Source organism: Heptranchias perlo, unplaced genomic scaffold (assembly GCF_035084215.1).
Source record: "Heptranchias perlo isolate sHepPer1 unplaced genomic scaffold, sHepPer1.hap1 HAP1_SCAFFOLD_137, whole genome shotgun sequence".
In the NCBI taxonomy this organism is placed as follows: Eukaryota; Metazoa; Chordata; class Chondrichthyes; order Hexanchiformes; family Hexanchidae; genus Heptranchias; species Heptranchias perlo.
Window position 1 is genome coordinate 987,290 of NW_027138613.1, and position 288,358 is coordinate 1,275,647.

A 288,358-nucleotide genomic window follows, 5' to 3' on the forward strand; every position below is an offset into this window, starting at 1 on the left:
TTTCTTTCATAGCGTCAGATTTTATCTTAAAATACAAGAACTTTTCGTGGTTCTTGTCAATTTTTGTTGCTTTTCATCTCATGAACTTATTTCATTCAGCTAGATCTTTCTTCTTCAAAGCAAAAAGATTTTATCTTCAAATACAAGAACTTTTCGTGAGTTTGTTGATTTTCAGCAAATGAACATATTTCAGCGAGCGAGAAGTTTTTTCTTTAATAGCGTCAGATTTTATCTTAAAATACAAAAACTTTTCGTGGTTCTTGTCAATTTTTGTTGATTTTCATCAAATGAACTTATTTCAGTCAGCGAGATCTTTCTTCTTCAAAGCAAAAAGATTTTATCTTCAAATACAAGAACTTTTCGTTGTTTTATTGATTTTCAGCAAATAAACATATTTCAGAGAGGGAGATGATTTTTCTTTATTAGCGTCAGATTTTATCTTAAAATACAAGAACTTTTCGTGGTTCTTGTCAATTTTTGTTGGTTTTCATCCAATGAACTTATTTCAGTCAGCTCGATCTTTCTTCTTGAAAGCAAAAAGATTTTATCTTCAAATACAAGAACTTTTTGTGGTTTTGTTGATTTTCAGCACCTGAACATATTTCAGCGAGGGAGAAGTTTTTTCTTTAATAGCGTCAGATTTTATCTTAAAATACAAGAACTTTTCGTGGTTCTTGTCAATTTTTGTTGGTTTTCATCCCATAAACTTATTTCAGTCAGCTGGATCTTTCTTCTTCAAAGCAAAAAGATTTTATCTTCAAATACAAGAACTTTTCGTGGTTTTGTTGATTTTCAGCAAATGAACATATTTCAGCGAGCGAAAAGTTTTTTCTTCAATCGCGTAAGATTTTATCTTAAAATACAAGAACCTTTCGTGGTTCTTGTCAATTTATGTTGGTTTTCATCCAATGAACTTATTTCAGTCAGCTAGATCTTTCTTCTTCAAAGCAAAAAGATTTTATCTTCAAATACAAGAACTTTTCGTGGTTTTGTTGATTTTCAGCAAATGAACATATATCAGCGAGGGAGAAGTTTTTTCTTTCAAAGCGTAAGATTTTATCTTAAAATACAAGAACTTTTCGTGGGTCTTGTCAATTTTTGTTGGTTTTCATCTGATGAACTTATTTCAGTCAGCTAGATCTTTCTTCTTCAAAGCAAAAAGATTTTATCTTCAAATACAAGAACTTTTCGTGGTTTTGTTGATTTTCAGCAAATGAACATATTTCAACTTTTCGTGATTTTGTTGATTTTCAGCAAATGAACATATTTTAGCGAGCGAGAAGTTTTTTCTTTAATAGCGTCAGATTTAATCTTAAAATACAAAAACTTTTCGTGGTTCTTGTCAATTTTTGTTGGTTTTCATCTTATGAACTTATTTCAGTCAGCTCGATCTTTCTTCTTCAAAGCAAAAAGATTTTATCTTCAAAAACAAGAACTTTTCGTGCATTTGTTGATTTTCAGCAAATGAACATATTTCAGCGAGGGAGAAGTTTTTTCTTTAATAGCGTCAGATTATATCTTAAATTCAAGAACTTTTCGTGGTTCTTGTCAATTTTTGTTGATTTTCATCAAATGAACTTATTTCACTCAGCTAGATCTTTCTTCTTCAAAGCAAAAAGATTTTATCTTCAAATACAAGAACTTTTCGTGGTTTTGTTGATTTTCAGCAAATGAACATATTTCAGAGAGGGAGATGATTTTTCTTTATTAGCGTCAGATTTTATCTTAAAATACAAGAACTTTTCGTGGTTCTTGTCAATTTTTGTTGGTTTTCATCCAATGAACTTATTTCAGTCAGCTAGATCTTTCTTCTTGAAAGCAAAAAGATTTTATCTTCAAATACAAGAACTTTTCGTGATTTTGTTGATTTTCAGCAAATGAACATATTTCAGCGAGCGAGAAGTTTTTTCTTTAATAGCGTCAGATTTAATCTTAAAATACAAGAACCTTTCGTGGTTCTTGTCAATTTTTGTTAGTTTTCATCTTATGAACTTATTTCAGTCAGCTGGATCTTTCTTCTTCAAAGCAAAAAGATTTTATCTTCAAATACAAGAACTTTTCGTGGTTTTGTTGATTTTCAGCAAATGAACATATTTCAGCGAGGGAGAAGTTTTTTCTTTAATAGCGTCAGATTTTATCTTAAAATACAAGAACTTTTCGTGGTTCTTGTCAATTTATGTTGGTTTTCATCCAATGAACTTATTTCAGTCAGCTGGATCTTTCTTCTTCAAAGCAAAAAGATTTTATCTTCAAATACAAGAACTTTTCGTGGTTTTGTTGATTTTCAGCAAATGAACATATTTCAGCGAGCGAAAAGTTTTTTCTTCAATCGCGTAAGATTTTATCTTAAAATACAAGAACCTTTCGTGGTTCTTGTCAATTTATGTTGGTTTTCATCCAATGAACTTATTTCAGTCAGCTAGATCTTTCTTCTTCAAAGCAAAAAGATTTTATCTTCAAATACAAGAACTTTTCGTGGTTTTGTTGATTTTCAGCAAATGAACATATATCAGCGAGGGAGAAGTTTTTTCTTTCAAAGCGTAAGATTTTATCTTAAAATACAAGAACTTTTCGTGGGTCTTGTCAATTTTTGTTGGTTTTCATCTGATGAACTTATTTCAGTCAGCTAGATCTTTCTTCTTCAAAGCAAAAAGATTTTATCTTCAAATACAAGAACTTTTCGTGGTTTTGTTGATTTTCAGCAAATGAACATATTTCAACTTTTCGTGATTTTGTTGATTTTCAGCAAATGAACATATTTTAGCGAGCGAGAAGTTTTTTCTTTAATAGCGTCAGATTTAATCTTAAAATACAAAAACTTTTCGTGGTTCTTGTCAATTTTTGTTGGTTTTCATCTTATGAACTTATTTCAGTCAGCTCGATCTTTCTTCTTCAAAGCAAAAAGATTTTATCTTCAAAAACAAGAACTTTTCGTGCATTTGTTGATTTTCAGCAAATGAACATATTTCAGCGAGGGAGAAGTTTTTTCTTTAATAGCGTCAGATTATATCTTAAATTCAAGAACTTTTCGTGGTTCTTGTCAATTTTTGTTGATTTTCATCAAATGAACTTATTTCACTCAGCTAGATCTTTCTTCTTCAAAGCAAAAAGATTTTATCTTCAAATACAAGAACTTTTCGTGGTTTTGTTGATTTTCAGCAAATGAACATATTTCAGAGAGGGAGATGATTTTTCTTTATTAGCGTCAGATTTTATCTTAAAATACAAGAACTTTTCGTGGTTCTTGTCAATTTTTGTTGGTTTTCATCCAATGAACTTATTTCAGTCAGCTAGATCTTTCTTCTTGAAAGCAAAAAGATTTTATCTTCAAATACAAGAACTTTTCGTGATTTTGTTGATTTTCAGCAAATGAACATATTTCAGCGAGCGAGAAGTTTTTTCTTTAATAGCGTCAGATTTAATCTTAAAATACAAGAACCTTTCGTGGTTCTTGTCAATTTTTGTTAGTTTTCATCTTATGAACTTATTTCAGTCAGCTGGATCTTTCTTCTTCAAAGCAAAAAGATTTTATCTTCAAATACAAGAACTTTTCGTGGTTTTGTTGATTTTCAGCAAATGAACATATTTCAGCGAGGGAGAAGTTTTTTCTTTAATAGCGTCAGATTTTATCTTAAAATACAAGAACTTTTCGTGGTTCTTGTCAATTTATGTTGGTTTTCATCCAATGAACTTATTTCAGTCAGCTAGATCTTTCTTCTTCAAAGCAAAAAGATTTTATCTTCAAATACAAGAACTTTTCGTGGTTTTGTTGATTTTCAGCAAATGAACATATATCAGCGAGGGAGAAGTTTTTTCTTTCAAAGCGTAAGATTTTATCTTAAAATACAAGAACTTTTCGTGGTTCTTGTCAATTTTTGTTGGTTTTCATCTTATGAACTTATTTCAGTCAGCTCGATCTTTCTTCTTCAAAGCAAAAAGATTTTATCTTCAAAAACAAGAACTTTTCGTGGATTTGTTGATTTTCAGCAAATGAACATATTTCAGCGAGGGAGAAGTTTTTTCTTTAATAGCGTCAGATTATATCTTAAATTCAAGAACTTTTCGTGGTTCTTGTCAATTTTTGTTGATTTTCATCAAATGAACTTATTTCAGTCAGCTAGATCTTTCTTCTTCAAAGCAAAAAGATTTTATCTTCAAAAACAAGAACTTTTCGTGGATTTGTTGATTTTCAGCAAATGAACATATTTCAGCGAGGGAGAAGTTTTTTCTTTAATAGCGTCAGATTATATCTTAAATTCAAGAACTTTTCGTGGTTCTTGTCAATTTTTGTTGATTTTCATCAAATGAACTTATTTCAGTCAGCTAGATCTTTCTTCTTCAAAGCAAAAAGATTTTATCTTCAAATACAAGAACTTTTCGTGGTTTTGTTGATTTTCAGCAAATGAACATATTTCAGAGAGGGAGATGATTTTTCTTTATTAGCGTCAGATTTTATCTTAAAATACAAGAACTTTTCGTGGTTCTTGTCAATTTTTGTTGGTTTTCATCCAATGAACTTATTTCAGTCAGCTAGATCTTTCTTCTTCAAAGCAAAAAGATTTTATCTTCAAATACAAGAACTTTTCGTGATTTTGTTGATTTTCAGCAAATGAACATATTTCAGCGAGCGAGAAGTTTTTTCTTTAATAGCGTCAGATTTAATCTTAAAATACAAAAACTTTTCGTGGTTCTTGTCAATTTTTGTTGATTTTCATCAAATGAACTTATTTCAGTCAGCTAGATCTTTCTTCTTTAAAGCAAAAAGATTTTATCTTCAAATACAAGAACTTTTCCTGGTTTTGTTGATTTTCAGCACATGAACATATTTCAGCGAGGGAGAAGTTTTTTCTTTAATAGCGTCAGATTTTATCTTAAAATACAAGAACTTTTCGTGGTTCTTGTCAATTTTTGTTGGTTTTCATCCCATAAACTTATTTCAGTCAGCTGGATCTTTCTTCTTCAAAGCAAAAAGATTTTATCTTCAAATACAAGAACTTTTCGTGGTTTTGTTGATTTTCAGCAAATGAACATATTTCAGCGAGCGAAAAGTTTTTTCTTCAATCGCGTAAGATTTTATCTTAAAATACAAGAACCTTTCGTGGTTCTTGTCAATTTTTGTTAGTTTTCATCTTATGAACTTATTTCAGTCAGCTGGATCTTTCTTCTTCAAAGCAAAAAGATTTTATCTTCAAATACAAGAACTTTTCGTGGTTTTGTTGATTTTCAGCAAATGAACATATTTCAGCGAGGGAGAAGTTTTTTCTTTAATGGCGTCAGATTTTATCTTAAAATACAAGAACTTTTCGTGGTTCTTGTCAATTTATGTTGGTTTTCATCTTATGAACTTATTTCAGTCAGCTCGATCTTTCTTCTTCAAAGCAAAAAGATTTTATCTTCAAAAACAAGAACTTTTCGTGCATTTGTTGATTTTCAGCAAATGAACATATTTCAGCGAGGGAGAAGTTTTTTCTTTAATAGCGTCAGATTATATCTTAAATTCAAGAACTTTTCGTGGTTCTTGTCAATTTTTGTTGATTTTCATCAAATGAACTTATTTCAGTCAGCTAGATCTTTCTTCTTCAAAGCAAAAAGATTTTATCTTCAAATACAAGAACTTTTCGTGGTTTTGTTGATTTTCAGCAAATGATCATATTTCAGAGAGGGAGATGATTTTTCTTTATTAGCGTCAGATTTTATCTTAAAATACAAGAACTTTTCGTGGTTCTTGTCAATTTTTGTTGGTTTTCATCCAATGAACTTATTTCAGTCAGCTTGATCTTTCTTCTTCAAAGCAAAACGATTTTATCTTCAAATACAAGAACTTTTCGTGGTTTTGTTGATTTTCAGCAAATGAACATATTTCAGCGAGCTGGAAGTTTTTTCTTTCATCGCGTAAGATTTTATCTTAAAATACAAGAACTTTTCGTGGTTCTTGTCAATTTTTGTTGGTTTTCATCTCATGAACTTATTTCATTCAGCTGGATCTTTCTTCTTCAAAGCAAAAAGATTTTATCTTCAAATACAAGAACTTTTCGTGATTTTGTTGATTTTCAGCAAATGAACATATTTCAGCGAGCGAGAAGTTTTTTCTTTAATAGCGTCAGATTTAATCTTAAAATACAAAAACTTTTCGTGGTTCTTGTCAATTTTTGTTGATTTTCATCAAATGAACTTATTTCAGTCAGCTAGATCTTTCTTCTTTAAAGCAAAAAGATTTTATCTTCAAATACAAGAACTTTTCCTGGTTTTGTTGATTTTCAGCACATGAACATATTTCAGCGAGGGAGAAGTTTTTTCTTTAATAGCGTCAGATTTTATCTTAAAATACAAGAACTTTTCGTGGTTCTTGTCAATTTTTGTTGGTTTTCATCCCATAAACTTATTTCAGTCAGCTGGATCTTTCTTCTTCAAAGCAAAAAGATTTTATCTTCAAATACAAGAACTTTTCGTGGTTTTGTTGATTTTCAGCAAATGAACATATTTCAGCGAGCGAAAAGTTTTTTCTTCAATCGCGTAAGATTTTATCTTAAAATACAAGAACCTTTCGTGGTTCTTGTCAATTTTTGTTAGTTTTCATCTTATGAACTTATTTCCGTCAGCTGGATCTTTCTTCTTCAAAGCAAAAAGATTTTATCTTCAAATGCAAGAACTTTTCGTGGTTTTGTTGATTTTCAGCAAATGAACATATTTCAGCGAGGGAGAAGTTTTTTCTTTAATAGCGTCAGATTTTATCTTAAAATACAAGAACTTTTCGTGGTTCTTGTCAATTTATGTTGGTTTTCATCTTATGAACTTATTTCAGTCAGCTCGATCTTTCTTCTTCAAAGCAAAAAGATTTTATCTTCAAAAACAAGAACTTTTCGTGCATTTGTTGATTTTCAGCAAATGAACATATTTCAGCGAGGGAGAAGTTTTTTCTTTTATAGCGTCAGATTATATCTTAAATTCAAGAACTTTTCGTGGTTCTTGTCAATTTTTGTTGATTTTCATCAAATGAACTTATTTCAGTCAGCTAGATCTTTCTTCTTCAAAGCAAAAAGATTTTATCTTCAAATACAAGAACTTTTCGCGGTTTTGTTGATTTTCAGCAAATGATCATATTTCAGAGAGGGAGATGATTTTTCTTTATTAGCGTCAGATTTTATCTTAAAATACAAGAACTTTTCGTGGTTCTTGTCAATTTTTGTTGGTTTTCATCCAATAAACTTATTTCAGTCAGCTGGATCTTTCTTCTTGAAAGCAAAAAGATTTTATCTTCAAATACAAGAACTTTTCGTGGTTTTGTTGATTTTCAGCAAATGAACATATTTCAGCGAGCTGGAAGTTTTTTCTTCAATAGCGTCAGATTTTATCTTAAAATACAAGAACTTTTCGTGGTTCTTGTCAATTTTTGTTGGTTTTCATCCCATAAACTTATTTCAGTCAGCTGGATCTTTCTTCTTCAAAGCAAAAAGATTTTATCTTCAAATACAAGAACTTTTCGTGGTTTTGTTGATTTTCAGCAAATGAACATATTTCAGCGAGCGAAGAGTTTTTTCTTCAATCGCGTAAGATTTTATCTTAAAATACAAGAACCTTTCGTGGTTCTTGTCAATTTTTGTTAGTTTTCATCTTATGAACTTATTTCAGTCAGCTGGATCTTTCTTCTTCAAAGCAAAAAGATTTTATCTTCAAATACAAGAACTTTTCGTGGTTTTGTTGATTTTCAGCAAATGAACATATTTCAGCGAGGGAGAAGTTTTTTCTTTAACAGCGTCAGATTTTATCTTAAAATACAAGAACTTTTCGTGGTTCTTGTCAATTTATGTTGGTTTTCATCTTATGAACTTATTTCAGTCAGCTCGATCTTTCTTCAAAGCAAAAAGATTTTATCTTCAAAAACAAGAACTTTTCGTGGATTTGTTGATTTTCAGCAAATGAACATATTTCAGCGAGGGAGAAGTTTTTTCTTTAATAGCGTCAGATTATATCTTAAATTCAAGAACTTTTCGTGGTTCTTGTCAATTTTTGTTGATTTTCATCAAATGAACGTATTTCAGTCAGCTAGATCTTTCTTCTTCAAAGCAAAAAGATTTTATCTTCAAATACAAGAACTTTTCGTGGTTTTGTTGATTTTCAGCAAATGAACATATTTCAGAGAGGGAGATGATTTTTCTTTATTAGCGTCAGATTTTATCTTAAAATACAAGAACTTTTCGTGGTTCTTGTCAATTTTTGTTGATTTTCATCAAATGAACTTATTTCAGTCAGCTAGATCTTTCTTCTTCAAAGCAAAAAGATTTTATCTTCAAATACAAGAACTTTTCGTGGTTTTGTTGATTTTCAGCAAATGAACATATTTCAGCGAGCTGGAAGTTTTTTCTTTAATAGCGTAAGATTTTATCTTAAAATACAAGAACTTTTCGTGGTTCTTGTCAATTTTTGTTGGTTTTCATCTCATGAACTTATTTCATTCAGCTAGATCTTTCTTCTTCAAAGCAAAAAGATTTTATCTTCAAATACAAGAACTTTTCGTGGTTTTGTTCATTTTCAGCAAATGAACATATTTCAGCGAGCTGGAAGTTTTTTCATTAATAGCGTAAGATTTTATCTTAAAATACATGAACTTTTCGTGGTTCTTGTCAATTTTTGTTGATTTTCATCAAATGAACTTATTTCAGTCAGCTAGATCTTTCTTCTTCAAAGCAAAAAGATTTTATCTTCAAATACAAGAACTTTTCGTGGTTTTGTTGATTTTCAGCAAATGAACATATTTCAGCGAGCTGGAAGTTTTTTCTTTAATAGCGTAAGATTTTATCTCAAAATACAAGAACTTTTCGTGGTTCTTGTCAATTTTTGTTGCTTTTCATCTCATGAACTTATTTCATTCAGCTAGATCTTTCTTCTTCAAAGCAAAAAGATTTTATCTTCAAATACAAGAACTTTTCGTGAGTTTGTTGATTTTCAGCAAATGAACATATTTCAGCGAGCGAGAAGTTTTTTCTTTAATAGCGTCAGATTTTATCTTAAAATACAAAAACTTTTCGTGGTTCTTGTCAATTTTTGTTGATTTTCATCAAATGAACTTATTTCAGTCAGCGAGATCTTTCTTCTTCAAAGCAAAAAGATTTTATCTTCAAATACAAGAACTTTTCGTGGTTTTATTGATTTTCAGCAAATGAACATATTTCAGAGAGGGAGATGATTTTTCTTTATTAGCATCAGATTTTATCTTAAAATACAAGAACCTTTCGTGGTTCTTGTCAATTTTTGTTAGTTTTCATCTTATGAACTTATTTCAGTCAGCTAGATCTTTCTTCTTCAAAGCAAAAAGATTTTATCTTCAAATACAAGAACTTTTCGTGGTTTTGTTGATTTTCAGCAAATGAACATATTTCAGCGAGCTGGAAGTTTTTTCTTTAATAGCGTCAGATTTTATCTTAAAATACAAGAACTTTTCGTGGTTCTTGTCAATTTATGTTGGTTTTCATCCAATGAACTTATTTCAGTCAGCTAGATCTTTCTTCTTCAAAGCAAAAAGATTTTATCTTCAAATCCAAGAACTTTTCGTGGTTTTGTTGATTTTCAGCAAATGAACATATATCAGCGAGGGAGAAGTTTTTTCTTTCAAAGCGTAAGATTTTATCTTAAAATACAAGAACTTTTCGTGGTTCTTGTCAATTTTTGTTGGTTTTCATCTTATGAACTTATTTCAGTCAGCTCGATCTTTCTTCTTCAAAGCAAAAAGATTTTATCTTCAAAAACAAGAACTTTTCGTGGATTTGTTGATTTTCAGCAAATGAACATATTTCAGCGAGGGAGAAGTTTTTTCTTTAATAGCGTCAGATTATATCTTAAATTCAAGAACTTTTCGTGGTTCTTGTCAATTTTTGTTGATTTTCATCAAATGAACTTATTTCAGTCAGCGAGATCTTTCTTCTTCAAAGCAAAAAGATTTTATCTTCAAAAACAAGAACTTTTCGTGGATTTGTTGATTTTCAGCAAATGAACATATTTCAGCGAGGGAGAAGTTTTTTCTTTAATAGCGTCAGATTATATCTTAAATTCAAGAACTTTTCGTGGTTCTTGTCAATTTTTGTTGATTTTCATCAAATGAACTTATTTCAGTCAGCTAGATCTTTCTTCTTCAAAGCAAAAAGATTTTATCTTCAAATACAAGAACTTTTCGTGGTTTTGTTGATTTTCAGCAAATGAACATATTTCAGCGAGGGAGAAGTTTTTTCTTCAATAGCGTCAGATTTTATCTTAAAATACAAGAACTTTTCGTGGTTCTTGTCAATTTTTGTTGGTTTTCATCTCATGAACTTATTTCATTCAGCTAGATCTTTCTTCTTCAAAGCAAAAAGATTTTATCTTCAAATACAAGAACTTTTCGTGGTTTTGTTCATTTTCAGCAAATGAACATATTTCAGCGAGCTGGAAGTTTTTTCATTAATAGCGTAAGATTTTATCTTAAAATACAAGAACTTTTCGTGGTTCTTGTCAATTTTTGTTGATTTTCATCAAATGAACTTATTTCAGTCAGCTAGATCTTTCTTCTTCAAAGCAAAAAGATTTTATCTTCAAATACAAGAACTTTTCGTGGTTTTGTTGATTTTCAGCAAATGAACATATTTCAGCGAGCTGGAAGTATTTCTTTAATAGCGTAAGATTTTATCTCAAAATACAAGAACTTTTCGTGGTTCTTGTCAATTTTTGTTGGTTTTCATCTCATGAACTTATTTCATTCAGCTGGATCTTTCTTCTTCAAAGCAAAAAGATTTTATCTTCAAATACAAGAACTTTTCGTGATTTTGTTGATTTTCAGCAAATGAACATATTTCAGCGAGGGAGAAGTTTTTTCTTTAATAGCGTCAGATTTTATCTTAAAATACAAGAACTTTTCGTGGTTCTTGTCAATTTTTGTTGGTTTTCATCCCATAAACTTATTTCAGTCAGCTGGATCTTTCTTCTTCAAAGCAAAAAGATTTTATCTTCAAATACAAGAACTTTTCGTGGTTTTGTTGATTTTCAGCAAATGAACATATTTCAGCGAGCGAAAAGTTTTTTCTTCAATCGCGTAAGATTTTATCTTAAAATACAAGAACCTTTCGTGGTTCTTGTCAATTTTTGTTAGTTTTCATCTTATGAACTTATTTCAGTCAGCTGGATCTTTCTTCTTCAAAGCAAAAAGATTTTATCTTCAAATACAAGAACTTTTCGTGGTTTTGTTGATTTTCAGCAAATGAACATATTTCAGCGAGGGAGAAGTTTTTTCTTTAATAGCGTCAGATTTTATCTTAAAATACAAGAACTTTTCGTGGTTCTTGTCAATTTATGTTGGTTTTCATCTTATGAACTTATTTCAGTCAGCTCGATCTTTCTTCTTCAAAGCAAAAAGATTTTATCTTCAAAAACAAGAACTTTTCGTGCATTTGTTGATTTTCAGCAAATGAACATATTTCAGCGAGGGAGAAGTTTTTTCTTTAATAGCGTCAGATTATATCTTAAATTCAAGAACTTTTCGTGGTTCTTGTCAATTTTTGTTGATTTTCATCAAATGAACTTATTTCAGTCAGCTAGATCTTTCTTCTTCAAAGCAAAAAGATTTTATCTTCAAATACAAGAACTTTTCGTGGTTTTGTTGATTTTCAGCAAATGATCATATTTCAGAGAGGGAGATGATTTTTCTTTATTAGCGTCAGATTTTATCTTAAAATACAAGAACTTTTCGTGGTTCTTGTCAATTTTTGTTGGTTTTCATCCAATGAACTTATTTCAGTCAGCGAGATCTTTCTTCTTGAAAGCAAAACGATTTTATCTTCAAATACAAGAACTTTTCGTGGTTTTGTTGATTTTCAGCAAATGAACATATTTCAGCGAGCTGGAAGTTTTTTCTTTCATCGCGTAAGATTTTATCTTAAAATACAAGAACTTTTCGTGGTTCTTGTCAATTTTTGTTGGTTTTCATCTCATGAACTTATTTCATTCAGCGAGATCTTTCTTCTTCAAAGCAAAAAGATTTTATCTTCAAATACAAGAACTTTTCGTGGTTCTTGTCAATTTATGTTGGTTTTCATCTTGTGAACTTATTTCAGTCAGCTCGATCTTTCTTCTTCAAAGCAAAAAGATTTTATCTTCAAAAACAAGAACTTTTCGTGGATTTGTTGATTTTCAGCAAATGAACATATTTCAGCGAGGGAGAAGTTTTTTCTTTAATAGCGTCAGATTATATCTTAAATTCAAGAACTTTTCGTGGTTCTTGTCAATTTTTGTTGATTTTCATCAAATGAACTTATTTCAGTCAGCGAGATCTTTCTTCTTCAAAGCAAAAAGATTTTATCTTCAAATACAAGAACTTTTCGTGGTTTTGTTGATTTTCAGCAAATGAACATATTTCAGAGAGGGAGATGATTTTTCTTTATTAGCGTCAGATTTTATCTTAAAATACAAGAACTTTTCGTGGTTCTTGTCAATTTTTGTTGGTTTTCATCCAATGAACTTATTTCAGTCAGCTGGATCTTTCTTCTTGAAAGCAAAAAGATTTTATCTTCAAATACAAGAACTTTTCGTGGTTTTGTTGATTTTCAGCAAATGAACATATTTCAGCGAGCTGGAAGTTTTTTCTTTAATAGCGTCAGATTTTATCTTAAAATACAAGAACTTTTCGTGGTTCTTGTCAATTTTTGTTGGTTTTCATCCCATAAACTTATTTCAGTCAGCTGGATCTTTCTTCTTCAAAGCAAAAAGATTTTATCTTCAAATACAAGAACTTTTCGTGGTTTTGTTGATTTTCAGCAAATGAACATATTTCAGCGAGCGAAGAGTTTTTTCTTCAATCGCGTAAGATTTTATCTTAAAATACAAGAACCTTTCGTGGTTCTTGTCAATTTTTGTTAGTTTTCATCTTATGAACTTATTTCAGTCAGCTGGATCTTTCTTCTTCAAAGCAAAAAGATTTTATCTTCAAATACAAGAACTTTTCGTGGTTTTGTTGATTTTCAGCAAATGAACATATTTCAGCGAGGGAGAAGTTTTTTCTTTAACAGCGTCAGATTTTATCTTAAAATACAAGAACTTTTCGTGGTTCTTGTCAATTTATGTTGGTTTTCATCTTATGAACTTATTTCAGTCAGCTCGATCTTTCTTCAAAGCAAAAAGATTTTATCTTCAAAAACAAGAACTTTTCGTGGATTTGTTGATTTTCAGCAAATGAACATATTTCAGCGAGGGAGAAGTTTTTTCTTTAATAGCGTCAGATTATATCTTAAATTCAAGAACTTTTCGTGGTTCTTGTCAATTTTTGTTGATTTTCATCAAATGAACGTATTTCAGTCAGCGAGATCTTTCTTCTTCAAAGCAAAAAGATTTTATCTTCAAATACAAGAACTTTTCGTGGTTTTGTTGATTTTCAGCAAATGAACATATTTCAGAGAGGGAGATGATTTTTCTTTATTAGCGTCAGATTTTATCTTAAAATACAAGAACTTTTCGTGGTTCTTGTCAATTTTTGTTGGTTTTCATCCAATGAACTTATTTCAGTCAGCTAGATCTTTCTTCTTGAAAGCAAAAAGATTTTATCTTCAAATACAAGAACTTTTCGTGGTTTTGTTGATTTTCAGCAAATGAACATATTTCAGCGAGCTGGAAGTTTTTTCTTTAATAGCGTCAGATTTTATCTTAAAATACAAGAACTTTTCGTGGTTCTTGTCAATTTTTGTTGCTTGTCATCTCATGAACTTATTTCATTCAGCTAGATCTTTCTTCTTCAAAGCAAAAAGATTTTATCTTCAAATACAAGAACTTTTCGTGAGTTTGTTGATTTTCAGCAAATGAACATATTTCAGCGAGCGAGAAGTTTTTTCTTTAATAGCGTCAGATTTTATCTTAAAATACAAAAACTTTTCGTGGTTCTTGTCAATTTTTGTTGATTTTCATCAAATGAACTTATTTCAGTCAGCGAGATCTTTCTTCTTCAAAGCAAAAAGATTTTATCTTCAAATACAAGAACTTTTCGTTGTTTTATTGATTTTCAGCAAATGAACATATTTCAGAGAGGGAGATGATTTTTCTTTATTAGCGTCAGATTTTATCTTAAAATACAAGAACCTTTCGTGGTTCTTGTCAATTTTTGTTAGTTTTCATCTTATGAACTTATTTCAGTCAGCTAGATCTTTCTTCTTGAAAGCAAAAAGATTTTATCTTCAAATACAAGAACTTTTCGTGGTTTTGTTGATTTTCAGCAAATGAACATATTTCAGCGAGCTGGAAGTTTTTTCTTTAATAGCGTCAGATTTTATCTTAAAATACAAGAACTTTTCGTGGTTCTTGTCAATTTATGTTGGTTTTCATCCAATGAACTTATTTCAGTCAGCTAGATCTTTCTTCTTCAAAGCAAAAAGATTTTATCTTCAAATACAAGAACTTTTCGTGGTTTTGTTGATTTTCAGCAAATGAACATATATCAGCGAGGGAGAAGTTTTTTCTTTCAAAGCGTCAGATTTTATCTTAAAATACAAGAACTTTTCGTGGTTCTTGTCAATTTTTGTTGGTTTTCATCCAATGAACTTCTTTCAGTCAGCTAGATCTTTCTTCTTGAAAGCAAAAAGATTTTATCTTCAAATACAAGAACTTTTCGTGGTTTTGTTGATTTTCAGCAAATGAGCATATTTCAGCGAGCTGGAAGTTTTTTCTTTAATAGCGTAAGATTTTATCTTAAAATACAAGAACTTTTCGTGGTTCTTGTCAATTTTTGTTGGTTTTCATCTCATGAACTTATTTCATTCAGCTAGATCTTTCTTCTTCAAAGCAAAAAGATTTTATCTTCAAATACAAGAACTTTTCGTGGTTTTGTTCATTTTCAGCAAATGAACATATTTCAGAGAGGGAGATGATTTTTCTTTATTAGCGTCAGATTTTATCTTAAAATACAAGAACTTTTCGTGGTTCTTGTCAATTTTTGTTGGTTTTCATCCAATGAACTTATTTCAGTCAGCTAGATCTTTCTTCTTGAAAGCAAAAAGATTTTATCTTCAAATACAAGAACTTTTCGTGGTTTTGTTGATTTTCAGCAAATGAACATATATCAGCGAGGGAGAAGTTTTTTCTTTCAAAGCATAAGATTTTATCTTAAAATACAAGAACTTTTCGTGGTTCTTGTCAATTTTTGTTGGTTTTCATCTTATGAACTTATTTCAGTCAGCTCGATCTTTCTTCTTCAAAGCAAAAAGATTTTATCTTCAAAAACAAGAACTTTTCATGGATTTGTTGATTTTCAGCAAATGAACATATTTCAGCGAGGGAGAAGTTTTTTCTTTAATACCGTCAGATTATATCTTAAATTCAAGAACTTTTCGTGGTTCTTGTCAATTTTTGTTGATTTTCATCAAATGAACTTATTTCAGTCAGCTAGATCTTTCTTCTTCAAAGCAAAAAGATTTTATCTTCAAAAACAAGAACTTTTCGTGGATTTGTTGATTTTCAGCAAATGAACATATTTCAGCGAGGGAGAAGTTTTTTCTTTAATAGCGTCAGATTATATCTTAAATTCAAGAACTTTTCGTGGTTCTTGTCAATTTTTGTTGATTTTCATCAAATGAACTTATTTCAGTCAGCTAGATCTTTCTTCTTCAAAGCAAAAAGATTTTATCTTCAAATACAAGAACTTTTCGTGGTTTTGTTGATTTTCAGCAAATGAACATATTTCAGAGAGGGAGATGATTTTTCTTTATTAGCGTCAGATTTTATCTTAAAATACAAGAACTTTTCGTGGTTCTTGTCAATTTTTGTTGGTTTTCATCCAATGAACTTATTTCAGTCAGCTAGATCTTTCTTCTTGAAAGCAAAAAGATTTTATCTTCAAATACAAGAACTTTTCGTGGTTTTGTTGATTTTCAGCAAATGAACATATTTCAGCGAGCTGGAAGTTTTTTCTTTAATAGCGTAAGATTTTAGCTTAAAATACAAGAACTTTTCGTGGTTCTTGTCAATTTTTGTTGGTTTTCATCTCATGAACTTATTTCATTCAGCTAGATCTTTCTTCTTCAAAGCAAAAAGATTTTATCTTCAAATACAAGAACTTTTCGTGGTTTTGTTGATTTTCAGCAAATGAACATATTTCAGCGAGCTGGAAGTTTTTTCTTTCATCGCGTAAGATTTTATCTTAAAATACAAGAACTTTTCGTGGTTCTTGTCAATTTTTGTTGATTGTCATCAAATGAACTTATTTCAGTCAGCTTGATCTTTCTTCTTCAAAGCAAAAAGATTTTATCTTCAAATACAAGAACTTTTCGTGGTTTTGTTGATTTTCAGCAAATGAACATATTTCAGCGAGCTGGAAGTTTTTTCTTTAATAGCGTAAGATTTTATCTCAAAATACAAGAACTTTTCGTGGTTCTTGTCAATTTTTGTTGCTTTTCATCTCATGAACTTATTTCATTCAGCTGGATCTTTCTTCTTCAAAGCAAAAAGATTTTATCTTCAAATACAAGAACTTTTCGTGATTTTGTTGATTTTCAGCAAATGAACATATTTCAGCGAGGGAGAAGTTTTTTCTTTAATAGCGTCAGATTTTATCTTAAAATACAAGAACTTTTCGTGGTTCTTGTCAATTTTTGTTGGTTTTCATCCCATAAACTTATTTCAGTCAGCTGGATCTTTCTTCTTCAAAGCAAAAAGATTTTATCTTCAAATACAAGAACTTTTCGTGGTTTTGTTGATTTTCAGCAAATGAACATATTTCAGCGAGCGAAAAGTTTTTTCTTCAATCGCGTAAGATTTTATCTTAAAATACAAGAACTTTTCGTGGTTCTTGTCAATTTATGTTGGTTTTCATCTTATGAACTTATTTCAGTCAGCTCGATCTTTCTTCTTCAAAGCAAAAAGATTTTATCTTCAAAAACAAGAACTTTTCGTGCATTTGTTGATTTTCAGCAAATGAACATATTTCAGCGAGGGAGAAGTTTTTTCTTTAATAGCGTCAGATTATATCTTAAATTCAAGAACTTTTCGTGGTTCTTGTCAATTTTTGTTGATTTTCATCAAATGAACGTATTTCAGTCAGCTAGATCTTTCTTCTTCAAAGCAAAAAGATTTTATCTTCAAATACAAGAACTTTTCGTGGTTTTGTTGATTTTCAGCAAATGATCATATTTCAGAGAGGGAGATGATTTTTCTTTATTAGCGTCAGATTTTATCTTAAAATACAAGAACTTTTCGTGGTTCTTGTCAATTTTTGTTGGTTTTCATCCAATGAACTTATTTCAGTCAGCTGGATCTTTCTTCTTGAAAGCAAAACGATTTTATCTTCAAATACAAGAACTTTTCGTGGTTTTGTTGATTTTCAGCAAATGAACATATTTCAGCGAGCTGGAAGTTTTTTCTTTCATCGCGTAAGATTTTATCTTAAAATACAAGAACTTTTCGTGGTTCTTGTCAATTTTTGTTGGTTTTCATCTCATGAACTTATTTCATTCAGCTAGATCTTTCTTCTTCAAAGCAAAAAGATTTTATCTTCAAATACAAGAACTTTTCGTGAGTTTGTTGATTTTCAGCAAATGAACATATTTCAGCGAGGGAGAAGTTTTTTCTTCAATAGCGTCAGATTTTATCTTAAAATACAAGAACTTTTCGTGGTTCTTGTCAATTTATGTTGGTTTTCATCTTGTGAACTTATTTCAGTCAGCTCGATCTTTCTTCTTCAAAGCAAAAAGATTTTATCTTCAAAAACAAGAACTTTTCGTGGATTTGTTGATTTTCAGCAAATGAACATATTTCAGCGAGGGAGAAGTTTTTTCTTTAATAGCGTCAGATTATATCTTAAATTCAAGAACTTTTCGTGGTTCTTGTCAATTTTTGTTGATTTTCATCAAATGAACTTATTTCAGTCAGCGAGATCTTTCTTCTTCAAAGCAAAAAGATTTTATCTTCAAATACAAGAACTTTTCGTGGTTTTGTTGATTTTCAGCAAATGAACATATTTCAGAGAGGGAGATGATTTTTCTTTATTAGCGTCAGATTTTATCTTAAAATACAAGAACTTTTCGTGGTTCTTGTCAATTTTTGTTGGTTTTCATCCAATGAACTTATTTCAGTCAGCTGGATCTTTCTTCTTGAAAGCAAAAAGATTTTATCTTCAAATACAAGAACTTTTCGTGGTTTTGTTGATTTTCAGCAAATGAACATATTTCAGCGAGCTGGAAGTTTTTTCTTTAATAGCGTAAGATTTTATCTTAAAATACAAGAACTTTTCGTGGTTCTTGTCAATTTTTGTTGGTTTTCATCCCATAAACTTATTTCAGTCAGCTGGATCTTTCTTCTTCAAAGCAAAAAGATTTTATCTTCAAATACAAGAACTTTTCGTGGTTTTGTTGATTTTCAGCAAATGAACATATTTCAGCGAGCGAAGAGTTTTTTCTTCAATCGCGTAAGATTTTATCTTAAAATACAAGAACCTTTCGTGGTTCTTGTCAATTTTTGTTAGTTTTCATCTTATGAACTTATTTCAGTCAGCTGGATCTTTCTTCTTCAAAGCAAAAAGATTTTATCTTGAAATACAAGAACTTTTCGTGGTTTTGTTGATTTTCAGCAAATGAACATATTTCAGCGAGGGAGAAGTTTTTTCTTTAACAGCGTCAGATTTTATCTTAAAATACAAGAACTTTTCGTGGTTCTTGTCAATTTATGTTGGTTTTCATCTTATGAACTTATTTCAGTCAGCTCGATCTTTCTTCAAAGCAAAAAGATTTTATCTTCAAAAACAAGAACTTTTCGTGGATTTGTTGATTTTCAGCAAATGAACATATTTCAGCGAGGGAGAAGTTTTTTCTTTAATAGCGTCAGATTATATCTTAAATTCAAGAACTTTTCGTGGTTCTTGTCAATTTTTGTTAGTTTTCATCTTATGAACTTATTTCAGTCAGCTGGATCTTTCTTCTTCAAAGCAAAAAGATTTTATCTTCAAATACAAGAACTTTTCGTGGTTTTGTTGATTTTCAGCAAATGAACATATTTCAGCGAGGGAGAAGTTTTTTCTTTAACAGCGTCAGATTTTATCTTAAAATACAAGAACTTTTCGTGGTTCTTGTCAATTTATGTTGGTTTTCATCTTATGAACTTATTTCAGTCAGCTCGATCTTTCTTCAAAGCAAAAAGATTTTATCTTCAAAAACAAGAACTTTTCGTGGATTTGTTGATTTTCAGCAAATGAACATATTTCAGCGAGGGAGAAGTTTTTTCTTTAATAGCGTCAGATTATATCTTAAATTCAAGAACTTTTCGTGGTTCTTGTCAATTTTTGTTGATTTTCATCAAATGAACGTATTTCAGTCAGCGAGATCTTTCTTCTTCAAAGCAAAAAGATTTTATCTTCAAATACAAGAACTTTTCGTGGTTTTGTTGATTTTCAGCAAATGAACATATTTCAGAGAGGGAGATGATTTTTCTTTATTAGCGTCAGATTTTATCTTAAAATACAAGAACTTTTCGTGGTTCTTGTCAATTTTTGTTGGTTTTCATCCAATGAACTTATTTCAGTCAGCTAGATCTTTCTTCTTGAAAGCAAAAAGATTTTATCTTCAAATACAAGAACTTTTCGTGGTTTTGTTGATTTTCAGCAAATGAACATATTTCAGCGAGCTGGAAGTTTTTTCTTTAATAGCGTCAGATTTTATCTTAAAATACAAGAACTTTTCGTGGTTCTTGTCAATTTTTGTTGCTTGTCATCTCATGAACTTATTTCATTCAGCTAGATCTTTCTTCTTCAAAGCAAAAAGATTTTATCTTCAAATACAAGAACTTTTCGTGAGTTTGTTGATTTTCAGCAAATGAACATATTTCAGCGAGCGAGAAGTTTTTTCTTTAATAGCGTCAGATTTTATCTTAAAATACAAAAACTTTTCGTGGTTCTTGTCAATTTTTGTTGATTTTCATCAAATGAACTTATTTCAGTCAGCGAGATCTTTCTTCTTCAAAGCAAAAAGATTTTATCTTCAAATACAAGAACTTTTCGTTGTTTTATTGATTTTCAGCAAATGAACATATTTCAGAGAGGGAGATGATTTTTCTTTATTAGCGTCAGATTTTATCTTAAAATACAAGAACCTTTCGTGGTTCTTGTCAATTTTTGTTAGTTTTCATCTTATGAACTTATTTCAGTCAGCTAGATCTTTCTTCTTGAAAGCAAAAAGATTTTATCTTCAAATACAAGAACTTTTCGTGGTTTTGTTGATTTTCAGCAAATGAACATATTTCAGCGAGCTGGAAGTTTTTTCTTTAATAGCGTCAGATTTTATCTTAAAATACAAGAACTTTTCGTGGTTCTTGTCAATTTATGTTGGTTTTCATCCAATGAACTTATTTCAGTCAGCTAGATCTTTCTTCTTCAAAGCAAAAAGATTTTATCTTCAAATACAAGAACTTTTCGTGGTTTTGTTGATTTTCAGCAAATGAACATATATCAGCGAGGGAGAAGTTTTTTCTTTCAAAGCGTCAGATTTTATCTTAAAATACAAGAACTTTTCGTGGTTCTTGTCAATTTTTGTTGGTTTTCATCCAATGAACTTCTTTCAGTCAGCTAGATCTTTCTTCTTGAAAGCAAAAAGATTTTATCTTCAAATACAAGAACTTTTCGTGGTTTTGTTGATTTTCAGCAAATGAGCATATTTCAGCGAGCTGGAAGTTTTTTCTTTAATAGCGTAAGATTTTATCTTAAAATACAAGAACTTTTCGTGGTTCTTGTCAATTTTTGTTGGTTTTCATCTCATGAACTTATTTCATTCAGCTAGATCTTTCTTCTTCAAAGCAAAAAGATTTTATCTTCAAATACAAGAACTTTTCGTGGTTTTGTTCATTTTCAGCAAATGAACATATTTCAGAGAGGGAGATGATTTTTCTTTATTAGCGTCAGATTTTATCTTAAAATACAAGAACTTTTCGTGGTTCTTGTCAATTTTTGTTGGTTTTCATCCAATGAACTTATTTCAGTCAGCTAGATCTTTCTTCTTGAAAGCAAAAAGATTTTATCTTCAAATACAAGAACTTTTCGTGGTTTTGTTGATTTTCAGCAAATGAACATATATCAGCGAGGGAGAAGTTTTTTCTTTCAAAGCATAAGATTTTATCTTAAAATACAAGAACTTTTCGTGGTTCTTGTCAATTTTTGTTGGTTTTCATCTTATGAACTTATTTCAGTCAGCTCGATCTTTCTTCTTCAAAGCAAAAAGATTTTATCTTCAAAAACAAGAACTTTTCATGGATTTGTTGATTTTCAGCAAATGAACATATTTCAGCGAGGGAGAAGTTTTTTCTTTAATACCGTCAGATTATATCTTAAATTCAAGAACTTTTCGTGGTTCTTGTCAATTTTTGTTGATTTTCATCAAATGAACTTATTTCAGTCAGCTAGATCTTTCTTCTTCAAAGCAAAAAGATTTTATCTTCAAAAACAAGAACTTTTCGTGGATTTGTTGATTTTCAGCAAATGAACATATTTCAGCGAGGGAGAAGTTTTTTCTTTAATAGCGTCAGATTATATCTTAAATTCAAGAACTTTTCGTGGTTCTTGTCAATTTTTGTTGATTTTCATCAAATGAACTTATTTCAGTCAGCTAGATCTTTCTTCTTCAAAGCAAAAAGATTTTATCTTCAAATACAAGAACTTTTCGTGGTTTTGTTGATTTTCAGCAAATGAACATATTTCAGAGAGGGAGATGATTTTTCTTTATTAGCGTCAGATTTTATCTTAAAATACAAGAACTTTTCGTGGTTCTTGTCAATTTTTGTTGGTTTTCATCCAATGAACTTATTTCAGTCAGCTAGATCTTTCTTCTTGAAAGCAAAAAGATTTTATCTTCAAATACAAGAACTTTTCGTGGTTTTGTTGATTTTCAGCAAATGAACATATTTCAGCGAGCTGGAAGTTTTTTCTTTAATAGCGTAAGATTTTAGCTTAAAATACAAGAACTTTTCGTGGTTCTTGTCAATTTTTGTTGGTTTTCATCTCATGAACTTATTTCATTCAGCTAGATCTTTCTTCTTCAAAGCAAAAAGATTTTATCTTCAAATACAAGAACTTTTCGTGGTTTTGTTGATTTTCAGCAAATGAACATATTTCAGCGAGCTGGAAGTTTTTTCTTTCATCGCGTAAGATTTTATCTTAAAATACAAGAACTTTTCGTGGTTCTTGTCAATTTTTGTTGATTGTCATCAAATGAACTTATTTCAGTCAGCTTGATCTTTCTTCTTCAAAGCAAAAAGATTTTATCTTCAAATACAAGAACTTTTCGTGGTTTTGTTGATTTTCAGCAAATGAACATATTTCAGCGAGCTGGAAGTTTTTTCTTTAATAGCGTAAGATTTTATCTCAAAATACAAGAACTTTTCGTGGTTCTTGTCAATTTTTGTTGCTTTTCATCTCATGAACTTATTTCATTCAGCTGGATCTTTCTTCTTCAAAGCAAAAAGATTTTATCTTCAAATACAAGAACTTTTCGTGATTTTGTTGATTTTCAGCAAATGAACATATTTCAGCGAGGGAGAAGTTTTTTCTTTAATAGCGTCAGATTTTATCTTAAAATACAAGAACTTTTCGTGGTTCTTGTCAATTTTTGTTGGTTTTCATCCCATAAACTTATTTCAGTCAGCTGGATCTTTCTTCTTCAAAGCAAAAAGATTTTATCTTCAAATACAAGAACTTTTCGTGGTTTTGTTGATTTTCAGCAAATGAACATATTTCAGCGAGCGAAAAGTTTTTTCTTCAATCGCGTAAGATTTTATCTTAAAATACAAGAACTTTTCGTGGTTCTTGTCAATTTATGTTGGTTTTCATCTTATGAACTTATTTCAGTCAGCTCGATCTTTCTTCTTCAAAGCAAAAAGATTTTATCTTCAAAAACAAGAACTTTTCGTGCATTTGTTGATTTTCAGCAAATGAACATATTTCAGCGAGGGAGAAGTTTTTTCTTTAATAGCGTCAGATTATATCTTAAATTCAAGAACTTTTCGTGGTTCTTGTCAATTTTTGTTGATTTTCATCAAATGAACGTATTTCAGTCAGCTAGATCTTTCTTCTTCAAAGCAAAAAGATTTTATCTTCAAATACAAGAACTTTTCGTGGTTTTGTTGATTTTCAGCAAATGATCATATTTCAGAGAGGGAGATGATTTTTCTTTATTAGCGTCAGATTTTATCTTAAAATACAAGAACTTTTCGTGGTTCTTGTCAATTTTTGTTGGTTTTCATCCAATGAACTTATTTCAGTCAGCTGGATCTTTCTTCTTGAAAGCAAAACGATTTTATCTTCAAATACAAGAACTTTTCGTGGTTTTGTTGATTTTCAGCAAATGAACATATTTCAGCGAGCTGGAAGTTTTTTCTTTCATCGCGTAAGATTTTATCTTAAAATACAAGAACTTTTCGTGGTTCTTGTCAATTTTTGTTGGTTTTCATCTCATGAACTTATTTCATTCAGCTAGATCTTTCTTCTTCAAAGCAAAAAGATTTTATCTTCAAATACAAGAACTTTTCGTGAGTTTGTTGATTTTCAGCAAATGAACATATTTCAGCGAGGGAGAAGTTTTTTCTTCAATAGCGTCAGATTTTATCTTAAAATACAAGAACTTTTCGTGGTTCTTGTCAATTTATGTTGGTTTTCATCTTGTGAACTTATTTCAGTCAGCTCGATCTTTCTTCTTCAAAGCAAAAAGATTTTATCTTCAAAAACAAGAACTTTTCGTGGATTTGTTGATTTTCAGCAAATGAACATATTTCAGCGAGGGAGAAGTTTTTTCTTTAATAGCGTCAGATTATATCTTAAATTCAAGAACTTTTCGTGGTTCTTGTCAATTTTTGTTGATTTTCATCAAATGAACTTATTTCAGTCAGCGAGATCTTTCTTCTTCAAAGCAAAAAGATTTTATCTTCAAATACAAGAACTTTTCGTGGTTTTGTTGATTTTCAGCAAATGAACATATTTCAGAGAGGGAGATGATTTTTCTTTATTAGCGTCAGATTTTATCTTAAAATACAAGAACTTTTCGTGGTTCTTGTCAATTTTTGTTGGTTTTCATCCAATGAACTTATTTCAGTCAGCTGGATCTTTCTTCTTGAAAGCAAAAAGATTTTATCTTCAAATACAAGAACTTTTCGTGGTTTTGTTGATTTTCAGCAAATGAACATATTTCAGCGAGCTGGAAGTTTTTTCTTTAATAGCGTAAGATTTTATCTTAAAATACAAGAACTTTTCGTGGTTCTTGTCAATTTTTGTTGGTTTTCATCCCATAAACTTATTTCAGTCAGCTGGATCTTTCTTCTTCAAAGCAAAAAGATTTTATCTTCAAATACAAGAACTTTTCGTGGTTTTGTTGATTTTCAGCAAATGAACATATTTCAGCGAGCGAAGAGTTTTTTCTTCAATCGCGTAAGATTTTATCTTAAAATACAAGAACCTTTCGTGGTTCTTGTCAATTTTTGTTAGTTTTCATCTTATGAACTTATTTCAGTCAGCTGGATCTTTCTTCTTCAAAGCAAAAAGATTTTATCTTGAAATACAAGAACTTTTCGTGGTTTTGTTGATTTTCAGCAAATGAACATATTTCAGCGAGGGAGAAGTTTTTTCTTTAACAGCGTCAGATTTTATCTTAAAATACAAGAACTTTTCGTGGTTCTTGTCAATTTATGTTGGTTTTCATCTTATGAACTTATTTCAGTCAGCTCGATCTTTCTTCAAAGCAAAAAGATTTTATCTTCAAAAACAAGAACTTTTCGTGGATTTGTTGATTTTCAGCAAATGAACATATTTCAGCGAGGGAGAAGTTTTTTCTTTAATAGCGTCAGATTATATCTTAAATTCAAGAACTTTTCGTGGTTCTTGTCAATTTTTGTTGATTTTCATCAAATGAACGTATTTCAGTCAGCTAGATCTTTCTTCTTCAAAGCAAAAAGATTTTATCTTCAAATACAAGAACTTTTCGTGGTTTTGTTGATTTTCAGCAAATGAACATATTTCAGAGAGGGAGATGATTTTTCTTTATTAGCGTCAGATTTTATCTTAAAATACAAGAACTTTTCGTGGTTCTTGTCAATTTTTGTTGGTTTTCATCCAATGAACTTATTTCAGTCAGCTAGATCTTTCTTCTTGAAATCAAAAAGATTTTATCTTCAAATACAAGAACTTTTCGTGGTTTTGTTGATTTTCAGCAAATGAACATATTTCAGCGAGCTGGAAGTTTTTTCTTTAATAGCGTCAGATTTTATCTTAAAATACAAGAACTTTTCGTGGTTCTTGTCAATTTTTGTTGCTTTTCATCTCATGAACTTATTTCATTCAGCTAGATCTTTCTTCTTTAAAGCAAAAAGATTTTATCTTCAAATACAAGAACTTTTCGTGGTTTTGTTGATTTTCAGCACATGAACATATTTCAGCGAGGGAGAAGTTTTTTCTTTAATAGCGTCAGATTTTATCTTCAAATACAAGAACTTTTCGTGGTTCTTGTCAATTTTTGTTGGTTTTCATCCAATGAACTTATTTCAGTCAGCTAGATCTTTCTTCTTGAAAGCAAAAAGATTTTATCTTCAAATACAAGAACTTTTCGTGGTTTTGTTGATTTTCAGCAAATGAACATATTTCAGCGAGGGAGAAGTTTTTTCTTTAACAGCGTCAGATTTTATCTTAAAATACAAGAACTTTTCGTGGTTCTTGTCAATTTATGTTGGTTTTCATCTTATGAACTTATTTCAGTCAGCTCGATCTTTCTTCAAAGCAAAAAGATTTTATCTTCAAAAACAAGAACTTTTCGTGGATTTGTTGATTTTCAGCAAATGAACATATTTCAGCGAGGGAGAAGTTTTTTCTTTAATAGCGTCAGATTATATCTTAAATTCAAGAACTTTTCGTGGTTCTTGTCAATTTTTGTTGATTTTCATCAAATGAATGTATTTCAGTCAGCTAGATCTTTCTTCTTCAAAGCAAAAAGATTTTATCTTCAAATACAAGAACTTTTCGTGGTTTTGTTGATTTTCAGCAAATGAACATATTTCAGAGAGGGAGATGATTTTTCTTTATTAGCGTCAGATTTTATCTTAAAATACAAGAACTTTTCGTGGTTCTTGTCAATTTTTGTTGGTTTTCATCTGATGAACTTATTTCAGTCAGCTAGATCTTTCTTCTTGAAATCAAAAAGATTTTATCTTCAAATACAAGAACTTTTCGTGGTTTTGTTGATTTTCAGCAAATGAACATATTTCAGCGAGCTGGAAGTTTTTTCTTTAATAGCGTCAGATTTTATCTTAAAATACAAGAACTTTTCGTGGTTCTTGTCAATTTTTGTTGCTTTTCATCTCATGAACTTATTTCATTCAGCTAGATCTTTCTTCTTCAAAGCAAAAAGATTTTATCTTCAAATACAAGAACTTTTCGTGAGTTTGTTGATTTTCAGCAAATGAACATATTTCAGCGAGCGAGAAGTTTTTTCTTTAATAGCGTCAGATTTTATCTTAAAATACAAAAACTTTTCGTGGTTCTTGTCAATTTTTGTTGATTTTCATCAAATGAACTTATTTCAGTCAGCTAGATCTTTCTTCTTCAAAGCAAAAAGATTTTATCTTCAAATACAAGAACTTTTCGTTGTTTTATTGATTTTCAGCAAATGAACATATTTCAGAGAGGGAGATGATTTTTCTTTATTAGCGTCAGATTTTATCTTAAAATACAAGAACTTTTCGTGGTTCTTGTCAATTTTTGTTGGTTTTCATCCAATGAACTTATTTCAGTCAGCTAGATCTTTCTTCTTGAAAGCAAAAAGATTTTATCTTCAAATACAAGAACTTTTCGTGGTTTTGTTGATTTTCAGCACATGAACATATTTCAGCGAGGGAGAAGTTTTTTCTTTAATAGCGTCAGATTTTATCTTAAAATACAAGAACTTTTCGTGGTTCTTGTCAATTTTTGTTGGTTTTCATCCAATGAACTTATTTCAGTCAGCTGGATCTTTCTTCTTGAAAGCAAAAAGATTTTATCTTCAAATACAAGAACTTTTCGTGGTTTTGTTGATTTTCAGCAAATGAACATATTTCAGCGAGCTCGAATTTTTTTCTTTAATAGCGTCAGATTTTATCTTAAAATACAAGAACTTTTCGTGGTTCTTGTCAATTTTTGTTGCTTTTCATCTCATGAACTTATTTCATTCAGCTAGATCTTTCTTCTTCAAAGCAAAAAGATTTTATCTTCAAATACAAGAACTTTTCGTGAGTTTGTTAATTTTCAGCAAATGAACATATTTCAGCGAGCGAGAAGTTTTTTCTTTAAGAGCGTCAGATTTTATCTTAAAATACAAAAACTTTTCGTGGTTCTTGTCAATTTTTTTTGATTTTCATCAAATGAACTTATTTCAGTCAGCGAGATCTTTCTTCTTCAAAGCAAAAAGATTTTATCTTCAAATACAAGAACTTTTCGTTGTTTTATTGATTTTCAGCAAATGAACATATTTCAGAGAGGGAGATGATTTTTCTTTATTAGCGTCAGATTTTATCTTAAAATACAAGAACTTTTCGTGGTTCTTGTCAATTTTTGTTGGTTTTCATCCAATGAACTTTTTTCAGTCAGCTCGATCTTTCTTCTTGAAAGCAAAAAGATTTTATCTTCAAATACAAGAACTTTTTGTGGTTTTGTTGATTTTCAGCACCTGAACATATTTCAGCGAGGGAGAAGTTTTTTCTTTAATAGCGTCAGATTTTATCTTAAAATACAAGAACTTTTCGTGGTTCTTGTCAATTTTTGTTGGTTGTCATCCCATAAACTTATTTCAGTCAGCTGGATCTTTCTTCTTCAAAGCAAAAAGATTTTATCTTCAAATACAAGAACTTTTCGTGGTTTTGTTGATTTTCAGCAAATGAACATATTTCAGCGAGCGAAAAGTTTTTTCTTCAATCGCGTAAGATTTTATCTTAAAATACAAGAACCTTTCGTGGTTCTTGTCAATTTTTGTTAGTTTTCATCTTGTGAACTTATTTCAGTCAGCTGGATCTTTCTTCTTCAAAGCAAAAAGATTTTATCTTCAAATGCAAGAACTTTTCGTGGTTTTGTTGATTTTCAGCAAATGAACATATTTCAGCGAGGGAGAAGTTTTTTCTTTAATAGCGTCAGATTTTATCTTAAAATACAAGAACTTTTCGTGGTTCTTGTCAATTTTTGTTGCTTTTCATCTCATGAACTTATTTCATTCAGCTAGATCTTTCTTCTTCAAAGCAAAAAGATTTTATCTTCAAATACAAGAACTTTTCGTGAGTTTGTTGATTTTCAGCAAATGAACATATTTCAGCGAGCGAGAAGTTTTTTCTTTAAGAGCGTCAGATTTTATCTTAAAATACAAAAACTTTTCGTGGTTCTTGTCAATTTTTTTTGATTTTCATCAAATGAACTTATTTCAGTCAGCGAGATCTTTCTTCTTCAAAGCAAAAAGATTTTATCTTCAAATACAAGAACTTTTCGTTGTTTTATTGATTTTCAGCAAATGAACATATTTCAGAGAGGGAGATGATTTTTCTTTATTAGCGTCAGATTTTATCTTAAAATACAAGAACTTTTCGTGGTTCTTGTCAATTTTTGTTGGTTTTCATCCAATGAACTTTTTTCAGTCAGCTCGATCTTTCTTCTTGAAAGCAAAAAGATTTTATCTTCAAATACAAGAACTTTTTGTGGTTTTGTTGATTTTCAGCACCTGAACATATTTCAGCGAGGGAGAAGTTTTTTCTTTAATAGCGTCAGATTTTATCTTAAAATACAAGAACTTTTCGTGGTTCTTGTCAATTTTTGTTGGTTGTCATCCCATAAACTTATTTCAGTCAGCTGGATCTTTCTTCTTCAAAGCAAAAAGATTTTATCTTCAAATACAAGAACTTTTCGTGGTTTTGTTGATTTTCAGCAAATGAACATATTTCAGCGAGCGAAAAGTTTTTTCTTCAATCGCGTAAGATTTTATCTTAAAATACAAGAACCTTTCGTGGTTCTTGTCAATTTTTGTTAGTTTTCATCTTGTGAACTTATTTCAGTCAGCTGGATCTTTCTTCTTCAAAGCAAAAAGATTTTATCTTCAAATGCAAGAACTTTTCGTGGTTTTGTTGATTTTCAGCAAATGAACATATTTCAGCGAGGGAGAAGTTTTTTCTTTAATAGCGTCAGATTTTATCTTAAAATACAAGAACTTTTCGTGGTTCTTGTCAATTTATGTTGGTTTTCATCCAATGAACTTATTTCAGTCAGCTAGATCTTTCTTCTTCAAAGCAAAAAGATTTTATCTTCAAATACAAGAACTTTTCGTGGTTTTGTTGATTTTCAGCAAATGAACATATATCAGCGAGGGAGAAGTTTTTTCTTTCAAAGCGTAAGATTTTATCTTAAAATACAAGAACTTTTCGTGGGTCTTGTCAATTTTTGTTGGTTTTCATCTGATGAACTTATTTCAGTCAGCTAGATCTTTCTTCTTCAAAGCAAAAAGATTTTATCTTCAAATACAAGAACTTTTCGTGGTTTTGTTGATTTTCAGCAAATGAACATATTTCAACTTTTCGTGATTTTGTTGATTTTCAGCAAATGAACATATTTTAGCGAGCGAGAAGTTTTTTCTTTAATAGCGTCAGATTTAATCTTAAAATACAAAAACTTTTCGTGGTTCTTGTCAATTTTTGTTGGTTTTCATCTTATGAACTTATTTCAGTCAGCTCGATCTTTCTTCTTCAAAGCAAAAAGATTTTATCTTCAAAAACAAGAACTTTTCGTGGATTTGTTGATTTTCAGCAAATGAACATATTTCAGCGAGGGAGAAGTTTTTTCTTTAATAGCGTCAGATTATATCTTAAATTCAAGAACTTTTCGTGGTTCTTGTCAATTTTTGTTGATTTTCATCAAATGAACTTATTTCAGTCAGCTAGATCTTTCTTCTTCAAAGCAAAAAGATTTTATCTTCAAATACAAGAACTTTTCGTGGTTTTGTTGATTTTCAGCAAATGAACATATTTCAGAGAGGGAGATGATTTTTCTTTATTAGCGTCAGATTTTATCTTAAAATACAAGAACTTTTCGTGGTTCTTGTCAATTTTTGTTGGTTTTCATCCAATGAAATTATTTCAGTCAGCGAGATCTTTCTTCTTGAAAGCAAAAAGATTTTATCTTCAAATACAAGAACTTTTCGTGGTTTTGTTGATTTTCAGCAAATGAACATATTTCAGCGAGCTGGAAGTTTTTTCTTTAATAGCGTAAGATTTTATCTTAAAATACAAGAACTTTTCGTGGTTCTTGTCAATTTTTGTTGGTTTTCATCTCATGAACTTATTTCATTCAGCTAGATCTTTCTTCTTCAAAGCAAAAAGATTTTATCTTCAAATACAAGAACTTTTCGTGAGTTTGTTGATTTTCAGCAAATGAACATATTTCAGCGAGCGAGAAGTTTTTTCTTTAATAGCGTCAGATTTTATTTTAAAATACAAAAACTTTTTGTGGTTCTTGTCAATTTTTGTTGATTTTCATCAAATGAACTTATTTCAGTCAGCTGGATCTTTCTTCTTCAAAGCAAAAAGATTTTATCTTCAAATACAATAACTTTTCGTTGTTTTATTGATTTTCAGCAAATGAACATATTTCAGAGAGGGAGATGATTTTTCTTTATTAGCGTCAGATTTTATCTTAAAATACAAGAACTTTTCGTGGTTCTTGTCAATTTTTGTTGGTTTTCATCCAATGAACTTATTTCAGTTAGCTAGATCTTTCTTCTTGAAAGCAAAAAGATTTTATCTTCAAATACAAGAACTTTTCGTGGTTTTGTTGATTTTCAGCAAATGATCATATTTCAGCGAGCTGGAAGTTTTTTCTTTAACAGCGTAAGATTTTATCTTAAAATACAAGAACTTTTCGTGGTTCTTGTCAATTTTTGTTGGTTTTCATCTCATGAACTTATTTCATTCAGCTGGATCTTTCTTCTTCAAAGCAAAAAGATTTTATCTTCAAATGCAAGAACTTTTCGTGATTTTGTTGATTTTCAGCAAATGAACATATTTCAGCGAGCGAGAAGTTTTTTCTTTAATAGCGTCAGATTTAATCTTAAAATACAAGAACCTTTCGTGGTTCTTGTCAATTTTTGTTAGTTTTCATCTTATGAACTTATTTCAGTCAGCTGGATCTTTCTTCTTCAAAGCAAAAAGATTTTATCTTCAAATACAAGAACTTTTCGTGGTTTTGTTGATTTTCAGCAAATGAACATATTTCAGCGAGGGAGAAGTTTTTTCTTTAATAGCGTCAGATTTTATCTTAAAATACAAGAACTTTTCGTGGTTCTTGTCAATTTATGTTGGTTTTCATCCAATGAACTTATTTCAGTCAGCCAGATCTTTCTTCTTCAAAGCAAAAAGATTTTATCTTCAAATACAAGAACTTTTCGTGGTTTTGTTGACTTTCAGCAAATGAACATATATCAGCGAGGGAGAAGTTTTTTCTTTCAAAGCGTAAGATTTTATCTTAAAATACAAGAACTTTTCGTGGTTCTTGTCAATTTTTGTTGGTTTTCATCTTATGAACTTATTTCAGTCAGCTCGATCTTTCTTCTTCAAAGCAAAAAGATTTTATCTTCAAAAACAAGAACTTTTCGTGGATTTGTTGATTTTCAGCAAATGAACATATTTCAGCGAGGGAGAAGTTTTTTCTTTAATAGCGTCAGATTATATCTTAAATTCAAGAACTTTTCGTGGTTCTTGTCAATTTTTGTTGATTTTCATCAAATGAACTTATTTCAGTCAGCTAGATCTTTCTTCTTCAAAGCAAAAAGATTTTATCTTCAAAAACAAGAACTTTTCGTGGATTTGTTGATTTTCAGCAAATGAACATATTTCAGCGAGGGAGAAGTTTTTTCTTTAATAGCGTCAGATTATATCTTAAATTCAAGAACTTTTCGTGGTTCTTGTCAATTTTTGTTGATTTTCATCAAATGAACTTATTTCAGTCAGCTAGATCTTTCTTCTTCAAAGCAAAAAGATTTTATCTTCAAATACAAGAACTTTTCGTGGTTTTGTTGATTTTCAGCAAATGAACATATTTCAGAGAGGGAGATGATTTTTCTTTATTAGCGTCAGATTTTATCTTAAAATACAAGAACTTTTCGTGGTTCTTGTCAATTTTTGTTGGTTTTCATCCAATGAACTTATTTCAGTCAGCTAGATCTTTCTTCTTGAAAGCAAAAAGATTTTATCTTCAAATACAAGAACTTTTCGTGGTTTTGTTGATTTTCAGCAAATGAACATATTTCAGCGAGCTGGAAGTTTTTTCTTTAATAGCGTAAGATTTTATCTTAAAATACAAGAACTTTTCGTGGTTCTTGTCAATTTTTGTTGGTTTTCATCTCATGAACTTATTTCATTCAGCTAGATCTTTCTTCTTCAAAGCAAAAAGATTTTATCTTCAAATACAAGAACTTTTCGTGAGTTTGTTGATTTTCAGCAAATGAACATATTTCAGCGAGCGAGAAGTTTTTTCTTTAATAGCGTCAGATTTTATTTTAAAATACAAAAACTTTTTGTGGTTCTTGTCAATTTTTGTTGATTTTCATCAAATGAACTTATTTCAGTCAGCTAGATCTTTCTTCTTCAAAGCAAAAAGATTTTATCTTCAAATACAAGAACTTTTCGTTGTTTTATTGATTTTCAGCAAATGAACATATTTCAGAGAGGGAGATGATTTTTCTTTATTAGCGTCAGATTTTATCTTAAAATACAAGAACTTTTCGTGGTTCTTGTCAATTTTTGTTGGTTTTCATCCAATGAACTTATTTCAGTCAGCTAGATCTTTCTTCTTGAAAGCAAAAAGATTTTATCTTCAAATACAAGAACTTTTCGTGGTTTTGTTGATTTTCAGCAAATGATCATATTTCAGCGAGCTGGAAGTTTTTTCTTTAATAGCGTAAGATTTTATCTTAAAATACAAGAACTTTTCGTGGTTCTTGTCAATTTTTGTTGGTTTTCATCTCATGAACTTATTTCATTCAGCTGGATCTTTCTTCTTCAAAGCAAAAAGATTTTATCTTCAAATGCAAGAACTTTTCGTGATTTTGTTGATTTTCAGCAAATGAACATATTTCAGCGAGCGAGAAGTTTTTTCTTTAATAGCGTCAGATTTAATCTTAAAATACAAGAACCTTTCGTGGTTCTTGTCAATTTTTGTTAGTTTTCATCTTATGAACTTATTTCAGTCAGCTGGATCTTTCTTCTTGAAAGCAAAAAGATTTTATCTTCAAATACAAGAACTTTTCGTGGTTTTGTTGATTTTCAGCAAATGATCATATTTCAGCGAGGGAGAAGTTTTTTCTTTAATAGCGTCAGATTTTATCTTAAAATACAAGAACTTTTCGTGGTTCTTGTCAATTTATGTTGGTTTTCATCCAATGAACTTATTTCAGTCAGCCAGATCTTTCTTCTTCAAAGCAAAAAGATTTTATCTTCAAATACAAGAACTTTTCGTGGTTTTGTTGATTTTCAGCAAATGAACATATTTCAGCGAGGGAGAAGTTTTTTCTTTAATAGCGTCAGATTTTATCTTAAAATACAAGAACTTTTCGTGGTTCTTGTCAATTTATGTTGGTTTTCATCCAATGAACTTATTTCAGTCAGCCAGATCTTTCTTCTTCAAAGCAAAAAGATTTTATCTTCAAATACAAGAACTTTTCGTGGTTTTGTTGATTTTCAGCAAATGAACATATTTCAGCGAGGGAGAAGATTTTTGTTTAATAGCGTCAGATTTTATCTTAAAATACAAGAACGTTTCGTGGTTCTTGTCAATTTTTGTTGGTTTTCATCTTATGAACTTATTTCAGTCAGCTCGATCTTTCTTCTTCAAAGCAAAAAGATTTTATCTTCAAAAACAAGAACTTTTCGTGGATTTGTTGATTTTCAGCAAATGAACATATTTCAGCGAGCGAGAAGTTTTTTCTTTAATAGCGTCAGATTTTATTTTAAAATACAAAAACTTTTTGTGGTTCTTGTCAATTTTTGTTGATTTTCATCAAATGAACTTATTTCAGTCAGCTAGATCTTTCTTCTTCAAAGCAAAAAGATTTTATCTTCAAATACAAGAACTTTTCGTTGTTTTATTGATTTTCAGCAAATGAACATATTTCAGAGAGGGAGATGATTTTTCTTTATTAGCGTCAGATTTTATCTTAAAATACAAGAACTTTTCGTGGTTCTTGTCAATTTTTGTTGGTTTTCATCCAATGAACTTATTTCAGTCAGCTAGATCTTTCTTCTTGAAAGCAAAAAGATTTTATCTTCAAATACAAGAACTTTTCGTGGTTTTGTTGATTTTCAGCAAATGATCATATTTCAGCGAGCTGGAAGTTTTTTCTTTAATAGCGTAAGATTTTATCTTAAAATACAAGAACCTTTCGTGGTTCTTGTCAATTTTTGTTGATTTTCATCCAATGAACTTATTTCAGTCAGCCAGAACTTTCTTCTTTAAAGCAAAAAGATTTTATCTTCAAATACAAGAACTTGTCGTGGTTTTGTTGATTTTCAGCACATGAACATATTTCAGCGAGGGAGAAGTTTTTTCTTTAATAGCGTCAGATTTTATCTTAAAATACAAGAACTTTTCGTGGTTCTTGTCAATTTTTGTTGGTTTTCATCCCATAAACTTATTTCAGTCAGCTAGATCTTTCTTCTTCAAAGCAAAAAGATTTTATCTTCAAATACAAGAACTTTTCGTGGTTTTGTTGATTTTCGGCAAATGAACATATTTCAGCGAGCGAGAAGTTTTTTCTTCAATCGCGTAAGATTTTATCTTAAAATACAAGAACTTTTCGTGGTTCTTGTCAATTTTTGTTAGTTTTCATCTTATGAACTTATTTCAGTCAGCTGTATCTTTCTTCTTCAAAGCAAAAAGATTTTATCTTCAAATACAAGAACTTTTCGTGGTTTTGTTGATTTTCAGCAAATGAACATATTTCAGCGAGGGAGAAGTTTTTTCTTTAATAGCGTCAGATTTTATCTTAAAATACAAGAACTTTTCGTGGTTCTTGTCAATTTTTGTTGGTTTTCATCCAATGAACTTATTTCACTCAGCTCGATCTTTCTTCTTCAAAGCAAAAAGATTTTATCTTCAAATACAAGAACTTTTCGTGGTTTTGTTGATTTTCAGCAAATGAACATATTTCAACTTTTCGTGGTTTTGTTGATTTTCAGCAAATGAACATATTTTAGCGAGCGAGAAGTTTTTTCTTTAATAGCGTCAGATTTAATCTTAAAATACAAAAACTTTTCGTGGTTCTTGTCAATTTTTGTTGGTTTTCATCTTATGAACTTATTTCAGTCAGCTAGATCTTTCTCCTTCAAAGCAAAATGATTTTATCTTCAAATACAAGAACTTTTCGTGGTTTTGTTGATTTTCAGCAAATGAACATATTTCAGCGAGCGAGAAGTTTTTTCTTTAATAGCGTAAGATTTTATCTTAAAATACAAGAACTTTTCGTGGTTCTTGTCAATTTTTGTCGGTTTTCATCTTATGAACTTTTTTCAGTCAGCTAGATCTTTCTTCTTCAAAGCAAAAAGATTTTATCTTCAAATACAAGAACTTTTCGTGGTTTTGTTGATTTTCAGCAAATGAACATATTTCAGCGAGCGAGAAGTTTTTTCTTTGATAGCGTCAGATTTTCTCTGAAAATACAAGAACTTTTCGTGGTTCTTGTCAATTTTTGTTGGTTTTCATCTTATGAACTTATTTCAGTCAGCTAGATCTTTCTCCTTCAAAGCAAAATGATTTCATCTTCAAATACAAGAACCTTTCGTGGTTTTGTTGATTTTCAGCAAATGAACATATTTCAGCGAGCGAGAAGTTTTTTCTTTAAAAGCGTAAGATTTTATCTTAAAATACAAGAACTTTTCGTGGTTCTTGTCAATTTTTGTTGGTTTTCATCTGATGAACTTATTTCAGTCAGCGAGATCTTTCTTCTTCAAAGCAAAAAGATTTTATCTTCAAATACAAGAACTTTTCGTGGTTTTGTTGATTTTCAGCAAATGAACATATTTCAGCGAGGGAGAAGTTTTTTCTTTAATAGCGTCAGATTTTATCTTAAAATACAAGAACTTTTCGTGGTTCATGTCAATTTTTATTGGATTTCATCCCATAAACTTATTTCAGTCAGCTAGATCTTTCTACTTCAAAGCAAAAAGATTTTATCTTCAAATACAAGAACTTTTCGTGGTTTTGTTGATTTTCAGCAAATGAACATATTTCAGCGAGCGAGAAGTTTTTTCTTTCAAAGCGTCAGATTTTAGCTTAAAATACAAGAACTTTTCGTGGTTCTTGTCAATTTTTGTTGGTTTTCATCCAATGAACTTATTTCAGTCAGCTAGATCATTCTTCTTGAAAGCAAAAAGATTTTATCTTCAAATACAAGAACTTTTCGTGGTTTTGTTGATTTTCAGCAAATGAACATATTTCAGCGAGCGAGAAGTTTTTTCTTTAAAAGCGTCAGATTTTAGCTTGAAATACAAGAACTTTTCGTGGTTCTTGTCAATTTTTGTTGGTTTTCATCCAATGAACTTATTTCAGTCAGCTGGATCTTTCTTCTTCAAAGCAAAAAGATTTTATCTTCAAATACAAGAACTTTTCGTGGTTTTGTTGATTTTCAGCAAATGAACATATTTCAGCGAGGGAGAAGTTTTTCTTTAATAGCGTCAGATTTATCTTAAAATACAAGAACTTTTCGTGGTTCTTGTCAATTTTTGTTGGTTTTCATCCAATGAACTTATTTCAGTCAGCGAGATCTTTCTTCTTGAAAGCAAAAAGATTTTATCTTCAAATACAAGAACTTTTCGTGGTTTTGTTGATTTTCAGCAAATGAACATATTTCAGCGAGGTGGAAGTTTTTTCTTTAATGGCGTAAGATTTTATCTTAAAATACAAGAACTTTTCGTGGTTGTTGTCAATTTTTGTTGGTTTTCATCTGATGAACTTGTTTCATTCAGCTACATCTTTCTTCTTCAAAGCAAAAAGATTTTATCTTTAAATACAAGAACTTTTCGTGGTTTTGTTGATTTTCAGCAAATGAACATATTTCAGCGAGCGAGAAGTTTTTTCTTTAAAAGCGTAAGATTTTATCTTAAAATACAAGAACTTTTCGTGGTTCTTGTCAATTTTTGTTGGTTTTCATCTTATGAACTTATTTCATTCAGCTAGATCTTTCTTCTTCAAAGCAAAAAGATTTTATCTTCAAATACAAGAACTTTTCGTGGTTTTTGTCAATTTTTATTGGATTTCATCCCATAAACTTATTTCAGTCAGCGAGATCTTTCTTCTTCAAAGCAAAAAGATTTTATCTTCAAATACAAGAACTTTTCGTGGTTTTGTTGATTTTCAGCAAATGAACATATTTCAGCGAACGAGAAGTTATTTCTTTAAAAGCGTCAGATTTTAGCTTAAAATACAAGAACTTTTCGTGGTTCTTGTCAATTTTTGTTGGTTTTCATCCAATGAACTTATTTCAGTCAGCTAGATCTTTCTTCTTGAAAGAAAAATGATTTTATCTTCAAATACAAGAACTTTTCGTGGTTTTGTTGATTTTCAGCAAATGAACATATTTCAGCGAGGGAGAAGTTTTTTCTTTAATAGCGTCAGATTTTATCTTAAAATACAAGAACTTTTCGTGGTTCTTGTCAATTTTTGTTGGATTTCATCCCATAAACTTATTTCAGTCAGCTAGATCTTTCTTCTTCAAAGCAAAAAGATTTTATCTTCAAATACAAGAACTTTTCGTGCTTTTGTTGATTTTCAGCAAATGAACATATTTCAGCGAGCGAGAAGTTTTTTCTTTAAAAGCGTCAGATTTTAGCTTAAAATACAAGAACTTTTCGTGGTTCTTGTCAATTTTTGTTGGTTTTCATCCAATGAACTTATTTCAGTCAGCTAGATCTTTCTTCTTGAAAGCAAAAAGATTTTATCTTCAAATACAAGAACTTTTCGTGGTTTTGTTGATTTTCAGCAAATGAACATATTTCAGCGAGGGAGAAGTTTTTTCTTTAATAGCGTCAGATTTTATCTTAAAATACAAGAACTTTTCGTGCTTCTTGTCAATTTTTGTTGGATTTCATCCCATAAACTTATTTCAGTCAGCTAGATCTTTCTTCTTCAAAGCAAAAAGATTTTATCTTCAAATACAAGAACTTATAGAATCATATAATCATAGAAGTTACAACATGGAAACAGGCCCTTCGGCCCAACATGTCCATGTCGCCCAGTTTATACCACTAAGCTAGTCCCAATTGCCTGCACTTGGCCCATATCCCTCGATACCCATCTTCCCCATGTAACTGTCCAAATGCTTTTTAAAATAAAAAATGTTACCCGCCTCTACTACTGCCTCTGGCAGCTCGTTCCAGACACTCACCACCCTTTGAGTGAAAAAATTGCCCCTCTGGATCCTTTTGTATCTCTCCCCTCTCACCTTAAATCTGTGCCCCCTCGTTATAGACTCCCCTACCTTTGGGAAAAGATTTTGACTATCGACCTTATCTATGCCCCTCATTATTTTATAGACTTCTATAAGATCACCCCTTAACCTCCTACTCTCCAGGGAATAAAGTCCCAGTCTGTCTAACCTCTCCCTGTAAGTCAAACCATCAAGTCCCGGTAGCATCCTAGTAAATCTTTTCTGCACTCTTTCTAGTTTAATAATATCCTTTCTATAATAGGGTGACCAGAACTGTACACAGTACTCCAAGTGTGGCCTCACCAATGCCCTGTACAACTTCAACAAGACATCCCAACTCCTGCATTCAATGTTCTGACCAATGAAACCAAGCATGCTGAATGCCTTCTTCACCACCCTATCCACCTGTGACTCCACTTTCAAGGAGCTATGAATCTGTACTCCTAGATCTCTTTGTTCTATAACTCTCCCCAACGCCCTACCATTAACGGAGTAGGTCCTGGCCCGATTCGATCTACCAAAATGCATCACCTCACATTTATCTAAATTAAACTCCATCTGCCATTCATCGGCCCACTGGCCCAATTTATCAAGATCCCGTTGCAATCCTAGATAACCTTCTTCACTGTCCACAATGCCACCAATCTTGGTGTCATCTGCAAACTTACTAACCATGCCTCCTAAATTCTCATCCAAATCATTAATATAAATAACAAATAACAGCGGACCCAGCACCGATCCCTGAGGCACACCGCTGGACACAGGCATCCAGTTTGAAAAACAACCCTCGACAACCACCCTCTGTCTTCTGTCGTCAAGCCAATTTTGTATCCAATTGGCTACCTCACCTTGGATCCCATGAGATTTAACCTTATGTAACAACCTACCATGCGGTACCTTGTCAAATGCTTTGCTGAAGTCCATGTAGACCACGTCTACTGCACAGCCCTCATCTATCTTCTTGGTTACCCCTTCAAAAAACTCAATCAAATTCGTGAGACATGATTTTCCTCTCACAAAACCATGCTGACTGTTCCTAATTAGTCCCTGCCTCTCCAAATGCACAGATCCTGTCCCTCAGAATACCCTCTAACAACTTACCCACTACAGATGTCAGGCTCACTGGTCTGTAGTTCCCAGGCTTTTCCCTGCCGCCCTTCTTAAACAAAGGCACAACATTTGCTACCCTCCAATCTTCAGGCACCTCACCTGTAGCGGTGGATGATTCAAATATCTCTGCTAGGGGACCCGCAATTTCCTCCCTAACCTCCCATAACGTCCTGGGATACATTTCATCAGGTCCCGGAGATTTATCTACCTTGATGCGCGTTAAGACTTCCAGCACCTCCCTCTCTGTAATATGTACACTCCTCAAGACATCACTATTTATTTCCCCAAGTTCCCTAACATCCATGCCTTTCTCAACCGTAAATACCGATGTGAAATATTCATTCAGGATCTCACCCATCTCTTGTGGTTCCGCACATAGATGACCTTGTTGATCCTTAAGAGGCCCTACTCTCTCCCTAGTTACCCTTTTGCCCTTTATGTATTTGTAGCAGCTCTTTGGATTCACCTTTGTTGGTTTTGTTGATTTTCAGCAAATGAACATATTTCAGCGAGCGAGAAGTTTTTTCTTTAAAAACGTCAGATTTCAGCTTAAAATACAAGAACTTTTCGTGGTTCTTGTCAATTTTTGTTGGTTTTCATCCAATGAACTTATTTCAGTCAGCTAGAGCTTTCTTCTTGAAAGCAAAAAGATTTTATCTTCAAATACAAGAACTTTTCGTGGTTTTGTTGATTTTCAGCAAATGAACATATTTCAGCGAGGGAGAAGTTTTTTCTTTAATAGCGTCAGATTTTATCTTAAAATACAAGAACTTTTCGTGGTTCTTGTCAATTTTTGTTGGATTTCATCCCATAAACTTATTTCAGTCAGCGAGATCTTTCTTCTTCAAAGCAAAAAGATTTTATCTTCAAATACAAGAACTTTTCGTGGTTTTGTTGATTTTCAGCAAATGAACATATTTCAGCGAGCGAGAAGTTTTTTCTTTAAAAACGTCAGATTTTAGCTTAAAATACAAGAACTTTTCGTAGTTCTTGTCAATTTTTGTTGGTTTTCATCTTATGAACTTATTTCAGTCAGCTAGATCTTTCTTCTTCAAAGCAAAAAGATTTTATCTTCAAATACAAGAACTTTTCGTGGTTTTGTTGATTTTCAGCAAATGAACATATTTCAGCGAGGGAGAAGTTTTTTCTTTAATAGCGTCAGATTTTATCTTAAAATACAAGAACTTTTCGTGGTTCTTGTCAATTTTTGTTGGATTTCATCGCATAAACTTATTTCAGAAAGCGAGATCTTTCTTCTTCAAAGCAAAAAGATTGTATCTTCAAATACAAGAACTTTTCGTGGTTTTGTTGATTTTCAGCAAATGAACATATTTCAGCGAGCGAGAAGTTTTTTCTTTAAAAGCGTCAGATTTTAGCTTAAAATACAAGAACTTTTCGTGGTTCTTGTCAATTTTTGTTGGTTTTCATCCAATGAACTTATTTCAGTCAGCTCGATCTTTCTTCTTGAAAGCAAAAAGATTTTATCTTCAAATACAAGAACTTTTCGTGGTTTTGTTGATTTTCAGCAAATGAACATATTTCAGCGAGGGAGAAGTTTTTTCTTCAATAGCGTCAGATTTTATCTTAAAATACAAGAACTTTTCGTGGTTCTTGTCAATTTTTGTTGGATTTCATCCCATAAACTTATTTCAGTCAGCTAGATCTTTCTTCTTCAAAGCAAAAGGATTTTATCTTCAAATACAAGAACTTTTCGTGGTTTTGTTGATTTTCAGCAAATGAACATATTTCAGCGAGCGAGAAGTTTTTTCTTTAAAAACGTCAGATTTTAGCTTAAAATACAAGAACTTTTCGTGGTTCTTGTCAATTTTTGTTGGTTTTCATCTTATGAACTTATTTCAGTCAGCTAGATCTTTCTTTTTCAAAGCAAAAAGATTTTATCTTCAAATACAAGAACTTTTCGTGGTTTTGTTGATTTTCAGCAAATGAACATATTTCAGCGAGGGAGAAGTTTTTTCTTTAATAGCGTCAGATTTTATCTTAAAATACAAGAACTTTTTGTGGTTCTTGTCAATGTTTGTTGGTTTTCATCCAATGAACTTATTTCAGTCAGCTCGATCTTTCTTCTTGAAAGCAAAAAGATTTTATCTTCAAATACCAGAACTTTTCGTGGTTTTGTTGATTTTCAGCAAATGAACATATTTCAGCGAGCGAGAAGTTTTTTCTTCAAAAGCGTCAGATTTTAGCTTAAAATACAAGAACTTTTCGTGGTTCTTGTCAATTTGTGTTGGTTTTCATCCAATGAACTTATTTCAGTCAGCTCGATCTTTCTTCTTGAAAGCAAAAAGATTTTATCTTCAAATACAAGAACTTTTCGTGGTTTTGTTGATTTTCAGCAAATGAACATATTTCAGCGAGCGAGAAGTTTTTTCTTTGAAAACGTCAGATTTTAGCTTAAAATACAAGAACTTTTCGTGGTTCTTGTCAATTTTTGTTGGTTTTCATCTTATGAACTTATTTCAGTCAGCTAGATCTTTCTTTTTCAAAGCAAAAAGATTTTATCTTCAAATACAAGAACTTTTCGTGGTTTTGTTGATTTTCAGCAAATGAACATATTTCAGCGAGGGAGAAGTTTTTTCTTTAATAGCGTCAGATTTTATCTTAAAATACAAGAACTTTTCGTGGTTCTTGTCAATGTTTGTTGGTTTTCATCCAATGAACTTATTTCAGTCAGCTCGATCTTTCTTCTTGAAAGCAAAAAGATTTTATCTTCAAATACCAGAACTTTTCGTGGTTTTGTTGATTTTCAGCAAATGAACATATTTCAGCGAGCGAGAAGTTTTTTCTTCAAAAGCGTCAGATTTTAGCTTAAAATACAAGAACTTTTCGTGGTTCTTGTCAATTTGTGTTGGTTTTCATCCAATGAACTTATTTCAGTCAGCTCGATCTTTCTTCTTGAAAGCAAAAAGATTTTATCTTCAAATACAAGAACTTTTCGTGGTTGTGTTGATTTTCAGCAAATGAACATATTTCAGCGAGCGAGAAGTTTTTTCTTTAATAGCGTCAGATTTTATCTTAAAATACAAGAACTTTTCGTGGTTCTTGTCAATTTTTGTTGGTTTTCATCTTATGAACTTATTTCAGTCAGCTAGATCTTTCTTCTTCAAAGCAAAAAGATTTTATCTTCAAATACAAGAACTTTGCGTGGTTTTGTTGATTTTCAGCAAATGAACATATTTCAGCGAGGGAGAAGTTTTTTCTTTAATCGCGTCAGATTTTACCTTAAAATACAAGAACTTTTCGTGGTTCTTGTCAATTTTTTTTGGTTTTCATCTTATGAACTTATTTCAGTCAGCTAGATCTTTCTTCTTCAAAGCAAAAAGATTTTATCTTCAAATACAAGAACTTTTCGTGGTTTTGTTGATTTTCAGCAAATGAACATATTTCAGCGAGGGAGAAGTTTTTCTTTAATAGCGTCAGATTTGATCTTAAAATACAAGAACTTTTCGTGGTTCTTGTCAATTTTTGTTGGTTTTCATCCAATGAACTTATTTCAGTCAGCTAGATCTTTCTTCTTCAAAGCAAAAAGATTTTATCTTCAAATACAAGAACTTTTCGTGGTTTTGTTGATTTTCAGCAAATGAACATATTTCAGCGAGCGAGAAGTTTTTTCTTTAATAGCGTCAGATTTTATCTTAAAATACAAGAACTTTTCGTGGTTCTTGTCAATTTTTGTTGGTTTTCATCTTATGAACTTATTTCAGTCAGCTAGATCTTTCTTCTTCAAAGCAAAAAGATTTTATCTTCAAATACAAGAACTTTGCGTGGTTTTGTTGATTTTCAGCAAATGAACATATTTCAGCGAGGGAGAAGTTTTTTCTTTAATCGCGTCAGATTTTACCTTAAAATACAAGAACTTTTCGTGGCTCTTGTCAATTTTTGTTGATTTTCATCAAATGAACTTATTTCAGTCAGCTAGATCTTTCTTCTTCAAAGCAAAAAGATTTTATCTTCAAATACAAGAACTTTTCGTGATTTTGTTGATTTTCAGCAAATGAACATATTTCAGCGAGGGAGAAGATTTTTGTTTAATAGCGTCAGATGTTATCTTAAAATACAAGAACTTTTCGTGGTTCTTGTCAATTTTTGTTGGTTTTCATCCAATGAACTTATTTCAGTCAGCTAGATCTTTCTTCTTCAAAGCAAAAAGATTTTATCTTCAAATACAAGAACTTTTCGTGGTTTTGTTGATTTTCAGCAAATGAACATATTTCAGCGAGCGAGAAGTTTTTTCTTTAATAGCGTCAGATTTTATCTTAAAATACAAGAACTTTTCGTGGTTCTTGTCAATTTTTGTTGGTTTTCATCTTATGAACTTATTTCAGTCAGCTAGATCTTTCTTCTTCAAAGCAAAAAGATTTTATCTTCAAATACAAGAACTTTGCGTGGTTTTGTTGATTTTCAGCAAATGAACATATTTCAGCGAGGGAGAAGTTTTTTCTTTAATCGCGTCAGATTTTACCTTAAAATACAAGAACTTTTCGTGGCTCTTGTCAATTTTTGTTGATTTTCATCAAATGAACTTATTTCAGTCAGCGAGATCTTTCTTCTTCAAAGCAAAAAGATTTTATCTTCAAATACAAGAACTTTTCGTGGTTTTGTTGATTTTCAGCAAATGAACATATTTCAGCGAGGGAGAAGTTTTTCTTTAATAGCGTCAGATTTTATCTTAAAATACAAGAACTTTTCGTGGTTCTTGTCAATTTTTGTTGGTTTTCATCCAATGAACTTATTTCAGTCAGCTAGATCTTTCTTCTTCAAAGCAAAAAGATTTTATCTTCAAATACAAGAACTTTTCGTGGTTCTTGTCAATTTTTGTTGGTTTTCATCTGATGAACTTGTTTCATTCAGCTAGATCTTTCTTCTTCAAAGCAAAAAGATTTTATCTTTAAATACAAGAAATTTTCGTGATTTTGTTGAGTTTCAGCAAATGAACATATTTCAGCGAGCGAGAAGTTTTTTCTTTGATAGCGTCAGATTTTCTCTGAAAATACAAGAACTTTTCGTGCTTCTTGTCAATTTTTGTTGGTTTTCATCTTATGAACTTATTTCAGTCAGCTCGATCTTTCTTCTTCAAAGCAAAAAGATTTTATCTTCAAATACAAGAACTTTTCGTGGTTTTGTTGATTTTCAGCAAATGAACATATTTCAGCGAGGGAGAAGATTTTGGTTTAATAGCGTCAGATTTTATCTTAAAATACAAGAACTTTTCGTGGTTCTTGTCAATTTTTGTTGGTTTTCATCCAATGAACTTATTTCAGACAGCTCGATCTTTCTTCTTCAAAGAAAAAAGATTTTATCTTCAAATACAAGAACTTTTCGTGGTTTTGTTGATTTTCAGCAAATGAACATATTTCAGCGAGCGAGAAGTTTTTTCTTTATTAGCGTCAGATTTTATCTTAAAATACAAGACCTTTTCGTGGTTCTTCTCAATTTTTGTTGGTTTTCATCCAATGAACTTATTTCAGTCAGCCAGATCTTTCTTCTTGAAAGCAAAAAGGTTTTATCTTCAAATACAAGAACTTTTCGTGGTTTTGTTGATTTTCAGCAAATGAACATATTTCAGCGAGGTGGAAGTTTTTTCTTTAATAGCGTAAGATTTTATCTTAAAATGCAAGAACTTTTCATGGTTCTTGTCAATTTTTGTTGGTTTTCATCTGATGAACTTGTTTCATTCAGCTAGATCTTTCTTCTTCAAAGCAAAAAGATTTTATCTTTAAATACAAGAAATTTTCGTGATTTTATTGAGTTTCAGCAAATGAACATATTTCAGCGAGCGAGAAGTTTTTTCTTTGATAGCGTCAGATTTTCTCTGAAAATACAAGAACTTTTCGTGCTTCTTGTCAATTTTTGTTGGTTTTCATCTTATGAACTTATTTCAGTCAGCTCGATCTTTCTCCTTCAAAGCAAAAAGATTTTATCTTCAAATACAAGAACTTTTCGTGGTTTTGTTGATTTTCAGCAAATGAACATATTTCAGCGAGCGAGAAGTTTTTTCTTTAAAAGCGTCAGATTTTATCTTAAAATACAAGAACTTTTCGTGGTTCTTGTCAATTTTTGTTGGTTTTCATCTTATGAACTTATTTCAGTCAGCTCGATCTTTCTTCTTCAAAGCAAAAAGATTTTATCTTCAAATACAAGAACTTTTCGTGGTTTTGTTGATTTTCAGCAAATGAACATATTTCAGCGAGGGAGAAGTTTTTTCTTGAATAGCGTCAGATTTTATCTTAAAATACAAGAACTTTTCGTGGTTCTTGTCAATTTTTGTTGGTTTTCATCCAATGAACTTATTTCAGTCAGCGAGATCTTTCTTCTTCAAAGCAAAAAGATTTTATCTTCAAATACAAGAACTTTTCGTGATTTTGTTGATTTTCAGCAAATGAACATATTTCAGCGAGGGAGAAGATTTTTGTTTAATAGCGTCAGATGTTATCTTAAAATACAAGAACTTTTCGTGGTTCTTGTCAATTTTTGTTGGTTTTCATCCAATGAACTTATTTCAGTCAGCTAGATCTTTCTTCTTCAAAGCAAAAAGATTTTATCTTCAAATACAAGAACTTTTCGTGGTTTTGTTGATTTTCAGCAAATGAACATATTTCAGCGAGCGAGAAGTTTTTTCTTTAATAGCGTCAGATTTTATCTTAAAATACAAGAACTTTTCGTGGTTCTTGTCAATTTTTGTTGGTTTTCATCTTATGAACTTATTTCAGTCAGCTAGATCTTTCTTCTTCAAAGCAAAAAGATTTTATCTTCAAATACAAGAACTTTGCGTGGTTTTGTTGATTTTCAGCAAATGAACATATTTCAGCGAGGGAGAAGTTTTTTCTTTAATCGCGTCAGATTTTACCTTAAAATACAAGAACTTTTCGTGGCTCTTGTCAATTTTTGTTGATTTTCATCAAATGAACTTATTTCAGTCAGCGAGATCTTTCTTCTTCAAAGCAAAAAGATTTTATCTTCAAATACAAGAACTTTTCGTGGTTTTGTTGATTTTCAGCAAATGAACATATTTCAGCGAGGGAGAAGTTTTTCTTTAATAGCGTCAGATTTTATCTTAAAATACAAGAACTTTTCGTGGTTCTTGTCAATTTTTGTTGGTTTTCATCCAATGAACTTATTTCAGTCAGCTAGATCTTTCTTCTTCAAAGCAAAAAGATTTTATCTTCAAATACAAGAACTTTTCGTGGTTTTGTTGATTTTCAGCAAATGAACATATTTCAGCGAGCGAGAAGTTTTTTCTTTAATAGCGTCAGATTTTATCTTAAAATACAAGAACTTTTCGTGGTTCTTGTCAATTTTTGTTGGTTTTCATCTTATGAACTTATTTCAGTCAGCTAGATCTTTCTTCTTCAAAGCAAAAAGATTTTATCTTCAAATACAAGAACTTTGCGTGGTTTTGTTGATTTTCAGCAAATGAACATATTTCAGCGAGGGAGAAGTTTTTTCTTTAATCGCGTCAGATTTTACCTTAAAATACAAGAACTTTTCGTGGCTCTTGTCAATTATTGTTGATTTTCATCAAATGAACTTATTTCAGTCAGCGAGATCTTTCTTCTTCAAAGCAAAAAGATTTTATCTTCAAATACAAGAACTTTTCGTGGTTTTGTTGATTTTCAGCAAATGAACATATTTCAGCGAGGGAGAAGATTTTTGTTTAATAGCGTCAGATGTTATCTTAAAATACAAGAACTTTTCGTGGTTCTTGTCAATTTTTGTTGGTTTTCATCCAATGAACTTATTTCAGACAGCTAGATCTTTCTTCTTCAAAGCAAAAAGATTTTATCTTCAAATACAAGAACTTTTCGTGGTTTTGTTGATTTTCAGCAAATGAACATATTTCAGCGAGCGAGAAGTTTTTTCTTTAAAAGCGTCAGATTTTATCTTAAAATACAAGAACTTTTCGTGGTTCTTCTCAATTTTTGTTGGTTTTCATCCAATGAACTTATTTCAGTCAGCTAGATCTTTCTTCTTGAAAGCAAAAAGGTTTTATCTTCAAATACAAGAACTTTTCGTGGTTTTGTTGATTTTCAGCAAATGAACATATTTCAGCGAGGTGGAAGTTTTTTCTTTAATAGCGTAAGATTTTATCTTAAAATACAAGAACTTTTCGTGGTTCTTGTCAATTTTTGTTGGTTTTCATCTGATGAACTTGTTTCATTCAGCTAGATCTTTCTTCTTCAAAGCAAAAAGATTTTATCTTTAAATACAAGAAATTTTCGTGATTTTGTTGAGTTTCAGCAAATGAACATATTTCAGCGAGCGAGAAGTTTTTTCTTTGATAGCGTCAGATTTTCTCTGAAAATACAAGAACTTTTCGTGCTTCTTGTCAATTTTTGTTGGTTTTCATCTTATGAACTTATTTCAGTCAGCTCGATCTTTCTTCTTCAAAGCAAAAAGATTTTATCTTCAAATACAAGAACTTTTCGTGGTTTTGTTGATTTTCAGCAAATGAACATATTTCAGCGAGGGAGAAGATTTTGGTTTAATAGCGTCAGATTTTATCTTAAAATACAAGAACTTTTCGTGGTTCTTGTCAATTTTTGTTGGTTTTCATCCAATGAACTTATTTCAGACAGCTCGATCTTTCTTCTTCAAAGAAAAAAGATTTTATCTTCAAATACAAGAACTTTTCGTGGTTTTGTTGATTTTCAGCAAATGAACATATTTCAGCGAGCGAGAAGTTTTTTCTTTATTAGCGTCAGATTTTATCTTAAAATACAAGACCTTTTCGTGGTTCTTCTCAATTTTTGTTGGTTTTCATCCAATGAACTTATTTCAGTCAGCCAGATCTTTCTTCTTGAAAGCAAAAAGGTTTTATCTTCAAATACAAGAACTTTTCGTGGTTTTGTTGATTTTCAGCAAATGAACATATTTCAGCGAGGTGGAAGTTTTTTCTTTAATAGCGTAAGATTTTATCTTAAAATACAAGAACTTTTCATGGTTCTTGTCAATTTTTGTTGGTTTTCATCTGATGAACTTGTTTCATTCAGCTAGATCTTTCTTCTTCAAAGCAAAAAGATTTTATCTTTAAATACAAGAAATTTTCGTGATTTTATTGAGTTTCAGCAAATGAACATATTTCAGCGAGCGAGAAGTTTTTTCTTTGATAGCGTCAGATTTTCTCTGAAAATACAAGAACTTTTCGTGCTTCTTGTCAATTTTTGTTGGTTTTCATCTTATGAACTTATTTCAGTCAGCTCGATCTTTCTCCTTCAAAGCAAAAAGATTTTATCTTCAAATACAAGAACTTTTCGTGGTTTTGTTGATTTTCAGCAAATGAACATATTTCAGCGAGCGAGAAGTTTTTTCTTTAAAAGCGTCAGATTTTATCTTAAAATACAAGAACTTTTCGTGGTTCTTGTCAATTTTTGTTGGTTTTCATCTTATGAACTTATTTCAGTCAGCTCGATCTTTCTTCTTCAAAGCAAAAAGATTTTATCTTCAAATACAAGAACTTTTCGTGGTTTTGTTGATTTTCAGCAAATGAACATATTTCAGCGAGGGAGAAGTTTTTTCTTGAATAGCGTCAGATTTTATCTTAAAATACAAGAACTTTTCGTGGTTCTTGTCAATTTTTGTTGGTTTTCATCCAATGAACTTATTTCAGTCAGCGAGATCTTTCTTCTTCAAAGCAAAAAGATTTTATCTTCAAATACAAGAACTTTTCGTGGTTTTGTTGATTTTCAGCAAATGAACATATTTCAGCGAGCGAGAAGTTTTTTCTTTAAAAACGTTCGATTTTAGCTTAAAATACAAGAAATTTTCGTGGTTCTTGTCAATTTTTGTTGGTTTTCATCTTATGAACTTATTTCAGTCAGCAAGATCTTTCTTCTTCAAAGCAAAAAGATTTTATCTTCAAATACAAGAACTTTTCGTGGTTTTGTTGATTTTCAGCAAATGAACATATTTCAGCGAGGGAGAAGTTTTTTCTTTAATAGCGTCAGATTTTATCTTAAAATACAAGAACTTTTCGTGGTTCTTGTCAATTTTTGTTGGTTTTCATCCAATGAACTTATTTCAGTCAGCTGGATCTTTCTTCTTCAAAGCAAAAAGATTTTATCTTCAAATACAAGAACTTTTCGTGGTTTTGTTGATTTTCAGCAAATGAACATGTTTCAGCGAGCGAGAAGTTTTTTCTTTAAAAGCGTAAGATTTTATCTTAAAATACAAGAACTTTTCGTGGTTCTTGTCAATTTTTGTTGGTTTTCATCTTATGAACTTATTTCGGTCAGCTCGATCTTTCTTCTTCAAAGCAAAAAGATTTTATCTTCAAATACAAGAACTTTTCGTGGTTTTGTTGATTTTCAGCAAATGAACATATTTCAGCGAGCGAGAAGTTTTTTCTTTAATAGCGTCAGATTTTATCTTAAAATACAAGAACTTTTCGTGGTTCTTGTCAATTTTTGTTGGTTTTCATCTTATGAACTTATTTCAGTCAGCTCGATCTTTCTTCTTCAAAGCAAAAAGATTTTATCTTCAAATAGAAGAACTTTGCGTGGTTTTGTTGATTTTCAGCAAATGAACATATTTCAGCGAGGGAGAAGTTTTTTCTTTAATCGCGTCAGATTTTACCTTAAAATACAAGAACTTTTCGTGGCTCTTGTCAATTTTTGTTGATTTTCATCAAATGAACTTATTTCAGTCAGCTAGATCTTTCTTCTTCAAAGCAAAAAGATTTTATCTTCAAATACAAGAACTTTTCGTGGTTTTGTTGATTTTCAGCAAATGAACATATTTCAGCGAGGGAGAAGATTTTTGTTTAATAGCGTCAGATGTTATCTTAAAATACAAGAACTTTTCGTGGTTCTTGTCAATTTTTGTTGGTTTTCATCCAATGAACTTATTTCAGACAGCGAGATCTTTCTTCTTCAAAGCAAAAAGATTTTATCTTCAAATACAAGAACTTTTCGTGGTTTTGTTGATTTTCAGCAAATGAACATATTTCAGCGAGCGAGAAGTTTTTTCTTTATTAGCGTCAGATTTTATCTTAAAATACAAGAACTTTTCGTGGTTCTTCTCAATTTTTGTTGGTTTTCATCCAATGAACTTATTTCAGTCAGCCAGATCTTTCTTCTTGAAAGCAAAAAGGTTTTATCTTCAAATACAAGAACTTTTCGTGGTTTTGTTGATTTTCAGCAAATGAACATATTTCAGCGAGGTGGAAGTTTTTTCTTTAATAGCGTAAGATTTTATCTTAAAATACAAGAACTTTTCGTGGTTCTTGTCAATTTTTGTTGGTTTTCATCTGATGAACTTGTTTCATTCAGCTAGATCTTTCTTCTTCAAAGCAAAAAGATTTTATCTTTAAATACAAGAAATTTTCGTGATTTTGTTGAGTTTCAGCAAATGAACATGTTTCAGCGAGCGAGAAGTTTTTTTCTTTGATAGCGTCAGATTTTATCTTAAAATACAAGAACTTTTCGTGGTTCTTGTCAATTTTTGTTGGTTTTCATCCAATGAACTTATTTCAGTCAGCTGGATCTTTCTTCTTCAAAGCAAAAAGATTTTATCTTCAAATACAAGAACTTTTCGTGGTTTTGTTGATTTTCAGCAAATGAACATGTTTCAGCGAGCGAGAAGTTTTTTCTTTAAAAGCGTAAGATTTTATCTTAAAATACAAGAACTTTTCGTGGTTCTTGTCAATTTTTGTTGGTTTTCATCTTATGAACTTATTTCAGTCAGCTCGATCTTTCTTCTTCAAAGCAAAAAGATTTTATCTTCAAATACAAGAACTTTTCGTGGTTTTGTTGATTTTCAGCAAATGAACATATTTCAGCGAGCGAGAAGTTTTTTCTTTAATAGCGTCAGATTTTATCTTAAAATGCAAGAACTTTTCGTGGTTCTTGTCAATTTTTGTTGGTTTTCATCTTATGAACTTATTTCAGTCAGCTCGATCTTTCTTCTTCAAAGCAAAAAGATTTTATCTTCAAATACAAGAACTTTGCGTGGTTTTGTTGATTTTCAGCAAATGAACATATTTCAGCGAGGGAGAAGTTTTTTCTTTAATCGCGTCAGATTTTACCTTAAAATACAAGAACTTTTCGTGGCTCTTGTCAATTTTTGTTGATTTTCATCAAATGAACTTATTTCAGTCAGCTAGATCTTTCTTCTTCAAAGCAAAAAGATTTTATCTTCAAATACAAGAACTTTTCGTGGTTTTGTTGATTTTCAGCAAATGAACATATTTCAGCGAGGGAGAAGATTTTTGTTTAATAGCGTCAGATGTTATCTTAAAATACAAGAACTTTTCGTGGTTCTTGTCAATTTTTGTTGGTTTTCATCCAATGAACTTATTTCAGACAGCTAGATCTTTCTTCTTCAAAGCAAAAAGATTTTATCTTCAAATACAAGAACTTTTCGTGGTTTTGTTGATTTTCAGCAAATGAACATATTTCAGCGAGCGAGAAGTTTTTTCTTTATTAGCGTCAGATTTTATCTTAAAATACAAGAACTTTTCGTGGTTCTTCTCAATTTTTGTTGGTTTTCATCCAATGAACTTATTTCAGTCAGCCAGATCTTTCTTCTTGAAAGCAAAAAGGTTTTATCTTCAAATACAAGAACTTTTCGTGGTTTTGTTGATTTTCAGCAAATGAACATATTTCAGCGAGGTGGAAGTTTTTTCTTTAATAGCGTAAGATTTTATCTTAAAATACAAGAACTTTTCGTGGTTCTTGTCAATTTTTGTTGGTTTTCATCTTATGAACTTATTTCAGTCAGCTCGATCTTTCTTCTTCAAAGCAAAAAGATTTTATCTTCAAATACAAGAACTTTTCGTGGTTTTGTTGATTTTCAGCAAATGAACATATTTCAGCGAGGGAGAAGTTTTTTCTTGAATAGCGTCAGATTTTATCTTAAAATACAAGAACTTTTCGTGGTTCTTGTCAATTTTTTTGGTTTTCATCCAATGAACTTATTTCAGTCAGCGAGATCTTTCTTCTTCAAAGCAAAAAGATTTTATCTTCAAATACAAGAACTTTTCGTGGTTTTGTTGATTTTCAGCAAATGAACATATTTCAGCGAGCGAGAAGTTTTTTCTTTAAAAACGTTAGATTTTAGCTTAAAATACAAGAAATTTTCGTGGTTCTTGTCAATTTTTGTTGGTTTTCATCTTATGAACTTATTTCAGTCAGCAAGATCTTTCTTCTTCAAAGCAAAAAGATTTTATCTTCAAATACAAGAACTTTTCGTGGTTTTGTTGATTTTCAGCAAATGAACATATTTCAGCGAGGGAGAAGTTTTTTCTTTAATAGCGTCAGATTTTATCTTAAAATACAAGAACTTTTCGTGGTTCTTGTCAATTTTTGTTCGTTTTCATCCAATGAACTTATTTCAGTCAGCTGGATCTTTCTTCTTCAAAGCAAAAAGATTTTATCTTCAAATACAAGAACTTTTCGTGGTTTTGTTGATTTTCAGCAAATGAACATGTTTCAGCGAGCGAGAAGTTTTTTCTTTAAAAGCGTAAGATTTTATCTTAAAATACAAGAACTTTTCGTGGTTCTTGTCAATTTTTGTTGGTTTTCATCTTATGAACTTATTTCAGTCAGCTCGATCTTTCTTCTTCAAAGCAAAAAGATTTTATCTTCAAATACAAGAACTTTTCGTGGTTTTGTTGATTTTCAGCAAATGAACATATTTCAGCGAGCGAGAAGTTTTTTCTTTAATAGCGTCAGATTTTATCTTAAAATACAAGAACTTTTCGTGGTTCTTGTCAATTTTTGTTGGTTTTCATCTTATGAACTTATTTCAGTCAGCTCGATCTCTTCTTCTTCAAAGCAAAAAGATTTTATCTTCAAATACAAGAACTTTGCGTGGTTTTGTTGATTTTCAGCAAATGAACATATTTCAGCGAGGGAGAAGTTTTTTCTTTAATCGCGTCAGATTTTACCTTAAAATACAAGAACTTTTCGTGGCTCTTGTCAATTTTTGCTGATTTTCATCAAATGAACTTATTTCAGTCAGCTAGATCTTTCTTCTTCAAAGCAAAAAGATTTTATCTTCAAATACAAGAACTTTTCGTGGTTTTGTTGATTTTCAGCAAATGAACATATTTCAGCGAGGGAGAAGATTTTTGTTTAATAGCGTCAGATGTTATCTTAAAATACAAGAACTTTTCGTGGTTCTTGTCAATTTTTGTTGGTTTTCATCCAATGAACTTATTTCAGACAGCTAGATCTTTCTTCTTCAAAGCAAAAAGATTTTATCTTCAAATACAAGAACTTTTCGTGGTTTTGTTGATTTTCAGCAAATGAACATATTTCAGCGAGCGAGAAGTTTTTTCTTTATTAGCGTCAGATTTTATCTTAAAATACAAGAACTTTTCGTGGTTCTTCTCAATTTTTGTTGGTTTTCATCCAATGAACTTATTTCAGTCAGCCAGATCTTTCTTCTTGAAAGCAAAAAGGTTTTATCTTCAAATACAAGAACTTTTCGTGGTTTTGTTGATTTTCAGCAAATGAACATATTTCAGCGAGGTGGAAGTTTTTTCTTTAATAGCGTAAGATTTTATCTTAAAATACAAGAACTTTTCGTGGTTCTTGTCAATTTTTGTTGGTTTTCATCTGATGAACTTGTTTCATTCAGCTAGATCTTTCTTCTTCAAAGCAAAAAGATTTTATCTTTAAATACAAGAAATTTTCGTGATTTTGTTGAGTTTCAGCAAATGAACATGTTTCAGCGAGCGAGAAGTTTTTTCTTTGATAGCGTCAGATTTTATCTTAAAATACAAGAACTTTTCGTGGTTCTTGTCAATTTTTGTTGGTTTTCATCCAATGAACTTATTTCAGTCAGCTGGATCTTTCTTCTTCAAAGCAAAAAGATTTTATCTTCAAATACAAGAACTTTTCGTGGTTTTGTTGATTTTCAGCAAATGAACATGTTTCAGCGAGCGAGAAGTTTTTTCTTTAAAAGCGTAAGATTTTATCTTAAAATACAAGAACTTTTCGTGGTTCTTGTCAATTTTTGTTGGTTTTCATCTTATGAACTTATTTCAGTCAGCTCGATCTTTCTTCTTCAAAGCAAAAAGATTTTATCTTCAAATACAAGAACTTTTCGTGGTTTTGTTGATTTTCAGCAAATGAACATATTTCAGCGAGCGAGAAGTTTTTTCTTTAATAGCGTCAGATTTTATCTTAAAATGCAAGAACTTTTCGTGGTTCTTGTCAATTTTTGTTGGTTTTCATCTTATGAACTTATTTCAGTCAGCTCGATCTTTCTTCTTCAAAGCAAAAAGATTTTATCTTCAAATACAAGAACTTTGCGTGGTTTTGTTGATTTTCAGCAAATGAACATATTTCAGCGAGCGAGAAGTTTTTTCTTTATTAGCGTCAGATTTTATCTTAAAATACAAGAACTTTTCGTGGTTCTTCTCAATTTTTGTTGGTTTTCATCCAATGAACTTATTTCAGTCAGCCAGATCTTTCTTCTTGAAAGCAAAAAGGTTTTATCTTCAAATACAAGAACTTTTCGTGGTTTTGTTGATTTTCAGCAAATGAACATATTTCAGCGAGGTGGAAGTTTTTTCTTTAATAGCGTAAGATTTTATCTTAAAATACAAGAACTTTTCGTGGTTCTTGTCAATTTTTGTTGGTTTTCATCTTATGAACTTATTTCAGTCAGCTCGATCTTTCTTCTTCAAAGCAAAAAGATTTTATCTTCAAATACAAGAACTTTTCGTGGTTTTGTTGATTTTCAGCAAATGAACATATTTCAGCGAGGGAGAAGTTTTTTCTTGAATAGCGTCAGATTTTATCTTAAAATACAAGAACTTTTCGTGGTTCTTGTCAATTTTTTTGGTTTTCATCCAATGAACTTATTTCAGTCAGCGAGATCTTTCTTCTTCAAAGCAAAAAGATTTTATCTTCAAATACAAGAACTTTTCGTGGTTTTGTTGATTTTCAGCAAATGAACATATTTCAGCGAGCGAGAAGTTTTTTCTTTAAAAACGTTAGATTTTAGCTTAAAATACAAGAAATTTTCGTGGTTCTTGTCAATTTTTGTTGGTTTTCATCTTATGAACTTATTTCAGTCAGCAAGATCTTTCTTCTTCAAAGCAAAAAGATTTTATCTTCAAATACAAGAACTTTTCGTGGTTTTGTTGATTTTCAGCAAATGAACATATTTCAGCGAGGGAGAAGTTTTTTCTTTAATAGCGTCAGATTTTATCTTAAAATACAAGAACTTTTCGTGGTTCTTGTCAATTTTTGTTCGTTTTCATCCAATGAACTTATTTCAGTCAGCTGGATCTTTCTTCTTCAAAGCAAAAAGATTTTATCTTCAAATACAAGAACTTTTCGTGGTTTTGTTGATTTTCAGCAAATGAACATGTTTCAGCGAGCGAGAAGTTTTTTCTTTAAAAGCGTAAGATTTTATCTTAAAATACAAGAACTTTTCGTGGTTCTTGTCAATTTTTGTTGGTTTTCATCTTATGAACTTATTTCAGTCAGCTCGATCTTTCTTCTTCAAAGCAAAAAGATTTTATCTTCAAATACAAGAACTTTTCGTGGTTTTGTTGATTTTCAGCAAATGAACATATTTCAGCGAGCGAGAAGTTTTTTCTTTAATAGCGTCAGATTTTATCTTAAAATACAAGAACTTTTCGTGGTTCTTGTCAATTTTTGTTGGTTTTCATCTTATGAACTTATTTCAGTCAGCTCGATCTTTCTTCTTCAAAGCAAAAAGATTTTATCTTCAAATACAAGAACTTTGCGTGGTTTTGTTGATTTTCAGCAAATGAACATATTTCAGCGAGGGAGAAGTTTTTTCTTTAATCGCGTCAGATTTTACCTTAAAATACAAGAACTTTTCGTGGCTCTTGTCAATTTTTGTTGATTTTCATCAAATGAACTTATTTCAGTCAGCTAGATCTTTCTTCTTCAAAGCAAAAAGATTTTATCTTCAAATACAAGAACTTTTCGTGGTTTTGTTGATTTTCAGCAAATGAACATATTTCAGCGAAGGAGAAGATTTTTGTTTAATAGCGTCAGATGTTATCTTAAAATACAAGAACTTTTCGTGGTTCTTGTCAATTTTTGTTGGTTTTCATCCAATGAACTTATTTCAGACAGCTAGATCTTTCTTCTTCAAAGCAAAAAGATTTTATCTTCAAATACAAGAACTTTTCGTGGTTTTGTTGATTTTCAGCAAATGAACATATTTCAGCGAGCGAGAAGTTTTTTCTTTATTAGCGTCAGATTTTATCTTAAAATACAAGAACTTTTCGTGGTTCTTCTCAATTTTTGTTGGTTTTCATCCAATGAACTTATTTCAGTCAGCCAGATCTTTCTTCTTGAAAGCAAAAAGGTTTTATCTTCAAATACAAGAACTTTTCGTGGTTTTGTTGATTTTCAGCAAATGAACATATTTCAGCGAGGTGGAAGTTTTTTCTTTAATAGCGTAAGATTTTATCTTAAAATACAAGAACTTTTCGTGGTTCTTGTCAATTTTTGTTGGTTTTCATCTGATGAACTTGTTTCATTCAGCTAGATCTTTCTTCTTCAAAGCAAAAAGATTTTATCTTTAAATACAAGAAATTTTCGTGATTTTGTTGAGTTTCAGCAAATGAACATGTTTCAGCGAGCGAGAAGTTTTTTCTTTGGTAGCGTCAGATTTTATCTTAAAATACAAGAACTTTTCGTGGTTCTTGTCAATTTTTGTTGGTTTTCATCCAATGAACTTATTTCAGTCAGCTGGATCTTTCTTCTTCAAAGCAAAAAGATTTTATCTTCAAATACAAGAACTTTTCGTGGTTTTGTTGATTTTCAGCAAATGAACATGTTTCAGCGAGCGAGAAGTTTTTTCTTTAAAAGCGTAAGATTTTATCTTAAAATACAAGAACTTTTCGTGGTTCTTGTCAATTTTTGTTGGTTTTCATCTTATGAACTTATTTCAGTCAGCTCGATCTTTCTTCTTCAAAGCAAAAAGATTTTATCTTCAAATACAAGAACTTTTCGTGGTTTTGTTGATTTTCAGCAAATGAACATATTTCAGCGAGCGAGAAGTTTTTTCTTTAATAGCGTCAGATTTTATCTTAAAATGCAAGAACTTTTCGTGGTTCTTGTCAATTTTTGTTGGTTTTCATCTTATGAACTTATTTCAGTCAGCTCGATCTTTCTTCTTCAAAGCAAAAAGATTTTATCTTCAAATACGAGAACTTTGCGTGGTTTTGTTGATTTTCAGCAAATGAACATATTTCAGCGAGGGAGAAGTTTTTTCTTTAATCGCGTCAGATTTTACCTTAAAATACAAGAACTTTTCGTGGCTCTTGTCAATTTTTGTTGATTTTCATCAAATGAACTTATTTCAGTCAGCTAGATCTTTCTTCTTCAAAGCAAAAAGATTTTATCTTCAAATACAAGAACTTTTCGTGGTTTTGTTGATTTTCAGCAAATGAACATATTTCAGCGAGGGAGAAGATTTTTGTTTAATAGCGTCAGATGTTATCTTAAAATACAAGAACTTTTCGTGGTTCTTGTCAATTTTTGTTGGTTTTCATCCAATGAACTTATTTCAGACAGCTAGATCTTTCTTCTTCAAAGCAAAAAGATTTTATCTTCAAATACAAGAACTTTTCGTGGTTTTGTTGATTTTCAGCAAATGAACATATTTCAGCGAGCGAGAAGTTTTTTCTTTATTAGCGTCAGATTTTATCTTAAAATACAAGAACTTTTCGTGGTTCTTGTCAATTTTTGTTGGTTTTCATCTGATGAACTTGTTTCATTCAGCTAGATCTTTCTTCTTCAAAGCAAAAAGATTTTATCTTTAAATACAAGAAATTTTCGTGATTTTGTTGAGTTTCAGCAAATGAACATGTTTCAGCGAGCGAGCAGTTTTTTCTTTGATAGCGTCAGATTTTCTCTGAAAATACAAGAACTTTTCGTGCTTCTTGTCAATTTTTGTTGGTTTTCATCTTATGAACTTATTTCAGTCAGCTAGATCTTTCTCCTTCAAAGCAAAATGATTTTATCTTCAAATACAAGAACTTTTCGTGGTTTTGTTGATTTTCAGCAAATGAACATATTTCAGCGAGCGAGAAGTTTTTTCTTTAAAAGCGTAAGATTTTATCTTAAAATACAAGAACTTTTCGTGGTTCTTGTCAATTTTTGTTGGTTTTCATCTTATGAACTTATTTCAGTCAGCTCGATCTTTCTTCTTCAAAGCAAAAAGATTTTATCTTCAAATACAAGAACTTTTCGTGGTTTTGTTGATTTTCAGCAAATGAACATATTTCAGCGAGGGAGAAGTTTTTTCTTGAATAGCGTCAGATTTTATCTTAAAATACAAGAACTTTTCGTGGTTCTTGTCAATTTTTGTTGGTTTTCATCCAATGAACTTATTTCAGTCAGCGAGATCTTTCTTCTTCAAAGCAAAAAGATTTTATCTTCAAATACAAGAACTTTTCGTGGTTTTGTTGATTTTCAGCAAATGAACATATTTCAGCGAGCGAGAAGTTTTTTCTTTAATAGCGTCAGATTTTATCTTAAAATACAAGAACTTTTCGTGGTTCTTGTCAATTTTTGTTGGATTTCATCTTATGAACTTATTTCATTCAGCTAGATCTTTCTTCTTCAAAGCAACAAGATTTTATCTTTAAATACAAGAACTTTTCGTGGTTTTGTTGATTTTCAGCAAATGAACATATTTCAGCGAGCGAGAAGTTTTTTCTTTAAAAACGTCAGATTTTAGCTTAAAATACAAGAAATTTTCGTGGTTCTTGTCAATTTTTGTTGGTTTTCATCTTATGAACTTATTTCAGTCAGCAAGATCTTTCTTCTTCAAAGCAAAAAGATTTTATCTTCAAATACAAGAACTTTTCGTGGTTTTGTTGATTTTCAGCAAATGAACATATTTCAGCGAGGGAGAAGTTTTCTCTTTAATAGCGTCAGATTTTATCTTAAAATACAAGAACTTTTCGTGGTTCTTGTCAATTTTTGTTGGTTTTCATCCAATGAACTTATTTCAGTCAGCTGGATCTTTCTTCTTCAAAGCAAAAAGATTTTATCTTCAAATACAAGAACTTTTCGTGGTTTTGTTGATTTTCAGCAAATGAACATGTTTCAGCGAGCGAGAAGTTTTTTCTTTAAAAGCGTAAGATTTTATCTTAAAATACAAGAACTTTTCGTGGTTCTTGTCAATTTTTGTTGGTTTTCATCTTATGAACTTATTTCAGTCAGCTCGATCTTTCTTCTTCAAAGCAAAAAGATTTTATCTTCAAATACAAGAACTTTTCGTGGTTTTGTTGATTTTCAGCAAATGAACATATTTCAGCGAGGGAGAAGTTTTTTCTTTAATAGCGTCAGATTTTATCTTAAAATACAACAACTTTTCGTGGTTTTGTTGATTTTCAGCAAATGAACATATTTCAGCGAGGGAGAAGTTTTTTCTTGAATAGCGTCAGATTTTATCTTAAAATACAAGAACTTTTCGTGGTTCTTGTCAATTTTTGTTGGTTTTCATCCAATGAACTTATTTCAGTCAGCGAGATCTTTCTTCTTCAAAGCAAAAAGATTTTATCTTAAAATACAAGAACTTTTCGTGGTTTTGTTGATTTTCAGCAAATGAACATATTTCAGCGAGCGAGAAGTTTTTTCTTTAATAGCGTCAGATTTTATCTTAAAATACAAGAACTTTTCGTGGTTCTTGTCAATTTTTGTTGGATTTCATCTTATGAACTTATTTCATTCAGCGAGATCTTTCTTCTTCAAAGCAAAAAGATTTTATCTTTAAATACAAGAACTTTTCGTGGTTTTGTTGATTTTCAGCAAATGAACATATTTCAGCCAGCGAGAAGTTTTTTCTTTAAAAACGTCAGATTTTAGCTTAAAATACAAGAAATTTTCGTGGTTCTTGTCAATTTTTGTTGGTTTTCATCTTATGAACTTATTTCAGTCAGCAAGATCTTTCTTCTTCAAAGCAAAAAGATTTTATCTTCAAATACAAGAACTTTTCGTGGTTTTGTTGATTTTCAGCAAATGAACATATTTCAGCGAGGGAGAAGTTTTTTCTTTAATAGCGTCAGATTTTATCTTAAAATACAAGAACTTTTCGTGGTTCTTGTCAATTTTTGTTGGTTTTCATCCAATGAACTTATTTCAGTCAGCTGGATCTTTCTTCTTCAAAGCAAAAAGATTTTATCTTCAAATACAAGAACTTTTCGTGGTTTTGTTAATTTTCAGAAAATGAACATGTTTCAGCGAGCGAGAAGTTTTTTCTTTAATCGCGTCAGATTTTATCTTAAAATACAAGAACTTTTCGTGTATCTTGTCAATTTTTGTTAGTTTTCATCTTATGAACTTATTTCATTCAGCTGGATCTTTCTTCTTCAAAGCAAAAAGATTTTATCTTTAAATACAAGAACTTTTCGTGATTTTGTTGATTTTCAGCAAATGAACATATTTCAGCGAGCGAGAAGTTTTTTCTTTAAAAGCGTCAGATTTTAGCTTAAAATACAAGAACTTTTCGTGGTTCTTGTCAATTTTTGTTGGATTTCATCTTATGAACTTATTTCATTCAGCTAGATCTTTCTTCTTCAAAGCAAAAAGATTTTATCTTTAAATACAAGAACTTTTCGTGGTTTTGTTGATTTTCAGCAAATGAACATATTTCAGCGAGCGAGAAGTTTTTTCTTCAAAAACGTCAGATTTTAGCTTAAAATACAAGAAATTTTCGTGGTTCTTGTCAATTTTTGTTGGTTTTCATCTTATGAACTTATTTCAGTCAGCAAGATCTTTCTTCTTCAAAGCAAAAAGATGTTATCTTCAAATACAAGAACTTTTCGTGGTTTTGTTGATTTTCAGCAAATGAACATATTTCAGCGAGGGAGAAGTTTTTTCTTTAATAGCGTCAGATTTTATCTTAAAATACAAGAACTTTTCGTGGTTCTTGTCAATTTTTGTTGGTTTTCATCCAATGAACTTATTTCAGTCAGCTGGATCTTTCTTCTTCAAAGCAAAAAGATTTTATCTTCAAATACAAGAACTTTTCGTGGTTTTGTTGATTTTCAGCAAATGAACATGTTTCAGCGAGCGAGAAGTTTTTTCTTTAATCGCGTCAGATGTTATCTTAAAATACAAGAACTTTTCGTGTATCTTGTCAATTTTTGTTAGTTTTCATCTTATGAACTTATTTCATTCAGCTAGATCTTTCTTCTTCAAAGCAAAAAGATTTTATCTTTAAATACAAGAACTTTTCGTGATTTTGTTGATTTTCAGCAAATGAACATATTTCAGCGAGCGAGAAGTTTTTTCTTTGATAGCGTCAGATTTTCTCTGAAAATACAAGAACTTTTCGTGGTTCTTGTCAATTTTTGTTGGTTTTCATCTTATGAACTTATTTCAGTCAGCTAGATCTTTCTCCTTCAAAGCAAAATGATTTTATCTTCAAATACAAGAACTTTTCGTGGTTTTGTTGATTTTCAGCAAATGAACATATTTCAGCGAGCGAGAAGTTTTTTCTTTAATAGCGTCAGATTTTATCTTAAAATACAAGAACTTTTCGTGGTTCTTGTCAATTTTTATTGGATTTCATCCCATAAACTTATTTCAGTCAGCCAGATCTTTCTTCTTGAAAGCAAAAAGATTTTATCTTCAAATACAAGAACTTTTCGTGGTTTTGTTGATTTTCAGCAAATGAACATATTTCAGCGAGCGAGAAGTTTTTTCTTTAAAAGCGTCAGATTTTAGCTTAAAATACAAGAACTTTTCGTGGCTCTTGTCAATTTTTGTTGGTTTTCATCCAATGAACTTATTTCAGTCAGCTCGATCTTTCTTCTTGAAAGCAAAAAGATATTATCTTCAAATACAAGAACTTTTCGTGGTTTTGTTGATTTTCAGCAAATGAACATATTTCAGCGAGGGAGAAGTTTTTTCTTTAATAGCGTCAGATTTTATCTTAAAATACAAGAATTTTTCGTGGTTCTTGTCAATTTTTGTTGGATTTCATCGCATAAACTTATTTCAGTCATAAAGATCTTTCTTCTTCAAAGCAAAAAGATTTTATCTTCAAATACAAGAACTTTTCGTGGTTTTGTTGATTTTCAGCAAATGAACATATTTCAGCGAGGGAGAAGTTTTTTCTTTAATAGCGTCAGATTTTATCTTAAAATACAAGAACTTTTCGTGGTTCTTGTCAATTTTTGTTGGATTTCATCTTATGAACTTATTTCATTCAGCTAGATCTTTCTTCTTCAAAGCAAAAAGATTTTATCTTTAAATACAAGAACTTTTCGTGGTTTTGTTGATTTTCAGCAAATGAACATATTTCAGCCAGCGAGAAGTTTTTTCTTTAAAAACGTCAGATTTTAGCTTAAAATACAAGAAATTTTCGTGGTTCTTGTCAATTTTTGTTGGTTTTCATCTTATGAACTTATTTCAGTCAGCAAGATCTTTCTTCTTCAAAGCAAAAAGATTTTATCTTCAAATACAAGAACTTTTCGTGGTTTTGTTGATTTTCAGCAAATGAACATATTTCAGCGAGGGAGAAGTTTTTTCTTTAATAGCGTCAGATTTTATCTTAAAATACAAGAACTTTTCGTGTATCTTGTCAATTTTTGTTAGTTTTCATCTTATGAACTTATTTCATTCAGCTAGATCTTTCTTCTTCAAAGCAAAAAGATTTTATCTTTAAATACAAGAAATTTTCGTGATTTTGTTGATTTTCAGCAAATGAACATATTTCAGCGAGCGAGAAGTTTTTTCTTTAAAAGCGTCAGATTTTCTCTGAAAATACAAGAACTTTTCGTGGTTCTTGTCAATTTTTGTTGGTTTTCATCTTATGAACTTATTTCAGTCAGCTAGATCTTTCTCCTTCAAAGCAAAATGATTTTATCTTCAAATACAAGAACTTTTCGTGGTTTTGTTGATTTTCAGCAAATGAACATATTTCAGCGAGCGAGAAGTTTTTTCTTTAATAGCGTCAGATTTTATCTTAAAATACAAGAACTTTTCGTGGTTCTTGTCAATTTTTATTGGATTTCATCCCATAAACTTATTTCAGTCAGCTAGATCTTTCTTCTTGAAAGCAAAAAGATTTTATCTTCAAATACAAGAACTTTTCGTGGTTTTGTTGATTTTCAGCAAATGAACATATTTCAGCGAGCGAGAAGTTTTTTCTTTAAAAGCGTCAGATTTTAGCTTAAAATACAAGAACTTTTCGTGGTTCTTGTCAATTTTTGTTGGATTTCATCTTATGAACTTATTTCATTCAGCTAGATCTTTCTTCTTCAAAGCAAAAAGATTTTATCTTTAAATACAAGAACTTTTCGTGGTTTTGTTGATTTTCAGCAAATGAACATATTTCAGCGAGCGAGAAGTTTTTTCTTTAAAAACGTCAGATTTTAGCTTAAAATACAAGAAATTTTCGTGGTTCTTGTCAATTTTTGTTGGTTTTCATCTTATGAACTTATTTCAGTCAGCAAGATCTTTCTTCTTCAAAGCAAAAAGATTTTATCTTCAAATACAAGAACTTTTCGTGGTTTTGTTGATTTTCAGCAAATGAACATATTTCAGCGAGGGAGAAGTTTTTTCTTTAATAGCGTCAGATTTTATCTTAAAATACAAGAACTTTTCGTGGTTCTTGTCAATTTTTGTTGGTTTTCATCCAATGAACTTATTTCAGACAGCTAGATCTTTCTTCTTCAAAGCAAAAAGATTTTATCTTCAAATACAAGAACTTTTCGTGGTTTTGTTGATTTTCAGCAAATGAACATATTTCAGCGAGCGAGAAGTTTTTTCTTTATTAGCGTCAGATTTTATCTTAAAATACAAGAACTTTTCGTGGTTCTTGTCAATTTTTGTTGGTTTTCATCTGATGAACTTGTTTCATTCAGCTAGATCTTTCTTCTTCAAAGCAAAAAGATTTTATCTTTAAATACAAGAAATTTTCGTGATTTTGTTGAGTTTCAGCAAATGAACATGTTTCAGCGAGCGAGCAGTTTTTTCTTTGATAGCGTCAGATTTTCTCTGAAAATACAAGAACTTTTCGTGCTTCTTGTCAATTTTTGTTGGTTTTCATCTTATGAACTTATTTCAGTCAGCTAGATCTTTCTCCTTCAAAGCAAAATGATTTTATCTTCAAATACAAGAACTTTTCGTGGTTTTGTTGATTTTCAGCAAATGAACATATTTCAGCGAGCGAGAAGTTTTTTCTTTAAAAGCGTAAGATTTTATCTTAAAATACAAGAACTTTTCGTGGTTCTTGTCAATTTTTGTTGGTTTTCATCTTATGAACTTATTTCAGTCAGCTCGATCTTTCTTCTTCAAAGCAAAAAGATTTTATCTTCAAATACAAGAACTTTTCGTGGTTTTGTTGATTTTCAGCAAATGAACATATTTCAGCGAGGGAGAAGTTTTTTCTTGAATAGCGTCAGATTTTATCTTAAAATACAAGAACTTTTCGTGGTTCTTGTCAATTTTTGTTGGTTTTCATCCAATGAACTTATTTCAGTCAGCGAGATCTTTCTTCTTCAAAGCAAAAAGATTTTATCTTCAAATACAAGAACTTTTCGTGGTTTTGTTGATTTTCAGCAAATGAACATATTTCAGCGAGCGAGAAGTTTTTTCTTTAATAGCGTCAGATTTTATCTTAAAATACAAGAACTTTTCGTGGTTCTTGTCAATTTTTGTTGGATTTCATCTTATGAACTTATTTCATTCAGCTAGATCTTTCTTCTTCAAAGCAACAAGATTTTATCTTTAAATACAAGAACTTTTCGTGGTTTTGTTGATTTTCAGCAAATGAACATATTTCAGCGAGCGAGAAGTTTTTTCTTTAAAAACGTCAGATTTTAGCTTAAAATACAAGAAATTTTCGTGGTTCTTGTCAATTTTTGTTGGTTTTCATCTTATGAACTTATTTCAGTCAGCAAGATCTTTCTTCTTCAAAGCAAAAAGATTTTATCTTCAAATACAAGAACTTTTCGTGGTTTTGTTGATTTTCAGCAAATGAACATATTTCAGCGAGGGAGAAGTTTTCTCTTTAATAGCGTCAGATTTTATCTTAAAATACAAGAACTTTTCGTGGTTCTTGTCAATTTTTGTTGGTTTTCATCCAATGAACTTATTTCAGTCAGCTGGATCTTTCTTCTTCAAAGCAAAAAGATTTTATCTTCAAATACAAGAACTTTTCGTGGTTTTGTTGATTTTCAGCAAATGAACATGTTTCAGCGAGCGAGAAGTTTTTTCTTTAAAAGCGTAAGATTTTATCTTAAAATACAAGAACTTTTCGTGGTTCTTGTCAATTTTTGTTGGTTTTCATCTTATGAACTTATTTCAGTCAGCTCGATCTTTCTTCTTCAAAGCAAAAAGATTTTATCTTCAAATACAAGAACTTTTCGTGGTTTTGTTGATTTTCAGCAAATGAACATATTTCAGCGAGGGAGAAGTTTTTTCTTTAATAGCGTCAGATTTTATCTTAAAATACAACAACTTTTCGTGGTTTTGTTGATTTTCAGCAAATGAACATATTTCAGCGAGGGAGAAGTTTTTTCTTGAATAGCGTCAGATTTTATCTTAAAATACAAGAACTTTTCGTGGTTCTTGTCAATTTTTGTTGGTTTTCATCCAATGAACTTATTTCAGTCAGCGAGATCTTTCTTCTTCAAAGCAAAAAGATTTTATCTTAAAATACAAGAACTTTTCGTGGTTTTGTTGATTTTCAGCAAATGAACATATTTCAGCGAGCGAGAAGTTTTTTCTTTAATAGCGTCAGATTTTATCTTAAAATACAAGAACTTTTCGTGGTTCTTGTCAATTTTTGTTGGATTTCATCTTATGAACTTATTTCATTCAGCGAGATCTTTCTTCTTCAAAGCAAAAAGATTTTATCTTTAAATACAAGAACTTTTCGTGGTTTTGTTGATTTTCAGCAAATGAACATATTTCAGCCAGCGAGAAGTTTTTTCTTTAAAAACGTCAGATTTTAGCTTAAAATACAAGAAATTTTCGTGGTTCTTGTCAATTTTTGTTGGTTTTCATCTTATGAACTTATTTCAGTCAGCAAGATCTTTCTTCTTCAAAGCAAAAAGATTTTATCTTCAAATACAAGAACTTTTCGTGGTTTTGTTGATTTTCAGCAAATGAACATATTTCAGCGAGGGAGAAGTTTTTTCTTTAATAGCGTCAGATTTTATCTTAAAATACAAGAACTTTTCGTGGTTCTTGTCAATTTTTGTTGGTTTTCATCCAATGAACTTATTTCAGTCAGCTGGATCTTTCTACTTCAAAGCAAAAAGATTTTATCTTCAAATACAAGAACTTTTCGTGGTTTTGTTAATTTTCAGAAAATGAACATGTTTCAGCGAGCGAGAAGTTTTTTCTTTAATCGCGTCAGATTTTATCTTAAAATACAAGAACTTTTCGTGTATCTTGTCAATTTTTGTTAGTTTTCATCTTATGAACTTATTTCATTCAGCTGGATCTTTCTTCTTCAAAGCAAAAAGATTTTATCTTTAAATACAAGAACTTTTCGTGATTTTGTTGATTTTCAGCAAATGAACATATTTCAGCGAGCGAGAAGTTTTTTCTTTAAAAGCGTCAGATTTTAGCTTAAAATACAAGAACTTTTCGTGGTTCTTGTCAATTTTTGTTGGATTTCATCTTATGAACTTATTTCATTCAGCTAGATCTTTCTTCTTCAAAGCAAAAAGATTTTATCTTTAAATACAAGAACTTTTCGTGGTTTTGTTGATTTTCAGCAAATGAACATATTTCAGCGAGCGAGAAGTTTTTTCTTCAAAAACGTCAGATTTTAGCTTAAAATACAAGAAATTTTCGTGGTTCTTGTCAATTTTTGTTGGTTTTCATCTTATGAACTTATTTCAGTCAGCAAGATCTTTCTTCTTGAAAGCAAAAAGATTTTATCTTCAAATACAAGAACTTTTCGTGGTTTTGTTGATTTTCAGCAAATGAACATATTTCAGCGAGGGAGAAGTTTTTTCTTTAATAGCGTCAGATTTTATCTTAAAATACAAGAACTTTTCGTGGTTCTTGTCAATTTTTGTTGGTTTTCATCCAATGAACTTATTTCAGTCAGCTGGATCTTTCTTCTTCAAAGCAAAAAGATTTTATCTTCAAATACAAGAACTTTTCGTGGTTTTGTTGATTTTCAGCAAATGAACATGTTTCAGCGAGCGAGAAGTTTTTTCTTTAATCGCGTCAGATGTTATCTTAAAATACAAGAACTTTTCGTGTATCTTGTCAATTTTTGTTAGTTTTCATCTTATGAACTTATTTCATTCAGCTAGATCTTTCTTCTTCAAAGCAAAAAGATTTTATCTTTAAATACAAGAACTTTTCGTGATTTTGTTGATTTTCAGCAAATGAACATATTTCAGCGAGCGAGAAGTTTTTTCTTTGATAGCGTCAGATTTTCTCTGAAAATACAAGAACTTTTCGTGGTTCTTGTCAATTTTTGTTGGTTTTCATCTTATGAACTTATTTCAGTCAGCTAGATCTTTCTCCTTCAAAGCAAAATGATTTTATCTTCAAATACAAGAACTTTTCGTGGTTTTGTTGATTTTCAGCAAATGAACATATTTCAGCGAGCGAGAAGTTTTTTCTTTAATAGCGTCAGATTTTATCTTAAAATACAAGAACTTTTCGTGGTTCTTGTCAATTTTTATTGGATTTCATCCCATAAACTTATTTCAGTCAGCCAGATCTTTCTTCTTGAAAGCAAAAAGATTTTATCTTCAAATACAAGAACTTTTCGTGGTTTTGTTGATTTTCAGCAAATGAACATATTTCAGCGAGCGAGAAGTTTTTTCTTTAAAAGCGTCAGATTTTAGCTTAAAATACAAGAACTTTTCGTGGCTCTTGTCAATTTTTGTTGGTTTTCATCCAATGAACTTATTTCAGTCAGCTCGATCTTTCTTCTTGAAAGCAAAAAGATATTATCTTCAAATACAAGAACTTTTCGTGGTTTTGTTGATTTTCAGCAAATGAACATATTTCAGCGAGGGAGAAGTTTTTTCTTTAATAGCGTCAGATTTTATCTTAAAATACAAGAATTTTTCGTGGTTCTTGTCAATTTTTGTTGGATTTCATCGCATAAACTTATTTCAGTCATAAAGATCTTTCTTCTTCAAAGCAAAAAGATTTTATCTTCAAATACAAGAACTTTTCGTGGTTTTGTTGATTTTCAGCAAATGAACATATTTCAGCGAGGGAGAAGTTTTTTCTTTAATAGCGTCAGATTTTATCTTAAAATACAAGAACTTTTCGTGGTTCTTGTCAATTTTTGTTGGATTTCATCTTATGAACTTATTTCATTCAGCTAGATCTTTCTTCTTCAAAGCAAAAAGATTTTATCTTTAAATACAAGAACTTTTCGTGGTTTTGTTGATTTTCAGCAAATGAACATATTTCAGCCAGCGAGAAGTTTTTTCTTTAAAAACGTCAGATTTTAGCTTAAAATACAAGAAATTTTCGTGGTTCTTGTCAATTTTTGTTGGTTTTCATCTTATGAACTTATTTCAGTCAGCAAGATCTTTCTTCTTCAAAGCAAAAAGATTTTATCTTCAAATACAAGAACTTTTCGTGGTTTTGTTGATTTTCAGCAAATGAACATATTTCAGCGAGGGAGAAGTTTTTTCTTTAATAGCGTCAGATTTTATCTTAAAATACAAGAACTTTTCGTGTATCTTGTCAATTTTTGTTAGTTTTCATCTTATGAACTTATTTCATTCAGCTAGATCTTTCTTCTTCAAAGCAAAAAGATTTTATCTTTAAATACAAGAAATTTTCGTGATTTTGTTGATTTTCAGCAAATGAACATATTTCAGCGAGCGAGAAGTTTTTTCTTTAAAAGCGTCAGATTTTCTCTGAAAATACAAGAACTTTTCGTGGTTCTTGTCAATTTTTGTTGGTTTTCATCTTATGAACTTATTTCAGTCAGCTAGATCTTTCTCCTTCAAAGCAAAATGATTTTATCTTCAAATACAAGAACTTTTCGTGGTTTTGTTGATTTTCAGCAAATGAACATATTTCAGCGAGCGAGAAGTTTTTTCTTTAATAGCGTCAGATTTTATCTTAAAATACAAGAACTTTTCGTGGTTCTTGTCAATTTTTATTGGATTTCATCCCATAAACTTATTTCAGTCAGCTAGATCTTTCTTCTTGAAAGCAAAAAGATTTTATCTTCAAATACAAGAACTTTTCGTGGTTTTGTTGATTTTCAGCAAATGAACATATTTCAGCGAGCGAGAAGTTTTTTCTTTAAAAGCGTCAGATTTTAGCTTAAAATACAAGAACTTTTCGTGGTTCTTGTCAATTTTTGTTGGATTTCATCTTATGAACTTATTTCATTCAGCTAGATCTTTCTTCTTCAAAGCAAAAAGATTTTATCTTTAAATACAAGAACTTTTCGTGGTTTTGTTGATTTTCAGCAAATGAACATATTTCAGCGAGCGAGAAGTTTTTTCTTTAAAAACGTCAGATTTTAGCTTAAAATACAAGAAATTTTCGTGGTTCTTGTCAATTTTTGTTGGTTTTCATCTTATGAACTTATTTCAGTCAGCAAGATCTTTCTTCTTCAAAGCAAAAAGATTTTATCTTCAAATACAAGAACTTTTCGTGGTTTTGTTGATTTTCAGCAAATGAACATATTTCAGCGAGGGAGAAGTTTTTTCTTTAATAGCGTCAGATTTTATCTTAAAATACAAGAACTTTTCGTGGTTCTTGTCAATTTTTGTTGGTTTTCATCCAATGAACTTATTTCAGTCAGCTGGATCTTTCTTCTTCAAAGCAAAAAGATTTTATCTTCAAATACAAGAACTTTTCGTGGTTTTGTTGATTTTCAGCAAATGAACATGTTTCAGCGAGCGAGAAGTTTTTTCTTTAATCGCGTCAGATTTTATCTTAAAATACAAGAACTTTTCGTGTATCTTGTCAATTTTTGTTAGTTTTCATCTTATGAACTTATTTCATTCAGCTAGATCTTTCTTCTTCAAAGCAAAAAGATTTTATCTTTAAATACAAGAACTTTTCGTGATTTTGTTGATTTTCAGCAAATGAACATATTTCAGCGAGCGAGAAGTTTTTTCTTTGATAGCGTCAGATTTTCTCTGAAAATACAAGAACTTTTCGTGGTTCTTGTCAATTTTTGTTGGTTTTCATCTTATGAACTTATTTCAGTCAGCTAGATCTTTCTCCTTCACAGCAAAATGATTTTATCTTCAAATACAAGAACTTTTCGTGGTTTTGTTGATTTTCAGCAAATGAACATATTTCAGCGAGGGAGAAGTTTTTTCTTTCATAGCGTCAGATTTTATCTTAAAATACAAGAACTTTTCGTGGTTCTTGTCAATTTTTATTGGATTTCATCCCATAAACTTATTTCAGTCAGCTAGATCTTTCTTCTTCAAAGCAAAAAGATTTTATCTTCAAATACAAGAACTTTTCGTGGTTTTGTTGATTTTCAGCAAATGAACATATTTCAGCGAGCGAGAAGTTTTTTCTTTAAAAGCGTCAGATTTTAGCTTAAAATACAAGAACTTTTCGTGGCTCTTGTCAATTTTTGTTGGTTTTCATCCAATCAACTTATTTCAGTCAGCTCGATCTTTCTTCTTGAAAGCAAAAAGATTTTATCTTCAAATACAAGAACTTTTCGTGGTTTTGTTGATTTTCAGCAAATGAACATATTTCAGCGAGGGAGAAGTTTTTTCTTTAATAGCGTCAGATTTTATCTTAAAATACAAGAACTTTTCGTGGTTCTTGTCAATTTTTGTTGGATTTCATCGCATAAACTTATTTCAGTCAGCTAGATCTTTCTTCTTCAAAGCAAAAATATTTTATCTTCAAATACAAGAACTTTTCGTGGTTTTGTTGATTTTCAGCAAATGAACATATTTCAGCGAGGGAGAAGTTTTTTCTTTAATAGCTTCAGATTTTATCTTAAAATACAAGAACTTTTCGTGGTTCTTGTCAATTTTTTTTGGTTTTCATCTTATGAACTTATTTCAGTCAGCTAGATATTTCTTCAAAGCAAAAAGATTTTATCTTCAAATACAAGAACTTTTCGTGGTTTTGTTGATTTTCAGCAAATGAACATATTTCAGCGAGGGAGAAGTTTTTCTTCAATAGCGTCAGATTTTATCGTAAAATACAAGAACTTTTCGTGGTTCTTGTCAATTTTTGTTGGTTTTCATCCAATGAACTTATTTCAGTCAGCTAGATCTTTCTTCTTCAAAGCAAAAAGATTTTATCTTCAAATACAAGAACTTTTCGTGGTTTTGTTGATTTTCAGCAAATGAACATATTTCAGCGAGCGAGAAGTTTTTTCTTTAATAGCGTCAGATTTTATCTTAAAATACAAGAACTTTTCGTGGTTCTTGTCAATTTTTGTTGGTTTTCATCTTATGAACTTATTTCAGTCAGCTGGATCTTTCTTCTTCAAAGCAAAAAGATTTTATCTTCAAATACAAGAACTTTTCGTGGTTTTGTTGATTTTCAGCAAATGAACATATTTCAGCGAGGGAGAAGTTTTTTCTTTAATCGCGTCAGATTTTACCTTAAAATACAAGAACTTTTCGTGGCTCTTGTCAATTTTTGTTGGCTTTCATCCAATGAACTTATTTCAGTCAGCCAGATCTTTCTTCTTCAAAGCAAAAAGATTTTATCTTCAAATACAAGAACTTTTCGTGGTTTTGTTGATTTTCAGCAAATGAACATATTTCAGCGAGCCAGAAGTTTTTTCTTTAATAGCGTAAGATTTGTTCTTAAAATACAAAAACTTTTCGTGGTTCTTGTCAATTTTTGTTGGTTTTCATCAAATGAACTTATTTCAGTCAGCTAGATCTTTCTTCTTCAAAGCAAAAAGATTTTATCTTCAAATACAAGAACTTTTCGTGGTTTTGTTGATTTTCAGCAAATGAACATATTTCAGCGAGCGAGAAGTTTTTTCTTTAATCGCGTCAGATTTTATCTTAAAATACAAGAACTTTTCGTGTATCTTGTCAATTTTTGTTAGTTTTCATCTTATGAACTTATTTCATTCAGCAAGATCTTTCTTCTTCAAAGCAAAAAGATTTTATCTTTAAATACAAGAACTTTTCGTGATTTTGTTGATTTTCAGCAAATGAACATATTTCAGCGAGCGAGAAGTTTTTTCTTTGATAGCGTCAGATTTTCTCTGAAAATACAAGAACTTTTCGTGGTTCTTGTCAATTTTTGTTGGTTTTCATCTTATGAACTTATTTCAGTCAGCTCGATCTTTCTCCTTCACAGCAAAATGATTTTATCTTCAAATACAAGAACTTTTCGTGGTTCTGTTGATTTTCAGCAAATGAACATATTTCAGCGAGCGAGAAGTTTTTTCTTTAAAAGCGTAAGATTTTATCTTAAAATACAAGAACTTTTCGTGGTTCTTGTCAATTTTTGTTGGTTTTCATCTTATGAACTTATTTCAGTCAGCTCGATCTTTCTTCTTCAAAGCAAAAAGATTTTATCTTCAAATACAAGAACTTTTCGTGGTTAGTTGATTTTCAGCAAATGAACATATTTCAGCGAGGGAGAAGTTTTTTCTTCAATCGCGTCAGATTTTATCTTAAAATACAAGAACTTTTCGTGGTTCTTGTCAATTTTTATTGGATTTCATCCCATAAACTTATTTCAGTCAGCTAGATCTTTCTTCTTCAAAGCAAAAAGATTTTATCTTCAAATACAAGAACTTTTCGTGGTTTTGTTGATTTTCAGCAAATGAACATATTTCAGCGAGCGAGAAGTCTTTTCTTTAAAAGCGTCAGATTTTAGCTGAAAATACAAGAACTTTTCGTGGTTCTTGTCAATTTTTGTTGGTTTTCATCCAATGAACTTATTTCAGTCAGCTAGATCTTTCTTCTTGAAAGCAAAAAGATTTTATCTTCAAATACAAGAACTTTTCGTGGTTTTGTTGATTTTCAGCAAATTTACATATTTCAGCGAGGGAGAAGTTTTTTCTTTCATAGCGTCAGATTTTATCTTAAAATACAAGAACTGTTCGTGGTTCTTGTCAATTTTTGTTGGATTTCATCGCATAAACTTATTTCAGTCAGCTAGATCTTTCTTCTTCAAAGCAAAAAGATTTTATCTTCAAATACAAGAACTTTTCGTGGTTTTGTTGATTTTCAGCAAATGAACATATTTCAGCGAGCGAGAAGTTTTTTCTTTAAAAGCGTCAGATTTTAGCTTAAAATACAAGAACTTTTCGTGGTTCTTGTCAATTTTTGTTGGTTTTCATCCAATGAACTTATTTCAGTCAGCTAGATCTTTCTTCTTGAAAGCAAAAAGATTTTATCTTCAAATACAAGAACTTTTCGTGGTTTTGTTGATTTTCAGCAAATGAACATATTTCAGCGAGGGAGAAGTTTTTTCTTTAATAGCGTCAGATTTTATCTTAAAATACAAGAACTTTTCGTGTATCTTGTCAATTTTTGTTAGTTTTCATCTTATGAACTTATTTCATTCAGCAAGATCTTTCTTCTTCAAAGCAAAAAGATTTTATCTTTAAATACAAGAACTTTTCGTGATTTTGTTGATTTTCAGCAAATGAACATATTTCAGCGAGCGAGAAGTTTTTTCTTTGATAGCGTCAGATTTTCTCTGAAAATACAAGAACTTTTCGTGGTTCTTGTCAATTTTTGTTGGTTTTCATCTTATGAACTTATTTCAGTCAGCTCGATCTTTCTCCTTCACAGCAAAATGATTTTATCTTCAAATACAAGAACTTTTCGTGGTTCTGTTGATTTTCAGCAAATGAACATATTTCAGCGAGCGAGAAGTTTTTTCTTTAAAAGCGTAAGATTTTATCTTAAAATACAAGAACTTTTCGTGGTTCTTGTCAATTTTTGTTGGTTTTCATCTTATGAACTTATTTCAGTCAGCTCGATCTTTCTTCTTCAAAGCAAAAAGATTTTATCTTCAAATACAAGAACTTTTCGTGGTTTTGTTGATTTTCAGCAAATGAACATATTTCAGCGAGGGAGAAGTTTTTTCTTCAATCGCGTCAGATTTTATCTTAAAATACAAGAACTTTTCGTGGTTCTTGTCAATTTTTATTGGATTTCATCCCATAAACTTATTTCAGTCAGCTAGATCTTTCTTCTTCAAAGCAAAAAGGTTTTATCTTCAAATACAAGAACTTTTCGTGGTTTTGTTGATTTTCAGCAAATGAACATATTTCAGCGAGCGAGAAGTCTTTTCTTTAAAAGCGTCAGATTTTAGCTTAAAATACAAGAACTTTTCGTGGTTCTTGTCAATTTTTGTTGGTTTTCATCCAAAGAACTTATTTCAGTCAGCTAGATCTTTCTTCTTGAAAGCAAAAAGATTTTATCTTCAAATACAAGAACTTTTCGTGGTTTTGTTGATTTTCAGCAAATTTACATATTTCAGCGAGGGAGAAGTTTTTTCTTTAATAGCGTCAGATTTTATCTTAAAATACAAGAACTGTTCGTGGTTCTTGTCAATTTTTGTTGGATTTCATCGCATAAACTTATTTCAGTCAGCTAGATCTTTCTTCTTCAAAGCAAAAAGATTTTATCTTCAAATACAAGAACTTTTCGTGGTTTTGTTGATTTTCAGCAAATGAACATATTTCAGCGAGCGAGAAGTTTTTTCTTTAAAAGCGTCAGATTTTAGCTTAAAATACAAGAACTTTTCGTGGTTCTTGTCAATTTTTGTTGGTTTTCATCCAATGAACTTATTTCAGTCAGCTAGATCTTTCTTCTTGAAAGCAAAAAGATTTTATCTTCAAATACAAGAACTTTTCGTGGTTTTGTTGATTTTCAGCAAATGAACATATTTCAGCGAGGGAGAAGTTTTTTCTTTAATAGCGTCAGATTTTATCTTAAAATACAAGAACTTTTCGTGGTTCTTGTCAATTTTTGTTGGATTTCATCCCATAAACTTATTTCAGTCAGCTAGATCTTTCTTCTTCAAAGCAAAAAGATTTTATCTTCAAATACAAGAACTTTTCGTGGTTTTGTTGATTTTCAGCAAATGAACATATTTCAGCGAGCGAGAAGTTTTTTCTTTAAAAGCGTCAGATTTTAGCTTAAAATACAAGAACTTTTCGTGGTTCTTGTCAATTTTTGTTGGTTTTCATCCAATGAACTTATTTCAGTCAGCTAGATCTTTCTTCTTGAAAGCAAAAAGATTTTATCTTCAAATACAAGAACTTTTCGTGGTTTTGTTGATTTTCAGCAAATGAACATATTTCAGCGAGGGAGAAGTTTTTTCTTTAATAGCGTCAGATTTTATCTTAAAATACAAGAACTTTTCGTGGTTCTTGTCAATTTTTGTTGGATTTCATCCCATAAACTTATTTCAGTCAGCTTGATCTTTCTTCTTCAAAGCAAAAAGATTTTATCTTCAAATACAAGAACTTTTCGTGGTTTTGTTGATTTTCAGCAAATGAACATATTTCAGCGAGCGAGAAGTTTTTTCTTTAAAAGCGTCAGATTTTAGCTTAAAATACAAGAACTTTTCGTGGTTCTTGTCAATTTTTGTTGGTTTTCATCCAATGAACTTATTTCAGTCAGCTAGATCTTTCTTCTTGAAAGCAAAAAGATTTTATCTTCAAATACAAGAACTTTTCGTGGTTTTGTTGATTTTCAGCAAATTTACATATTTCAGCGAGGGAGAAGTTTTTTCTTTAATAGCGTCAGATTTTATCTTAAAATACAAGAACTTTTCGTGGTTCTTGTCAATTTTTGTTGGATTTCATCGCATAAACTTATTTCAGTCAGCTCGATCTTTCTTCTTCAAAGCAAAAAGATTTTATCTTCAAATACAAGAACTTTTCGTGGTTTTGTTGATTTTCAGCAAATGAACATATTTCAGCGAGCGAGAAGTTTTTTCTTTAAAAGCGTCAGATTTTAGCTTAAAATACAAGAACTTTTCGTGGTTCTTGTCAATTTTTGTTGGTTTTCATCCAATGAACTTATTTCAGTCAGCTAGATCTTTCTTCTTGAAAGCAAAAAGATTTTATCTTCAAATACAAGAACTTTTCGTGGTTTTGTTGATTTTCAGCAAATGAACATATTTCAGCGAGGGAGAAGTTTTTTCTTTAATAGCGTCAGATTTTATCTTAAAATAAAAGAACTTTTCGTGGTTCTTGTCAATTTTTGTTGGATTTCATCCCATAAACTTATTTCAGTCAGCTAGATCTTTCTTCTTCAAAGCAAAAAGATTTTATCTTCAAATACAAGAACTTTTCGTGGTTTTGTTGATTTTCAGCAAATGAACATATTTCAGCGAGCGAGAAGTTTTTTCTTTAAAAGCGTCAGATTTTAGCTTAAAATACAAGAACTTTTCGTGGTTCTTGTCAATTTTTGTTGGTTTTCATCCAATGAACTTATTTCAGTCAGCTCGATCTTTCTTCTTGAAAGCAAAAAGATTTTATCTTCAAATACTTTTCGTGGTTTTGTTGATTTTCAGCAAATGAACATATTTCAGCGAGGGAGAAGTTTTTTCTTTAATCGCGTCAGATTTTATCTTAAAATACAAGAACTTTTCGTGGTTCTTGTCAATTTTTGTTGGATTTCATCCCATAAACTTATTTCAGTCAGCTAGATCTTTCTTCTTCAAAGCAAAAAGATTTTATCTTCAAATACAAGAACTTTTCGTGGTTTTGTTGATTTTCAGCAAATGAACATATTTCAGCGAGCGAGAAGTTTTTTCTTTAAAAGCGTCAGATTTTAGCTTAAAATACAAGAACTTTTCGTGGTTCTTGTCAATTTTTGTTGGTTTTCATCCAATCAACTTATTTCAGTCAGCGAGATCTTTCTTCTTGAAAGCAAAAAGATTTTATCTTCAAATACAAGAACTTTTCGTGGTTTTGTTGATTTTCAGCAAATTTACATATTTCAGCGAGCGAGAAGTTTTTTCTTTAATAGCGTCAGATTTTATCTTAAAATACAAGAACTTTTCGTGGTTCTTGTCAATTTTTATTGGATTTCATCGCATAAACTTATTTCAGTCAGCTAGATCTTTCTTCTTCAAAGCAAAAAGATTTTATCTTCAACTACAAGAACTTTTCGTGGTTTTGTTGATTTTCAGCAAATGAACATATTTCAGCGAGCGAGAAGTTTTTTCTTCAAAAGCGTCAGATTTTAGCTTAAAATACAAGAACTTTTCGTGGTTCTTGTCAATTTTTGTTGGTTTTCATCCAATCAACTTATTTCAGTCAGCTAGATCTTTCTTCTTGAAAGCAAAAAGATTTTATCTTCAAATACAAGAACTTTTCGTGGTTTTGTTGATTTTCAGCAAATGAACATATTTCAGCGAGGGAGAAGTTTTTTCTTTAATAGCGTCAGACTTTATCTTAAAATACAAGAACTTTTCGTGGTTCTTGTCAATTTTTGTTGGATTTCATCCCATAAACTTATTTCAGTCAGCTAGATCTTTCTTCTTCAAAGCAAAAAGATTTTATCTTCAAATACAAGAACTTTTCGTGGTTTTGTTGATTTTCAGCAAATGAACATATTTCAGCGAGCGAGAAGTTTTTTCTTTAAAAGCGTCAGATTTTAGCTTAAAATACAAGAACTTTTCGTGGTTCTTGTCAATTTTTGTTGGTTTTCATACAATGAACTTATTTCAGTCCGCGAGATCTTTCTTCTTGAAAGCAAAAAGATTTTATCTTCAAATACTTTTCGTGGTTTTGTTGATTTTCAGCAAATGAACATATTTCAGCGAGGGAGAAGTTTTTTCTTTAATAGCGTCAGATTTTATCTTAAAATACAAGAACTTTTCGTGGTTCTTGTCAATTTTTGTTGGATTTCATCCCATAAACTTATTTCAGTCAGCTAGATCTTTCTTCTTCAAAGCAAAAAGATTTTATCTTCAAATACAAGAACTTTTCTTGTTTTTGTTGATTTTCAGCAAATGAACATATTTCAGCGAGCGAGAAGTTTTTTCTTTAAAAACGTCAGATTTTAGCTTAAAATACAAGAACTTTTCGTGGTTCTTGTCAATTTTTGTTGGTTTTCATCTTATGAACTTATTTCAGTCAGCTAGATCTTTATTCTTCAAAGCAAAAAGATTTTATCTTCAAATACAAGAACTTTTCGTGGTTTTGTTGATTTTCAGCAAATGAACATATTTCAGCGAGGGAGAAGTTTTTTCTTTAATAGCTTCAGATTTTATCTTAAAATACAAGAACTTTTCGTGGTTCTTGTCAATTTTTTTTGGTTTTCATCTTATGAACTTATTTCAGTCAGCTAGATCTTTCTTCTTGAAAGCAAAAAGATTTTATCTTCAAATACAAGAACTTTTCGTGGTTTTGTTGATTTTCAGCAAATGAACATATTTCAGCGAGGGAGAAGTTTTTTCTTTAATAGCGTCAGATTTTATCTTAAAATACAAGAACTTTTCGTGGTTCTTGTCAATTTTTGTTGGATTTCATCTTATGAACTTATTTCATTCAGCTCGATCTTTCTTCTTCAAAGCAAAAAGATTTTATCTTCAAATACAAGAACTTTTCGTGGTTTTGTTGATTTTCAGCAAATGAACATATTTCAGCGAGCGAGAAGTTTTTTCTTTAAAAGCGTCAGATTTTAGCTGAAAATACAAGAACTTTTCGTGGTTCTTGTCAATTTTTGTTGGTTTTCATCCAATGAACTTATTTCAGTCAGCTGGATCTTTCTTCTTGAAAGCAAAAAGATTTGATCTTCAAATACAAGAACTTTTCGTGGTTTTGTTGATTTACAGCAAATGAACATATTTCAGCGAGCGAGAAGTTTTTTCTTTAAAAGCGTCAGATTTTAGCTTAAAATACAAGAACTTTTCGTGGTTCTTGTCAATTTTTGTTGGTTTTCATCTTATGAACTTATTTCAGTCAGCTCGATCTTTCTTCTTCAAAGCAAAAAGATTTTATCTTCAAATACAAGAACTTTTCGTGGTTTTGTTGATTTTCAGCAAATGAACATATTTCAGCGAGGGAGAAGTTTTTTCTTTAATAGCGTCAGATTTTATCTTAAAATACAAGAACTTTTCGTGGTTCTTGTCAATTTTTGTTGGTTTTCATCCAATGAACTTATTTCAGTCAGCTGGATCTTTCTTCTTCAAAGCAAAAAGATTTTATCTTCAAATACAAGAACTTTTCGTGGTTTTGTTGATTTTCAGCAAATGAACATATTTCAGCGAGCGAGAAGTTTTTTCTTTAATAGCGTCAGATTTTATCTTAAAATACAAGAACTTTTCGTGGTTCTTGTCAATTTTTGTTGGTTTTCATCTTATGAACTTATTTCAGTCAGCTAGATCTTTCTTCTTCAAAGCAAAAAGATTTTATTTTCAAATACAAGAACTTTTCGTGGTTTTGTTGATTTTCAGCAAATGAACATATTTCAGCGAGCGAGAAGTTTTTTCTTTAATAGCGTCAGATTTTATCTTAAAATACAAGAACTTTTCGTGGTTCTTGTCAATTTTTGTTGGATTTCATCTTATGAACTTATTTCATTCAGCTAGATCTTTCTTCGTCAAAGCAAAAAGATTTTATCTTCAAATACAAGAACTTTTCGTGGTTTTGTTGATTTTCAGCAAATGAACATATTTCAGCGAGCGAGAAGTTTTTTCTTTAAAAACGTCAGATTTTAGCTTAAAATACAAGAACTTTTCGTGGTTCTTGTCAATTTTTGTTGGTTTTCACCTTATGAACTTATTTCAGTCAGCTAGATCTTTCTTCTTCAAAGCAAAAAGATTTTATCTTCAAATACAAGAACTTTTCGTGGTTTTGTTGATTTTCAGCAAATGAACATATTTAAGCGAGGGAGAAGTTTTTTCTTTAATAGCGTCAGATTTTATCTTAAAATACAAGAACTTTTCGTGGTTCTTGTCAATTTTTGTTGGTTTTCATCCAATGAACTTATTTCAGTCAGCTCGATCTTTCTTCTTCAAAGCAAAAAGATTTTATCTTCAAATACAAGAACTTTTCGTGGTTTTGTTGATTTTCAGCAAATGAACATATTTCAGCGAGCGAGAAGTTTTTTCTTTAATCGCGTCAGATTTTATCTTAAAATACAAGAACTTTTCGTGTATCTTGTCAATTTTTGTTAGTTTTCATCTTATGAACTTATTTCATTCAGCTAGATCTTTCTTCTTCAAAGCAAAAAGATTTTATCTTTAAATACAAGAACTTTTCGTGATTTTGTTGATTTTCAGCAAATTTACATATTTCAGCGAGGGAGAAGTTTTTTCTTTCATAGCGTCAGATTTTACTTAAAATACAAGAACTTTTCGTGGTTCTTGTCAATTTTTGTTGGATTTCATCGCATAAACTTATTTCAGTCAGCTCGATCTTTCTTCTTCAAAGCTAAAAGATTTTATCTTCAAATACAAGAACTTTTCGTGGTTTTGTTGATTTTCAGCAAATGAACATATTTCAGCGAGGGAGAAGTTTTTTCTTTAAAAGCGTCAGATTTTAGCTTAAAATACAAGAACTTTTCGTGGTTCTTGTCAATTTTTGTTGGTTTTCATCCAATGAACTTATTTCAGTCAGCTCGATCTTTCTTCTTGAAAGCAAAAAGATTTTATCTTCAAATACAAGAACTTTTCGTGGTTTTGTAGATTTTCAGCAAATGAACATATTTCAGCGAGGGAGAAGTTTTTTCTTTAATAGCGTCAGATTTTATCTTAAAATACAAGAACTTTTCGTGGTTCTTGTCAATTTTTGTTGGATTTCATCCCATAAACTTATTTCAGTCAGCTAGATCTTTCTTCTTCAAAGCAAAAAGATTTTATCTTCAAATACAAGAACTTTTCGTGGTTTTGTTGATTTTCAGCAAATGAACATATTTCAGCGAGCGAGAAGTTTTTTCTTTAAAAGCGTCAGATTTTAGCTTAAAATACAAGAACTTTTCGTGGTTCTTGTCAATTTTTGTTGGTTTTCATCCAATGAACTTATTTCAGTCAGCTAGATCTTTCTTCTTGAAAGCAAAAAGATTTTATCTTCAAATACAAGAACTTTTCGTGGTTTTGTTGATTTTCAGCAAATGAACATATTTCAGCGAGGGAGAAGTTTTTTCTTTAATAGCGTCAGATTTTATCTTAAAATACAAGAACTTTTCGTGGTTCTTGTCAATTTTTGTTGGATTTCATCCCATAAACTTATTTCAGTCAGCTTGATCTTTCTTCTTCAAAGCAAAAAGATTTTATCTTCAAATACAAGAACTTTTCGTGGTTTTGTTGATTTTCAGCAAATGAACATATTTCAGCGAGCGAGAAGTTTTTTCTTTAAAAACGTCAGATTTTAGCTGAAAATACAAGAACTTTTCGTGGTTCTTGTCAATTTTTGTTGGTTTTCATCTTATGAACTTATTTCAGTCAGCTAGATCTTTCTTCTTCAAAGCAAAAAGATTTTATCTTCAAATACAAGAACTTTTCGTGGTTTTGTTGATTTTCAGCAAATGAACATATTTCAGCGAGGGAGAACTTTTTTCTTTAATCGCGTCAGATTTTACCTTAAAATACAAGAACTTTTCGTGGCTCTTGTCAATTTTTGTTGGCTTTCATCCAATGAACTTATTTCAGTCAGCCGGATCTTTCTTCTTCAAAGCAAAAAGATTTTATCTTCAAATACAAGAACTTTTCGTGGTTTTGTTGATTTTCAGCAAATGAACATATTTCAGCGAGATGGAAGTTTTTTCTTTAATAGCGTAAGATTTGTTCTTAAAATACAAAAACTTTTCGTGGTTCTTGTCAATTTTTGTTGGTTTTCTTCTGATGAACTTATTTCATTCAGCGAGATCTTTCTTCTTCAAAGCAAAAAGATTTTATCTTCAAATACAAGAACTTTTCGTGGTTTTGTTGATTTTCAGCAAATGAACATATTTCAGCGAGCGAGAAGTTTTTTCTTTAATAGCGTCAGATTTTATCTTAAAATACAAGAACTTTTCGTGGTTCTTGTCATTTTTTGTTGGTTTTCATCTTATGAACTTATTTCAGTCAGCTCGATCTTTCTTCTTCAAAGCAAAAAGATTTTATCTTCAAATACAAGAACTTTTCGCGGTTTTGTTGATTTTCAGCAAATGAACATATTTCAGCGAGGGTGAAGTTTTTTCTTTAATAGCGTCAGATTTTATCTTAAAATACAAGAACTTTTCGTGGTTCTTGTCAATTTTTGTTGGTTTTCATCCAATGAACTTATTTCAGTCAGCTAGATCTTTCTTCTTGAAAGCAAAAAGATTTTATCTTCAAATACAAGAACTTTTCGTGGTTTTGTTGATTTTCAGCAAATTTACATATTTCAGCGAGGGAGAAGTTTTTTCTTTCATAGCGTCAGATTTTACTTAAAATACAAGAACTTTTCGTGGTTCTTGTCAATTTTTGTTGGATTTCATCGCATAAACTTATTTCAGTCAGCTCGATCTTTCTTCTTCAAAGCAAAAAGATTTTATCTTCAAATACAAGAACTTTTCGTGGTTTTGTTGATTTTCAGCAAATGAACATATTTCAGCGAGGGAGAAGTTTTTTCTTTAAAAGCGTCAGATTTTAGCTTAAAATACAAGAACTTTTCGTGGTTCTTGTCAATTTTTGTTGGTTTTCATCCAATGAACTTATTTCAGTCAGCTAGATCTTTCTTCTTCAAAGCAAAAAGATTTTATCTTCAAATACAAGAACTTTTCGTGGTTTTGTTGATTTTCAGCAAATGACCATATTTCAGCGAGCGAGAAGTTTTTTCTTTAAAAGCGTCAGATTTTAGCTTAAAATACAAGAACTTTTCGTGGTTCTTGTCAATTTTTGTTGGTTTTCATCCAATGAACTTATTTCAGTCAGCTGGATCTTTCTTCTTGAAAGCAAAAAGATTTTATCTTCAAATACAAGAACTTTTCGTGGTTTTGTTGATTTTCAGCAAATGAACATATTTCAGCGAGCGAGAAGTTTTTTCTTTAAAAACGTCAGATTTTAGCTTAAAATACAAGAACTTTTCGTGGTTCTTGTCAATTTTTGTTGGTTTTCATCTTATGAACTTATTTCAGTCAGCTAGATCTTTCTTCTTCAAAGCAAAAAGATTTTATCTTCAAATACAAGAACTTTTCGTGGTTTTGTTGATTTTCAGCAAATGAACATATTTCAGCGAGCGAGAAGTTTTTTCTTTAAAAACGTCAGATTTTAGCTTAAAATACAAGAACTTTTCGTGGTTCTTGTCAATTTTTGTTGGCTTTCATCCAATGAACTTATTTCAGTCAGCCAGATCTTTCTTCTTCAAAGCAAAAAGATTTTATCTTTAAATACAAGAACTTTTCGTGGTTTTGTTGATTTTCAGCAAATGAACATATTTCAGCGAGATAGAAGTTTTTTCTTTAATAGCGTAAGATTTGTTCTTAAAATACAAAAACTTTTCGTGGTTCTTGTCAATTTTTGTTGGTTTTCTTCTGATGAACTTATTTCATTCAGCGAGATCTTTCTTCTTCAAAGCAAAAAGATTTTATCTTCAAATACAAGAACTTTTCGTGGTTTTGTTGATTTTCAGCAAATGAACATATTTCAGCGAGCGAGAAGTTTTTTCTTTAATAGCGTCAGATTTTATCTCAAAATACAAGAACTTTTCGTGGTTCTTGTCAATTTTTGTTGGTTTTCATCTTATGAACTTATTTCAGTCAGCTAGATCTTTCTTCTTCAAAGCAAAAAGATTTTATCTTCAAATACAAGAACTTTTCGTGGTTTTGTTGATTTTCAGCAAATGAACATATTTCAGCGAGCGAGAAGTTTTTTCTTTAAAAGCGTCAGATTTTAGCTTAAAATACAAGAACTTTTCGTGGTTCTTGTCAATTTTTGTTGGTTTTCATCCAATGAACTTATTTCAGTCAGCTAGATCTTTCTTCTTGAAAGCAAAAAGATTTTATCTTCAAATACAAGAACTTTTCGTGGTTTTGTTGATTTTCAGCAAATTTACATATTTCAGCGAGGGAGAAGTTTTTTCTTTAATAGCGTCAGATTTTACTTAAAATACAAGAACTTTTCGTGGTTCTTGTCAATTTTTGTTGGATTTCATCGCATAAACTTATTTCAGTCAGCTAGATCTTTCTTCTTCAAAGCAAAAAGATTTTATCTTCAAATACAAGAACTTTTCGTGGTTTTGTTGATTTTCAGCAAATGAACATATTTCAGCGAGGGAGAAGTTTTTTCTTTAAAAGCGTCAGATTTTAGCTTAAAATACAAGAACTTTTCGTGGTTCTTGTCAATTTTTGTTGGTTTTCATCCAATGAACTTATTTCAGTCAGCTAGATCTTTCTTCTTGAAAGCAAAAAGATTTTATCTTCAAATACAAGAACTTTTCGTGGTTTTGTAGATTTTCAGCAAATGAACATATTTCAGCGAGGGAGAAGTTTTTTCTTTAATAGCGTCAGATTTTATCTTAAAATACAAGAACTTTTCGTGGTTCTTGTCAATTTTTGTTGGATTTCATCCCATAAACTTATTTCAGTCAGCTAGATCTTTCTTCTTCAAAGCAAAAAGATTTTATCTTCAAATACAAGAACTTTTCGTGGTTTTGTTGATTTTCAGCAAATGAACATATTTCAGCGAGCGAGAAGTTTTTTCTTTAAAAGCGTCAGATTTTAGCTTAAAATACAAGAACTTTTCGTGGTTCTTGTCAATTTTTGTTGGTTTTCATCCAATGAACTTATTTCAGTCAGCTGGATCTTTCTTCTTGAAAGCAAAAAGATTTTATCTTCAAATACAAGAACTTTTCGTGGTTTTGTAGATTTTCAGCAAATGAACATATTTCAGTGAGGGAGAAGTTTTTTCTTTAATAGCGTCAGATTTTATCTTAAAATACAAGAACTTTTCGTGGTTCTTGTCAATTTTTGTTGGATTTCATCCCATAAACTTATTTCAGTCAGCTAGATCTTTCTTCTTCAAAGCAAAAAGATTTTATCTTCAAATACAAGAACTTTTCGTGGTTTTGTTGATTTTCAGCAAATGAACATATTTCAGCGAGCGAGAAGTTTTTTCTTTAATAGCGTCAGATTTTATCTTAAAATACAAGAACTTTTCGTGGTTCTTGTCAATTTTTGTTGGTTTTCATCTTATGAACTTATTTCAGTCAGCTAGATCTTTCTTCTTCAAAGCAAAAAGATTTTATCTTCAAATACAAGAACTTTTCGTGGTTTTGTTGATTTTCAGCAAATGAACATATTTCAGCGAGCGAGAAGTTTTTTCTTTAAAAGCGTCAGATTTTAGCTTAAAATACAAGAACTTTTCGTGGTTCTTGTCAATTTTTGTTGGTTTTCATCCAATGAACTTATTTCAGTCAGCTAGATCTTTCTTCTTGAAAGCAAAAAGATTTTATCTTCAAATACAAGAACTTTTCGTGGTTTTGTTGATTTTCAGCAAATTTACATATTTCAGCGAGGGAGAAGTTTTTTCTTTAATAGCGTCAGATTTTACTTAAAATACAAGAACTTTTCGTGGTTCTTGTCAATTTTTGTTGGATTTCATCGCATAAACTTATTTCAGTCAGCTAGATCTTTCTTCTTCAAAGCAAAAAGATTTTATCTTCAAATACAAGAACTTTTCGTGGTTTTGTTGATTTTCAGCAAATGAACATATTTCAGCGAGGGAGAAGTTTTTTCTTTAAAAGCGTAAGATTTGTTCTTAAAATACAAAAACTTTTCGTGGTTCTTGTCAATTTTTGTTGGTTTTCTTCTGATGAACTTATTTCATTCAGCGAGATCTTTCTTCTTCAAAGCAAAAAGATTTTATCTTCAAATACAAGAACTTTTCGTGGTTTTGTTGATTTTCAGCAAATGAACATATTTCAGCGAGCGAGAAGTTTTTTCTTTAATAGCGTCAGATTTTATCTTAAAATACAAGAACTTTTCGTGGTTCTTGTCAATTTTTGTTGGTTTTCATCTTATGAACTTATTTCAGTCAGCTAGATCTTTCTTCTTCAAAGCAAAAAGATTTTATCTTCAAATACAAGAACTTTTCGTGGTTTTGTTGATTTTCAGCAAATGAACATATTTCAGCGAGCGAGAAGTTTTTTCTTTAAAAGCGTCAGATTTTAGCTTAAAATACAAGAACTTTTCGTGGTTCTTGTCAATTTTTGTTGGTTTTCATCCAATGAACTTATTTCAGTCAGCTAGATCTTTCTTCTTGAAAGCAAAAAGATTTTATCTTCAAATACAAGAACTTTTCGTGGTTTTGTTGATTTTCAGCAAATTTACATATTTCAGCGAGGGAGAAGTTTTTTCTTTAATAGCGTCAGATTTTACTTAAAATACAAGAACTTTTCGTGGTTCTTGTCAATTTTTGTTGGATTTCATCGCATAAACTTATTTCAGTCAGCTAGATCTTTCTTCTTCAAAGCAAAAAGATTTTATCTTCAAATACAAGAACTTTTCGTGGTTTTGTTGATTTTCAGCAAATGAACATATTTCAGCGAGGGAGAAGTTTTTTCTTTAAAAGCGTCAGATTTTAGCTTAAAATACAAGAACTTTTCGTGGTTCTTGTCAATTTTTGTTGGTTTTCATCCAATGAACTTATTTCAGTCAGCTAGATCTTTCTTCTTGAAAGCAAAAAGATTTTATCTTCAAATACAAGAACTTTTCGTGGTTTTGTAGATTTTCAGCAAATGAACATATTTCAGCGAGGGAGAAGTTTTTTCTTTAATAGCGTCAGATGTTATCTTAAAATACAAGAACTTTTCGTGGTTCTTGTCAATTTTTGTTGGATTTCATCCCATAAACTTATTTCAGTCAGCTAGATCTTTCTTCTTCAAAGCAAAAAGATTTTATCTTCAAATACAAGAACTTTTCGTGGTTCTTGTCAATTTTTGTTGGTTTTCATCCAATGAACTTATTTCAGTCAGCTAGATCTTTCTTCTTGAAAGCAAAAAGATTTTATCTTCAAATACAAGAACTTTTCGTGGTTTTGTAGATTTTCAGCAAATGAACATATTTCAGCGAGGGAGAAGTTTTTTCTTTAATAGCGTCAGATTTTATCTTAAAATACAAGAACTTTTCGTGGTTCTTGTCAATTTTTGTTGGATTTCATCCCATAAACCTATTTCAGTCAGCTAGATCTTTCTTCTTCAAAGCAAAAAGATTTTATCTTCAAATACAAGAACTTTTCGTGGTTTTGTTGATTTTCAGCAAATGACCATATTTCAGCGAGCGAGAAGTTTTTTCTTTAAAAGCGTCAGATTTTAGCTTAAAATACAAGAACTTTTCGTGGTTCTTGTCAATTTTTGTTGGTTTTCATCCAATGAACTTATTTCAGTCAGCTAGATCTTTCTTCTTGAAAGCAAAAAGATTTTATCTTCAAATACAAGAACTTTTCGTGGTTTTGTTGATTTTCAGCAAATGAACATATTTCAGCGAGGGAGAAGTTTTTTCTTTAATAGCGTCAGATTTTATCTTAAAATACAAGAACTTTTCGTGGTTCTTGTCAATTTTTGTTGGATTTCATCCCATAAACTTATTTCAGTCAGCTTGATCTTTCTTCTTCAAAGCAAAAAGATTTTATCTTCAAATACAAGAACTTTTCGTGGTTTTGTTGATTTTCAGCAAATGAACATATTTCAGCGAGCGAGAAGTTTTTTCTTTAAAAACGTCAGATTTTAGCTTAAAATACAAGAACTTTTCGTGGTTCTTGTCAATTTTTGTTGGTTTTCATCTTATGAACTTATTTCAGTCAGCTAGATCTTTCTTCTTCAAAGCAAAAAGATTTTATCTTCAAATACAAGAACTTTTCGTGGTTTTGTTGATTTTCAGCAAATGAACATATTTCAGCGAGCGAGAAGTTTTTTCTTTAATAGCGTCAGATTTTATCTTAAAATACAAGAACTTTTCGTGGTTCTTGTCAATTTTTGTTGGTTTTCTTCTGATGAACTTATTTCATTCAGCGAGATCTTTCTTCTTCAAAGCAAAAAGATTTTATCTTCAAATACAAGAACTTTTCGTGGTTTTGTTGATTTTCAGCAAATGAACATATTTCAGCGAGCGAGAAGTTTTTTCTTTAATAGCGTCAGATTTTATCTTAAAATACAAGAACTTTTCGTGGTTCTTGTCAATTTTTGTTGGTTTTCATCTTATGAACTTATTTCAGTCAGCTAGATCTTTCTTCTTCAAAGCAAAAAGATTTTATCTTCAAATACAAGAACTTTTCGTGGTTTTGTTGATTTTCAGCAAATGAACATATTTCAGCGAGCGAGAAGTTTTTTCTTTAAAAGCGTCAGATTTTAGCTTAAAATACAAGAACTTTTCGTGGTTCTTGTCAATTTTTGTTGGTTTTCATCCAATGAACTTATTTCAGTCAGCTAGATCTTTCTTCTTGAAAGCAAAAAGATTTTATCTTCAAATACAAGAACTTTTCGTGGTTTTGTTGATTTTCAGCAAATTTACATATTTCAGCGAGGGAGAAGTTTTTTCTTTAATAGCGTCAGATTTTACTTAAAATACAAGAACTTTTCGTGGTTCTTGTCAATTTTTGTTGGATTTCATCGCATAAACTTATTTCAGTCAGCTAGATCTTTCTTCTTCAAAGCAAAAAGATTTTATCTTCAAAAACAAGAACTTTTCGTGGTTTTGTTGATTTTCAGCAAATGAACATATTTCAGCGAGGGAGAAGTTTTTTCTTTAAAAGCGTCAGATTTTAGCTTAAAATACAAGAACTTTTCGTGGTTCTTGTCAATTTTTGTTGGTTTTCATCCAATGAACTTATTTCAGTCAGCTAGATCTTTCTTCTTGAAAGCAAAAAGATTTTATCTTCAAATACAAGAACTTTTCGTGGTTTTGTAGATTTTCAGCAAATGAACATATTTCAGCGAGGGAGAAGTTTTTTCTTTAATAGCGTCAGATTTTATCTTAAAATACAAGAACTTTTCGTGGTTCTTGTCAATTTTTGTTGGATTTCATCCCATAAACTTATTTCAGTCAGCTAGATCTTTCTTCTTCAAAGCAAAAAGATTTTATCTTCAAATACAAGAACTTTTCGTAGTTTTGTTGATTTTCAGCAAATGAACATATTTCAGCGAGCGAGAAGTTTTTTCTTTAAAAGCGTCAGATTTTAGCTTAAAATACAAGAACTTTTCGTGGTTCTTGTCAATTTTTGTTGGTTTTCATCCAATGAACTTATTTCAGTCAGCTGGATCTTTCTTCTTGAAAGCAAAAAGATTTTATCTTCAAATACAAGAACTTTTCGTGGTTTTGTAGATTTTCAGCAAATGAACATATTTCAGCGAGGGAGAAGTTTTTTCTTTAATAGCGTCAGATTTTATCTTAAAATACAAGAACTTTTCGTGGTTCTTGTCAATTTTTGTTGGATTTCATCCCATAAACTTATTTCAGTCAGCTAGATCTTTCTTCTTCAAAGCAAAAAGATTTTATCTTCAAATACAAGAACTTTTCGTGGTTTTGTTGATTTTCAGCAAATGAACATATTTCAGCGAGCGAGAAGTTTTTTCTTTAATAGCGTCAGATTTTATCTTAAAATACAAGAACTTTTCGTGGTTCTTGTCAATTTTTGTTGGTTTTCATCTTATGAACTTATTTCAGTCAGCTAGATCTTTCTTCTTCAAAGCAAAAAGATTTTATCTTCAAATACAAGAACTTTTCGTGGTTTTGTTGATTTTCAGCAAATGAACATATTTCAGCGAGCGAGAAGTTTTTTCTTTAAAAGCGTCAGATTTTAGCTTAAAATACAAGAACTTTTCGTGGTTCTTGTCAATTTTTGTTGGTTTTCATTCAATGAACTTATTTCAGTCAGCTAGATCTTTCTTCTTGAAAGCAAAAAGATTTTATCTTCAAATACAAGAACTTTTCGTGGTTTTGTTGATTTTCAGCAAATTTACATATTTCAGCGAGGGAGAAGTTTTTTCTTTAATAGCGTCAGATTTTACTTAAAATACAAGAACTTTTCGTGGTTCTTGTCAATTTTTGTTGGATTTCATCGCATAAACTTATTTCAGTCAGCTAGATCTTTCTTCTTCAAAGCAAAAAGATTTTATCTTCAAATACAAGAACTTTTCGTGGTTTTGTTGATTTTCAGCAAATGAACATATTTCAGCGAGGGAGAAGTTTTTTCTTTAAAAGCGTAAGATTTGTTCTTAAAATACAAAAACTTTTCGTGGTTCTTGTCAATTTTTGTTGGTTTTCTTCTGATGAACTTATTTCATTCAGCGAGATCTTTCTTCTTCAAAGCAAAAAGATTTTATCTTCAAATACAAGAACTTTTCGTGGTTTTGTTGATTTTCAGCAAATGAACATATTTCAGCGAGCGAGAAGTTTTTTCTTTAATAGCGTCAGATTTTATCTTAAAATACAAGAACTTTTCGTGGTTCTTGTCAATTTTTGTTGGTTTTCATCTTATGAACTTATTTCAGTCAGCTAGATCTTTCTTCTTCAAAGCAAAAAGATTTTATCTTCAAATACAAGAACTTTTCGTGGTTTTGTTGATTTTCAGCAAATGAACATATTTCAGCGAGCGAGAAGTTTTTTCTTTAAAAGCGTCAGATTTTAGCTTAAAATACAAGAACTTTTCGTGGTTCTTGTCAATTTTTGTTGGTTTTCATCCAATGAACTTATTTCAGTCAGCTAGATCTTTCTTCTTGAAAGCAAAAAGATTTTATCTTCAAATACAAGAACTTTTCGTGGTTTTGTAGATTTTCAGCAAATGAACATATTTCAGCGAGGGAGAAGTTTTTTCTTTAATAGCGTCAGATGTTATCTTAAAATACAAGAACTTTTCGTGGTTCTTGTCAATTTTTGTTGGATTTCATCCCATAAACTTATTTCAGTCAGCTAGATCTTTCTTCTTCAAAGCAAAAAGATTTTATCTTCAAATACAAGAACTTTTCGTGGTTTTGTTGATTTTCAGCAAATGAACATATTTCAGCGAGCGAGAAGTTTTTTCTTTAAAAGCGTCAGATTTTAGCTTAAAATACAAGAACTTTTCGTGGTTCTTGTCAATTTTTGTTGGTTTTCATCCAATGAACTTATTTCAGTCAGCTGGATCTTTCTTCTTGAAAGCAAAAAGATTTTATCTTCAAATACAAGAACTTTTCGTGGTTTTGTAGATTTTCAGCAAATGAACATATTTCAGCGAGGGAGAAGTTTTTTCTTTCATAGCGTCAGATTTTACTTAAAATACAAGAACTTTTCGTGGTTCTTGTCAATTTTTGTTGGATTTCATCGCATAAACTTATTTCAGTCAGCTCGATCTTTCTTCTTCAAAGCAAAAAGATTTTATCTTCAAATACAAGAACTTTTCGTGGTTTTGTTGATTTTCAGCAAATGAACATATTTCAGCGAGGGAGAAGTTTTTTCTTTAAAAGCGTCAGATTTTAGCTTAAAATACAAGAACTTTTCGTGGTTCTTGTCAATTTTTGTTGGTTTTCATCCAATGAACTTATTTCAGTCAGCTAGATCTTTCTTCTTGAAAGCAAAAAGATTTTATCTTCAAACACAAGAACTTTTCGTGGTTTTGTAGATTTTCAGCAAATGAACATATTTCAGCGAGGGAGAAGTTTTTTCTTTAATAGCGTCAGATTTTATCTTAAAATACAAGAACTTTTCGTGGTTCTTGTCAATTTTTGTTGGATTTCATCCCATAAACTTATTTCAGTCAGCTAGATCTTTCTTCTTCAAAGCAAAAAGATTTTATCTTCAAATACAAGAACTTTTCGTGGTTTTGTTGATTTTCAGCAAATGAACATATTTCAGCGAGCGAGAAGTTTTTTCTTTAAAAGCGTCAGATTTTAGCTTAAAATACAAGAACTTTTCGTGGTTCTTGTCAATTTTTGTTGGTTTTCATCCAATGAACTTATTTCAGTCAGCTAGATCTTTCTTCTTGAAAGCAAAAAGATTTTATCTTCAAATACAAGAACTTTTCGTGGTTTTGTTGATTTTCAGCAAATGAACATATTTCAGCGAGGGAGAAGTTTTTTCTTTAATAGCGTCAGATTTTATCTTAAAATACAAGAACTTTTCGTGGTTCTTGTCAATTTTTGTTGGATTTCATCCCATAAACTTATTTCAGTCAGCTTGATCTTTCTTCTTCAAAGCAAAAAGATTTTATCTTCAAATACAAGAACTTTTCGTGGTTTTGTTGATTTTCAGCAAATGAACATATTTCAGCGAGCGAGAAGTTTTTTCTTTAAAAACGTCAGATTTTAGCTTAAAATACAAGAACTTTTCGTGGTTCTTGTCAATTTTTGTTGGTTTTCATCTTATGAACTAATTTCAGTCAGCTAGATCTTTCTTCTTCAAAGCAAAAAGATTTTATCTTCAAATACAAGAACTTTTCGTGGTTTTGTTGATTTTCAGCAAATGAACATATTTCAGCGAGGGAGAACTTTTTTCTTTAATCGCGTCAGATTTTACCTTAAAATACAAGAACTTTTCGTGGCTCTTGTCAATTTTTGTTGGCTTTCATCCAATGAACTTATTTCAGTCAGCCAGATCTTTCTTCTTCAAAGCAAAAAGATTTTATCTTCAAATACAAGAACTTTTCGTGGTTTTGTTGATTTTCAGCAAATGAACATATTTCAGCGAGATAGAAGTTTTTTCTTTAATAGCGTAAGATTTGTTCTTAAAATACAAAAACTTTTCGTGGTTCTTGTCAATTTTTGTTGGTTTTCTTCTGATGAACTTATTTCATTCAGCGAGATCTTTCTTCTTCAAAGCAAAAAGATTTTATCTTCAAATACAAGAACTTTTCGTGGTTTTGTTGATTTTCAGCAAATGAACATATTTCAGCGAGCGAGAAGTTTTTTCTTTAATAGCGTCAGATTTTATCTTAAAATACAAGAACTTTTCGTGGTTCTTGTCAATTTTTGTTGGTTTTCATCTTATGAACTTATTTCAGTCAGCTAGATCTTTCTTCTTCAAAGCAAAAAGATTTTATCTTCAAATACAAGAACTTTTCGTGGTTTTGTTGATTTTCAGCAAATGAACATATTTCAGCGAGCGAGAAGTTTTTCTTTAAAAGCGTCAGATTTTAGCTTAAAATACAAGAACTTTTCGTGGTTCTTGTCAATTTTTGTTGGTTTTCATCCAATGAACTTATTTCAGTCAGCTAGATCTTTCTTCTTGAAAGCAAAAAGATTTTATCTTCAAATACAAGAACTTTTCGTGGTTTTGTTGATTTTCAGCAAATTTACATATTTCAGCGACGGAGAAGTTTTTTCTTTAATAGCGTCAGATTTTACTTAAAATACAAGAACTTTTCGTGGTTCTTGTCAATTTTTGTTGGATTTCATCGCATAAACTTATTTCAGTCAGCTCGATCTTTCTTCTTCAAAGCAAAAAGATTTTATCTTCAAATACAAGAACTTTTCGTGGTTTTGTTGATTTTCAGCAAATGAACATATTTCAGCGAGGGAGAAGTTTTTTCTTTAAAAGCGTCAGATTTTAGCTTAAAATACAAGAACTTTTCGTGGTTCTTGTCAATTTTTGTTGGTTTTCATCCAATGAACTTATTTCAGTCAGCTAGATCTTTCTTCTTGAAAGCAAAAAGATTTTATCTTCAAATACAAGAACTTTTCGTGGTTTTGTAGATTTTCAGCAAATGAACATATTTCAGCGAGGGAGAAGTTTTTTCTTTAATAGCGTCAGATTTTATCTTAAAATACAAGAACTTTTCGTGGTTCTTGTCAATTTTTGTTGGATTTCATCCCATAAACTTATTTCAGTCAGCTAGATCATACTTCTTCAAAGCAAAAAGATTTTATCTTCAAATACAAGAACTTTTCGTGGTTTTGTTGATTTTCAGCAAATGAACATATTTCAGCGAGCGAGAAGTTTTTTCTTTAAAAGCGTCAGATTTTAGCTTAAAATACAAGAACTTTTCGTGGTTCTTGTCAATTTTTGTTGGTTTTCATCCAATGAACTTATTTCAGTCAGCTAGATCTTTCTTCTTGAAAGCAAAAAGATTTTATCTTCAAACACAAGAACTTTTCGTGGTTTTGTAGATTTTCAGCAAATGAACATATTTCAGCGAGGGAGAAGTTTTTTCTTTAATAGCGTCAGATTTTATCTTAAAATACAAGAACTTTTCGTGGTTCTTGTCAATTTTTGTTGGATTTCATCCCATAAACTTATTTCAGTCAGCTAGATCTTTCTTCTTCAAAGCAAAAAGATTTTATCTTCAACTACAAGAACTTTTCGTGGTTTTGTTGATTTTCAGCAAATGAACATATTTCAGCGAGCGAGAAGTTTTTTCTTTAAAAGCGTCAGATTTTAGCTTAAAATACAAGAACTTTTCGTGGTTCTTGTCAATTTTTGTTGGTTTTCATCCAATGAACTTATTTCAGTCAGCTAGATCTTTCTTCTTGAAAGCAAAAAGATTTTATCTTCAAATACAAGAACTTTTCGTGGTTTTGTTGATTTTCAGCAAATGAACATATTTCAGCGAGGGAGAAGTTTTTTCTTTAATAGCGTCAGATTTTATCTTAAAATACAAGAACTTTTCGTGGTTCTTGTCAATTTTTGTTGGATTTCATCCCATAAACTTATTTCAGTCAGCTTGATCTTTCTTCTTCAAAGCAAAAAGATTTTATCTTCAAATACAAGAACTTTTCGTGGTTTTGTTGATTTTCAGCAAATGAACATATTTCAGCGAGGGAGAACTTTTTTCTTTAATCGCGTCAGATTTTACCTTAAAATACAAGAACTTTTCGTGGCTCTTGTCAATTTTTGTTGGCTTTCATCCAATGAACTTATTTCAGTCAGCCAGATCTTTCTTCTTCAAAGCAAAAAGATTTTATCTTCAAATACAAGAACTTTTCGTGGTTTTGTTGATTTTCAGCAAATGAACATATTTCAGCGAGATAGAAGTTTTTTCTTTAATAGCGTAAGATTTGTTCTTAAAATACAAAAACTTTTCGTGGTTCTTGTCAATTTTTGTTGGTTTTCTTCTGATGAACTTATTTCATTCAGCGAGATCTTTCTTCTTCAAAGCAAAAAGATTTTATCTTCAAATACAAGAACTTTTCGTGGTTTTGTTGATTTTCAGCAAATGAACATATTTCAGCGAGCGAGAAGTTTTTTCTTTAATAGCGTCAGATTTTATCTTAAAATACAAGAACTTTTCGTGGTTCTTGTCAATTTTTGTTGGTTTTCATCTTATGAACTTATTTCAGTCAGCTAGATCTTTCTTCTTCAAAGCAAAAAGATTTTATCTTCAAATACAAGAACTTTTCGTGGTTTTGTTGATTTTCAGCAAATGAACATATTTCAGCGAGCGAGAAGTTTTTCTTTAAAAGCGTCAGATTTTAGCTTAAAATACAAGAACTTTTCGTGGTTCTTGTCAATTTTTGTTGGTTTTCATCCAATGAACTTATTTCAGTCAGCTAGATCTTTCTTCTTGAAAGCAAAAAGATTTTATCTTCAAATACAAGAACTTTTCGTGGTTTTGTTGATTTTCAGCAAATTTACATATTTCAGCGAGGGAGAAGTTTTTTCTTTAATAGCGTCAGATTTTACTTAAAATACAAGAACTTTTCGTGGTTCTTGTCAATTTTTGTTGGATTTCATCGCATAAACTTATTTCAGTCAGCTCGATCTTTCTTCTTCAAAGCAAAAAGATTTTATCTTCAAATACAAGAACTTTTCGTGGTTTTGTTGATTTTCAGCAAATGAACATATTTCAGCGAGGGAGAAGATTTTTGTTCAATAGCGTCAGTTTTTAGCTTAAAATACAAGAACTTTTCGTGGTTCTTGTCAATTTTTGTTGGTTTTCATCCAATGAACTTATTTCAGTCAGCTAGATCTTTCTTCTTGAAAGCAAAAAGATTTTATCTTCAAATACAAGAACTTTTCGTGGTTTTGTAGATTTTCAGCAAATGAACATATTTCAGCGAGGGAGAAGTTTTTTCTTTAATAGCGTCAGATTTTATCTTAAAATACAAGAACTTTTCGTGGTTCTTGTCAATTTTTGTTGGATTTCATCCCATAAACTTATTTCAGTCAGCTAGATCATACTTCTTCAAAGCAAAAAGATTTTATCTTCAAATACAAGAACTTTTCGTGGTTTTGTTGATTTTCAGCAAATGAACATATTTCAGCGAGCGAGAAGTTTTTTCTTTAAAAGCGTCAGATTTTAGCTTAAAATACAAGAACTTTTCGTGGTTCTTGTCAATTTTTGTTGGTTTTCATCCAATGAACTTATTTCAGTCAGCTGGATCTTTCTTCTTGAAAGCAAAAAGATTTTATCTTCAAATACAATAACTTTTCGTGGTTTTGTTGATTTTCAGCAAATGAACATATTTCAGCGAGGGAGAAGTTTTTTCTTTAATAGCGTCAGATTTTATCTTAAAATACAAGAACTTTTCGTGGTTCTTGTCAATTTTTGTTGGATTTCATCCCATAAACTTATTTCAGTCAGCTTGATCTTTCTTCTTCAAAGCAAAAAGATTTTATCTTCAAATACAAGAACTTTTCGTGGTTTTGTTGATTTTCAGCAAATGAACATATTTCAGCGAGCGAGAAGTTTTTTCTTTAAAAACGTCAGATTTTAGCTTAAAATACAAGAACTTTTCGTGGTTCTTGTCAATTTTTGTTGGTTTTCATCTTATGAACTTATTTCAGTCAGCCAGATCTTTCTTCTTCAAAGCAAAAAGATTTTATCTTCAAATACAAGAACTTTTCGTGGTTTTGTTGATTTTCAGCAAATGAACATATTTCAGCGAGATAGAAGTTTTTTCTTTAATAGCGTAAGATTTGTTCTTAAAATACAAAAACTTTTCGTGGTTCTTGTCAATTTTTGTTGGTTTTCTTCTGATGAACTTATTTCATTCAGCGAGATCTTTCTTCTTCAAAGCAAAAAGATTTTATCTTCAAATACAAGAACTTTTCGTGGTTTTGTTGATTTTCAGCAAATGAACATATTTCAGCGAGCGAGAAGTTTTTTCTTTAATAGCGTCAGATTTTATCTTAAAATACAAGAACTTTTCGTGGTTCTTGTCAATTTTTGTTGGTTTTCATCTTATGAACTTATTTCAGTCAGCTAGATCTTTCTTCTTCAAAGCAAAAAGATTTTATCTTCAAATACAAGAACTTTTCGTGGTTTTGTTGATTTTCAGCAAACGAACATATTTCAGCGAGGGAGAAGTTTTTTCTTTAATCGCGTCAGATTTTACCTTAAAATACAAGAACTTTTCGTGGCTCTTGTCAGTTTTTGTTGGCTTTCATCCAATGAACTTATTTCAGTCAGCTAGATCTTTCTTCTTCAAAGCAAAAAGATTTTATCTTCAAATACAAGAACTTTTCGTGGTTTTGTTGATTTTCAGCAAATGAACATATTTCAGCGAGCGAGAAGTTTTTCCTTTAAAAGCGTCAGATTTTAGCTTAAAATACAAGAACTTTTCGTGGTTCTTGTCAATTTTTGTTGGTTTTCATCCAATGAACTTATTTCAGTCAGCTAGATCTTTCTTCTTGAAAGCAAAAAGATTTTATCTTCAAATACAAGAACTTTTCGTGGTTTTGTTGATTTTCAGCAAATTTACATATTTCATCGAGGGAGAAGTTTTTTCTTTAATAGCGTCAGATTTTACTTAAAATACAAGAACTTTTCGTGGTTCTTGTCAATTTTTGTTGGATTTCATCGCATAAACTTATTTCAGTCAGCTCGATCTTTCTTCTTCAAAGCAAAAAGATTTTATCTTCAAATACAAGAACTTTTCGTGGTTTTGTTGATTTTCAGCAAATGAACATATTTCAGCGAGGGAGAAGTTTTTTCTTTAAAAGCGTCAGATTTTAGCTTAAAATACAAGAACTTTTCGTGGTTCTTGTCAATTTTTGTTGGTTTTCATCCAATGAACTTATTTCAGTCAGCTAGATCTTTCTTCTTGAAAGCAAAAAGATTTTATCTTCAAATACAAGAACTTTTCGTGGTTTTGTAGATTTTCAGCAAATGAACATATTTCAGCGAGGGAGAAGTTTTTTCTTTAATAGCGTCAGATTTTATCTTAAAATACAAGAACTTTTCGTGGTTCTTGTCAATTTTTGTTGGATTTCATCCCATAAACTTATTTCAGTCAGCTAGATCTTTCTTCTTCAAAGCAAAAAGATTTTATCTTCAAATACAAGAACTTTTCGTGGTTTTGTTGATTTTCAGCAAATGAACATATTTCAGCGAGCGAGAAGTTTTTTCTTTAAAAGCGTCAGATTTTAGCTTAAAATACAAGAACTTTTCGTGGTTCTTGTCAATTTTTGTTGGTTTTCATCCAATGAACTTATTTCAGTCAGCTCGATCTTTCTTCTTGAAAGCAAAAAGATTTTATCTTCAAATACAAGAACTTTTCGTGGTTTTGTTGATTTTCAGCAAATGAACATATTTCAGCGAGGGAGAAGTTTTTTCTTTAATAGCGTCAGATTTTATCTTAAAATACAAGAACTTTTCGTGGTTCTTGTCAATTTTTGTTGGATTTCATCCCATAAACTTATTTCAGTCAGCTTGATCTTTCTTCTTCAAAGCAAAAAGATTTTATCTTCAAATACAAGAACTTTTCGTGGTTTTGTTGATTTTCAGCAAATGAACATATTTCAGCGAGATAGAAGTTTTTTCTTTAATAGCGTAAGATTTGTTCTTAAAATACAAAAACTTTTCGTGGTTCTTGTCAATTTTTGTTGGTTTTCTTCTGATGAACTTATTTCATTCAGCGAGATCTTTCTTCTTCAAAGCAAAAAGATTTTATCTTCAAATACAAGAACTTTTCGTGGTTTTGTTGATTTTCAGCAAATGAACATATTTCAGCGAGCGAGAAGTTTTTTTCTTTAATAGCGTCAGATTTTATCTTAAAATACAAGAACTTTTCGTGGTTCTTGTCAATTTTTGTTGGTTTTCATCTTATGAACTTATTTCAGTCAGCTAGATCTTTCTTCTTCAAAGCAAAAAGATTTTATCTTCAAATACAAGAACTTTTCGTGGTTTTGTTGATTTTCAGCAAACGAACATATTTCAGCGAGGGAGAAGTTTTTTCTTTAATCGCGTCAGATTTTACCTTAAAATACAAGAACTTTTCGTGGCTCTTGTCAATTTTTGTTGGCTTTCATCCAATGAACTTATTTCAGTCAGCCAGATCTTTCTTCTTCAAAGCAAAAAGATTTTATCTTCAAATACAAGAACTTTTCGTGGTTTTGTTGATTTTCAGCAAATGAACATATTTCAGCGAGATAGAAGTTTTTTCTTTAATAGCGTAAGATTTGTTCTTAAAATACAAAAACTTTTCGTGGTTCTTGTCAATTTTTGTTGGTTTTCTTCTGATGAACTTATTTCATTCAGCGAGATCTTTCTTCTTCAAAGCAAAAAGATTTTATCTTCAAATACAAGAACTTTTCGTGGTTTTGTTGATTTTCAGCAAATGAACATATTTCAGCGAGCGAGAAGTTTTTTCTTTAATAGCGTCAGATTTTATCTTAAAATACAAGAACTTTTCGTGGTTCTTGTCAATTTTTGTTGGTTTTCATCTTATGAACTTATTTCAGTCAGCTAGATCTTTCTTCTTCAAAGCAAAAAGATTTTATCTTCAAATACAAGAACTTTTCGTGGTTTTGTTGATTTTCAGCAAACGAACATATTTCAGCGAGGGAGAAGTTTTTTCTTTAATCGCGTCAGATTTTACCTTAAAATACAAGAACTTTTCGTGGCTCTTGTCAATTTTTGTTGGCTTTCATCCAATGAACTTATTTCAGTCAGCCAGATCTTTCTTCTTCAAAGCAAAAAGATTTTATCTTCAAATACAAGAACTTTTCGTGGTTTTGTTGATTTTCAGCAAATGAACATATTTCAGCGAGGGAGAAGATTTTTGTTCAATAGCGTCAGATTTTATCTTAAAATACAAGAACTTTTCGTGGTTCTTGTCAATTTTTGTTGGTTTTCATCCAATGAACATATTTCAGACAGCTAGATCTTTCTTCTTGAAAGCAAAAAGATTTTATCTTCAAATACAAGAACTTTTCGTGGTTTTGTTGATTTTCAGCAAATGAACATATTTCAGCGAGGGAGAAGTTTTTTCTTTAATAGCGTCAGATTTTATCTTAAAATACAAGAACTTTTCGTGGTTCTTGTCAATTTTTATTGGATTTCAACCCATAAACTTATTTCAGTCAGCTGGATCTTTCTTCTTCAAAGCAAAAAGATTTTATCTTCAAATACAAGAACTTTTCGTGGTTTTGTTGATTTTCAGCAAATGAACATATTTCAGCGAGCGAGAAGTTTTTTCTTTAAAAGCGTCAGATTTTAGCTTAAAATACAAGAACTTTTCGTGGTTCTTGTCAATTTTTGTTGGTTTTCATCCAATGAACTTATTTCAGTCAGCTAGATCTTTCTTCTTGAAAGCAAAAAGATTTTATCTTCAAATACAAGAACTTTTCGTGGTTTTGTAGATTTTCAGCAAATGAACATATTTCAGCGAGGGAGAAGTTTTTTCTTTAATAGCGTCAGATTTTATCTTAAAATACAAGAACTTTTCGTGGTTCTTGTCAATTTTTGTTGGATTTCATCCCATAAACTTATTTCAGTCAGCTAGATCTTTCTTCTTCAAAGCAAAAAGATTTTATCTTCAAATACAAGAACTTTTCGTGGTTTTGTTGATTTTCAGCAAATGAACATATTTCAGCGAGCGAGAAGTTTTTTCTTTAAAAGCGTCAGATTTTAGCTTAAAATACAAGAACTTTTCGTGGTTCTTGTCAATTTTTGTTGGTTTTCATCCAATGAACTTATTTCAGTCAGCTAGATCTTTCTTCTTGAAAGCAAAAAGATTTTATCTTCAAATACAAGAACTTTTCGTGGTTTTGTTGATTTTCAGCAAATGAACATATTTCAGCGAGGGAGAAGTTTTTTCTTTAATAGCGTCAGATTTTATCTTAAAATACAAGAACTTTTCGTGGTTCTTGTCAATTTTTGTTGGATTTCATCCCATAAACTTATTTCAGTCAGCTTGATCTTTCTTCTTCAAAGCAAAAAGATTTTATCTTCAAATACAAGAACTTTTCGTGGTTTTGTTGATTTTCAGCAAATGAACATATTTCAGCGAGCGAGAAGTTTTTTCTTTAAAAACGTCAGATTTTAGCTTAAAATACAAGAACTTTTCGTGGTTCTTGTCAATTTTTGTTGGTTTTCATCTTATGAACTTATTTCAGTCAGCTGGATCTTTCTTCTTCAAAGCAAAAAGATTTTATCTTCAAATACAAGAACTTTTCGTGGTTTTGTTGATTTTCAGCAAATGAACATATTTCAGCGAGGGAGAACTTTTTTCTTTAATCGCGTCAGATTTTACCTTAAAATACAAGAACTTTTCGTGGCTCTTGTCAATTTTTGTTGGCTTTCATCCAATGAACTTATTTCAGTCAGCCAGATCTTTCTTCTTCAAAGCAAAAAGATTTTATCTTCAAATACAAGAACTTTTCGTGGTTTTGTTGATTTTCAGCAAATGAACATATTTCAGCGAGATAGAAGTTTTTTCTTTAATAGCGTAAGATTTGTTCTTAAAATACAAAAACTTTTCGTGGTTCTTGTCAATTTTTGTTGGTTTTCTTCTGATGAACTTATTTCATTCAGCGAGATCTTTCTTCTTCAAAGCAAAAAGATTTTATCTTCAAATACAAGAACTTTTCGTGGTTTTGTTGATTTTCAGCAAATGAACATATTTCAGCGAGCGAGAAGTTTTTTCTTTAATAGCGTCAGATTTTATCTTAAAATACAAGAACTTTTCGTGGTTCTTGTCAATTTTTGTTGGTTTTCATCTTATGAACTTATTTCAGTCAGCTCGATCTTTCTTCTTCAAAGCAAAAAGATTTTATCTTCAAATACAAGAACTTTTCGTGGTTTTGTTGATTTTCAGCAAACGAACATATTTCAGCGAGGGAGAAGTTTTTTCTTTAATCGCGTCAGATTTTACCTTAAAATACAAGAACTTTTCGTGGCTCTTGTCAATTTTTGTTGGCTTTCATCCAATGAACTTATTTCAGTCATCCAGATCTTTCTTCTTCAAAGCAAAAAGATTTTATCTTCAAATACAAGAACTTTTCGTGGTTTTGTTGATTTTCAGCAAATGAACATATTTCAGCGAGGGAGAAGATTTTTGTTCAATAGCGTCAGATTTTATCTTAAAATACAAGAACTTTTCGTGGTTCTTGTCAATTTTTGTTGGTTTTCATCCAATGAACATATTTCAGACAGCTAGATCTTTCTTCTTCAAAGCAAAAAGATTTTATCTTCAAATACAAGAACTTTTCGTGGTTTTGTTGATTTTCAGCAAATGAACATATTTCAGCGAGCGAGAAGTTTTTTCTTTAATAGCGTCAGATTTTATCTTAAAATACAAGAACTTTTCGTGGTTCTTGTCAATTTTTATTGGATTTCAACCCATAAACTTATTTCAGTCAGCTGGATCTTTCTTCTTCAAAGCAAAAAGATTTTATCTTCAAATACAAGAACTTTTCGTGGTTTTGTTGATTTTCAGCAAATGAACATATTTCAGCGAGCGAGAAGTTTTTTCTTTAAAAGCGTCAGATTTTAGCTTAAAATACAAGAACTTTTCGTGGTTCTTGTCAATTTTTGTTGGTTTTCATCCAATGAACTTATTTCAGTCAGCTAGATCTTTCTTCTTGAAAGCAAAAAGATTTTATCTTCAAATACAAGAACTTTTCGTGGTTTTGTAGATTTTCAGCAAATGAACATATTTAAGCGAGGGAGAAGTTTTTTCTTTAATAGCGTCAGATTTTATCTTAAAATACAAGAACTTTTCGTGGTTCTTGTCAATTTTTGTTGGATTTCATCCCATAAACTTATTTCAGTCAGCTAGATCTTTCTTCTTCAAAGCAAAAAGATTTTATCTTCAAATACAAGAACTTTTCGTGGTTTTGTTGATTTTCAGCAAATGAACATATTTCAGCGAGCGAGAAGTTTTTTCTTTAAAAGCGTCAGATTTTAGCTTAAAATACAAGAACTTTTCGTGGTTCTTGTCAATTTTTGTTGGTTTTCATCCAATGAACTTATTTCAGTCAGCTAGATCTTTCTTCTTGAAAGCAAAAAGATTTTATCTTCAAATACAAGAACTTTTCGTGGTTTTGTTGATTTTCAGCAAATGAACATATTTCAGCGAGGGAGAAGTTTTTTCTTTAATAGCGTCAGATTTTATCTTAAAATACAAGAACTTTTCGTGGTTCTTGTCAATTTTTGTTGGATTTCATCCCATAAACTTATTTCAGTCAGCTTGATCTTTCTTCTTCAAAGCAAAAAGATTTTATCTTCAAATACAAGAACTTTTCGTGGTTTTGTTGATTTTCAGCAAATGAACATATTTCAGCGAGCGAGAAGTTTTTTCTTTAAAAACGTCAGATTTTAGCTTAAAATACAAGAACTTTTCGTGGTTCTTGTCAATTTTTGTTGGTTTTCATCTTATGAACTTATTTCAGTCAGCTAGATCTTTCTTCTTCAAAGCAAAAAGATTTTATCTTCAAATACAAGAACTTTTCGTGGTTTTGTTGATTTTCAGCAAATGAACATATTTCAGCGAGGGAGAACTTTTTTCTTTAATCGCGTCAGATTTTACCTTAAAATACAAGAACTTTTCGTGGCTCTTGTCAATTTTTGTTGGCTTTCATCCAATGAACTTATTTCAGTCAGCCAGATCTTTCTTCTTCAAAGCAAAAAGATTTTATCTTCAAATACAAGAACTTTTCGTGGTTTTGTTGATTTTCAGCAAATGAACATATTTCAGCGAGATAGAAGTTTTTTCTTTAATAGCGTAAGATTTGTTCTTAAAATACAAAAACTTTTCGTGGTTCTTGTCAATTTTTGTTGGTTTTCTTCTGATGAACTTATTTCATTCAGCGAGATCTTTCTTCTTCAAAGCAAAAAGATTTTATCTTCAAATACAAGAACTTTTCGTGGTTTTGTTGATTTTCAGCAAATGAACATATTTCAGCGAGCGAGAAGTTTTTTCTTTAATAGCGTCAGATTTTATCTTAAAATACAAGAACTTTTCGTGGTTCTTGTCAATTTTTGTTGGTTTTCATCTTATGAACTTATTTCAGTCAGCTAGATCTTTCTTCTTCAAAGCAAAAAGATTTTATCTTCAAATACAAGAACTTTTCGTGGTTTTGTTGATTTTCAGCAAACGAACATATTTCAGCGAGGGAGAAGTTTTTTCTTTAATCGCGTCAGATTTTACCTTAAAATACAAGAACTTTTCGTGGCTCTTGTCAATTTTTGTTGGCTTTCATCCAATGAACTTATTTCAGTCATCCAGATCTTTCTTCTTCAAAGCAAAAAGATTTTATCTTCAAATACAAGAACTTTTCGTGGTTTTGTTGATTTTCAGCAAATGAACATATTTCAGCGAGGGAGAAGATTTTTGTTCAATAGCGTCAGATTTTATCTTAAAATACAAGAACTTTTCGTGGTTCTTGTCAATTTTTGTTGGTTTTCATCCAATGAACATATTTCAGACAGCTAGATCTTTCTTCTTCAAAGCAAAAAGATTTTATCTTCAAATACAAGAACTTTTCGTGGTTTTGTTGATTTTCAGCAAATGAACATATTTCAGCGAGCGAGAAGTTTTTTCTTTAATAGCGTCAGATTTTATCTTAAAATACAAGAACTTTTCGTGGTTCTTGTCAATTTTTATTGGATTTCAACCCATAAACTTATTTCAGTCAGCTGGATCTTTCTTCTTCAAAGCAAAAAGATTTTATCTTCAAATACAAGAACTTTTCGTGGTTTTGTTGATTTTCAGCAAATGAACATATTTCAGCGAGCGAGAAGTTTTTTCTTTAAAAGCGTCAGATTTTAGCTTAAAATACAAGAACTTTTCGTGGTTCTTGTCAATTTTTGTTGGTTTTCATCCAATGAACTTATTTCAGTCAGCTAGATCTTTCTTCTTGAAAGCAAAAAGATTTTATCTTCAAATACAAGAACTTTTCGTGGTTTTGTAGATTTTCAGCAAATGAACATATTTCAGCGAGGGAGAAGTTTTTTCTTTAATAGCGTCAGATTTTATCTTAAAATACAAGAACTTTTCGTGGTTCTTGTCAATTTTTGTTGGATTTCATCCCATAAACTTATTTCAGTCAGCTAGATCTTTCTTCTTCAAAGCAAAAAGATTTTATCTTCAAATACAAGAACTTTTCGTGGTTTTGTTGATTTTCAGCAAATGAACATATTTCAGCGAGCGAGAAGTTTTTTCTTTAAAAGCGTCAGATTTTAGCTTAAAATACAAGAACTTTTCGTGGTTCTTGTCAATTTTTGTTGGTTTTCATCCAATGAACTTATTTCAGTCAGCTAGATCTTTCTTCTTGAAAGCAAAAAGATTTTATCTTCAAATACAAGAACTTTTCGTGGTTTTGTTGATTTTCAGCAAATGAACATATTTCAGCGAGGGAGAAGTTTTTTCTTTAATAGCGTCAGATTTTATCTTAAAATACAAGAACTTTTCGTGGTTCTTGTCAATTTTTGTTGGATTTCATCCCATAAACTTATTTCAGTCAGCTTGATCTTTCTTCTTCAAAGCAAAAAGATTTTATCTTCAAATACAAGAACTTTTCGTGGTTTTGTTGATTTTCAGCAAATGAACATATTTCAGCGAGCGAGAAGTTTTTTCTTTAAAAACGTCAGATTTTAGCTTAAAATACAAGAACTTTTCGTGGTTCTTGTCAATTTTTGTTGGTTTTCATCTTATGAACTTATTTCAGTCAGCTAGATCTTTCTTCTTCAAAGCAAAAAGATTTTATCTTCAAATACAAGAACTTTTCGTGGTTTTGTTGATTTTCAGCAAATGAACATATTTCAGCGAGGGAGAACTTTTTTCTTTAATCGCGTCAGATTTTACCTTAAAATACAAGAACTTTTCGTGGCTCTTGTCAATTTTTGTTGGCTTTCATCCAATGAACTTATTTCAGTCAGCCAGATCTTTCTTCTTCAAAGCAAAAAGATTTTATCTTCAAATACAAGAACTTTTCGTGGTTTTGTTGATTTTCAGCAAATGAACATATTTCAGCGAGATAGAAGTTTTTTCTTTAATAGCGTAAGATTTGTTCTTAAAATACAAAAACTTTTCGTGGTTCTTGTCAATTTTTGTTGGTTTTCTTCTGATGAACTTATTTCATTCAGCGAGATCTTTCTTCTTCAAAGCAAAAAGATTTTATCTTCAAATACAAGAACTTTTCGTGGTTTTGTTGATTTTCAGCAAATGAACATATTTCAGCGAGCGAGAAGTTTTTTCTTTAATAGCGTCAGATTTTATCTTAAAATACAAGAACTTTTCGTGGTTCTTGTCAATTTTTGTTGGTTTTCATCTTATGAACTTATTTCAGTCAGCTAGATCTTTCTTCTTCAAAGCAAAAAGATTTTATCTTCAAATACAAGAACTTTTCGTGGTTTTGTTGATTTTCAGCAAACGAACATATTTCAGCGAGGGAGAAGTTTTTTCTTTAATCGCGTCAGATTTTACCTTAAAATACAAGAACTTTTCGTGGCTCTTGTCAATTTTTGTTGGCTTTCATCCAATGAACTTATTTCAGTCAGCCAGATCTTTCTTCTTCAAAGCAAAAAGATTTTATCTTCAAATACAAGAACTTTTCGTGGTTTTGTTGATTTTCAGCAAATGAACATATTTCAGCGAGGGAGAAGATTTTTGTTCAATAGCGTCAGATTTTATCTTAAAATACAAGAACTTTTCGTGGTTCTTGTCAATTTTTGTTGGTTTTCATCCAATGAACATATTTCAGACAGCTGGATCTTTCTTCTTCAAAGCAAAAAGATTTTATCTTCAAATACAAGAACTTTTCGTGGTTTTGTTGATTTTCAGCAAATGAACATATTTCAGCGAGCGAGAAGTTTTTTCTTTATTAGCGTCAGATTTTATCTTAAAATACAAGAACTTTTCGTGGTTCTTCTCAATTTTTGTTGGTTTTCATCCAATGAACTTATTTCAGTCAGCTAGATCTTTCTTCTTGAAAGCAAAAAGATTTTATCTTCAAATACAAGAACTTTTCGTGGTTTTGTTGATTTTCAGCAAATGAACATATTTCAGCGAGGGAGAAGTTTTTTCTTTAATAGCGTCAGATTTTATCTTAAAATACAAGAACTTTTCGTGGTTCTTGTCAATTTTTATTGGATTTCAACCCATAAACTTATTTCAGTCAGCTGGATCTTTCTTCTTCAAAGCAAAAAGATTTTATCTTCAAATACAAGAACTTTTCGTGGTTTTGTTGATTTTCAGCAAATGAACATATTTCAGCGAGCGAGAAGTTTTTTCTTTAAAAGCGTCAGATTTTAGCTTAAAATACAAGAACTTTTCGTGGTTCTTGTCAATTTTTGTTGGTTTTCATCCAATGAACTTATTTCAGTCAGCTAGATCTTTCTTCTTGAAAGCAAAAAGATTTTATCTTCAAATACAAGAACTTTTCGTGGTTTTGTTGATTTTCAGCAAATTTACATATTTCAGCGAGGGAGAAGTTTTTTCTTTAATAGCGTCAGATTTTACTTAAAATACAAGAACTTTTCGTGGTTCTTGTCAATTTTTGTTGGATTTCATCGCATAAACTTATTTCAGTCAGCTAGATCTTTCTTCTTCAAAGCAAAAAGATTTTATCTTCAAATACAAGAACTTTTCGTGGTTTTGTTGATTTTCAGCAAATGAACATATTTCAGCGAGGGAGAAGTTTTTTCTTTAATAGCGTCAGATTTTATCTTAAAATACAAGAACTTTTCGTGGTTCTTGTCAATTTTTGTTGGATTTCATCCCATAAACTTATTTCAGTCAGCTAGATCTTTCTTCTTCAAAGCAAAAAGATTTTATCTTCAAATACAAGAACTTTTCGTGGTTCTTGTCAATTTTTGTTGGATTTCATCCCATAAACTTATTTCAGTCAGCTAGATCTTTCTTCTTCAAAGCAAAAAGATTTTATCTTCAAATACAAGAACTTTTCGTGGTTTTGTTGATTTTCAGCAAATGAACATATTTCAGCGAGCGAGAAGTTTTTTCTTTAATAGCGTCAGATTTTATCTTAAAATACAAGAACTTTTCGTGGTTCTTGTCAATTTTTGTTGGATTTCATCCCATAAACTTATTTCAGTCAGCTTGATCTTTCTTCTTCAAAGCAAAAAGATTTTATCTTCAAATACAAGAACTTTTCGTGGTTTTGTTGATTTTCAGCAAATGAACATATTTCAGCGAGCGAGAAGTTTTTTCTTTAAAAACGTCAGATTTTAGCTTAAAATACAAGAACTTTTCGTGGTTCTTGTCAATTTTTGTTGGTTTTCATCTTATGAACTTATTTCAGTCAGCTAGATCTTTCTTCTTCAAAGCAAAAAGATTTTATCTTCAAATACAAGAACTTTTCGTGGTTTTGTTGATTTTCAGCAAATGAACATATTTCAGCGAGGGAGAACTTTTTTCTTTAATCGCGTCAGATTTTACCTTAAAATACAAGAACTTTTCGTGGCTCTTGTCAATTTTTGTTGGCTTTCATCCAATGAACTTATTTCAGTCAGCCAGATCTTTCTTCTTCAAAGCAAAAAGATTTTATCTTCAAATACAAGAACTTTTCGTGGTTTTGTTGATTTTCAGCAAATGAACATATTTCAGCGATCTAGAAGTTTTTTCTTTAATAGCGTAAGATTTGTTCTTAAAATACAAAAACTTTTCGTGGTTCTTGTCAATTTTTGTTGGTTTTCTTCTGATGAACTTATTTCATTCAGCGAGATCTTTCTTCTTCAAAGCAAAAAGATTTTATCTTCAAATACAAGAACTTTTCGTGGTTTTGTTGATTTTCAGCAAATGAACATATTTCAGCGAGGGAGAACTTTTTTCTTTAATAGCGTCAGATTTTATCTTAAAATACAAGAACTTTTCGTGGTTCTTGTCAATTTTTGTTGGTTTTCATCTTATGAACTTATTTCAGTCAGCGAGATCTTTCTTCTTCAAAGCAAAAAGATTTTATCTTCAAATACAAGAACTTTTCGTGGTTTTGTTGATTTTCAGCAAACGAACATATTTCAGCGAGGGAGAAGTTTTTTCTTTAATCGCGTCAGATTTTACCTTAAAATACAAGAACTTTTCGTGGCTCTTGTCAATTTTTGTTGGCTTTCATCCAATGAACTTATTTCAGTCAGCCAGATCTTTCTTCTTCAAAGCAAAAAGATTTTATCTTCAAATACAAGAACTTTTCGTGGTTTTGTTGATTTTCAGCAAATGAACATATTTCAGCGAGATAGAAGTTTTTTCTTTAATAGCGTAAGATTTGTTCTTAAAATACAAAAACTTTTCGTGGTTCTTGTCAATTTTTGTTGGTTTTCTTCTGATGAACTTATTTCATTCAGCGAGATCTTTCTTCTTCAAAGCAAAAAGATTTTATCTTCAAATACAAGAACTTTTCGTGGTTTTGTTGATTTTCAGCAAATGAACATATTTCAGCGAGCGCGAAGTTTTTTCTTTAATAGCGTCAGATTTTATCTTAAAATACAAGAACTTTTCGTGGTACTTGTCAATTTTTGTTGGTTTTCATCTTATGAACTTATTTCAGTCAGCTAGATCTTTCTTCTTCAAAGCAAAAAGATTTTATCTTCAAATAGAAGAACTTTTCGTGGTTTTGTTGATTTTCAGCAAACGAACATATTTCAGCGAGGGAGAAGTTTTTTCTTTAATCGCGTCAGATTTTACCTTAAAATACAAGAACTTTTCGTGGCTCTTGTCAATTTTTGTTGGCTTTCATCGCATAAACTTATTTCAGTCAGCTAGATCTTTCTTCTTCAAAGCACAAAGATTTTATCTTCAAATACAAGAACTTTTCGTGGTTTTGTTGATTTTCAGCAAATGAACATATTTCAGCGAGGGAGAAGTTTTTTCTTTAATAGCGTCAGATTTTATCTTAAAATACAAGAACTTTTCGTGGTTCTTGTCAATTTTTGTTGGATTTCATCCCATAAACTAATTTCAGTCAGCGAGATCTTTCTTCTTCAAAGCAAAAAGATTTTATCTTCAAATACAAGAACTTTTCGTGGTTTTGTTGATTTTCAGCAAATGAACATATTTCAGCGAGCGAGAAGTTTTTTCTTTAAAAGCGTCAGATTTTAGCTTAAAATACAAGAACTTTTCGTGGTTCTTGTCAATTTTTGTTGGTTTTCATCTTATGAACTTATTTCAGTCAGCTAGATCTTTCTTCTTCAAAGCAAAAAGATTTTATCTTCAAATGCAAGAACTTTTCGTGGTTTTGTTGATTTTCAGCAAATGAACATATTTCAGCGAGGGAGAAGTTTTTTCTTTAATCGCGTCAGATTTTACCTTAAAATACAAGAACTTTTCGTGGCTCTTGTCAATTTTTGTTGGCTTTCATCCAATGAACTTATTTCAGTCAGCCAGATCTTTCTTCTTCAAAGCAAAAAGATTTTATCTTCAAATACAAGAACTTTTCGTGGTTTTGTTGATTTTCAGCAAATGAACATATTTCAGCGAGCTAGAAGTTTTTTCTTTAATAGCGTAAGATTTGTTCTTAAAATACAAAAACTTTTCGTGGTTCTTGTCAATTTTTGTTGGTTTTCTTCTGATGAACTTATTTCATTCAGCGAGATCTTTCTTCTTCAAAGCAAAAAGATTTTATCTTCAAATACAAGAACTTTTCGTGGTTTTGTTGATTTTCAGCAAATGAACATATTTCAGCGAGCGAGAAGTTTTTTCTTTAATAGCGTCAGATTTTATCTTAAAATACAAGAACTTTTCGTGGTTCTTGTCAATTTTTGTTGGTTTTCATCTTATGAACTTATTTCAGTCAGCTAGATCTTTCTTCTTCAAAGCAAAAAGATTTTATCTTCAAATACAAGAACTTTTCGTGGTTTTGTTGATTTTCAGCAAACGAACATATTTCAGCGAGGGAGAAGTTTTTTCTTTAATCGCGTCAGATTTTACCTTAAAATACAAGAACTTTTCGTGGCTCTTGTCAATTTTTGTTGGCTTTCATCCAATGAACTTATTTCAGTCAGCCAGATCTTTCTTCTTCAAAGCAAAAAGATTTTATCTTCAAATACAAGAACTTTTCGTGGTTTTGTTGATTTTCAGCAAATGAACATATTTCAGCGAGGGAGAAGTTTTTTCTTTAATAGCGTCAGATTTTATCTTAAAATACAAGAACTTTTCGTGGTTCTTGTCAATTTTTGTTGGTTTTCATCCAATGAACTTATTTCAGTCAGCTCGATCTTTCTTCTTCAAAGCAAAAAGATTTTATCTTCAAATACAAGAACTTTTCGTGGTTTTGTTGATTTTCAGCAAATGAACATATTTCAGCGAGATAGAAGTTTTTTCTTTAATAGCGTAAGATTTGTTCTTAAAATACAAAAACTTTTCGTGGTTCTTGTCAATTTTTGTTGGTTTTCTTCTGATGAACTTATTTCATTCAGCGAGATCTTTCTTCTTCAAAGCAAAAAGATTTTATCTTCAAATACAAGAACTTTTCGTGGTTTTGTTGATTTTCAGCAAATGAACATATTTCAGCGAGCGCGAAGTTTTTTCTTTAATAGCGTCAGATTTTATCTTAAAATACAAGAACTTTTCGTGGTTCTTGTCAATTTTTGTTGGTTTTCATCTTATGAACTTATTTCAGTCAGCTAGATCTTTCTTCTTCAAAGCAAAAAGATTTTATCTTCAAATAGAAGAACTTTTCGTGGTTTTGTTGATTTTCAGCAAACGAACATATTTCAGCGAGGGAGAAGTTTTTTCTTTAATCGCGTCAGATTTTACCTTAAAATACAAGAACTTTTCGTGGCTCTTGTCAATTTTTGTTGGCTTTCATCGCATAAACTTATTTCAGTCAGCTCGATCTTTCTTCTTCAAAGCACAAAGATTTTATCTTCAAATACAAGAACTTTTCGTGGTTTTGTTGATTTTCAGCAAATGAACATATTTCAGCGAGGGAGAAGTTTTTTCTTTAATAGCGTCAGATTTTATCTTAAAATACAAGAACTTTTCGTGGTTCTTGTCAATTTTTGTTGGATTTCATCCCATAAACTAATTTCAGTCAGCTAGATCTTTCTTCTTCAAAGCAAAAAGATTTTATCTTCAAATACAAGAACTTTTCGTGGTTTTGTTGATTTTCAGCAAATGAACATATTTCAGCGAGCGAGAAGTTTTTTCTTTAAAAACGTCAGATTTTAGCTTAAAATACAAGAACTTTTCGTGGTTCTTGTCAATTTTTGTTGGTTTTCATCTTATGAACTTATTTCAGTCAGCTAGATCTTTCTTCTTCAAAGCAAAAAGATTTTATCTTCAAATACAAGAACTTTTCGTGGTTTTGTTGATTTTCAGCAAATGAACATATTTCAGCGAGCGAGAAGTTTTTTCTTTAAAAACGTCAGATTTTAGCTTAAAATACAAGAACTTTTCGTGGTTCTTGTCAATTTTTGTTGGTTTTCATCTTATGAACTTATTTCAGTCAGCTAGATCTTTCTTCTTCAAAGCAAAAAGATTTTATCTTCAAATACAAGAACTTTTCGTGGTTTTGTTGATTTTCAGCAAATGAACATATTTCAGCGAGGGAGAACTTTTTTCTTTAATCGCGTCAGATTTTACCTTAAAATACAAGAACTTTTCGTGGCTCTTGTCAATTTTTGTTGGCTTTCATCCAATGAACTTATTTCAGTCAGCCAGATCTTTCTTCTTCAAAGCAAAAAGATTTTATCTTCAAATACAAGAACTTTTCGTGGTTTTGTTGATTTTCAGCAAATGAACATATTTCAGCGAGATAGAAGTTTTTTCTTTAATAGCGTAAGATTTGTTCTTAAAATACAAAAACTTTTCGTGGTTCTTGTCAATTTTTGTTGGTTTTCTTCTGATGAACTTATTTCATTCAGCGAGATCTTTCTTCTTCAAAGCAAAAAGATTTTATCTTCAAATACAAGAACTTTTCGTGGTTTTGTTGATTTTCAGCAAATGAACATATTTCAGCGAGGGAGAACTTTTTTCTTTAATAGCGTCAGATTTTATCTTAAAATACAAGAACTTTTCGTGGTTCTTGTCAATTTTTGTTGGTTTTCATCTTATGAACTTATTTCAGTCAGCGAGATCTTTCTTCTTCAAAGCAAAAAGATTTTATCTTCAAATACAAGAACTTTTCGTGGTTTTGTTGATTTTCAGCAAACGAACATATTTCAGCGAGGGAGAAGTTTTTTCTTTAATCGCGTCAGATTTTACCTTAAAATACAAGAACTTTTCGTGGCTCTTGTCAATTTTTGTTGGCTTTCATCCAATGAACTTATTTCAGTCAGCCAGATCTTTCTTCTTCAAAGCAAAAAGATTTTATCTTCAAATACAAGAACTTTTCGTGGTTTTGTTGATTTTCAGCAAATGAACATATTTCAGCGAGATAGAAGTTTTTTCTTTAATAGCGTAAGATTTGTTCTTAAAATACAAAAACTTTTCGTGGTTCTTGTCAATTTTTGTTGGTTTTCTTCTGATGAACTTATTTCATTCAGCGAGATCTTTCTTCTTCAAAGCAAAAAGATTTTATCTTCAAATACAAGAACTTTTCGTGGTTTTGTTGATTTTCAGCAAATGAACATATTTCAGCGAGCGCGAAGTTTTTTCTTTAATAGCGTCAGATTTTATCTTAAAATACAAGAACTTTTCGTGGTTCTTGTCAATTTTTGTTGGTTTTCATCTTATGAACTTATTTCAGTCAGCTAGATCTTTCTTCTTCAAAGCAAAAAGATTTTATCTTCAAATAGAAGAACTTTTCGTGGTTTTGTTGATTTTCAGCAAACGAACATATTTCAGCGAGGGAGAAGTTTTTTCTTTAATCGCGTCAGATTTTACCTTAAAATACAAGAACTTTTCGTGGCTCTTGTCAATTTTTGTTGGCTTTCATCGCATAAACTTATTTCAGTCAGCTAGATCTTTCTTCTTCAAAGCACAAAGATTTTATCTTCAAATACAAGAACTTTTCGTGGTTTTGTTGATTTTCAGCAAATGAACATATTTCAGCGAGGGAGAAGTTTTTTCTTTAATAGCGTCAGATTTTATCTTAAAATACAAGAACTTTTCGTGGTTCTTGTCAATTTTTGTTGGATTTCATCCCATAAACTAATTTCAGTCAGCGAGATCTTTCTTCTTCAAAGCAAAAAGATTTTATCTTCAAATACAAGAACTTTTCGTGGTTTTGTTGATTTTCAGCAAATGAACATATTTCAGCGAGCGAGAAGTTTTTTCTTTAAAAGCGTCAGATTTTAGCTTAAAATACAAGAACTTTTCGTGGTTCTTGTCAATTTTTGTTGGTTTTCATCTTATGAACTTATTTCAGTCAGCTAGATCTTTCTTCTTCAAAGCAAAAAGATTTTATCTTCAAATGCAAGAACTTTTCGTGGTTTTGTTGATTTTCAGCAAATGAACATATTTCAGCGAGGGAGAAGTTTTTTCTTTAATCGCGTCAGATTTTACCTTAAAATACAAGAACTTTTCGTGGCTCTTGTCAATTTTTGTTGGCTTTCATCCAATGAACTTATTTCAGTCAGCCAGATCTTTCTTCTTCAAAGCAAAAAGATTTTATCTTCAAATACAAGAACTTTTCGTGGTTTTGTTGATTTTCAGCAAATGAACATATTTCAGCGAGCTAGAAGTTTTTTCTTTAATAGCGTAAGATTTGTTCTTAAAATACAAAAACTTTTCGTGGTTCTTGTCAATTTTTGTTGGTTTTCTTCTGATGAACTTATTTCATTCAGCGAGATCTTTCTTCTTCAAAGCAAAAAGATTTTATCTTCAAATACAAGAACTTTTCGTGGTTTTGTTGATTTTCAGCAAATGAACATATTTCAGCGAGCGAGAAGTTTTTTCTTTAATAGCGTCAGATTTTATCTTAAAATACAAGAACTTTTCGTGGTTCTTGTCAATTTTTGTTGGTTTTCATCTTATGAACTTATTTCAGTCAGCTAGATCTTTCTTCTTCAAAGCAAAAAGATTTTATCTTCAAATACAAGAACTTTTCGTGGTTTTGTTGATTTTCAGCAAACGAACATATTTCAGCGAGGGAGAAGTTTTTTCTTTAATCGCGTCAGATTTTACCTTAAAATACAAGAACTTTTCGTGGCTCTTGTCAATTTTTGTTGGCTTTCATCCAATGAACTTATTTCAGTCAGCCAGATCTTTCTTCTTCAAAGCAAAAAGATTTTATCTTCAAATACAAGAACTTTTCGTGGTTTTGTTGATTTTCAGCAAATGAACATATTTCAGCGAGGGAGAAGTTTTTTCTTTAATAGCGTCAGATTTTATCTTAAAATACAAGAACTTTTCGTGGTTCTTGTCAATTTTTGTTGGTTTTCATCCAATGAACTTATTTCAGTCAGCTCGATCTTTCTTCTTCAAAGCAAAAAGATTTTATCTTCAAATACAAGAACTTTTCGTGGTTTTGTTGATTTTCAGCAAATGAACATATTTCAGCGAGATAGAAGTTTTTTCTTTAATAGCGTAAGATTTGTTCTTAAAATACAAAAACTTTTCGTGGTTCTTGTCAATTTTTGTTGGTTTTCTTCTGATGAACTTATTTCATTCAGCGAGATCTTTCTTCTTCAAAGCAAAAAGATTTTATCTTCAAATACAAGAACTTTTCGTGGTTTTGTTGATTTTCAGCAAATGAACATATTTCAGCGAGCGCGAAGTTTTTTCTTTAATAGCGTCAGATTTTATCTTAAAATACAAGAACTTTTCGTGGTTCTTGTCAATTTTTGTTGGTTTTCATCTTATGAACTTATTTCAGTCAGCTAGATCTTTCTTCTTCAAAGCAAAAAGATTTTATCTTCAAATAGAAGAACTTTTCGTGGTTTTGTTGATTTTCAGCAAACGAACATATTTCAGCGAGGGAGAAGTTTTTTCTTTAATCGCGTCAGATTTTACCTTAAAATACAAGAACTTTTCGTGGCTCTTGTCAATTTTTGTTGGCTTTCATCGCATAAACTTATTTCAGTCAGCTCGATCTTTCTTCTTCAAAGCACAAAGATTTTATCTTCAAATACAAGAACTTTTCGTGGTTTTGTTGATTTTCAGCAAATGAACATATTTCAGCGAGGGAGAAGTTTTTTCTTTAATAGCGTCAGATTTTATCTTAAAATACAAGAACTTTTCGTGGTTCTTGTCAATTTTTGTTGGATTTCATCCCATAAACTAATTTCAGTCAGCTAGATCTTTCTTCTTCAAAGCAAAAAGATTTTATCTTCAAATACAAGAACTTTTCGTGGTTTTGTTGATTTTCAGCAAATGAACATATTTCAGCGAGCGAGAAGTTTTTTCTTTAAAAGCGTCAGATTTTAGCTTAAAATACAAGAACTTTTCGTGGTTCTTGTCAATTTTTGTTGGTTTTCATCTTATGAACTTATTTCAGTCAGCTAGATCTTTCTTCTTCAAAGCAAAAAGATTTTATCTTCAAATGCAAGAACTTTTCGTGGTTTTGTTGATTTTCAGCAAATGAACATATTTCAGCGAGGGAGAAGTTTTTTCTTTAATCGCGTCAGATTTTACCTTAAAATACAAGAACTTTTCGTGGCTCTTGTCAATTTTTGTTGGCTTTCATCCAATGAACTTATTTCAGTCAGCCAGATCTTTCTTCTTCAAAGCAAAAAGATTTTATCTTCAAATACAAGAACTTTTCGTGGTTTTGTTGATTTTCAGCAAATGAACATATTTCAGCGAGCTAGAAGTTTTTTCTTTAATAGCGTAAGATTTGTTCTTAAAATACAAAAACTTTTCGTGGTTCTTGTCAATTTTTGTTGGTTTTCTTCTGATGAACTTATTTCATTCAGCGAGATCTTTCTTCTTCAAAGCAAAAAGATTTTATCTTCAAATACAAGAACTTTTCGTGGTTTTGTTGATTTTCAGCAAATGAACATATTTCAGCGAGCGAGAAGTTTTTTCTTTAATAGCGTCAGATTTTATCTTAAAATACAAGAACTTTTCGTGGTTCTTGTCAATTTTTGTTGGTTTTCATCTTATGAACTTATTTCAGTTAGCTAGATCTTTCTTCTTCAAAGCAAAAAGATTTTATCTTCAAATACAAGAACTTTTCGTGGTTTTGTTGATTTTCAGCAAACGAACATATTTCAGCGAGGGAGAAGTTTTTTCTTTAATCGCGTCAGATTTTACCTTAAAATACAAGAACTTTTCGTGGCTCTTGTCAATTTTTGTTGGCTTTCATCCAATGAACTTATTTCAGTCAGCCAGATCTTTCTTCTTCAAAGCAAAAAGATTTTATCTTCAAATACAAGAACTTTTCGTGGTTTTGTTGATTTTCAGCAAATGAACATATTTCAGCGAGGGAGAAGTTTTTTCTTTAATCGCGTCAGATTTTACCTTAAAATACAAGAACTTTTCGTGGCTCTTGTCAATTTTTGTTGGCTTTCATCCAATGAACTTATTTCAGTCAGCCAGATCTTTCTTCTTCAAAGCAAAAAGATTTTATCTTCAAATACAAGAACTTTTCGTGGTTTTGTTGATTTTCAGCAAATGAACATATTTCAGCGAGCGAGAAGTTTTTTCTTTAAAAGCGTCAGATTTTAGCTTAAAATACAAGAACTTTTCGTGGTTCTTGTCAATTTTTGTTGGTTTTCATCTTATGAACTTATTTCAGTCAGCTAGATCTTTCTTCTTCAAAGCAAAAAGATTTTATCTTCAAATGCAAGAACTTTTCGTGGTTTTGTTGATTTTCAGCAAATGAACATATTTCAGCGAGGGAGAAGTTTTTTCTTTAATCGCGTCAGATTTTACCTTAAAATACAAGAACTTTTCGTGGCTCTTGTCAATTTTTGTTGGCTTTCATCCAATGAACTTATTTCAGTCAGCCAGATCTTTCTTCTTCAAAGCAAAAAGATTTTATCTTCAAATACAAGAACTTTTCGTGGTTTTGTTGATTTTCAGCAAATGAACATATTTCAGCGAGCTAGAAGTTTTTTCTTTAATAGCGTAAGATTTGTTCTTAAAATACAAAAACTTTTCGTGGTTCTTGTCAATTTTTGTTGGTTTTCTTCTGATGAACTTATTTCATTCAGCGAGATCTTTCTTCTTCAAAGCAAAAAGATTTTATCTTCAAATACAAGAACTTTTCGTGGTTTTGTTGATTTTCAGCAAATGAACATATTTCAGCGAGCGAGAAGTTTTTTCTTTAATAGCGTCAGATTTTATCTTAAAATACAAGAACTTTTCGTGGTTCTTGTCAATTTTTGTTGGTTTTCATCTTATGAACTTATTTCAGTTAGCTAGATCTTTCTTCTTCAAAGCAAAAAGATTTTATCTTCAAATACAAGAACTTTTCGTGGTTTTGTTGATTTTCAGCAAACGAACATATTTCAGCGAGGGAGAAGTTTTTTCTTTAATCGCGTCAGATTTTACCTTAAAATACAAGAACTTTTCGTGGCTCTTGTCAATTTTTGTTGGCTTTCATCCAATGAACTTATTTCAGTCAGCCAGATCTTTCTTCTTCAAAGCAAAAAGATTTTATCTTCAAATACAAGAACTTTTCGTGGTTTTGTTGATTTTCAGCAAATGAACATATTTCAGCGAGGGAGAAGTTTTTTCTTTAATAGCGTCAGATTTTATCTTAAAATACAAGAACTTTTCGTGGTTCTTGTCAATTTTTGTTGGTTTTCATCCAATGAACTTATTTCAGTCAGCTCGATCTTTCTTCTTCAAAGCAAAAAGATTTTATCTTCAAATACAAGAACTTTTCGTGGTTTTGTTGATTTTCAGCAAATGAACATATTTCAGCGAGCGAGAAGTTTTTTCTTTAATCGCGTCAGATTTTATCTTAAAATACAAGAACTTTTCGTGTATCTTGTCAATTTTTGTTTGTTTTCATCCAATGAACTTATTTCATTCAGCTAGATCTTTCTTCTTCAAAGCAAAAAGATTTTATCTTTAAATACAAGAACTTTTCGTGATTTTGTTGATTTTCAGCAAATGAACATATTTCAGCGAGCGAGAAGTTTTTTCTTTAATAGCGTCAGATTTTCTCTGAAAATACAAGAACTTTTCGTGGTTCTTGTCAATTTTTGTTGGCTTTCATCTTATGAACTTATTTCAGTCAGCTAGATCTTTCTCCTTCAAAGCAAAATGATTTTATCTTCAAATACAATAACTTTTCGTGGTTTTGTTGATTTTCAGCAAATGAACATATTTCAGCGAGCGAGAAGTTTTTTCTTCAAAAGCGTAAGATTTTATCTTAAAATACAAGAACTTTTCGTGGTTCTTGTCAATTTTTGTTGGTTTTCATCTTATGAACTTATTTCAGTCAGCTCGATCTTTCTTCTTCAAAGCAAAAAGATTTTATCTTCAAATACAAGAACTTTTCGTGGTTTTGTTGATTTTCAGCAAATGAACATATTTCAGCGAGGGAGAAGTTTTTTCTTTAATAGCGTCAGATTTTATCTTAAAATACAAGAACTTTTCGTGGTTCTTGTCAATTTTTATTGGATTTCATCCCATAAACTTATTTCAGTCAGCTAGATCTTTCTTCTTCAAAGCAAAAAGATTTCATCTTCAAATACAAGAACTTTTCGTGGTTTTGTTGATTTTCAGCAAATGAACATATTTCAGCGAGCGAGAAGTTTTTTCTTTAAAAGCGTCAGATTTTAGCTTAAAATACAAGAACTTTTCGTGGTTCTTGTCAATTTTTGTTGGTTTTCATCCAATGAACTTATTTCAGTCAGCTGGATCTTTCTTCTTGAAAGCAAAAAGATTTTATCTTCAAATACAAGAACTTTTCGTGGTTTTGTTGATTTTCAGCAAATTTACATATTTCAGCGAGGGAGAAGCTTTTTCTTTAATAGCGTCAGATTTTACTGAAAATACAAGAACTTTTCGTGGTTCTTGTCAATTTTTGTTGGATTTCATCCCATAAACTTATTTCAGTCAGCTCGATCTTTCTTCTTCAAAGCAAAAAGATTTTATCTTCAAATACAAGAACTTTTCGTGGTTTTGTTGATTTTCAGCAAATGAACATATTTCAGCGAGCGAGAAGTTTTTTCTTTAATCGCGTCAGATTTTATCTTAAAATACAAGAACTTTTCGTGTATCTTGTCAATTTTTGTTAGTTTTCATCCAATGAACTTATTTCATTCAGCTGGATCTTTCTTCTTCAAAGCAAAAAGATTTTATCTTTAAATACAAGAACTTTTCGTGATTTTGTTGATTTTCAGCAAATGAACATATTTCAGCGAGCGAGAAGTTTTTTCTTTAATAGCGTCAGATTTTCTCTGAAAATACAAGAACTTTTCGTGGTTCTTGTCAATTTTTGTTGGCTTTCATCTTATGAACTTATTTCAGTCAGCTAGATCTTTCTCCTTCAAAGCAAAATGATTTTATCTTCAAATACAATAACTTTTCGTGGTTTTGTTGATTTTCAGCAAATGAACATATTTCAGCGAGCGAGAAGTTTTTTCTTTAAAAGCGTAAGATTTTATCTTAAAATACAAGAACTTTTCGTGGTTCTTGTCAATTTTTGTTGGTTTTCATCTTATGAACTTATTTCAGTCAGCTCGATCTTTTTTCTTCAAAGCAAAAAGATTTTATCTTCAAATACAAGAACTTTTCGTGGTTTTGTTGATTTTCAGCAAATGAACATATTTCAGCGAGGGAGAAGTTTTTTCTTTAATAGCGTCAGATTTTATCTTAAAATACAAGAACTTTTCGTGGTTCTTGTCAATTTTTATTGGATTTCATCCCATAAACTTATTTCAGTCAGCTAGATCTTTCTTCTTCAAAGCAAAAAGATTTCATCTTCAAATACAAGAACTTTTCGTGGTTTTGTTGATTTTCAGCAAATGAACATATTTCAGCGAGCGAGAAGTTTTTTCTTTAAAAGCGTCAGATTTTAGCTTAAAATACAAGAACTTTTCGTGGTTCTTGTCAATTTTTGTTGGTTTTCATCCAATGAACTTATTTCAGTCAGCTGGATCTTTCTTCTTGAAAGCAAAAAGATTTTATCTTCAAATACAAGAACTTTTCGTGGTTTTGTTGATTTTCAGCAAATTTACAAATTTCAGCGAGGGAGAAGTTTTTCTTTAATAGCGTCAGATTTTACTGAAAATACAAGAACTTTTCGTGGTTCTTGTCAATTTTTGTTGGATTTCATCGCATAAACTTATTTCAGTCAGCTAGATCTTTCTTCTTCAAAGCAAAAAGATTTTATCTTCAAATACAAGAACTTTTCGTGGTTTTGTTGATTTTCAGCAAATGAACATATTTCAGCGAGGGAGAAGTTTTTTCTTTAAAAGCGTCAGATTTTAGCTTAAAATACAAGAACTTTTCGTGGTTCTTGTCAATTTTTGTTGGTTTTCATCCAATGAACTTATTTCAGTCAGCTGGATCTTTCTTCTTGAAAGCAAAAAGATTTTATCTTCAAATACAAGAACTTTTCGTGGTTTTGTAGATTTTCAGCAAATGAACATATTTCAGCGAGGGAGAAGATTTTTGTTCAATAGCGTCAGTTTTTATCTTAAAATACAAGAACTTTTCGTGGTTCTTGTCAATTTTTGTTGGTTTTCATCCAATGAACATATTTCAGACAGCTAGATCTTTCTTCTTCAAAGCAAAAAGATTTTATCTTCAAATACAAGAACTTTTCGTGGTTTTGTTGATTTTCAGCAAATGAACATATTTCAGCGAGGGAGAAGTTTTTTCTTTAATAGCGTCAGATTTTATCTTAAAATACAAGAACTTTTCGTGGTTCTTGTCAATTTTTATTGGATTTCAACCCATAAACTTATTTCAGTCAGCTGGATCTTTCTTCTTCAAAGCAAAAAGATTTTATCTTCAAATACAAGAACTTTTCGTGGTTTTGTTGATTTTCAGCAAATGAACATATTTCAGCGAGCGAGAAGTTTTTTCTTTAAAAGCGTCAGATTTTAGCTTAAAATACAAGAACTTTTCGTGGTTCTTGTCAATTTTTGTTGGTTTTCATCCAATGAACTTATTTCAGTCAGCTGGATCTTTCTTCTTCAAAGCAAAAAGATTTTATCTTCAAATACAAGAACTTTTCGTGGTTTTGTTGATTTTCAGCAAATGAACATATTTCAGTGAGGGAGAAGTTTTTTCTTTAATCGCGTCAGATTTTACCTTAAAATACAAGAACTTTTCGTGGCTCTTGTCAATTTTTGTTGGCTTTCATCCAATGAACTTATTTCAGTCAGCCAGATCTTTCTTCTTCAAAGCAAAAAGATTTTATCTTCAAATACAAGAACTTTTCGTGGTTTTGTTGATTTTCAGCAAATGAACATATTTCAGCGATCTAGAAGTTTTTTCTTTAATAGCGTAAGATTTGTTCTTAAAATACAAAAACTTTTCGTGGTTCCTGTCAATTTTTGTTGGTTTTCATCTTATGAACTTATTTCAGTCAGCTAGATCTTTCTTCTTCAAAGAAAAAAGATTTTATCTTCAAATACAAGAACTTTTCGTGGTTTCGTTGATTTTCAGCAAATGAACATATTTCAGCGAGCGAGAATTTTTTTCTTTAATAGCGTCAGATTTTATCTTAAAATACAAGAACTTTTCGTGGTTCTTGTCAATTTTTGTTGGCTTTCATCCAATGAACTTATTTCAGTCAGCCAGATCTTTCTTCTTCAAAGCAAAAAGATTTTATCTTCAAATACAAGAACTTTTCGTGGTTTTGTTGATTTTCAGCAAATGAACATATTTCAGCGAGCGAGAAGTTTTTTCTTTAATAGCGTCAGATTTTATCTTAAAATACAAAAACATTTCGTGGTTCTTGTCAATTTTTGTTGGTTTTCACCTTATGAACTTATTTCAGTCAGCTTGATCTTTCTTCTTCAAAGCAAAAAGATTTTATCTTCAAATACAAGAACTTTTCGTGGTTTTGTTGATTTTCAGCAAATGAACATATTTCAGCGAGGGAGAAGTTTTTTCTTTAATAGCGTCAGATTTTATCTTAAAATACAAGAACTTTTCGTGGTTCTTGTCAATTTTTGTTGGTTTTCATCCAATGAACTTATTTCAGTCAGCTCGATCTTTCTTCTTCAAAGCAAAAAGATTTTATCTTCAAATACAAGAACTTTTCGTGGTTTTGTTGATTTTCAGCAAATGAACATATTTCAGCGAGCGAGAAGTTTTTTCTTTAATCGCGTCAGATTTCATCTTAAAATACAAGAACTTTTCGTGTATCTTGTCAATTTTTGTTAGTTTTCATCCAATGAACTTATTTCATTCAGCTAGATCTTTCTTCTTCAAAGCAAAAAGATTTTATCTTTAAATACAAGAACTTTTCGTGATTTTGTTGATTTTCAGCAAATGAACATATTTCAGCGAGCGAGAAGTTTTTTCTTTAATAGCGTCAGATTTTCTCTGAAAATACAAGAACTTTTCGTGGTTCTTGTCAATTTTTGTTGGCTTTCATCTTATGAACTTATTTCAGTCAGCTCGATCTTTCTCCTTCAAAGCAAAATGATTTTATCTTCAAATACAATAACTTTTCGTGGTTTTGTTGATTTTCAGCAAATGAACATATTTCAGCGAGCGAGAAGTTTTTTCTTTAAAAGCGTCAGATTTTAGCTTAAAATACAAGAACTTTTCGTGGTTCTTGTCAATTTTTGTTGGTTTTCATCCAATGAACTTATTTCAGTCAGCTGGATCTTTCTTCTTGAAAGCAAAAAGATTTTATCTTCAAATACAAGAACTTTTCGTGGTTTTGTTGATTTTCAGCAAATTTACATATTTCAGCGAGGGAGAAGTTTTTTCTTTAATAGCGTCAGATTTTACTGAAAATACAAGAACTTTTCGTGGTTCTTGTCAATTTTTGTTGGATTTCATCGCATAAACTTATTTCAGTCAGCTAGATCTTTCTTCTTCAAAGCAAAAAGATTTTATCTTCAAATACAAGAACTTTTCGTGGTTTTGTTGATTTTCAGCAAATGAACATATTTCAGCGAGGGAGAAGTTTTTTCTTTAAAAGCGTCAGATTTTAGCTTAAAATACAAGAACTTTTCGTGGTTCTTGTCAATTTTTGTTGGTTTTCATCCAATGAACTTATTTCAGTCAGCTGGATCTTTCTTCTTGAAAGCAAAAAGATTTTATCTTCAAATACAAGAACTTTTCGTGGTTTTGTAGATTTTCAGCAAATGAACATATTTCAGCGAGGGAGAAGTTTTTTCTTTAATAGCGTCAGATTTTATCTTAAAATACAAGAACTTTTCGTGGTTCTTGTCAATTTTTGTTGGATTTCATCCCATAAACTTATTTCAGTCAGCTCGATCTTTCTTCTTCAAAGCAAAAAGATTTTATCTTCAAATACAAGAACTTTTCGTGGTTTTGTTGATTTTCAGCAAATGAACATATTTCAGCGAGCGAGAAGTTTTTTCTTTAAAAGCGTCAGATTTTAGCTTAAAATACAAGAACTTTTCGTGGTTCTTGTCAATTTTTGTTGGTTTTCATCCAATGAACTTATTTCAGTCAGCTAGATCTTTCTTCTTGAAAGCAAAAAGATTTTATCTTCAAATACAAGAACTTTTCGTGGTTTTGTTGATTTTCAGCAAATGAACATATTTCAGCGAGGGAGAAGTTTTTTCTTTAATAGCGTCAGATTTTATCTTAAAATACAAGAACTTTTCGTGGTTCTTGTCAATTTTTGTTGGATTTCATCCCATAAAATTATTTCAGTCAGCTAGATCTTTCTTCTTCAAAGGAAAAAGATTTTATCTTCAAATACAAGAACTTTTCGTGGTTTTGTTGATTTTCAGCAAATGAACATATTTCAGCGAGCGAGAAGTTTTTTCTTTAAAAACGTCAGATTTTAGCTTAAAATACAAGAACTTTTCGTGGTTCTTGTCAATTTTTGTTGGTTTTCATCTTATGAACTTATTTCAGTCAGCTAGATCTTTCTTCTTCAAAGCAAAAAGATTTTATCTTCAAATACAAGAACTTTTCGTGGTTTTGTTGATTTTCAGCAAACGAACATATTTCAGCGAGGGAGAAGTTTTTTCTTTAATCGCGTCAGATTTTACCTTAAAATACAAGAACTTTTCGTGGCTCTTGTCAATTTTTGTTGGCTTTCATCCAATGAACTTATTTCAGTCAGCCAGATCTTTCTTCTTCAAAGCAAAAAGATTTTATCTTCAAATACAAGAACTTTTCGTGGTTTCGTTGATTTTCAGCAAATGAACATATTTCAGCGAGCGAGAAGTTTTTTCTTTAATAGCGTCAGATTTTACTTAAAATACAAGAACTTTTCGTGGTTCTTGTCAATTTTTGTTGGATTTCATCGCACAAACTTATTTCAGTCAGCTGGATCTTTCTTCTTCAAAGCAAAAAGATTTTATCTTCAAATACAAGAACTTTTCGTGGTTTTGTTGATTTTCAGCAAATGAACATATTTCAGCGAGGGAGAAGTTTTTTCTTTAATAGCGTCAGATTTTATCTTAAAATACAAGAACTTTTCGTGGTTCTTGTCAATTTTTGTTGGATTTCATCCCATAAACTTATTTCAGTCAGCTAGATCTTTCTTCTTCAAAGGAAAAAGATTTTATCTTCAAATACAAGAACTTTTCGTGGTTTTGTTGATTTTCAGCAAATGAACATATTTCAGCGAGCGAGAAGTTTTTTCTTTAAAAGCGTCAGATTTTAGCTTAAAATACAAGAACTTTTCGTGGTTCTTGTCAATTTTTGTTGGTTTTCATCTTATGAACTTATTTCAGTCAGCTGGATCTTTCTTCTTCAAAGCAAAAAGATTTTATCTTCAAATACAAGAACTTTTCGTGGTTTTGTTGATTTTCAGCAAATGAACATATTTCAGCGAGGGAGAAGTTTTTTCTTTAATCGCGTCAGATTTTACCTTAAAATACAAGAACTTTTCGTGGCTCTTGTCAATTTTTGTTGGCTTTCATCCAATGAACTTATTTCAGTAAGCCAGATCTTTCTTCTTCAAAGCAAAAAGATTTTATCTTCAAATACAAGAACTTTTCGTGGTTTTGTTGATTTTCAGCAAATGAACATATTTCAGCGATCTAGAAGTTTTTTCTTTAATAGCGTAAGAATTGTTCTTAAAATACAAAAACTTTTCGTGGTTCTTGTCAATTTTTGTTGGTTTTCTTCTGATGAACTTATTTCATTCAGCGAGATCTTTCTTCTTCAAAGCAAAAAGATTTTATCTTCAAATACAAGAACTTTTCGTGGTTTTGTTGATTTTCAGCAAATGAACATATTTCAGCGAGCGAGAAGTTTTTTCTTTAATAGCGTCAGATTTTATCTTAAAATACAAGAACTTTTCGTGGTTCTTGTCAATTTTTGTTGGTTTTCATCTTATGAACTTATTTCAGTCAGCTAGATCTTTCTTCTTCAAAGCAAAAAGATTTTATCTTCAAATACAAGAACTTTTCGTGGTTTTGTTGATTTTCAGCAAATGAACATATTTCAGCGAGGGAGAAGTTTTTTCTTTAATAGCGTCAGATTTTATCTTAAAATACAAGAACTTTTCGTGGTTCTTGTCAATTTTTGTTGGCTTTCATCCAATGAACTTATTTCAGTCAGCCAGATCTTTCTTCTTCAAAGCAAAAAGATTTTATCTTCAAATACAAGAACTTTTCGTGGTTTTGTTGATTTTCAGCAAATGAACATATTTCAGCGAGCGAGAAGTTTTTTCTTTAATAGCGTCAGATTTTATCTTAAAATACAAAAACATTTCGTGGTTCTTGTCAATTTTTGTTGGTTTTCACCTTATGAACTTATTTCAGTCAGCTAGATCTTTCTTCTTCAAAGCAAAAAGATTTTATCTTCAAATACAAGAACTTTTCGTGGTTTTGTTGATTTTCAGCAAATGAACATATTTCAGCGAGGGAGAAGTTTTTTCTTTAATAGCGTCAGATTTTATCTTAAAATACAAGAACTTTTCGTGGTTCTTGTCAATTTTTGTTGGTTTTCATCCAATGAACTTATTTCAGTCAGCTCGATCTTTCTTCTTCAAAGCAAAAAGATTTTATCTTCAAATACAAGAACTTTTCGTGGTTTTGTTGATTTTCAGCAAATGAACATATTTCAGCGAGCGAGAAGTTTTTTCTTTAATCGCGTCAGATTTTATCTTAAAATACAAGAACTTTTCGTGTATCTTGTCAATTTTTGTTAGTTTTCATCCAATGAACTTATTTCATTCAGCTAGATCTTTCTTCTTCAAAGCAAAAAGATTTTATCTTTAAATACAAGAACTTTTCGTGATTTTGTTGATTTTCAGCAAATGAACATATTTCAGCGAGCGAGAAGTTTTTTCTTTAATAGCGTCAGATTTTCTCTGAAAATACAAGAACTTTTCGTGGTTCTTGTCAATTTTTGTTGGCTTTCATCTTATGAACTTATTTCAGTCAGCTCGATCTTTCTCCTTCAAAGCAAAATGATTTTATCTTCAAATACAATAACTTTTCGTGGTTTTGTTGATTTTCAGCAAATGAACATATTTCAGCGAGCGAGAAGTTTTTTCTTTAAAAGCGTAAGATTTTATCTTAAAATACAAGAACTTTTCGTGGTTCTTGTCAATTTTTGTTGGTTTTCATCTTATGAACTTATTTCAGTCAGCTCGATCTTTCTTCTTCAAAGCAAAAAGATTTTATCTTCAAATACAAGAACTTTTCGTGGTTTTGTTGATTTTCAGCAAATGAACATATTTCAGCGAGGGAGAAGTTTTTTCTTTAATAGCGTCAGATTTTATCTTAAAATACAAGAACTTTTCGTGGTTCTTGTCAATTTTTATTGGATTTCATCCCATAAACTTATTTCAGTCAGCTGGATCTTTCTTCTTCAAAGCAAAAAGATTTCATCTTCAAATACAAGAACTTTTCGTGGTTTTGTTGATTTTCAGCAAATGAACATATTTCAGCGAGCGAGAAGTTTTTTCTTTAAAAGCGTCAGATTTTAGCTTAAAATACAAGAACTTTTCGTGGTTCTTGTCAATTTTTGTTGGTTTTCATCCAATGAACTTATTTCAGTCAGCTAGATCTTTCTTCTTGAAAGCAAAAAGATTTTATCTTCAAATACAAGAACTTTTCGTGGTTTTGTTGATTTTCAGCAAATGAACATATTTCAGCGAGGGAGAAGTTTTTTCTTTAATAGCGTCAGATTTTATCTTAAAATACAAGAACTTTTCGTGGTTCTTGTCAATTTTTGTTGGATTTCATCCCATAAACTTATTTCAGTCAGCTAGATCTTTCTTCTTCAAAGGAAAAAGATTTTATCTTCAAATACAAGAACTTTTCGTGGTTTTGTTGATTTTCAGCAAATGAACATATTTCAGCGAGCGAGAAGTTTTTTCTTTAAAAACGTCAGATTTTAGCTTAAAATACAAGAACTTTTCGTGGTTCTTGTCAATTTTTGTTGGTTTTCATCTTATGAACTTATTTCAGTCAGCTAGATCTTTCTTCTTCAAAGCAAAAAGATTTTATCTTCAAATACAAGAACTTTTCGTGGTTTTGTTGATTTTCAGCAAACGAACATATTTCAGCGAGGGAGAAGTTTTTTCTTTAATCGCGTCAGATTTTACCTTAAAATACAAGAACTTTTCGTGGCTCTTGTCAATTTTTGTTGGCTTTCATCCAATGAACTTATTTCAGTCAGCCAGATCTTTCTTCTTCAAAGCAAAAAGATTTTATCTTCAAATACAAGAACTTTTCGTGGTTTTGTTGATTTTCAGCAAATGAACATATTTCAGCGAGCGAGAAGTTTTTTCTTTAATAGCGTCAGATTTTACTTAAAATACAAGAACTTTTCGTGGTTCTTGTCAATTTTTGTTGGATTTCATCGCATAAACTTATTTCAGTCAGCTAGATCTTTCTTCTTCAAAGCAAAAAGATTTTATCTTCAAATACAAGAACTTTTCGTGGTTTTGTTGATTTTCAGCAAATGAACATATTTCAGCGAGGGAGAAGTTTTTTCTTTAATAGCGTCAGATTTTATCTTAAAATACAAGAACTTTTCGTGGTTCTTGTCAATTTTTGTTGGATTTCATCCCATAAACTTATTTCAGTCAGCTAGATCTTTCTTCTTCAAAGCAAAAAGATTTTATCTTCAAATACAAGAACTTTTCGTGGTTTTGTTGATTTTCAGCAAATGAACATATTTCAGCGAGCGAGAAGTTTTTTCTTTAAAAGCGTCAGATTTTAGCTTAAAATACAAGAACTTTTCGTGGTTCTTGTCAATTTTTGTTGGTTTTCATCTTATGAACTTATTTCAGTCAGCTGGATCTTTCTTCTTCAAAGCAAAAAGATTTTATCTTCAAATACAAGAACTTTTCGTGGTTTTGTTGATTTTCAGCAAATGAACATATTTCAGCGAGGGAGAAGTTTTTTCTTTAATCGCGTCAGATTTTACCTTAAAATACAAGAACTTTTCGTGGCTCTTGTCAATTTTTGTTGGCTTTCATCCAATGAACTTATTTCAGTCAGCCAGATCTTTCTTCTTCAAAGCAAAAAGATTTTATCTTCAAATACAAGAACTTTTCGTGGTTTTGTTGATTTTCAGCAAATGAACATATTTCAGCGATCTAGAAGTTTTTTCTTTAATAGCGTAAGATTTGTTCTTAAAATACAAAAACTTTTCGTGGTTCTTGTCAATTTTTGTTGGTTTTCTTCTGATGAACTTATTTCATTCAGCGAGATCTTTCTTCTTCAAAGCAAAAAGATTTTATCTTCAAATACAAGAACTTTTCGTGGTTTTGTTGATTTTCAGCAAATGAACATATTTCAGCGAGCGAGAAGTTTTTTCTTTAATAGCGTCAGATTTTATCTTAAAATACAAGAACTTTTCGTGGTTCTTGTCAATTTTTGTTGGTTTTCATCTTATGAACTTATTTCAGTCAGCTAGATCTTTCTTCTTCAAAGCAAAAAGATTTTATCTTCAAATACAAGAACTTTTCGTGGTTTTGTTGATTTTCAGCAAATGAACATATTTCAGCGACGAGAAGTTTTTTCTTTAATAGCGTCAGATTTTATCTTAAAATACAAGAACTTTTCGTGGTTCTTGTCAATTTTTGTTGGCTTTCATCCAATGAACTTATTTCAGTCAGCCAGATCTTTCTTCTTCAAAGCAAAAAGATTTTATCTTCAAATACAAGAACTTTTCGTGGTTTTGTTGATTTTCAGCAAATGAACATATTTCAGCGAGCGAGAAGTTTTTTCTTTAATAGCGTCAGATTTTATCTTAAAATACAAAAACATTTCGTGGTTCTTGTCAATTTTTGTTGGTTTTCACCTTATGAACTTATTTCAGTCAGCTAGATCTTTCTTCTTCAAAGCAAAAAGATTTTATCTTCAAATACAAGAACTTTTCGTGGTTTTGTTGATTTTCAGCAAATGAACATATTTCAGCGAGGGAGAAGTTTTTTCTTTAATAGCGTCAGATTTTATCTTAAAATACAAGAACTTTTCGTGGTTCTTGTCAATTTTTGTTGGTTTTCATCCAATGAACTTATTTCAGTCAGCTCGATCTTTCTTCTTCAAAGCAAAAAGATTTTATCTTCAAATACAAGAACTTTTCGTGGTTTTGTTGATTTTCAGCAAATGAACATATTTCAGCGAGCGAGAAGTTTTTTCTTTAATCGCGTCAGATTTTATCTTAAAATACAAGAACTTTTCGTGTATCTTGTCAATTTTTGTTAGTTTTCATCCAATGAACTTATTTCATTCAGCTAGATCTTTCTTCTTCAAAGCAAAAAGATTTTATCTTTAAATACAAGAACTTTTCGTGATTTTGTTGATTTTCAGCAAATGAACATATTTCAGCGAGCGAGAAGTTTTTTCTTTAATAGCGTCAGATTTTCTCTGAAAATACAAGAACTTTTCGTGGTTCTTGTCAATTTTTGTTGGCTTTCATCTTATGAACTTATTTCAGTCAGCTCGATCTTTCTCCTTCAAAGCAAAATGATTTTATCTTCAAATACAATAACTTTTCGTGGTTTTGTTGATTTTCAGCAAATGAACATATTTCAGCGAGGGAGAAGTTTTTTCTTTAAAAGCGTAAGATTTTATCTTAAAATACAAGAACTTTTCGTGGTTCTTGTCAATTTTTGTTGGTTTTCATCTTATGAACTTATTTCAGTCAGCTCGATCTTTCTTCTTCAAAGCAAAAAGATTTTATCTTCAAATACAAGAACTTTTCGTGGTTTTGTTGATTTTCAGCAAATGAACATATTTCAGCGAGGGAGAAGTTTTTTCTTTAATAGCGTCAGATTTTATCTTAAAATACAAGAACTTTTCGTGGTTCTTGTCAATTTTTATTGGATTTCATCCCATAAACTTATTTCAGTCAGCGAGATCTTTCTTCTTCAAAGCAAAAAGATTTTATCTTCAAATACAAGAACTTTTCGTGGTTTTGTTGATTTTCAGCAAATGAACATATTTCAGCGAGCGAGAAGTTTTTTCTTTAAAAGCGTCAGATTTTAGCTTAAAATACAAGAACTTTTCGTGGTTCTTGTCAATTTTTGTTGGTTTTCATCCAATGAACTTATTTCAGTCAGCTAGATCTTTCTTCTTGAAAGCAAAAAGATTTTATGTTCAAATACAAGAACTTTTCGTGGTTTTGTTGATTTTCAGCAAATTTACATATTTCAGCGAGGGAGAAGTTTTTTCTTTAATAGCGTCAGATTTTACTGAAAATACAAGAACTTTTCGTGGTTCTTGTCAATTTTTGTTGGATTTCATCGCATAAACTTATTTCAGTCAGCGAGATCTTTCTTCTTCAAAGCAAAAAGATTTTATCTTCAAATACAAGAACTTTTCGTGGTTTTGTTGATTTTCAGCAAATGAACATATTTCAGCGAGGGAGAAGTTTTTTCTTTAAAAGCGTCAGATTTTAGCTTAAAATACAAGAACTTTTCGTGGTTCTTGTCAATTTTTGTTGGTTTTCATCCAATGAACTTATTTCAGTCAGCTGGATCTTTCTTCTTGAAAGCAAAAAGATTTTATCTTCAAATACAAGAACTTTTCGTGGTTTTGTAGATTTTCAGCAAATGAACATATTTCAGCGAGGGAGAAGTTTTTTCTTTAATAGCGTCAGATTTTATCTTAAAATACAAGAACTTTTCGTGGTTCTTGTCAATTTTTGTTGGATTTCATCCCATAAACTTATTTCAGTCAGCTCGATCTTTCTTCTTCAAAGCAAAAAGATTTTATCTTCAAATACAAGAACTTTTCGTGGTTTTGTTGATTTTCAGCAAATGAACATATTTCAGCGAGCGAGAAGTTTTTTCTTTAAAAGCGTCAGATTTTAGCTTAAAATACAAGAACTTTTCGTGGTTCTTGTCAATTTTTGTTGGTTTTCATCCAATGAACTTATTTCAGTCAGCTAGATCTTTCTTCTTGAAAGCAAAAAGATTTTATCTTCAAATACAAGAACTTTTCGTGGTTTTGTTGATTTTCAGCAAATGAACATATTTCAGCGAGGTGGAAGTTTTTTCTTTAATAGCGTCAGATTTTATCTTAAAATACAAGAACTTTTCGTGGTTCTTGTCAATTTTTGTTGGTTTTCATCCAATGAACTTATTTCAGTCAGCTCGATCTTTCTTCTTCAAAGCAAAAAGATTTTATCTTCAAATACAAGAACTTTTCGTGGTTTTGTTGATTTTCAGCAAATGAACATATTTCAGCGAGCGAGAAGTTTTTTCTTTAATCGCGTCAGATTTTATCTTAAAATACAAGAACTTTTCGTGTATCTTGTCAATTTTTGTTAGTTTTCATCCAATGAACTTATTTCATTCAGCTAGATCTTTCTTCTTCAAAGCAAAAAGATTTTATCTTTAAATACAAGAACTTTTCGTGATTTTGTTGATTTTCAGCAAATGAACATATTTCAGCGAGCGAGAAGTTTTTTCTTTAATAGCGTCAGATTTTCTCTGAAAATACAAGAACTTTTCGTGGTTCTTGTCAATTTTTGTTGGCTTTCATCTTATGAACTTATTTCAGTCAGCTCGATCTTTCTCCTTCAAAGCAAAATGATTTTATCTTCAAATACAATAACTTTTCGTGGTTTTGTTGATTTTCAGCAAATGAACATATTTCAGCGAGCGAGAAGTTTTTTCTTTAAAAGCGTAAGATTTTATCTTAAAATACAAGAACTTTTCGTGGTTCTTGTCAATTTTTGTTGGTTTTCATCTTATGAACTTATTTCAGTCAGCTCGATCTTTCTTCTTCAAAGCAAAAAGATTTTATCTTCAAATACAAGAACTTTTCGTGGTTTTGTTGATTTTCAGCAAATGAACATATTTCAGCGAGGGAGAAGTTTTTTCTTTAATAGCGTCAGATTTTATCTTAAAATACAAGAACTTTTCGTGGTTCTTGTCAATTTTTATTGGATTTCATCCCATAAACTTATTTCAGTCAGCTGGATCTTTCTTCTTCAAAGCAAAAAGATTTCATCTTCAAATACAAGAACTTTTCGTGGTTTTGTTGATTTTCAGCAAATGAACATATTTCAGCGAGCGAGAAGTTTTTTCTTTAAAAGCGTCAGATTTTAGCTTAAAATACAAGAACTTTTCGTGGTTCTTGTCAATTTTTGTTGGTTTTCATCCAATGAACTTATTTCAGTCAGCTAGATCTTTCTTCTTGAAAGCAAAAAGATTTTATCTTCAAATACAAGAACTTTTCGTGGTTTTGTTGATTTTCAGCAAATGAACATATTTCAGCGAGGGAGAAGTTTTTTCTTTAATAGCGTCAGATTTTATCTTAAAATACAAGAACTTTTCGTGGTTCTTGTCAATTTTTGTTGGATTTCATCCCATAAACTTATTTCAGTCAGCTAGATCTTTCTTCTTCAAAGGAAAAAGATTTTATCTTCAAATACAAGAACTTTTCGTGGTTTTGTTGATTTTCAGCAAATGAACATATTTCAGCGAGCGAGAAGTTTTTTCTTTAAAAACGTCAGATTTTAGCTTAAAATACAAGAACTTTTCGTGGTTCTTGTCAATTTTTGTTGGTTTTCATCTTATGAACTTATTTCAGTCAGCTAGATCTTTCTTCTTCAAAGCAAAAAGATTTTATCTTCAAATACAAGAACTTTTCGTGGTTTTGTTGATTTTCAGCAAACGAACATATTTCAGCGAGGGAGAAGTTTTTTCTTTAATCGCGTCAGATTTTACCTTAAAATACAAGAACTTTTCGTGGCTCTTGTCAATTTTTGTTGGCTTTCATCCAATGAACTTATTTCAGTCAGCCAGATCTTTCTTCTTCAAAGCAAAAAGATTTTATCTTCAAATACAAGAACTTTTCGTGGTTTTGTTGATTTTCAGCAAATGAACATATTTCAGCGAGCGAGAAGTTTTTTCTTTAATAGCGTCAGATTTTACTTAAAATACAAGAACTTTTCGTGGTTCTTGTCAATTTTTGTTGGATTTCATCGCATAAACTTATTTCAGTCAGCTAGATCTTTCTTCTTCAAAGCAAAAAGATTTTATCTTCAAATACAAGAACTTTTCGTGGTTTTGTTGATTTTCAGCAAATGAACATATTTCAGCGAGGGAGAAGTTTTTTCTTTAATAGCGTCAGATTTTATCTTAAAATACAAGAACTTTTCGTGGTTCTTGTCAATTTTTGTTGGATTTCATCCCATAAACTTATTTCAGTCAGCTAGATCTTTCTTCTTCAAAGCAAAAAGATTTTATCTTCAAATACAAGAACTTTTCGTGGTTTTGTTGATTTTCAGCAAATGAACATATTTCAGCGAGCGAGAAGTTTTTTCTTTAAAAGCGTCAGATTTTAGCTTAAAATACAAGAACTTTTCGTGGTTCTTGTCAATTTTTGTTGGTTTTCATCTTATGAACTTATTTCAGTCAGCTGGATCTTTCTTCTTCAAAGCAAAAAGATTTTATCTTCAAATACAAGAACTTTTCGTGGTTTTGTTGATTTTCAGCAAATGAACATATTTCAGCGAGGGAGAAGTTTTTTCTTTAATCGCGTCAGATTTTACCTTAAAATACAAGAACTTTTCGTGGCTCTTGTCAATTTTTGTTGGCTTTCATCCAATGAACTTATTTCAGTCAGCCAGATCTTTCTTCTTCAAAGCAAAAAGATTTTATCTTCAAATACAAGAACTTTTCGTGGTTTTGTTGATTTTCAGCAAATGAACATATTTCAGCGATCTAGAAGTTTTTTCTTTAATAGCGTAAGATTTGTTCTTAAAATACAAAAACTTTTCGTGGTTCTTGTCAATTTTTGTTGGTTTTCTTCTGATGAACTTATTTCATTCAGCGAGATCTTTCTTCTTCAAAGCAAAAAGATTTTATCTTCAAATACAAGAACTTTTCGTGGTTTTGTTGATTTTCAGCAAATGAACATATTTCAGCGAGCGAGAAGTTTTTTCTTTAATAGCGTCAGATTTTATCTTAAAATACAAGAACTTTTCGTGGTTCTTGTCAATTTTTGTTGGTTTTCATCTTATGAACTTATTTCAGTCAGCTAGATCTTTCTTCTTCAAAGCAAAAAGATTTTATCTTCAAATACAAGAACTTTTCGTGGTTTTGTTGATTTTCAGCAAATGAACATATTTCAGCGACGAGAAGTTTTTTCTTTAATAGCGTCAGATTTTATCTTAAAATACAAGAACTTTTCGTGGTTCTTGTCAATTTTTGTTGGCTTTCATCCAATGAACTTATTTCAGTCAGCCAGATCTTTCTTCTTCAAAGCAAAAAGATTTTATCTTCAAATACAAGAACTTTTCGTGGTTTTGTTGATTTTCAGCAAATGAACATATTTCAGCGAGCGAGAAGTTTTTTCTTTAATAGCGTCAGATTTTATCTTAAAATACAAAAACATTTCGTGGTTCTTGTCAATTTTTGTTGGTTTTCACCTTATGAACTTATTTCAGTCAGCTAGATCTTTCTTCTTCAAAGCAAAAAGATTTTATCTTCAAATACAAGAACTTTTCGTGGTTTTGTTGATTTTCAGCAAATGAACATATTTCAGCGAGGGAGAAGTTTTTTCTTTAATAGCGTCAGATTTTATCTTAAAATACAAGAACTTTTCGTGGTTCTTGTCAATTTTTGTTGGTTTTCATCCAATGAACTTATTTCAGTCAGCTCGATCTTTCTTCTTCAAAGCAAAAAGATTTTATCTTCAAATACAAGAACTTTTCGTGGTTTTGTTGATTTTCAGCAAATGAACATATTTCAGCGAGCGAGAAGTTTTTTCTTTAATCGCGTCAGATTTTATCTTAAAATACAAGAACTTTTCGTGTATCTTGTCAATTTTTGTTAGTTTTCATCCAATGAACTTATTTCATTCAGCTAGATCTTTCTTCTTCAAAGCAAAAAGATTTTATCTTTAAATACAAGAACTTTTCGTGATTTTGTTGATTTTCAGCAAATGAACATATTTCAGCGAGCGAGAAGTTTTTTCTTTAATAGCGTCAGATTTTCTCTGAAAATACAAGAACTTTTCGTGGTTCTTGTCAATTTTTGTTGGCTTTCATCTTATGAACTTATTTCAGTCAGCTCGATCTTTCTCCTTCAAAGCAAAATGATTTTATCTTCAAATACAATAACTTTTCGTGGTTTTGTTGATTTTCAGCAAATGAACATATTTCAGCGAGGGAGAAGTTTTTTCTTTAAAAGCGTAAGATTTTATCTTAAAATACAAGAACTTTTCGTGGTTCTTGTCAATTTTTGTTGGTTTTCATCTTATGAACTTATTTCAGTCAGCTCGATCTTTCTTCTTCAAAGCAAAAAGATTTTATCTTCAAATACAAGAACTTTTCGTGGTTTTGTTGATTTTCAGCAAATGAACATATTTCAGCGAGGGAGAAGTTTTTTCTTTAATAGCGTCAGATTTTATCTTAAAATACAAGAACTTTTCGTGGTTCTTGTCAATTTTTATTGGATTTCATCCCATAAACTTATTTCAGTCAGCGAGATCTTTCTTCTTCAAAGCAAAAAGATTTTATCTTCAAATACAAGAACTTTTCGTGGTTTTGTTGATTTTCAGCAAATGAACATATTTCAGCGAGCGAGAAGTTTTTTCTTTAAAAGCGTCAGATTTTAGCTTAAAATACAAGAACTTTTCGTGGTTCTTGTCAATTTTTGTTGGTTTTCATCCAATGAACTTATTTCAGTCAGCTAGATCTTTCTTCTTGAAAGCAAAAAGATTTTATGTTCAAATACAAGAACTTTTCGTGGTTTTGTTGATTTTCAGCAAATTTACATATTTCAGCGAGGGAGAAGTTTTTTCTTTAATAGCGTCAGATTTTACTGAAAATACAAGAACTTTTCGTGGTTCTTGTCAATTTTTGTTGGATTTCATCGCATAAACTTATTTCAGTCAGCGAGATCTTTCTTCTTCAAAGCAAAAAGATTTTATCTTCAAATACAAGAACTTTTCGTGGTTTTGTTGATTTTCAGCAAATGAACATATTTCAGCGAGGGAGAAGTTTTTTCTTTAAAAGCGTCAGATTTTAGCTTAAAATACAAGAACTTTTCGTGGTTCTTGTCAATTTTTGTTGGTTTTCATCCAATGAACTTATTTCAGTCAGCTGGATCTTTCTTCTTGAAAGCAAAAAGATTTTATCTTCAAATACAAGAACTTTTCGTGGTTTTGTAGATTTTCAGCAAATGAACATATTTCAGCGAGGGAGAAGTTTTTTCTTTAATAGCGTCAGATTTTATCTTAAAATACAAGAACTTTTCGTGGTTCTTGTCAATTTTTGTTGGATTTCATCCCATAAACTTATTTCAGTCAGCTCGATCTTTCTTCTTCAAAGCAAAAAGATTTTATCTTCAAATACAAGAACTTTTCGTGGTTTTGTTGATTTTCAGCAAATGAACATATTTCAGCGAGCGAGAAGTTTTTTCTTTAAAAGCGTCAGATTTTAGCTTAAAATACAAGAACTTTTCGTGGTTCTTGTCAATTTTTGTTGGTTTTCATCCAATGAACTTATTTCAGTCAGCTAGATCTTTCTTCTTGAAAGCAAAAAGATTTTATCTTCAAATACAAGAACTTTTCGTGGTTTTGTTGATTTTCAGCAAATGAAAATGTTTCAGCGAGGGAGAAGTTTTTTCTTTAATAGCGTCAGATTTTATCTTAAAATACAAGAACTTTTCGTGGTTCTTGTCAATTTTTGTTGGTTTTCATCTTATGAACTTATTTCAGTCAGCTAGATCTTTCGTCTTCAAAGCAAAAAGATTTTATCTTCAAATACAAGAACTTTTCGTGGTTTTGTTGATTTTCAGCAAATGAACATATTTCAGCGAGGGAGAACTTTTTTCTTTAATCGCGTCAGATTTTACCTTAAAATACAAGAACTTTTCGTGGCTCTTGTCAATTTTTGTTGGCTTTCATCCCATAAACTTATTTCAGTCAGCTCGATCTTTCTTCTTCAAAGCAAAAAGATTTTATCTTCAAATACAAGAACTTTTCGTGGTTTTGTTGATTTTCAGCAAATGAACATATTTCAGCGAGCGAGAAGTTTTTTCTTTAAAAGCGTCAGATTTTAGCTTAAAATACAAGAACTTTTCGTGGTTCTTGTCAATTTTTGTTGGTTTTCATCCAATGAACTTATTTCAGTCAGCTAGATCTTTCTTCTTGAAAGCAAAAAGATTTTATCTTCAAATACAAGAACTTTTCGTGGTTTTGTTGATTTTCAGCAAATGAAAATGTTTCAGCGAGGGAGAAGTTTTTTCTTTAATAGCGTCAGATTTTATCTTAAAATACAAGAACTTTTCGTGGTTCTTGTCAATTTTTGTTGGTTTTCATCTTATGAACTTATTTCAGTCAGCTAGATCTTTCTTCTTCAAAGCAAAAAGATTTTATCTTCAAATACAAGAACTTTTCGTGGTTTTGTTGATTTTCAGCAAATGAACATATTTCAGCGAGGGAGAACTTTTTTCTTTAATCGCGTCAGATTTTACCTTAAAATACAAGAACTTTTCGTGGCTCTTGTCAATTTTTGTTGGCTTTCATCCAATGAACTTATTTCAGTCAGCCAGATCTTTCTTCTTCAAAGCAAAAAGATTTTATCTTCAAATGCAAGAACTTTTCGTGGTTTTGTTGATTTTCAGCAAATGAACATATTTCAGCGAGCTAGATGTTTTTTCTTTAATAGCGTAAGATTTGTTCTTAAAATACAAAACCTTTTCGTGGTTCTTGTCAATTTTTGTTGGTTTTCTTCTGTTGAACTTATTTCATTCAGCGAGATCTTTCTTCTTCAAAGCAAAAAGATTTTATCTTCAAATACAAGAATTTTCGTGGTTTTGTTGATTTTCAGCAAATGAACATATTTCAGCGAGCGAGAAGTTTTTTCTTTAATCGCGTCAGATTTTACCTTAAAATACAAGAACTTTTCGTGGCTCTTGTCAATTTTTGTTGGCTTTCATCCAATGAACTTATTTCAGTCAGCCAGATCTTTCTTCTTCAAAGCAAAAAGATTTTATCTTCAAATACAAGAACTTTTCGTGGTTTTGTTGATTTTCAGCAAATGAACATATTTCAGCGAGCGAGAAGTTTTTTCTTTAATAGCGTCAGATTTTATCTTAAAATACAAAAACATTTCGTGGTTCTTGTCAATTTTTGTTGATTTTCATCAAATGAACTTATTTCAGTCAGCTGGATCTTTCTTCTTCAAAGCAAAAAGATTTTATCTTCAAATACAAGAACTTTTAGTGGTTTTGTTGATTTTCAGCAAATGAACATATTTCAGCGAGCGAGAAGATTTTTGTTTAATAGCGTCAAATTTTATCTTAAAATACAAGAACTTTTCGTGGTTCTTGTCAATTTTTGTTGGTTTTCATCCAATGAACTTATTTCAGACAGCGAGATCTTTCTTCTTCAAAGCAAAAAGATTTTATCTTCAAATACAAGAACTTTTCGTGGTTTTGTTGATTTTCAGCAAATGAACATATTTCAGCGAGCGAGAAGTTTTTTCTTTATTAGCGTCAGATTTTATCTTAAAATACAAGAACTTTTCGTGGTTCTTCTCAATTTTTGTTGGTTTTCATCCAATGAACTTATTTCAGTCAGCTAGATCTTTCTTCTTGAAAGCAAAAAGATTTTATCTTCAAATACAAGAACTTTTCGTGGTTTTGTTGATTTTCAGCAAATGAACATATTTCAGCGAGGGAGAAGTTTTTTCTTTAATAGCGTCAGATTTTATCTTAAAATACAAGAACTTTTCGTGGTTCTTGTCAATTTTTATTGGATTTCAACCCATAAACTTCTTTCAGTCAGCTGGATCTTTCTTCTTCAAAGCAAAAAGATTTTATCTTCAAATACAAGAACTTTTCGTGGTTTTGTTGATTTTCAGCAAATGAACATATTTCAGCGAGCGAGAAGTTTTTTCTTTAAAAGCGTCAGATTTTAGCTTAAAATACAAGAACTTTTCGTGGTTCTTGTCAATTTTTGTTGGTTTTCATCCAATGAACTTATTTCAGTCAGCTAGATCTTTCTTCTTGAAAGCAAAAAGATTTTATCTTCAAATACAAGAACTTTTCGTGGTTTTGTTGATTTTCAGCAAATTTACATATTTCAGCGAGGGAGAAGTTTTTTCTTTAATAGCGTCAGATTTTACTTAAAATACAAGAACTTTTCGTGGTTCTTGTCAATTTTTGTTGGATTTCATCGCATAAACTTATTTCAGTCAGCGAGATCTTTCTTCTTCAAAGCAAAAAGATTTTATCTTCAAATACAATAACTTTTCGTGGTTTTGTTGATTTTCAGCAAATGAACATATTTCAGCGAGCGAGAAGTTTTTTCTTTAAAAACGTCAGATTTTAGCTTAAAATACAAGAACTTTTCGTGGTTCTTGTCAATTTTTGTTGGTTTTCATCTTATGAACTTATTTCAGTCAGCTAGATCTTTCTTCTTCAAAGCAAAAAGATTTTATCTTCAAATACAAGAACTTTTCGTGGTTTTGTTGATTTTCAGCAAATGAACATATTTCAGCGAGGGAGAACTTTTTTCTTTAATCGCGTCAGATTTTACCTTAAAATACAAGAACTTTTCGTGGCTCTTGTCAATTTTTGTTGGCTTTCATCCAATGAACTTATTTCAGTCAGCCAGATCTTTCTTCTTCAAAGCAAAAAGATTTTATCTTCAAATGCAAGAACTTTTCGTGGTTTTGTTGATTTTCAGCAAATGAACATATTTCATCGAGCTGGAAGTTTTTTCTTTAATAGCGTAAGATTTGTTCTTAAAATACAAAAACTTTTCGTGGTTCTTGTCAATTTTTGTTGGTTTTCTTCTGATGAACTTATTTCATTCAGCGAGATCTTTCTTCTTCAAAGCAAAAAGATTTTATCTTCAAATACAAGAACTTTTCGTGGTTTTGTTGATTTTCAGCAAATGAACATATTTCAGCGAGCGAGAAGTTTTTTCTTTAATAGCGTCAGATTTTATCTTAAAATACAAGAACTTTTCGTGGTTCTTGTCAATTTTTGTTGGTTTTCATCTTATGAACTTATTTCAGTCAGCTAGATCTTTCTTCTTCAAAGCAAAAAGATTTTATCTTCAAATACAAGAACTTTTCGTGGTTTTGTTGATTTTCAGCAAACGAACATATTTCAGCGAGGGAGAAGTTTTTTCTTTAATCGCGTCAGATTTTACCTTAAAATACAAGAACTTTTCGTGGCTCTTGTCAATTTTTGTTGGCTTTCATCCAATGAACTTATTTCAGTCAGCCAGATCTTTCTTCTTCAAAGCAAAAAGATTTTATCTTCAAATACAAGAACTTTTCGTGGTTTTGTTGATTTTCAGCAAATGAACATATTTCAGCGAGCGAGAAGTTTTTTCTTTAATAGCGTCAGATTTTATCTTAAAATACAAAAACATTTCGTGGTTCTTGTCAATTTTTGTTGATTTTCATCAAATGAACTTATTTCAGTCAGCTAGATCTTTCTTCTTCAAAGCAAAAAGATTTTATCTTCAAATACAAGAACTTTTAGTGGTTTTGTTGATTTTCAGCAAATGAACATATTTCAGCGAGGGAGAAGATTTTTGTTTAATAGCGTCAGATTTTATCTTAAAACACAAGAACTTTTCGTGGTTCTTGTCAATTTTTGTTGGTTTTCATCCAATGAACTTATTTCAGACATCTAGATCTTTCTTCTTCAAAGCAAAAAGATTTTATCTTCAAATACAAGAACTTTTCGTGGTTTTGTTGATTTTCAGCAAATGAACATATTTCAGCGAGCGAGAAGTTTTTTCTTTATTAGCGTCAGATTTTATCTTAAAATACAAGAACTTTTCGTGGTTCTTCTCAATTTTTGTTGGTTTTCATCCAATGAACTTATTTCAGTCAGCTAGATCTTTCTTCTTGAAAGCAAAAAGATTTTATCTTCAAATACAAGAACTTTTCGTGGTTTTGTTGATTTTCAGCAAATTTACATATTTCAGCGAGGGAGAAGTTTTTTCTTTAATAGCGTCAGATTTTACTTAAAATACAAGAACTTTTCGTGGTTCTTGTCAATTTTTGTTGGATTTCATCGCATAAACTTATTTCAGTCAGCGAGATCTTTCTTCTTCAAAGCAAAAAGATTTTATCTTCAAATACAAGAACTTTTCGTGGTTTTGTTGATTTTCAGCAAATGAACATATTTCAGCGAGGGAGAAGTTTTTTCTTTAATAGCGTCAGATTTTATCTTAAAATACAAGAACTTTTCGTGGTTCTTGTCAATTTTTGTTGGATTTCATCCCATAAACTTATTTCAGTCAGCTAGATCTTTCTTCTTCAAAGCAAAAAGATTTTATCTTCAAATACAAGAACTTTTTGTGGTTTTGTTGATTTTCAGCAAATGAACATATTTCAGCGAGCGAGAAGTTTTTTCTTTAAAAACGTCAGATTTTAGCTTAAAATACAAGAACTTTTCGTGGTTCTTGTCAATTTTTGTTGATTTTCATCTTATGAACTTATTTCAGTCAGCCAGATCTTTCTTCTTCAAAGCAAAAAGATTTTATCTTCAAATACAAGAACTTTTCGTGGTTTTGTTGATTTTCAGCAAATGAACATATTTCAGCGAGGGAGAAGTTTTTTCTTTAATCGCGTCAGATTTTACCTTAAAATACAAGAACTTTTCGTGGCTCTTGTCAATTTTTGTTGGCTTTCATCCAATGAACTTATTTCAGTCAGCCAGATCTTTCTTCTTCAAAGCAAAAAGATTTTATCTTCAAATACAAGAACTTTTCGTGGTTTTGTTGATTTTCAGCAAATGAACATATTTCAGCGAGCTAGAAGTTTTTTCTTTAATAGCGTAAGATTTGTTCTTAAAATACAAAAACTTTTCGTGGTTCTTGTCAATTTTTGTTGGTTTTCTTCTGATGAACTTATTTCATTCAGCGAGATCTTTCTTCTTCAAAGCAAAAAGATTTTATCTTCAAATACAAGAACTTTTCGTGGTTTTGTTGATTTTCAGCAAACGAACATATTTCAGCGAGGGAGAAGTTTTTTCTTTAATCGCGTCAGATTTTACCTTAAAATACAAAAACATTTCGTGGTTCTTGTCAATTTTTGTTGATTTTCATCAAATGAACTTATTTCAGTCAGCAAGATCTTTCTTCTTCAAAGCAAAAAGATTTTATCTTCAAATACAAGAACTTTTAGTGGTTTTGTTGATTTTCAGCAAATGAACATATTGCAGCGAGGGAGAAGATTTTTGTTTAATAGCGTCAGATTTTATCTTAAAATACAAGAACTTTTCGTGGTTCTTGTCAATTTTTGTTGGTTTTCATCCAATGAACTTATTTCAGACAGCTAGATCTTTCTTCTTCAAAGCAAAAAGATTTTATCTTCAAATACAAGAACTTTTCGTGGTTTTGTTGATTTTCAGCAAATGAACATATTTCAGCGAGCGAGAAGTTTTTTCTTTATTAGCGTCAGATTTTCTCTTAAAATACAAGAACTTTTCGTGGTTCTTCTCAATTTTTGTTGGTTTTCATCCAATGAACTTATTTCAGTCAGCGAGATCTTTCTTCTTGAAAGCAAAAAGATTTTATCTTCAAATACAAGAACTTTTCGTGGTTTTGTTGATTTTCAGCAAATGAACATATTTCAGCGAGGGAGAAGTTTTTTCTTTAATAGCGTCAGATTTTATCTTAAAATACAAGAACTTTTCGTGGTTCTTGTCAATTTTTATTGGATTTCATCCAATGAACTTATTTCAGTCAGCTAGATCTTTCTTCTTCAAAGCAAAAAGATTTTATCTTCAAATACAAGAACTTTTCGTGGTTTTGTTGATTTTCAGCAAATGAACATATTTCAGCGAGCGAGAAGTTTTTTCTTTATTAGCGTCAGATTTTATCTTAAAATACAAGAACTTTTCGTGGTTCTTCTCAATTTTTGTTGGTTTTCATCCAATGAACTTATTTCAGTCAGCTAGATCTTTCTTCTTGAAAGCAAAAAGATTTTATCTTCAAATACAAGAACTTTTCGTGGTTTTGTTGATTTTCAGCAAATGAACATATTTCAGCGAGGGAGAAGTTTTTTCTTTAATAGCGTCAGATTTTATCTTAAAATACAAGAACTTTTCGTGGTTCTTGTCAATTTTTGTTGGATTTCATCCCATAAACTTATTTCAGTCAGCTAGATCTTTCTTCTTCAAAGCAAAAAGATTTTATCTTCAAATACAAGAACTTTTCGTGGTTTTGTTGATTTTCAGCAAATGAACATATTTCAGCGAGCGAGAAGTTTTTTCTTTAAAAACGTCAGATTTTAGCTTAAAATACAAGAACTTTTCGTGGTTCTTGTCAATTTTTGTTGGTTTTCATCTTATGAACTTATTTCAGTTAGCTAGATCTTTCTTCTTCAAAGCAAAAAGATTTTATCTTCAAATACAAGAACTTTTCGTGGTTTTGTTGATTTTCAGCAAATGAACATATTTCAGCGAGGGAGAAGTTTTTTCTTTAATCGCGTCAGATTTTACCTTAAAATACAAGAACTTTTCGTGGCTCTTGTCAATTTTTGTTGGCTTTCATCCAATGAACTTATTTCAGTCAGCCAGATCTTTCTTCTTCAAAGCAAAAAGACTTTATCTTCAAATACAAGAACTTTTCGTGGTTTTGTTGATTTTCAGCAAATGAACATATTTCAGCGAGATAGAAGTTTTTTCTTTAATAGCGTAAGATTTGTTCTTAAAATACAAAAACTTTTCGTGGTTCTTGTCAATTTTTGTTGGTTTTCTTCTGATGAACTTATTTCATTCAGCGAGATCTTTCTTCTTCAAAGCAAAAAGATTTTATCTTCAAACACAAGAACTTTTCGTGGTTTTGTTGATTTTCAGCAAATGAACATATTTCAGCGAGCGAGAAGTTTTTTCTTTAATAGCGTCAGATTTTATCTTAAAATACAAGAACTTTACGTGGTTCTTGTCAATTTTTGTTGGTTTTCATCTTATGAACTTATTTCAGTCAGCTAGATCTTTCTTCTTCAAAGCAAAAAGATTTTATCTTCAAATACAAGAACTTTTCGTGGTTTTGTTGATTTTCAGCAGACGAACATATTTCAGCGAGGGAGAAGTTTTTTCTTTAATCGCGTCAGATTTTACCTTAAAATACAAGAACTTTTCGTGGCTCTTGTCAATTTTTGTTGGCTTTCATCCAATGAACTTATTTCAGTCAGCCAGATCTTTCTTCTTCAAAGCAAAAAGATTTTATCTTCAAATACAAGAACTTTTCGTGGTTTTGTTGATTTTCAGCAAATTAACATATTTCAGCGAGCAAGAAGTTTTTTCTTTAATAGCGTCAGATTTTATCTTAAAATACAAGAACTTTTCGTGGCTCTTGTCAATTTTTGTTGGCTTTCATCCAATGAACTTATTTCAGTCAGCCAGATCTTTCTTCTTCAAAGCAAAAAGATTTTATCTTCAAATACAAGAACTTTTCGTGGTTTTGTTGATTTTCAGCAAATGAACATATTTCAGCGAGCGAGAAGTTTTTTCTTTAATAGCGTCAGATTTTATCTTAAAATACAAAAACATTTCGTGGTTCTTGTCAATTTTTGTTGGTTTTCACCTTATGAACTTATTTCAGTCAGCTAGATCTTTCTTCTTCAAAGCAAAAAGATTTTATCTTCAAATACAAGAACTTTTCGTGGTTTTGTTGATTTTCAGCAAATGAACATATTTCAGCGAGGGAGAAGTTTTTTCTTTAATAGCGTCAGATTTTATCTTAAAATACAAGAACTTTTCGTGGTTCTTGTCAATTTTTGTTGGTTTTCATCCAATGAACTTATTTCAGTCAGCTCGATCTTTCTTCTTCAAAGCAAAAAGATTTTATCTTCAAATACAAGAACTTTTCGTGGTTTTGTTGATTTTCAGCAAATGAACATATTTCAGCGAGCGAGAAGTTTTTTCTTTCATAGCGTCAGATTTTCTCTGAAAATACAAGAACTTTTCGTGGTTCTTGTCAATTTTTGTTGGCTTTCATCTTATGAACTTATTTCAGTCAGCTAGATCTTTCTCCTTCAAAGCAAAATGATTTTATCTTCAAATACAATAACTTTTCGTGGTTTTGTTGATTTTCAGCAAATGAACATATTTCAGCGAGCGAGAAGTTTTTTCTTTAAAAGCGTAAGATTCTATCTTAAAATACAAGAACTTTTCGTGGTTCTTGTCAATTTTTGTTGGTTTTCATCTTATGAACTTATTTCAGTCAGCTCGATCTTTCTTCTTCAAAGCAAAAAGATTTTATCTTCAAATACAAGAACTTTTCGTGGTTTTGTTGATTTTCAGCAAATGAACATATTTCAGCGAGGGAGAAGTTTTTTCTTTAATAGCGTCAGATTTTATCTTAAAATACAAGAACTTTTCGTGGTTCTTGTCAATTTTTATTGGATTTCATCCCATAAACTTATTTCAGTCAGCGAGATCTTTCTTCTTCAAAGCAAAAAGATTTTATCTTCAAATACAAGAACTTTTCGTGGTTTTGTTGATTTTCAGCAAATGAACATATTTCAGCGAGCGAGAAGTTTTTTCTTTAAAAGCGTCAGATTTTAGCTTAAAATACAAGAACTTTTCGTGGTTCTTGTCAATTTTTGTTGGTTTTCATCCAATGAACTTATTTCAGTCAGCTGGATCTTTCTTCTTGAAAGCAAAAAGATTTTATCTTCAAATACAAGAACTTTTCGTGGTTTTGTTGATTTTCAGCAAATTTACATATTTCAGCGAGGGAGAAGTTTTTTCTTTAATAGCGTCAGATTTTACTGAAAATACAAGAACTTTTCGTGGTTCTTGTCAATTTTTGTTGGTTTTCATCTTATGAACTTATTTCAGTCAGCGAGATCTTTCTTCTTCAAAGCAAAAAGATTTTATCTTCAAATACAAGAACTTTTCGTGGTTTTGTTGATTTTCAGCAAATGAACATATTTCAGCGAGGGAGAAGTTTTTTCTTTAAAAGCGTCAGATTTTAGCTTAAAATACAAGAACTTTTCGTGGTTCTTGTCAATTTTTGTTGGTTTTCATCCAATGAACTTATTTCAGTCAGCAAGATCTTTCTTCTTGAAAGCAAAAAGATTTTATCTTCAAATACAAGAACTTTTCGTGGTTTTGTTGATTTTCAGCAAATGAACATATTTCAGCGAGGGAGAAGTTTTTTCTTTAATAGCGTCAGATTTTATCTTAAAATACAAGAACTTTTCGTGGTTCTTGTCAATTTTTGTTGGATTTCATCCCATAAACTTATTTCAGTCAGCTAGATCTTTCTTCTTCAAAGCAAAAAGATTTTATCTTCAAATACAAGAACTTTTCGTGGTTTTGTTGATTTTCAGCAAATGAACATATTTCAGCGAGCGAGAAGTTTTTTCTTTAAAAACGTCAGATTTTAGCTTAAAATACAAGAACTTTTCGTGGTTCTTGTCAATTTTTGTTGGTTTTCATCTTATGAACTTATTTCAGTCAGCTAGATCTTTCTTCTTCAAAGCAAAAAGATTTTATCTTCAAATACAAGAACTTTTCGTGGTTTTGTTGATTTTCAGCAAACGAACATATTTCAGCGAGGGAGAAGTTTTTTCTTTAATCGCGTCAGATTTTACCTAAAAATACAAGAACTTTTCGTGGCTCTTGTCAATTTTTGTTGGCTTTCATCTAATGAACTTATTTCAGTCAGCCAGATCTTTCTTCTTCAAAGCAAAAAGATTTTATCTTCAAATACAAGAACTTTTCGTGGTTTTGTTGATTTTCAGCAAATGAACATATTTCAGCGAGCGAGAAGTTTTTTCTTTAATAGCGTCAGATTTTATCTTAAAATACAAAAACATTTCGTGGTTCTTGTCAATTTTTGTTGATTTTCATCAAATGAACTTATTTCAGTCAGCTAGATCTTTCTTCTACAAAGCAAAAAGATTTTATCTTCAAATACAAGAACTTTTAGTGGTTTTGTTGATTTTCAGCAAATGAACATATTTCAGCGAGGGAGAAGATTTTTGTTTAATAGCGTCAGATTTTATCTTAAAATACAAGAACTTTTCGTGGTTCTTCTCAATTTTTGTTGGTTTTCATCCAATGAACTTATTTCAGTCAGCTAGATCTTTCTTCTTGAAAGCAAAAAGATTTTATCTTCAAATACAAGAACTTTTCGTGGTTTTGTTGATTTTCAGCAAATGAACATATTTCAGCGAGGGAGAAGTTTTTTCTTTAATAGCGTCAGATTTTATCTTAAAATACAAGAACTTTTCGTGGTTCTTGTCAATTTTTATTGGATTTCATCCCATAAACTTATTTCAGTCAGCTAGATCTTTCTTCTTCAAAGCAAAAAGATTTTATCTTCAAATACAAGAACTTTTCGTGGTTTTGTTGATTTTCAGCAAATGAACATATTTCAGCGAGCGAGAAGTTTTTTCTTTAAAAGCGTCAGATTTTAGCTTAAAATACAAGAACTTTTCGTGGTTCTTGTCAATTTTTGTTGGTTTTCATCCAATGAACTTATTTCAGTCAGCTAGATCTTTCTTCTTGAAAGCAAAAAGATTTTATCTTCAAATACAAGAACTTTTCGTGGTTTTGTTGATTTTCAGCAAATTTACATATTTCAGCGAGGGAGAAGTTTTTTCTTTAATAGCGTCAGATTTTACTTAAAATACAAGAACTTTTCGTGGTTCTTGTCAATTTTTGTTGGATTTCATCGCATAAACTTATTTCAGTCAGCTAGATCTTTCTTCTTCAAAGCAAAAAGATTTTATCTTCAAATACAAGAACTTTTCGTGGTTTTGTTGATTTTCAGCAAATGAACATATTTCAGCGAGGGAGAAGTTTTTTCTTTAATAGCGTTAGATTTTATCTTAAAATACAAGAACTTTTCGTGGTTCTTGTCAATTTTTGTTGGATTTCATCCCATAAACTTATTTCAGTCAGCTAGATCTTTCTTCTTCAAAGCAAAAAGATTTTATCTTCAAATACAAGAACTTTTCGTGGTTTTGTTGATTTTCAGCAAATGAACATATTTCAGCGAGCGAGAAGTTTTTTCTTTAAAAACGTCAGATTTTAGCTAAAAATACAAGAACTTTTCGTGGTTCTTGTCAATTTTTGTTGGTTTTCATCTTATGAACTTATTTCAGTCAGCTAGATCTTTCTTCTTCAAAACAAAAAGATTTTATCTTCAAATACAAGAACTTTTCGTGGTTTTGTTGATTTTCAGCAAATGAACATATTTCAGCGAGGGAGAAGTTTTTTCTTTAATCGCGTCAGATTTTACCTTAAAATACAAGAACTTTTCGTGGCTCTTGTCAATTTTTGTTGGTTTTCTTCTGATGAACTTATTTCAGTCAGCGAGATCTTTCTTCTTCAAAGCAAAAAGATTTTATCTTCAAATACAAGAACTTTTCGTGGTTTTGTTGATTTTCAGCAAATGAACATATTTCAGCGAGCGAGAAGTTTTTTCTTCAATAGCGTCAGATTTTATCTTAAAATACAAGAACTTTTCGTGGCTCTTGTCAATTTTTGTTGGCTTTCATCCAATGAACTTATTTCAGTCAGCCAGATCTTTCTTCTTCAAAGCAAAAAGATTTTATCTTCAAATACAAGAACTTTTCGTGGTTTTGTTGATTTTCAGCAAATGAACATATTTCAGCGAGCGAGAAGTTTTTTCTTTAATAGCGTCAGATTTTATCTTAAAATACAAAAACATTTCGTGGTTCTTGTCAATTTTTGTTGATTTTCATCAAATGAACTTATTTCAGTCAGCAAGATCTTTCTTCTTCAAAGCAAAAAGATTTTATCTTCAAATACAAGAACTTTTAGTGGTTTTGTTGATTTTCAGCAAATGAACATATTTCAGCGAGGGAGAAGATTTTTGTTCAATAGCGTCAGATTTTATCTTAAAATACAAGACCTTTTCGTGGTTCTTGTCAATTTTTGTTGGTTTTCATCCAATGAACTTATTTCAGTCAGCTGGATCTTTCTTCTTGAAAGCAAAAAGATTTTATCTTCAAATACAAGAACTTTTCGTGGTTTTGTTGATTTTCAGCAAATTTACATATTTCAGCGAGGGAGAAGTTTTTTCTTTAATAGCGTCAGATTTTACTGAAAATACAAGAACTTTTCGTGGTTCTTGTCAATTTTTGTTGGTTTTCATCTTATGAACTTATTTCAGTCAGCGAGATCTTTCTTCTTCAAAGCAAAAAGATTTTATCTTCAAATACAAGAACTTTTCGTGGTTTTGTTGATTTTCAGCAAATGAACATATTTCAGCGAGGGAGAAGTTTTTTCTTTAAAAGCGTCAGATTTTAGCTTAAAATACAAGAACTTTTCGTGGTTCTTGTCAATTTTTGTTGGTTTTCATCCAATGAACTTATTTCAGTCAGCTAGATCTTTCTTCTTGAAAGCAAAAAGATTTTATCTTCAAATACAAGAACTTTTCGTGGTTTTGTTGATTTTCAGCAAATGAACATATTTCAGCGAGGGAGAAGTTTTTTCTTTAATAGCGTCAGATTTTATCTTAAAATACAAGAACTTTTCGTGGTTCTTGTCAATTTTTGTTGGATTTCATCCCATAAACTTATTTCAGTCAGCTAGATCTTTCTTCTTCAAAGCAAAAAGATTTTATCTTCAAATACAAGAACTTTTCGTGGTTTTGTTGATTTTCAGCAAATGAACATATTTCAGCGAGCGAGAAGTTTTTTCTTTAAAAACGTCAGATTTTAGCTTAAAATACAAGAACTTTTCGTGGTTCTTGTCAATTTTTGTTGGTTTTCATCTTATGAACTTATTTCAGTCAGCTAGATCTTTCTTCTTCAAAGCAAAAAGATTTTATCTTCAAATACAAGAACTTTTCGTGGTTTTGTTGATTTTCAGCAAACGAACATATTTCAGCGAGGGAGAAGTTTTTTCTTTAATCGCGTCAGATTTTACCTAAAAATACAAGAACTTTTCGTGGCTCTTGTCAATTTTTGTTGGCTTTCATCTAATGAACTTATTTCAGTCAGCCAGATCTTTCTTCTTCAAAGCAAAAAGATTTTATCTTCAAATACAAGAACTTTTCGTGGTTTTGTTGATTTTCAGCAAATGAACATATTTCAGCGAGCGAGAAGTTTTTTCTTTAATAGCGTCAGATTTTATCTTAAAATACAAAAACATTTCGTGGTTCTTGTCAATTTTTGTTGATTTTCATCAAATGAACTTATTTCAGTCAGCTCGATCTTTCTTCTACAAAGCAAAAAGATTTTATCTTCAAATACAAGAACTTTTAGTGGTTTTGTTGATTTTCAGCAAATGAACATATTTCAGCGAGGGAGAAGATTTTTGTTTAATAGCGTCAGATTTTATCTTAAAATACAAGAACTTTTCGTGGTTCTTCTCAATTTTTGTTGGTTTTCATCCAATGAACTTATTTCAGTCAGCTAGATCTTTCTTCTTGAAAGCAAAAAGATTTTATCTTCAAATACAAGAACTTTTCGTGGTTTTGTTGATTTTCAGCAAATGAACATATTTCAGCGAGCGAGAAGTTTTTTCTTTAAAAGCGTCAGATTTTAGCTTAAAATACAAGAACTTTTCGTGGTTCTTGTCAATTTTTGTTGGTTTTCATCCAATGAACTTATTTCAGTCAGCTAGATCTTTCTTCTTGAAAGCAAAAAGATTTTATCTTCAAATACAAGAACTTTTCGTGGTTTTGTTGATTTTCAGCAAATTTACATATTTCAGCGAGGGAGAAGTTTTTTCTTTAATAGCGTCAGATTTTACTTAAAATACAAGAACTTTTCGTGGTTCTTGTCAATTTTTGTTGGATTTCATCGCATAAACTTATTTCAGTCAGCTAGATCTTTCTTCTTCAAAGCAAAAAGATTTTATCTTCAAATACAAGAACTTTTCGTGGTTTTGTTGATTTTCAGCAAATGAACATATTTCAGCGAGGGAGAAGTTTTTTCTTTAATAGCGTTAGATTTTATCTTAAAATACAAGAACTTTTCGTGGTTCTTGTCAATTTTTGTTGGATTTCATCCCATAAACTTATTTCAGTCAGCTAGATCTTTCTTCTTCAAAGCAAAAAGATTTTATCTTCAAATACAAGAACTTTTCGTGGTTTTGTTGATTTTCAGCAAATGAACATATTTCAGCGAGCGAGAAGTTTTTTCTTTAAAAACGTCAGATTTTAGCTAAAAATACAAGAACTTTTCGTGGTTCTTGTCAATTTTTGTTGGTTTTCATCTTATGAACTTATTTCAGTCAGCTAGATCTTTCTTCTTCAAAACAAAAAGATTTTATCTTCAAATACAAGAACTTTTCGTGGTTTTGTTGATTTTCAGCAAATGAACATATTTCAGCGAGGGAGAAGTTTTTTCTTTAATCGCGTCAGATTTTACCTTAAAATACAAGAACTTTTCATGGCTCTTGTCAATTTTTGTTGGTTTTCTTCTGATGAACTTATTTCAGTCAGCGAGATCTTTCTTCTTCAAAGCAAAAAGATTTTATCTTCAAATACAAGAACTTTTCGTGGTTTTGTTGATTTTCAGCAAATGAACATATTTCAGCGAGCGAGAAGTTTTTTCTTCAATAGCGTCAGATTTTATCTTAAAATACAAGAACTTTTCGTGGCTCTTGTCAATTTTTGTTGGCTTTCATCCAATGAACTTATTTCAGTCAGCCAGATCTTTCTTCTTCAAAGCAAAAAGATTTTATCTTCAAATACAAGAACTTTTCGTGGTTTTGTTGATTTTCAGCAAATGAACATATTTCAGCGAGCGAGAAGTTTTTTCTTTAATAGCGTCAGATTTTATCTTAAAATACAAAAACATTTCGTGGTTCTTGTCAATTTTTGTTGGTTTTCTTCTGATGAACTTATTTCAGTCAGCGAGATCTTTCTTCTTCAAAGCAAAAAGATTTTATCTTCAAATACAAGAACTTTTCGTGGTTTTGTTGATTTTCAGCAAATGAACATATTTCAGCGAGCGAGAAGTTTTTTCTTTAATAGCGTCAGATTTTATCTTAAAATACAAGAACTTTTCGTGGTTCTTCTCAATTTTTGTTGGTTTTCATCCAATGAACTTATTTCAGTCAGCTAGATCTTTCTTCTTGAAAGCAAAAAGATTTTATCTTCAAATACAAGAACTTTTCGTGGTTTTGTTGATTTTCAGCAAATGAACATATTTCAGCGAGGGAGAAGTTTTTTCTTTAATAGCGTCAGATTTTATCTTAAAATACAAGAACTTTTCGTGGTTCTTGTCAATTTTTATTGGATTTCATCCCATAAACTTATTTCAGTCAGCTAGATCTTTCTTCTTCAAAGCAAAAAGATTTTATCTTCAAATACAAGAACTTTTCGTGGTTTTGTTGATTTTCAGCAAATGAACATATTTCAGCGAGCGAGAAGTTTTTTCTTTAAAAGCGTCAGATTTTAGCTTAAAATACAAGAACTTTTCGTGGTTCTTGTCAATTTTTGTTGGTTTTCATCCAATGAACTTATTTCAGTCAGCTAGATCTTTCTTCTTGAAAGCAAAAAGATTTTATCTTCAAATACAAGAACTTTTCGTGGTTTTGTTGATTTTCAGCAAATTTACATATTTCAGCGAGGGAGAAGTTTTTTCTTTAATAGCGTCAGATTTTACTTAAAATACAAGAACTTTTCGTGGTTCTTGTCAATTTTTGTTGGATTTCATCGCATAAACTTATTTCAGTCAGCTAGATCTTTCTTCTTCAAAGCAAAAAGATTTTATCTTCAAATACAAGAACTTTTCGTGGTTTTGTTGATTTTCAGCAAATGAACATATTTCAGCGAGGGAGAAGTTTTTTCTTTAATAGCGTTAGATTTTATCTTAAAATACAAGAACTTTTCGTGGTTCTTGTCAATTTTTGTTGGATTTCATCCCATAAACTTATTTCAGTCAGCTAGATCTTTCTTCTTCAAAGCAAAAAGATTTTATCTTCAAATACAAGAACTTTTCGTGGTTTTGTTGATTTTCAGCAAATGAACATATTTCAGCGAGCGAGAAGTTTTTTCTTTAAAAACGTCAGATTTTAGCTAAAAATACAAGAACTTTTCGTGGTTCTTGTCAATTTTTGTTGGTTTTCATCTTATGAACTTATTTCAGTCAGCTAGATCTTTCTTCTTCAAAACAAAAAGATTTTATCTTCAAATACAAGAACTTTTCGTGGTTTTGTTGATTTTCAGCAAATGAACATATTTCAGCGAGGGAGAAGTTTTTTCTTTAATCGCGTCAGATTTTACCTTAAAATACAAGAACTTTTCGTGGCTCTTGTCAATTTTTGTTGGTTTTCTTCTGATGAACTTATTTCAGTCAGCGAGATCTTTCTTCTTCAAAGCAAAAAGATTTTATCTTCAAATACAAGAACTTTTCGTGGTTTTGTTGATTTTCAGCAAATGAACATATTTCAGCGAGCGAGAAGTTTTTTCTTCAATAGCGTCAGATTTTATCTTAAAATACAAGAACTTTTCGTGGCTCTTGTCAATTTTTGTTGGCTTTCATCCAATGAACTTATTTCAGTCAGCCAGATCTTTCTTCTTCAAAGCAAAAAGATTTTATCTTCAAATACAAGAACTTTTCGTGGTTTTGTTGATTTTCAGCAAATGAACATATTTCAGCGAGCGAGAAGTTTTTTCTTTAATAGCGTCAGATTTTATCTTAAAATACAAAAACATTTCGTGGTTCTTGTCAATTTTTGTTGATTTTCATCAAATGAACTTATTTCAGTCAGCAAGATCTTTCTTCTTCAAAGCAAAAAGATTTTATCTTCAAATACAAGAACTTTTAGTGGTTTTGTTGATTTTCAGCAAATGAACATATTTCAGCGAGGGAGAAGATTTTTGTTCAATAGCGTCAGATTTTATCTTAAAATACAAGACCTTTTCGTGGTTCTTGTCAATTTTTGTTGGTTTTCATCCAATGAACTTATTTCAGTCAGCTGGATCTTTCTTCTTGAAAGCAAAAAGATTTTATCTTCAAATACAAGAACTTTTCGTGGTTTTGTTGATTTTCAGCAAATTTACATATTTCAGCGAGGGAGAAGTTTTTTCTTTAATAGCGTCAGATTTTACTGAAAATACAAGAACTTTTCGTGGTTCTTGTCAATTTTTGTTGGTTTTCATCTTATGAACTTATTTCAGTCAGCGAGATCTTTCTTCTTCAAAGCAAAAAGATTTTATCTTCAAATACAAGAACTTTTCGTGGTTTTGTTGATTTTCAGCAAATGAACATATTTCAGCGAGGGAGAAGTTTTTTCTTTAAAAGCGTCAGATTTTAGCTTAAAATACAAGAACTTTTCGTGGTTCTTGTCAATTTTTGTTGGTTTTCATCCAATGAACTTATTTCAGTCAGCTAGATCTTTCTTCTTGAAAGCAAAAAGATTTTATCTTCAAATACAAGAACTTTTCGTGGTTTTGTTGATTTTCAGCAAATGAACATATTTCAGCGAGGGAGAAGTTTTTTCTTTAATAGCGTCAGATTTTATCTTAAAATACAAGAACTTTTCGTGGTTCTTGTCAATTTTTGTTGGATTTCATCCCATAAACTTATTTCAGTCAGCTAGATCTTTCTTCTTCAAAGCAAAAAGATTTTATCTTCAAATACAAGAACTTTTCGTGGTTTTGTTGATTTTCAGCAAATGAACATATTTCAGCGAGCGAGAAGTTTTTTCTTTAAAAACGTCAGATTTTAGCTTAAAATACAAGAACTTTTCGTGGTTCTTGTCAATTTTTGTTGGTTTTCATCTTATGAACTTATTTCAGTCAGCTAGATCTTTCTTCTTCAAAGCAAAAAGATTTTATCTTCAAATACAAGAACTTTTCGTGGTTTTGTTGATTTTCAGCAAACGAACATATTTCAGCGAGGGAGAAGTTTTTTCTTTAATCGCGTCAGATTTTACCTAAAAATACAAGAACTTTTCGTGGCTCTTGTCAATTTTTGTTGGCTTTCATCTAATGAACTTATTTCAGTCAGCCAGATCTTTCTTCTTCAAAGCAAAAAGATTTTATCTTCAAATACAAGAACTTTTCGTGGTTTTGTTGATTTTCAGCAAATGAACATATTTCAGCGAGCGAGAAGTTTTTTCTTTAATAGCGTCAGATTTTATCTTAAAATACAAAAACATTTCGTGGTTCTTGTCAATTTTTGTTGATTTTCATCAAATGAACTTATTTCAGTCAGCTCGATCTTTCTTCTACAAAGCAAAAAGATTTTATCTTCAAATACAAGAACTTTTAGTGGTTTTGTTGATTTTCAGCAAATGAACATATTTCAGCGAGGGAGAAGATTTTTGTTTAATAGCGTCAGATTTTATCTTAAAATACAAGAACTTTTCGTGGTTCTTCTCAATTTTTGTTGGTTTTCATCCAATGAACTTATTTCAGTCAGCCAGATCTTTCTTCTTGAAAGCAAAAAGATTTTATCTTCAAATACAAGAACTTTTCGTGGTTTTGTTGATTTTCAGCAAATGAACATATTTCAGCGAGCGAGAAGTTTTTTCTTTAAAAGCGTCAGATTTTAGCTTAAAATACAAGAACTTTTCGTGGTTCTTGTCAATTTTTGTTGGTTTTCATCCAATGAACTTATTTCAGTCAGCTAGATCTTTCTTCTTGAAAGCAAAAAGATTTTATCTTCAAATACAAGAACTTTTCGTGGTTTTGTTGATTTTCAGCAAATTTACATATTTCAGCGAGGGAGAAGTTTTTTCTTTAATAGCGTCAGATTTTACTTAAAATACAAGAACTTTTCGTGGTTCTTGTCAATTTTTGTTGGATTTCATCGCATAAACTTATTTCAGTCAGCTAGATCTTTCTTCTTCAAAGCAAAAAGATTTTATCTTCAAATACAAGAACTTTTCGTGGTTTTGTTGATTTTCAGCAAATGAACATATTTCAGCGAGGGAGAAGTTTTTTCTTTAATAGCGTTAGATTTTATCTTAAAATACAAGAACTTTTCGTGGTTCTTGTCAATTTTTGTTGGATTTCATCCCATAAACTTATTTCAGTCAGCTAGATCTTTCTTCTTCAAAGCAAAAAGATTTTATCTTCAAATACAAGAACTTTTCGTGGTTTTGTTGATTTTCAGCAAATGAACATATTTCAGCGAGCGAGAAGTTTTTTCTTTAAAAACGTCAGATTTTAGCTAAAAATACAAGAACTTTTCGTGGTTCTTGTCAATTTTTGTTGGTTTTCATCTTATGAACTTATTTCAGTCAGCTAGATCTTTCTTCTTCAAAACAAAAAGATTTTATCTTCAAATACAAGAACTTTTCGTGGTTTTGTTGATTTTCAGCAAATGAACATATTTCAGCGAGGGAGAAGTTTTTTCTTTAATCGCGTCAGATTTTACCTTAAAATACAAGAACTTTTCGTGGCTCTTGTCAATTTTTGTTGGTTTTCTTCTGATGAACTTATTTCAGTCAGCGAGATCTTTCTTCTTCAAAGCAAAAAGATTTTATCTTCAAATACAAGAACTTTTCGTGGTTTTGTTGATTTTCAGCAAATGAACATATTTCAGCGAGCGAGAAGTTTTTTCTTCAATAGCGTCAGATTTTATCTTAAAATACAAGAACTTTTCGTGGCTCTTGTCAATTTTTGTTGGCTTTCATCCAATGAACTTATTTCAGTCAGCCAGATCTTTCTTCTTCAAAGCAAAAAGATTTTATCTTCAAATACAAGAACTTTTCGTGGTTTTGTTGATTTTCAGCAAATGAACATATTTCAGCGAGCGAGAAGTTTTTTCTTTAATAGCGTCAGATTTTATCTTAAAATACAAAAACATTTCGTGGTTCTTGTCAATTTTTGTTGATTTTCATCAAATGAACTTATTTCAGTCAGCAAGATCTTTCTTCTTCAAAGCAAAAAGATTTTATCTTCAAATACAAGAACTTTTAGTGGTTTTGTTGATTTTCAGCAAATGAACATATTTCAGCGAGGGAGAAGATTTTTGTTCAATAGCGTCAGATTTTATCTTAAAATACAAGACCTTTTCGTGGTTCTTGTCAATTTTTGTTGGTTTTCATCCAATGAACTTATTTCAGACAGCTAGATCTTTCTTCTTCAAAGCAAAAAGATTTTATCTTCAAATACCAGAACTTTTCGTGGTTTTGTTGATTTTCAGCAAATGAACATATTTCAGCGAGCGAGAAGTTTTTTCTTTAAAAGCGTCAGATTTTAGCTTAAAATACAAGAACTTTTCGTGGTTCTTCTCAATTTTTGCTGGTTTTCCAATGAACTTATTTCAGTCAGCTAGATCTTTCTTCTTGAAAGCAAAAAGATTTTATCTTCAAATACAAGAACTTTTCGTGGTTTTGTTGATTTTCAGCAAATGAACATATTTCAGCGAGGGAGAAGTTTTTTCTTTAATAGCGTCAGATTTTATCTTAAAATACAAGAACTTTTCGTGGTTCTTGTCAATTTTTATTGGATTTCATCCCATAAACTTATTTCAGTCAGCTAGATCTTTCTTCTTCAAAGCAAAAAGATTTTATCTTCAAATACAAGAACTTTTCGTGGTTTTGTTGATTTTCAGCAAATGAACATATTTCAGCGAGCGAGAAGTTTTTTCTTTATTAGCGTCAGATTTTATCTTAAAATACAAGAACTTTTCGTGGTTCTTCTCAATTTTTGTTGGTTTTCATCCAATTAACTTATTTCAGTCAGCCAGATCTTTCTTCTTGAAAGCAAAAAGATTTTATCTTCAAATACAAGAACTTTTCGTGGTTTTGTTGATTTTCAGCAAATGAACATATTTCAGCGAGGGAGAAGTTTTTTCTTTAATAGCGTCAGATTTTATCTTAAAATACAAGAACTTTTCGTGGTTCTTGTCAATTTTTATTGGATTTCATCCCATAAACTTATTTCAGTCAGCTAGATCTTTCTTCTTCAAAGCAAAAAGATTTTATCTTCAAATACAAGAACTTTTCGTGGTTTTGTTGATTTTCAGCAAATGAACATATTTCAGCGAGCGAGAAGTTTTTTCTTTAAAAGCGTCAGATTTTAGCTTAAAATACAAGAACTTTTCGTGGTTCTTGTCAATTTTTGTTGGTTTTCATCCAATGAACTTATTTCAGTCAGCTCGATCTTTCTTCTTCAAAGCAAAAAGATTTTATATTCAAATACAAGAACTTTTCGTGGTTTTGTTGATTTTCAGCAAATGAACATATTTCAGCGAGGGAGAAGTTTTTTCTTTAATAGCGTCAGATTTTATCTTAAAATACAAGAACTTTTCGTGGTTCTTGTCAATTTTTGTTGGTTTTCACCTTATGAACTTATTTCAGTCAGCTAGATCTTTCTTCTTCAAAGCAAAAAGATTTTATCTTCAAATACAAGAACTTTTAGTGGTTTTGTTGATTTTCAGCAAATGAACATATTTCAGCGAGGGAGAAGTTTTTTCTTTAATAGCGTCAGATTTTATCTTAAAATACAAGAACTTTTCGTGGCTCTTGTCAATTTTTGTTGGTTTTCATCCAATGAACTTATTTCAGTCAGCTCGATCTTTCTTCTTCAAAGCAAAAAGATTTTATCTTCAAATACAAGAACTTTTCGTGGTTTTGTTGATTTTCAGCAAATGAACATATTTCAGCGAGCTCGAAGTTTTTTCTTTAATAGCGTAAGATTTGTTCTTAAAATACAAAAACTTTTCGTGGTTCTTGTCAATTTTTGTTGGTTTTCTTCTGATGAACTTATTTCAGTCAGCGAGATCTTTCTTCTTCAAAGCAAAAAGATTTTATCTTCAAATACAAGAACTTTTCGTGAGTTTGTTGATTTTCAGCAAATGAACATATTTCAGCGAGCGAGAAGTTTTTTCTTTAATAGCGTCAGATTTTATCTTAAAATACAAAAACATTTCGTGGTTCTTCTCAATTTTTGTCGATTTTCATCAAATGAACTTATTTCAGTCAGCTAGATCTTTCTTCTTCAAAGCAAAAAGATTTTATCTTCAAATACAAGAACTTTTCGTGGTTTTGTTGATTTTCAGCAAATGAACATATTTCAGCGAGGGAGAAGATTTTTGTTTAATAGCGTCAGATTTTATCTTAAAATACAAGAAATTTTCGTGGTTCTTGTCAATTTTTGTTGGTTTTCATCCAATGAACTTATTTCAGACAGCTAGATCTTTCTTCTTCAAAGCAAAAAGATTTTATCTTCAAATACAAGAACTTTTCGTGGTTTTGTTGATTTTCAGCAAATGAACATATTTCAGCGAGCGAGAAGTTTTTTCTTTATTAGCGTCAGATTTTATCTTAAAATACAAGAACTTTTCGTGGTTCTTCTCAATTTTTGTTGGTTTTCATCCAATGAACTTATTTCAGTCAGCTAGATCTTTCTTCTTGAAAGCAAAAAGATTTTATCTTCAAATACAAGAACTTTTCGTGGTTTTGTTGATTTTCAGCAAATGAACATATTTCAGCGAGGTGGAAGTTTTTTCTTTAATAGCGTAAGATTTTATCTTAAAATACAAGAACTTTTCGTGGTTCTTGTCAATTTTTGTTGGTTTTCATCTGATGAACTTGTTTCATTCCGCTGGATCTTTCTTCTTCAAAGCAAAATGATTTTATCTTCAAATACAAGAACTTTTCGTGGTTTTGTTCATTTTCAGCAAATGAACATATTTCAGCGAGCGAGAAGTTTTTTCTTTAAAAGCGTAAGATTTTATCTTAAAATACAAGAACTTTTCGTGGTTCTTGTCAATTTTTGTTGGTTTTCATCCAATTAACTTATTTCAGTCAGCTCGATCTTTCTTCTTCAAAGCAAAAAGATTTTATCTTCAAATACAAGAACTTTTCGTGGTTTTGTTGATTTTCAGCAAATGAACATATTTCAGCGAGGGAGAAGTATTTTCTTTAATAGCGTCAGATTTTATCTTAAAATACAAGAACTTTTCGTGGTTCTTGTCAATTTTTGTTGGATTTCATCCCATAAACTTATTTCATTCAGCGAGATCTTTCTTCTTCAAAGCAAAAAGATTTTATCTTCAAATACAAGAACTTTTCGTGGTTTTGTTGATTTTCAGCAAATGAACATATTTCAGCGAGCGAGAAGTTTTTTCTTTAAAAGCGTCAGATTTTAGCTTAAAATACAAGAACTTTTCGTGGTTCTTGTCAATTTTTGTTGGTTTTCATCCAATGAACTTATTTCAGTCAGCTAGATCTTTCTTCTTGAAAGCAAAAAGATTTTATCTTCAAATACAAGAACTTTTCGTGGTTTTGTTGATTTTCAGCAAATGAACATATTTCAGCAAGGGAGAAGTTTTTTCTTTAATAGCATCAGATTTTATCTTAAAATACAAGAACTTTTCGTGGTTCTTGTCAATTTTTGTTGGTTTTCATCCAATGAGCTTATTTCAGTCAGCTCGATCTTTCTTCTTCAAAGCAAAAAGATTTTATCTTCAAATACAAGAACTTTTCGTGGTTTTGTTGATTTTCAGCAAATGAACATATTTCAGTGAGCGAGAAGTTTTTTCTTCAATAGCGTCAGATTTTATCTTGAAATACAAGAACTTTTCGTGGTTCTTGTCAATTTTTGTTGGTTTTCATCTTATGAACTTATTTCAGTCAGCGAGATCTTTCTTCTTCAAAGCAAAAAGATTTTATCTTCAAATACAAGAACTTTTCGTGGTTTTGTTGATTTTCAGCAAATGAACATATTTCAGCGAGGGAGAAGTCTTTTCTTTAATAGCGTCAGATTTTATCTTAAAATACAAGAAGTTTTCGTGGTTCTTGTCAATTTTTGTTGGTTTTCATCGAATGAACTTATTTCAGTCAGCTAGATCTTTCTTCTTCAAAGCAAAAAGATTTTATCTTCAAATACAAGAACTTTTCGTGGTTTTGTTGATTTTCAGCAAATGAACATATTTCAGTGAGGGAGAAGTTTTTTCTTTAATAGCGTCAGATTTTATCTTAAAATACAAGAACTTTTCGTGGTTCTTGTCAATTTTTGTTGGTTTTCATCCAATGAACTTATTTCAGTCAGCTAGATCTTTCTTCTTCAAAGCAAAAAGATTTTATCTTCAAATACAAGAACTTTTCGTGGTTTTGTTGATTTTCAGCAAATGAACATATTTCAGCGAGCGAGAAGTTTTTTCTTTAATAGCGTCAGATTTTATCTTAAAATACAAGAACTTTTCGTGGTTCTTGTCAATTTTTGTTGGTTTTCATCTTATGAACTTATTTCAGTCAGCTAGATCTTTCTTCTTCAAAGCAAAAAGATTTTATCTTCAAATACAAGAACTTTTCGTGGTTTTGTTGATTTTCAGCAAACGAACATATTTCAGCGAGGGAGAAGTTTTTTCTTTAATCGCGTCAGATTTTCCCTTAAAATACAAGAACTTTTCGTGGCTCTTGTCAATTTTTGTTGGTTTTCATCTTATGAACTTATTCCAGTCAGCTCGATCTTTCTTCTTCAAAGCAAAAAGATTTTATCTTCAAATACAAGAACTTTTCGTGGTTTTGTTGATTTTCAGCAAATGAACATATTTCAGCGAGCTAGAAGTTTTTTCTTTAATAGCGTAAGATTTGTTCTTAAAATACAAGAACTTTTCGTGGTTCTTGTCAATTTTTGTTGGTTTTCATCCAATGAACTTATTTCAGTCAGCTGGATCTTTCTTCTTCAAAGCAAAAAGATTTTATCTTCAAATACAAGAACTTTTCGTGGTTTTGTTGATTTTCAGCAAATGAACATATTTCAGCGAGGGAGGAGATTTTTGTTTAATAGCGTCAGATTTTATCTTAAAATACAAGAACTTTTCGTGGTTCTTGTCAATTTTTGTTGGTTTTCATCCAATGAACTTATTTCAGACAGCTAGATCTTTCTTCTTCAAAGCAAAAAGATTTTATCTTCAAATACAAGAACTTTTCGTGGTTTTGTTGATTTTCAGCAAATGAACATATTTCAGTGAGGTGGAAGTTTTTTCTTTAATAGCGTAAGATTTTATCTTAAAATACAAGAACTTTTCGTGGTTCTTGTCAATTTTTGTTGGTTTTCATCCAATGAACTTATTTCAGACAGCTAGATCTTTCTTCTTCAAAGCAAAAAGATTTTATCTTCAAATACAAGAACTTTTCGTGGTTTTGTTGATTTTCAGCAAATGAACATATTTCAGCGAGGTGGAAGTTTTTTCTTTAATAGCGTCAGATTTAATCTTAAAATACAAGAACTTTTCGTGGTTCTTGTCAATTTTTGTTGGTTTTCATCTGATGAACTTGTTTCATTCAGCTAGATCTTTCTTCTTCGAAGCAAAAAGATTTTATCTTTAAATACAAGAACTTTTCGTGATTTTGATGAGTTTCAGCAAATGAACATATCTCAGCGAGCGAGAAGTTTTTTCTTTGATAGCGTCAGATTTTCTCTGAAAATACAAGAACTTTTCGTGGTTCTTGTCAATTTTTGTTGGTTTTCATCCAATTAACTTATTTCAGTCAGCTCGATCTTTCTTCTTCAAAGCAAAAAGATTTTATCTTCAAATACAAGAACTTTTCGTGGTTTTGTTGATTTTCAGCAAATGAACATATTTCAGCGAGGTGGAAGTTTTTTCTTTAATAGCGTAAGATTTTATCTTAAAATACAAGAACTTTTCGTGGTTCTTGTCAATTTTTGTTGGTTTTCATCCAATGAACTTATTTCAGTCAGCTAGATCTTTCTTCTTGAAAGCAAAAAGATTTTATCTTCAAATACAAGAACTTTTCGTGGTTTTGTTGATTTTCAGCAAATGAACATATTTCAGCGAGGGAGAAGTTTTTTCTTTAATAGCATCAGATTTTATCTTAAAATACAAGAACTTTTCGTGGTTCTTGTCAATTTTTGTTGGTTTTCATCCAATGAGCTTATTTCAGTCAGCTCGATCTTTCTTCTTCAAAGCAAAAAGATTTTATCTTCAAATACAAGAACTTTTCGTGGTTTTGTTGATTTTCAGCAAATGAACATATTTCAGTGAGCGAGAAGTTTTTTCTTTAATAGCGTCAGATTTTATCTTGAAATACAAGAACTTTTCGTGGTTGTTGTCAATTTTTGTTGGTTTTCATCTTATGAACTTATTTCAGTCAGCGAGATCTTTCTTCTTCAAAGCAAAAAGATTTTATCTTCAAATACAAGAACTTTTCGTGGTTTTGTTGATTTTCAGCAAATGAACATATTTCAGCGAGCGAGAAGTTTTTTCTTTAATAGCGTCAGATTTAATCTTAAAATACAAGAACTTTTCGTGGTTCTTGTCAATTTTTGTTGGTTTTCATCTTATGAACTTATTTCAGTCAGCGAGATCTTTCTTCTTCAAAGCAAAAAGATTTTATCTTCAAATACAAGAACTTTTCGTGGTTTTGTTGATTTTCAGCAAATGAACATATTTCAGCGAGCGAGAAGTTTTTTCTTTATTAGCGTCAGATTTTATCTTAAAATACAAGAACTTTTCGTGGTTCTTCTCAATTTTTGTTGGTTTTCATCCAATGAACTTATTTCAGTCAGCTGGATCTTTCTTCTTGAAAGCAAAAAGATTTTATCTTCAAATACAAGAACTTTTCGTGGTTTTGTTGATTTTCAGCAAATGAACATATTTCAGTGAGGTGGAAGTTTTTTCTTTAATAGCGTAAGATTTTATCTTAAAATACAAGAACTTTTCGTGGTTCTTGTCAATTTTTGTTGGTTTTCATCCAATGAACTTATTTCAGACAGCTAGATCTTTCTTCTTCAAAGCAAAAAGATTTTATCTTCAAATACAAGAACTTTTCGTGGTTTTGTTGATTTTCAGCAAATGAACATATTTCAGCGAGCGAGAAGTTTTTTCTTTATTAGCGTCAGATTTTATCTTAAAATGCAAGAACTTTTCGTGGTTCTTCTCAATTTTTGTTGGTTTTCATCCAATGAACTTATTTCAGTCAGCTAGATCTTTCTTCTTGAAAGCAAAAAGATTTTATCTTCAAATACAAGAACTTTTCGTGGTTTTGTTGATTTTCAGCAAATGAACATATTTCAGCGAGGTGGAAGTTTTTTCTTTAATAGCGTAAGATTTTATCTTAAAATACAAGAACTTTTCGTGGTTCTTGTCAATTTTTGTTGGTTTTCATCTGATGAACTTATTTCAGTCAGCTAGATCTTTCTTCTTCGAAGCAAAAAGATTTTATCTTTAAATACAAGAACTTTTCGTGATTTTGATGAGTTTCAGCAAATGAACATATCTCAGCGAGCGAGAAGTTTTTTCTTTGATAGCGTCAGATTTTCTCTGAAAATACAAGAACTTTTCGTGGTTCTTGTCAATTTTTGTTGGTTTTCATCTTATGAACTTATTTCAGTCAGCTCGATCTTTCTCCTTCAAAGCAAAATGATTTTATCTTCAAATACAAGAACTTTTCGTGGTTTTGTTCATTTTCAGCAAATGAACATATTTCAGCGAGCGAGAAGTTTTTTCTTTAAAAGCGTAAGATTTTATCTTAAAATAGAAGAACTTTTCGTGGTTCTTGTCAATTTTTGTTGGTTTTCATCCAATTAACTTATTTCAGTCAGCTCGATCTTTCTTCTTCAAAGCAAAAAGATTTTATCTTCAAATACAAGAACTTTTCGTGGTTTTGTTGATTTTCAGCAAATGAACATATTTCAGCGAGGGAGAAGTTTTTTCTTTAATAGCATCAGATTTTATCTTAAAATACAAGAACTTTTCGTGGTTCTTGTCAATTTTTGTTGGTTTTCATCCAATGAACTTATTTCAGTCAGCTCGATCTTTCTTCTTCAAAGCAAAAAGATTTTATCTTCAAATACAAGAACTTTTCGTGGTTTTGTTGATTTTCAGCAAATGAACATATTTCAGTGAGCGAGAAGTTTTTTCTTTAATAGCGTCAGATTTTATCTTGAAATACAAGAACTTTTCGTGGTTGTTGTCAATTTTTGTTGGTTTTCATCTTATGAACTTATTTCAGTCAGCGAGATCTTTCTTCTTCAAAGCAAAAAGATTTTATCTTCAAATACAAGAACTTTTCGTGGTTTTGTTGATTTTCAGCAAATGAACATATTTCAGTGAGGGAGAAGTTTTTTCTTTAATAGCGTCAGATTTTATCTTAAAATACAAGAACTTTTCGTGGTTCTTGTCAATTTTTGTTGGTTTTCATCCAATGAACTTATTTCAGTCAGCTAGATCTTTCTTCTTCAAAGCAAAAAGATTTTATCTTCAAATACAAGAACTTTTCGTGGTTTTGTTGATTTTCAGCAAATGAACATATTTCAGTGAGGGAGAAGTTTTTTCTTTAATAGCGTCAGATTTTATCTTAAAATACAAGAACTTTTCGTGGTTCTTGTCAATTTTTGTTGGTTTTCATCCAATGAACTTATTTCAGTCAACTCGATCTTTCTTCTTCAAAGCAAAAAGATTTTATCTTCAAATACAAGAACTTTTCGTGGTTTTGTTGATTTTCAGCAAATGAACATATTTCAGCGAGCGAGAAGTTTTTTCTTTAATAGCGTCAGATTTTATCTTAAAATACAAGAACTTTTCGTGGTTCTTGTCAATTTTTGTTGGTTTTCATCTTATGAACTTATTTCAGTCAGCTAGATCTTTCTTCTTCAAAGCAAAAAGATTTTATCTTCAAATACAAGAACTTTTCGTGGTTTTGTTGATTTTCAGCAAACGAACATATTTCAGCGAGGGAGAAGTTTTTTCTTTAATCGCGTCAGATTTTCCCTTAAAATACAAGAACTTTTCGTGGCTCTTGTCAATTTTTGTTGGTTTTCATCTTATGAACTTATTCCAGTCAGCTCGATCTTTCTTCTTCAAAGCAAAAAGATTTTATCTTCAAATACAAGAACTTTTCGTGGTTTTGTTGATTTTCAGCAAATGAACATATTTCAGCGAGCTAGAAGTTTTTTCTTTAATAGCGTAAGATTTGTTCTTAAAATACAAGAACTTTTCGTGGTTCTTGTCAATTTTTGTTGGTTTTCATCCAATGAACTTATTTCAGTCAGCTGGATCTTTCTTCTTCAAAGCAAAAAGATTTTATCTTCAAATACAAGAACTTTTCGTGGTTTTGTTGATTTTCAGCAAATGAACATATTTCAGCGAGGGAGGAGATTTTTGTTTAATAGCGTCAGATTTTATCTTAAAATACAAGAACTTTTCGTGGTTCTTGTCAATTTTTGTTGGTTTTCATCCAATGAACTTATTTCAGACAGCTAGATCTTTCTTCTTCAAAGCAAAAAGATTTTATCTTCAAATACAAGAACTTTTCGTGGTTTTGTTGATTTTCAGCAAATGAACATATTTCAGCGAGCGAGAAGTTTTTTCTTTATTAGCGTCAGATTTTATCTTAAAATACAAGAACTTTTCGTGGTTCTTCTCAATTTTTGTTGGTTTTCATCCAATGAACTTATTTCAGTCAGCTGGATCTTTCTTCTTGAAAGCAAAAAGATTTTATCTTCAAATACAAGAACTTTTCGTGGTTTTGTTGATTTTCAGCAAATGAACATATTTCAGTGAGGTGGAAGTTTTTTCTTTAATAGCGTAAGATTTTATCTTAAAATACAAGAACTTTTCGTGGTTCTTGTCAATTTTTGTTGGTTTTCATCCAATGAACTTATTTCAGTCAGCTGGATCTTTCTTCTTCAAAGCAAAAAGATTTTATCTTCAAATACAAGAACTTTTCGTGGTTTTGTTGATTTTCAGCAAATGAACATATTTCAGCGAGGTGGAAGTTTTTTCTTTAATAGCGTCAGATTTAATCTTAAAATACAAGAACTTTTCGTGGTTCTTGTCAATTTTTGTTGGTTTTCATCTGATGAACTTGTTTCATTCAGCTAGATCTTTCTTCTTCGAAGCAAAAAGATTTTATCTTTAAATACAAGAACTTTTCGTGATTTTGATGAGTTTCAGCAAATGAACATATCTCAGCGAGCGAGAAGTTTTTTCTTTGATAGCGTCAGATTTTCTCTGAAAATACAAGAACTTTTCGTGGTTCTTGTCAATTTTTGTTGGTTTTCATCCAATTAACTTATTTCAGTCAGCTCGATCTTTCTTCTTCAAAGCAAAAAGATTTTATCTTCAAATACAAGAACTTTTCGTGGTTTTGTTGATTTTCAGCAAATGAACATATTTCAGCGAGGTGGAAGTTTTTTCTTTAATAGCGTAAGATTTTATCTTAAAATACAAGAACTTTTCGTGGTTCTTGTCAATTTTTGTTGGTTTTCATCCAATGAACTTATTTCAGTCAGCGAGATCTTTCTTCTTGAAAGCAAAAAGATTTTATCTTCAAATACAAGAACTTTTCGTGGTTTTGTTGATTTTCAGCAAATGAACATATTTCAGCGAGGGAGAAGTTTTTTCTTTAATAGCATCAGATTTTATCTTAAAATACAAGAACTTTTCGTGGTTCTTGTCAATTTTTGTTGGTTTTCATCCAATGAGCTTATTTCAGTCAGCTCGATCTTTCTTCTTCAAAGCAAAAAGATTTTATCTTCAAATACAAGAACTTTTCGTGGTTTTGTTGATTTTCAGCAAATGAACATATTTCAGCGAGGTGGAAGTTTTTTCTTTAATAGCGTAAGATTTTATCTTAAAATACAAGAACTTTTCGTGGTTCTTGTCAATTTTTGTTGGTTTTCATCCAATGAACTTATTTCAGTCAGCTAGATCTTTCTTCTTGAAAGCAAAAAGATTTTATCTTCAAATACAAGAACTTTTCGTGGTTTTGTTGATTTTCAGCAAATGAACATATTTCAGCGAGGGAGAAGTTTTTTCTTTAATAGCATCAGATTTTATCTTAAAATACAAGAACTTTTCGTGGTTCTTGTCAATTTTTGTTGGTTTTCATCCAATGAGCTTATTTCAGTCAGCTCGATCTTTCTTCTTCAAAGCAAAAAGATTTTATCTTCAAATACAAGAACTTTTCGTGGTTTTGTTGATTTTCAGCAAATGAACATATTTCAGTGAGCGAGAAGTTTTTTCTTTAATAGCGTCAGATTTTATCTTGAAATACAAGAACTTTTCGTGGTTGTTGTCAATTTTTGTTGGTTTTCATCTTATGAACTTATTTCAGTCAGCGAGATCTTTCTTCTTCAAAGCAAAAAGATTTTATCTTCAAATACAAGAACTTTTCGTGGTTTTGTTGATTTTCAGCAAATGAACATATTTCAGCGAGCGAGAAGTTTTTTCTTTAATAGCGTCAGATTTTATCTTAAAATACAAGAACTTTTCGTGGTTCTTGTCAATTTTTGTTGGTTTTCATCTTATGAACTTATTTCAGTCAGCGAGATCTTTCTTCTTCAAAGCAAAAAGATTTTATCTTCAAATACAAGAACTTTTCGTGGTTTTGTTGATTTTCAGCAAATGAACATATTTCAGCGAGCGAGAAGTTTTTTCTTTATTAGCGTCAGATTTTATCTTAAAATACAAGAACTTTTCGTGGTTCTTCTCAATTTTTGTTGGTTTTCATCCAATGAACTTATTTCAGTCAGCTGGATCTTTCTTCTTGAAAGCAAAAAGATTTTATCTTCAAATACAAGAACTTTTCGTGGTTTTGTTGATTTTCAGCAAATGAACATATTTCAGTGAGGTGGAAGTTTTTTCTTTAATAGCGTAAGATTTTATCTTAAAATACAAGAACTTTTCGTGGTTCTTGTCAATTTTTGTTGGTTTTCATCCAATGAACTTATTTCAGACAGCTAGATCTTTCTTCTTCAAAGCAAAAAGATTTTATCTTCAAATACAAGAACTTTTCGTGGTTTTGTTGATTTTCAGCAAATGAACATATTTCAGCGAGCGAGAAGTTTTTTCTTTATTAGCGTCAGATTTTATCTTAAAATGCAAGAACTTTTCGTGGTTCTTCTCAATTTTTGTTGGTTTTCATCCAATGAACTTATTTCAGTCAGCTAGATCTTTCTTCTTGAAAGCAAAAAGATTTTATCTTCAAATACAAGAACTTTTCGTGGTTTTGTTGATTTTCAGCAAATGAACATATTTCAGCGAGGTGGAAGTTTTTTCTTTAATAGCGTAAGATTTTATCTTAAAATACAAGAACTTTTCGTGGTTCTTGTCAATTTTTGTTGGTTTTCATCTGATGAACTTGTTTCATTCAGCTAGATCTTTCTTCTTCGAAGCAAAAAGATTTTATCTTTAAATACAAGAACTTTTCGTGATTTTGATGAGTTTCAGCAAATGAACATATCTCAGCGAGCGAGAAGTTTTTTCTTTGATAGCGTCAGATTTTCTCTGAAAATACAAGAACTTTTCGTGGTTCTTGTCAATTTTTGTTGGTTTTCATCTTATGAACTTATTTCAGTCAGCTCGATCTTTCTCCTTCAAAGCAAAATGATTTTATCTTCAAATACAAGAACTTTTCGTGGTTTTGTTCATTTTCAGCAAATGAACATATTTCAGCGAGCGAGAAGTTTTTTCTTTAAAAGCGTAAGATTTTATCTTAAAATAGAAGAACTTTTCGTGGTTCTTGTCAATTTTTGTTGGTTTTCATCCAATTAACTTATTTCAGTCAGCTCGATCTTTCTTCTTCAAAGCAAAAAGATTTTATCTTCAAATACAAGAACTTTTCGTGGTTTTGTTGATTTTCAGCAAATGAACATATTTCAGCGAGGGAGAAGTTTTTTCTTTAATAGCATCAGATTTTATCTTAAAATACAAGAACTTTTCGTGGTTCTTGTCAATTTTTGTTGGTTTTCATCCAATGAACTTATTTCAGTCAGCTCGATCTTTCTTCTTCAAAGCAAAAAGATTTTATCTTCAAATACAAGAACTTTTCGTGGTTTTGTTGATTTTCAGCAAATGAACATATTTCAGTGAGCGAGAAGTTTTTTCTTTAATAGCGTCAGATTTTATCTTGAAATACAAGAACTTTTCGTGGTTCTTGTCAATTTTTGTTGGTTTTCATCCAATGAACTTATTTCAGTCAGCTAGATCTTTCTTCTTCAAAGCAAAAAGATTTTATCTTCAAATACAAGAACTTTTCGTGGTTTTGTTGATTTTCAGCAAATGAACATATTTCAGCGAGCGAGAAGTTTTTTCTTTAATAGCGTCAGATTTTATCTTGAAATACAAGAACTTTTCGTGGTTGTTGTCAATTTTTGTTGGTTTTCATCTTATGAACTTATTTCAGTCAGCGAGATCTTTCTTCTTCAAAGCAAAAAGATTTTATCTTCAAATACAAGAACTTTTCGTGGTTTTGTTGATTTTCAGCAAATGAACATATTTCAGCGAGCGAGAAGTTTTTTCTTTAATAGCGTCAGATTTTATCTTAAAATACAAGAACTTTTCGTGGTTCTTGTCAATTTTTGTTGGTTTTCATCTTATGAACTTATTTCAGTCAGCGAGATCTTTCTTCTTCAAAGCAAAAAGATTTTATCTTCAAATACAAGAACTTTTCGTGGTTTTGTTGATTTTCAGCAAATGAACATATTTCAGCGAGCGAGAAGTTTTTTCTTTATTAGCGTCAGATTTTATCTTAAAATACAAGAACTTTTCGTGGTTCTTCTCAATTTTTGTTGGTTTTCATCCAATGAACTTATTTCAGTCAGCTGGATCTTTCTTCTTGAAAGCAAAAAGATTTTATCTTCAAATACAAGAACTTTTCGTGGTTTTGTTGATTTTCAGCAAATGAACATATTTCAGTGAGGTGGAAGTTTTTTCTTTAATAGCGTAAGATTTTATCTTAAAATACAAGAACTTTTCGTGGTTCTTGTCAATTTTTGTTGGTTTTCATCCAATGAACTTATTTCAGACAGCGAGATCTTTCTTCTTCAAAGCAAAAAGATTTTATCTTCAAATACAAGAACTTTTCGTGGTTTTGTTGATTTTCAGCAAATGAACATATTTCAGCGAGCGAGAAGTTTTTTCTTTATTAGCGTCAGATTTTATCTTAAAATGCAAGAACTTTTCGTGGTTCTTCTCAATTTTTGTTGGTTTTCATCCAATGAACTTATTTCAGTCAGCTAGATCTTTCTTCTTGAAAGCAAAAAGATTTTATCTTCAAATACAAGAACTTTTCGTGGTTTTGTTGATTTTCAGCAAATGAACATATTTCAGCGAGGTGGAAGTTTTTTCTTTAATAGCGTCAGATTTTATCTTAAAATACAAGAACTTTTCGTGGTTCTTGTCAATTTTTGTTGGTTTTCATCTGATGAACTTGTTTCATTCAGCTAGATCTTTCTTCTTCGAAGCAAAAAGATTTTATCTTTAAATACAAGAACTTTTCGTGATTTTGATGAGTTTCAGCAAATGAACATATCTCAGCGAGCGAGAAGTTTTTTCTTTGATAGCGTCAGATTTTCTCTGAAAATACAAGAACTTTTCGTGGTTCTTGTCAATTTTTGTTGGTTTTCATCTTATGAACTTATTTCAGTCAGCTCGATCTTTCTCCTTCAAAGCAAAATGATTTTATCTTCAAATACAAGAACTTTTCGTGGTTTTGTTCATTTTCAGCAAATGAACATATTTCAGCGAGCGAGAAGTTTTTTCTTTAAAAGCGTAAGATTTTATCTTAAAATAGAAGAACTTTTCGTGGTTCTTGTCAATTTTTGTTGGTTTTCATCTTATGAACTTATTTCAGTCAGCGAGATCTTTCTTCTTCAAAGCAAAAAGATTTTATCTTCAAATACAAGAACTTTTCGTGGTTTTGTTGATTTTCAGCAAATGAACATATTTCAGCGAGGGAGAAGTTTTTTCTTTAATAGCGTCAGATTTTATCTTAAAATACAAGAACTTTTCGTGGTTCTTGTCAATTTTTGTTGGTTTTCATCCAATGAACTTATTTCAGTCAGCTAGATCTTTCTTCTTCAAAGCAAAAAGATTTTATCTTCAAATACAAGAACTTTTCGTGGTTTTGTTGATTTTCAGCAAATGAACATATTTCAGTGAGGGAGAAGTTTTTTCTTTAATAGCGTCAGATTTTATCTTAAAATACAAGAACTTTTCGTGGTTCTTGTCAATTTTTGTTGGTTTTCATCCAATGAACTTATTTCAGTCAGCTAGATCTTTCTTCTTCAAAGCAAAAAGATTTTATCTTCAAATACAAGAACTTTTCGTGGTTTTGTTGATTTTCAGCAAATGAACATATTTCAGCGAGCGAGAAGTTTTTTCTTTAATAGCGTCAGATTTTATCTTAAAATACAAGAACTTTTCGTGGTTCTTGTCAATTTTTGTTGGTTTTCATCTTATGAACTTATTTCAGTCAGCTCGATCTTTCTTCTTCAAAGCAAAAAGATTTTATCTTCAAATACAAGAACTTTTCGTGGTTTTGTTGATTTTCAGCAAACGAACATATTTCAGCGAGGGAGAAGTTTTTTCTTTAATCGCGTCAGATTTTACCTTAAAATACAAGAACTTTTCGTGGCTCTTGTCAATTTTTGTTGGTTTTCATCTTATGAACTTATTCCAGTCAGCTCGATCTTTCTTCTTCAAAGCAAAAAGATTTTATCTTCAAATACAAGAACTTTTCGTGGTTTTGTTGATTTTCAGCAAATGAACATATTTCAGCGAGCTAGAAGTTTTTTCTTTAATAGCGTAAGATTTGTTCTTAAAATACAAAAACTTTTCGTGGTTCTTGTCAATTTTTGTTGGTTTTCTTCTGATGAACTTATTTCAGTCAGCGAGATCTTTCTTCTTCAAAGCAAAAAGATTTTATCTTCAAATACAAGAACTTTTCGTGAGTTTGTTGATTTTCAGCATATGAACATATTTCAGCGAGCGAGAAGTTTTTTCTTTAATAGCGTCAGATTTTATCTTAAAATACAAAAACATTTCGTGGTTCTTCTCAATTTTTGTCGATTTTCATCAAATGAACTTATTTCAGTCAGCTAGATCTTTCTTCTTCAAAGCAAAAAGATTTTATCTTCAAATACAAGAACTTTTCGTGGTTTTGTTGATTTTCAGCAAATGAACATATTTCAGCGAGGGAGAAGATTTTTGTTTAATAGCGTCAGATTTTATCTTAAAATTCAAGAACTTTTCGTGGTTCTTGTCAATTTTTGTTGGTTTTCATCCAATGAACTTATTTCAGACAGCTAGATCTTTCTTCTTCAAAGCAAAAAGATTTTATCTTCAAATACAAGAACTTTTCGTGGTTTTGTTGATTTTCAGCAAATGAACATATTTCAGCGAGCGAGAAGTTTTTTCTTTAATAGCGTCAGATTTTATCTTAAAATACAAGAACTTTTCGTGGTTCTTGTCAATTTTTGTTGGTTTTCATCTTATGAACTTATTTCAGTCAGCTAGATCTTTCTTCTTCAAAGCAAAAAGATTTTATCTTCAAATACAAGAACTTTTCGTGGTTTTGTTGATTTTCAGCAAACGAACATATTTCAGCGAGGGAGAAGTTTTTTCTTTAATCGCGTCAGATTTTACCTTAAAATACAAGAACTTTTCGTGGCTCTTGTCAATTTTTGTTGGTTTTCATCTTATGAACTTATTCCAGTCAGCTCGATCTTTCTTCTTCAAAGCAAAAAGATTTTATCTTCAAATGCAAGAACTTTTCGTGGTTTTGTTGATTTTCAGCAAATGAACATATTTCAGCGAGCTAGAAGTTTTTTCTTTAATAGCGTAAGATTTGTTCTTAAAATACAAAAACTTTTCGTGGTTCTTGTCAATTTTTGTTGGTTTTCATCCAATGAACTTATTTCAGACAGCGAGATCTTTCTTCTTCAAAGCAAAAAGATTTTATCTTCAAATACAAGAACTTTTCGTGGTTTTGTTGATTTTCAGCAAATGAACATATTTCAGCGAGCGAGAAGTTTTTTCTTTATTAGCGTCAGATTTTATCTTAAAATGCAAGAACTTTTCGTGGTTCTTCTCAATTTTTGTTGGTTTTCATCCAATGAACTTATTTCAGTCAGCTAGATCTTTCTTCTTGAAAGCAAAAAGATTTTATCTTCAAATACAAGAACTTTTCGTGGTTTTGTTGATTTTCAGCAAATGAACATATTTCAGCGAGGTGGAAGTTTTTTCTTTAATAGCGTCAGATTTTATCTTAAAATACAAGAACTTTTCGTGGTTCTTGTCAATTTTTGTTGGTTTTCATCTGATGAACTTGTTTCATTCAGCTAGATCTTTCTTCTTCGAAGCAAAAAGATTTTATCTTTAAATACAAGAACTTTTCGTGATTTTGATGAGTTTCAGCAAATGAACATATCTCAGCGAGCGAGAAGTTTTTTCTTTGATAGCGTCAGATTTTCTCTGAAAATACAAGAACTTTTCGTGGTTCTTGTCAATTTTTGTTGGTTTTCATCTTATGAACTTATTTCAGTCAGCTCGATCTTTCTCCTTCAAAGCAAAATGATTTTATCTTCAAATACAAGAACTTTTCGTGGTTTTGTTCATTTTCAGCAAATGAACATATTTCAGCGAGCGAGAAGTTTTTTCTTTAAAAGCGTAAGATTTTATCTTAAAATAGAAGAACTTTTCGTGGTTCTTGTCAATTTTTGTTGGTTTTCATCTTATGAACTTATTTCAGTCAGCGAGATCTTTCTTCTTCAAAGCAAAAAGATTTTATCTTCAAATACAAGAACTTTTCGTGGTTTTGTTGATTTTCAGCAAATGAACATATTTCAGCGAGGGAGAAGTTTTTTCTTTAATAGCGTCAGATTTTATCTTAAAATACAAGAACTTTTCGTGGTTCTTGTCAATTTTTGTTGGTTTTCATCCAATGAACTTATTTCAGTCAGCTAGATCTTTCTTCTTCAAAGCAAAAAGATTTTATCTTCAAATACAAGAACTTTTCGTGGTTTTGTTGATTTTCAGCAAATGAACATATTTCAGTGAGGGAGAAGTTTTTTCTTTAATAGCGTCAGATTTTATCTTAAAATACAAGAACTTTTCGTGGTTCTTGTCAATTTTTGTTGGTTTTCATCCAATGAACTTATTTCAGTCAGCTAGATCTTTCTTCTTCAAAGCAAAAAGATTTTATCTTCAAATACAAGAACTTTTCGTGGTTTTGTTGATTTTCAGCAAATGAACATATTTCAGCGAGCGAGAAGTTTTTTCTTTAATAGCGTCAGATTTTATCTTATAATACAAGAACTTTTCGTGGTTCTTGTCAATTTTTGTTGGTTTTCATCTTATGAACTTATTTCAGTCAGCTCGATCTTTCTTCTTCAAAGCAAAAAGATTTTATCTTCAAATACAAGAACTTTTCGTGGTTTTGTTGATTTTCAGCAAACGAACATATTTCAGCGAGGGAGAAGTTTTTTCTTTAATCGCGTCAGATTTTACCTTAAAATACAAGAACTTTTCGTGGCTCTTGTCAATTTTTGTTGGTTTTCATCTTATGAACTTATTCCAGTCAGCTCGATCTTTCTTCTTCAAAGCAAAAAGATTTTATCTTCAAATACAAGAACTTTTCGTGGTTTTGTTGATTTTCAGCAAATGAACATATTTCAGCGAGCTAGAAGTTTTTTCTTTAATAGCGTAAGATTTGTTCTTAAAATACAAAAACTTTTCGTGGTTCTTGTCAATTTTTGTTGGTTTTCTTCTGATGAACTTATTTCAGTCAGCGAGATCTTTCTTCTTCAAAGCAAAAAGATTTTATCTTCAAATACAAGAACTTTTCGTGAGTTTGTTGATTTTCAGCATATGAACATATTTCAGCGAGCGAGAAGTTTTTTCTTTAATAGCGTCAGATTTTATCTTAAAATACAAAAACATTTCGTGGTTCTTCTCAATTTTTGTCGATTTTCATCAAATGAACTTATTTCAGTCAGCTAGATCTTTCTTCTTCAAAGCAAAAAGATTTTATCTTCAAATACAAGAACTTTTCGTGGTTTTGTTGATTTTCAGCAAATGAACATATTTCAGCGAGGGAGAAGATTTTTGTTTAATAGCGTCAGATTTTATCTTAAAATTCAAGAACTTTTCGTGGTTCTTGTCAATTTTTGTTGGTTTTCATCCAATGAACTTATTTCAGACAGCTAGATCTTTCTTCTTCAAAGCAAAAAGATTTTATCTTCAAATACAAGAACTTTTCGTGGTTTTGTTGATTTTCAGCAAATGAACATATTTCAGCGAGCGAGAAGTTTTTTCTTTAATAGCGTCAGATTTTATCTTAAAATACAAGAACTTTTCGTGGTTCTTGTCAATTTTTGTTGGTTTTCATCTTATGAACTTATTTCAGTCAGCTAGATCTTTCTTCTTCAAAGCAAAAAGATTTTATCTTCAAATACAAGAACTTTTCGTGGTTTTGTTGATTTTCAGCAAACGAACATATTTCAGCGAGGGAGAAGTTTTTTCTTTAATCGCGTCAGATTTTACCTTAAAATACAAGAACTTTTCGTGGCTCTTGTCAATTTTTGTTGGTTTTCATCTTATGAACTTATTCCAGTCAGCTCGATCTTTCTTCTTCAAAGCAAAAAGATTTTATCTTCAAATGCAAGAACTTTTCGTGGTTTTGTTGATTTTCAGCAAATGAACATATTTCAGCGAGCTAGAAGTTTTTTCTTTAATAGCGTAAGATTTGTTCTTAAAATACAAAAACTTTTCATGGTTCTTGTCAATTTTTGTTGGTTTTCTTCTGATGAACTTATTTCAGTCAGCGAGATCTTTCTTCTTCAAAGCAAAAAGATTTTATCTTCAAATACAAGAACTTTTCGTGAGTTTGTTGATTTTCAGCATATGAACATATTTCAGCGAGCGAGAAGTTTTTTCTTTAATAGCGTCAGATTTTATCTTAAAATACAAAAACATTTCGTGGTTCTTCTCAATTTTTGTCGATTTTCATCAAATGAACTTATTTCAGTCAGCTAGATCTTTCTTCTTCAAAGCAAAAAGATTTTATCTTCAAATACAAGAACTTTTCGTGGTTTTGTTGATTTTCAGCAAATGAACATATTTCAGCGAGGGAGAAGATTTTTGTTTAATAGCGTCAGATTTTATCTTAAAATACAAGAACTTTTCGTGGTTCTTGTCAATTTTTGTTGGTTTTCATCCAATGAACTTATTTCAGACAGCTAGATCTTTCTTCTTCAAAGCAAAAAGATTTTATCTTCAAATACAAGAACTTTTCGTGGTTTTGTTGATTTTCAGCAAATGAACATATTTCAGCGAGCGAGAAGTTTTTTCTTTATTAGCGTCAGATTTTATCTTAAAATACAAGAACTTTTCGTGGTTCTTCTCAATTTTTGTTGGTTTTCATCCAATGAACTTATTTCAGTCAGCTAGATCTTTCTTCTTGAAAGCAAAAAGATTTTATCTTCAAATACAAGAACTTTTCGTGGTTTTGTTGATTTTCAGCAAGTGAACATATTTCAGCGAGGTGGAAGTTTTTTCTTTAATAGCGTAAGATTTTATCTTAAAATACAAGAACTTTTCGTGGTTCTTGTCAATTTTTGTTGGTTTTCATCCAATGAACTTATTTCAGACAGCTAGATCTTTCTTCTTCAAAGCAAAAAGATTTTATCTTCAAATACAAGAACTTTTCGTGGTTTTGTTGATTTTCAGCAAATGAACATATTTCAGCGAGCGAGAAGTTTTTTCTTTATTAGCGTCAGATTTTATCTTAAAATGCAAGAACTTTTCGTGGTTCTTCTCAATTTTTGTTGGTTTTCATCCAATGAACTTATTTCAGTCAGCTCGATCTTTCTTCTTGAAAGCAAAAAGATTTTATCTTCAAATACAAGAACTTTTCGTGGTTTTGTTGATTTTCAGCAAATGAACATATTTCAGCGAGGTGGAAGTTTTTTCTTTAATAGCGTAAGATTTTATCTTAAAATACAAGAACTTTTCGTGGTTCTTGTCAATTTTTGTTGGTTTTCATCCAATGAACTTATTTCAGTCAGCTAGATCTTTCTTCTTCAAAGCAAAAAGATTTTATCTTCAAATACAAGAACTTTTCGTGGTTTTGTTGATTTTCAGCAAATGAACATATTTCAGCGAGCGAGAAGTTTTTTCTTTAATAGCGTCAGATTTTATCTTAAAATACAAGAACTTTTCGTGGTTCTTGTCAATTTTTGTTGGTTTTCATCTTATGAACTTATTTCAGTCAGCTCGATCTTTCTTCTTCAAAGCAAAAAGATTTTATCTTCAAATACAAGAACTTTTCGTGGTTTTGTTGATTTTCAGCAAACGAACATATTTCAGCGAGGGAGAAGTTTTTTCTTTAATCGCGTCAGATTTTACCTTAAAATACAAGAACTTTTCGTGGCTCTTGTCAATTTTTGTTGGTTTTCATCTTATGAACTTATTCCAGTCAGCTCGATCTTTCTTCTTCAAAGCAAAAAGATTTTATCTTCAAATACAAGAACTTTTCGTGGTTTTGTTGATTTTCAGCAAATGAACATATTTCAGCGAGCTAGAAGTTTTTTCTTTAATAGCGTAAGATTTGTTCTTAAAATACAAAAACTTTTCGTGGTTCTTGTCAATTTTTGTTGGTTTTCTTCTGATGAACTTATTTCAGTCAGCGAGATCTTTCTTCTTCAAAGCAAAAAGATTTTATCTTCAAATACAAGAACTTTTCGTGAGTTTGTTGATTTTCAGCATATGAACATATTTCAGCGAGCGAGAAGTTTTTTCTTTAATAGCGTCAGATTTTATCTTAAAATACAAAAACATTTCGTGGTTCTTCTCAATTTTTGTCGATTTTCATCAAATGAACTTATTTCAGTCAGCTAGATCTTTCTTCTTCAAAGCAAAAAGATTTTATCTTCAAATACAAGAACTTTTCGTGGTTTTGTTGATTTTCAGCAAATGAACATATTTCAGCGAGGGAGAAGATTTTTGTTTAATAGCGTCAGATTTTATCTTAAAATTCAAGAACTTTTCGTGGTTCTTGTCAATTTTTGTTGGTTTTCATCCAATGAACTTATTTCAGACAGCTAGATCTTTCTTCTTCAAAGCAAAAAGATTTTATCTTCAAATACAAGAACTTTTCGTGGTTTTGTTGATTTTCAGCAAATGAACATATTTCAGCGAGCGAGAAGTTTTTTCTTTAATAGCGTCAGATTTTATCTTAAAATACAAGAACTTTTCGTGGTTCTTGTCAATTTTTGTTGGTTTTCATCTTATGAACTTATTTCAGTCAGCTAGATCTTTCTTCTTCAAAGCAAAAAGATTTTATCTTCAAATACAAGAACTTTTCGTGGTTTTGTTGATTTTCAGCAAACGAACATATTTCAGCGAGGGAGAAGTTTTTTCTTTAATCGCGTCAGATTTTACCTTAAAATACAAGAACTTTTCGTGGCTCTTGTCAATTTTTGTTGGTTTTCATCTTATGAACTTATTCCAGTCAGCTCGATCTTTCTTCTTCAAAGCAAAAAGATTTTATCTTCAAATGCAAGAACTTTTCGTGGTTTTGTTGATTTTCAGCAAATGAACATATTTCAGCGAGCTAGAAGTTTTTTCTTTAATAGCGTAAGATTTGTTCTTAAAATACAAAAACTTTTCATGGTTCTTGTCAATTTTTGTTGGTTTTCTTCTGATGAACTTATTTCAGTCAGCGAGATCTTTCTTCTTCAAAGCAAAAAGATTTTATCTTCAAATACAAGAACTTTTCGTGAGTTTGTTGATTTTCAGCATATGAACATATTTCAGCGAGCGAGAAGTTTTTTCTTTAATAGCGTCAGATTTTATCTTAAAATACAAAAACATTTCGTGGTTCTTCTCAATTTTTGTCAATTTTCATCAAATGAACTTATTTCAGTCAGCTAGATCTTTCTTCTTCAAAGCAAAAAGATTTTATCTTCAAATACAAGAACTTTTCGTGGTTTTGTTGATTTTCAGCAAATGAACATATTTCAGCGAGGGAGAAGATTTTTGTTTAATAGCGTCAGATTTTATCTTAAAATACAAGAACTTTTCGTGGTTCTTGTCAATTTTTGTTGGTTTTCATCCAATGAACTTATTTCAGACAGCTAGATCTTTCTTCTTCAAAGCAAAAAGATTTTATCTTCAAATACAAGAACTTTTCGTGGTTTTGTTGATTTTCAGCAAATGAACATATTTCAGCGAGCGAGAAGTTTTTTCTTTATTAGCGTCAGATTTTATCTTAAAATACAAGAACTTTTCGTGGTTCTTCTCAATTTTTGTTGGTTTTCATCCAATGAACTTATTTCAGTCAGCTAGATCTTTCTTCTTGAAAGCAAAAAGATTTTATCTTCAAATACAAGAACTTTTCGTGGTTTTGTTGATTTTCAGCAAGTGAACATATTTCAGCGAGGTGGAAGTTTTTTCTTTAATAGCGTAAGATTTTATCTTAAAATACAAGAACTTTTCGTGGTTCTTGTCAATTTTTGTTGGTTTTCATCCAATGAACTTATTTCAGACAGCTAGATCTTTCTTCTTCAAAGCAAAAAGATTTTATCTTCAAATACAAGAACTTTTCGTGGTTTTGTTGATTTTCAGCAAATGAACATATTTCAGCGAGCGAGAAGTTTTTTCTTTATTAGCGTCAGATTTTATCTTAAAATGCAAGAACTTTTCGTGGTTCTTCTCAATTTTTGTTGGTTTTCATCCAATGAACTTATTTCAGTCAGCTCGATCTTTCTTCTTGAAAGCAAAAAGATTTTATCTTCAAATACAAGAACTTTTCGTGGTTTTGTTGATTTTCAGCAAATGAACATATTTCAGCGAGGTGGAAGTTTTTTCTTTAATAGCGTAAGATTTTATCTTAAAATACAAGAACTTTTCGTGGTTCTTGTCAATTTTTGTTGGTTTTCATCTTATGAACTTATTTCAGTCAGCTCGATCTTTCTCCTTCAAAGCAAAATGATTTTATCTTCAAATACAAGAACTTTTCGTGGTTTTGTTCATTTTCAGCAAATGAACATATTTCAGCGAGCGAGAAGTTTTTTCTTTAAAAGCGTAAGATTTTATCTTAAAATACAAGAACTTTTCGTGGTTCTTGTCAATTTTTGTTGGATTTCATCCCATAAACTTATTTCAGTCAGCTAGATCTTTCTTCTTCAAAGCAAAAAGATTTTATCTTCAAATACAAGAACTTTTCGTTTTTGTTGATTTTCAGCAAATGAACATATTTCAGCGAGCGAGAAGTTTTTTCTTTAATAGCGTCAGATTTTATCTTGAAATACAAGAACTTTTCGTGGTTCTTGTCAATTTTTGTTGGTTTTCATCTTATGAACTTATTTCAGTCAGCGAGATCTTTCTTCTTCAAAGCAAAAAGATTTTATCTTCAAATACAAGAACTTTTCGTGGTTTTGTTGATTTTCAGCAAATGAACATATTTCAGCGAGGGAGAAGTTTTTTCTTTAATAGCGTCAGATTTTATCTTAAAATACAAGAACTTTTCGTGGTTCTTGTCAATTTTTGTTGGTTTTCATCCAATGAACTTATTTCAGTCAGCTGGATCTTTCTTCTTCAAAGCAAAAAGATTTTATCTTCAAATACAAGAACTTTTCGTGAGTTTGTTGATTTTCAGCATATGAACATATTTCAGCGAGCGAGAAGTTTTTTCTTTAATAGCGTCAGATTTTATCTTAAAATACAAAAACATTTCGTGGTTCTTCTCAATTTTTGTCGATTTTCATCAAATGAACTTATTTCAGTCAGCTCGATCTTTCTTCTTCAAAGCAAAAAGATTTTATCTTCAAATACAAGAACTTTTCGTGGTTTTGTTGATTTTCAGCAAATGAACATATTTCAGCGAGGGAGAAGATTTTTGTTTAATAGCGTCAGATTTTATCTTAAAATACAACAACTTTTCGTGGTTCTTGTCAATATTTGTTGGTTTTCATCCAATGAACTTATTTCAGACAGCTAGATCTTTCTTCTTCAAAGCAAAAAGATTTTATCTTCAAACACAAGAACTTTTCGTGGTTTTGTTCATTTTCAGCAAATGAACATATTTCAGCGAGCGAGAAGTTTTTTCTTTAAAAGCGTAAGATTTTATCTTAAAATACAAGAACTTTTCGTGGTTCTTGTCAATTTTTGTTGGTTTTCATCCAATTAACTTATTTCAGTCAGCTCGATCTTTCTTCTTCAAAGCAAAAAGATTTTATCTTCAAATACAAGAACTTTTCGTGGTTTTGTTGATTTTCAGCAAATGAACATATTTCAGCGAGGGAGAAGTATTTTCTTTAATAGCGTCAGATTTTATCTTAAAATACAAGAACTTTTCGTGGTTCTTGTCAATTTTTGTTGGATTTCATCCCATAAACTTATTTCAGTCAGCTGGATCTTTCTTCTTCAAAGCAAAAAGATTTTATCTTCAAATACAAGAACTTTTCGTTTTTGTTGATTTTCAGCAAATGAACATATTTCAGCGAGCGAGAAGTTTTTTCTTTAAAAGCGTCAGATTTTAGCTTAAAATACAAGAACTTTTCGTGGTTCTTGTCAATTTTTGTTGGTTTTCATCCAATGAACTTATTTCAGTCAGCTCGATCTTTCTTCTTGAAAGCAAAAAGATTTTATCTTCAAATACAAGAACTTTTCGTGGTTTTGTTGATTTTCAGCAAATGAACATATTTCAGCGAGGGAGAAGATTTTTCTTTAATAGCATCAGATTTTATCTTAAAATACAAGAAATTTTCGTGGTTCTTGTCAATTTTTGTTGGTTTTCATCCAATGAGCTTATTTCAGTCAGCTCGATCTTTCTTCTTCAAAGCAAAAAGATTTTATCTTCAAATACAAGAACTTTTCGTGGTTTTGTTGATTTTCAGCAAATGAACATATTTCAGTGAGCGAGAAGTTTTTTCTTTAATAGCGTCAGATTTTATCTTAAAATACAAGAACTTTTCGTGGTTCTTGTCAATTTTTGTTGGTTTTCATCTTATGAACTTATTTCAGTCAGCGAGATCTTTCTTCTTCAAAGCAAAACGATTTTATCTTCAAATACAAGAACTGTTTGTGGTTTTGTTGATTTTCAGCAAATGAACATATTTCAGCGAGGGAGAAGTTTTTTCTTTAATAGCGTCAGATTTTATCTTAAAATACAAGAACTTTTCGTGGTTCTTGTCAATTTTTATTGGATTTCATCCCATAAACTTATTTCAGTCAGCTAGATCTTTCTTCTTCAAAGCAAAAAGATTTTATCTTCAAATACAAGAACTTTTCGTGGTTTTGTTGATTTTCAGCAAATGAACATATTTCAGTGAGCGAGAAGTTTTTTCTTTAATAGCGTCAGATTTTATCTTAAAATACAAGAACTTTTCGTGGTTCTTGTCAATTTTTGTTGGTTTTCATCTTATGAACTTATTTCAGTCAGCGAGATCTTTCTTCTTCAAAGCAAAAAGATTTTATCTTCAAATACAAGAACTTTTCGTGGTTTTGTTGATTTTCAGCAAATGAACATATTTCAGCGAGGGAGAAGTTTTTTCTTTAATCGCGTCAGATTTTACCTTAAAATACAAGAACTTTTCGTGGCTCTTGTCAATTTTTGTTGGCTTTCATCCAATGAACTTATTTCAGTCAGCCAGATCTTTCTTCTTCAAAGCAAAAAGATTTTATCTTCAAATACAAGAACTTTTCGTGGTTTTGTTGATTTTCAGCAAATGAACATGTTTCAGCGAGCTCGAAGTTTTTTCTTTGATAGCCTAAGATTTGTTCTTAAAATACAAAAACTTTTCGTGGTTCTTGTCAATTTTTCTTGGTTTTCTTCTGATGAACTTATTTCATTCAGCGAGATCTTTCTTCTTCAAAGCAAAAAGATTTTATCTTCAAATACAAGAACTTTTCGTGAGTTTGTTGATTTTCAGCAAATGAACATATTTCAGCGAGCGAGAAGTTTTTTCTTTAAAAGCGTAAGATTTTATCTTAAAATACAAGAACTTTTCGTGGTTCTTGTCAATTTTTGTTGGTTTTCATCTTATGAACTTATTTCAGTCAGCTCGATCTTTCTTCTTCAAAGCAAAAAGATTTTATCTTCAAATACAAGAACTTTTCGTGGTTTTGTTGATTTTCAGCAAATGAACATATTTCAGCGAGGGAGAAGTTTTTTCTTTAATCGCGTCAGATTTTACCTTAAAATACAAGAACTTTTCGTGGTTCTTGTCAATTTTTTGTTGGTTTTCATCTTATGAACTTATTTCAGTCAGCCAGATCTTTCTTCTTCAAAGCAAAAAGATTTCATCTTCAAATACAAGAACTTTTCGTGGTTTTGTTGATTTTCAGCAAATGAACATATTTCAGCGAGGGAGAAGTTTTTTCTTTAATCGCGTCAGATTTTACCTTAAAATAGAAGAACTTTTCGTGGCTCTTATCAATTTTTGTTGGCTTTCATCCAATGAACTTATTTCAGTCAGCCAGATCTTTCTTCTTCAAAGCAAAAAGATTTTATCTTCAAATACAAGAACTTTTCGTGGTTTTGTTGATTTTCAGCAAATGAACATGTTTCAGCGAGCGAGAATTTTTTTCTTTGATAGCCTAAGATTTGTTCTTAAAATACAAAAACTTTTCGTGGTTCTTGTCAATTTTTGTTGGTTTTCTTCTGATGAACTTATTTCATTCAGCGAGATCTTTCTTCTTCAAAGCAAAAAGATTTTATCTTCAAATACAAGAACTTTTCGTGAGTTTGTTGATTTTCAGCAAATGAACATATTTCAGCGAGCGAGAAGTTTTTTCTTTAAAAGCGTCAGATTTTAGCTTAAAATACAAGAACTTTTCGTGGTTCTTGTCAATTTTTGTTGGTTTTCATCTTATGAACTTATTTCAGTCAGCTCGATCTTTCTTCTTCAAAGCAAAAAGATTTTATCTTCAAATACAAGAACTTTTCGTGGTTTTGTTGATTTTCAGCAAATGAACATATTTCAGCGAGGGAGAAGTTTTTTCTTTAATAGCGTCAGATTTTATCTCAAAATACAAGAAATTTTCGTGGTTCTTGTCAATTTTTGTTGGTTTTCATCCAATGAACTTATTTCAGTCAGCTAGATCTTTCTTCTTCAAAGCAAAAAGATTTTATCTTCAAATACAAGAACTTTTCGTGGTTTTGTTGATTTTCAGCAAATGAACATATTTCAGTGAGCGAGAAGTTTTTTCTTTAATAGCGTCAGATTTTATCTTAAAATACAAGAACTTTTCGTGGTTCTTGTCAATTTTTGTTGGTTTTCATCTTATGAACTTATTTCAGTCAGCGAGATCTTTCTTCTTCAAAGCAAAAAGATTTTATCTTCAAATACAAGAACTGTTCGTGGTTTTGTTGATTTTCAGCAAATGAACATATTTCAGCGAGGGAGAAGTTTTTTCTTTAATAGCGTCAGATTTTATCTTAAAATACAAGAACTTTTCGTGGTTCTTGTCAATTTTTCTTGGATTTCATCCCATAAACTTATTTCAGTCAGCTAGATCTTTCTTCTTCAAAGCAAAAAGATTTTATCTTCAAATACAAGAACTTTTCGTGGACTTGTTGATTTTCAGCAAATGAACATATTTCAGCGAGCGAGAAGTTTTTTCTTTAATAGCGTCAGATTTTATCTTAATATACAAGAACTTTTCGTGGTTCTTGTCAATTTTTGTTGGTTTTCATCTTATGAACTTATTTCAGTCAGCTCGATCTTTCTTCTTCAAAGCAAAAAGATTTTATCTTCAAATACAAGAACTTTTCGTGGTTTTGTTGATTGTCAGCAAATGAACATATTTCAGCGAGGGAGAAGTTTTTTCTTTAATCGCGTCAGATTTTACCTTAAAATACAAGAACTTTTCGTGGCTCTTGTCAATTTTTGTTGGCTTTCATCCAATGAACTTATTTCAGTCAGCCAGATCTTTCTTCTTCAAAGCAAAAAGATTTTATCTTCAAATACAAGAACTTTTCGTGGTTTTGTTGATTTTCAGCAAATGAACATGTTTCAGCGAGCTAGAAGTTTTTTCTTTGATAGCCTAAGATTTGTTCTTAAAATACAAAAACTTTTCGTGGTTCTTGTCAATTTTTGTTGGTTTTCTTCTGATGAACTTATTTCATTCAGCGAGATCTTTCTTCTTCAAAGCAAAAAGATTTTATCTTCAAATACAAGAACTTTTCGTGAGTTTGTTGATTTTCAGCAAATGAACATATTTCAGCGAGCGAGAAGTTTTTTCTTTAAAAGCGTAAGATTTTATCTTAAAATGCAAGAACTTTTCGTGGTTCTTGTCAATTTTTGTTGGTTTTCATCTTATGAACTTATTTCAGTCAGCTCGATCTTTCTTCTTCAAAGCAAAAAGATTTTATCTTCAAATACAAGAACTTTTCGTGGTTTTGTTGATTTTCAGCAAATGAACATATTTCAGCGAGGGAGAAGTTTTTTCTTTAATAGCGTCAGATTTTATCTTAAAATACAAGAACTTTTCGTGGTTCTTGTCAATTTTTATTGGATTTCATCCCATAAACTTATTTCAGTCAGCTAGATCTTTCTTCTTCAAAGCAAAAAGATTTTATCTTCAAATACAAGAACTTTTCGTGGTTTTGTTGATTTTCAGCAAATGAACATATTTCAGCGAGCGAGAAGTTTTTTCTTTAAAAGCGTCAGATTTTAGCTTAAAATACAAGAACTTTTCGTGGTTCTTGTCAATTTTTGTTGGTTTTCATCCAATGAACTTATTTCAGTCAGCTCGATCTTTCTTCTTGAAAGCAAAAAGATTTTATCTTCAAATACAAGAACTTTTCGTGGTTTTGTTGATTTTCAGCAAATGAACATATTTCAGTGAGCGAGAAGTTTTTTCTTTAATAGCGTCAGATTTTATCTTAAAATACAAGAACTTTTCGTGGTTCTTGTCAATTTTTGTTGGTTTTCATCTTATGAACTTATTTCAGTCAGCGAGATCTTTCTTCTTCAAAGCAAAAAGATTTTATCTTCAAATACAAGAACTGTTCGTGGTTTTGTTGATTTTCAGCAAATGAACATATTTCAGCGAGGGAGAAGTTTTTTCATTAATAGCGTCAGATTTTATCTTAAAATACAAGAACTTTTCGTGGTTCTTGTCAATTTTTATTGGATTTCATCCCATAAACTTATTTCAGTCAGCTACATCTTTCTTCTTCAAAGCAAAAAGATTTTATCTTCAAATACAAGAACTTTTCGTGGTTTTGTTGATTTTCAGCAAATGAACATATTTCAGCGAGCGAGAAGTTTTTTCTTTAATAGCGTCAGATTTTATCTTAAAATACAAGAACTTTTCGTGGTTCTTGTCAATTTTTGTTGGTTTTCATCTTATGAACTTACTTCAGTCAGCTAGATCTTTCTTCTTCAAAGCAAAAAGATTTTATCTTCAAATACAAGAACTTTTCGTGGTTTTGTTGATTTTCAGCAAATGAACATATTTCAGCGAGGGAGAAGTTTTTTCTTTCATCGCGTCAGATTTTACCTTAAAATACAAGAACTTTTCGTGGCTCTTGTCAATTTTTGTTGGCTTTCATCCAATGAACTTATTTCAGTCAGCCAGATCTTTCTTCTTAAAAGCAAAAAGATTTTATCTTCAAATACAAGAACTTTTCGTGGTTTTGTTGATTTTCAGCAAATGAACATGTTTCAGCGAGCTCGAAGTTTTTTCTTTGATAGCCTAAGATTTGTTCTTAAAATACAAAAACTTTTCGTGGTTCTTGTCAATTTTTGTTGGTTTTCTTCTGATGAACTTATTTCATTCAGCGAGATCTTTCTTCTTCAAAGCAAAAAGATTTTATCTTCAAATACAAGAACTTTTCGTGAGTTTGTTGATTTTCAGCAAATGAACATATTTCAGCGAGCGAGAAGTTTTTTCTTTAAAAGCGTAAGATTTTATCTTAAAATACAAGAACTTTTCGTGGTTCTTGTCAATTTTTGTTGGTTTTCATCTTATGAACTTATTTCAGTCAGCTCGATCTTTCTTCTTCAAAGCAAAAAGATTTTATCTTCAAATACAAGAACTTTTCGTGGTTTTGTTGATTTTCAGCAAATGAACATATTTCAGCGAGGGAGAAGTTTTTTCTTTAATCGCGTCAGATTTTACCTTAAAATACAAGAACTTTTCGTGGTTCTTGTCAATTTTTTGTTGGTTTTCATCTTATGAACTTATTTCAGTCAGCCAGATCTTTCTTCTTCAAAGCAAAAAGATTTCATCTTCAAATACAAGAACTTTTCGTGGTTTTGTTGATTTTCAGCAAATGAACATATTTCAGCGAGGGAGAAGTTTTTTCTTTAATCGCGTCAGATTTTACCTTAAAATAGAAGAACTTTTCGTGGCTCTTGTCAATTTTTGTTGGCTTTCATCCAATGAACTTATTTCAGTCAGCCAGATCTTTCTTCTTCAAAGCAAAAAGATTTTATCTTCAAATACAAGAACTTTTCGTGGTTTTGTTGATTTTCAGCAAATGAACATGTTTCAGCGAGCGAGAAGTTTTTTCTTTGATAGCCTAAGATTTGTTCTTAAAATACAAAAACTTTTCGTGGTTCTTGTCAATTTTTGTTGCTTTTCTTCTGATGAACTTATTTCATTCAGCGAGATCTTTCTTCTTCAAAGCAAAAAGATTTTATCTTCAAATACAAGAACTTTTCGTGAGTTTGTTGATTTTCAGCAAATGAACATATTTCAGCGAGCGAGAAGTTTTTTCTTTAAAAGCGTCAGATTTTAGCTTAAAATACAAGAACTTTTCGTGGTTCTTGTCAATTTTTGTTGGTTTTCATCTTATGAACTTATTTCAGTCAGCTCGATCTTTCTTCTTCAAAGCAAAAAGATTTTATCTTCAAATACAAGAACTTTTCGTGGTTTTGTTGATTTTCAGCAAATGAACATATTTCAGCGAGGGAGAAGTTTTTTCTTTAATAGCGTCAGATTTTATCTTAAAATACAAGAACTTTTCGTGGTTCTTGTCAATTTTTATTGGATTTCATCCCATAAACTTATTTCAGTCAGCTAGATCTTTCTTCTTCAAAGCAAAAAGATTTTATCTTCAAATACAAGAACTTTTCGTGGTTTTGTTGATTTTCAGCAAATGAACATATTTCAGCGAGGGAGAAGTTTTTTCTTTAATAGCGTCAGAATTTATCTCAAAATACAAGAACTTTTCGTGGTTCTTGTCAATTTTTGTTGGTTTTCATCCAATGAACTTATTTCAGTCAGCAAGATCTTTCTTCTTCAAAGCAAAAAGATTTTAACTTCAAATACAAGAACTTTTCGTGGTTTTGTTGATTTTCAGCAAATGAACATATTTCAGTGAGCGAGAAGTTTTTTCTTTAATAGCGTCAGATTTTATCTTAAAATACAAGAACTTTTCGTGGTTCTTGTCAATTTTTGTTGGTTTTCATCTTATGAACTTATTTCAGTCAGCGAGATCTTTCTTCTTCAAAGCAAAAAGATTTTATCTTCAAATACAAGAACTGTTCGTGGTTTTGTTGATTTTCAGCAAATGAACATATTTCAGCGAGGGACAAGTTTTATCTTTAATAGCGTCAGATTTTATCTTAAAATACAAGAACTTTTCGTGGTTCTTGTCAATTTTTATTGGATTTCATCCCATAAACTTATTTCAGTCAGCTAGATCTTTCTTCTTCAAAGCAAAAAGATTTTATCTTCAAATACATGAACTTTTCGTGGACTTGTTGATTTTCAGCAAATGAACATATTTCAGCGAGCGAGAAGTTTTTTCTTTGATAGCCTAAGATTTGTTCTTAAAATACAAAAACTTTTCGTGGTTCTTGTCAATTTTTGTTGGTTTTCTTCTGATGAACTTATTTCATTCAGCGAGATCTTTCTTCTTCAAAGCAAAAAGATTTTATCTTCAAATACAAGAACTTTTCGTGAGTTTGTTGATTTTCAGCAAATGAACATATTTCAGCGAGCGAGAAGTTTTTTCTTTAAAAGCGTAAGATTTTATCTTAAAATACAAGAACTTTTCGTGGTTCTTGTCAATTTTTGTTGGTTTTCATCTTATGAACTTATTTCAGTCAGCTCGATCTTTCTTCTTCAAAGCAAAAAGATTTTATCTTCAAATACAAGAACTTTTCGTGGTTTTGTTGATTTTCAGCAAATGAACATATTTCAGCGAGGGAGAAGTTTTTTCTTTAATCGCTTCAGATTTTACCTTAAAATACAAGAACTTTTCGTGGTTCTTGTCAATTTTTGTTGGTTTTCATCTTATGAACTTATTTCAGTCAGCCAGATCTTTCTTCTTCAAAGCAAAAAGATTTTATCTTCAAATACAAGAACTTTTCGTGGTTTTGTTGATTGTCAGCAAATGAACATATTTCAGCGAGGGAGAAGTTTTTTCTTTAATCGCGTCAGATTTTACCTTAAAATACAAGAACTTTTCGTGGCTCTTGTCAATTTTTGTTGGCTTTCATCCAATGAACTTATTTCAGTCAGCCAGATCTTTCTTCTTCAAAGCAAAAAGATTTTATCTTCAAATACAAGAACTTTTCGTGGTTTTGTTGATTTTCAGCAAATGAACATGTTTCAGCGAGCGAGAAGTTTTTTCTTTGATAGCCTAAGATTTGTTCTTAAAATACAAAAACTTTTCGTGGTTCTTGTCAATTTTTGTTGGTTTTCTTCTGATGAACTTATTTCATTCAGCGAGATCTTTCTTCTTCAAAGCAAAAAGATTTTATCTTCAAATACAAGAACTTTTCGTGAGTTTGTTGATTTTCAGCAAATGAACATATTTCAGCGAGCGAGAAGTTTTTTCTTTAAAAGCGTAAGATTTTATCTTAAAATACAAGAACTTTTCGTGGTTCTTGTCAATTTTTGTTGGTTTTCATCTTATGAACTTATTTCAGTCAGCTCGATCTTTCTTCTTCAAAGCAAAAAGATTTTATCTTCAAATACAAGAACTTTTCGTGGTTTTGTTGATTTTCAGCAAATGAACATATTTCAGCGAGGGAGAAGTTTTTTCTTTAATAGCGTCAGATTTTATCTTAAAATACAAGAACTTTTCGTGGTTCTTGTCAATTTTTATTGGATTTCATCCCATAAACTTATTTCAGTCAGCTAGATCTTTCTTCTTCAAAGCAAAAAGATTTTATCTTCAAATACAAGAACTTTTCGTGGTTTTGTTAATTTTCAGCAAATGAACATATTTCAGCGAGCGAGAAGTTTTTTCTTTAAAAGCGTCAGATTTTAGCTTAAAATACAAGAACTTTTCGTGGTTCTTGTCAATTTTTGTTGGTTTTCATCCAATGAACTTATTTCAGTCAGCTCGATCTTTCTTCTTGAAAGCAAAAAGATTTTATCTTCAAATACAAGAACTTTTCGTGGTTTTGTTGATTTTCAGCAAATGAACATATTTCAGTGAGCGAGAAGTTTTTTCTTTAATAGCGTCAGATTTTATCTTAAAATACAAGAACTTTTCGTGGTTCTTGTCAATTTTTGTTGGTTTTCATCTTATGAACTTATTTCAGTCAGCGAGATCTTTCTTCTTCAAAGCAAAAAGATTTTATCTTCAAATACAAGAACTGTTCGTGGTTTTGTTGATTTTCAGCAAATGAACATATTTCAGCGAGGGAGAAGTTTTTTCATTAATAGCATCAGATTTTATCTTAAAATACAAGAACTTTTCGTGGTTCTTGTCAATTTTTATTGGATTTCATCCCATAAACTTATTTCAGTCAGCTACATCTTTCTTCTTCAAAGCAAAAAGATTTTATCTTCAAATACAAGAACTTTTCGTGGTTTTGTTGATTTTCAGCAAATGAACATATTTCAGCGAGCGAGAAGTTTTTTCTTTAATAGCGTCACATTTTATCTTAAAATACAAGAACTTTTCGTGGTTCTTGTCAATTTTTGTTGGTTTTCATCTTATGAACTTACTTCAGTCAGCTAGATCTTTCTTCTTCAAAGCAAAAAGATTTTATCTTCAAATACAAGAACTTTTCGTGGTTTTGTTGATTTTCAGCAAATGAACATATTTCAGCGAGGGAGAAGTTTTTTCTTTAATCACGTCAGATTTTACCTTAAAATACAAGAACTTTTCGTGGCTCTTGTCAATTTTTGTTGGCTTTCATCCAATGAACTTATTTCAGTCAGCCAGATCTTTCTTCTTCAAAGCAAAAAGATTTTATCTTCAAATACAAGAACTTTTCGTGGTTTTGTTGATTTTCAGCAAATGAACATATTTCAGCGAGGGAGAAGTTTTTTCTTTAATCGCGTCAGATTTTACCTTAAAATACAAGAACTTTTCGTGGCTCTTGTCAATTTTTGTTGGCTTTCATCCAATGAACTTATTTCAGTCGGCCAGATCTTTCTTCTTCAAAGCAAAAAGATTTTATCTTCAAATACAAGAACTTTTCGTGGTTTTGTTGATTTTCAGCAAATGAACATGTTTCAGCGAGCTAGAAGTTTTTTCTTTGATAGCCTAAGATTTGTTCTTAAAATACAAAAACCTTTCGTGGTTCTTGTCAATTTTTGTTGGATTTCATCCCATAAACTTATTTCAGTCAGCTAGATCTTTCTTCTTCAAAGCAAAAAGATTTTATCTTCAAACACAAGAACTTTTCGTGGTCTTGTTGATTTTCAGCAAATGAACATATTTCAGCGAGGGAGAAGTTTTTTCTTTAATCGCGTCAGATTTTACCTTAAAATACAAGAACTTTTCGTGGCTCTTGTCAATTTTTGTTGGCTTTCATCCAATGAACTTATTTCAGTCAGCCAGATCTTTCTTCTTCAAAGCAAAAAGATTTTATCTTCAAATACAAGAACTTTTCGTGGTTTTGTTGATTTTCAGCAAATGAACATATTTCAGCGAGGGAGAAGTTTTTTCTTTAATAGCGTCAGATTTTATCTTAAAATGCAAGAACTTTTCGTGGTTCTTGTCAATTTTTGTTGGTTTTCATCCAATGAACTTATTTCAGTCAGCTAGATCTTTCTTCTTCAAAGCAAAAAGATTTTATCTTCAAATACAAGAACTTTTCGTGGTTTTGTTGATTTTCAGCAAATGAACATATTTCAGCGAGCGAGAAGTTTTTTCTTTAATAGCGTCAGATTTTATCTTAAAATACAAGAACTTTTCGTGGTTCTTGTCAATTTTTGTTGGTTTTCATCCAATGAACTTATTTCAGTCAGCTAGATCTTTCTTCTTCAAAGCAAAAAGATTTTATCTTCAAATACAAGAACTTTTCGTGGTTTTGTTGATTTTCAGCAAACGAACATATTTCAGCGAGGGAGAAGTTTTTTCTTTAATCGCGTCAGATTTTACCTTAAAATACAAGAACTTTTCGTGGCTCTTGTCAATTTTTGTTGGCTTTCATCCAATGAACTTATTTCAGTCAGCCAGATCTTTCTTCTTCAAGCAAAAAGATTTTATCTTCAAATACAAAAACTTTTCGTGGTTTTGTTGATTTTCAGCAAATGAACATATTTCAGCGAGCTGGAAGTTTTTTCTTTAATAGTGTAAGATTTGTTCTTAAAATACAAAAACTTTTCGTGGTTCTTGTCAATTTTTGTTGGTTTTCTTCTGATGAACTTATTTCAGTCAGCGAGATCTTTCTTCTTCAAAGCAAAAAGATTTTATCTTCAAATACAAGAACTTTTCGTGAGTTTGTTGATTTTCAGCAAATGAACATATTTCAGCGAGCGAGAAGTTTTTTCTTTAATAGCGTCAGATTTTATATTAAAATACAAAAACATTTCGTGGTTCTTCTCAATTTTTGTCGATTTTCATCAAATGAACTTATTTCAGTCAGCTAGATCTTTCTTCTTCAAAGCAAAAAGATTTTATCTTCAAATACAAGAACTTTTCGTGGTTTTGTTGATTTTCAGCAAATGAACATATTTCAGCGAGGGAGAAGATTTTTGTTTAATAGCGTCAGATTTTATCTTAAAATACAAGAACGTTTCGTGGTTCTTTTCAATTTTTGTTGGTTTTCATCCAATGAACTTATTTCAGACAGCTAGATCTTTCTTCTTCAAAGCAAAAAGATTTTATCTTCAAATACAAGAACTTTTCGTGGTTTTGTTGATTTTCAGCAAATGAACATATTTCAGCGAGCGAGAAGTTTTTTCTTTATTAGCGTCAGATTTTATCTGAAAATACAAGAACTTTTCGTGGTTCTTCTCAATTTTTGTTGGTTTTCATCCAATGAACTTATTTCAGTCAGCTAGATCTTTCTTCTTGAAAGCAAAAAGATTTTATCTTCAAATACAAGATCTTTTCGTGGTTTTGTTGATTTTCAGCAAATGAACATATTTCAGCGAGCGAGAAGTTTTTTCTTTGATAGCGTCAGATTTTCTCTGAAAATACAAGAACTTTTCGTGGTTCTTGTCAATTTTTGTTGGTTTTCATCTTATGAACTTATTTCAGTCAGCTAGATCTTTCTCCTTCAAAGCAAAATGATTTTATCTTCAAATACAAGAACTTTTCGTGGTTTTGTTGATTTTCAGCAAATGAACATATTTCAGCGAGCGAGAAGTTTTTTCTTTAAAAGCGTAAGATTTTATCTTAAAATACAAGAACTTTTCGTGGTTCTTGTCAATTTTTGTTGGTTTTCATCTTATGAACTTATTTCAGTCAGCTCGATCTTTCTTCTTCAAAGCAAAAAGATTTTATCTTCAAATACAAGAACTTTTCGTGGTTTTGTTGATTTTCAGCAAATGAACATATTTCAGCGAGGGAGAAGTATTTTCTTTAATAGCGTCAGATTTTATCTTAAAATACAAGAACTTTTCGTGGTTCTTGTCAATTTTTGTTGGATTTCATCCCATAAACTTATTTCAGTCAGCTAGATCTTTCTTCTTCAAAGCAAAAAGATTTTATCTTCAAATACAAGAACTTTTCGTGGTTTTGTTGATTTTCAGCAAATGAACATATTTCAGCGAGCGAGAAGTTTTTTCTTTAAAAGCGTCAGATTTTAGCTTAAAATACAAGAACTTTTCGTGGTTCTTGTCAATTTTTGTTGGTTTTCATCCAATGAACTTATTTCAGTCAGCTAGATCTTTCTTCTTGAAAGCAAAAAGATTTTATCTTCAAATACAAGAACTTTTCGTGGTTTTGTTGATTTTCAGCAAATGAACATATTTCAGCGAGGGAGAAGTTTTTTCTTTAATAGCATCAGATTTTATCTTAAAATACAAGAACTTTTCGTGGTACTTGTCAATTTTTGTTGGTTTTCATCCAATGAACTTATTTCAGTCAGCTCGATCTTTCTTCTTCAAAGCAAAAAGATTTTATCTTCAAATACAAGAACTTTTCGTGGTTTTGTTGATTTTCAGCAAATGAACATATTTCAGTGAGCGAGAAGTTTTTTCTTTAATAGCGTCAGATTTTATCTTAAAATACAAGAACTTTTCGTGGTTCTTGTCAATTTTTGTTGGTTTTCATCTTATGAACTTACTTCAGTCAGCTAGATCTTTCTTCTTCAAAGCAAAAAGATTTCATCTTCAAATACAAGAACTTTTCGTGGTTTTGTTGATTTTCAGCAAATGAACATATTTCAGCGAGGGAGAAGTTTTTTCTTTAATCGCGTCAGATTTTACCTTAAAATACAAGAACTTTTCGTGGTTCTTGTCAATTTTTGTTGATTTTCATCTTATGAACTTATTTCAGTCAGCTAGATCTTTCTTCTTCAAAGCAAAAAGATTTTATCTTCAAATACAAGAACTTTTCGTGGTTTTGTTGATTTTCAGCGAATGAACATATTTCAGCGAGGGAGAAGTTTTTTCTTTAATCGCGTCAGATTTTACCTTCAAATACAAGAACTTTTCGTGGCTCTTGTCAATTTTTGTTGGCTTTCATCCAATGAACTTATTTCAGTCAGCCAGATCTTTCTTCTTCAAAGCAAAAAGATTTTATCTTCAAATACAAGAACTTTTCGTGGTTTTGTTGATTTTCAGCAAATGAACATGTTTCAGCGAGCTAGAAGTTTTTTCTTTGATAGCCTAAGATTTGTTCTTAAAATATAAAAACTTTTCGTGGTTCTTGTCAATTTTTGTTGGTTTTCTTCTGATGAACTTATTTCATTCAGCGAGATCTTTCTTCTTCAAAGCAAAAAGATTTTATCTTCAAATACAAGAACTTTTCGTGAGTTTGTTGATTTTCAGCAAATGAACATATTTCAGCGAGAGAGAAGTTTTTTCTTTAATAGCGTCAGATTTTATCTTAAAATACAAAAACATTTCGTGGTTCTTGTCAATTTTTGTTGATTTTCATCAAATGAACATATTTCAGTCAGCTAGATCTTTCTTCTTCAAAGCAAAAAGATTTTATCTTCAAATACAAGAACTTTTCGTGGTTTTGTTGATTTTCAGCAAATGAACATATTTCAGCGAGGGAGAAGATTTTTGTTTAATAGCGTCAGATTTTATCTTAAAATACAAGAACTTTTCGTGGTTCTTGTCAATTTTTGTTGGTTTTCATCCAATGAACTTATTTCAGACAGCTAGATCTTTCTTCTTCAAAGCAAAAAGATTTTATCTTCAAATACAAGAACTTTTCGTGGTTTTGTTGATTTTCAGCAAATGAACATATTTCAGCGAGGTGGAAGTTTTTTCTTTAAAAGCGTAAGATTTTATCTTAAAATACAAGAACTTTTCGTGGTTCTTGTCAATTTTTGTTGGTTTTCATCTGATGAACTTGTTTCATTCAGCTGGATCTTTCTTCTTCAAAGCAAAAAGATTTTATCTTTGAATACAAGAACTTTTCGTGATTTTGTTGAGTTTCAGCAAATGAACATATTTCAGCGAGCGAGAAGTTTTTTCTTTGACAGCGTCAGATTTTCTCTGAAAATACAAGAACTTTTCGTGGTTCTTGTCAATTTTTGTTGGATTTCATCCCATAAACTTATTTCAGTCAGCTAGATCTTTCTTCTTCAAAGCAAAAAGATTTTATCTTCAAATACAAGAACTTTTCGTGGTTTTGTTGATTTTCAGCAAATGAACATATTTCAGCGAGCGAGAAGTTTTTTCTTTAAAAGCGTCAGATTTTAGCTTAAAATACAAGAACTTTTCGTGGTTCTTGTCAATTTTTGTTGGTTTTCATCTTATGAACTTATTTCAGTCAGCTAGATCTTTCTCCTTCAAAGCAAAATGATTTTATCTTCAAATACAAGAACTTTTCGTGGTTTTGTTGATTTTCAGCAAATGAACATATTTCAACGAGCGAGAAGTTTTTTCTTTAAAAGCGTAAGATTTTATCTTAAAATACAAGAACTTTTCGTGGTTCTTGTCAATTTTTGTTGGTTTTCATCTTATGAACTTATTTCAGTCAGCTCGATCTTTCTTCTTCAAAGCAAAAAGATTTTATCTTCAAATACAAGAACTTTTCGTGGTTTTGTTGATTTTCAGCAAATGAACATATTTCAGCGAGGGAGAAGTATTTTCTTTAATAGCGTCAGATTTTATCTTAAAATACAAGAACTTTTCGTGGTTCTTGTCAATTTTTGTTGGATTTCATCCCATGAACTTATTTCAGTCAGCTAGATCTTTCTTCTTCAAAGCAAAAAGATTTTATCTTCAAATACAAGAACTTTTCGTGGTTTTGTTGATTTTCAGCAAATGAACATATTTCAGCGAGCGAGAAGTTTTTTCTTTAAAAGCGTCAGATTTTAGCTTAAAATACAAGAACTTTTCGTGGTTCTTGTCAATTTTTGTTGGTTTTCATCCAATGAACTTATTTCAGTCAGCTAGATCTTTCTTCTTGAAAGCAAAAAGATTTTATCTTCAAATACAAGAACTTTTCGTGGTTTTGTTGATTTTCAGCAAATGAACATATTTCAGCGAGCGAGAAGTTTTTTCTTTATTAGCGTCAGATTATATCTTAAAATACAAGAACTTTTCGTGGTTCTTCTCAATTTTTGTTGGTTTTCATCCAATGAACTTATTTCAGTCAGCTAGATCTTTCTTCTTGAAAGCAAAAAGATTTTATCTTCAAATACAAGATCTTTTCGTGGTTTTGTTGATTTTCAGCAAATGAACATATTTCAGCGAGGTGGAAGTTTTTTCTTTAAAAGCGTAAGATTATATCTTAAAATACAAGAACTTTTCGTGGTTCTTGTCAATTTTTGTTGGTTTTCATCTGATGAACTTGTTTCATTCAGCTGGATCTTTCTTCTTCAAAGCAAAAAGATTTTATCTTTGAATACAAGAACTTTTCGTGATTTTGTTGAGTTTCAGCAAATGAACATATTTCAGCGAGGGAGAAGATTTTTGTTTAATAGCGTCAGATTTTATCTTAAAATACAAGAACTTTTCGTGGTTCTTGTCAATTTTTGTTGGTTTTCATCCAATGAACTTATTTCAGACAGCTAGATCTTTCTTCTTCAAAGCAAAAAGATTTTATCTTCAAATACAAGAACTTTTCGTGGTTTTGTTGATTTTCAGCAAATGAACATATTTCAGCGAGGTGGAAGTTTTTTCTTTAAAAGCGTAAGATTTTATCTTAAAATACAAGAACTTTTCGTGGTTCTTGTCAATTTTTGTTGGTTTTCATCTTATGAACTTATTTCAGTCAGCTAGATCTTTCTCCTTCAAAGAAAAATGATTTTATCTTCAAATACAAGAACTTTTCGTGGTTTTGTTGATTTTCAGCAAATGAACATATTTCAGCGAGGGAGAAGTATTTTCTTTAATAGCGTCAGATTTTATCTTAATATCCAAGAACGTTTCGTGGTTCTTGTCAATTTTTGTTGGATTTCATCCCATAAACTTATTTCAGTCAGCTACATCTTTCTTCTTCAAAGCAAAAAGATTTGATCTTCAAATAGAAGAACTTTTCGTAGTTTTGTTGATTTTCAGCAAATGAACATATTTCAGCGAGGGAGAAGTTTTTTCTTTAATAGCGTCAGATTTTATCTTAAAATACAAGAACTTTTCGTGGTTCTTGTCAATTTTTGTTGGTTTTCATCTTATGAACTTATTCCCGTCAGCTAGATCTTTCTTCTTCAAAGCAAAAAGATTTTATCTTCAAATACAAGAACTTTTCGTGGTTTTGTTGATTTTCAGCAAATGAACATATTTCAGCGAGCGAGAAGTTTTTTCTTTAAAAGCGTAAGATTTTATCTTAAAATACAAGAACTTTTCGTGGTTCTTGTCAATTTTTGTTGGTTTTCATCTTATGAACTTATTTCAGTCAGCGAGATCTTTCTTCTTCAAAGCAAAAAGATTTTATCTTCAAATACAAGAACTTTTCGTGGTTTTGTTGATTTTCAGCAAATGAACATATTTCAGCGAGGGAGAAGTTTTTTCTTTAATAGCGTCAGATTTTATCTTAAAATACAAGAACTTTTCGTGGTTCTTGTCAATTTTTGTTGGTTTTCATCCAATGAACTTATTTCAGTCAGCCAGATCTTTCTTCTTCCAAGCGAAATGATTTTATCTTCAAATACAAGAACTTTTCGTGGTTTTGTTGATTTTCAGCAAATGAACATATTTCAGCGAGGGAGAAGTTTTTTCTTTAATAGCGTCAGATTTTATCTTAAAATACAAGAACTTTTCGTGGTTCTTGTCAATTTTTATTGGATTTCATCCCATAATCTTATTTCAGTCAGCCAGATCTTTCTTCTTCAAAGCAAAAAGATTTTATCTTCAAATACAAGAACTTTTCGTGGTTTTGTTGATTTTCAGCAAACGAACATATTTCAGCGAGGGAGAAGTTTTTTCTTTAATCGCGTCAGATTTTACCTTAAAATACAAGAACTTTTCGTGGCTCTTGTCAATTTTTGTTGGCTTTCATCCAATGAACTTATTTCAGTCAGCCAGATCTTTCTTCTTCAAAGCAAAAAGATTTTATCTTCAAATACAAGAACTTTTCGTGGTTTTGTTGATTTTCAGCAAATGAACATATTTCAGCGAGCTAGAAGTTTTTTCTTTAATAGCGTAAGATTTGTTCTTAAAATACAAAAACTTTTCGTGGTTCTTGTCAATTTTTGTTGGTTTTCTTCTGATGAACTTATTTCATTCAGCGAGATCTTTCTTCTTCAAAGCAAAAAGATTTTATCTTCAAATACAAGAACTTTTCGTGAGTTTGTTGATTTTCAGCAAAGGAACATATTTCAGTGAGCGAGAAGTTTTTTCTTTAATAGCGTCAGATTTTATCTTTAAATACAAGAACTTTTCGTGGTTCTTGTCAATTTTTGTTGGTTTTCATCTTATGAACTTATTCCAGTCAGCTAGATCTTTCTTCTTCAAAGCAAAAAGATTTTATCTTCAAACACAAGAACTTTTCGTGGTTTTGTTGATTTTCAGCAAATGAACATATTTCAGCGAGGGAGAAGTTTTTTCTTTAATAGCGTCAGATTTTATCTTAAAATACAAGAACTTTTCGTGGTTCTTGTCAATTTTTATTGGATTTCATCCCATAAACTTATTTCAGTCAGCTAGATCTTTCTTCTTCAAAGCAAAAAGATTTTATCTTCAAATACAAGAACTTTTCGTGGTTTTGTTGATTTTCAGCAAATGAACATATTTCAGCGAGCGAGAAGTTTTTTCTTTAATAGCGTCAGATTTTATCTTAAAATACAAGAACTTTTCGTGGTTCTTGTCAATTTTTGTTGGTTTTCATCTTATGAACTTACTTCAGTCAGCTAGATCTTTCTTCTTCAAAGCAAAAAGTTTTTATCTTCAAATACAAGAACTTTTCGTGAGTTTGTTGATTTTCAGCAAATGAACATATTTCAGCGAGGGAGAAGTTTTTTCTTTAATAGCGTCAGATTTTATCTTAAAATACAAGAACTTTTCGTGGTTCTTGTCAATTTTTGTTGGTTTTCATCCAATGAACTTATTTCAGTCAGCTAGATCTTTCTTCTTGAAAGCAAAAAGATTTTATCTTCAAATACAAGAACTTTTCGTGGTTTTGTTGATTTTCAGCAAATGAACATATTTCAGCGAGGGAGAAGTTTTTTCTTTAATAGCGTCAGATTTTATCTTAAAATACAAGAACTTTTCGTGGTTCTTGTCAATTTTTGTTGGTTTTCATCTTATGAACTTATTCCAGTCAGCTAGAACTTTCTTCTTCAAAGCAAAAAGATTTTATCTTCAAATACAAGAACTTTTCGTGGTTTTGTTGATCTTCAGCAAATGAACATATTTCAGCGAGCGAGAAGTTTTTTCTTTAATAGCGTCAGATTTTATCTTAAAATACAAAAACATTTCGTGGTTCTTGTCAATTTTTGTTGATTTTCATCAAATGAACTTATTTCAGTCAGCTAGATCTTTCTTCTTCGAAGCAAAAAGATTTTATCTTCAAATACAAGAACTTTTCGTGGTTTTGTTGATTTTCAGCAAATGAACATATTTCAGCGAGGGAGAAGATTTTTGTTTAATAGCGTCAGATTTTATCTTAAAATACAAGAACTTTTCGTGGTTCTTGTCAATTTTTGTTGGTTTTCATCCAATGAACTTATTTCAGACAGCTAGATCTTTCTTCTTCAAAGCAAAAAGATTTTATCTTCAAATACAAGAACTTTTCGTGGTTTTGTTGATTTTCAGCAAATGAACATATTTCAGCGAGCGAGAAGTTTTTTCTTTATTAGCGTCAGATTATATCTTAAAATACAAGAACTTTTCGTGGTTCTTCTCAATTTTTGTTGGTTTTCATCCAATGAACTTATTTCAGTCAGCTAGATCTTTCTTCTTGAAAGCAAAAAGATTTTATCTTCAAATACAAGATCTTTTCGTGGTTTTGTTGATTTTCAGCAAATGAACATATTTCAGCGAGGTGGAAGTTTTTTCTTTAAAAGCGTAAGATTATATCTTAAAATACAAGAACTTTTCGTGGTTCTTGTCAATTTTTGTTGGTTTTCATCTGATGAACTTGTTTCATTCAGCTGGATCTTTCTTCTTCAAAGCAAAAAGATTTTATCTTTGAATACAAGAACTTTTCGTGATTTTGTTGAGTTTCAGCAAATGAACATATTTCAGCGAGGGAGAAGATTTTTGTTTAATAGCGTCAGATTTTATCTTAAAATACAAGAACTTTTCGTGGTTCTTGTCAATTTTTGTTGGTTTTCATCCAATGAACTTATTTCAGACAGCTAGATCTTTCTTCTTCAAAGCAAAAAGATTTTATCTTCAAATACAAGAACTTTTCGTGGTTTTGTTGATTTTCAGCAAATGAACATATTTCAGCGAGGTGGAAGTTTTTTCTTTAAAAGCGTAAGATTTTATCTTAAAATACAAGAACTTTTCGTGGTTCTTGTCAATTTTTGTTGGTTTTCATCTTATGAACTTATTTCAGTCAGCTAGATCTTTCTCCTTCAAAGAAAAATGATTTTATCTTCAAATACAAGAACTTTTCGTGGTTTTGTTGATTTTCAGCAAATGAACATATTTCAGCGAGGGAGAAGTATTTTCTTTAATAGCGTCAGATTTTATCTTAATATCCAAGAACGTTTCGTGGTTCTTGTCAATTTTTGTTGGATTTCATCCCATAAACTTATTTCAGTCAGCTACATCTTTCTTCTTCAAAGCAAAAAGATTTGATCTTCAAATAGAAGAACTTTTCGTAGTTTTGTTGATTTTCAGCAAATGAACATATTTCAGCGAGGGAGAAGTTTTTTCTTTAATAGCGTCAGATTTTATCTTAAAATACAAGAACTTTTCGTGGTTCTTGTCAATTTTTGTTGGTTTTCATCTTATGAACTTATTCCCGTCAGCTAGATCTTTCTTCTTCAAAGCAAAAAGATTTTATCTTCAAATACAAGAACTTTTCGTGGTTTTGTTGATTTTCAGCAAATGAACATATTTCAGCGAGCGAGAAGTTTTTTCTTTAAAAGCGTAAGATTTTATCTTAAAATACAAGAACTTTTCGTGGTTCTTGTCAATTTTTGTTGGTTTTCATCTTATGAACTTATTTCAGTCAGCGAGATCTTTCTTCTTCAAAGCAAAAAGATTTTATCTTCAAATACAAGAACTTTTCGTGGTTTTGTTGATTTTCAGCAAATGAACATATTTCAGCGAGGGAGAAGTTTTTTCTTTAATAGCGTCAGATTTTATCTTAAAATACAAGAACTTTTCGTGGTTCTTGTCAATTTTTGTTGGTTTTCATCCAATGAACTTATTTCAGTCAGCCAGATCTTTCTTCTTCCAAGCGAAATGATTTTATCTTCAAATACAAGAACTTTTCGTGGTTTTGTTGATTTTCAGCAAATGAACATATTTCAGCGAGGGAGAAGTTTTTTCTTTAATAGCGTCAGATTTTATCTTAAAATACAAGAACTTTTCGTGGTTCTTGTCAATTTTTATTGGATTTCATCCCATAATCTTATTTCAGTCAGCCAGATCTTTCTTCTTCAAAGCAAAAAGATTTTATCTTCAAATACAAGAACTTTTCGTGGTTTTGTTGATTTTCAGCAAACGAACATATTTCAGCGAGGGAGAAGTTTTTTCTTTAATCGCGTCAGATTTTACCTTAAAATACAAGAACTTTTCGTGGCTCTTGTCAATTTTTGTTGGCTTTCATCCAATGAACTTATTTCAGTCAGCCAGATCTTTCTTCTTCAAAGCAAAAAGATTTTATCTTCAAATACAAGAACTTTTCGTGGTTTTGTTGATTTTCAGCAAATGAACATATTTCAGCGAGCTAGAAGTTTTTTCTTTAATAGCGTAAGATTTGTTCTTAAAATACAAAAACTTTTCGTGGTTCTTGTCAATTTTTGTTGGTTTTCTTCTGATGAACTTATTTCATTCAGCGAGATCTTTCTTCTTCAAAGCAAAAAGATTTTATCTTCAAATACAAGAACTTTTCGTGAGTTTGTTGATTTTCAGCAAAGGAACATATTTCAGTGAGCGAGAAGTTTTTTCTTTAATAGCGTCAGATTTTATCTTTAAATACAAGAACTTTTCGTGGTTCTTGTCAATTTTTGTTGGTTTTCATCTTATGAACTTATTCCAGTCAGCTAGATCTTTCTTCTTCAAAGCAAAAAGATTTTATCTTCAAACACAAGAACTTTTCGTGGTTTTGTTGATTTTCAGCAAATGAACATATTTCAGCGAGGGAGAAGTTTTTTCTTTAATAGCGTCAGATTTTATCTTAAAATACAAGAACTTTTCGTGGTTCTTGTCAATTTTTATTGGATTTCATCCCATAAACTTATTTCAGTCAGCTAGATCTTTCTTCTTCAAAGCAAAAAGATTTTATCTTCAAATACAAGAACTTTTCGTGGTTTTGTTGATTTTCAGCAAATGAACATATTTCAGCGAGCGAGAAGTTTTTTCTTTAATAGCGTCAGATTTTATCTTAAAATACAAGAACTTTTCGTGGTTCTTGTCAATTTTTGTTGGTTTTCATCTTATGAACTTACTTCAGTCAGCTAGATCTTTCTTCTTCAAAGCAAAAAGTTTTTATCTTCAAATACAAGAACTTTTCGTGAGTTTGTTGATTTTCAGCAAATGAACATATTTCAGCGAGGGAGAAGTTTTTTCTTTAATAGCGTCAGATTTTATCTTAAAATACAAGAACTTTTCGTGGTTCTTGTCAATTTTTGTTGGTTTTCATCCAATGAACTTATTTCAGTCAGCTAGATCTTTCTTCTTGAAAGCAAAAAGATTTTATCTTCAAATACAAGAACTTTTCGTGGTTTTGTTGATTTTCAGCAAATGAACATATTTCAGCGAGGGAGAAGTTTTTTCTTTAATAGCGTCAGATTTTATCTTAAAATACAAGAACTTTTCGTGGTTCTTGTCAATTTTTGTTGGTTTTCATCTTATGAACTTATTCCAGTCAGCTAGAACTTTCTTCTTCAAAGCAAAAAGATTTTATCTTCAAATACAAGAACTTTTCGTGGTTTTGTTGATCTTCAGCAAATGAACATATTTCAGCGAGCGAGAAGTTTTTTCTTTAAAAGCGTAAGATTTTATCTTAAAATACAAGAACTTTTCGTGGTTCTTGTCAATTTTTGTTGGTTTTCATCTTATTTCAGTCAGCGAGATCTTTCTTCTTCAAAGCAAAAAGATTTTATCTTCAAATACAAGAACTTTTCGTGGTTTTGTTGATTTTCAGCAAATGAACATATTTCAGCGAGGGAGAAGTTTTTTCTTTAAAAGCGTCAGATTTTAGCTTAAAATACAAGAACTTTTCGTGGTTATTGTCAATTTTTGTTGGTTTTCATCCAATGAACTTATTTCAGTCAGCTGGATCTTACTTCTTGAAAGCAAAAAGATTTTATCTTCAAATACAAGAACTTTTCGTGGTTTTGTTGATTTTCAGCAAATGAACATATTTCAGCGAGGGAGAAGTTTTTTCTTTAATAGCGTCAGATTTTATCTTAAAATACAAGAACTTTTCGTGGTTCTTGTCAATTTTTGTTGGTTTTCATCCAATGAACTTATTTCAGTCAGCTAGATCTTTCTTCTTCAAAGCAAAAAGATTTTATCTTCAAATACAAGAACTTTTCGTGATTTTGTTGATTTTCAGCAAATGAACATATTTCAGTGAGCGAGAAGTTTTTTCTTTAATAGCGTCAGATTTTATCTTAAAATACAAGAACTTTTCGTGGTTCTTGTCAATTTTTGTTGGTTTTCATCTTATGAACTTATTCCAGTCAGCTAGAACTTTCTTCTTCAAAGCAAAAAGATTTTATCTTCAAATACAAGAACTTTTCGTGGTTTTGTTGATTTTCAGCAAATGAACATATTTCAGCGAGCGAGAAGTTTTTTCTTTAAAAGCGCCAGATTTTAGCTTAAAATACAAGAACTTTTCGTGGTTCTTGTCAATTTTTGTTGGATTTCATCCCATAAACTTATTTCAGTCAGCTCGATCTTTCTTCTTCAAAGCAAAAAGATTTTATCTTCAAATACAAGAACTTTTCGTGGTTTTGTTGATTTTCAGCAAATGAACATATTTCAGCGAGCGAGAAGTTTTTTCTTTAATAGCGTCAGATTTTATCTTAAAATACAAGAACTTTTCGTGGTTCTTGTCAATTTTTGTTGGTTTTCATCTTATGAACTTACTTCAGTCAGCTAGATCTTTCTTCTTCAAAGCAAAAAGTTTTTATCTTCAAATACAAGAACTTTTCGTGAGTTTGTTGATTTTCAGCAAATGAACATATTTCAGCGAGGGAGAAGTTTTTTCTTTAATAGCGTCAGATTTTATCTTAAAATACAAGAACTTTTCGTGGTTCTTGTCAATTTTTGTTGGTTTTCATCCAATGAACTTATTTCAGTCAGCTAGATCTTTCTTCTTGAAAGCAAAAAGATTTTATCTTCAAATACAAGAACTTTTCGTGGTTTTGTTGATTTTCAGCAAATGAACATATTTCAGCGAGGGAGAAGTTTTTTCTTTAATAGCGTCAGATTTTATCTTAAAATACAAGAACTTTTCGTGGTTCTTGTCAATTTTTGTTGGTTTTCATCTTATGAACTTATTCCAGTCAGCTAGAACTTTCTTCTTCAAAGCAAAAAGATTTTATCTTCAAATACAAGAACTTTTCGTGGTTTTGTTGATCTTCAGCAAATGAACATATTTCAGCGAGCGAGAAGTTTTTTCTTTAAAAGCGTAAGATTTTATCTTAAAATACAAGAACTTTTCGTGGTTCTTGTCAATTTTTGTTGGTTTTCATCTTATGAACTTATTTCAGTCAGCGAGATCTTTCTTCTTCAAAGCAAAAAGATTTTATCTTCAAATACAAGAACTTTTCGTGGTTTTGTTGATTTTCAGCAAATGAACATATTTCAGCGAGGGAGAAGTTTTTTCTTTAAAAGCGTCAGATTTTAGCTTAAAATACAAGAACTTTTCGTGGTTCTTGTCAATTTTTGTTGGTTTTCATCCAATGAACTTATTTCAGTCAGCTGGATCTTACTTCTTGAAAGCAAAAAGATTTTATCTTCAAATACAAGAACTTTTCGTGGTTTTGTTGATTTTCAGCAAATGAACATATTTCAGCGAGGGAGAAGTTTTTTCTTTAATAGCGTCAGATTTTATCTTAAAATACAAGAACTTTTCGTGGTTCTTGTCAATTTTTGTTGGTTTTCATCCAATGAACTTATTTCAGTCAGCTAGATCTTTCTTCTTCAAAGCAAAAAGATTTTATCTTCAAATACAAGAACTTTTCGTGATTTTGTTGATTTTCAGCAAATGAACATATTTCAGTGAGCGAGAAGTTTTTTCTTTAATAGCGTCAGATTTTATCTTAAAATACAAGAACTTTTCGTGGTTCTTGTCAATTTTTGTTGGTTTTCATCTTATGAACTTATTCCAGTCAGCTAGAACTTTCTTCTTCAAAGCAAAAAGATTTTATCTTCAAATACAAGAACTTTTCGTGGTTTTGTTGATTTTCAGCAAATGAACATATTTCAGCGAGCGAGAAGTTTTTTCTTTAAAAGCGCCAGATTTTAGCTTAAAATACAAGAACTTTTCGTGGTTCTTGTCAATTTTTGTTGGATTTCATCCCATAAACTTATTTCAGTCAGCTCGATCTTTCTTCTTCAAAGCAAAAAGATTTTATCTTCAAATACAAGAACTTTTCGTGGTTTTGTTGATTTTCAGCAAATGAACATATTTCAGCGAGGGAGAAGTTTTTTCTTTAAAAGCGTCAGATTTTAGCTTAAAATACAAGAACTTTTCGTGGTTCTTGTCAATTTTTGTTGGTTTTCATCCAATGAACTTATTTCAGTCAGCTAGATCTTTCTTCTTGAAAGCAAAAAGATTTTATCTTCAAATACAAGAACTTTTCGTGGTTTTGTTGATTTTCAGCAAATGAACATATTTCAGCGAGGGAGAAGTTTTTTCTTTAATAGCGTCAGATTTTATCTTAAAATACAAGAACTTTTCGTGGTTCTTGTCAATTTTTGTTGGTTTTCATCTTATGAACTCATTTCAGTCAGCTAGATCTTTCTTCTTCAAAGCAAAAAGATTTTATCTTCAAATACAAGAACTTTTCGTGATTTTGTTGATTTTCAGCAAATGAACATATTTCAGTGAGCGAGAAGTTTTTTCTTTAATAGCGTCAGATTTTATCTTAAAATACAAGAACTTTTCGTGGTTCTTGTCAATTTTTGTTGGTTTTCATCTTATGAACTTATTCCAGTCAGCTAGAACTTTCTTCTTCAAAGCAAAAAGATTTTATCTTCAAATACAAGAACTTTTCGTGGTTTTGTTGATTTTCAGCAAATGAACATATTTCAGCGAGCGAGAAGTTTTTTCTTTAAAAGCGTAAGATTTTATCTTAAAATACAAGAACTTTTCGTGGTTCTTGTCAATTTTTGTTGGTTTTCATCTTATGAACTTATTTCAGTCAGCGAGATCTTTCTTCTTCAAAGCAAAAAGATTTTATCTTCAAATACAAGAACTTTTCGTGGTTTTGTTGATTTTCAGCAAATGAACATATTTCAGCGAGGGAGAAGTTTTTTCTTTAAAAGCGTCAGATTTTAGCTTAAAATACAAGAACTTTTCGTGGTTCTTGTCAATTTTTGTTGGTTTTCATCCAATGAACTTATTTCAGTCAGCTAGATCTTTCTTCTTGAAAGCAAAAAGATTTTATCTTCAAATACAAGAACTTTTCGTGGTTTTGTTGATTTTCAGCAAATGAACATATTTCAGCGAGGGAGAAGTTTTTTCTTTAATAGCGTCAGATTTTATCTTAATATACAAGAACTTTTCATGGTTCTTGTCAATTTTTGTTGGTTTTCATCCAATGAACTTATTTCAGTCAGCGAGATCTTTCTTCTTCAAAGCAAAAAGATTTTCTCTTCAAATACAAGAACTTTTCGTGATTTTGTTGATTTTCAGCAAATGAACATATTTCAGTGAGCGAGAAGTTTTTTCTTTAATAGCGTCAGATTTTATCTTTAAATACAAGAACTTTTCGTGGTTCTTGTCAATTTTTGTTGGTTTTCATCCAATGAACTTATTTCAGTCAGCCAGATCTTTCTTCTTCCAAGCGAAATGATTTTATCTTCAAATACAAGAACTTTTCGTGGTTTTGTTGATTTTCAGCAAATGAACATATTTCAGCGAGCGAGAAGTTTTTTCTTTAAAAGCGGAAGATTTTAGCTTAAAATACAAGAACTTTTCGTGGTTCTTGTCAATTTTTGTTGGTTTTCATCTTATGAACTTATTTCAGTCAGCGAGATCTTTCTTCAAAGCAAAAAGATTTTATCTTCAAATACAAGAACTTTTCGTGGTTTTGTTGATTTTCAGCAAATGAACATATTTCAGCGAGGGAGAAGTTTTTTCTTTAATAGCGTCAGATTTTATCTTAAAATACAAGAACTTTTCGTGGTTCTTGTCAATTTTTATTGGATTTCATCCCATAAACTTATTTCAGTCAGCTAGATCTTTCTTCTTCAAAGCAAAAAGATTTTATCTTCAAATACAAGAACTTTTCGTGGTTTTGTTGATTTTCAGCAAATGAACATATTTCAGCGAGGGAGAAGTTTTTTCTTTAATAGCGTCAGATTTTATCTTAAAATACAAGAACTTTTCGTGGTTCTTGTCAATTTTTGTTGGCTTTCATCCAATGAACTTATTTCAGTCAGCGAGATCTTTCTTCTTCAAAGCAAAAAGATTTTATCTTCAAATACAAGAACTTTTCGTGGTTTTGTTGATTTTCAGCAAATGAACATATTTCAGCGAGGGAGAAGTTTTTTCTTTAATAGCGTCAGATTTTATCTTAAAATACAAGAACTTTTCGTGGTTCTTGTCAATTTTTATTGGATTTCATCCCATAAACTTATTTCAGTCAGCTAGATCTTTCTTCTTCAAAGCAAAAAGATTTTATCTTCAAATACAAGAACTTTTCGTGGTTTTGTTGATTTTCAGCAAATGAACATATTTCAGCGAGCGAGAAGTTTTTTCTTTATTAGCGTCAGATTATATCTTAAAATACAAGAACTTTTCGTGGTTCTTCTCAATTTTTGTTGGTTTTCATCCAATGAACTTATTTCAGTCAGCTAGATCTTTCTTCTTGAAAGCAAAAAGATTTTATCTTCAAATACAAGATCTTTTCGTGGTTTTGTTGATTTTCAGCAAATGAACATATTTCAGCGAGGTGGAAGTTTTTTCTTTAAAAGCGTAAGATTTTATCTTAAAATACAAGAACTTTTCGTGGTTCTTGTCAATTTTTGTTGGTTTTCATCTGATGAACTTGTTTCATTCAGCTGGATCTTTCTTCTTCAAAGCAAAAAGATTTTATCTTTGAATACAAGAACTTTTCGTGATTTTGTTGAGTTTCAGCAAATGAACATATTTCAGCGAGCGAGAAGTTTTTTCTTTGATAGCGTCAGATTTTCTCTGAAAATACAAGAACTTTTCGTGGTTCTTGTCAATTTTTGTTGGTTTTCATCCAATGAACTTATTTCAGTCAGCTAGATCTTTCTCCTTCAAAGAAAAATGATTTTATCTTCAAATACAAGAACTTTTCGTGGTTTTGTTGATTTTCAGCAAATGAACATATTTCAGCGAGGGAGAAGTATTTTCTTTAATAGCGTCAGATTTTATCTTAATATCCAAGAACGTTTCGTGGTTCTTGTCAATTTTTGTTGGATTTCATCCCATAAACTTATTTCAGTCAGCTACATCTTTCTTCTTCAAAGCAAAAAGATTTGATCTTCAAATACAAGAACTTTTCGTCGTTTTGTTGATTTTCAGCAAATGAACATATTTCAGCGAGCGAGAAGTTTTTTCTTTGAAAGCGTCAGATTTTAGCTAAAAATACAAGAACTTTTCGTGGTTCTTGTCAATTTTTGTTGGTTTTCATCCAATGAACTTATTTCAGTCAGCTAGATCTTTCTTCTTGAAAGCAAAAAGATTTTATCTTCAAATACAAGAACTTTTCGTGGTTTTGTTGATTTTCAGCAAATGAACATATTTCAGCGAGGGAGAAGTTTTTTCTTTAATAGCGTCAGATTTTATCTTAAAATACAAGAACTTTTCGTGGTTCTTGTCAATTTTTGTTGGTTTTCATCTTATGAACTTATTCCCGTCAGCTAGATCTTTCTTCTTCAAAGCAAAAAGATTTTATCTTCAAATACAAGAACTTTTCGTGGTTTTGTTGATTTTCAGCAAATGAACATATTTCAGCGAGCGAGAAGTTTTTTCTTTAAAAGCGTAAGATTTTATCTTAAAATACAAGAACTTTTCGTGGTTCTTGTCAATTTTTGTTGGTTTTCATCTTATGAACTTATTTCAGTCAGCGAGATCTTTCTTCTTCAAAGCAAAAAGATTTTATCTTCAAATACAAGAACTTTTCGTGGTTTTGTTGATTTTCAGCAAATGAACATATTTCAGCGAGGGAGAAGTTTTTTCTTTAATAGCGTCAGATTTTATCTTAAAATACAAGAACTTTTCGTGGTTCTTGTCAATTTTTGTTGGTTTTCATCCAATGAACTTATTTCAGTCAGCCAGATCTTTCTTCTTCCAAGCGAAATGATTTTATCTTCAAATACAAGAACTTTTCGTGGTTTTGTTGATTTTCAGCAAATGAACACATTTCAGCGAGCGAGAAGTTTTTTCTTTAAAAGCGTAAGATTTTATCTTAAAATACAAGAACTTTTCGTGCTTCTTGTCAATTTTTGTTGGTTTTCATCTTATGAACTTATTTCAGTCAGCGAGATTTTTTTTCTTCAAAGCAAAAAGATTTTATCTTCAAATACAAGAACTTTTCGTGGTTTTGTTGATTTTCAGCAAATGAACATATTTCAGCGAGGGAGAAGTTTTTTCTTTAATAGCGTCAGATTTTATCTTAAAATACAAGAACTTTTCGTGGTTCTTGTCAATTTTTATTGGATTTCATCCCATAATCTTATTTCAGTCAGCCAGATCTTTCTTCTTCAAAGCAAAAAGATTTTATCTTCAAATACAAGAACTTTTCGTGGTTTTGTTGATTTTCAGCAAATGAACATATTTCAGCGAGGGAGAAGTTTTTTCTTTAATCGCGTCAGATTTTACCTTAAAATACAAGAACTTTTCGTGGCTCTTGTCAATTTTTGTTGGCTTTCATCCAATGAACTTATTTCAGTCAGCCAGATCTTTCTTCTTCAAAGCAAAAAGATTTTATCTTCAAATACAAGAACTTTTCGTGGTTTTGTTGATTTTCAGCAAATGAACATATTTCAGCGAGCGAGAAGTTTTTTCTTTAATAGCGTAAGATTTGTTCTTAAAATACAAAAACTTTTCGTGGTTCTTGTCAATTTTTGTTGGTTTTCTTCTGATGAACTTATTTCATTCAGCGAGATCTTTCTTCTTCAAAGCAAAAAGATTTTATCTTCAAATACAAGAACTTTTCGTGAGTTTGTTGATTTTCAGCAAAGGAACATATTTCAGTGAGCGAGAAGTTTTTTCTTTAATAGCGTCAGATTTTATCTTTAAATACAAGAACTTTTCGTGGTTCTTGTCAATTTTTGTTGGTTTTCATCTTATGAACTTATTCCAGTCAGCTAGATCTTTCTTCTTCAAAGCAAAAAGATTTTATCTTCAAACACAAGAACTTTTCGTGGTTTTGTTGATTTTCAGCAAATGAACATATTTCAGCGAGCGAGAAGTTTTTTCTTTAAAAGCGTAAGATTTTATCTTAAAATTCAAGAACTTTTCGTGGTTCTTGTCAATTTTTGTTGGTTTTCATCTTATGAACTTATTTCAGTCAGCGAGATCTTTCTTCTTCAAAGCAAAAAGATTTTATCTTCAAATACAAGAACTTTTCGTGGTTTTGTTGATTTTCAGCAAATGAACATATTTCAGCGAGGGAGAAGTTTTTTCTTTAACAGCGTCAGATTTTATCTTAAAATACAAGAACTTTTCGTGGTTCTTGTCAATTTTTATTGGATTTCATCTTATGAACTTACTTCAGTCAGCTAGATCTTTCTTCTTCAAAGCAAAAAGATTTTATCTTCAAATACAAGAACTTTTCGTGGTTTTGTTGATTTTCAGCAAATGAACATATTTCAGCGAGGGAGAAGTTTTTTCTTTAATCGCGTCAGATTTTACCTTAAAATACAAGAACTTTTCGTGGCTCTTGTCAATTTTTGTTGGCTTTCATCCAATGAACTTATTTCAGTCAGCCAGATCTTTCTTCTTCAAAGCAAAAAGATTTTATCTTCAAATACAAGAACTTTTCGTGGTTTTGTTGATTTTCAGCAAATGAACATATTTCAGCGAGCTAGAAGTTTTTTCTTTAATAGCGTAAGATTTGTTCTTAAAATACAAAAACTTTTCGTGGTTCTTGTCAATTTTTGTTGGTTTTCTTCTGATGAACTTATTTCATTCAGCGAGATCTTTCTTCTTCAAAGCAAAACGATTTTATCTTCAAATACAAGAACTTTTCGTGAGTTTGTTGATTTTCAGCAAATGAACATATTTCAGCGAGGGAGAAGTTTTTTCTTTAATAGCGTCAGATTTTATCTTAAAATACAAGAACTTTTCGTGGTTCTTGTCAATTTTTGTTGGTTTTCATCCAATGAACTTATTTCAGTCAGCTAGAACTTTCTTCTTCAAAGCAAAAAGATTTTATCTTCAAATACAAGAACTTTTCGTGGTTTTGTTGATTTTCAGCAAATGAACATATTTCAGCGAGCGAGAAGTTTTTTCTTTAATGGCGTCAGATTTTATCTTAAAATACAAGAACTTTTCGTGGTTCTTGTCAATTTTTGTTGGTTTTCATCTTATGAACTTATTTCAGTCAGCGAGATCTTTCTTCTTCAAAGCAAAAAGATTTTATCTTCAAATACAAGAACTTTTCGTGGTTTTGTTGATTTTCAGCAAATGAACATATTTCAGCGAGGGAGAAGTTTTTTCTTTAAAAGCGTCAGATTTTAGCTTAAAATACAAGAACTTTTCGTGGTTCTTGTCAATTTTTGTTGGTTTTCATCCAATGAACTTATTTCAGTCAGCTAGATCTTACTTCTTGAAAGCAAAAAGATTTTATCTTAAAATACAAGAACTTTTCGTGGTTCTTGTCAATTTTTGTTGGTTTTCATCTTATGAACTTATTTCAGTCAGCGAGATCTTTCTTCTTCAAAGCAAAAAGATTTTATCTTCAAATACAAGAACTTTTCGTGGTTTTGTTGATTTTCAGCAAATGAACATATTTCAGCGAGGGAGAAGTTTTTTCTTTAATAGCGTCAGATTTTATCTTAAAATACAAGAACTTTTCGTGGTTCTTGTCAATTTTTGTTGGTTTTCATCCAATGAACTTATTTCAGTCAGCCAGATCTTTCTTCTTCCAAGCGAAATGATTTTATCTTCAAATACAAGAACTTTTCGTGGTTTTGTTGATTTTCAGCAAATGAACACATTTCAGCGAGCGAGAAGTTTTTTCTTTAAAAGCGTAAGATTTTATCTTAAAATACAAGAACTTTTCGTGCTTCTTGTCAATTTTTGTTGGTTTTCATCTTATGAACTTATTTCAGTCAGCGAGATTTTTTTTCTTCAAAGCAAAAAGATTTTATCTTCAAATACAAGAACTTTTCGTGGTTTTGTTGATTTTCAGCAAATGAACAGATTTCAGCGAGGGAGAAGTTTTTTCTTTAATAGCGTCAGATTTTATCTTAAAATACAAGAACTTTTCGTGGTTCTTGTCAATTTTTATTGGATTTCATCCCATAATCTTATTTCAGTCAGCCAGATCTTTCTTCTTCAAAGCAAAAAGATTTTATCTTCAAATACAAGAACTTTTCGTGGTTTTGTTGATTTTCAGCAAATGAACATATTTCAGCGAGGGAGAAGTTTTTTCTTTAATCGCGTCAGATTTTACCTTAAAATACAAGAACTTTTCGTGGCTCTTGTCAATTTTTGTTGGCTTTCATCCAATGAACTTATTTCAGTCAGCCAGATCTTTCTTCTTCAAAGCAAAAAGATTTTATCTTCAAATACAAGAACTTTTCGTGGTTTTGTTGATTTTCAGCAAATGAACATATTTCAGCGAGCGAGAAGTTTTTTCTTTAATAGCGTAAGATTTGTTCTTAAAATACAAAAACTTTTCGTGGTTCTTGTCAATTTTTGTTGGTTTTCTTCTGATGAACTTATTTCATTCAGCGAGATCTTTCTTCTTCAAAGCAAAAAGATTTTATCTTCAAATACAAGAACTTTTCGTGGTTCTTGTCAATTTTTGTTGGTTTTCATCTTATGAACTTATTCCAGTCAGCTAGATCTTTCTTCTTCAAAGCAAAAAGATTTTATCTTCAAACACAAGAACTTTTCGTGGTTTTGTTGATTTTCAGCAAATGAACATATTTCAGCGAGCGAGAAGTTTTTTCTTTAAAAGCGTAAGATTTTATCTTAAAATTCAAGAACTTTTCGTGGTTCTTGTCAATTTTTGTTGGTTTTCATCTGATGAACTTATTTCAGTCAGCGAGATCTTTCTTCTTCAAAGCAAAAAGATTTTATCTTCAAATACAAGAACTTTTCGTGGTTTTGTTGATTTTCAGCAAATGAACATATTTCAGCGAGGGAGAAGTTTTTTCTTTAACAGCGTCAGATTTTATCTTAAAATACAAGAACTTTTCGTGGTTCTTGTCAATTTTTATTGGATTTCATCTTATGAACTTACTTCAGTCAGCTAGATCTTTCTTCTTCAAAGCAAAAAGATTTTATCTTCAAATACAAGAACTTTTCGTGGTTTTGTTGATTTTCAGCAAATGAACATATTTCAGCGAGGGAGAAGTTTTTTCTTTAATCGCGTCAGATTTTACCTTAAAATACAAGAACTTTTCGTGGCTCTTGTCAATTTTTGTTGGCTTTCATCCAATGAACTTATTTCAGTCAGCCAGATCTTTCTTCTTCAAAGCAAAAAGATTTTATCTTCAAATACAAGAACTTTTCGTGGTTTTGTTGATTTTCAGCAAATGAACATATTTCAGCGAGCTAGAAGTTTTTTCTTTAATAGCGTAAGATTTGTTCTTAAAATACAAAAACTTTTCGTGGTTCTTGTCAATTTTTGTTGGTTTTCTTCTGATGAACTTATTTCATTCAGCGAGATCTTTCTTCTTCAAAGCAAAAAGATTTTATCTTCAAATACAAGAACTTTTCGTGGTTCTTGTCAATTTTTGTTGGTTTTCATCTTATGAACTTATTCCAGTCAGCTAGATCTTTCTTCTTCAAAGCAAAAAGATTTTATCTTCAAACACAAGAACTTTTCGTGGTTTTGTTGATTTTCAGCAAATGAACATATTTCAGCGAGCGAGAAGTTTTTTCTTTAAAAGCGTAAGATTTTATCTTAAAATTCAAGAACTTTTCGTGGTTCTTGTCAATTTTTGTTGGTTTTCATCTGATGAACTTATTTCAGTCAGCGAGATCTTTCTTCTTCAAAGCAAAAAGATTTTATCTTCAAATACAAGAACTTTTCGTGGTTTTGTTGATTTTCAGCAAATGAACATATTTCAGCGAGGGAGAAGTTTTTTCTTTAACAGCGTCAGATTTTATCTTAAAATACAAGAACTTTTCGTGGTTCTTGTCAATTTTTATTGGATTTCATCTTATGAACTTACTTCAGTCAGCTAGATCTTTCTTCTTCAAAGCAAAAAGATTTTATCTTCAAATACAAGAACTTTTCGTGGTTTTGTTGATTTTCAGCAAATGAACATATTTCAGCGAGGGAGAAGTTTTTTCTTTAATCGTTTCAGATTTTACCTTAAAATACAAGAACTTTTCGTGGCTCTTGTCAATTTTTGTTGGCTTTCATCCAATGAACTTATTTCAGTCAGCCAGATCTTTCTTCTTCAAAGCAAAAAGATTTTATCTTCAAATACAAGAACTTTTCGTGGTTTTGTTGATTTTCAGCAAATGAACATATTTCAGCGAGCGAGAAGTTTTTTCTTTAATAGCGTAAGATTTGTTCTTAAAATACAAAAACTTTTCGTGGTTCTTGTCAATTTTTGTTGGTTTTCTTCTGATGAACTTATTTCATTCAGCGAGATCTTTCTTCTTCAAAGCAAAACGATTTTATCTTCAAATACAAGAACTTTTCGTGAGTTTGTTGATTTTCAGCAAATGAACATATTTCAGCGAGGGAGAAGTTTTTTCTTTAATAGCGTCAGATTTTATCTTAAAATACAAGAACTTTTCGTGGTTCTTGTCAATTTTTGTTGGTTTTCATCCAATGAACTTATTTCAGTCAGCTAGATCTTTCTTCTTGAAAGCAAAAAGATTTTATCTTCAGATACAAGAACTTTTCGTGGTTTTGTTGATTTTCAGCAAATGAACATATTTCAGCGAGGGAGAAGTTTTTTCTTTAATAGCGTCAGATTTTATCTTAAAATACAAGAACTTTTTGTGGTTCTTGTCAATTTTTGTTGGTTTTCATCTTATGAACTTATTCCAGTCAGCTAGAACTTTCTTCTTCAAAGCAAAAAGATTTTATCTTCAAATACAAGAACTTTTCGTGGTTTTGTTGATTTTCAGCAAATGAACATATTTCAGCGAGCGAGAAGTTTTTTCTTTAATGGCGTCAGATTTTATCTTAAAATACAAGAACTTTTCGTGGTTCTTGTCAATTTTTGTTGGTTTTCATCTTATGAACTTATTTCAGTCAGCTCGATCTTTCTTCTTCAAAGCAAAAAGATTTTATCTTCAAATACAAGAACTTTTCGTGGTTTTGTTGATTTTCAGCAAATGAACATATTTCAGCGAGGGAGAAGTTTTTTCTTTAAAAGCGTCAGATTTTAGCTTAAAATACAAGAACTTTTCGTGGTTCTTGTCAATTTTTGTTGGTTTTCATCCAATGAACTTATTTCAGTCAGCTGGATCTTACTTCTTGAAAGCAAAAAGATTTTATCTTCAAATACAAGAACTTTTCGTGGTTTTGTTGATTTTCAGCAAATGAACATATTTCAGCGAGCGAGAAGTTTTTTCTTTAATGGCGTCAGATTTTATCTTAAAATACAAGAACTTTTCGTGGTTCTTGTCAATTTTTGTTGGTTTTCATCTTATGAACTTATTCCAGTCAGCTAGAACTTTCTTCTTCAAAGCAAAAAGATTTTATCTTCAAATACAAGAACTTTTCGTGGTTTTGTTGATTTTCAGCAAATGAACATATTTCAGCGAGCGAGAAGTTTTTTCTTTAAAAGCGTAAGATTTTATCTTAAAATACAAGAACTTTTCGTGGTTCTTGTCAATTTTTGTTGGTTTTCATCTTATGAACTTATTTCAGTCAGCGAGATCTTTCTTCTTCAAAGCAAAAAGATTTTATCTTCAAATACAAGAACTTTTCGTGGTTTTGTTGATTTTCAGCAAATGAACATATTTCAGCGAGGGAGAAGTTTTTTCTTTAATAGCGTCAGATTTTATCTTTAAATACAAGAACTTTTCGTGGTTCTTGTCAATTTTTGTTGGTTTTCATCCAATTAACTTATTTCAGTCAGCCAGATCTTTCTTCTTCCAAGCGAAATGATTTTATCTTCAAATACAAGAACTTTTCGTGGTTTTGTTGATTTTCAGCAAATGAACATATTTCAGCGAGCGAGAAGTTTTTTCTTTAAAAGCGTAAGATTTTATCTTAAAATACAAGAACTTTTCGTGGTTCTTGTCAATTTTTGTTGGTTTTCATCTTATGAACTTATTTCAGTCAGCGAGATCTTTCTTCAAAGCAAAAAGATTTTATCTTCAAATACAAGAACTTTTCGTGGTTTTGTTGATTTTCAGCAAATGAACATATTTCAGCGAGGGAGAAGTTTTTTCTTTAATAGCGTCAGATTTTATCTTAAAATACAAGAACTTTTCGTGGTTCTTGTCAATTTTTATTGGATTTCATCCCATAAACTTATTTCAGTCAGCTAGATCTTTCTTCTTCAAAGCAAAAAGATTTTATCTTCAAATACAAGAACTTTTCGTGGTTTTGTTGATTTTCAGCAAATGAACATATTTCAGCGAGGGAGAAGTTTTTTCTTTAATAGCGTCAGATTTTATCTTAAAATACAAGAACTTTTCGTGGTTCTTGTCAATTTTTGTTGGCTTTCATCCAATGAACTTATTTCAGTCAGCGAGATCTTTCTTCTTCAAAGCAAAAAGATTTTATCTTCAAATACAAGAACTTTTCGTGGTTTTGTTGATTTTCAGCAAATGAACATATTTCAGCGAGGGAGAAGTTTTTTCTTTAATAGCGTCAGATTTTATCTTAAAATACAAGAACTTTTCGTGGTTCTTGTCAATTTTTATTGGATTTCATCTTATGAACTTACTTCAGTCAGCTAGATCTTTCTTCTTCAAAGCAAAAAGATTTTATCTTCAAATACAAGAACTTTACGTGGTTTTGTTGATTTTCAGCAAATGAACATATTTCAGCGAGCGAGAAGTTTTTTCTTTAATAGCGTCAGATTTTATCTTAAAATACAAGAACTTTTCGTGGTTCTTGTCAATTTTTGTTGGTTTTCATCTTATGAACTTACTTCATTCAGCTCGATCTTTCTTCTTCAAAGCAAAAAGATTTTATCTTTAAATACAAGAACTTTTCGTGATTTTGTTGAGTTTCAGCAAATGAACATATTTCAGCGAGCGAGAAGTTTTTTCTTTAATCGCGTCAGATTTTACCTTAAAATACAAAAACTTTTCGTGGTTCTTGTCAATTTTTGTTGGTTTTCTTCTGATGAACTTATTTCATTCAGCGAGATCTTTCTTCTTCAAAGCAAAAAGATTTTATCTTCAAATACAAGAACTTTTCATGAGTTTGTTGATTTTCAGCAAATGAACATATTTCAGCGAGCGAGAAGTTTTTTCTTTAATAGCGTCAGATTTTATCTTAAAATACAAAAACATTTCGTGGTTCTTGTCAATTTTTGTTGATTTTCATCAAATGAACTTATTTCAGTCAGCTGGATCTTTCTTCTTCAAAGCAAAAAGATTTTATCTTCAAATACAAGAACTTTTCGTGGTTTTGTTGATTTTCAGCAAATGAATATATTTCAGCGAGGGAGAAGATTTTTGTTTAATAGCGTCAGATTTTATCTTAAAATACAAGAACTTTTCGTGGTTCTTGTCAATTTTTGTTGGTTTTCATCCAATGAACTTATTTCAGACAGCTAGATCTTTCTTCTTCAAAGCAAAAAGATTTTATCTTCAAATACAAGAACTTTTCGTGGTTTTGTTGATTTTCAGCAAATGAACATATTTCAGCGAGCGAGAAGTTTTTTCTTTATTAGCGTCAGATTTTATCTTAAAATACAAGAACTTTTCGTGGTTCTTCTCAATTTTTGTTGGTTTTCATCCAATGAACTTATTTCAGTCAGCTGGATCTTTCTTCTTGAAAGCAAAAAGATTTTATCTTCAAATACAAGAACTTTTCGTGGTTTTGTTGATTTTCAGCAAATGAACATATTTCAGCGAGGTGGAAGTTTTTTCTTTAATAGCGTCAGATTTTATCTTAAAATACAAGAACTTTTCGTGGTTCTTGTCAATTTTTGTTGGTTTTCATCTGATGAACTTGTTTCATTCAGCTCGATCTTTCTTCTTCAAAGCAAAAAGATTTTATCTTTAAATACAAGAACTTTTTGTGATTTTGTTGAGTTTCAGCAAATGAACATATTTCAGCGAGCGAGAAGTTTTTTCTTTGATAGCGTCAGATTTTCTCTGAAAATACAAGAACTTTTCGTGGTTCTTGTCAATTTTTGTTGGTTTTCATCTTATGAACTTATTTCAGTCAGCTAGATCTTTCTCCTTCAAAGCAAAATGATTTTATCTTCAAATACAAGAACTTTTCGTGGTTTTGTTGATTTTCAGCAAATGAACATATTTCAGCGAGCGAGAAGTTTTTTCTTTAAAAGCGTCAGATTTTATCTTAAAATACAAGAACTTTTCGTGGTTCTTGTCAATTTTTGTTGGTTTTCATCTTATGAACTTATTTCAGTCAGCTCGATCTTTCTTCTTCAAAGCAAAAAGATTTTATCTTCAAATACAAGAACTTTTCGTGGTTTTGTTGATTTTCAGCAAATGAACATATTTCAGCGAGCGAGAAGTTTTTTCTTTAAAAGCGTCAGATTTTATCTTTAAATACAAGAACTTTTCATGGTTCTTGTCAATTTTTGTTGGTTTTCATCTTATGAACTTATTCCAGTCAGCTAGATCTTTCTTCTTCAAAGCAAAAAGATTTTATCTTCAAATACAAGAACTTTTCGTGGTTTTGTTGATTTTCAGCAAATGAACATATTTCAGCGAGCGAGAAGTTTTTTCTTTAAAAGCGTAAGATTTTATCTTAAAATACAAGAACTTTTCGTGGTTCTTGTCAATTTTTGTTGGTTTTCATCTTATGAACTTATTTCAGTCAGCGAGATCTTTCTTCTTAAAAGCAAAAAGATTTTATCTTCAAATACAAGAACTTTTCGTGGTTTTGTTGATTTTCAGCAAATGAACATATTTCAGCGAGGGAGAAGTTTTTTCTTTAATAGCGTCAGATTTTATCTTAAAATACAAGAACTTTTCGTGGTTCTTGTCAATTTTTATTGGATTTCATCCCATAAACTTATTTCAGTCAGCTAGATCTTTCTTCTTCAAAGCAAAAAGATTTTATCTTCAAACACAAGAACTTTTCGTGGTTTTGTTGATTTTCAGCAAATGAACATATTTCAGCGAGCGAGAAGTTTTTTCTTTAAAAGCGTCAGATTTTAGCTTAAAATACAAGAACTTTTCGTGGTTCTTGTCAATTTTTGTTGGTTTTCAACCAATGAACTGATTGCAGTCAGCTAGATCTTTCTTCTTGAAAGCAAAAAGATTTTATCTTCAAATGCAAGAACTTTTCGTGGTTTTGTTGATTTTCAGCAAATGAACATATTTCAGCGAGGGAGAAGTTTTTTCTTTAATAGCGTCAGATTTTATCTTAAAATACAAGAACTTTTCGTGGTTCTTGTCAATTTTTGTTGTATTTCATCCCATAAACTTATTTCAGTCAGCTAGATCTTTCTTCTTGAAAGCAAAAAGATTTTATCTTCAAATACAAGAATTTTTCGTGGTTTTGTTGATTTTCAGCAAATGAACATATTTCAGCGAGGGAGAAGTTTTTTCTTTAATAGCGTCAGATTTTATCTTAAAATACAAGAACTTTTCGTGGTTCTTGTCAATTTTTATTGGATTTCATCCCATAAACTTATTTCAGTCAGCTAGATCTTTCTTCTTCAAAGCAAAAAGATTTTATCTTCAAACACAAGAACTTTTCGTGGTTTTGTTGATTTTCAGCAAATGAACATATTTCAGCGAGCGAGAAGTTTTTTCTTTAAAAGCGTCAGATTTTAGCTTAAAATACAAGAACTTTTCGTGGTTCTTGTCAATTTTTGTTGGTTTTCATCTTATGAACTTATTTCAGTCAGCTAGATCTTTCTCCTTCAAAGCAAAATGATTTTATCTTCAAATACAAGAACTTTTCGTGGTTTTGTTGATTTTCAGCAAATGAACATATTTCAGCGAGCGAGAAGTTTTTTCTTTAAAAGCGTCAGATTTTATCTTAAAATACAAGAACTTTTCGTGGTTCTTGTCAATTTTTGTTGGTTTTCATCTTATGAACTTATTTCAGTCAGCTCGATCTTTCTTCTTCAAAGCAAAAAGATTTTATCTTCAAATACAAGAACTTTTCGTGGTTTTGTTGATTTTCAGCAAATGAACATATTTCAGCGAGCGAGAAGTTTTTTCTTTAAAAGCGTCAGATTTTATCTTTAAATACAAGAACTTTTCATGGTTCTTGTCAATTTTTGTTGGTTTTCATCTTATGAACTTATTCCAGTCAGCTAGATCTTTCTTCTTCAAAGCAAAAAGATTTTATCTTCAAATACAAGAACTTTTCGTGGTTTTGTTGATTTTCAGCAAATGAACATATTTCAGCGAGCGAGAAGTTTTTTCTTTAAAAGCGTAAGATTTTATCTTAAAATACAAGAACTTTTCGTGGTTCTTGTCAATTTTTGTTGGTTTTCATCTTATGAACTTATTTCAGTCAGCGAGATCTTTCTTCTTAAAAGCAAAAAGATTTTATCTTCAAATACAAGAACTTTTCGTGGTTTTGTTGATTTTCAGCAAATGAACATATTTCAGCGAGGGAGAAGTTTTTTCTTTAATAGCGTCAGATTTTATCTTAAAATACAAGAACTTTTCGTGGTTCTTGTCAATTTTTATTGGATTTCATCCCATAAACTTATTTCAGTCAGCTAGATCTTTCTTCTTCAAAGCAAAAAGATTTTATCTTCAAACACAAGAACTTTTCGTGGTTTTGTTGATTTTCAGCAAATGAACATATTTCAGCGAGCGAGAAGTTTTTTCTTTAAAAGCGTCAGATTTTAGCTTAAAATACAAGAACTTTTCGTGGTTCTTGTCAATTTTTGTTGGTTTTCATCCAATGAACTGATTGCAGTCAGCTAGATCTTTCTTCTTGAAAGCAAAAAGATTTTATCTTCAAATGCAAGAACTTTTCGTGGTTTTGTTGATTTTCAGCAAATGAACATATTTCAGCGAGGGAGAAGTTTTTTCTTTAATAGCGTCAGATTTTATCTTAAAATACAAGAACTTTTCGTGGTTCTTGTCAATTTTTGTTGTATTTCATCCCATAAACTTATTTCAGTCGGCTAGATCTTTCTTCTTGAAAGCAAAAAGATTTTATCTTCAAATACAAGAATTTTTCGTGGTTTTGTTGATTTTCAGCAAATGAACATATTTCAGCGAGGGAGAAGTTTTTTCTTTAATAGCGTCAGATTTTATCTTAAAATACAAGAACTTTTCGTGGTTCTTGTCAATTTTTATTGGATTTCATCCCATAAACTTATTTCAGTCAGCTAGATCTTTCTTCTTCAAAGCAAAAAGATTTTATCTTCAAACACAAGAACTTTTCGTGGTTTTGTTGATTTTCAGCAAATGAACATATTTCAGCGAGCGAGAAGTTTTTTCTTTAAAAGCGTCAGATTTTAGCTTAAAATACAAGAACTTTTCGTGGTTCTTGTCAATTTTTGTTGGTTTTCATCTTATGAACTTGTTTCAGTCAGCTCGATCTTTCTTCTTCAAAGCAAAAAGATTTTATCTTCAAATACAAGAACTTTTCGTGGTTTTGTTGATTTTCAGCAAATGAATATATTTCAGCGAGGGAGAAGATTTTTGTTTAATAGCGTCAGATTTTATCTTAAAATACAAGAACTTTTCGTGGTTCTTGTCAATTTTTGTTGGTTTTCATCCAATGAACTTATTTCAGACAGCTAGATCTTTCTTCTTCAAAGCAAAAAGATTTTATCTTCAAATACAAGAACTTTTCGTGGTTTTGTTGATTTTCAGCAAATGAACATATTTCAGCGAGCGAGAAGTTTTTTCTTTATTAGCGTCAGATTTTATCTTAAAATACAAGAACTTTTCGTGGTTCTTCTCAATTTTTGTTGGTTTTCATCCAATGAACTTATTTCAGTCAGCTGGATCTTTCTTCTTGAAAGCAAAAAGATTTTATCTTCAAATACAAGAACTTTTCGTGGTTTTGTTGATTTTCAGCAAATGAACATATTTCAGCGAGGTGGAAGTTTTTTCTTTAATAGCGTAAGATTTTATCTTAAAATACAAGAACTTTTCGTGGTTCTTGTCAATTTTTGTTGGTTTTCATCTGATGAACTTGTTTCATTCAGCTCGATCTTTCTTCTTCAAAGCAAAAAGATTTTATCTTTAAATACAAGAACTTTTTGTGATTTTGTTGAGTTTCAGCAAATGAACATATTTCAGCGAGCGAGAAGTTTTTTCTTTGATAGCGTCAGATTTTCTCTGAAAATACAAGAACTTTTCGTGGTTCTTGTCAATTTTTGTTGGTTTTCATCTTATGAACTTATTTCAGTCAGCTAGATCTTTCTCCTTCAAAGCAAAATGATTTTATCTTCAAATACAAGAACTTTTCGTGGTTTTGTTGATTTTCAGCAAATGAACATATTTCAGCGAGCGAGAAGTTTTTTCTTTAAAAGCGTCAGATTTTATCTTAAAATACAAGAACTTTTCGTGGTTCTTGTCAATTTTTGTTGGTTTTCATCTTATGAACTTATTTCAGTCAGCTCGATCTTTCTTCTTCAAAGCAAAAAGATTTTATCTTCAAATACAAGAACTTTTCGTGGTTTTGTTGATTTTCAGCAAATGAACATATTTCAGCGAGCGAGAAGTTTTTTCTTTAAAAGCGTCAGATTTTATCTTTAAATACAAGAACTTTTCATGGTTCTTGTCAATTTTTGTTGGTTTTCATCTTATGAACTTATTCCAGTCAGCCAGATCTTTCTTCTTCAAAGCAAAAAGATTGTATCTTCAAATACAAGAACTTTTCGTGGTTTTGTTGATTTTCAGCAAATGAACATATTTCAGCGAGCGAGAAGTTTTTTCTTTAAAAGCGTAAGATTTTATCTTAAAATACAAGAACTTTTCGTGGTTCTTGTCAATTTTTGTTGGTTTTCATCTTATGAACTTATTTCAGTCAGCGAGATCTTTCTTCTTAAAAGCAAAAAGATTTTATCTTCAAATACAAGAACTTTTCGTGGTTTTGTTGATTTTCAGCAAATGAACATATTTCAGCGAGGGAGAAGTTTTTTCTTTAATAGCGTCAGATTTTATCTTAAAATACAAGAACTTTTCGTGGTTCTTGTCAATTTTTATTGGATTTCATCCCATAAACTTATTTCAGTCAGCTAGATCTTTCTTCTTCAAAGCAAAAAGATTTTATCTTCAAACACAAGAACTTTTCGTGGTTTTGTTGATTTTCAGCAAATGAACATATTTCAGCGAGCGAGAAGTTTTTTCTTTAAAAGCGTCAGATTTTAGCTTAAAATACAAGAACTTTTCGTGGTTCTTGTCAATTTTTGTTGGTTTTCATCCAATGAACTGATTGCAGTCAGCTAGATCTTTCTTCTTGAAAGCAAAAAGATTTTATCTTCAAATGCAAGAACTTTTCGTGGTTTTGTTGATTTTCAGCAAATGAACATATTTCAGCGAGGGAGAAGTTTTTTCTTTAATAGCGTCAGATTTTATCTTAAAATACAAGAACTTTTCGTGGTTCTTGTCAATTTTTGTTGGATTTCATCCCATAAACTTATTTCAGTCAGCTAGATCTTTCTTCTTCAAAGCAAAAAGATTTTATCTTCAAATACAAGAACTTTTCGTGGTTTTGTTGATTTTCAGCAAATGAACATATTTCAGCGAGGGAGAAGTTTTTTCTTTAATAGCGTCAGATTTTATCTTAAAATACAAGAACTTTTCGTGGTTCTTGTCAATTTTTATTGGATTTCATCCCATAAACTTATTTCAGTCAGCTAGATCTTTCTTCTTCAAAGCAAAAAGATTTTATCTTCAAACACAAGAACTTTTCGTGGTTTTGTTGATTTTCAGCAAATGAACATATTTCAGCGAGCGAGAAGTTTTTTCTTTAAAAGCGTCAGATTTTAGCTTAAAATACAAGAACTTTTCGTGGTTCTTGTCAATTTTTGTTGGTTTTCATCTTATGAACTTGTTTCAGTCAGCTCGATCTTTCTTCTTCAAAGCAAAAAGATTTTATCTTCAAATACAAGAACTTTTCGTGGTTTTGTTGATTTTCAGCAAATGAACATATTTCAGCGAGGGAGAAGTTTTTTCTTTAATAGCGTCAGATTTTATCTTAAAATACAAGAACTTTTCGTGGTTCTTGTCAATTTTTGTTGGTTTTCATCCAATGAACTTATTTCAGTCAGCTAGATCTTTCTTCTTCAAAGCAAAAAGATTTTATCTTCAAATACAAGAACTTTTCGTGGTTTTGTTGATTTTCAGCAAATGAACATATTTCAGCGAGGGAGAAGTTTTTTCTTTAATCGCGTCAGATTTTACCTTAAAATACAAGAACTTTTCGTGGCTCTTGTCAATTTTTGTTGGCTTTCATCCAATGAACTTATTTCAGTCAGCCAGATCTTTCTTCTTCAAAGCAAAAAGATTTTATCTTCAAATACAAGAACTTTTCGTGGTTTTGTTGATTTTCAGCAAATGAACATATTTCAGCGAGGGAGAAGTTTTTTCTTTAATAGCGTCAGATTTTATCTTAAAATACAAGAACTTTTCGTGGTTCTTGTCAATTTTTGTTGGTTTTCATCCAATGAACTTATTTCAGTCAGCTGGATGTTTCTTCTTGAAAGCAAAAAGATTTTATCTTCAAATACAAGAACTTTTCGTGGTTTTGTTGATTTTCAGCAAATGAACATATTTCAGCGAGCTAGAAGTTTTTTCTTTAATAGCGTAAGATTTGTTCTTAAAATACAAGAACTTTTCGTGGTTCTTGTCAATTTTTGTTGGTTTTCATCTTATGAACTTATTTCAGTCAGCTCGATCTTTCTTCTTCAAAGCAAAAAGATTTTATCTTCAAATACAAGAACTTTTCGTGGTTTTGTTGATTTTCAGCAAATGAACATATTTCAGCGAGGGCGAAATTTTTTCTTCAATAGCGTCAGATTTTATCTTAAAATACAAGAACTTTTCGTGGTTCTTGTCAATTTTTGTTGGTTTTCATCTTATGAACTTATTTCAGTCAGCTAGAACTTTCTCCTTCAAAGCAAAATGATTTTATCTTCAAATACAAGAACTTTTTGTGGTTTTGTTGATTTTCAGCAAATGAACATATTTCAGCGAGGGAGAAGTATTTTCTTTCATAGCGTCAGATTTTATCTTAAAATACAAGAACTTTTCGTGGTTCTTGTCAATTATTGTTGGTTTTCATCCAATGAACTTATTTCAGTCAGCCAGATCTTTCTTCTTCCCAGCGAAATGATTTTATCTTCAAATACAAGAACTTTTCGTGGTTTTGTTGATTTTCAGCAAATGAACATATTTCAGCGAGCGAGAAGTTTTTTCTTTAATCGCGTCAGATTTTATCTTAAAATACAAGAACTTTTCGTGGTTCTTGTCAATTTTTGTTGGTTTTCATCCAATGAACTTATTTCAGTCAGCTAGATGTTTCTTCTTGAAAGCAAAAAGATTTTATCTTCAAATACAAGAACTTTTCGTGGTTTTGTTGATTTTCAGCAAATGAACATATTTCAGCGAGCTAGAAGTTTTTTCTTTAATAGCGTAAGATTTGTTCTTAAAATACAAGAACTTTTCGTGGTTCTTGTCAATTTTTGTTGGTTTTCATCTTATGAACTTATTTCAGTCAGCTCGATCTTTCTTCTTCAAAGCAAAAAGATTTTATCTTCAAATACAAGAACTTTTCGTGGTTTTGTTGATTTTCAGCAAATGAACATATTTCAGCGAGGGCGAAATTTTTTCTTCAATAGCGTCAGATTTTATCTTAAAATACAAGAACTTTTCGTGGTTCTTGTCAATTTTTGTTGGTTTTCATCTTATGAACTTATTTCAGTCAGCTAGATCTTTCTCCTTCAAAGCAAAATGATTTTATCTTCAAATACAAGAACTTTTCGTGGTTTTGTTGATTTTCAGCAAATGAACATATTTCAGCGAGGGAGAAGTATTTTCTTTAATAGCGTCAGATTTTATCTTAAAATACAAGAACTTTTCGTGGTTCTTGTCAATTTTTGTTGGATTTCATCCCATAAATTTATTTCAGTCAGCTGGATGTTTCTTCTTGAAAGCAAAAAGATTTTATCTTCAAATACAAGAACTTTTCGTGGTTTTGTTGATTTTCAGCAAATGAACATATTTCAGCGAGCGAGAAGTTTTTTCTTTAAAAGCGTCAGATTTTATCTTTAAATACAAGAACTTTTCGTGGTTCTTGTCAATTTTTGTTGGTTTTCATCTTATGAACTTATTCCAGTCAGCGAGATCTTTCTTCTTCAAAGCAAAAAGATTTTATCTTCAAATACAAGAACTTTTCGTGGTTTTGTTGATTTTCAGCAAATCAACATATTTCAGCGAGCGAGAAGTTTTTTCTTTAAAAGCGTAAGATTTTATCTGAAAATACAAGAACTTTTCGTGGTTCTTGTCAATTTTTGTTGGTTTTCATCTTATGAACTTATTTCAGTCAGCGAGATCTTTCTTCTTCAAAGCAAAAAGATTTGATCTTCAAATACAACAACTTTTCGTGGTTTTGTTGATTTTCAGCAAATGAACATATTTCAGCGAGGGAGAAGTTTTTTCTTTAATAGCGTCAGATTTTATCTTAAAATACAAGAACTTTTCGTGGTTCTTGTCAATTATTGTTGGTTTTCATCCAATGAACTTATTTCAGTCAGCCAGATCTTTCTTCTTCCCAGCGAAATGATTTTATCTTCAAATACAAGAACTTTTCGTGGTTTTGTTGATTTTCAGCAAATGAACATATTTCAGCGAGCGAGAAGTTTTTTCTTTAATCGCGTCAGATTTTATCTTAAAATACAAGAACTTTTCGTGGTTCTTGTCAATTTTTGTTGGTTTTCATCTTATGAACTTATTTCAGTCAGCGAGATCTTTCTTCTTGAAAGCAAAAAGATTTTATCTTCAAATACAAGAACTTTTCGTGGTTTTGTTGATTTTCAGCAAATGAACATATTTCAGCGAGGGAGAAGTTTTTTCTTTAATAGCGTCAGATTTTATCTTAAAATACAAGAACTTTTCGTGGTTCTTGTCAATTTTTATTGGATTTCATCCCATAAACTTATTTCAGTCAGCTAGATCTTTCTTCTTCAAAGCAAAAAGATTTTATCTTCAAACACAAGAACTTTTCGTGGTTTTGTTGATTTTCAGCAAATGAACATATTTCAGCGAGGGAGAAGTATTTTCTTTCATAGCGTCAGATTTTATCTTAAAATACAAGAACTTTTCGTGGTTCTTGTCAATTTTTGTTGGATTTCATCCCATAAATTTATTTCAGTCAGCTGGATGTTTCTTCTTGAAAGCAAAAAGATTTTATCTTCAAATACAAGAACTTTTCGTGGTTTTGTTGATTTTCAGCAAATGAACATATTTCAGCGAGCGAGAAGTTTTTTCTTTAAAAGCGTCAGATTTTATCTTAAAATACAAGAACTTTTCGTGGTTCTTGTCAATTATTGTTGGTTTTCATCCAATGAACTTATTTCAGTCAGCCAGATCTTTCTTCTTCCCAGCGAAATGATTTTATCTTCAAATACAAGAACTTTTCGTGGTTTTGTTGATTTTCAGCAAATGAACATATTTCAGCGAGCGAGAAGTTTTTTCTTTAATCGCGTCAGATTTTATCTTAAAATACAAGAACTTTTCGTGGTTCTTGTCAATTTTTGTTGGTTTTCATCCAATGAACTTATTTCAGTCAGCTAGATGTTTCTTCTTGAAAGCAAAAAGATTTTATCTTCAAATACAAGAACTTTTCGTGGTTTTGTTGATTTTCAGCAAATGAACATATTTCAGCGAGCTAGAAGTTTTTTCTTTAATAGCGTAAGATTTGTTCTTAAAATACAAGAACTTTTCGTGGTTCTTGTCAATTTTTGTTGGTTTTCATCTTATGAACTTATTTCAGTCAGCTCGATCTTTCTTCTTCAAAGCAAAAAGATTTTATCTTCAAATACAAGAACTTTTCGTGGTTTTGTTGATTTTCAGCAAATGAACATATTTCAGCGAGGGCGAAATTTTTTCTTCAATAGCGTCAGATTTTATCTTAAAATACAAGAACTTTTCGTGGTTCTTGTCAATTTTTGTTGGTTTTCATCTTATGAACTTATTTCAGTCAGCTAGATCTTTCTCCTTCAAAGCAAAATGATTTTATCTTCAAATACAAGAACTTTTCGTGGTTTTGTTGATTTTCAGCAAATGAACATATTTCAGCGAGGGAGAAGTATTTTCTTTAATAGCGTCAGATTTTATCTTAAAATACAAGAACTTTTCGTGGTTCTTGTCAATTTTTGTTGGATTTCATCCCATAAATTTATTTCAGTCAGCTGGATGTTTCTTCTTGAAAGCAAAAAGATTTTATCTTCAAATACAAGAACTTTTCGTGGTTTTGTTGATTTTCAGCAAATGAACATATTTCAGCGAGCGAGAAGTTTTTTCTTTAAAAGCGTCAGATTTTATCTTAAAATACAAGAACTTTTCGTGGTTCTTGTCAATTTTTGTTGGTTTTCATCTTATGAACTTATTCCAGTCAGCGAGATCTTTCTTCTTCAAAGCAAAAAGATTTTATCTTCAAATACAAGAACTTTTCGTGGTTTTGTTGATTTTCAGCAAATCAACATATTTCAGCGAGCGAGAAGTTTTTTCTTTAAAAGCGTAAGATTTTATCTGAAAATACAAGAACTTTTCGTGGTTCTTGTCAATTTTTGTTGGTTTTCATCTTATGAACTTATTTCAGTCAGCGAGATCTTTCTTCTTCAAAGCAAAAAGATTTGATCTTCAAATACAACAACTTTTCGTGGTTTTGTTGATTTTCAGCAAATGAACATATTTCAGCGAGGGAGAAGTTTTTTCTTTAATAGCGTCAGATTTTATCTTAAAATACAAGAACTTTTCGTGGTTCTTGTCAATTATTGTTGGTTTTCATCCAATGAACTTATTTCAGTCAGCCAGATCTTTCTTCTTCCCAGCGAAATGATTTTATCTTCAAATACAAGAACTTTTCGTGGTTTTGTTGATTTTCAGCAAATGAACATATTTCAGCGAGCGAGAAGTTTTTTCTTTAATCGCGTCAGATTTTATCTTAAAATACAAGAACTTTTCGTGGTTCTTGTCAATTTTTGTTGGTTTTCATCTTATGAACTTATTTCAGTCAGCGAGATCTTTCTTCTTGAAAGCAAAAAGATTTTATCTTCAAATACAAGAACTTTTCGTGGTTTTGTTGATTTTCAGCAAATGAACATATTTCAGCGAGGGAGAAGTTTTTTCTTTAATAGCGTCAGATTTTATCTTAAAATACAAGAACTTTTCGTGGTTCTTGTCAATTTTTATTGGATTTCATCCCATAAACTTATTTCAGTCAGCTAGATCTTTCTTCTTCAAAGCAAAAAGATTTTATCTTCAAACACAAGAACTTTTCGTGGTTTTGTTGATTTTCAGCAAATGAACATATTTCAGCGAGCGAGAAGTTTTTTCTTTAAAAGCGTCAGATTTTAGCTTAAAATACAAGAACTTTTCGTGGTTCTTGTCAATTTTTGTTGGTTTTCATCCAATGAACTTATTTCAGTCAGCTAGATCTTTCTTCTTGAAAGCAAAAAGATTTTATCTTCAAATACAAGAACTTTTCGTGGTTTTGTTGATTTTCAGCAAATGAACATATTTCAGCGAGGGAGAAGTTTTTTCTTTAAAAGCGTAAGATTTTATCTGAAAATACAAGAACTTTTCGTGGTTCTTGTCAATTTTTGTTGGTTTTCATCTTATGAACTTATTTCAGTCAGCGAGATCTTTCTTCTTCAAAGCAAAAAGATTTGATCTTCAAATACAACAACTTTTCGTGGTTTTGTTGATTTTCAGCAAATGAACATATTTCAGCGAGGGAGAAGTTTTTTCTTTAATAGCGTCAGATTTTATCTTAAAATACAAGAACTTTTCGTGGTTCTTGTCAATTATTGTTGGTTTTCATCCAATGAACTTATTTCAGTCAGCCAGATCTTTCTTCTTCCCAGCGAAATGATTTTATCTTCAAATACAAGAACTTTTCGTGGTTTTGTTGATTTTCAGCAAATGAACATATTTCAGCGAGCGAGAAGTTTTTTCTTTAATCGCGTCAGATTTTATCTTAAAATACAAGAACTTTTCGTGGTTCTTGTCAATTTTTGTTGGTTTTCATCTTATGAACTTATTTCAGTCAGCGAGATCTTTCTTCTTGAAAGCAAAAAGATTTTATCTTCAAATACAAGAACTTTTCGTGGTTTTGTTGATTTTCAGCAAATGAACATATTTCAGCGAGGGAGAAGTTTTTTCTTTAATAGCGTCAGATTTTATCTTAAAATACAAGAACTTTTCGTGGTTCTTGTCAATTTTTATTGGATTTCATCCCATAAACTTATTTCAGTCAGCTAGATCTTTCTTCTTCAAAGCAAAAAGATTTTATCTTCAAACACAAGAACTTTTCGTGGTTTTGTTGATTTTCAGCAAATGAACATATTTCAGCGAGCGAGAAGTTTTTTCTTTAAAAGCGTCAGATTTTATCTTAAAATACAAGAACTTTTCGTGGTTCTTGTCAATTTTTGTTGGTTTTCATCTTATGAACTTATTTCAGTCAGCTAGAACTTTCTCCTTCAAAGCAAAATGATTTTATCTTCAAATACAAGAACTTTTTGTGGTTTTGTTGATTTTCAGCAAATGAACATATTTCAGCGAGGGAGAAGTATTTTCTTTCATAGCGTCAGATTTTATCTTAAAATACAAGAACTTTTCGTGGTTCTTGTCAATTTTTGTTGGATTTCATCCCATAAATTTATTTCAGTCAGCTGGATGTTTCTTCTTGAAAGCAAAAAGATTTTATCTTCAAATACAAGAACTTTTCGTGGTTTTGTTGATTTTCAGCAAATGAACATATTTCAGCGAGCGAGAAGTTTTTTCTTTAAAAGCGTCAGATTTTATCTTAAAATACAAGAACTTTTCGTGGTTCTTGTCAATTATTGTTGGTTTTCATCCAATGAACTTATTTCAGTCAGCCAGATCTTTCTTCTTCCCAGCGAAATGATTTTATCTTCAAATACAAGAACTTTTCGTGGTTTTGTTGATTTTCAGCAAATGAACATATTTCAGCGAGCGAGAAGTTTTTTCTTTAATCGCGTCAGATTTTATCTTAAAATACAAGAACTTTTCGTGGTTCTTGTCAATTTTTGTTGGTTTTCATCCAATGAACTTATTTCAGTCAGCTAGATGTTTCTTCTTGAAAGCAAAAAGATTTTATCTTCAAATACAAGAACTTTTCGTGGTTTTGTTGATTTTCAGCAAATGAACATATTTCAGCGAGCTAGAAGTTTTTTCTTTAATAGCGTAAGATTTGTTCTTAAAATACAAGAACTTTTCGTGGTTCTTGTCAATTTTTGTTGGTTTTCATCTTATGAACTTATTTCAGTCAGCTCGATCTTTCTTCTTCAAAGCAAAAAGATTTTATCTTCAAATACAAGAACTTTTCGTGGTTTTGTTGATTTTCAGCAAATGAACATATTTCAGCGAGGGCGAAATTTTTTCTTCAATAGCGTCAGATTTTATCTTAAAATACAAGAACTTTTCGTGGTTCTTGTCAATTTTTGTTGGTTTTCATCTTATGAACTTATTTCAGTCAGCTAGATCTTTCTCCTTCAAAGCAAAATGATTTTATCTTCAAATACAAGAACTTTTCGTGGTTTTGTTGATTTTCAGCAAATGAACATATTTCAGCGAGGGAGAAGTATTTTCTTTAATAGCGTCAGATTTTATCTTAAAATACAAGAACTTTTCGTGGTTCTTGTCAATTTTTGTTGGTTTTCATCTTATGAACTTATTTCAGTCAGCGAGATCTTTCTTCTTCAAAGCAAAAAGATTTGATCTTCAAATACAACAACTTTTCGTGGTTTTGTTGATTTTCAGCAAATGAACATATTTCAGCGAGGGAGAAGTTTTTTCTTTAATAGCGTCAGATTTTATCTTAAAATACAAGAACTTTTCGTGGTTCTTGTCAATTATTGTTGGTTTTCATCCAATGAACTTATTTCAGTCAGCCAGATCTTTCTTCTTCCCAGCGAAATGATTTTATCTTCAAATACAAGAACTTTTCGTGGTTTTGTTGATTTTCAGCAAATGAACATATTTCAGCGAGCGAGAAGTTTTTTCTTTAATCGCGTCAGATTTTATCTTAAAATACAAGAACTTTTCGTGGTTCTTGTCAATTTTTGTTGGTTTTCATCTTATGAACTTATTTCAGTCAGCGAGATCTTTCTTCTTGAAAGCAAAAAGATTTTATCTTCAAATACAAGAACTTTTCGTGGTTTTGTTGATTTTCAGCAAATGAACATATTTCAGCGAGGGAGAAGTTTTTTCTTTAATAGCGTCAGATTTTATCTTAAAATACAAGAACTTTTCGTGGTTCTTGTCAATTTTTATTGGATTTCATCCCATAAACTTATTTCAGTCAGCTAGATCTTTCTTCTTCAAAGCAAAAAGATTTTATCTTCAAACACAAGAACTTTTCGTGGTTTTGTTGATTTTCAGCAAATGAACATATTTCAGCGAGCGAGAAGTTTTTTCTTTAAAAGCGTCAGATTTTAGCTTAAAATACAAGAACTTTTCGTGGTTCTTGTCAATTTTTGTTGGTTTTCATCCAATGAACTTATTTCAGTCAGCTAGATCTTTCTTCTTGAAAGCAAAAAGATTTTATCTTCAAATACAAGAACTTTTCGTGGTTTTGTTGATTTTCAGCAAATGAACATATTTCAGCGAGGGAGAAGTTTTTTCTTTAATAGCGTCAGATTTTATCTTAAAATACAAGAACTTTTCGTGGTTCTTGTCAATTTTTGTTGGATTTCATCCCATAAACTTATTTCAGTCAGCTAGATCTTTCTTCTTCAAAGCAAAAAGATTTTATCATCAAATACAAGAACTTTTCGTGGTTTTGTTGATTTTCAGCAAATGAACATATTTCAGCGAGCGAGAAGTTTTTTCTTTAAAAGCGTCAGATTTTAGCTTAAAATACAAGAACTTTTCGTGGTTCTTGTCAATTTTTGTTGGATTTCATCCCATAAACTTATTTCAGTCAGCTGGATCTTTCTTCTTCAAAGCAAAAAGATTTTATCTTCAAATACAAGAACTTTTCGTGGTTTTGTTGATTTTCAGCAAATGAACATATTTCAGCGAGCGAGAAGTTTTTTCTTTAATAGCGTCAGATTTTATCTTAAAATACAAGAACTTTTCGTGGTTCTTGTCAATTTTTGTTGGTTTTCATCCAATGAACTTATTTCAGTCAGCTAGATCTTTCTTCTTCAAAGCAAAAAGATTTTATCTTCAAATACAAGAACTTTTCGTGGTTTTGTTGATTTTCAGAAAAATGAACATATTTCAGCGAGCTAGAAGTTTTTTCTTTAATAGCGTAAGATTTGTTCTTAAAATACAAGAACTTTTCGTGGTTCTTGTCAATTTTTGTTGATTTTCATCTTATGAACTTATTTCAGTCAGCTCGATCTTTCTTCTTCAAAGCAAAAAGATTTTATCTTCAAATACAAGAACTTTTCGTGGTTTTGTTGATTTTCAGCAAATGAACATATTTCAGCGAGGGAGAAGTTTTTTCTTTAATAGCGTCAGATTTTATCTTAAAATACAAGAACTTTTCGTGGTTCTTGTCAATATTTGTTGGTTTTCATCCAATGAACTTATTTCAGTCAGCCAGATCTTTCTTCTTCCAAGCGAAATGATTTTATCTTCAAATACAAGAACTTTTCGTGGTTTTGTTGATTTTCAGCAAATGAACATATTTCAGCGAGCGAGAAGTTTTTTCTTTAAAAGCGTCAGATTTTAGCTTAAAATACAAGAACTTTTCGTGGTTCTTGTCAATTTTTGTTGGTTTTCATCCAATGAACTTATTTCAGTCAGATAGATCTTTCTTCTTGAAAGCAAAAAGATTTTATCTTCAAATACAAGAACTTGTCGTGGTTTTGTTGATTTTCAGCAAATGAACATATTTCAGCGAGGGAGAAGTTTTTTCTTTAATAGCGTCAGATTTTATCTTAAAATACAAGAACTTTTCGTGGTTCTTGTCAATTTTTGTTGGATTTCATCCCATAAACTTATTTCAGTCACCTCGATCTTTCTTCTTCAAAGCAAAAAGATTTTATCTTCAAATACAAGAACTTTTCGTGGTTTTGTTGATTTTCAGCAAATGAACATATTTCAGCGAGCGAGAAGTTTTTTCTTTAAAAGCGTCAGATTTTAGCTTAAAATACAAGAACTTTTCGTGGTTCTTGTCAATTTTTGTTGGTTTTCATCCCATAAACTTATTTCAGTCAGCTGGATCTTTCTTCCTCAAAGCAAAATGATTTTATCTTCAAATACAAGAACTTTTCGTGGTTTTGTTGATTTTCAGCAAATGAACATATTTCAGCGAGCGAGAAGTTTTTTCTTTAATAGCGTCAGATTTTATCTTAAAATACAAGAACTTTTCGTGGTTCTTGTCAATTTTTGTTGGATTTCATCCCATAAACTTATTTCAGTCAGCTAGATCTTTCTTCTTCAAAGCAAAAAGATTTTATCTTCAAATACAAGAACTTTTCGTGGTTTTGTTGATTTTCAGCAAATGAACATATTTCAGCGAGCGAGAAGTTTTTTCTTTAAAAGCGTCAGATTTTATCTTAAAATACAAGAACTTTTCGTGGTTCTTGTCAATTTTTGTTGGATTTCATCCCATAAACTTATTTCAGTCAGCTAGATCTTTCTTCTTCAAAGCAAAAAGATTTTATCTTCAAATACAAGAACTTTTCGTGGTTTTGTTGATTTTCAGCAAATGAACATATTTCAGCGAGCGAGAAGTTTTTTCTTGAAAAGCGTCAGATTTTAGCTTAAAATACAAGAACTTTTCGTGGGTCTTGTCAATTTTGGTTGGATTTCATCCCATAAACTTATTTCAGTCAGCTGGATCTTTCTTCTTCAAAGCAAAAAGATTTTATCTTCAAATACAAGAACTTTTCGTGGTTTTGTTGATTTTCAGCAAATGAACATATTTCAGCGAGCGAGAAGTTTTTTCTTTAAAAACGTCAGATTTTAGCTTAAAATACAAGAACTTTTCGTGGTTCTTGTCAATTTTTGTTGGTTTTCATCCAATGAACTTATTTCAGTCAGCTCGATCTTTCTTCTTCAAAGCAAAAAGATTTTATCTTCAAATACAAGAACTTTTCGTGGTTTTGTTGATTTTCAGCAAATGAACATATTTCAGCGAGGGAGAAGTTTTTTCTTTAATAGCGTCAGATTTTATCTTAAAATACAAGAACTTTTCGTGGTTCTTGTCAATTTTTGTTGGATTTCATCCCATAAACTTATTTCAGTCAGCTAGATCTTTCTTCTTCAAAGCAAAAAGATTTTATCTTCAAATACAAGAACTTTTCGTGGTTTTGTTGATTTTCAGCAAATGAACATATTTCAGCGAGCGAGAAGTTTTTTCTTTAAAAGCGTCAGATTTTATCTTAAAATACAAGAACTTTTCGTGGTTCTTGTCAATTTTTGTTGGATTTCATCCCATAAACTTATTTCAGTCAGCGAGATCTTTCTTCTTCAAAGCAAAAAGATTTTATCTTCAAATACAAGAACTTTTCGTGGTTTTGTTGATTTTCAGCAAATGAACATATTTCAGCGAGGGAGAAGTTTTTTCTTTAATAGCGTCAGATTTTATCTTAAAATACAAGAACTTTTCGTGGTTCTTGTCAATTTTTGTTGGATTTCATCCCATAAACTTATTTCAGTCAGCTAGATCTTTCTTCTTCAAAGCAAAAAGATTTTATCTTCAAATACAAGAACTTTTCGTGGTTTTGTTGATTTTCAGCAAATGAACATATTTCAGCGAGCGAGAAGTTTTTTCTTGAAAAGCGTCAGATTTTATCTTAAAATACAAGAACTTTTCGTGGTTCTTGTCAATTTTTGTTGGATTTCATCCCATAAACTTATTTCAGTCAGCCAGATCTTTCTTCTTCAAAGCAAAAAGATTTTATCTTCAAATACAAGAACTTTTCGTGGTTTTGTTGATTTTCAGCAAATGAACATATTTCAGCGAGCGAGAAGTTTTTTCTTTAAAAGCGTCAGATTTTATCTTAAAATACAAGAACTTTTCGTGGTTCTTGTCAATTTTTGTTGGATTTCATCCCATAAACTTATTTCAGTCAGCTGGATCTTTCTTCTTCAAAGCAAAAAGATTTTATCTTCAAATACAAGAACTTTTCGTGGTTTTGTTGATTTTCAGCAAATGAACATATTTCAGCGAGCGAGAAGTTTTTTCTTTAAAAGCGTCAGATTTTAGCTTAAAATACAAGAACTTTTCGTGGTTCTTGTCAATTTTTGTTGGTTTTCATCTTATGAACTTATTTCAGTCAGCTTGATCTTTCTTCTTCAAAGCAAAAAGATTTTATCTCCAAATACAAGAACTTTTCGTGGTTTTGTTGATTTTCAGCAAATGAACATATTTCAGCGAGGGAGAAGTTTTTTCTTTAATCGCGTCAGATTTTACCTTAAAATACAAGAACTTTTCGTGGCTCTTGTCAATTTTTGTTGGCTTTCATCCAATGAACTTATTTCAGTCAGCCAGATCTTTCTTCTTCAAAGCAAAATGATTTTATCTTCAAATACAAGAACTTTTCGTGGTTTTGTTGATTTTCAGCAAATGAACATATTTCAGCGAGCGAGAAGTTTTTTCTTTAAAAACGTCAGATTTTAGCTTAAAATACAAGAACTTTTCGTGGTTCTTGTCAATTTTAGTTGGTTTTCATCTTATGAACTCATTTCAGTCAGCTCGATCTTTCTTCTTCAAAGCAAAAAGATTTTATCTTCACATACAAGAACTTTTCGTGGTTTTGTTGATTTTCAGCAAATGAACATATTTCAGCGAGGGAGAAGTTTTTTCTTTAATAGCGTCAGATTTTATCTTAAAATACAAGAACTTTTCGTGGTTCTTGTCAATTTTTGTTGGTTATCATCCAATGAACTTATTTCAGTCAGCTAGATCTTTCTTCTTCAAAGCAAAAAGATTTTATCTGCAAATACAAGAACTTTTCGTGGTTTTGTTGATTTTCAGCAAATGAACATATTTCAGCGAGCGAGAAGTTTTTTCTTTAATAGCGTCAGATTTTATCTTAAAATACAAGAACTTTTCGTGGTTCTTGTCAATTTTTGTTGGTTTTCATCCAATGAACTTATTTCAGTCAGCCAGATCTTTCTTCTTCCAAGCGAAATGATTTTATCTTCAAATACAAGAACTTTTCGTGGTTTTGTTGATTTTCAGCAAATGAACATATTTCAGCGAGCGAGAAGTTTTTTCTTTAAAAGCGTCAGATTTTAGCTTAAAATACAAGAACTTTTCGTGGTTCTTGTCAATTTTTGTTGGTTTTCATCCAATGAACTTATTTCAGTCAGCTCGATCTTTCTTCTTGAAAGCAAAAAGATTTTATCTTCAAATACAAGAACTTGTCGTGGTTTTGTTGATTTTCAGCAAATGAACATATTTCAGCGAGGGAGAAGTTTTTTCTTTAATAGCGTCAGATTTTATCTTAAAATACAAGAACTTTTCGTGGTTCTTGTCAATTTTTGTTGGATTTCATCCCATAAACTTATTTCAGTCAGCTAGATCTTACTTCTTCAAAGCAAAAAGATTTTATCTTCAAATACAAGAACTTTTCGTGGTTTTGTTGATTTTCAGCAAATGAACATATTTCAGCGAGCGAGAAGTTTTTTCTTTAAAAGCGTCAGATTTTATCTTAAAATACAAGAACTTTTCGTGGTTCTTGTCAATTTTGGTTGGTTTTCATCCCATAAACTTATTTCAGTCAGCTGGATCTTTCTTCTTCAAAGCAAAAAGATTTTATCTTCAAATACAAGAACTTTTCGTGGTTTTGTTGATTTTCAGCAAATCAACATATTTCAGCGAGCGAGAAGTTTTTTCTTTAAAAGCGTCAGATTTTATCTTAAAATACAAGAACTTTTCGTGGTTCTTGTCAATTTTTGTTGGTTTTCATCCAATGAACTTATTTCAGTCAGCCAGATCTTTCTTCTTCCAAGCGAAATGATTTTATCTTCAAATACAAGAACTTTTCGTGGTTTTGTTGATTTTCAGCAAATGAACATATTTCAGCGAGCGAGAAGTTTTTTCTTTAAAAGCGTCAGATTTTAGCTTAAAATACAAGAACTTTTCGTGGTTCTTGTCAATTTTTGTTGGTTTTCATCCAATGAACTTATTTCAGTCAGCTCGATCTTTCTTCTTGAAAGCAAAAAGATTTTATCTTCAAATACAAGAACTTGTCGTGGTTTTGTTGATTTTCAGCAAATGAACATATTTCAGCGAGGGAGAAGTTTTTTCTTTCATAGCGTCAGATTTTATCTTAAAATACAAGAACTTTTCGTGGTTCTTGTCAATTTTTGTTGGATTTCATCCCATAAACTTATTTCCGTCAGCTAGATCTTTCTTCTTCAAAGCAAAAAGATTTTATCTTCAAATACAAGAACTTTTCGTGGTTTTGTTGATTTTCAGCAAATGAACATATTTCAGCGAGCGAGAAGTTTTTTCTTTAAAAGCGTCAGATTTTAGCTTAAAATACAAGAACTTTTCGTGGTTCTTGTCAATTTTTGTCGGTTTTCATCCCATAAACTTATTTCAGTCAGCTGGATCTTTCTTCTTCAAAGTAAAAAGATTTTATCTTCAAATACAAGAACTTTTCGTGGTTTTGTTGATTTTCAGCAAATGAACATATTTCAGCGAGCGAGAAGTTTTTTCTTTATAAACGTCAGATTTTAGCTTAAAATACAAGAACTTTTCGTGATTCTTGTCAATTTTTGTTGGTTTTCATCTTATGAACTTATTTCAGTCAGCTCGATCTTTCTTCTTCAAAGCAAAAAGATTTTATCTTCAAATACAAGAACTTTTCGTGGTTTTGTTGATTTTCAGCAAATGAACATATTTCAGCGAGGGAGAAGTTTTTTCTTTAATAGCGTCAGATTTTATCTTAAAATACAAGAACTTTTCGTGGTTCTTGTCAATTTTTGTTGGATTTCATCCCATAAACTTATTTCAGTCAGCTAGATCTTTCTTCTTCAAAGCAAAAAGATTTTATCTTCAAATACAAGAACTTTTCGTGGTTTTGTTGATTTTCAGCAAATGAACATATTTCAGCGAGCGAGAAGTTTTTTCTTTAAAAGCGTCAGATTTTAGCTTAAAATACAAGAACTTTTCGTGGTTCTTGTCAATTTTTGTTGGATTTCATCCCATAAACTTATTTCAGTCAGCTGGATCTTTCTTCTTCAAAGCAAAAAGATTTTATCTTCAAATACAAGAACTTTTCGTGGTTTTGTTGATTTTCAGCAAATGAACATATTTCAGCGAGCGAGAAGTTTTTTCTTTAAAAACGTCAGATTTTAACTTAAAATACAAGAACTTTTCGTGGTTCTTGTCAATTTTTGTTGGTTTTCATCTTATGAACTAATTTCAGTCAGCTCGATCTTTCTTCTTCAAAGCAAAAAGATTTTATCTTCAAATACAAGAACTTTTCGTGGTTTTGTTGATTTTCAGCAAATGAACATATTTCAGCGAGGGAGAAGTTTTTTCTTTAATAGCGTCAGATTTTATCTTAAAATTCAAGAACTTTTCGTGGTTCTTGTCAATTTTTGTTGGATTTGATCCCATAAACTCATTTCAGTCAGCTAGATCTTTCTTCTTCAAAGCAAAAAGATTTTATCTTCAAATACAAGAACTTTTCGTGGTTTTGTTGATTTTCAGCAAATGAACATATTTCAGCGAGGGAGAAGTTTTTTCTTTAATAGCGTCAGATTTTCTCTGAAAATACAAGAACTTTTCGTGGTTCTTGTCAATTTTTGTTGGTTTTCATCTTATGAACTTATTTCAGTCAGCTCGATCTTTCTTCTTCAAAGCAAAAAGATTTTATCTTCAAATACAAGAACTTTTCGTGGTTTTGTTGATTTTCAGCAAATGAACATATTTCAGCGAGGGAGAAGTTTTTTCTTTAATAGTGTCAGATTTTATCTTAAAATACAAGAACTTTTCGTGGTTCTTGTCAATTTTTGTTGCATTTCATCCCATAAACTTATTTCTGTCAGCTAGATCTTTCTTCTTCAAAGCAAAAAGATTTTATCTTCAAATACAAGAACTTTTCGTGGTTTCGTTGATTTTCAGCAAATGAACATATTTCAGCGAGCGAGAAGTTTTTTCTTTAAAAGCGTCAGATTTTAGCTTAAAATACAAGAACTTTTCGTGGTTCTTGTCAATTTTTGTTGGATTTCATCCCATAAACTTATTTCAGTCAGCTGGATCTTTCTTCTTCAAAGCAAAAAGATTTTATCTTCAAATACAAGAACTTTTCGTGGTTTTGTTGATTTTCAGCAAATGAACATATTTCAGCGAGGGAGAAGTTTTTTCTTTAATAGCGTCAGATTTTATCTTAAAATACAAGAACTTTTCGTGGTTCTTGTCAATTTTTGTTGGTTTTCATCCAATGAACTTATTTCAGTCAGCTAGATCTTTCTTCTTCAAAGCAAAAAGATTTTATCTTCAAATACAAGAACTTTTCGTGGTTTTGTTGATTTTCAGAAAAATGAACATATTTCAGCGAGCTAGAAGTTTTTTCTTTAATAGCGTAAGATTTGTTCTTAAAATACAAGAACTTTTCGTGGTTCTTGTCAATTTTTGTTGATTTTCATCTTATGAACTTATTTCAGTCAGCTCGATCTTTCTTCTTCAAAGCAAAAAGATTTTATCTTCAAATACAAGAACTTTTCGTGGTTTTGTTGATTTTCAGCAAATGAACATATTTCAGCGAGGGAGAAGTTTTTTCTTTAATAGCGTCAGATTTTATCTTAAAATACAAGAACTTTTCGTGGTTCTTGTCAATATTTGTTGGTTTTCATCCAATGAACTTATTTCAGTCAGCCAGATCTTTCTTCTTCCAAGCGAAATGATTTTATCTTCAAATACAAGAACTGTTCGTGGTTTTGTTGATTTTCAGCAAATGAACATATTTCAGCGAGCGAGAAGTTTTTTCTTTAAAAGCGTCAGATTTTAGCTTAAAATACAAGAACTTTTCGTGGTTCTTGTCAATTTTTGTTGGTTTTCATCCAATGAACTTATTTCAGTCAGATAGATCTTTCTTCTTGAAAGCAAAAAGATTTTATCTTCAAATACAAGAACTTGTCGTGGTTTTGTTGATTTTCAGCAAATGAACATATTTCAGCGAGGGAGAAGTTTTTTCTTTAATAGCGTCAGATTTTATCTTAAAATACAAGAACTTTTCGTGGTTCTTGTCAATTTTTGTTGGATTTCATCCCATAAACTTATTTCAGTCACCTCGATCTTTCTTCTTCAAAGCAAAAAGATTTTATCTTCAAATACAAGAACTTTTCGTGGTTTTGTTGATTTTCAGCAAATGAACATATTTCAGCGAGCGAGAAGTTTTTTCTTTAAAAGCGTCAGATTTTAGCTTAAAATACAAGAACTTTTCGTGGTTCTTGTCAATTTTTGTTGGTTTTCATCCCATAAACTTATTTCAGTCAGCTGGATCTTTCTTCCTCAAAGCAAAATGATTTTATCTTCAAATACAAGAACTTTTCGTGGTTTTGTTGATTTTCAGCAAATGAACATATTTCAGCGAGCGAGAAGTTTTTTCTTTAATAGCGTCAGATTTTATCTTAAAATACAAGAACTTTTCGTGGTTCTTGTCAATTTTTGTTGGATTTCATCCCATAAACTTATTTCAGTCAGCTAGATCTTTCTTCTTCAAAGCAAAAAGATTTTATCTTCAAATACAAGAACTTTTCGTGGTTTTGTTGATTTTCAGCAAATGAACATATTTCAGCGAGCGAGAAGTTTTTTCTTTAAAAGCGTCAGATTTTATCTTAAAATACAAGAACTTTTCGTGGTTCTTGTCAATTTTTGTTGGATTTCATCCCATAAACTTATTTCAGTCAGCTAGATCTTTCTTCTTCAAAGCAAAAAGATTTTATCTTCAAATACAAGAACTTTTCGTGGTTTTGTTGATTTTCAGCAAATGAACATATTTCAGCGAGGGAGAAGTTTTTTCTTTAATAGCGTCAGATTTTATCTTAAAATACAAGAACTTTTCGTGGTTCTTGTCAATTTTTGTTGGATTTCATCCCATAAACTTATTTCAGTCAGCTAGATCTTTCTTCTTCAAAGCAAAAAGATTTTATCTTCAAATACAAGAACTTTTCGTGGTTTTGTTGATTTTCAGCAAATGAACATATTTCAGCGAGCGAGAAGTTTTTTCTTGAAAAGCGTCAGATTTTAGCTTAAAATACAAGAACTTTTCGTGGGTCTTGTCAATTTTGGTTGGATTTCATCCCATAAACTTATTTCAGTCAGCTGGATCTTTCTTCTTCAAAGCAAAAAGATTTTATCTTCAAATACAAGAACTTTTCGTGGTTTTGTTGATTTTCAGCAAATGAACATATTTCAGCGAGCGAGAAGTTTTTTCTTTAAAAACGTCAGATTTTAGCTTAAAATACAAGAACTTTTCGTGGTTCTTGTCAATTTTTGTTGGTTTTCATCCAATGAACTTATTTCAGTCAGCTCGATCTTTCTTCTTCAAAGCAAAAAGATTTTATCTTCAAATACAAGAACTTTTCGTGGTTTTGTTGATTTTCAGCAAATGAACATATTTCAGCGAGGGAGAAGTTTTTTCTTTAATAGCGTCAGATTTTATCTTAAAATACAAGAACTTTTCGTGGTTCTTGTCAATTTTTGTTGGATTTCATCCCATAAACTTATTTCAGTCAGCTAGATCTTTCTTCTTCAAAGCAAAAAGATTTTATCTTCAAATACAAGAACTTTTCGTGGTTTTGTTGATTTTCAGCAAATGAACATATTTCAGCGAGCGAGAAGTTTTTTCTTTAAAAGCGTCAGATTTTATCTTAAAATACAAGAACTTTTCGTGGTTCTTGTCAATTTTTGTTGGATTTCATCCCATAAACTTATTTCAGTCAGCGAGATCTTTCTTCTTCAAAGCAAAAAGATTTTATCTTCAAATACAAGAACTTTTCGTGGTTTTGTTGATTTTCAGCAAATGAACATATTTCAGCGAGGGAGAAGTTTTTTCTTTAATAGCGTCAGATTTTATCTTAAAATACAAGAACTTTTCGTGGTTCTTGTCAATTTTTGTTGGATTTCATCCCATAAACTTATTTCAGTCAGCTAGATCTTTCTTCTTCAAAGCAAAAAGATTTTATCTTCAAATACAAGAACTTTTCGTGGTTTTGTTGATTTTCAGCAAATGAACATATTTCAGCGAGCGAGAAGTTTTTTCTTGAAAAGCGTCAGATTTTATCTTAAAATACAAGAACTTTTCGTGGTTCTTGTCAATTTTTGTTGGATTTCATCCCATAAACTTATTTCAGTCAGCCAGATCTTTCTTCTTCAAAGCAAAAAGATTTTATCTTCAAATACAAGAACTTTTCGTGGTTTTGTTGATTTTCAGCAAATGAACATATTTCAGCGAGCGAGAAGTTTTTTCTTTAAAAGCGTCAGATTTTATCTTAAAATACAAGAACTTTTCGTGGTTCTTGTCAATTTTTGTTGGATTTCATCCCATAAACTTATTTCAGTCAGCTGGATCTTTCTTCTTCAAAGCAAAAAGATTTTATCTTCAAATACAAGAACTTTTTGTGGTTTTGTTGATTTTCAGCAAATGAACATATTTCAGCGAGCGAGAAGTTTTTTCTTTAAAAGCGTCAGATTTTAGCTTAAAATACAAGAACTTTTCATGGTTCTTGTCAATTTTTGTTGGTTTTCATCTTATGAACTTATTTCAGTCAGCTTGATCTTTCTTCTTCAAAGCAAAAAGATTTTATCTCCAAATACAAGAACTTTTCGTGGTTTTGTTGATTTTCAGCAAATGAACATATTTCAGCGAGGGAGAAGTTTTTTCTTTAATCGCGTCAGATTTTACCTTAAAATACAAGAACTTTTCTTGGCTCTTGTCAATTTTTGTTGGCTTTCATCCAATGAACTTATTTCAGTCAGCCAGATCTTTCTTCTTCAAAGCAAAATGATTTTATCTTCAAATACAAGAACTTTTCGTGGTTTTGTTGATTTTCAGCAAATGAACATATTTCAGCGAGCGAGAAGTTTTTTCTTTAAAAACGTCAGATTTTAGCTTAAAATACAAGAACTTTTCGTGGTTCTTGTCAATTTTAGTTGGTTTTCATCTTATGAACTCATTTCAGTCAGCTCGATCTTTCTTCTTCAAAGCAAAAAGATTTTATCTTCAAATACAAGAACTTTTCGTGGTTTTGTTGATTTTCAGCAAATGAACATATTTCAGCGAGGGAGAAGTTTTTTCTTTAATAGCGTCAGATTTTATCTTAAAATACAAGAACTTTTCGTGGTTCTTGTCAATTTTTGTTGGTTTTCATCCAATGAACTTATTTCAGTCAGCTAGATCTTTCTTCTTCAAAGCAAAAAGATTTTATCTGCAAATACAAGAACTTTTCGTGGTTTTGTTGATTTTCAGCAAATGAACATATTTCAGCGAGCGAGAAGTTTTTTCTTTAATAGCGTCAGATTTTATCTTAAAATACAAGAACTTTTCATGGTTCTTGTCAATTTTTGTTGGTTTTCATCCAATGAACTTATTTCAGTCAGCCAGATCTTTCTTCTTCCAAGCGAAATGATTTTATCTTCAAATACAAGAACTTTTCGTGGTTTTGTTGATTTTCAGCAAATGAACATATTTCAGCGAGCGAGAAGTTTTTTCTTTAAAAGCGTCAGATTTTAGCTTAAAATACAAGAACTTTTCGTGGTTCTTGTCAATTTTTGTTGGTTTTCATCCAATGAACTTATTTCAGTCAGCTCGATCTTTCTTCTTGAAAGCAAAAAGATTTTATCTTCAAATACAAGAACTTGTCGTGGTTTTGTTGATTTTCAGCAAATGAACATATTTCAGCGAGGGAGAAGTTTTTTCTTTAATAGCGTCAGATTTTATCTTAAAATACAAGAACTTTTCGTGGTTCTTGTCAATTTTTGTTGGATTTCATCCCATAAACTTATTTCAGTCAGCTAGATCTTACTTCTTCAAAGCAAAAAGATTTTATCTTCAAATACAAGAACTTTTCGTGGTTTTGTTGATTTTCAGCAAATGAACATATTTCAGCGAGCGAGAAGTTTTTTCTTTAAAAGCGTCAGATTTTATCTTAAAATACAAGAACTTTTCGTGGTTCTTGTCAATTTTGGTTGGTTTTCATCCCATAAACTTATTTCAGTCAGCTGGATCTTTCTTCTTCAAAGCAAAAAGATTTTATCTTCAAATACAAGAACTTTTCGTGGTTTTGTTGATTTTCAGCAAATCAACATATTTCAGCGAGCGAGAAGTTTTTTCTTTAAAAGCGTCAGATTTTATCTTAAAATACAAGAACTTTTCGTGGTTCTTGTCAATTTTTGTTGGTTTTCATCCAATGAACTTATTTCAGTCAGCCAGATCTTTCTTCTTCCAAGCGAAATGATTTTATCTTCAAATACAAGAACTTTTCGTGGTTTTGTTGATTTTCAGCAAATGAACATATTTCAGCGAGCGAGAAGTTTTTTCTTTAAAAGCGTCAGATTTTAGCTTAAAATACAAGAACTTTTCGTGGTTCTTGTCAATTTTTGTTGGTTTTCATCCAATGAACTTATTTCAGTCAGCTCGATCTTTCTTCTTGAAAGCAAAAAGATTTTATCTTCAAATACAAGAACTTGTCGTGGTTTTGTTGATTTTCAGCAAATGAACATATTTCAGCGAGGGAGAAGTTTTTTCTTTCATAGCGTCAGATTTTATCTTAAAATACAAGAACTTTTCGTGGTTCTTGTCAATTTTTGTTGGATTTCATCCCATAAACTTATTTCCGTCAGCTAGATCTTTCTTCTTCAAAGCAAAAAGATTTTATCTTCAAATACAAGAACTTTTCGTGGTTTTGTTGATTTTCAGCAAATGAACATATTTCAGCGAGCGAGAAGTTTTTTCTTTAAAAGCGTCAGATTTTAGCTTAAAATACAAGAACTTTTCGTGGTTCTTGTCAATTTTTGTCGGTTTTCATCCCATAAACTTATTTCAGTCAGCTGGATCTTTCTTCTTCAAAGCAAAAAGATTTTATCTTCAAATACAAGAACTTTTCGTGGTTTTGTTGATTTTCAGCAAATGAACATATTTCAGCGAGGGAGAAGTTTTTTCTTTAATAGCGTCAGATTTTATCTTAAAATACAAGAACCTTTCGTGGTTCTTGTCAATTTTTGTTGGTTTTCATCCAATGAACTTATTTCAGTCAGCTAGATCTTTCTTCTTCAAAGCAAAAAGATTTTATCTGCAAATACAAGAACTTTTCGTGGTTTTGTTGATTTTCAGCAAATGAACATATTTCAGCGAGCGAGAAGTTTTTTCTTTAATAGCGTCAGATTTTATCTTAAAATACAAGAACTTTTCGTGGTTCTTGTCAATTTTTGTTGGTTTTCATCCAATGAACTTATTTCAGTCAGCCAGATCTTTCTTCTTCCAAGCGAAATGATTTTATCTTCAAATACAAGAACTTTTCGTGGTTTTGTTGATTTTCAGCAAATGAACATATTTCAGCGAGCGAGAAGTTTTTTCTTTAAAAGCGTCAGATTTTAGCTTAAAATACAAGAACTTTTCGTGGTTCTTGTCAATTTTTGTTGGTTTTCATCCAATGAACTTATTTCAGTCAGCTCGATCTTTCTTCTTGAAAGCAAAAAGATTTTATCTTCAAATACAAGAACTTGTCGTGGTTTTGTTGATTTTCAGCAAATGAACATATTTCAGCGAGGGAGAAGTTTTTTCTTTAATAGCGTCAGATTTTATCTTAAAATACAAGAACTTTTCGTGGTTCTTGTCAATTTTTGTTGGATTTCATCCCATAAACTTATTTCAGTCAGCTAGATCTTACTTCTTCAAAGCAAAAAGATTTTATCTTCAAATACAAGAACTTTTCGTGGTTTTGTTGATTTTCAGCAAATGAACATATTTCAGCGAGCGAGAAGTTTTTTCTTTAAAAGCGTCAGATTTTATCTTAAAATACAAGAACTTTTCGTGGTTCTTGTCAATTTTGGTTGGTTTTCATCCCATAAACTTATTTCAGTCAGCTGGATCTTTCTTCTTCAAAGCAAAAAGATTTTATCTTCAAATACAAGAACTTTTCGTGGTTTTGTTGATTTTCAGCAAATCAACATATTTCAGCGAGCGAGAAGTTTTTTCTTTAAAAGCGTCAGATTTTATCTTAAAATACAAGAACTTTTCGTGGTTCTTGTCAATTTTTGTTGGTTTTCATCCAATGAACTTATTTCAGTCAGCCAGATCTTTCTTCTTCCAAGCGAAATGATTTTATCTTCAAATACAAGAACTTTTCGTGGTTTTGTTGATTTTCAGCAAATGAACATATTTCAGCGAGCGAGAAGTTTTTTCTTTAAAAGCGTCAGATTTTAGCTTAAAATACAAGAACTTTTCGTGGTTCTTGTCAATTTTTGTTGGTTTTCATCCAATGAACTTATTTCAGTCAGCTCGATCTTTCTTCTTGAAAGCAAAAAGATTTTATCTTCAAATACAAGAACTTGTCGTGGTTTTGTTGATTTTCAGCAAATGAACATATTTCAGCGAGGGAGAAGTTTTTTCTTTCATAGCGTCAGATTTTATCTTAAAATACAAGAACTTTTCGTGGTTCTTGTCAATTTTTGTTGGATTTCATCCCATAAACTTATTTCCGTCAGCTAGATCTTTCTTCTTCAAAGCAAAAAGATTTTATCTTCAAATACAAGAACTTTTCGTGGTTTTGTTGATTTTCAGCAAATGAACATATTTCAGCGAGCGAGAAGTTTTTTCTTTAAAAGCGTCAGATTTTAGCTTAAAATACAAGAACTTTTCGTGGTTCTTGTCAATTTTTGTCGGTTTTCATCCCATAAACTTATTTCAGTCAGCTGGATCTTTCTTCTTCAAAGCAAAAAGATTTTATCTTCAAATACAAGAACTTTTCGTGGTTTTGTTGATTTTCAGCAAATGAACATATTTCAGCGAGCGAGAAGTTTTTTCTTTATAAACGTCAGATTTTAGCTTAAAATACAAGAACTTTTCGTGATTCTTGTCAATTTTTGTTGGTTTTCATCTTATGAACTTATTTCAGTCAGCTCGATCTTTCTTCTTCAAAGCAAAAAGATTTTATCTTCAAATACAAGAACTTTTCGTGGTTTTGTTGATTTTCAGCAAATGAACATATTTCAGCGAGGGAGAAGTTTTTTCTTTAATAGCGTCAGATTTTATCTTAAAATACAAGAACTTTTCGTGGTTCTTGTCAATTTTTGTTGGATTTCATCCCATAAACTTATTTCAGTCAGCTAGATCTTTCTTCTTCAAAGCAAAAAGATTTTATCTTCAAATACAAGAACTTTTCGTGGTTTTGTTGATTTTCAGCAAATGAACATATTTCAGCGAGCGAGAAGTTTTTTCTTTAAAAGCGTCAGATTTTAGCTTAAAATACAAGAACTTTTCGTGGTTCTTGTCAATTTTTGTTGGATTTCATCCCATAAACTTATTTCAGTCAGCTGGATCTTTCTTCTTCAAAGCAAAAAGATTTTATCTTCAAATACAAGAACTTTTCGTGGTTTTGTTGATTTTCAGCAAATGAACATATTTCAGCGAGCGAGAAGTTTTTTCTTTAAAAGCGTCAGATTTTAGCTTAAAATACAAGAACTTTTCGTGGTTCTTGTCAATTTTTGTTGGTTTTCATCTTATGAACTAATTTCAGTCAGCTCGATCTTTCTTCTTCAAAGCAAAAAGATTTTATCTTCAAATACAAGAACTTTTCGTGGTTTTGTTGATTTTCAGCAAATGAACATATTTCAGCGAGGGAGAAGTTTTTTCTTTAATAGCGTCAGATTTTATCTTAAAATTCAAGAACTTTTCGTGGTTCTTGTCAATTTTTGTTGGATTTGATCCCATAAACTCATTTCAGTCAGCTAGATCTTTCTTCTTCAAAGCAAAAAGATTTTATCTTCAAATACAAGAACTTTTCGTGGTTTTGTTGATTTTCAGCAAATGAACATATTTCAGCGAGGGAGAAGTTTTTTCTTTAATAGCGTCAGATTTTCTCTGAAAATACAAGAACTTTTCGTGGTTCTTGTCAATTTTTGTTGGTTTTCATCTTATGAACTTATTTCAGTCAGCTCGATCTTTCTTCTTCAAAGCAAAAAGATTTTATCTTCAAATACAAGAACTTTTCGTGGTTTTGTTGATTTTCAGCAAATGAACATATTTCAGCGAGGGAGAAGTTTTTTCTTTAATAGTGTCAGATTTTATCTTAAAATACAAGAACTTTTCGTGGTTCTTGTCAATTTTTGTTGCATTTCATCCCATAAACTTATTTCAGTCAGCTAGATCTTTCTTCTTCAAAGCAAAAAGATTTTATCTTCAAATACAAGAACTTTTCGTGGTTTCGTTGATTTTCAGCAAATGAACATATTTCAGCGAGCGAGAAGTTTTTTCTTTAAAAGCGTCAGATTTTAGCTTAAAATACAAGAACTTTTCGTGGTTCTTGTCAATTTTTGTTGGATTTCATCCCATAAACTTATTTCAGTCAGCTGGATCTTTCTTCTTCAAAGCAAAAAGATTTTATCTTCAAATACAAGAACTTTTCGTGGTTTTGTTGATTTTCAGCAAATGAACATATTTCAGCGAGCGAGAAGTTTTTTCTTTAAAAACGTCAGATTTTAGCTTAAAATACAAGAACTTTTCGTGGTTGTTGTCAATTTTTGTTGGTTTTCATCTTATGAACTTGTTTCAGTCAGCTCGATCTTTCTTCTTGAAAGCAAAAAGATTTTATCTTCAAATACAAGAACTTTTCGTGGTTTTGTTGATTTTCAGCAAATGAACATATTTCAGCGAGGGAGAAGTTTTTTCTTTAATAGCGTCAGATTTTATCTTAAAATACAAGAACTTTTCGTGGTTCTTGTCAATTTTTGTTGGATTTCATCCCATAAACTTATTTCAGTCAGCTAGATCTTTCTTCTTCAAAGCAAAAAGATTTTATCTTCAAATACAAGAACTTTTCGTGGTTTTGTTGATTTTCAGCAAATGAACATATTTCAGCGAGCGAGAAGTTTTTTCTTTAAAAGCGTCAGATTTTATCTTAAAATACAAGAACTTTTCGTGGTTCTTGTCAATTTTTGTTGGATTTCATCCCATAAACTTATTTCAGTCAGCGAGATCTTTCTTCTTCAAAGCAAAAAGATTTTATCTTCAAATACAAGAACTTTTCGTGGTTTTGTTGATTTTCAGCAAATGAACATATTTCAGCGAGGGAGAAGTTTTTTCTTTAATAGCGTCAGATTTTATCTTAAAATACAAGAACTTTTCGTGGTTCTTGTCAATTTTTGTTGGATTTCATCCCATAAACTTATTTCAGTCAGCTAGATCTTTCTTCTTCAAAGCAAAAAGATTTTATCTTCAAATACAAGAACTTTTCGTGGTTTTGTTGATTTTCAGCAAATGAACATATTTCAGCGAGCGAGAAGTTTTTTCTTGAAAAGCGTCAGATTTTATCTTAAAATACAAGAACTTTTCGTGGTTCTTGTCAATTTTTGTTGGATTTCATCCCATAAACTTATTTCAGTCAGCCAGATCTTTCTTCTTCAAAGCAAAAAGATTTTATCTTCAAATACAAGAACTTTTCGTGGTTTTGTTGATTTTCAGCAAATGAACATATTTCAGCGAGCGAGAAGTTTTTTCTTTAAAAGCGTCAGATTTTATCTTAAAATACAAGAACTTTTCGTGGTTCTTGTCAATTTTTGTTGGATTTCATCCCATAAACTTATTTCAGTCAGCTGGATCTTTCTTCTTCAAAGCAAAAAGATTTTATCTTCAAATACAAGAACTTTTCGTGGTTTTGTTGATTTTCAGCAAATGAACATATTTCAGCGAGCGAGAAGTTTTTTCTTTAAAAGCGTCAGATTTTAGCTTAAAATACAAGAACTTTTCGTGGTTCTTGTCAATTTTTGTTGGTTTTCATCTTATGAACTTATTTCAGTCAGCTTGATCTTTCTTCTTCAAAGCAAAAAGATTTTATCTCCAAATACAAGAACTTTTCGTGGTTTTGTTGATTTTCAGCAAATGAACATATTTCAGCGAGGGAGAAGTTTTTTCTTTAATCGCGTCAGATTTTACCTTAAAATACAAGAACTTTTCGTGGCTCTTGTCAATTTTTGTTGGCTTTCATCCAATGAACTTATTTCAGTCAGCCAGATCTTTCTTCTTCAAAGCAAAATGATTTTATCTTCAAATACAAGAACTTTTCGTGGTTTTGTTGATTTTCAGCAAATGAACATATTTCAGCGAGCGAGAAGTTTTTTCTTTAAAAACGTCAGATTTTAGCTTAAAATACAAGAACTTTTCGTGGTTCTTGTCAATTTTAGTTGGTTTTCATCTTATGAACTCATTTCAGTCAGCTCGATCTTTCTTCTTCAAAGCAAAAAGATTTTATCTTCAAATACAAGAACTTTTCGTGGTTTTGTTGATTTTCAGCAAATGAACATATTTCAGCGAGCGAGAAGTTTTTTCTTTAATAGCGTCAGATTTTATCTTAAAATACAAGAACTTTTCGTGGTTCTTGTCAATTTTTGTTGGTTTTCATCCAATGAACTTATTTCAGTCAGCCAGATCTTTCTTCTTCCAAGCGAAATGATTTTATCTTCAAATACAAGAACTTTTCGTGGTTTTGTTGATTTTCAGCAAATGAACATATTTCAGCGAGCGAGAAGTTTTTTCTTTAAAAGCGTCAGATTTTAGCTTAAAATACAAGAACTTTTCGTGGTTCTTGTCAATTTTTGTTGGTTTTCATCCAATGAACTTATTTCAGTCAGCTCGATCTTTCTTCTTGAAAGCAAAAAGATTTTATCTTCAAATACAAGAACTTGTCGTGGTTTTGTTGATTTTCAGCAAATGAACATATTCCAGCGAGGGAGAAGTTTTTTCTTTAATAGCGTCAGATTTTATCTTAAAATACAAGAACTTTTCGTGGTTCTTGTCAATTTTTGTTGGATTTCATCCCATAAACTTATTTCAGTCAGCTAGATCTTACTTCTTCAAAGCAAAAAGATTTTATCTTCAAATACAAGAACTTTTCGTGGTTTTGTTGATTTTCAGCAAATGAACATATTTCAGCGAGCGAGAAGTTTTTTCTTTAAAAGCGTCAGATTTTATCTTAAAATACAAGAACTTTTCGTGGTTCTTGTCAATTTTGGTTGGTTTTCATCCCATAAACTTATTTCAGTCAGCTGGATCTTTCTTCTTCAAAGCAAAAAGATTTTATCTTCAAATACAAGAACTTTTCGTGGTTTTGTTGATTTTCAGCAAATCAACATATTTCAGCGAGCGAGAAGTTTTTTCTTTAAAAGCGTCAGATTTTATCTTAAAATACAAGAACTTTTCGTGGTTCTTGTCAATTTTTGTTGGTTTTCATCCAATGAACTTATTTCAGTCAGCCACATCTTTCTTCTTCCAAGCGAAATGATTTTATCTTCAAATACAAGAACTTTTCGTGGTTTTGTTGATTTTCAGCAAATGAACATATTTCAGCGAGCGAGAAGTTTTTTCTTTAAAAGCGTCAGATTTTAGCTTAAAATACAAGAACTTTTCGTGGTTCTTGTCAATTTTTGTTGGTTTTCATCCAATGAACTTATTTCAGTCAGCTCGATCTTTCTTCTTGAAAGCAAAAAGATTTTATCTTCAAATACAAGAACTTGTCGTGGTTTTGTTGATTTTCAGCAAATGAACATATTTCAGCGAGGGAGAAGTTTTTTCTTTCATAGCGTCAGATTTTATCTTAAAATACAAGAACTTTTCGTGGTTCTTGTCAATTTTTGTTGGATTTCATCCCATAAACTTATTTCCGTCAGCTAGATCTTTCTTCTTCAAAGCAAAAAGATTTTATCTTCAAATACAAGAACTTTTCGTGGTTTTGTTGATTTTCAGCAAATGAACATATTTCAGCGAGCGAGAAGTTTTTTCTTTAAAAGCGTCAGATTTTAGCTTAAAATACAAGAACTTTTCGTGGTTCTTGTCAATTTTTGTCGGTTTTCATCCCATAAACCTATTTCAGTCAGCTGGATCTTTCTTCTTCAAAGCAAAAAGATTTTATCTTCAAATACAAGAACTTTTCGTGGTTTTGTTGATTTTCAGCAAATGAACATATTTCAGCGAGCGAGAAGTTTTTTCTTTATAAACGTCAGATTTTAGCTTAAAATACAAGAACTTTTCGTGATTCTTGTCAATTTTTGTTGGTTTTCATCTTATGAACTTATTTCAGTCAGCTCGATCTTTCTTCTTCAAAGCAAAAAGATTTTATCTTCAAATACAAGAACTTTTCGTGGTTTTGTTGATTTTCAGCAAATGAACATATTTCAGCGAGGGAGAAGTTTTTTCTTTAATAGCGTCAGATTTTATCTTAAAATACAAGAACTTTTCGTGGTTCTTGTCAATTTTTGTTGGATTTCATCCCATAAACTTATTTCAGTCAGCTAGATCTTTCTTCTTCAAAGCAAAAAGATTTTATCTTCAAATACAAGAACTTTTCGTGGTTTTGTTGATTTTCAGCAAATGAACATATTTCAGCGAGCGAGAAGTTTTTTCTTTAAAAGCGTCAGATTTTAGCTTAAAATACAAGAACTTTTCGTGGTTCTTGTCAATTTTTGTTGGATTTCATCCCATAAACTTATTTCAGTCAGCTGGATCTTTCTTCTTCAAAGCAAAAAGATTTTATCTTCAAATACAAGAACTTTTCGTGGTTTTGTTGATTTTCAGCAAATGAACATATTTCAGCGAGCGAGAAGTTTTTTCTTTAAAAACGTCAGATTTTAGCTTAAAATACAAGAACTTTTCGTGGTTCTTGTCAATTTTTGTTGGTTTTCATCTTATGAACTAATTTCAGTCAGCTCGATCTTTCTTCTTCAAAGCAAAAAGATTTTATCTTCAAATACAAGAACTTTTCGTGGTTTTGTTGATTTTCAGCAAATGAACATATTTCAGCGAGGGAGAAGTTTTTTCTTTAATAGCGTCAGATTTTATCTTAAAATTCAAGAACTTTTCGTGGTTCTTGTCAATTTTTGTTGGATTTGATCCCATAAACTCATTTCAGTCAGCTAGATCTTTCTTCTTCAAAGCAAAAAGATTTTATCTTCAAATACAAGAACTTTTCGTGGTTTTGTTGATTTTCAGCAAATGAACATATTTCAGCGAGGGAGAAGTTTTTTCTTTAATAGCGTCAGATTTTCTCTGAAAATACAAGAACTTTTCGTGGTTCTTGTCAATTTTTGTTGGTTTTCATCTTATGAACTTATTTCAGTCAGCTCGATCTTTCTTCTTCAAAGCAAAAAGATTTTATCTTCAAATACAAGAACTTTTCGTGGTTTTGTTGATTTTCAGCAAATGAACATATTTCAGCGAGGGAGAAGTTTTTTCTTTAATAGTGTCAGATTTTATCTTAAAATACAAGAACTTTTCGTGGTTCTTGTCAATTTTTGTTGCATTTCATCCCATAAACTTATTTCAGTCAGCTAGATCTTTCTTCTTCAAAGCAAAAAGATTTTATCTTCAAATACAAGAACTTTTCGTGGTTTCGTTGATTTTCAGCAAATGAACATATTTCAGCGAGCGAGAAGTTTTTTCTTTAAAAGCGTCAGATTTTAGCTTAAAATACAAGAACTTTTCGTGGTTCTTGTCAATTTTTGTTGGATTTCATCCCATAAACTTATTTCAGTCAGCTGGATCTTTCTTCTTCAAAGCAAAAAGATTTTATCTTCAAATACAAGAACTTTTCGTGGTTTTGTTGATTTTCAGCAAATGAACATATTTCAGCGAGCGAGAAGTTTTTTCTTTAAAAACGTCAGATTTTAGCTTAAAATACAAGAACTTTTCGTGGTTGTTGTCAATTTTTGTTGGTTTTCATCTTATGAACTTGTTTCAGTCAGCTCGATCTTTCTTCTTGAAAGCAAAAAGATTTTATCTTCAAATACAAGAACTTTTCGTGGTTTTGTTGATTTTCAGCAAATGAACATATTTCAGCGAGGGAGAAGTTTTTTCTTTAATCGCGTCAGATTTTACCTTAAAATACAAGAACTTTTCGTGGCTCTTGTCAATTTTTGTTGGCTTTCATCCAATGAACTTATTTCAGTCAGCCAGATCTTTCTTCTTCAAAGCAAAAAGATTTTATCTTCAAATACAAGAACTTTTCGTGGTTTTGTTGATTTTCAGCAAATGAACATATTTCAGCGAGCGAGAAGTTTTTTCTTTAAAAGCGTCAGATTTTAGCTTAAAATACAAGAACTTTTCGTGGTTCTTGTCAATTTTTGTTGGATTTCATCCCATAAACTTATTTCAGTCAGCTGGATCTTTCTTCTTCAAAGCAAAAAGATTTTATCTTCAAATACAAGAACTTTTCGTGGTTTTGTTGATTTTCAGCAAATGAACATATTTCAGCGAGCGAGAAGTTTTTTCTTTAAAAACGTCAGATTTTAGCTTAAAATACAAGAACTTTTCGTGGTTCTTGTCAATTTTTGTTGGTTTTGATCTTATGAACTTATTTCAGTCAGCTCGATCTTTCTTCTTCAAAGCAAAAAGATTTTATCTTCAAATACAAGAACTTTTCATGGTTTTGTTGATTTTCAGCAAATGAACATATTTCAGCGAGCGAGAAGTTTTTTCTTTAAAAGCGTCAGATTTTAGCTTAAAATACAAGAACTTTTCGTGGTTCTTGTCAATTTTTGTTGGATTTCATCCCACAAACTTATTTCAGTCAGCTGGATCTTTCTTCTTCAAAGCAAAAAGATTTTATCTTCAAATACAAGAACTTTTCGTGGTTTTGTTGATTTTCAGCAAATGAACATATTTCAGCGAGCGAGAAGTTTTTTCTTTAAAAACGTCAGATTTTAGCTTAAAATACAAGAACTTTTCGTGGTTCTTGTCAATTTTTGTTGGTTTTCATCTTATGAACTTGTTTCAGTCAGCTCGATCTTTCTTCTTGAAAGCAAAAAGATTTTATCTTCAAATAGAAGAACTTTTCGTGGTTTTGTTGATTTTCAGCAAATGAACATATTTCAGCGAGGGAGAAGTGTTTTCTTTAATAGCGTCAGATTTTCTCTGAAAATACAAGAACTTTTCGTGGTTCTTGTCAATTTTTGTTGGTTTTCATCCAATGAACTTATTTCAGTCAGCTAGATCTTTCTTCTTCAAAGCAAAAAGATTTTATCTTCAAATACAAGAACTTTTCGTGGTTTTGTTGATTTTCAGCAAATGAACATATTTCAGCGAGGGAGAAGTTTTTTCTTTAATAGCGTCAGATTTTATCTTAAAATACAAGAACTTTTCGTGGTTCTTGTCAATTTTTGTTGGATTTCATCCCATAAACTTATTTCAGTCAGCTAGATCTTTCTTCTTCAAAGCAAAAAGATTTTATCTTCAAATACAAGAACTTTTCGTGGTTTTGTTGATTTTCAGCAAATGAACATATTTCAGCGAGCGAGAAGTTTTTTCTTTAAAAGCGTCAGATTTTAGCTTAAAATACAAGAACTTTTCGTGGTTCTTGTCAATTTTTGTTGGATTTCATCCCATAAACTTATTTCAGTCAGCTGGATCTTTCTTCTTCAAAGCAAAAAGATTTTATCTTCAAATACAAGAACTTTTCGTGGTTTTGTTGATTTTCAGCAAATGAACATATTTCAGCGAGCGAGAAGTTTTTTCTTTAAAAACGTCAGATTTTAGCTTAAAATACAAGAACTTTTCGTGGTTCTTGTCAATTTTTGTTGGTTTTCATCTTATGAACTAATTTCAGTCAGCTCGATCTTTCTTCTTCAAAGCAAAAAGATTTTATCTTCAAATACAAGAACTTTTCGTGGTTTTGTTGATTTTCAGCAAATGAACATATTTCAGCGAGGGAGAAGTTTTTTCTTTAATAGCGTCAGATTTTATCTTAAAATTCAAGAACTTTTCGTGGTTCTTGTCAATTTTTGTTGGATTTGATCCCATAAACTCATTTCAGTCAGCTAGATCTTTCTTCTTCAAAGCAAAAAGATTTTATCTTCAAATACAAGAACTTTTCGTGGTTTTGTTGATTTTCAGCAAATGAACATATTTCAGCGAGGGAGAAGTTTTTTCTTTAATAGCGTCAGATTTTCTCTGAAAATACAAGAACTTTTCGTGGTTCTTGTCAATTTTTGTTGGTTTTCATCTTATGAACTTATTTCAGTCAGCTCGATCTTTCTTCTTCAAAGCAAAAAGATTTTATCTTCAAATACAAGAACTTTTCGTGGTTTTGTTGATTTTCAGCAAATGAACATATTTCAGCGAGGGAGAAGTTTTTTCTTTAATAGTGTCAGATTTTATCTTAAAATACAAGAACTTTTCGTGGTTCTTGTCAATTTTTGTTGCATTTCATCCCATAAACTTATTTCAGTCAGCTAGATCTTTCTTCTTCAAAGCAAAAAGATTTTATCTTCAAATACAAGAACTTTTCGTGGTTTCGTTGATTTTCAGCAAATGAACATATTTCAGCGAGCGAGAAGTTTTTTCTTTAAAAGCGTCAGATTTTAGCTTAAAATACAAGAACTTTTCGTGGTTCTTGTCAATTTTTGTTGGATTTCATCCCATAAACTTATTTCAGTCAGCTGGATCTTTCTTCTTCAAAGCAAAAAGATTTTATCTTCAAATACAAGAACTTTTCGTGGTTTTGTTGATTTTCAGCAAATGAACATATTTCAGCGAGCGAGAAGTTTTTTCTTTAATAGCGTCAGATTTTATCTTAAAATACAAGAACTTTTCGTGGTTCTTGTCAATTTTTGTTGGCTTTCATCCAATGAACTTATTTCAGTCAGCCAGATCTTTCTTCTTCAAAGCAAAAAGATTTTATCTTCAAATACAAGAACTTTTCGTGGTTTTGTTGATTTTCAGCAAATGAACATATTTCAGCGAGCGAGAAGTTTTTTCTTTAAAAACGTCAGATTTCAGCTTAAAATACAAGAACTTTTCGTGGTTCTTGTCAATTTTTGTTGGTTTTCATCTTATGAACTTATTTCAGTCAGCTCGATCTTTCTTCTTCAAAGCAAAAAGATTTTATCTTAAAATACAAGAACTTGTCGTGGTTCTTGTCAATTTTTGTTGGTTTTCATCCAATGAACTTATTTCAGTCAGCTAGATCTTTCTTCTTCAAAGCAAAAAGATTTTATCTTCAAATACAAGAACTTTTCCTGGTTTTGTTGATTTTCAGCAAATGAACATATTTCAGCGAGCGAGAAGTTTTTTCTTTAAAAGCGTCAGATTTTAGCTTAAAATACAAGAACTTTTCGTGGTTCTTGTCAATTTTTGTTGGATTTCATCCCATAAACTTATTTCAGTCAGCTGGATCTTTCTTCTTCAAAGCAAAAAGATTTTATCTTCAAATACAAGAACTTTTCGTGGTTTTGTTGATTTTCAGCAAATGAACATATTTCAGCGAGCGAGAAGTTTTTTCTTTAAAAACGTCAGATTTTAGCTTAAAATACAAGAACTTTTCGTGGTTGTTGTCAATTTTTGTTGGTTTTCATCTTATGAACTTGTTTCAGTCAGCTCGATCTTTCTTCTTGAAAGCAAAAAGATTTTATCTTCAAATACAAGAACTTTTCGTGGTTTTGTTGATTTTCAGCAAATGAACATATTTCAGCGAGGGAGAAGTTTTTTCTTTAATCGCGTCAGATTTTACCTTAAAATACAAGAACTTTTCGTGGCTCTTGTCAATTTTTGTTGGCTTTCATCCAATGAACTTATTTCAGTCAGCCAGATCTTTCTTCTTCAAAGCAAAAAGATTTTATCTTCAAATACAAGAACTTTTCGTGGTTTTGTTGATTTTCAGCAAATGAACATATTTCAGCGAGCGAGAAGTTTTTTCTTTAAAAGCGTCAGATTTTAGCTTAAAATACAAGAACTTTTCGTGGTTCTTGTCAATTTTTGTTGGATTTCATCCCATAAACTTATTTCAGTCAGCTGGATCTTTCTTCTTCAAAGCAAAAAGATTTTATCTTCAAATACAAGAACTTTTCGTGGTTTTGTTGATTTTCAGCAAATGAACATATTTCAGCGAGCGAGAAGTTTTTTCTTTAAAAACGTCAGATTTTAGCTTAAAATACAAGAACTTTTCGTGGTTCTTGTCAATTTTTGTTGGTTTTGATCTTATGAACTTATTTCAGTCAGCTCGATCTTTCTTCTTCAAAGCAAAAAGATTTTATCTTCAAATACAAGAACTTTTCATGGTTTTGTTGATTTTCAGCAAATGAACATATTTCAGCGAGCGAGAAGTTTTTTCTTTAAAAGCGTCAGATTTTAGCTTAAAATACAAGAACTTTTCGTGGTTCTTGTCAATTTTTGTTGGATTTCATCCCACAAACTTATTTCAGTCAGCTGGATCTTTCTTCTTCAAAGCAAAAAGATTTTATCTTCAAATACAAGAACTTTTCGTGGTTTTGTTGATTTTCAGCAAATGAACATATTTCAGCGAGCGAGAAGTTTTTTCTTTAAAAACGTCAGATTTTAGCTTAAAATACAAGAACTTTTCGTGGTTCTTGTCAATTTTTGTTGGTTTTCATCTTATGAACTTGTTTCAGTCAGCTCGATCTTTCTTCTTGAAAGCAAAAAGATTTTATCTTCAAATAGAAGAACTTTTCGTGGTTTTGTTGATTTTCAGCAAATGAACATATTTCAGCGAGGGAGAAGTGTTTTCTTTAATAGCGTCAGATTTTCTCTGAAAATACAAGAACTTTTCGTGGTTCTTGTCAATTTTTGTTGGTTTTCATCCAATGAACTTATTTCAGTCAGCTAGATCTTTCTTCTTCAAAGCAAAAAGATTTTATCTTCAAATACAAGAACTTTTCGTGGTTTTGTTGATTTTCAGCAAATGAACATATTTCAGCGAGGGAGAAGTTTTTTCTTTAATAGCGTCAGATTTTATCTTAAAATACAAGAACTTTTCGTGGTTCTTGTCAATTTTTGTTGGATTTCATCCCATAAACTTATTTCAGTCAGCTAGATCTTTCTTCTTCAAAGCAAAAAGATTTTATCTTCAAATACAAGAACTTTTTGTGGTTTTGTTGATTTTCAGCAAATGAACATATTTCAGCGAGGGAGAAGTTTTTTCTTTAAAAGCGTCAGATTTTATCTTAAAATACAAGAACTTTTCGTGGTTCTTGTCAATTTTTGTTGGATTTCATCCCATAAACTTATTTCAGTCAGCTGGATCTTTCTTCTTCAAAGCAAAACGATTTTATCTTCAAATACAAGAACTTTTCGTGGTTTTGTTGATTTTCAGCAAATGAACATATTTCAGCGAGCGAGAAGTTTTTTCTTTAAAAACGTCAGATTTTAGCTTAAAATACAAGAACTTTTCGTGGTTCTTGTCAATTTTTGTTGGTTTTCATCTTATGATCTTATTTCAGTCAGCTCGATCTTTCTTCTTCAAAGCAAAAGGATTTTATCTTCAAATACAAGAACTTGTCGTGGTTTTGTTGATTTTCAGCAAATGAACATATTTCAGCGAGGGAGGAGTTTTTTCTTTAATAGCGTCAGATTTTATCTTAAAATACAAGAACTTTTCGTGGTTCTTGTCAATTTTTGTTGGTTTTCATCCAATGAACTTATTTCAGTCAGCTAGATCTTTCTTCTTCAAAGCAAAAAGATTTTATCTTCAAATACAAGAACTTTTCGTGGTTTTGTTGATTTTCAGCAAATGAACATATTTCAGCGAGGGAGAAGTTTTTTCTTTAATCGCGTCAGATTTTACCTTAAAATACAAGAACTTTTCGTGGCTCTTGTCAATTTTTGTTGGCTTTCATCCAATGAACTTATTTCAGTCAGCCAGATCTTTCTTCTTCAAAGCAAAAAGATTTTATCTTCAAATACAAGAACTTTTCGTGGTTTTGTTGATTTTCAGCAAATGAACATATTTCAGCGAGCGAGAAGTTTTTTCTTTAAAAACGTCAGATTTTAGCTTAAAATACAAGAACTTTTCGTGGTTCTTGTCAATTTTTGTTGGTTTTCATCTTATGAACTTGTTTCAGTCAGCTCGATCTTTCTTCTTGAAAGCAAAAAGATTTTATCTTCAAATAGAAGAACTTTTCGTGGTTTTGTTGATTTTCAGCAAATGAACATATTTCAGCGAGGGAGAAGTTTTTTCTTTAATAGCGTCAGATTTTCTCTGAAAATACAAGAACTTTTCGTGGTTCTTGTCAATTTTTGTTGGTTTTCATCCAATGAACTTATTTCAGTCAGCTAGATCTTTCTTCTTCAAAGCAAAAAGATTTTATCTTCAAATACAAGAACTTTTCGTGGTTTTGTTGATTTTCAGCAAATGAACATATTTCAGCGAGGGAGAAGTTTTTTCTTTAATAGCGTCAGATTTTATCTTAAAATACAAGAACTTTTCGTGGTTCTTGTCAATTTTTGTTGGATTTCATCCCATAAACTTATTTCAGTCAGCTAGATCTTTCTTCTTCAAAGCAAAAAGATTTTATCTTCAAATACAAGAACTTTTTGTGGTTTTGTTGATTTTCAGCAAATGAACATATTTCAGCGAGGGAGAAGTTTTTTCTTTAAAAGCGTCAGATTTTATCTTAAAATACAAGAACTTTTCGTGGTTCTTGTCAATTTTTGTTGGATTTCATCCCATAAACTTATTTCAGTCAGCTGGATCTTTCTTCTTCAAAGCAAAAAGATTTTATCTTCAAATACAAGAACTTTTCGTGGTTTTGTTGATTTTCAGCAAATCAACATATTTCAGCGAGCGAGAAGTTTTTTCTTTAAAAGCGTCAGATTTTATCTTAAAATACAAGAACTTTTCGTGGTTCTTGTCAATTTTTGTTGGTTTTCATCCAATGAACTTAATTCAGTCAGCCAGATCTTTCTTCTTCCAAGCGAAATGATTTTATCTTCAAATACAAGAACTTTTCGTGGTTTTGTTGATTTTCAGCAAATGAACATATTTCAGCGAGCGAGAAGTTTTTTCTTTAAAAGCGTCAGATTTTAGCTTAAAATACAAGAACTTTTCGTGGTTCTTGTCAATTTTTGTTGGTTTTCATCCAATGAACTTATTTCAGTCAGCTCGATCTTTCTTCTTGAAAGCAAAAAGATTTTATCTTCAAATACAAGAACTTGTCGTGGTTTTGTTGATTTTCAGCAAATGAACATATTTCAGCGAGGGAGAAGTTTTTTCTTTCATAGCGTCAGATTTTATCTTAAAATACAAGAACTTTTCGTGGTTCTTGTCAATTTTTGTTGGATTTCATCCCATAAACTTATTTCCGTCAGCTAGATCTTTCTTCTTCAAAGCAAAAAGATTTTATCTTCAAATACAAGAACTTTTCGTGGTTTTGTTGATTTTCAGCAAATGAACATATTTCAGCGAGCGAGAAGTTTTTTCTTTAAAAGCGTCAGATTTTAGCTTAAAATACAAGAACTTTTCGTGGTTCTTGTCAATTTTTGTCGGTTTTCATCCCATAAACTTATTTCAGTCAGCTGGATCTTTCTTCTTCAAAGCAAAAAGATTTTATCTTCAAATACAAGAACTTTTCGTGGTTTTGTTGATTTTCAGCAAATGAACATATTTCAGCGAGCGAGAAGTTTTTTCTTTATAAACGTCAGATTTTAGCTTAAAATACAAGAACTTTTCGTGATTCTTGTCAATTTTTGTTGGTTTTCATCTTATGAACTTATTTCAGTCAGCTCGATCTTTCTTCTTCAAAGCAAAAAGATTTTATCTTCAAATACAAGAACTTTTCGTGGTTTTGTTGATTTTCAGCAAATGAACATATTTCAGCGAGGGAGAAGTTTTTTCTTTAATAGCGTCAGATTTTATCTTAAAATACAAGAACTTTTCGTGGTTCTTGTCAATTTTTGTTGGATTTCATCCCATAAACTTATTTCAGTCAGCTAGATCTTTCTTCTTCAAAGCAAAAAGATTTTATCTTCAAATACAAGAACTTTTCGTGGTTTTGTTGATTTTCAGCAAATGAACATATTTCAGCGAGCGAGAAGTTTTTTCTTTAAAAGCGTCAGATTTTAGCTTAAAATACAAGAACTTTTCGTGGTTCTTGTCAATTTTTGTTGGATTTCATCCCATAAACTTATTTCAGTCAGCTGGATCTTTCTTCTTCAAAGCAAAAAGATTTTATCTTCAAATACAAGAACTTTTCGTGGTTTTGTTGATTTTCAGCAAATGAACATATTTCAGCGAGCGAGAAGTTTTTTCTTTAAAAACGTCAGATTTTAGCTTAAAATACAAGAACTTTTCGTGGTTCTTGTCAATTTTTGTTGGTTTTCATCTTATGAACTAATTTCAGTCAGCTCGATCTTTCTTCTTCAAAGCAAAAAGATTTTATCTTCAAATACAAGAACTTTTCGTGGTTTTGTTGATTTTCAGCAAATGAACATATTTCAGCGAGGGAGAAGTTTTTTCTTTAATAGTGTCAGATTTTATCTTAAAATACAAGAACTTTTCGTGGTTCTTGTCAATTTTTGTTGCATTTCATCCCATAAACTTATTTCAGTCAGCTAGATCTTTCTTCTTCAAAGCAAAAAGATTTTATCTTCAAATACAAGAACTTTTCGTGGTTTTGTTGATTTTCAGCAAATGAACATATTTCAGCGAGCGAGAAGTTTTTTCTTTAAAAGCGTCAGATTTTAGCTTAAAATACAAGAACTATTCGTGGTTCTTGTCAATTTTTGTTGGATTTCATCCCATAAACTTATTTCAGTCAGCTGGATCTTTCTTCTTCAAAGCAAAAAGATTTTATCTTCAAATACAAGAACTTTTCGTGGTTTTGTTGATTTTCAGCAAATGAACATATTTCAGCGAGCGAGAAGTTTTTTCTTTAATAGCGTCAGATTTTATCTTAAAATACAAGAACTTTTCGTGGTTCTTGTCAATTTTTGTTGGCTTTCATCCAATGAACTTATTTCAGTCAGCCAGATCTTTCTTCTTCAAAGCAAAAAGATTTTATCTTCAAATACAAGAACTTTTCGTGGTTTTGTTGATTTTCAGCAAATGAACATATTTCAGCGAGCGAGAAGTTTTTTCTTTAAAAACGTCAGATTTCAGCTTAAAATACAAGAACTTTTCGTGGTTCTTGTCAATTTTTGTTGGTTTTCATCTTATGAACTTATTTCAGTCAGCTCGATCTTTCTTCTTCAAAGCAAAAAGATTTTATCTTAAAATACAAGAACTTTTCGTGGTTTTGTTGATTTTCAGCAAATGAACATATTTCAGCGAGCGAGAAGTTTTTTCTTTAAAAGCGTCAGATTTTAGCTTAAAATACAAGAACTTTTCGTGGTTCTTGTCAATTTTTGTTGGATTTCATCCCATAAACTTATTTCAGTCAGCTGGATCTTTCTTCTTCAAAGCAAAAAGATTTTATCTTCAAATACAAGAACTTTTCGTGGTTTTGTTGATTTTCAGCAAATGAACATATTTCAGCGAGCGAGAAGTTTTTTCTTTAAAAACGTCAGATTTTAGCTTAAAATACAAGAACTTTTCGTGGTTCTTGTCAATTTTTGTTGGTTTTCATCTTATGAACTTGTTTCAGTCAGCTCGATCTTTCTTCTTGAAAGCAAAAAGATTTTATCTTCAAATACAAGAACTTTTCGTGGTTTTGTTGATTTTCAGCAAATGAACATATTTCAGCGAGGGAGAAGTTTTTTCTTTAATCGCGTCAGATTTTACCTTAAAATACAAGAACTTTTCGTGGCTCTTGTCAATTTTTGTTGGCTTTCATCCAATGAACTTATTTCAGTCAGCCAGATCTTTCTTCTTCAAAGCAAAAAGATTTTATCTTCAAATACAAGAACTTTTCGTGGTTTTGTTGATTTTCAGCAAATGAACATATTTCAGCGAGCGAGAAGTTTTTTCTTTAAAAGCGTCAGATTTTAGCTTAAAATACAAGAACTTTTCGTGGTTCTTGTCAATTTTTGTTGGATTTCATCCCATAAACTTATTTCAGTCAGCTGGATCTTTCTTCTTCAAAGCAAAAAGATTTTATCTTCAAATACAAGAACTTTTCGTGGTTTTGTTGATTTTCAGCAAATGAACATATTTCAGCGAGCGAGAAGTTTTTTCTTTAAAAACGTCAGATTTTAGCTTAAAATACAAGAACTTTTCGTGGTTCTTGTCAATTTTTGTTGGTTTTGATCTTATGAACTTATTTCAGTCAGCTCGATCTTTCTTCTTCAAAGCAAAAAGATTTTATCTTCAAATACAAGAACTTTTCATGGTTTTGTTGATTTTCAGCAAATGAACATATTTCAGCGAGCGAGAAGTTTTTTCTTTAAAAGCGTCAGATTTTAGCTTAAAATACAAGAACTTTTCGTGGTTCTTGTCAATTTTTGTTGGATTTCATCCCACAAACTTATTTCAGTCAGCTGGATCTTTCTTCTTCAAAGCAAAAAGATTTTATCTTCAAATACAAGAACTTTTCGTGGTTTTGTTGATTTTCAGCAAATGAACATATTTCAGCGAGCGAGAAGTTTTTTCTTTAAAAACGTCAGATTTTAGCTTAAAATACAAGAACTTTTCGTGGTTCTTGTCAATTTTTGTTGGTTTTCATCTTATGAACTTGTTTCAGTCAGCTCGATCTTTCTTCTTGAAAGCAAAAAGATTTTATCTTCAAATAGAAGAACTTTTCGTGGTTTTGTTGATTTTCAGCAAATGAACATATTTCAGCGAGGGAGAAGTGTTTTCTTTAATAGCGTCAGATTTTCTCTGAAAATACAAGAACTTTTCGTGGTTCTTGTCAATTTTTGTTGGTTTTCATCCAATGAACTTATTTCAGTCAGCTAGATCTTTCTTCTTCAAAGCAAAAAGATTTTATCTTCAAATACAAGAACTTTTCGTGGTTTTGTTGATTTTCAGCAAATGAACATATTTCAGCGAGGGAGAAGTTTTTTCTTTAATAGCGTCAGATTTTATCTTAAAATACAAGAACTTTTCGTGGTTCTTGTCAATTTTTGTTGGATTTCATCCCATAAACTTATTTCAGTCAGCTAGATCTTTCTTCTTCAAAGCAAAAAGATTTTATCTTCAAATACAAGAACTTTTTGTGGTTTTGTTGATTTTCAGCAAATGAACATATTTCAGCGAGGGAGAAGTTTTTTCTTTAAAAGCGTCAGATTTTATCTTAAAATACAAGAACTTTTCGTGGTTCTTGTCAATTTTTGTTGGATTTCATCCCATAAACTTATTTCAGTCAGCTGGATCTTTCTTCTTCAAAGCAAAACGATTTTATCTTCAAATACAAGAACTTTTCGTGGTTTTGTTGATTTTCAGCAAATGAACATATTTCAGCGAGCGAGAAGTTTTTTCTTTAAAAACGTCAGATTTTAGCTTAAAATACAAGAACTTTTCGTGGTTCTTGTCAATTTTTGTTGGTTTTCATCTTATGAACTTATTTCAGTCAGCTCGATCTTTCTTCTTCAAAGCAAAAAGATTTTATCTTCAAATACAAGAACTTGTCGTGGTTTTGTTGATTTTCAGCAAATGAACATATTTCAGCGAGGGAGAAGTTTTTTCTTTAATAGCGTCAGATTTTATCTTAAAATACAAGAACTTTTCGTGGTTCTTGTCAATTTTTGTTGGTTTTCATCCAATGAACTTATTTCAGTCAGCTAGATCTTTCTTCTTCAAAGCAAAAAGATTTTATCTTCAAATACAAGAACTTTTCGTGGTTTTGTTGATTTTCAGCAAATGAACATATTTCAGCGAGGGAGAAGTTTTTTCTTTAATCGCGTCAGATTTTACCTTAAAATACAAGAACTTTTCGTGGCTCTTGTCAATTTTTGTTGGCTTTCATCCAATGAACTTATTTCAGTCAGCCAGATCTTTCTTCTTCAAAGCAAAAAGATTTTATCTTCAAATACAAGAACTTTTCGTGGTTTTGTTGATTTTCAGCAAATGAACATATTTCAGCGAGCGAGAAGTTTTTTCTTTAAAAACGTCAGATTTTAGCTTAAAATACAAGAACTTTTCGTGGTTCTTGTCAATTTTTGTTGGTTTTCATCTTATGAACTTGTTTCAGTCAGCTCGATCTTTCTTCTTGAAAGCAAAAAGATTTTATCTTCAAATAGAAGAACTTTTCGTGGTTTTGTTGATTTTCAGCAAATGAACATATTTCAGCGAGGGAGAAGTTTTTTCTTTAATAGCGTCAGATTTTATCTTAAAATACAAGAACTTTTCGTGGTTCTTGTCAATTTTTGTTGGATTTCATCCCATAAACTTATTTCAGTCAGCTAGATCTTTCTTCTTCAAAGCAAAAAGATTTTATCTTCAAATACAAGAACTTTTCGTGGTTTTGTTGATTTTCAGCAAATGAACATATTTCAGCGAGCGAGAAGTTTTTTCTTTAAAAGCGTCAGATTTTAGCTTAAAATACAAGAACTTTTCGTGGTTCTTGTCAATTTTTGTTGGATTTCATCCCATAAACTTATTTCAGTCAGCTGGATCTTTCTTCTTCAAAGCAAAAAGATTTTATCTTCAAATACAAGAACTTTTCGTGGTTTTGTTGATTTTCAGCAAATGAACATATTTCAGCGAGCGAGAAGTTTTTTCTTTAAAAACGTCAGATTTTAGCTTAAAATACAAGAACTTTTCGTGGTTCTTGTCAATTTTTGTTGGTTTTCATCTTATGAACTAATTTCAGTCAGCTCGATCTTTCTTCTTCAAAGCAAAAAGATTTTATCTTCAAATACAAGAACTTTTCGTGGTTTTGTTGATTTTCAGCAAATGAACATATTTCAGCGAGGGAGAAGTTTTTTCTTTAATAGCGTCAGATTTTATCTTAAAATTCAAGAACTTTTCGTGGTTCTTGTCAATTTTTGTTGGATTTGATCCCATAAACTCATTTCAGTCAGCTAGATCTTTCTTCTTCAAAGCAAAAAGATTTTATCTTCAAATACAAGAACTTTTCGTGGTTTTGTTGATTTTCAGCAAATGAACATATTTCAGCGAGGGAGAAGTTTTTTCTTTAATAGCGTCAGATTTTCTCTGAAAATACAAGAACTTTTCGTGGTTCTTGTCAATTTTTGTTGGTTTTCATCTTATGAACTTATTTCAGTCAGCTCGATCTTTCTTCTTCAAAGCAAAAAGATTTTATCTTCAAATACAAGAACTTTTCGTGGTTTTGTTGATTTTCAGCAAATGAACATATTTCAGCGAGGGAGAAGTTTTTTCTTTAATAGTGTCAGATTTTATCTTAAAATACAAGAACTTTTCGTGGTTCTTGTCAATTTTTGTTGCATTTCATCCCATAAACTTATTTCAGTCAGCTCGATCTTTCTTCTTCAAAGCAAAAAGATTTTATCTTCAAATACAAGAACTTTTCGTGGTTTTGTTGATTTTCAGCAAATGAACATATTTCAGCGAGCGAGAAGTTTTTTCTTTAAAAGCGTCAGATTTTAGCTTAAAATACAAGAACTATTCGTGGTTCTTGTCAATTTTTGTTGGATTTCATCCCATAAACTTATTTCAGTCAGCTGGATCTTTCTTCTTCAAAGCAAAAAGATTTTATCTTCAAATACAAGAACTTTTCGTGGTTTTGTTGATTTTCAGCAAATGAACATATTTCAGCGAGCGAGAAGTTTTTTCTTTAATAGCGTCAGATTTTATCTTAAAATACAAGAACTTTTCGTGGTTCTTGTCAATTTTTGTTGGCTTTCATCCAATGAACTTATTTCAGTCAGCCAGATCTTTCTTCTTCAAAGCAAAAAGATTTTATCTTCAAATACAAGAACTTTTCGTGGTTTTGTTGATTTTCAGCAAATGAACATATTTCAGCGAGCGAGAAGTTTTTTCTTTAAAAACGTCAGATTTCAGCTTAAAATACAAGAACTTTTCGTGGTTCTTGTCAATTTTTGTTGGTTTTCATCTTATGAACTTATTTCAGTCAGCTCGATCTTTCTTCTTCAAAGCAAAAAGATTTTATCTTAAAATACAAGAACTTTTCGTGGTTTTGTTGATTTTCAGCAAATGAACATATTTCAGCGAGCGAGAAGTTTTTTCTTTAAAAACGTCAGATTTTAGCTTAAAATACAAGAACTTTTCGTGGTTGTTGTCAATTTTTGTTGGTTTTCATCTTATGAACTTGTTTCAGTCAGCTCGATCTTTCTTCTTGAAAGCAAAAAGATTTTATCTTCAAATACAAGAACTTTTCGTGGTTTTGTTGATTTTCAGCAAATGAACATATTTCAGCGAGGGAGAAGTTTTTTCTTTAATCGCGTCAGATTTTACCTTAAAATACAAGAACTTTTCGTGGCTCTTGTCAATTTTTGTTGGCTTTCATCCAATGAACTTATTTCAGTCAGCCAGATCTTTCTTCTTCAAAGCAAAAAGATTTTATCTTCAAATACAAGAACTTTTCGTGGTTTTGTTGATTTTCAGCAAATGAACATATTTCAGCGAGCGAGAAGTTTTTTCTTTAAAAGCGTCAGATTTTAGCTTAAAATACAAGAACTTTTCGTGGTTCTTGTCAATTTTTGTTGGATTTCATCCCATAAACTTATTTCAGTCAGCTGGATCTTTCTTCTTCAAAGCAAAAAGATTTTATCTTCAAATACAAGAACTTTTCGTGGTTTTGTTGATTTTCAGCAAATGAACATATTTCAGCGAGCGAGAAGTTTTTTCTTTAAAAACGTCAGATTTTAGCTTAAAATACAAGAACTTTTCGTGGTTCTTGTCAATTTTTGTTGGTTTTGATCTTATGAACTTATTTCAGTCAGCTCGATCTTTCTTCTTCAAAGCAAAAAGATTTTATCTTCAAATACAAGAACTTTTCATGGTTTTGTTGATTTTCAGCAAATGAACATATTTCAGCGAGCGAGAAGTTTTTTCTTTAAAAGCGTCAGATTTTAGCTTAAAATACAAGAACTTTTCGTGGTTCTTGTCAATTTTTGTTGGATTTCATCCCACAAACTTATTTCAGTGAGCTGGATCTTTCTTCTTCAAAGCAAAAAGATTTTATCTTCAAATACAAGAACTTTTCGTGGTTTTGTTGATTTTCAGCAAATGAACATATTTCAGCGAGCGAGAAGTTTTTTCTTTAAAAACGTCAGATTTTAGCTTAAAATACAAGAACTTTTCGTGGTTCTTGTCAATTTTTGTTGGTTTTCATCTTATGAACTTGTTTCAGTCAGCTCGATCTTTCTTCTTGAAAGCAAAAAGATTTTATCTTCAAATAGAAGAACTTTTCGTGGTTTTGTTGATTTTCAGCAAATGAACATATTTCAGCGAGGGAGAAGTGTTTTCTTTAATAGCGTCAGATTTTCTCTGAAAATACAAGAACTTTTCGTGGTTCTTGTCAATTTTTGTTGGTTTTCATCCAATGAACTTATTTCAGTCAGCTAGATCTTTCTTCTTCAAAGCAAAAAGATTTTATCTTCAAATACAAGAACTTTTCGTGGTTTTGTTGATTTTCAGCAAATGAACATATTTCAGCGAGGGAGAAGTTTTTTCTTTAATAGCGTCAGATTTTATCTTAAAATACAAGAACTTTTCGTGGTTCTTGTCAATTTTTGTTGGATTTCATCCCATAAACTTATTTCAGTCAGCTAGATCTTTCTTCTTCAAAGCAAAAAGATTTTATCTTCAAATACAAGAACTTTTTGTGGTTTTGTTGATTTTCAGCAAATGAACATATTTCAGCGAGGGAGAAGTTTTTTCTTTAAAAGCGTCAGATTTTATCTTAAAATACAAGAACTTTTCGTGGTTCTTGTCAATTTTTGTTGGATTTCATCCCATAAACTTATTTCAGTCAGCTGGATCTTTCTTCTTCAAAGCAAAACGATTTTATCTTCAAATACAAGAACTTTTCGTGGTTTTGTTGATTTTCAGCAAATGAACATATTTCAGCGAGCGAGAAGTTTTTTCTTTAAAAACGTCAGATTTTAGCTTAAAATACAAGAACTTTTCGTGGTTCTTGTCAATTTTTGTTGGTTTTCATCTTATGAACTTATTTCAGTCAGCTCGATCTTTCTTCTTCAAAGCAAAAAGATTTTATCTTCAAATACAAGAACTTGTCGTGGTTTTGTTGATTTTCAGCAAATGAACATATTTCAGCGAGGGAGAAGTTTTTTCTTTAATAGCGTCAGATTTTATCTTAAAATACAAGAACTTTTCGTGGTTCTTGTCAATTTTTGTTGGTTTTCATCCAATGAACTTATTTCAGTCAGCTAGATCTTTCTTCTTCAAAGCAAAAAGATTTTATCTTCAAATACAAGAACTTTTCGTGGTTTTGTTGATTTTCAGCAAATGAACATATTTCAGCGAGGGAGAAGTTTTTTCTTTAATCGCGTCAGATTTTACCTTAAAATACAAGAACTTTTCGTGGCTCTTGTCAATTTTTGTTGGCTTTCATCCAATGAACTTATTTCAGTCAGCCAGATCTTTCTTCTTCAAAGCAAAAAGATTTTATCTTCAAATACAAGAACTTTTCGTGGTTTTGTTGATTTTCAGCAAATGAACATATTTCAGCGAGCGAGAATTTTTTTCTTTAAAAACGTCAGATTTTAGCTTAAAATACAAGAACTTTTCGTGGTTCTTGTCAATTTTTGTTGGTTTTCATCTTATGAACTTGTTTCAGTCAGCTCGATCTTTCTTCTTGAAAGCAAAAAGATTTTATCTTCAAATAGAAGAACTTTTCGTGGTTTTGTTGATTTTCAGCAAATGAACATATTTCAGCGAGGGAGAAGTTTTTTCTTTAATAGCGTCAGATTTTCTCTGAAAATACAAGAACTTTTCGTGGTTCTTGTCAATTTTTGTTGGTTTTCATCCAATGAACTTATTTCAGTCAGCTAGATCTTTCTTCTTCAAAGCAAAAAGATTTTATCTTCAAATACAAGAACTTTTCGTGGTTTTGTTGATTTTCAGCAAATGAACATATTTCAGCGAGGGAGAAGTTTTTTCTTTAATAGCGTCAGATTTTATCTTAAAATACAAGAACTTTTCGTGGTTCTTGTCAATTTTTGTTGGATTTCATCCCATAAACTTATTTCAGTCAGCTAGATCTTTCTTCTTCAAAGCAAAAAGATTTTATCTTCAAATACAAGAACTTTTTGTGGTTTTGTTGATTTTCAGCAAATGAACATATTTCAGCGAGGGAGAAGTTTTTTCTTTAAAAGCGTCAGATTTTATCTTAAAATACAAGAACTTTTCGTGGTTCTTGTCAATTTTTGTTGGATTTCATCCCATAAACTTATTTCAGTCAGCTGGATCTTTCTTCTTCAAAGCAAAAAGATTTTATCTTCAAATACAAGAACTTTTCGTGGTTTTGTTGATTTTCAGCAAATGAACATATTTCAGCGAGCGAGAAGTTTTTTCTTTAAAAACGTCAGATTTTAGCTTAAAATACAAGAACTTTTCGTGGTTCTTGTCAATTTTTGTTGGTTTTCATCTTATGAACTCATTTCAGTCAGCTCGATCTTTCTTCTTCAAAGCAAAAAGATTTTATCTTCAAATACAAGAACTTGTCGTGGTTTTGTTGATTTTCAGCAAATGAACATATTTCAGCGAGGGAGAAGTTTTTTCATTAATAGCGTCAGATTTTCTCTGAAAATACAAGAACTTTTCGTGGTTCTTGTCAATTTTTGTTGGTTTTCATCCAATGAACTTATTTCAGTCAGCTAGATCTTTCTTCTTCAAAGCAAAAAGATTTTATCTTCAAATACAAGAACTTTTCGTGGTTTTGTTGATTTTCAGCAAATGAACATATTTCAGCGAGCGAGAATTTTTTTCTTTAAAAACGTCAGATTTTAGCTTAAAATACAAGAACTTTTCGTGGTTCTTGTCAATTTTTGTTGGTTTTCATCTTATGAACTTGTTTCAGTCAGCTCGATCTTTCTTCTTGAAAGCAAAAAGATTTTATCTTCAAATAGAAGAACTTTTCGTGGTTTTGTTGATTTTCAGCAAATGAACATATTTCAGCGAGGGAGAAGTTTTTTCTTTAATAGCGTCAGATTTTCTCTGAAAATACAAGAACTTTTCGTGGTTCTTGTCAATTTTTGTTGGTTTTCATCCAATGAACTTATTTCAGTCAGCTAGATCTTTCTTCTTCAAAGCAAAAAGATTTTATCTTCAAATACAAGAACTTTTCGTGGTTTTGTTGATTTTCAGCAAATGAACATATTTCAGCGAGGGAGAAGTTTTTTCTTTAATAGCGTCAGATTTTATCTTAAAATACAAGAACTTTTCGTGGTTCTTGTCAATTTTTGTTGGATTTCATCCCATAAACTTATTTCAGTCAGCTAGATCTTTCTTCTTCAAAGCAAAAAGATTTTATCTTCAAATACAAGAACTTTTTGTGGTTTTGTTGATTTTCAGCAAATGAACATATTTCAGCGAGGGAGAAGTTTTTTCTTTAAAAGCGTCAGATTTTATCTTAAAATACAAGAACTTTTCGTGGTTCTTGTCAATTTTTGTTGGATTTCATCCCATAAACTTATTTCAGTCAGCTGGATCTTTCTTCTTCAAAGCAAAAAGATTTTATCTTCAAATACAAGAACTTTTCGTGGTTTTGTTGATTTTCAGCAAATGAACATATTTCAGCGAGCGAGAAGTTTTTTCTTTAAAAACGTCAGATTTTAGCTTAAAATACAAGAACTTTTCGTGGTTCTTGTCAATTTTTGTTGGTTTTCATCTTATGAACTCATTTCAGTCAGCTCGATCTTTCTTCTTCAAAGCAAAAAGATTTTATCTTCAAATACAAGAACTTGTCGTGGTTTTGTTGATTTTCAGCAAATGAACATATTTCAGCGAGGGAGAAGTTTTTTCATTAATAGCGTCAGATTTTCTCTGAAAATACAAGAACTTTTCGTGGTTCTTGTCAATTTTTGTTGGTTTTCATCCAATGAACTTATTTCAGTCAGCTAGATCTTTCTTCTTCAAAGCAAAAAGATTTTATCTTCAAATACAAGAACTTTTCGTGGTTTTGTTGATTTTCAGCAAATGAACATATTTCAGCGAGGGAGAAGTTTTTTCTTTAATAGCGTCAGATTTTATCTTAAAATACAAGAACTTTTCGTGGTTCTTGTCAATTTTTGTTGGATTTCATCCCATAAACTTATTTCAGTCAGCTAGATCTTTCTTCTTCAAAGCAAAAAGATTTTATCTTCAAATACAAGAACTTTTTGTGGTTTTGTTGATTTTCAGCAAATGAACATATTTCAGCGAGGGAGAAGTTTTTTCTTTAAAAGCGTCAGATTTTATCTTAAAATACAAGAACTTTTCGTGGTTCTTGTCAATTTTTGTTGGATTTCATCCCATAAACTTATTTCAGTCAGCTGGATCTTTCTTCTTCAAAGCAAAACGATTTTATCTTCAAATACAAGAACTTTTCGTGGTTTTGTTGATTTTCAGCAAATGAACATATTTCAGCGAGCGAGAAGTTTTTTCTTTAAAAACGTCAGATTTTAGCTTAAAATACAAGAACTTTTCGTGGTTCTTGTCAATTTTTGTTGGTTTTCATCTTATGAACTTATTTCAGTCAGCTCGATCTTTCTTCTTCAAAGCAAAAAGATTTTATCTTCAAATACAAGAACTTGTCGTGGTTTTGTTGATTTTCAGCAAATGAACATATTTCAGCGAGGGAGAAGTTTTTTCTTTAATAGCGTCAGATTTTATCTTAAAATACAAGAACTTTTCGTGGTTCTTGTCAATTTTTGTTGGTTTTCATCCAATGAACTTATTTCAGTCAGCTAGATCTTTCTTCTTCAAAGCAAAAAGATTTTATCTTCAAATACAAGAACTTTTCGTGGTTTTGTTGATTTTCAGCAAATGAACATATTTCAGCGAGGGAGAAGTTTTTTCTTTAATCGCGTCAGATTTTACCTTAAAATACAAGAACTTTTCGTGGCTCTTGTCAATTTTTGTTGGCTTTCATCCAATGAACTTATTTCAGTCAGCCAGATCTTTCTTCTTCAAAGCAAAAAGATTTTATCTTCAAATACAAGAACTTTTCGTGGTTTTGTTGATTTTCAGCAAATGAACATATTTCAGCGAGCGAGAAGTTTTTTCTTTAAAAACGTCAGATTTTAGCTTAAAATACAAGAACTTTTCGTGGTTCTTGTCAATTTTTGTTGGTTTTCATCTTATGAACTTGTTTCAGTCAGCTCGATCTTTCTTCTTGAAAGCAAAAAGATTTTATCTTCAAATAGAAGAACTTTTCGTGGTTTTGTTGATTTTCAGCAAATGAACATATTTCAGCGAGGGAGAAGTTTTTTCTTTAATAGCGTCAGATTTTCTCTGAAAATACAAGAACTTTTCGTGGTTCTTGTCAATTTTTGTTGGTTTTCATCCAATGAACTTATTTCAGTCAGCTAGATCTTTCTTCTTCAAAGCAAAAAGATTTTATCTTCAAATACAAGAACTTTTCGTGGTTTTGTTGATTTTCAGCAAATGAACATATTTCAGCGAGGGAGAAGTTTTTTCTTTAATAGCGTCAGATTTTATCTTAAAATACAAGAACTTTTCGTGGTTCTTGTCAATTTTTGTTGGATTTCATCCCATAAACTTATTTCAGTCAGCTAGATCTTTCTTCTTCAAAGCAAAAAGATTTTATCTTCAAATACAAGAACTTTTTGTGGTTTTGTTGATTTTCAGCAAATGAACATATTTCAGCGAGGGAGAAGTTTTTTCTTTAAAAGCGTCAGATTTTATCTTAAAATACAAGAACTTTTCGTGGTTCTTGTCAATTTTTGTTGGATTTCATCCCATAAACTTATTTCAGTCAGCTGGATCTTTCTTCTTCAAAGCAAAAAGATTTTATCTTCAAATACAAGAACTTTTCGTGGTTTTGTTGATTTTCAGCAAATGAACATATTTCAGCGAGCGAGAAGTTTTTTCTTTAAAAACGTCAGATTTTAGCTTAAAATACAAGAACTTTTCGTGGTTCTTGTCAATTTTTGTTGGTTTTCATCTTATGAACTCATTTCAGTCAGCTCGATCTTTCTTCTTCAAAGCAAAAAGATTTTATCTTCAAATACAAGAACTTGTCGTGGTTTTGTTGATTTTCAGCAAATGAACATATTTCAGCGAGGGAGAAGTTTTTTCTTTAATAGCGTCAGATTTTATCTTAAAATACAAGAACTTTTCGTGGTTCTTGTCAATTTTTGTTGGTTTTCATCCAATGAACTTATTTCAGTCAGCTAGATCTTTCTTCTTCAAAGCAAAAAGATTTTATCTTCAAATACAAGAACTTTTCGTGGTTTTGTTGATTTTCAGCAAATGAACATATTTCAGCGAGGGAGAAGTTTTTTCTTTAATCGCGTCAGATTTTACCTTAAAATACAAGAACTTTTCGTGGCTCTTGTCAATTTTTGTTGGCTTTCATCCAATGAACTTATTTCAGTCAGCCAGATCTTTCTTCTTCAAAGCAAAAAGATTTTATCTTCAAATACAAGAACTTTTCGTGGTTTTGTTGATTTTCAGCAAATGAACATATTTCAGCGAGGGAGAAGTTTTTTCTTTAATAGCGTCAGATTTTATCTTAAAATACAAGAACTTTTCGTGGTTCTTGTCAATTTTTGTTGGATTTCATCCCATAAACTTATTTCAGTCAGCCAGATCTTTCTTCTTCCAAGCGAAATGATTTTATCTTCAAATACAAGAACTTTTCGTGGTTTTGTTGATTTTCAGCAAATGAACATATTTCAGCGAGCGAGAAGTTTTTTCTTTAAAAACGTCAGATTTTATCTTAAAATACAAGAACTTTTCGTGGTTCTTGTCAATTTTTGTTGGTTTTCATCTTATGAACTTATTTCAGTCAGCTCGATCTTTCTTCTTCAAAGCAAAAAGATTTTATCTTCAAATACAAGAACTTGTCGTGGTTTTGTTGATTTTCAGCAAATGAACATATTTCAGCGAGGGAGAAGTTTTTTCTTTAATAGCGTCAGATTTTATCTTAAAATACAAGAACTTTTCGTGGTTCTTGTCAATTTTTGTTGGTTTTCATCCAATGAACTCATTTCAGTCAGCTAGATCTTTCTTCTTCAAAGCAAAAAGATTTTATCTTCAAATACAAGAACTTTTCGTGGTTTTGTTGATTTTCAGCAAATGAACATATTTCAGCGAGGGAGAAGTTTTTTCTTTAATCGCGTCAGATTTTACCTTAAAATACAAGAACTTTTCGTGGCTCTTGTCAATTTTTGTTGGCTTTCATCCAATGAACTTATTTCAGTCAGCCAGATCTTTCTTCTTCAAAGCAAAAAGATTTTATCTTCAAATACAAGAACTTTTCGTGGTTTTGTTGATTTTCAGCAAATGAACATATTTCAGCGAGCGAGAAGTTTTTTCTTTAAAAACGTCAGATTTTAGCTTAAAATACAAGAACTTTTCGTGGTTCTTGTCAATTTTTGTTGGTTTTCATCTTATGAACTTGTTTCAGTCAGCTCGATCTTTCTTGTTGAAAGCAAAAAGATTTTATCTTCAAATAGAAGAACTTTTCGTGGTTTTGTTGATTTTCAGCAAATGAACATATTTCAGCGAGGGAGAAGTTTTTTCTTTAATAGCGTCAGATTTTCTCTGAAAATACAAGAACTTTTCGTGGTTCTTGTCAATTTTTGTTGGTTTTCATCCAATGAACTTATTTCAGTCAGCTAGATCTTTCTTCTTCAAAGCAAAAAGATTTTATCTTCAAATACAAGAACTTTTCGTGGTTTTGTTGATTTTCAGCAAATGAACATATTTCAGCGAGCGAGAAGTTTTTTCTTTAAAAACGTCAGATTTTAGCTTAAAATACAAGAACTTTTCGTGGTTCTTGTCAATTTTTGTTGGTTTTCATCTTATGAACTTGTTTCAGTCAGCTCGATCTTTCTTGTTGAAAGCAAAAAGATTTTATCTTCAAATAGAAGAACTTTTCGTGGTTTTGTTGATTTTCAGCAAATGAACATATTTCAGCGAGGGAGAAGTTTTTTCTTTAATAGCGTCAGATTTTCTCTGAAAATACAAGAACTTTTCGTGGTTCTTGTCAATTTTTGTTGGTTTTCATCCAATGAACTTATTTCAGTCAGCTAGATCTTTCTTCTTCAAAGCAAAAAGATTTTATCTTCAAATACAAGAACTTTTCGTGGTTTTGTTGATTTTCAGCAAATGAACATATTTCAGCGAGGGAGAAGTTTTTTCTTTAATAGCGTCAGATTTTATCTTAAAATACAAGAACTTTTCGTGGTTCTTGTCAATTTTTGTTGGATTTCATCCCATAAACTTATTTCAGTCAGCTAGATCTTTCTTCTTCAAAGCAAAAAGATTTTATCTTCAAATACAAGAACTTTTTGTGGTTTTGTTGATTTTCAGCAAATGAACATATTTCAGCGAGGGAGAAGTTTTTTCTTTAAAAGCGTCAGATTTTATCTTAAAATACAAGAACTTTTCGTGGTTCTTGTCAATTTTTGTTGGATTTCATCCCATAAACTTATTTCAGTCAGCTGGATCTTTCTTCTTCAAAGCAAAAAGATTTTATCTTCAAATACAAGAACTTTTCGTGGTTTTGTTGATTTTCAGCAAATGAACATATTTCAGCGAGCGAGAAGTTTTTTCTTTAAAAACGTCAGATTTTAGCTTAAAATACAAGAACTTTTCGTGGTTCTTGTCAATTTTTGTTGGTTTTCATCTTATGAACTCATTTCAGTCAGCTCGATCTTTCTTCTTCAAAGCAAAAAGATTTTATCTTCAAATACAAGAACTTGTCGTGGTTTTGTTGATTTTCAGCAAATGAACATATTTCAGCGAGGGAGAAGTTTTTTCTTTAATAGCGTCAGATTTTATCTTAAAATACAAGAACTTTTCGTGGTTCTTGTCAATTTTTGTTGGTTTTCATCCAATGAACTTATTTCTGTCAGCTAGATCTTTCTTCTTCAAAGCAAAAAGATTTTATCTTCAAATACAAGAACTTTTCGTGGTTTTGTTGATTTTCAGCAAATGAACATATTTCAGCGAGGGAGAAGTTTTTTCTTTAATCGCGTCAGATTTTACCTTAAAATACAAGAACTTTTCGTGGCTCTTGTCAATTTTTGTTGGCTTTCATCCAATGAACTTATTTCAGTCAGCCAGATCTTTCTTCTTCAAAGCAAAAAGATTTTATCTTCAAATACAAGAACTTTTCGTGGTTTTGTTGATTTTCAGCAAATGAACATATTTCAGCGAGGGAGAAGTTTTTTCTTTAATAGCGTCAGATTTTATCTTAAAATACAAGAACTTTTCGTGGTTCTTGTCAATTTTTGTTGGATTTCATCCCATAAACTTATTTCAGTCAGCCAGATCTTTCTTCTTCCAAGCGAAATGATTTTATCTTCAAATACAAGAACTTTTCGTGGTTTTGTTGATTTTCAGCAAATGAACATATTTCAGCGAGCGAGAAGTTTTTTCTTTAAAAACGTCAGATTTTATCTTAAAATACAAGAACTTTTCGTGGTTCTTGTCAATTTTTGTTGGTTTTCATCTTATGAACTTATTTCAGTCAGCTCGATCTTTCTTCTTCAAAGCAAAAAGATTTTATCTTCAAATACAAGAACTTGTCGTGGTTTTGTTGATTTTCAGCAAATGAACATATTTCAGCGAGGGAGAAGTTTTTTCTTTAATAGCGTCAGATTTTATCTTAAAATACAAGAACTTTTCGTGGTTCTTGTCAATTTTTGTTGGTTTTCATCCAATGAACTCATTTCAGTCAGCTAGATCTTTCTTCTTCAAAGCAAAAAGATTTTATCTTCAAATACAAGAACTTTTCGTGGTTTTGTTGATTTTCAGCAAATGAACATATTTCAGCGAGGGAGAAGTTTTTTCTTTAATCGCGTCAGATTTTACCTTAAAATACAAGAACTTTTCGTGGCTCTTGTCAATTTTTGTTGGCTTTCATCCAATGAACTTATTTCAGTCAGCCAGATCTTTCTTCTTCAAAGCAAAAAGATTTTATCTTCAAATACAAGAACTTTTCGTGGTTTTGTTGATTTTCAGCAAATGAACATATTTCAGCGAGCGAGAAGTTTTTTCTTTAAAAACGTCAGATTTTAGCTTAAAATACAAGAACTTTTCGTGGTTCTTGTCAATTTTTGTTGGTTTTCATCTTATGAACTTGTTTCAGTCAGCTCGATCTTTCTTGTTGAAAGCAAAAAGATTTTATCTTCAAATAGAAGAACTTTTCGTGGTTTTGTTGATTTTCAGCAAATGAACATATTTCAGCGAGGGAGAAGTTTTTTCTTTAATAGCGTCAGATTTTCTCTGAAAATACAAGAACTTTTCGTGGTTCTTGTCAATTTTTGTTGGTTTTCATCCAATGAACTTATTTCAGTCAGCTAGATCTTTCTTCTTCAAAGCAAAAAGATTTTATCTTCAAATACAAGAACTTTTCGTGGTTTTGTTGATTTTCAGCAAATGAACATATTTCAGCGAGGGAGAAGTTTTTTCTTTAATAGCGTCAGATTTTATCTTAAAATACAAGAACTTTTCGTGGTTCTTGTCAATTTTTGTTGGATTTCATCCCATAAACTTATTTCAGTCAGCTAGATCTTTCTTCTTCAAAGCAAAAAGATTTTATCTTCAAATACAAGAACTTTTTGTGGTTTTGTTGATTTTCAGCAAATGAACATATTTCAGCGAGGGAGAAGTTTTTTCTTTAAAAGCGTCAGATTTTATCTTAAAATACAAGAACTTTTCGTGGTTCTTGTCAATTTTTGTTGGATTTCATCCCATAAACTTATTTCAGTCAGCTGGATCTTTCTTCTTCAAAGCAAAAAGATTTTATCTTCAAATACAAGAACTTTTCGTGGTTTTGTTGATTTTCAGCAAATGAACATATTTCAGCGAGCGAGAAGTTTTTTCTTTAAAAACGTCAGATTTTAGCTTAAAATACAAGAACTTTTCGTGGTTCTTGTCAATTTTTGTTGGTTTTCATCTTATGAACTCATTTCAGTCAGCTCGATCTTTCTTCTTCAAAGCAAAAAGATTTTATCTTCAAATACAAGAACTTGTCGTGGTTTTGTTGATTTTCAGCAAATGAACATATTTCAGCGAGGGAGAAGTTTTTTCTTTAATAGCGTCAGATTTTATCTTAAAATACAAGAACTTTTCGTGGTTCTTGTCAATTTTTGTTGGTTTTCATCCAATGAACTTATTTCAGTCAGCTAGATCTTTCTTCTTCAAAGCAAAAAGATTTTATCTTCAAATACAAGAACTTTTCGTGGTTTTGTTGATTTTCAGCAAATGAACATATTTCAGCGAGGGAGAAGTTTTTTCTTTAATCGCGTCAGATTTTACCTTAAAATACAAGAACTTTTCGTGGCTCTTGTCAATTTTTGTTGGCTTTCATCCAATGAACTTATTTCAGTCAGCCAGATCTTTCTTCTTCAAAGCAAAAAGATTTTATCTTCAAATACAAGAACTTTTCGTGGTTTTGTTGATTTTCAGCAAATGAACATATTTCAGCGAGGGAGAAGTTTTTTCTTTAATAGCGTCAGATTTTATCTTAAAATACAAGAACTTTTCGTGGTTCTTGTCAATTTTTGTTGGATTTCATCCCATAAACTTATTTCAGTCAGCCAGATCTTTCTTCTTCCAAGCGAAATGATTTTATCTTCAAATACAAGAACTTTTCGTGGTTTTGTTGATTTTCAGCAAATGAACATATTTCAGCGAGCGAGAAGTTTTTTCTTTAAAAGCGTCAGATTTTATCTTAAAATACAAGAACTTTTCGTGGTTCTTGTCAATTTTTGTTGGATTTCATCCCATAAACTTATTTCAGTCAGCTGGATCTTTCTTCTTCAAAGCAAAAAGATTTTATCTTCAAATACAAGAACTTTTCGTGGTTTTGTTGATTTTCAGCAAATGAACATATTTCAGCGAGCGAGAAGTTTTTTCTTTAAAAACGTCAGATTTTCGCTTAAAATACAAGACCTTTTCGTGGTTCTTGTCAATTTTTGTTGGTTTTCATCTTATGAACTTATTTCAGTCAGCTCGATCTTTCTTCTTCAAAGCAAAAAGATTTTATCTTCAAATACAAGAACTTTTCGTGGTTCTTGTCAATTTTTGTTGGATTTCATCCCATAAACTTATTTCAGTCAGCTGGATCTTTCTTCTTCAAAGCAAAAAGATGTTATCTTCAAATACAAGAACTTTTCGTGGTTTTGTTGATTTTCAGCAAATGAACATATTTCAGCGAGCGAGAAGTTTTTTCTTTAAAAACATCAGATTTTAGCTTAAAATACAAGAACTTTTCGTGGTTCTTGTCAATTTTTGTTGGTTTTCATCTTATGAACTTATTTCAGTCAGCTCGATCTTTCTTCTTCAAAGCAAAAAGATTTTATCTTCAAATACAAGAACTTTTCGTGGTTTTGTTGATTTTCAGCAAATGAACATATTTCAGCGAGGGAGAAGTTTTTTCTTTAATAGCGTCAGATTTTCTCTGAAAATACAAGAACTTTTCGTGGTTCTTGTCAATTTTTGTTGGTTTTCATCCAATGAACTTATTTCAGTCAGCTAGATCTTTCTTCTTCAAAGCAAAAAGATTTTATCTTCAAATACAAGAACTTTTCGTGGTTTTGTTGATTTTCAGCAAATGAACATATTTCAGCGAGCGAGAAGTTTTTTCTTTAATAGCGTCAGATTTTAGCTTAAAATACAAGAACTTTTCGTGGTTCTTGTCAATTTTTGTTGGATTTCATCCCATAAACTTATTTCAGTCAGCTAGATCTTTCTTCTTCAAAGCAAAAAGATTTTATCTTCAAATACAAGAACTTTTCGTGGTTTTGTTGATTTTCAGCAAATGAACATATTTCAGCGAGGGAGAAGTTTTTTCTTTAATAGCGTCAGATTTTATCTTAAAATACAAGAACTTTTCGTGGTTCTTGTCAATTTTTGTTGGTTTTCATCCAATGAACTTATTTCAGTCAGCTAGATCTTTCTTCTTCAAAGCAAAAAGATTTTATCTTCAAATACAAGAACTTTTCGTGGTTTTGTTGATTTTCAGCAAATGAACATATTTCAGCGAGGGAGAAGTTTTTTCTTTAATCGCGTCAGATTTTACCTTAAAATACAAGAACTTTTTGTGGCTCTTGTCAATTTTTGTTGGCTTTCATCCAATTAACTTATTTCAGTCAGCCAGATCTTTCTTCTTCAAAGCAAAAAGATTTTATCTTCAAATACAAGAACTTTTCGTGGTTTTGTTGATTTTCAGCAAATGAACATATTTCAGCGAGCGAGAAGTTTTTTCTTTAAAAACGTCAGATTTTCGCTTAAAATACAAGACCTTTTCGTGGTTCTTGTCAATTTTTGTTGGTTTTCATCTTATGAACTTATTTCAGTCAGCTCGATCTTTCTTCTTCAAAGCAAAAAGATTTTATCTTCAAATACAAGAACTTTTCGTGGTTCTTGTCAATTTTTGTTGGATTTCATCCCATAAACTTATTTCAGTCAGCTGGATCTTTCTTCTTCAAAGCAAAAAGATGTTATCTTCAAATACAAGAACTTTTCGTGGTTTTGTTGATTTTCAGCAAATGAACATATTTCAGCGAGCGAGAAGTTTTTTCTTTAAAAACATCAGATTTTAGCTTAAAATACAAGAACTTTTCGTGGTTCTTGTCAATTTTTGTTGGTTTTCATCTTATGAACTTATTTCAGTCAGCTCGATCTTTCTTCTTCAAAGCAAAAAGATTTTATCTTCAAATACAAGAACTTTTCGTGGTTTTGTTGATTTTCAGCAAATGAACATATTTCAGCGAGGGAGAAGTTTTTTCTTTAATAGCGTCAGATTTTCTCTGAAAATACAAGAACTTTTCGTGGTTCTTGTCAATTTTTGTTGGTTTTCATCCAATGAACTTATTTCAGTCAGCTAGATCTTTCTTCTTCAAAGCAAAAAGATTTTATCTTCAAATACAAGAACTTTTCGTGGTTTTGTTGATTTTCAGCAAATGAACATATTTCAGCGAGCGAGAAGTTTTTTCTTTAATAGCGTCAGATTTTAGCTTAAAATACAAGAACTTTTCGTGGTTCTTGTCAATTTTTGTTGGATTTCATCCCATAAACTTATTTCAGTCAGCTAGATCTTTCTTCTTCAAAGCAAAAAGATTTTATCTTCAAATACAAGAACTTTTCGTGGTTTTGTTGATTTTCAGCAAATGAACATATTTCAGCGAGGGAGAAGTTTTTTCTTTAATAGCGTCAGATTTTATCTTAAAATACAAGAACTTTTCGTGGTTCTTGTCAATTTTTGTTGGTTTTCATCCAATGAACTTATTTCAGTCAGCTAGATCTTTCTTCTTCAAAGCAAAAAGATTTTATCTTCAAATACAAGAACTTTTCGTGGTTTTGTTGATTTTCAGCAAATGAACATATTTCAGCGAGGGAGAAGTTTTTTCTTTAATCGCGTCAGATTTTACCT